General features: G+C 37.3%; 6 protein-coding genes and 1 long non-coding RNA gene across 10 annotated transcripts; 5 read left to right on the top strand and 2 right to left on the bottom strand.

Annotated features, from left to right (window-relative positions):
- Positions 1-30,090: 30,090 nt before the first annotated feature.
- On the top strand, positions 30,091-61,132 carry clint1b (clathrin interactor 1b). Its single transcript, XM_052537546.1, has 12 exons — positions 30,091-30,278; positions 49,114-49,218; positions 49,941-50,037; positions 50,422-50,530; positions 51,206-51,376; positions 53,257-53,437; positions 53,844-54,087; positions 54,252-54,333; positions 56,306-56,383; positions 58,019-58,293; positions 58,975-59,149; positions 59,329-61,132. Exons 1-12 carry the CDS (start codon positions 30,238-30,240, stop codon positions 59,670-59,672), a joined length of 1,902 nt encoding a protein of 633 aa, XP_052393506.1. The 5' UTR covers positions 30,091-30,237; the 3' UTR covers positions 59,673-61,132.
- Positions 61,133-63,010: 1,878 nt separating this feature from the next.
- LOC127942026 (transcription elongation regulator 1) lies at positions 63,011-82,805 on the top strand. Its single transcript, XM_052537547.1, has 20 exons — positions 63,011-63,301; positions 69,870-70,098; positions 70,219-70,392; positions 70,698-70,971; positions 71,151-71,396; positions 71,806-72,006; positions 72,131-72,231; positions 72,323-72,411; positions 72,504-72,664; positions 73,669-73,744; positions 74,828-74,963; positions 76,204-76,293; positions 76,378-76,496; positions 76,599-76,749; positions 76,901-77,065; positions 77,158-77,340; positions 77,438-77,617; positions 81,738-81,821; positions 81,906-82,006; positions 82,208-82,805. The coding sequence occupies exons 1-20, from the start codon at positions 63,252-63,254 to the stop codon at positions 82,407-82,409; spliced, it is 3,012 nt and encodes a 1,003-aa protein (XP_052393507.1). The 5' UTR covers positions 63,011-63,251; the 3' UTR covers positions 82,410-82,805.
- Positions 82,806-82,854: 49 nt separating this feature from the next.
- On the bottom strand, positions 82,855-154,685 carry LOC127942027 (serine/threonine-protein phosphatase 2A 55 kDa regulatory subunit B beta isoform). 3 transcript variants are annotated; one of them, XM_052537548.1, is made up of 9 exons: positions 154,455-154,685; positions 101,750-101,847; positions 100,156-100,321; positions 99,460-99,572; positions 87,737-87,914; positions 85,586-85,750; positions 84,877-85,046; positions 84,635-84,726; positions 82,855-84,162 (listed from the first exon to the last, which is right to left on the bottom strand). In XM_052537548.1, the coding sequence occupies exons 1-9, from the start codon at positions 154,531-154,533 to the stop codon at positions 83,883-83,885; spliced, it is 1,341 nt and encodes a 446-aa protein (XP_052393508.1). In that variant the 5' UTR covers positions 154,534-154,685; the 3' UTR covers positions 82,855-83,882. The 3 variants fall into 3 exon arrangements, with proteins under 3 accessions (XP_052393508.1, XP_052393511.1, XP_052393512.1); XM_052537551.1 differs by lacking the exon at positions 154,455-154,685 and adding an exon at positions 132,564-133,047; XM_052537552.1 differs by lacking the exon at positions 154,455-154,685 and adding an exon at positions 104,679-105,034.
- Positions 154,686-200,884: 46,199 nt separating this feature from the next.
- On the top strand, positions 200,885-224,010 carry LOC127942028 (CREB3 regulatory factor-like). The gene is made up of 9 exons (XM_052537553.1): positions 200,885-201,036; positions 209,819-210,024; positions 210,113-210,235; positions 211,109-212,300; positions 214,381-214,575; positions 214,734-214,923; positions 215,139-215,212; positions 215,403-215,525; positions 216,196-224,010. Exons 2-9 carry the CDS (start codon positions 209,908-209,910, stop codon positions 216,312-216,314), a joined length of 2,133 nt encoding a protein of 710 aa, XP_052393513.1. The 5' UTR covers positions 200,885-201,036; positions 209,819-209,907; the 3' UTR covers positions 216,315-224,010.
- A 654-nt stretch (positions 224,011-224,664) lies between these two features.
- On the top strand, positions 224,665-228,741 carry LOC127942029 (vesicle transport protein SEC20). Its single transcript, XM_052537554.1, has 6 exons — positions 224,665-224,824; positions 225,006-225,098; positions 225,981-226,072; positions 226,154-226,255; positions 226,444-226,562; positions 227,335-228,741. Exons 1-6 carry the CDS (start codon positions 224,741-224,743, stop codon positions 227,529-227,531), a joined length of 687 nt encoding a protein of 228 aa, XP_052393514.1. The 5' UTR covers positions 224,665-224,740; the 3' UTR covers positions 227,532-228,741.
- Positions 228,742-231,274: 2,533 nt separating this feature from the next.
- Positions 231,275-261,258, bottom strand: LOC127942322 (uncharacterized). The gene is made up of 7 exons (XM_052537992.1): positions 260,892-261,258; positions 260,423-260,547; positions 260,014-260,212; positions 247,407-247,581; positions 244,982-245,124; positions 238,850-239,061; positions 231,275-232,139 (listed from the first exon to the last, which is right to left on the bottom strand). The coding sequence occupies exons 1-7, from the start codon at positions 261,027-261,029 to the stop codon at positions 231,764-231,766; spliced, it is 1,368 nt and encodes a 455-aa protein (XP_052393952.1). The 5' UTR covers positions 261,030-261,258; the 3' UTR covers positions 231,275-231,763.
- LOC127942030 (uncharacterized) lies at positions 239,289-244,953 on the top strand. 2 transcript variants are annotated; one of them, XR_008149246.1, is made up of 4 exons: positions 239,289-239,546; positions 239,856-239,893; positions 241,528-241,649; positions 244,260-244,953. It is a non-coding gene; the product is annotated as an uncharacterized LOC127942030 (long non-coding RNA). The 2 variants fall into 2 exon arrangements; XR_008149245.1 differs by lacking the exon at positions 239,289-239,546 and having other exon boundaries at positions 239,637-239,893.
- Positions 261,259-288,358: the final 27,100 nt, after the last annotated feature.

The following is a 288,358-nucleotide window of genomic DNA, read 5'->3' on the forward strand; positions in this document are numbered from 1 at the left end:
CAACAGCACATTGGTCAGACATCTAGCTAATAGCTATTTGCTTGAGTTAAAGTTGACTCCATTTGACTCAAAATGGGCCTGTGAGAGTCCGTTTAATAGGCATGCTGTGCTGTCATGTTTACTTTTTGCAACGTGTTATATGTAAAATGTTTGTTCAAACAAAATCGGTAGAAAGACACTTAATAAAAGTCAGTCAATTAACTTCTTTCAGCTAAGGATGGCCCTGATACCAAAAATACACAAATGAGACGATTGTTGTCATACAGTTACAGAGCTATTTAAAGAGAAATGATAGCTCTAGTCATTTGTTTTGAATGAATTGAATAAGAAAAGCTTGAGTTCATTTTGAGATCTCTGATTTGTGTTTTCGGTCTTTGGTTATAATTAATAAGTATTTGCTTCAAAGTTGACTCCATATTTAATTTGACACAATATGGGCCTGAGTCTATTTAATATGTTGCATTCGTGGTGTCATGTAGATCACACTTTTCAAAGCCTGTGATATCTGAAGTGTTTTGTCCAGTGGGAATATATACAGTAGAAAGACTTCATGTCAATCAGTTTCTAAAAAGACTTAATAATATACCAACAACAACAACAACAAGGAAAAAAATAAATAAATAATAAAAATAGACACAAATGAGACAATTGCTGGCATTGAGACTTAAAAGAGATCTCATTTGCAAGTAAATATAGCTTCCATTGTGTGTAAATATGGCTTCTACTCTACCTCAGCTTTACGTTTACTGTTCTGTTTCACAGGTAATGTAACAATATCTTTTTAAAATGCCCGTTTTTAAATATTGCATGAGAAATTGCAGGATATATAGACCCTTGGTATATATGTCATTAGGTTTTTAATAAGCAGACTAATACATTACAGTACTCCGTTCAGCAGACTCACAAATTTAATAATAATGCAATGTAGATCATGAAACGTTATGTTTGACAATACACTTCCAAAGAAACAAAAGACAAATAACGCAACAGAATATTAATAGTCATATGATATTTCACTGCCTGTTGGTTAGTCAAATCTATTTGCAGTTTCCTCTATAAATTCTCAGTACAAAGTACAATAGATTTTATCCATCTGACAAGTAAAATATCTACTATTATATAATATATCTATTTCACAGTTCACAAATACACAACAGATCTGAAATAACAGAAAAGTTGTTTTGACTATTTTCTATAATCATATTTACAGTCGGCTCAGGAATATTCACATAAATGCTATACATAAATATATTATTTGATTTGATTAAACATGACTGCAGCTATAAACACAAATAGTTTTCTTTGTAATATCATTATCATCACAGGAAAACAAAAAAACACACAAAATAGACTTCTACATAAATAAATAAATAAATAAATAAATAAAGATAAAAAAAAACATCTGACAACCATTACCATGTGTGTATTACATATCTAAAATGTATTTTTTTCTTGTCTCCCTGTTTTCCCCAGTTTCCCTGACTATAGTGGATTTGTTTAAAATCGAATTCTGATTTATAATGAAATGTAAAAATTCCAATCATTATTACATTAATTTAATTTATTAAATTTGGCTCTATCTTCTGAATATGGTGACCAAGCTTCTATTTGTATCAAACAGAACTATGCTGCCCTCTTTTGGTCCTACTGGATCATACCTTTGGGTCAAAAGTTGCTTTGTAAGAAAACAAGGTAGTCTGAGCTACTTCAGCTTAAGAGTTCCTATAAAGAATCTATTAAGCATTTTAATAGTAACAATACCATCTGCTCCACAGAAAAGCAGAGCGATTCATTCACAGCATCCAAAGTGTGCGTCCAGACACACTAATCTGACAGACCATCACCTCCCGAAAGCTTTTGTTTGCATCATTTGCATTCACCACAGATGAAAAGGGCCTCCTGTGTTATTAAACTAATCCTCAATCCTTTGTTGCTAGTGGAGCTGATCTTTTGACCTCCGTAGTGCAGTGATAGGAAGCCGTCAGCCCTGCAGATTGGGGCGAGCATGTTCCTCACCTGTGTTCATATTTCTCTAACAGCTGCTTGGCATTATGTATCTTTCTGATGCCACCAGGACTGTTCTAGTCACCTAGGAGGATGGATACCATGGATGCTCACTAATTCTGCTCTATACTTGTTTGCTAGTGATAGCGTTTAGTGAAACCCAAATGTCTATCAATCTGGTTATTAGCTGACTATAGATACAAGACTTTGTATGCTTTATTTAAATGTCATGAAGCACTAGAAGAGCAGTGTTTCGTGTGAAGTATGTCAGATCTTATTATGCAAACATGAATTAAAAATGGTATTCATTCAAAAATTTACTTAAAATACTCCTCCATTTCTTCTTCTTTCTTTCTTTCTTTCTTTCTTTCTTTCTTTCTTTGCTTTTAGAGTAAATATGAACGCACAAAGTATATTTGCTGTAGTTTTCATTCCAAAAAAAGTTTCAGTTAAGACAACTTTTAACTTTTTTTCCCATAAGTATTTTGACACAATTTTGTATTACTGAATACTAACTAACTAAACAGATAAATAAATAAATTATATATTATTTTAGATTTTGTAAAGGTTTTCCTTCATTGAAATAAAGTCAGTGTGGTATAACCAGCATAACCACTTCTTTGGACCCTCATGACTGTGTTTCAAGGACAAGGCAATTTGATATTGTCTTTAATAATGTCACATTTTATGAAAATGCTTTGTTTAGGTCAAATGTAGTGACCCTAAGAAAGTGTAGTAGTTTAGTTTACATGTACTTACTAATATAATAACAATTAATTATTCATAATTACATGCAAGTAACCCTGAGCCAAACCAAAACCCAAATCCTAACCCTAACTGTATAATAGTATTTAATTAATATTACGCAGTATTTAATTGCATAGTTACACTGTAACAAGGACACCTTAAAATAAAGTCTAACCCAGTCCTCTACTGCAGGTACATACTATGTATTTGTTATAGTAATTACATTAATTGCCTTTATAATTAACCCAAACATATGTAGTTTCCTTATATTATTCACCACTTTCTTAGCTAACTACAATGTAAGAACAGGTGAGTGCACATACTGTAAAATAAAGTGCAAAAGAAAATGAGATGATATTAATGACTATATGTAATATAAAGGAACTAGTAATAAAAAACAAATAAATAAATAAATTAAAAATAGACCAACTACATTAAGCTGGGTAAAAAAGCCTTTGTTTATTCTGCTTCCTTTACATGGAATTTGCTGCAGAACAACTTAAAACTTAGTAAATTGATTCCTTTGAGTGTTTTTAAGTTAAGAATGAAATGTTTTGAGTTGGACTCCCTCACATGTCAGTGTTTTTAATTGAGATTTCATTGTAAGTGCATAATTGTCTTTCAAACTGTTTCTATTACTTTATTTGTTTTTATTTTCATGGTTTTTTTTTTTTTGTGTGTGTGTCTTTGTACGTATGTAATGATGTGATGTAATTCAGCTGCCTATCTTGGCCAGGTCCCCCTTGCAAAAGAGATTTTTTTATCTCAGTGGGCTTCTCCTGGTTAAATAAAGGATAAAAAAAAAAAATCATACATATGTTGGCTCCTGAATATCATATATACTGGGATCTTTTGATTTGGGCTAGTTAACATCAATCTACTGTAGCAACCACCTAAAATACACTACAAACCCAATAAGTTATTCTCTGGCAACCACCCATATATTGTTAGAATATTTTCAACATGGCAGCTACATTTACTACCATTTAAAAGTTCATTAAAAAAAAAAAAATCTAATATTACTATTACTTGAAATATATATGGAGGAAGTGTGGCCAGATGGAATAGAGGAAGTGAAACAGGTAAGGGGTATAAGTACACAGTAAAGTGTATAATTGTGCCCCACCTCACTTTCTTCTACTGCTTATAATCTCTTTTTGTGCCAACATCATCCTTTCATAGAGGTTTTGGGGGTACATACAATCTTTTACAAAGAAAGTTGCTTAACACCCACACCATCAAGAGGCCACTTCCGTTAGTCCGAAATGGTCACAGTTAATATGGTTACCATCTGCCAGATTTTAGAGGAATAGGTTTTAAATGCTGTTGCTAAATAGTAAACCACTTTACAAACCACAATCCAAAACCACTGAAACAGACGAAACCTTAATTTGTACTACTTGCATGTTAGTGTATAGCAAAACATTAATGTCTTAAGAGAAAACTAAATGGCCAACTGCTCATTATGGTCATGACAGGTTAGCAGAAAACTCACTTTGAAAGAAAACTTTTGTCTAAAGTATTTTTTTATCACTTTCTTGCAAAAGCATCATAACATTGGTTATCATGATTCACATGCTATATTCCAAGTCTTCTGAAGTAATATAATGAATTTGCAACTGGATAATTATTAGAGTTAATAATTTATTTATCATTACAGGATTATCACTGGAGTTGAACAACGGTTATTATCATGAGCTAAATCTAAAACCATGAAAATGAATGAATGTTCACTACAATATATAAAACTTCTCAAGGTTATGTATGTAACCATTGTTCCCAGAACGTAACGAGATGCTGTAACACCTCTTTGTGACCTTGTCCTGAAGCATGTGTGCAATCATTCCAACAGAGTGGCAAGACATAATGGGCAGGGTGATGTAGGGACCAGAAAGCTTAAAAGTGTACCCATTGTAAACAGAATTAGCTTCTGATAGGTCAAAGCAAGCGCACACAGGGATGCAGGAAATATGTAACCATGATTACATAAATAACCTGAAGACATCCCTCTTCAGGAACTTGTGTTGTATCAGAAATGCTATGGGAACGAGAATACCAACTCTACCATATTAACAAATGAAGGTCCTTCCTGATCGCATTCTCCCATGAACACTCATCGTGAAGGGACACAAGGTCCGAGAACCAAACCAAACAGTACCAAAGGAGCTGGATGTGTGAAAAAGAACCACAGAGCACAGTGAGTGGTCTCCAGAGAAGAAAACAGGTCGACTTGGCCCTTGCCAAAAACGCTCCAAATCTGGAGCCTGCCTTGACTGGATGTCTGCCCCATGACCTTGAGGACTTGCCACCAGCCTTGACAAGATGTTGCTCCCTGATTGAGATGACCTGGGATATAGACTGCCCTCAGGGACAGAAGCCTTCCCTGGGCCCACAGGAGGATCTGGAGTGCCAGTTTACAAAGTGCACATGACCGCAAACCTCCGTTGGTTTATATACAAGACCACCGAAGTGTTGTCTGTGCGGACCAGCACATGTTGAACTCTGAGGTCTGTGAGGAAGTGTTTCAGAGCCTGAAACTTATCTCCAGGCAATTTGTGTTCAAAGAAAGATGATGACCTTTCCTACAGACACTGGGCTGAGTGACCACTCATGATTGCTCCCCAACTGAGGGATGCGTCCGTTGTAAGTGTTACACAATGACATAGAGCATCCAACACAGGTCCCTGAGACAGGAACCAAGGCTTCTTTCACATGACTAAGACACAAAGGCAGTGCTGTGTGACCTTGATGGTTTCACTTGGTGAAAGTGTGAGGTGACAGCGCTAGACCGAATGGTATACTTGCCAAAAATTACTTTAACTTAATTAAATTTTAACAAATTTAAGGAAAACTGAATTTTTTTTTTCAAAATAGTATTAATAATTATTTTAGTTTTTACTACATATGATTTTCTGCACATGGTTACATTCCCATATGACATCTCATGGTCATTAAACTAGAAAGGAAAACTGTCCAAGCCTTCCATTGATTTCTGAAGAAATCAATGAGAAGAGATTAAGAAGATTCTCATCATTAAAGCTTAATTTTAGTGGTTAGTCAGTGGTTATGCAGAGATCCCAATCACCTGTTTTACACATGCTAAGTGTTAATAAACTCCCTACAGAGGGGCAGCTTGATTGAGTTTCTAAAGGTGAGATGACAAAAGCTGGATGGGGATGAAAATGGGAGGAATGAGGGGAAGGGGGGAGCTATTGCTCAATAGTGGGTAGGTCTTGGCTGGCCTGTTGGTGTTGCGGGGACCCGGAGCATTTCGTGGACAGGTGTCCTATGATGGAGGTGGGGACGATGATCCAGGTCCCGGACGTCCCACAGGTCACCCCCGGTCAGGCTGGCGAGTACCAAATACCAGTGAGTATCAAGGGGGGTACATATCCGGCCTTGGTGGATTCAGGAAGTAACCAAACCTCAATCCATCAAAGCCTGATTCAACCGGGGGCAGTGGATACAAGCCGCGTGGTTAAGGTGCGGTGCGTACACGGGGATGTGGTGGAGTATCCGGTTGTCCCAATTAGCATTCAATTCCGGGGACAAAAGCATAGTGTGGAGGTGGCGGTTAGTCCCCACCTCCGGCATCTGATAATTTTTGGGGGAAATAAGGCTCGGAAGGAGACCGTGAGGGTACAGGTGGGAGAAACTGAGCCAGGGCCGCTGGGGTCTGCTTCAGGGGAACCGAACGAAATCGGGAGACTAATTATTTCGGAGCGTGATGACTTTCCTCTGGAGCATTTCAACAGGTCCGCGCCATCGATGGCCAGTCTCTCCAACCTGCCGTCCCGCTCTCCTATCCGTATTTTGCCATTTTAAAAGACCGGTTGTATAGAGTGACCAAAGACACTCGGACAAAATTGAATACAACCCAATTGTTAATCCTATGGTGGGCCAATTGGGACAGGCCGCAACACTAAATCACCCCATGGCCCGTTTCTTTTGGCCGGGCATTCATGACAATGTGCGCAGGTGGTGCGCGTCTTGTCCGGAATGTCAGTTGGTAAACCCACCGGCCGCCCCAAAAGCGCCTTTGTGCCCTCTTCCCTTAATGCAGGTCACCTTCGAGAGAATTGGTATGGACCTCATCGGGCCATTAGAGCGATCGGCACGAGGACATCGCTTTGCATTAGTCATAGTTGATTATGCAACGCGATATCCTGAAGTGGTGGCCCTCCGCAACATTTCCGCTAAAAGTGTTGCAGATGCCCTGTTTCTTCTTATCTCCCGGGTGGGGGTTCCAAAAGAAATCCTCACCGATCAGGGCACGGCGTTTATGTCACGTACGTTACGCGAACTGTACGGATTGTTGGGCATTAAATCAATTCGAACTAGCATCTATCACCCACAAACAGTGATGCGCGGGTCAATGTATTAATAACCCGCACCCGACCGACATTTTCAACTAACCCGCCCGCAACTCGGACCGCAAAAAAAGGAAAATAAAATATTGTACCCGACCCGCTTCCTGACCCGCATTTTTAAAATGTAGTAAATGCTCATCATATCGTCATTGGGCCATAGACGTATGAACTAGGCAAACAAAAAAAAAAAAAAAAGGAAAAAAAAATAAAGAAATAAAAAAAAAAAATCGTTAATATATTCTAATTTTGTCAAGAATTATTAACAAAAATCGTCAATAAGCTCATCATTTGTTCTAAAATAGTCTAGTCTGGCTATGTCTATCTTTATGTTTCTGTTCAGCAGACATGAGGTTCCGGTTTGCGCATTTCTCCATATATTACGCTCCTTTCGCTCATTCCGTGGGGTCTTGCTCAACCCAGAATGGCCTGCTGGATCCAAAATATGCAAGGAGACATTTAATTGTTTAGTAATAAACTGGTGTTTTCTGTGTCGCTGCAAAGATTAAGTTGAGGATGCTGACTTGCCATGAACGCCAGAGAGAAATGCACATTATGGATCACATAAACAGAGAGTAGCCTATTTATTTTGGTTTTAATATTTTCGTTTAAAAGTAGACATTTCAAGCTTTCTGTAATAGATAGCCTTATATTTCTCAAATCTGTGAGGCACACGCTGAGTTTCGGCGCCCTCCAGGTCGCATGCAAGTGATCCTGCCGGCGCCTCATTACATTGTCTGTTATATATTTGCTTCTTATTTATAAAATACGGGCAATTGATTGATAAAACATTGATCAAAATTAAGATACAATTTATAGAAAACGAAAATCTTTATCTTAACAATCTGATTTTCTACAAAAAAAAAAAAAAAATCATTTATTGTTATTATTATCATCATTATCATTATTATTATTATTATTATTATTATTATTATTATTATTATTATTATTATCATAATTAATGTTGAAAAGAGCTGAGAATATTTTTTTCAGGTTTATTAGGGGGGATAAATTGAAAGAACATGGTCACAGTAAATATAATGAAGGGAGACGTGAAAAACTAGACATCGCGTTGTTTTCATATGGATTACTTTATCACAGAATATCTGTTAGCAGCACTTGTTTAGTTTAAAAGCAGACATGTCAAGCTTTCTATAGATATCTCTCTCATGTCTCTTCATTGAGTATTCACGGAGTTACACTTCATTTTAATGACGTTTTTGTACATTACGATCAGCGCAGACAGCACACCTTGTTTGTTCTCTTTATTTTATAAGTGCACAACGTTCTGTTGTTATTATGTCTGTATTCAAAAAAGTAGACCCTTTACAGATTCGATTGATGTATTGCTCTTATCTGTACGATCAAAACTGAAAGTGTAATTTAAGTTCTTTTCGTGGTTATCAGGAGAAAATGACTCATAACGCGTATATGCGTTAATCGACTAGAGTTTTCTATAAAACAAAACTTAATGAAGTCGTTAAAATCATGTTTTACCAAAAACAGGTCTTCACCTTTTCTCGTGCCGCTTTCATCTCTACGTGCAGACTGAGATCATGCGTCATCTTCGCGCCAGTTATTCAGCCAATAAAGTGTAGGCCTATGTATTTCAAAATTGTGTCTAGTACTATATTAATTACAAAGGTTTAATTGGCATCTATATTTCAAACGACCCGACCGACCGCGACCCGAATATCATTAAAAATATTTTTGGATAACTCGTAACCGCGGGCAACCGCGGGTGACCACAGGCACCCGCGCATTTTGGATCAACCCGCGCATCACTGCCCACAAACCCATGGCCTGGTCAAACGATTTAATCGCACACTTAAATCCATGATCCGTAAGTTCGTTCACGAAGACGGCAAAAATTGGGATAGGTGGCTAGAGCCCTTGTTATTAGCTGTGCAAGAGGTCCCGCAAGCCTCCACGGGGTTTTCCCCCTTCGAGCTTCTCTATGGACGCCAGCCCCGGGGGTTGCTCGACGTACTGAGAGAAACTTGGGAGGAGGGACCATCTCAAGGCAAAAACGAAATTCAGTATGTGCTGGACTTGAGAACAAAAGTCCATACATTGGGGTGGTGATTGGCGGAGAGGATGATCTCGGGCCAGAGGCGAATATCAAACCACAATCCCTCGCCCTGGCTCCAGGTGGAGGTCACCTCTCGCCGTCCCAACTCACTGATTGAACGAAATTGCAGGCGGAGTTTGCCGACGTCTTCTCGCCCCTACCGGGCCGTACTAACCTGATTCAGCACCATATCGAGACCGAGCCGGGCGTGGTAGTTCGCAGCCGGCCGTATCTTTACCTGAGCACAAGAAAAAAGTAGTTCAGGCTGAATTAGGAGCTATGCTTGACATGGGGGTAATAGAAGAATCTAATAGTAACTGGGCGAGCCCGATAGTTTTAGTTCTGAAAATGGATGGCTCAGTCCGATTCTGTGTGGAATACTGCAAGGTGAATGCAGGTGTCTAAATTTATTTGACATTGGACTTAACAAAGGGCTATTGGCAGATCCCCTTGTCTCCATTGTCCAGAGAAAAGACAGCTTTCACAACGCCATTTGGATTACACCAATTTGATGCCCTTCCGTTTGGCTTGTTTGGGGCCCCAGCTACCTTTCAGTGCCTCATGGATAGGATTCTGCGGCCCCATGCTGCATATGCGGCTGCCTACCTGGATGATATCATTATATTCAGTAATGATTGGCAGCGGCATATGCAGCATCTGAGGGCTGTCCTGAGGTCGCTGAGGGGAGCGGGACTCACGGCCAACCCAAAGATGTGTGCGTTTGGCCGTGTGGAAGTAAGGTATCTGGGCTTCCACATGGGGCATGGGCAGGTGCGTCCCCAAATTGATAAGACAGTCGCTATTGCGACCTGCCCACGTCCCAAGACCAAAAAGGAGGTAAGGCAGTTCTTGGGGCTGGCGGGATATTATAGACGGTTTATTCCTAATTATTCGGACCTCCACAGCCCTTTGACTGACCTTACTAAAAAGGAGGTGCCAGATACGGTCCAGTGGACAGAGCCGTGTCAGCAGGCTTTTACCCAGGTCAAGGCTGCTCTATGTGGCGGGCCGTTATTACACTCTCCTGACTTTTCTCTCCCTTTTCTGTTGCAGACAGACGCGTCGGACAGGGGGCTGGGGGCAGTCCTGTCCCAGGAGATAGAGGGGGAGGAACGGCCGGTGCTGTACATTAGCCGGAAGCTCTCGAAGAGAGAGGCTAAGTACAGCACCATCGAGAAAGAGTGCCTTGCCATCAGATGGGCCGTCCTCACCCTCCGCTATTATCTCCTGGGACGGGAGTTCACCCTCTGTTCGGACCATGCTCCGCTGCAGTGGCTCCACCGGATGAAGGATACCAATGCACGGATCACTCGTTGGTATCTAGCTCTTAAGCCTTTTAAGTTCAAGGTGATCCACAGGCCGGGTGTTCAGATGGCGGTGGCCGACTTCCTCTCCAGAAATGGGGGGGGGGGGGGAGTGAGAGGAAACGAAAGCAGTATTGAAGTGTCAGAATAAGAGTCAAGGTTTGGGTGTTTGCAACCTTTTAGTTCTTTTTGTTTAATAAACCTGTCAGCAGTCCAGCAGACCCCTTTGTCCTCTTCCTTCCATCCCACGAACTTTGCTACAAGGTCATTGGTCACAGTTCATCAAGTAGAGTTTGGTCTGATGATGCTCCAGTACTTTTACAAGAAACTCCCCTGCTTTAACTTCCCATAAAGTGCAAATATATTTCACCACAATCTGACAATCAAACATAATCTTAATAGTAAAAACCTTTTAGTCCACAGCCAGTTTCAGTGTTCACAATAAGTGTGGTATGCGCAGACACCCCCTGCTAATGAGGCATTGACCTCGGCCCAGAAGCACTACATTGTTTGAGCTGCTTATTTATTTATGACTGTTTGATGTATAGCGTGCTACTCATGATTAATTTCTTAACACAGACCTTGATCAATATGCAAGATTAATGGCAGATTTACTTTAATGTTATTTTTATTGGAAACATGGATGCAGTGCATTTTTCCCCTCTCCCCAACTCTAGCAACACTTGATTGATGTCTGTGCCGCATCAACTCCAGCTTTCCTTTAATTCCCTGCATAATAATTCTTTTTTTCTTCCTCTTGTGGGCTTAGTCAGTTGCTGAGAATCTGCCTTTGTGGCGCACTCAAAATTTTGCACACATTTTCCTGTGAGGGTTAGGGTAAGGTGTAGGGTTGGTGTAGGGCCATAGAATATGCAGTTTGTACAGTATAAAAACCATTACATCTATGGGATGTCCCCACTTTTCACAAAAACAAACGTGAGTGTGTGTACAGTACAGAATTCAGTATGAGTTTTATGGGTCTCTGAAGCTGTTTTCATTTGACACTTGAAATCTTCAGAGGTGAAGAGAATCTTCAGAGATTCTCTCAGAAGTGAAGCACAAGCAAAAGCTTCTTCTGCTCTCTTATTGTCATTAATAGTCCTTCTAGAACTGTCTAAGATTGTCAAGTACTGAAAATTTTTAAAGAACATATGAGAACCATGTCAAGTTTAGAGGCTGGAGGGGACAAGAACAAGAGGCATGTGTTTCATTTAAACCGTTTCATCATGTAATACGTTGACACTTGGGCCACATGTAGGATTAAAGGAATAGTTCATTTCTGGAATCATTTTAATCACCCTGTTTTTGTTCAAAACGCCTATGGCTTTCTTTCTTCTGCAAAACACAAATATCAGTGTCTTAATACTATCATGGCTGCACTTTATTATAAAATGAAAAAGATTGTGACTCCATACTGCAAAAAGCACAGAAAAAGCATCATATAAGTAGTCTATGGTATTTATGCACTATTTTTAAGTTTTCTGAAGTCACTCAATAACAGACCAAAATAAGGCGTCATTTACAGATATGATTTGTGAAAAAATAAATTGTTTCTAATGAGAGTATTTTGTGTCAGTGATTCAGATGATACAGATTTTTTTTCCAAACTGAACTTGCAGAAATTAAAGTATTTTATGAAGTTGCAATTTCATCTGATGTGATTAATAGGACAAAGTATGATTTTTAATAAAAAAATCATATAAAATAAGCTAAAGTGGATGCCACAAAATGGGATAAAATAAATGTTATATTAGGGTATATTTAGATGACAAAGATGTACAAAATATAAGAAAAATGTATTCCTTTGCATACATATAGACTGAACACATAATACGCATGCGCAATGTCACCTTCCTAAATTTAAGCGGTATCATTTGCAAAAATATGCACTTTAAAACCGGTTTTAAGTCCCCTGAACTCCATCGTCATGTGAATGAATATATAAAAAGTTTTCCAATTTTAGTTGTAAATGGTGTTGTGTAAATGCTGCTTAGCATTAAAGAAAAATAAAAATAAAAAAATAATAAAAATTATTTTACATATATATATATATATTATTATTATTATTATTATTATTATTATATTTGTAATATAAAATAGTTTATATATTTGTTGTCCAAAATATATATTTTTAAATAAAGACACATATCCTTCTCAAGCAACATGATATAAAATATTAAGAAAAAAAAATTAAATGTAAATAACATTGAAATAATTAAGTGAGTAATTTTTAGAGAAAAAAAAATTGCCAATAGGGTAAGAAATAATAAATACAATAAACTAAAATTACCTCAGTATTTATTTTAACTAACCCACTGAAATATATATATATATAAATTTTTTATTATTATTATTATTTTTTTTTTTTGCATAAACTCACCTAAATATGATTATATATATATATAAAGAGTTCAGATGCAAAAGCCTCTAAATGCCATCTTAAATTTTAATCTAAGATTAGTATTTTTAATCAAGCTGCTATGCTTATGTTGAGTCATTTTACACTAATGGCAATGTGCAGGTCCTTTTCCAGGCTATTAAAGTGAAATAACTGAACATAAATAGGAGCCTGATAAAAATCCTAATTTTAGATGACAATTTCAGATGGCACTTAGAGGATTTTGCATCTGAACTCTTCATATATATATATATATATATATATATATATTTTTTTTTTTTTTTTTTTTTTTTTTTTTGAAAACAAGACTTAACACATAAGTCAATTACATTTGCTCCTTTTTTTGTTTTGTTTTGTTTGTTTCTCACAGAAAGTTACATTATTACTTCCGATGACATTAATTAGTCATTTTAATATTTTTTTTATAAAAGTTCTAATATAGATCTAGATACATTTGATATTATCTAGTTATTTCTAGAGATAAAGTGAAGTTTTCGGAAGACGTAATGTATGTAATTCAAAAGTAACTTGACTATATTGACTATTGACACACTGATTGTATTTCAATTTAATTTGTATGTGGTCTCCACTACAGATTTGTTTTCAATAACTGAGCAACCCCTATGATTGTCCCACATGATTGACTCCATATGAAAGTACATTGACATTTGCAGAGTTCATGTTTAAAGAAATGGAAAGCATGGCAAGGTGCCAGGGATTTTCTCAAACTCCCAAATGTGCAGCGATAACACGTCCACAAAAAGAAGCTCCGAGCCTTGAAATGGGAGAAAAAAACATACTGGTCCCTGAGGACTGAGTGTGTGTGTGTGTGTGTGTGAGAGAGAGAGAGAGAGAGAGAGAGAGAGAGAGAGAGAGAGAGAGCGAGAGAGGGAGGGAGAGCTGGGGGTGGAACAGGTCATGTAACCTTACTCCATGCATATATGTGCTCTTTTTTTTTTTTTTTTTTTTTGGTTGAAGAACACCATCTAGTCAGTGGCAATATTTTTAATAGGAGTCATATTGGTAGGCAATCATCAAAGCAAAAATAAAAGGAATGTAAAAGTGCTTAGAGATAAGAGGCATTTCCACTACTACAGGTGAAAAGGTTCTTTTATTCTTTAATCAAAATAAAATGTTGTCATAATTAACATGCCCATAAAAACAAGAAGGTTTTGTATTGTTACTTTACCTATTTGAACATTTAAATCAAATTAAGCATCTTATTTTATAAATATTCAAAATTTTACATATTCTATCAAATCTGTCAAATCTGATATACAACTTTTTGCCCCTTTTCAAGATAAAATACATTATATAAGTTATATAAAATGGCAAGAAAACTAAATAAATAATTAAAATATATGTGGAAATATGTGGAAATATCACTTTTCACTTGGGAAAAGGCAAAAATATCAGGTGGCATATCATTAAATTAAAAAGAAGCTAAATAGTAATTGTCAAAGGTGATATAAAATCATAAAAGTACAGACTTTAAATGTTTATACATTTAATTGTTTTTCTTAAATTCTGGAGGCTGAAGTTGCAACATATTGTGTCAAAATAAAAACTTATACATCATCATTTATACACAAATGTTTTTAATAAATTAACATTTGTGGACAGCAGTCATATCACCATCAGCATGTGATCATATGGAACAGTTTGTCTACTGTCATCAACTCAACTTCAGTGTTGTATTTCATACAAATGTAAAGAGAACTCAACACTGCAATAAGCCAAAGCTCACCCGTTTCCTGTCTGAGCTGGGACTCTCTCATAACCATCTGCATGAAGGCAACATCTGTACAGGCATTTCCTGCCTGACCTTGAGACAGACACACACACACACAATCACACACACACAGGAGAAGCTAAATCACTGACAACCAAGGAGACTAACTAACACAAGAAACAAAGATCATTCTTACCTAAAACACACTATGGCTGCTAGAGTTAATGAATTAATCCAGTTTAATGTTAATCGTTAAATATGAAAATAAATTGACATTTCTCTAAATATTTAAAGTAATAAAGTAAATGTTTAAAATAAGCTTACAAGATTTAACATTTATACACATTAGTCACCCAAAAAAAAAAAAAAAAAAACCTTTTAATTTATAAAGTTAAAAAAAAAAAAAAAAAATTGCATTATAAATTTTTTTACTGAGTTTTATTCATTTTCTTTATATGGAAGAAAAGGTCTCAAAATATGTGCAGTGTCACATGGTTAATGCAGATTGTAATATGAGCTGAGCAGTTTACTTCCTGTTTGAACCATGATTTGACAATGGCTGCATCAAAGCTCCAAAAAGTTCAATAAAGTATGCTGACATAAAAAATATTGCAAAGATTATATTATCTTTACGGTGTCAAATGTTTACGATTATTCAGTTCTGTTGAGTGTGGTGATAGAATGAGAAAACTTTTTGATTAATAGTGAGTTTTTTTTTCTTAGTAGTGTTTTTATGCATAAAAGTCACCATAAAATGTGATAAAACAATTTAAAATGTGATAATAACTGGGCTGAGATATATACTCATTTTGATGATTGCAGGAATTATTTAATTTCAATATACACACTATCCCACCGTTCACAATTTGTGACCAACTGTGTAAAAAAGAAAGAAAAAAAATATTATTATTATTATTATTATTATTAACCATTTCAAGGTGTTACTAATGACACATTGTTCTGATATTTTCATGTCTGAGAACAATTTGTGATTAAATGGGTTTAACAGTCTATTTTTTTGTGTAGGATTTACTTTAAAACAATTTCTGACTGTAAATTGCTGGTAAATTTCACAATTAATTAAAAATTACATTTGGAAAATTTGACACAGAATCCCTAAAAAAAGGCATTTTCTATAAGTAAAATGATGCAATAACCTCTTCGAAAATAATTACCAAAATATATCAGAAATTATTTATTTATTTATTTATTTTGATAAACAATGTATACTGCAACACATGATTTGGTAAATAACATTAGATATCCAAAGTATCTAAAATGGAAATTTAAATAGGATATAGAGTGATGTGAGGACAATTCGGTAGCATATCCTGCTAAACAATACAGTATGTGTTTACATGCTAAAACTTTAGGGAACTATTACACAAACAGAGATCTCTTCAGCACACCCGCTCATGAGTGCTGGTATTCCCACAGGCCACACTCATGTTTTCCAGCCTGTAATAGTTGGCCTAATGGCATTGTGAGGTCATGATGCTGGAACAGGAAGTGAAGATCTTTTTCTCTGCACGCCCATGAGAGAATACAGGGACAGGATGTGTTATGCTAAATGCTTGATATGTAAAGATTTGTGGGTCTGGTCAATATACTCTCAGTCCTGTTGTGGTCACTGGACATGCAGCGCATTGAAAAAAAAATAAAAAAATTCTGATTAAACATTAAGTTGATAAAGTGGTATAACAGCCGCTCCAAATGAAACATTTACTAATTAATTAATTTTATCTTGAGTGAAAATTCTACGTATAGCTAATTCAGCTTTTGTTTATAATGAAAGATTAAGTAACATTTTGGCTTATGTCTAAAGAAAATATATTGATTAACTATGGTCTTTATAATAAATAATCTTTTAACTTTGTTTGATTGCTTTTTTCTTTGGAATATCAGAATATCTCTATTTGTGCTCAGAAGTAAGATGACCTATTGTGAATTGCATTTATCTTTTGAGGGTGGCCAATTCATGAACTGAAAAATAGTGACGCATTCTGAATTGCATGTACCATTATAGTCACAAACATATGAACACATTCCCATATTCATCCAGACATATGTCCTGGGTTAGTAAACATGAACTGCTATCTGGGATGAAGGAAGATCAGAACCTGCATGTGACAGACAGCTCTTACAGTAATGCACATTCACTGTATAGACAGGTGCACATCTTCACACTGTCCTGGCTCATCTGTCACAGAGGGAAGAAAGAGACCCAGAAAAAAGGCATGGAAAGTGGGAGGAGGGAACCACTGTTTCAGGGCTCCCTGGGGGTGGCAACTCACTGACGGACCGTATCCAGCCGGCCCTGATGGCCTTGGCGGTGGTCCCCAGATGCCCCGGAGGGTCCCTCTTGTGCTGAGGGTTGACAGCTGCTCTTTCCCCTGGGGTGAGACAGAGAGAAAGAAAGAGAGAGCAAGATATTCTAAAGAAAGAGTGCCACCTCTATTCATATCTCCGCTACATACAAGAGCTGTTGGGTTCTCACAGGGAAAGACTTTTGATCGCATACTAACAAACATAAATAGTCAGTTGAAAAATAAAGACCTTATTCAAATTTATGGTTTTATATACTCTTTTTATGGTTTATATATGTTCTATATTAGTACAATAGTACACTTTATGGTTTTAAACTATGTGAATAATGTTCATATTCTAACATGATGAAAATCTTCTGGAACACCTGTGTGAAATAAAGGAAACTGATTTCATACATCCACAAAAAATTACCACCAAATTAGGTGATTACAAATGGTTGAATAAGCAGAAAAGTCATTTCATAGATAAGCTCTAGCATAATTTGTTGCCATATGGTTATTTTAAAACTTGAACATTTTAAGTGTTTTCACATGTCCAAATACCTTTAATTAAAACCTTTATGGAAATAAAAGAAGATATTTTGAATAATGTGAGTTACTAAACATATGCTGGTCCCCACAGACTTCCATATTATGAAATCAATAAATAAATAAAACCTTTGGAAGTCAATGGGAACTCAATGTTTGGTTACCAACATTCTTCAAATTTTCTTAATTTGTCTCCAGCAAATTTGAAAGTGAAAGTAAATGATGATAGATTTTTTACTATTGGATGAACTGACCCCTAAAAATATCTACCAACACATTGATTATGATGCTTTCCTATCAGTCTTGAAGGAACAGGGGAGGAGCACAAGCTGTCTGGGTTTGTGGACTGACAGCATTAATCTACTGTAGAAAACTCTCTCAGGATTCATCACAGACAGGTTGAGAGAGTGCAAACACCCATCTGTGCAGATTTCTCTAAGCATCAGTGATAATAGTTTTCCCTCATCTGATTGCTGACAACTAATGTGGATGTGGCGGGACGCAGTTCCTCCTCGTGTGAGAAACCCACGCTCGTCACCACTGTGAGAGTGGGAGGCAGAGATAATGAAGGAGATGTCTGATTGGTCAAGAGAGCACATGCAAATATGACAAGAAAAATTCATGCTCTGCAGTTTGGACTGTTAAAAACTTTTACTGATTGACTCCAAACAAATATTTACCCTAATCCAGCGAAAGCGGTGTAAATATTCTTGACTGTTTATACAGCGAAAAAGTGTTTTGTTAAAAGGGTTACATGACGCTGCAAAAAAAATAACATTATTTTGTGTATTTGATGTAATGAAATGTGTTATGTGGTTTAAGGTTCAAAAAACAGATTAATTTCCACATACTGTACATTATTGTTTCTCCTCTATGCCCCACCTTTCTGAAACACATAGATTTTTACAAAGCTCACCATTCCGAAAAGTGAGGTGTGCTCTGATTTGCCAACTATCCGGTGCGTTGTGATCTGCCGAATACATCAAGCCTGTAATGGAAATGTTCCGCCCCATACTGTCATGACAAAAACAATAAAACCCATAATAAATGATGAATTTATTGCATCCACATAATTACAAATTATAATGACTTATACTGTCTTTTTATGCGTTGTGTTGCTTGCACCACGTAAACATAAATCCATGTCTGCATCTGTGATCAGAGAAGCGAAACAAAAAGCGCTACTCTACACTGCTTTTTGAATAGTCAGTAGGTAGATGGCTAACATCTACAAATAAATTACAAAATGCAGCCTTTATTTTGTTGCCTTTGTTACCTGTTAGACTATTTTAGGCATTTCATATTGCTCATATTTTTCTTTGTTGTAGTAAGTTCTTATCACTGTAGGCATAGTTGTAGGAGTAACCCATGTTTGCTCTCTTCAATAGGCTATTTTTTTCAGATTCACTCATAAAATACCTACAAGGTGCTTCAACATCTCCATTTATTTATCACAATTTATTTACTACTTATACTTATTTATGTTTATACTTATCAATAAGAAATCTAAATTCTCACCTAGTGCACTAACATAGCCTGGGCCGGCCCTGTGGCAGCTGCAACAGTGAACATCAAAGTTAGACTTTCTTTCTTTGCGTGAACATTTGGGCAGTTTTATACAAATCTTCCCACACAGTGATGTAGATGTGGGGATGTGTTTAAACGAGGCATTTTAGGAGGTTGTAGGCAAGTCTTAACTTTTAAATAGAATATTCCTTTGGGTTTGATACTTTAGTCTTTGCAACTTAGGGATCTTATCTATGTACAAACAGCTTTTAACACTCCAAAGAGAAAGGAAAATTTGAAATCGCATCATATGACCCCTTTAATGACGAGCAGGTGTTTAAGCTGAACATAAGTCCCTCGGTATTGCATTATATCTTCAATGTAATTGGGATGAAACAAATTCAAATTTTCTGTCATGGATGTGCAATTACTGACAAGATATTGTACAGCAATTAAGTTAATTTACTGTGTAAGAGGAACTAGAAAATCCAGACAGATGTGGCTTCTGCTCCTAATTAAGGAGTTCACGAAACAGCCTGAGATTTGAAGTTGTCACAGTTAATTGGTAAATAAATAGTTTAGGAAGGTGTGAGGTGTTCGTGTAGACATTTATATTGTATATGTTACATGGCAAACGAGATTAGAGATGTTTGGATCCATTTGCATAGCTTTATTTAAAGACGTTTTCAAAACAGGCGCGGGTCAGATAATGGCAAATAGGTATATTGAGGGCAAGACACAAAAGTAGTCCAGTAAATGGGCATGGTCGATATCCGCCGAACAATGTCCAAAAAGGGTAATCCAAAGGGTTAATCAGAAACACAGGTGATGATCCAGGCAAGGGGAAAACAGTATCCGAACAGGGCGAGATGAGAAGGGAAGTCCAAGACAGGCTATATACTTCAGCGCAGGTAGAGATCATACAGAAACGAGATACATGTACACAGGCTAGGGTCAAGACACAAATGACAAAGGCAATAAAAATGATTAAACTAGACTTTGACTAAGGAAACTCGTAATGGCTCTGTAATGTAGCTATCACCTGGGGAGCAATAAACACTACACAGTACAGTTTGAGAAGGATCTGAGTGAGTGTAATATAGTGTGTGTGGGATTGTTTACAGCTGTGTGCAATCAGTGCAATGGATGATGGGAAATGTAGTCCGTGGTGATGCATAACAGTCTGTGTAGTGAGAGAGTCAACATGATGGACAAGTGACCTCTGGTGTTGATCGGACGGAAGTCCATGGACAGGATTCGTAGCATTATATCTTTCAGAGTTATGAACCTTTTTGTGTATGTTTTTGATCCATGTGACCCAGTTTCTTCCTCATGATGATTGCTAATTTGATTCCAGGTGTGTCTTGTTCTTCCCCAATTATCCTGTGTTTAAAAGCCCCAGTCCTTTCAGTTTGTGTTTGTCGGTTCTTGGACGTCCTTCCATGTGTTCCTGTTTCTCCTACGTTCCCTTTGTGATTGGATTATTAAAGACTGTGATATTGAAGAATACCTTGCTCTCCGAGTGTATTGTGACAGAAGAACAGACTAAAACAGTTACCTCCGTTTGTACCCTCTGTTTTCTTTTTCTCCAAGTGTTTTTCTTTCCGTTGTGTCCCATGTATTCCTTCCTTCACCCAGAATACCTCCTCCTGCTGCTGGAGCAGCGGGAGAAATCACTCGAGGGCCACACCAGACTGTCGTCTGTTGTCACACCAGACACACCAGACCCCACCAACTACTCAGATGATGCGCTCTGTGCATTCTACGACGCCAGTTTGAACATGGCCCTTGAGTGAATTTTGCCGCGATCTGTGAGACAGAGCAAAGCCAAGTGATTGAGTGGCTCCACCTCAGCTCCTGGCTCCCTTGCCTCCATTGTCACCATTGATCTGTAATACTCGGATTTGCGGGTCTTGAGGAATTCGTGTTTCCCGAGTATTATGTGTGGGTTCTTGGCTATTTGCTGTATCTGACGTTGTCACTTGATAGAGGAGTCAGGACAAGTCTTCTGTGCTCAAAACAGTTTATTTTAACATTTCTCTTAACTAACTCAACATCGTTCCAACAGATTTTCTTGTGCCCTTTTTTCTTTTCCTATCCTCTCTCTCCTCCCCCCTCCCTATTTTCACGTTTTTTTTCCCCCGTACGCTCGCGATATCTTGTGTACCATATAACTTTATTTAAACCTTCCCATTTCAATTCTTACAGATCCATCAGCTCCACCGGGCTCCCTCATCCCTCCGGTTCCACCTTGGTTGGGCGTTGACCTGCTCGGTCATCAATGTTAGGCCCCCTGGATTTGGCAGCCATCCCTCCTCTACATCTCCTCCCACCATCGGCTCCTCCATGGGCCGCTGTTATGGCTGTGGTCTGGGACCTACTGTACTCCTCCTGCTCTGGGTCCCTCCTCTCTCCTCTCTGGCTACTCCCTCCTTCATCACCCACCTGGACTCTGTCTGCCACCCTCCTCCCGGATATCCGTCCTCCTCCAGAACCTCCTCCCAAGTTCCTATCCACACCTCCCTTAGATTTATCCCTAATTAAACACACTTGATCCAACTAAACAAGTTCTTCTGGCTTATTTGAGAACTACATGGCAGGTGTGTTGGAGCAGGATTGGAACAAAACTTTGCAGGGCTCCGGCCCTCGAGGAATTGAGTTTGACACCTATGTTTTACAACATGTATTTTACTAATATTTCTATTAAGACACACTCTTGCAGTGTTGTACATACATAAGTAATCATACAGACTGCACATTCTCAGATAACTTGACAGCTCAGAAGTATCTGCAGGCCAAGAACTGTTTGATTTATTTACTTTTTCCAACATGATGTCATGAAAATTTCAGTGTAGTATTTTTGCAGTGCAGTATTACTCTATTATAATTTCTACAAATATGTTATATGCTTTAAAGGAATTTGTGCAGGCTAAATTAAAAGATGAGAATTGTGCATCAATCAACATTTGGTTGTTTTTGTACAGAAATCAGTTTTATGTGTTACCAGTGTACACAAACACAAAAGCTGTATACCCTTTTGAGCTAATAATATTTATTTAAGTGTAAGTTGTATTTTTAGTTTTATGAAAATGCATAATATAGACTGTTTAATGTATAATTCCTATTTGAAAATCCCTACTACAGAAAACCTAAGAACTGGTGCTTTAAAGAACCCAGAGGAACCCATGTAAAATCAAGAACTTATTAATATCTAAAAATCACATTACCAGCACCCTAACCATTCTTGAACCATTCTCCATCTTTTTGATTCAAGTGCACATGAGGGACTTGAAAATATAATCTGTGATAAATGTACGCTTGTATGAATTAAAAGAGACTCAAAATGAAGTAAACTACGTCATATTATTATGCTACATAGTTAAATAGCACATCACAAAACACACACGTCTCGAGTCAGTCTAAGCACATATCCACATTTCAATCCAAAATCTGGAATGAGCTCCACAATTATGTCTTTTTCATCACCCTACAAACACAATATCCCAACATTATTCCCAACAACAGGTGGACAAGCCAAAGAGGTAGGCCTTGGAGCATTTATTAAACTTCTCACTGTTTCTTGTAGCCTTCAATCCCTTTACCACATTTCCCAGCTCTACAGCAGTCAGGTTCTATAAGCCTTCCAACTGAAAACCTTTCTGAAAAACTCTTCAATAGACCTCATGTAGCTCCTCCCCTTGTCTTGTGTTTGTATTTTCACACATGAAGGTAAGGTCGTCTGAATTTATGAATGAACTGCTCATTTTGAAATCTTCTCTGTCTACTGACAGTTCTTATGACATCCGCTTCAAATATTACAACAAACATGATTACTTTTGCTAACTTTACAATATGTAAATCCACTTATCCTGCTGTGCTATCGAGGTACTGGAAAAATGGAAGCTCAAAGAGGGAATTCAAAAGATGGCTGCACACTTGTTTTTCTGACGCATAAGGTCTGTATGATTTATACAAGCTGAAGCAATCTTATTCATGCTTCCACAGAAGTAAAAATTGTGTGTTAAACTTGTCCTGTGTTATCAGTTATGTCAAGCACCATTGGCTCTTATTTTTGTCACCTGCAAGTTTGAAGTTCGAATAAGTTTGTACAAGTTTGTAGAAATTCAGTTTTAAATTTGGATAAGTGTAAATAAGTTTGAATAAATTCTGTATTTCTGGACCTTGACTGCTTTGGCTACTTTAGATTTTCTTTGTGTCGAAAAGAGCATCTGGACAGTCTGCTTAATATCTTTCCAAATGTGTTCCACAGAAGAAAGAAAGTCAGACGGGTAAGAGCAAGTAAATGATGACAGAAGTGTCTTTTTTGGGTGACATATCCCTTTCATTTAAATTATTAGTCCTTTGTGCTTTGCTTGACATATTTTAATAAACTTTTTTATTGACTCTTACTGAAGCTGTAAAACAAATTGGTTTGTACATTCCTCCTGAAGAGTTCTTTCAGCACTGATTCTCACACAGTTAATCTATATCTGCTTTTCACGTGCACAGCACACTCAAGCTGGGCTGTTTCACCGAGCTCATGCTCACCGCACTGTGATGACTTTAATTGATCTCAACAGCTCTTAAAGATGACAGCCTGAAAACAATTAACACCTTTTCTCAGACGCAGCTGACTCTACTTCCAGCCAGCGAAGGCATAGTATTTGTTTATGCCAGCAGAGCAATGGGTCACGTCAACCCACTTAGAGTTTACAGTTAAAAAAAAAGATTTCAGCACGCTGTAAGAACAGTGAGAGAACAGCTTTGACAGTCTAGTGTTGTTTTAAGAACTTAAACTCTCCAACTGCACATTCTGTCACCTACACTCTATGTACTTTATCTATGTTTTGATGTTAATCTAGTTCGGAGCAAGAAAAAAAAACTTTGCAGACTTTCAAACTGATTAGCAGATGATATATTTATGACATTGAAGAATACTTTTGCAATGACCTCAAACTTGTGAGTTTTGTCAAATTTTCCACATATGCAGCAAATGAACTGTTTTACAACTTGACAGGAAAGGGATTGTGTTTTTAAGAGTAACTAGAAACATTTGATCCAGTGGGTGCAGATGGGTAGGTTTAGGGGTTAAGTAGGATCCAGGTGGTGGAGATGGGTAGGTTTTGGTAAGTACAGTGTAATGCCAGTGTACTTACATGGTAACTGCACAGGAACTGTTCACAATATAAAGTGTAACATTCTGGTCACCAACCACAATTTATATGTAAAGCCTAACTTGCTAGCCGCTGCTGTGTAACATCAGAGTAATACATGACAAATCTTATATAAAGTGTAACACTTTCTCTACCAAAAAGTGCTGTTAGTCCTGTTTGTACTTTCATTATCAAAAAGTGTTGTTACACATTTGTACTAACACAAACCATTCAGTGGGTTGGTACATATGTGTAGTTACACAAACATGAGAGCTGTAGATAATATGTACTAATGTGTACTTACACTGTGGTTACATACTATGTACACATCTAGTTACTATGTAAGTACACAAGTATTATACACCACGTGGGACCCAAATAAGTAATTAACTTGTAACTCCTAAATGTAACTAAATTAACTCAGTTAATTCATTTTGCTTTTTAAAAAATCAATAGATTCTTATGAGCACCTGTTTTTGTATCTTGTGACTTTATATCCAATAGAGTAAGGTGCTTTATGTGGAATATTTTTTCTGCTGTTCCCTGAGCAATATCTTGACAGATACTTCTAGAGAAATGACAACAGTCGAGCAGTTTTGCTAAACAAAAGGTTAAGGCAGGGTGTAAAATCAAAGAGTTCACAAGCTAACTCAAAAGATGAAGATTTCTCTCTATGTACAAACAAAGTTTCCATCTCCTTAAAAGGTTGATGAAAGAAGCAATCCAAGTCTGTAAATTCAAAAGAGTTTTCTTGTCCCATGGGCACAGGTCCCAGTTCATGCCAGATTAGCAGTGTGACTTAAAAAGTACTCATTTTTGCATTATTAGCCAGTTTATTTTGGTAACAACCCCGGAATGCATTCCCTCTTCTTGGTTGTGCTTGAAATAACTCTTTGAATCCAAATGCTGCCACACTTAATAAAGAAGGAGCCTCCCTCTTATGCTTAACTTAAAGGGATAGTTCACCCAAAAATGAAAATTCTGTCATCATTTACTCTTCCTCATGTCAACTTTCTTGTGTCTGTGAAACACAAAAGAAAATATTTTAGAAAAAAAGTCTTAGTGTTTGTATGTTCATACTATGTCAGTCACTGAGGTAATGCGTTACTTTGGACTGACTTCCACTGCATGGATTAAAACAGTATCTTTTTTTTTAATCTTCAGTATCTCTCTTTCCATAAAGCCATATAGGTCTGGAATGACATGAAGGTGATAAAAAATTGTTTGGGTGAACTGTCCCTTAAAGATAAAGTTTGTTTTTAAAGGCGGTGCTGTAAAGTTGATTGTCATCTTTTTATTGTATCGTTGTCGGTTTATCAGTCAAAATTGGAAATGAGTAGCAACACGAGAAACTGAGATGTAAAAGGGAACACTCCACCCTTAAAACACTGCCAGCTTTTATGTGGCAAGCTAAACTGCGGGCAGCTGTTCAGACAAGGGATCTGAGTGGGATAAGGAACATTACAGTGACTGTAATTCAGCATAAACAGTCCATAACAGTGACAATTGTTTCCTGCTTGGAGGTACTGTAACAAAACTCTGGCATGGTTCCACGCACGGGCCACTAGAGTACTCCAGTGGGCAGTTTGACCTGGAGGGCCAAAACATGTACAACCACAATAATGATCTACAATCATTGTGATTCCCTGATGCAGATTTTTTCCAGATGTTTTAAAAGGTGACTGATTTAGAAACTCCACACATTGCTCAATGAAACATCTCTATACATGTCCTCATGAATTAAATGCCTTTACTAAATTTAAAATGAATGTCCATTGTGGTTATATGTGTAAATTACATAGGCATTGCCCTAGTTATGCTTAAGCTAAATAATTAAAATCTGTTATAAAAATAATATCAAAGTTATTCAGAGAATAAATATAATAGTATGTATAATATATAATACATATAGATATAAACATAAAAAATAATGATTTGTGTGACAATGAAAAATGTGAAATGAAAAATGTGAAAATGATATTCAACCTTAAAACATTTTGATCGGAAAATTGTACACATACAGATATTACAGAAATTACACACTAAGATATACTGAAATGTGAAATTAATGTTATATTTTTGGACACTCAATGCATGCCTATTCCACTGAAATGAAAACTTATTATAGTTAAAATGTATATTAAATGTAATTTGCTAAACTTTAGTGACTATTGTCATGCAGTGCAAGCATTTATGGTGAACTAAAATATAAATTAGTAATTTCTAGTATGTTGTATTTTTAAATACAGTTCTAATGATTAAACTTTTTGGTGTTTTTCAAAGCAAGTATAATATATAGTATATAATATATATTCCTTTTTCTATTATTGGGCAGGCCCAAGCGAATTGAGGTTGTGTTGATTTGCACATGAAACATATATTTCTTTGTGTGTGTGTGTGTGTGTGTTTATTTATTTTTTATAGCTTGGGCTGTGGGTTTTGAAAGGGTTACAGACCTGAAGCTTGGACAAGATTGGCGATCCAGAACTATCTGTCAGGTTTTATGAACGATAATGGACAGAGCTTGTTTACTCAGCTGAGGTTCCCATGACAAATGCAGTCTAAATCACTGTGCGCGGTCACGGACATGGTGCAGTATTTTCTTTTGCTTTCTGCTAGAACAAAACAAAGCATACATAAAAACAGTGCATACTTTCCCATTGTTCTTTGTATGTGTGTGCCATATGGAAACAATTGTCTGAAATATTGTGAAACGGTTTGTGTGTTTCTGCGTTTTTGCTGGTCCATGTTTATTAAAAATGCAATGCATATGCAAAAATCTTTATCTTGTATAGTTCAAAACAATGCCACGTTAACACAGAGCACGTCATTGTAAGTTTTTCATAGAAAAACCATAGAAACTTGGTAATCTTTAAAAACAGGTGCTTTGGAGTAAAATGTAAATACCCTCATAAAATAATATTTAATTGTTACGCGTGTTACATGTACTTACTATTATAATAACAATTAATTATACACAATAACATGCAAGTAAACCTAAATCCGAACCCTAATCCTGACCCTAACCATATAGTAAGTAGGCCTACATGTATTTAACTGATATTACTCAGTATTTAAATGTATGATTACAGTACACTGTAAAAAGGACACCTTAAGTGTAACTAAATTAATGATGCACTAATGATTAACTATCTGGCATCAATAATGCATGACTGTATGCTTCTGAAAAAGTCATTTTTTGCAAGGAGAACGTGTTTTTTTTTAAGTGTAGACTTCACAACAAGAATGTGAAGTATAAGAGTCAAATACAGTGTATATGGAAGTGTAATAGTGCCCTCTGTTGGGGAATTTATCCCCTCATTAAGAACTATATTAGCTGATAATGAGTATGCATAATATAAAAAATCTGGGGAATTTGATTAAACAAATAATCAGCTATTAAAAAGCTAAACAAAATAAAAAAAGAACATACCTAATGGCATTTGGAAATGTATTATGATTTTTTATATATACATTTATTATTATTATTATTATTATTATTATTATTATTATTATGCTGGTATTAGTCTCTCAACAAGTTCTATATTCTGTTTTATTTAGAGATGAATAAGAGTATGAAATAGTCATTTAAATGGAAGATAATCATTCATACGGTTTCATGCACATGATGCATCTGATTCTCAGTTATTGTGTATTTTTAGATTTTAAAACTTTTAGAAATAAGACTGAAATAAACTATGACATTTACTTTTAACTGTGTTCAAATTACACTGACAGAAATGGCAACCTAAAACTATTAATATCTAAATGTAATAGTTATTATAATTCTTAATTATATGTAATAATAATTCAAATAATTTCATTATAAATTGAATATAACACTGTAACAATCAAGCTATTTTTTACTTTTTGTTTGAGAAATGTGTTGTTTGCATGGAGGTCAGCTTCATTTATAGGCATATTTAACTCACAATAAAAAAAAGAAAAAGAAAAGTCCTTGTTGTTCAAAACTGTATGACTTTCTTTCTTGAGAGTAAGTACATAATGACCGAATTTCCATTTTTTTGTGTGGAATATCCATTTTAAAATGCATACTATTTGTTTCTGAAAGCCAGGAATGCATGGGATGTACACACACAGTTTTATCAATTCCCTAGCTGCCATAAATTTGACGTTTCCAGCTAAGAGCAAAGTACTTTCAGCACTGTTTAAAGAATTCTCCCCTCAAAATCCAGAATGCAGTGCACAGATTCTGACCTGCTAAAACAGAAATTAACTGACTATTAGTGCAATGCAGTGCTAAAACCGAGGTTATGAAGCGAGTAAACTGACAATGGGCCGTCTATCTTGCTCCTCATCACTTTTCAACATGATACAGCACTTTCTCAGTCAGTAGGCCCCCGTCTTAAGTGCCTCCCGTGGACATTGTTTACCACTTTACACCCCCCCCCCCCAATGGCCACACCACTACTGAATAAAAACAGCCTTAGCTGTCAATCTCTGCCACTTCTCTTTTTGTTTAGCCGATCAAATGGTTCCCGAGTGTCCTGATGTCCCATCTAGACTTCAGATCTCCCTGCCCACAATGGTCTCTCAGCTCCTTCGAGAACATTAAGTGCCATCTCGCGTCTGTTGTCACTCTAGACCATCGATGTTTCTTACTTGTTTGATTGTCATCATGTTAATGATTTATTTATACCATGTGTTTATGTGAAAGGTTGCCCTTTTTATCTCCATCTGAATTCATCTTTAAAATCTCAGCATTTCACTGAAATAAACACATGGAGGCAGACATGGAGGCAGAATTGAGAAATGGACCCTGAATTGGAGATGACATCAGGAACCCGGTGGCCTAACCTCCGCTGATGTCTGCTGTCCATCACAAATATGAGCGTGATGGAATCAGGATGCCAAAGTGCTGACGGATTAACAGACTTTCAAGGATGGCTCCTTTCTGCCATTTTATATTTGGGCTATGAAGGATCAGTGTTTTCTGAATGCCTTGCGATGTTGTTTTTGACTGCAGTTGTTAGGCTTTGCGTCCTCTCGTTGATGGGTGTACTGGAAATGTCCATTAAGTTTTGACAGAGACATTTGGTGAGCTTTGTCCCAGTTTCCACAGCCAGAAGTTGAAAGACAAAGCGACTTTGTACTGTTACTAGCTGCAACTTAAAACCTGTTATCAAGCACGGCTCCTGATTTTTGCACAATGTTTGCAATTCACAAATTATGTGATATAAAATCTATCTATGAATCTATTAAAGCAAATGAGGGCCCTTGAAAAGTATGGAATATATATTTTCGGGTGGGGCATTAGGACTGGGATTAGGGCCCGGGATCTTGTACAGCGCCCCTGCTTCCATGGTGTCTAAAATGGTGTTTTGAACATGTCTCAATGTAGACATGATATTCCTTAAATTACCAAAATGTACAATGCAAATACCATGAACATTGTAATCCAAGGTTTAATTTGCCAGCAATATAATTGCAAACAGTAATGACATGCTATTGACTTAATTTAGTTATAATTTAGAGCAATACATATTTATTTGGCAATCATAAAAGTACAATTAATAACCATATATTTCCGTCTAAGGTTTCCGATGAGTGTAGAAAACTCGACATAGCCTATTTGTGTCTTCTAACTGTTGTAATACTGTATCTCTCTCTCTCTCTCTCTCTCTCTCTCTCTCTCTCTCTCTCTCTCTCTCTCTTTCTTTTTCTTTTTTTAATGTACAAATAAGGATAAGCACTATAAATTGTAGCCCACTAATCTGGTTAGTGTGTTATGGTTCAGAGTAACATATATTCATTAGAAGAAATAAATAATTCGTCTGTTCTGCTTAAAACATTTACGAATTGTGTGCTTTGGGCTACACTTGGCTGGTTACGTATGTCGAGAAACTACAGTTCCCATGATGCCTGCACACGACGTCATGCACGCGTCCGTTCCCCCTTGACGCACAATACGCGTCACCGTAGTAACTGGCGATCCACTGCTGTGTCGTTTAGCACTGGAGCGGCGGAAGGGGCCGAGGGATTCTGTTATTATCGGTAACAGATATCCGAGTCCACCTGTGTATTAGTGCGGACTGGACGACACGATATTGAGGCGGAGAGCCCCTGCTAAGGCGCCGAGATGTTGAATATGTGGAAAGTCAGGGAGCTGGTGGATAAAGCGTGAGTACGCCCGGGCTTTTGCTTTCTAAAGAGCTTGTATGTCGATGCAGAGGCCCGTTACTTATAAAGGTGCGGATCCCGTGACGTCACACACCATCAGCTGAACACGAGCGCCACACGATTAAATATAACATTATGAGCTTTTATTTTTTTTTATTTTAGTATTTTCAACATATTTATGACCCCTTCCCGTTCATGTGTGCTCTTCTATTAAATTTACACAATTCCACGCGTGTGTTTTTTTCTTGGTTGTGTATCAAACCCTGTGAGCTGTCTACCTAGGCAGCATCTTTGGGGACGGCAGGAGCGTGTAGCAATTTAAGGCATTATAGGCACTTTTCCCTTGCCTATATTGCTCTCAAAATGTTGACTAGGTAGACAGCTCACTAATTTTTCAGATATATTCTTCTTACGTATTCATTCATCTTTTCAATAGTGTTATCCCGCTAAAACATCTCACTATTAAGCAGCACATGAGCTTGAACGGTCTCTATTAGCATTTCTCCTTATCTTATGCACCGTCACATATGTTTTATTTGTGTGTATTATGTTAAAGATTGTGTTGTTTAAATGCAATACAGTTCACCGGTTACAGGCCCGTTATACATGCTAGCTAATTAGCCTATTAGCTAAAGTCAACATTATAAATTCGTATGGGGAATGGATAACGGTATCGCTCAACGTTAACATCACAACACATCGATTATGTCAGATTTGACGATTAGCTGTCAACCCTAAAATTACGACGTTCAGATGACCTTAGTAGTACCTGTGGGCCTTGTTTTTCTCCATCACACTTGGAGCTCTTCACCTGTAAAATGAATTAATTTCAGATCAGTCCTTCTGATTTATTTAGTAAGTGATGGCAGAACCTTGTGGAGCAAACTGATGAGAAACTTCAATATTAATCTTGATTTTAAAACGTTTATTTATTTTTTATTGTGAGAGTAAATGTGTTTTACCTCTTTGGGTAGCCCAGTGATACACTGCATGTATTTTCTCAAAAAGTTAGTGCATGGCTATGTGCTCCATAATTGTTAAGAAATGTTTTCATACAATTTTAGTAGCAGGTTATAGTGGGAAGAGAAAAATGGTTAATGACAATTGATTGATTTTTTTTTTTTCATTTGCTTTTTTTTGTACAGGCTACTTGTACATCTATTCAGTTTTGTTATGCTGATCAATCCTTTTTCACAATACCTACACAGAAATAGTACATTTTCCAGTTTTTGGTAGTTTTTCAGTTTGCACCATTCAGTGGAGCATTTCTGTTTTATATCAAACTTTCACCAATACTGGAGGGATATTAACCTTTACTAAGGATGTCCAAGCATAAAAGGAAATATTTTTTTATGAATTTGAAGACTAGAGGTTTATGGTATAGCTATAAAATGCAAAAATGTTAATATTCAATGTATAACTTAATGTATTTGCTCCTAAAGGGTGTCTTTTTTAAAATAAATAATATAAAAATGATATATACAAATAATTTAGAATAATATTTTATTTTTATCGTTTTTTTTTTTTATGGTTTCTCATTTGTAAGTCGCTTTGGATAAAACCGTCTGCTAAATGACTAAATGTAAATGTATGTTCATGCTTTCAGTAATAACTGCTCAAACAATTTTACTGGTCATAATTTTTCTGACTCCCTTTTTTTCTTGGTGTCTGGTGCACAAACAAGCCGTGCAGTCAAGTTACTGTAATGGAATGGCCACAGCAGAAGGCATCTTTTAAGCAAGCATATATTCAGCTGAAAGGAAATGGATATTGATATAGTTTGCCTTTTCATTGGCATTGATTTTGCATTGTTGGGTGAAGCTTTTTTGCTTGTCCTTGCAGTGATACCCACAATAATAAGTAATAAGTGTTATTACGCTTGTTAGCTTGGTGCAGGCAGCATTTGTTCCATTTTGTGAGATTGTTTGGGGTGTAACAGAATGTTGTGGTGCAGCATGGTGATGTCTTCTATTAATTTAGGGGCTGGATGAATGGAATGTACTGCTAGTTAACCTACTGGTTAACTTTTTAACTCTAATTTTTGTACTCCCCAGGACAGAAAATGTATTTTAAATGTGTGTTACAATTTACTCTACTTACTTTTGGTCATTGCACTGATGCACTCATATGCTGCCCTGCAAAGCCAATATGCAGTAATTATTTTGTCAGAAATTCTTTCTTTATGCATCTCTTAGACTGTAGCTGTGCTACAGAGGGAAAGGAAGTGTGAAAATTGACTCAATTTATTTTGTGCATGTGGTTTGGTTTGGTCCTCACACTGCATATAGCGTGACCCATTTAGTATAACTGAATTAATAATAGTTATAATATTATTTCACTATGCACTTTACTGATTTAGTTTATATTTTAATAAAATATTAGTAAATAAACTAAATAATAATGTGTGTTAATATTATAAAAAATAAAAGGCAGTCCTAGTTTTAAATAGAAATATATTTATTTTAAAGTAAACTCAAAATTAAGATGCTTATATTTACCGCTACTTTCTTTGTTTGTCTCTTTAAGAAGAATCGCTTTATATATTGCATAATTTTAAGTCGCTTTGGATAAAAACGTCTAAGAATAAATAAATAAAAGTGTTTTCCTCATATTCAAACTTGAAAGGAAGGCTTTTATTTTGGCAGGTTGCCAGCATGTAAGTATACACACTTCCGGATTTAGCGCGGCTGCTGATTAAAGAGCGTCAGTGGATGAATGTCACAGTTTTGCATTGTGCTTTGAAAATGGCATGGTATAAGCCTAGATTTATGCTTTCAGGTTGAAAATAAAACTTATATAATACAATTTGTGATCTAAAATGGTAATTGTGTATTAACAGCTATCAACCATGTCGGTACACAAATGCGCTGTCAGAACATATTTATATAACACATTTTTTATTTTGTCGCGCATGCAGACCTGCGGACCACTTATGTGCATATTATTGTATATATATATTATTGTATGTATGTATATATATATTATTGTATGTATGTATATATATATATATATATATATATATATATATATATATATATATATATATATATATATATTAGGGATGTCAAATTTCGATTATTTCCATGATCGATCGTCGTTTAAATTAACGATCAATTAATCGATTAATCGTTAACCATAATACTGCAAAATGCGTCTATTGCAGGCACGCAGTCAGCGGTATGACAGGATGTGCAAAAGCCACACACACACACAAAACGCTTTCTCACTTGAATTAAAGAGGTTTTAGTCTGAATAAAATGCTAGTAGCAGGATTATAAAATGAATAGATGCGATTATGATCATTTGAAAAAATGAAGAGAGCGCACCATACTTTTGAGGTCATTTTACTTTGTTGACAGTTTCCAATCCCGCACGGAGAACGCTGAATGCGCCTCTTTAAATGGTTTTGTGGTGCTCGTTGTTGTATTTTAAAGCACAATTGCAATGTTTTCAACTGACATTATTGTATAAAATTATCCGAAATGTGGAGCGTGTGTGACTGCGCTGCACATTAAGTGAACTACATCGGCGCTGCTGCACCAAAACACAGTTGCTCGCATTAATTTGATCCTGCTGGATTCTGTCCTAGAAAATGTCAGATTTTTAAAAATCCGGCATACAGCGCATTAGATCGTGACAGTGCATGCGTGCAGACGAGGATGAGCGAGCGCAGCTTTGGCTAGATTTATTTGGAGGTTATTGCTCATGTCTCATTCGGCACAAATCGAAATGTTTCCATATTCGCAATGTATTTGAATGTTAAACTATTATTTATAATGTAAACTAGGCTTGTACTTAACACGCATTCGCATATAGACGGAAAAGATGATCCTCTTCATATGAGCAAAAACGTCCTTGGCATAACAGCAGAGTGGACCGGTATACTACGGTCTATTTAAACTGACCAGTGTAACATTTTAATGTTTAGTTGACTATTTTATTTTGATAATGAACAGACTGCGATGTAAGTTTAAATCGCTAGAATAAACGTGTGCAGCAGGCTCCGGGGCGATCGAAACAGCTGAGACATATAAAAAAAATATATATTTTCCGCAAAAGTGTTTACTTTCATTTGTGCACACTCACAATAAAAACAGAAGATTTGTGCTCTTGTAAAATAAAGCAAACAAACAGAATGCGTTGTCATCCTTTTTTTTTTTTTTTTGTGAACTTATGGAGCGCCCACACTTCTGTTTTAAATCCGTTAATCTTAATTAGCCTATTTAAGTCGGATATATTTCGCATAGCCTATTTAAAAAAAAAAAAAAAAAAAAAACATGAAAACAAATTGTTATTTTTATGTTGGGCCTATTACTTAGTAGGCTATAAATTTTCCTTAAAGCATCCCATTTTGTCCCAGGGCTTAGAACCTGTGCCCGAGTCAGCTCCATGCAGAAACTGAACGATGCTCGGCGTCACCGTTTAGTGACAGCAGTGAATGCTCCAGGAATGTGTCGGTCACAGCGCCTATTAATCGCTGTTTTGAATCCAGCAATTATTTATTTAGAAATGATAAGATCTGATTATGACAAGTGTGGTATAAAAGCTTTGTTTATTAGAGGAATAATAGGTTAACTGGAAAATGTTAGATCGCGACCATGCTTTTGGACCCCATATTTACGCGGCTTTGTTCTGGTTTGCCGGTTGGTCACGAATTTCCACAAATTCAGTATATTTAGGCATTGTTTCTTTTCCTAAATCTTCATAGTCTAACCCTCTAATTTCCCAGGTTTATTTTATTATCTTTCGCTTTTAATAACTGTTTTCGCATCTCTTACTGTGGTAAACATGGGAAGGGAAATTAAAGATTTCATGAATTAAGAATGCGTTCGATTTATTAATTTGTTCCCTTATTTCACTTAAATCATGGGTTATTTAGGGAACAAAATTAATGAAACATGGACAATTGCCACATTAATAATTCGTAGGAATGAATTAACAAGTTGTAGGAATGAATAGACTACCTGTCCTGTCACTGTGTCCCCCAGCCCTGCAAAGCGCACGATATAAAACAGTTATCTGATGAAATGATTAGTAAGTACATTTCTATTGCATTTAATGTTGAAGAACTTTTATGTTGTTTCTATTTTAATTTACTTTAAAGTTTAAATCACATTAAAAGCTTAATTTGTACATTGTGAATGAATGATGATGCTTTTATATATCGTCACCGTCACTCACAGCCGCTGGCACGTGTTGAGTGCGCATGAGCCGCACGCAGCCCAACAATTGAATCGGTTAACCGACCATCGATAGCCTTAATCGATTGCATCTCTTATCGACAATTAATCGATCATCGATTAATCGTTGACATCCCTAATATATATATATATATATATATATATTGAAATAAAAGCTAGTTGCCATTAGGGATATGCCGGTATCAATTTTCCTGTTGTGGTTAATTGATAATGCTTTTACCATGGTATACGGTATTATCACGGTAGTGAAATTTTGTTCTAAAAAAGTGGTCATAATACCGTATAACTGGTTAAATAGCTTTTTTTCTTATAACAAAAATAACTAACCATTTAAAACAATAAAGCAATACCGAAAATATATAGAAGTTAAATGTTTTACACATTAAAGTGCAAAAGAACTTTAAAAACCAATAGGTATCACTTTACAATAAGACCTCATTAGTTAACCTTAGACTAGTTAATGCATTAACATTCAATTCTAGGCAAGGCAAGTTCATTTATATAGCACATTTCGTAAACAATGTTAATTCAAAAAGAAAGTTAAAAAAAAGTTTTTTTTAAATAGTCTATTAAGTCTAAATATTTCAATAATTGGCTCGGATATAAACACCATCGGGAAAAAACAAATCTGAATGGTTATTTAAAATTATTTAAATATGGTTTAGAAAGTAACTGCTGCTTTATTTACTGTGTTTACAGGGTAAGGGCTGCATTTAGCGCCACCTGCTGTCAGAGAGTGAATGTGCTTTCATTCAGTGTCTCTCACGTGTTCCTCCATGTGCTTCTCATGTGTGCTTGTTTACATCAGACCGCATGCACTCTTTCAAGCAGCATACAGTGATGCTTTGCATTTTAAGCAGCTGATGCAAATACTCTTCTTAAAATGCATTCCAAATTCTGAATAATTTGTAATGTATATTTATTCACGGTATTTAGAAGTGCCCACGATAACAATATCGTGCATTTTAATCACCGCAATATATCGCATTACCAAATACCGGCACAAGTCTAGTTGCCTCAGTTTTTTTTAGTTGATATCTGTTAAAATGTTGTATGAATCAACCCTGTTACCCTATTATTTTTTAGTTGCAATGACATTGATCATTAAGCTAGTTTCAAACAGTGAATATTACATGAAGAAACTAATATCTCCTGTTTTTATGTCAGAATTAAGCGGAAAAATACTGCACGCAAGTATGAAACATTATTTGGTGCTATTGACCCCATCTCATGTATATTTGTATAATAAAATCAGAATAAAAACTACAATTCCAAAAAAGCATCTACACCGCTCAACAGCTACGATCTGCACTGCGGCTGTTCTTCATGCCTTTAGTCAACAGAGCAAGTGTGAAACAGTCATGTGCTTACACTTTAGAAATATAGAACATTGATTTTATGAGATGAAATATTAAAGGATTCAAGTATTTTTATTATCATTTCAAAACATGGTACGTGGGCTGGAACAAAACTGAGTACTGAGGTGCAGTTAAAACCACCACACACCAACACACATGCAGATACCCAGTCATACACACACCAACACACATGCATAAAGGCACTAGAACCTAAAAATTAGTAGCATAGCGATATAAAGCAGTGTAGCCTAATTTAGTAAAAGTATTATATCTATGAAATGCATCATTATAAAGTGCGTGCAACATTGCACAGAAAAAAAGTTTCTAAAATAGAAATTCAATAGATAGGAGCAAAAAAAGTCCCCCGCATGTATGAATTATTATATTTATATTATAGGGCATCCAATGATGCACATTTTGTTTCGCTGATATCTTTGGCCATTTTTTTTTTTTTCATTTTTTTTTTCATTCATCTCATAATAGTGAGTTTATAATAGTAGTAGTGGTAATAGTTATAGTAGTAGTGGCCCTGTTTAGAGTAATTATACATGGCTCAAAACAATTCTAAAGCATGCTTTTTGTTTCTGTTTACTGACAGACACCAGTGTTTCCCACAGACTGCAAATTAATTTTCTGCCAGCAGGATATCGTTATATTCGATATTGGATATTGGATATTGCACGATAAGTTAACATGCACATTATAATCAGCCCAGAAGTGTTGTCTGAATTGAACGTGTTTCTGCTTTCACATGCAAATGACTTGTTACACTTATGAATATGATAACTTTACAGCATCAATTCTAGTTGGGTGAAACGTAATGAAAATGCTTTATTCAGAAATGTTTCAACTGTAAGGTAGAGTTGTCATATCTGTGATGCTTTTTCCACATTAATGTACGTTCGGTGCTATTTCTGCATTTTCTTTTACACAGTCCTTGCAAATTCTGTAATCACAACATTCATTAAAGAAAGAAGATTGGACATAACCCATTTAGTGGCTTTGGTGCTTTTTGGCAAGACTTACAACGGTTTTGGCATCTTTTGGCCCTAGCATTGATGACACAACCAGAAACAGAAGAAACAGACATACCCTTGTCTACAGACCTGCAAATACTCTGAGAAATCTTGCTCAGAGAGAAGCTTAACCCTAACATATCCGAAAAATCGAATCCATTATCCTTTGAACTGTAATCCAATTGAATCGTAAAGGAAAGGTTGTCAGCAGGTACTGGAAGTATTCTGTCTTTAAAGATGCCCTTTTTGCATTTGTAGCAATCTCAGAAAAAAAACAAGGAATTAAAAAAAAACAGTATTGAGAAATGCTAATAAAAAAAATTTAAACAAAAAAAGTTCAATCATATATTTAAAATGAAATATTTCATCCATATATATATATATATATATATATATATATATGTGTGTGTGTGTGTGTGTGTCTTTGTTGTTGAGCGAAAAACCCAGTGCTAGCCCCAACTCCGAATCACCCATCTTCAGAATTCACATCTCTTGGGACTTCTTTCCCTAGCAAACTTTCCCTTGTCCAGGTATCACTGCTTTCATCTCTTAGCTGGTGCTTTCGTTCTCTCTCCATCATACTTATTATAAACCACCACCATCCTCATCTCCATCGTAAAGTTTACTCCAGACCTTAGCTTTCCTCTGAAGCTGTAGGTAGTCTTTTTAGTCTGAGGTGGCGGAGCAGGAAAGCTGAAACCACTCAGAGAGCTTTCATGTGAGACGTCTTGAGTTTGTTGTGGGTTTTTCGCAGGCCATAGCTCCACAGTGAATGTGTAAGTACACCCATTCATTCTAGCGAAAAAACAGCGAAGGAGACAATAAAAGAAGTGGAGAGTAAATCTCGGCAGGCCCATAGAACAAAGAGGTTGTGGATGCAAAGGATGGCAAGCCGCCCCTACGTCTGTCTGTGCCCCCTTCTCTTTGTGCAAAAGAAAGCCTGCCTCTTTTGCTTTTGTCTTTCCTGCATATTAAATATTCCAGTGGAATATGTGCAGCACAGTACACAGCGCACCATATGTGTGTCTGGAATGTATTTATTATGTGTGTGTGACTGCTTTACAGGCCGCTTGCTTGCATAAACCAACATCATTCATTATTCATTTGCCTGAGATTTTCCTTGTAATCTTAGCCCAACTTTGCAGCGCTCTTTCTACATTGAATAACATCGATTGCCAATCCCTCTATCATGAACTCTTGCTTGGCCTTGAAACAGCCAAAGAATAGACACAACTCCGTGATACGTTGCATGTTTGTTTGTGGTCACGCCAGTAAATTTACAACTTTTGTTCCTGATTGATGTGGTGGGCCGCCACAAATAGAAATTGAAAAAAGGCTTTGACTTGTTGAATAAACATGAGCAATGCACGTTTAAAAATCAAAAACCGGTGCGGGTGTTTTCATATCACCATTTCAGAAGGAAATCGACTGTTTTCAGAAATGTTCAATGTCATTTTCATTTCATCTTCCATGTACTGCTTGATAAAGCAGCGTCTGTGAGCAGAGCGTTGCTTTGTTTTACAGCCGTTACTTGAGAAACCTCTATCTCTTCTGCTCTAAAAGTGCCTCCTGCTGGCTGAAAATTAATACAAATTAAATAAACAGTGATTTTAATTTTTTTTTTTTTTTTTTTTATAGGAAGGTCTAGTATTAGTTTTAGGAAAACAAATCGAATAAAGTAATCAAATGTAAAACAGCATTGTATATTTGACTGTATTAATTAAATATTGTTCTTTATTAAAGTTACAAAAGCTTTTCAATCAAGAGCAGTGAATGATTTCTTTGTTCCTGTTGTTCGATTAATATAAAGACTGACACTTTATGCACATAATGCACTAATACAACAGGCATACGTTCAGCCGGCTATGTCTGCTGTAGGATACTTACCAAGATGGGCATTTTGACATAAACTTTTTTTTTGTGAATTTGTCCATTTAAACACAATACTTCAGAGAGAGCTTAATATGTGTGCGCGTTCTGAGGTGTGGGTTTGAGCGCTTCAGATGAGCACATGCACAAATCTTCTCACTGAGCACACAAGCTCTTAAATGTTTAAACTGGCTAAGCTTAAATGAGTTTAGTTTAAACACAGATAGCAGATAGATGTTTGTTTTACGTGTTATTTATAGCAAACCATATCACAGATGCTTAATAAGGTTTAAGTTGAACCGCAACATATGAGACAGACAAGAGTATTTTTTATGGGGGGTGAAATGCTATTTCATGCATACTGAGTTTTTTACACTGTTAAAGAGTTGGATTCCCATGCTAAACATGGACAAAGTTTCAAAAATTAATTTGTACGTTTGAAGGAGTATTTTTGTTCCAAAAATACTCCTTCCGGTTTGTCACAAGTTTCGGAAAGTTTTTTTCGAGTATGGCTCTGTGTGACGTTAGATGGAGCGGAATTTCCTTATATGGGTCCTGAGGGCACGTCTGCCGGAAGAGCGCACGCTCCCGTATAGCAGAGCACTGAGAGGCTGAGCACAGACTCACTGATCAAAGCGAGAGCATCGCGAAATGTCACAGAAGTGTGTTTTTGGTTGCCAGGGCAAGACAACCCTGCACAGATTACCAAAAAGAAAACAGCATTAAGGGACCAGTGGATGGAGTTTATTTTTTACAGAGCATCAACGGAGTTGTGCAAGTGTTTTTGTTTGTTCCCTGCATTTCGAAGAAGCTTGTTTTACAAACAAGGCCCAGTTTGACACCGGGTTTGCACATCGTTTATTTCTTAAGGATAATGTAGTCCCAACGAAAAAGGGTCACGATCGTGTGTTGGAACCGCAGGCGGTGAGTAAAACTGCTTCAAATATCTCTGTGTTGTTAACTTAGCTATCGGCGTGTAAGCACATCAAGTAAACAACATGCGATGTTGTCATCAAACTGCACTTTCCACATGTAACTTACAGCTTAAAAAAAAAAAAATACGACATAAAGTGGAACTTAGTCATTTTCCAAAACCGCTAAGCAAATATATACAGTTTTAGTACATACCACATAGAGACGTCGTTTGCTGATGCTGCTCTTGTTAAATTTCAGCCTCTGGGTCTGTGTCACAGCTTCCAAACACTCTCAACGCAAAAGCCTACTCGCGCTCGTGATTCTTTAGCTCCGCCCACACGTCACGCCTCCAGCCTGTCGTGTTTTTCCGGGAAAAATCGGTACAGACTATCTTTCTCTTATGAATATAATAAAACTAAAGATTTTTTAGTTTTAGATTAACAGGATATTGAGTGAAAACGAGCATTTCACCCCCCCTTTAATGATTACCCACATCATGTATGCATGAAAAAGGGTTATAATATAAAATTTTTCCTGATGGTTAAACCACATAACATTTTAAAGTTATTAACTGTACTTTTAATTTTAATCTTTGGCACATGCATTTCAAACTAGATATGTAGAAGTTTTTCTGTGTCTTGCATACTTTTACTTGACTATTTCATTGACCTTTAAACTATCAAGCAATTTATTGTTTTTGCATAAGTGTTTCCATAACTTGTGCAGAACTGATTTTACCGTAATTACACATACTACTGTATTATTCCTTTTTTTGACTTTCACATCATGACTGTTACAGCTCTGATGTTTAAGGTTAAAGTGCAATGAATAATATCTTTAAATCACAAAAATGTATTACAGAATCTAGTTGACTGTTGATTCTCGTGCACAGCCAGCAGAAAATGTTTTGCGTCGCCTTGCATTGTAAAAACACCTTTAGAAGACCTTCATAATTTAATTTAATTTAATATATATATATTAACAGGTCTTATTCATAAAATATGAGCAAAGTACATTGTGCATAACATTTGTGTTAGGGCTGAAACGATTAGATTTTTTTCCTCATTACTGTACAATGAAAACCACAGAATTGTTGATATTGTTGCAGATTTATTAAAAAAGAAAAACTTAAATATCACATGGTCCTAAGTTTTCAGACCCTTTGCTGTGGGAAAACCTTTTCCAGAGTGCTCAGGACCTCAGACTGGGTCGAAGGTTCACCTTCCAACAAGAAAATGACCCTAAGCACACTGCTAAAATAACAAAGGAGTGGCTTCACAACAACTCCGTGACTGTTCTTGAATGGCCCAGCCATAGCCCTTACTTAAACCCAATTGAGCATCTCTGAAAAGACCAGAAAATGGCTGTCCACCAACGTTTAGTATCCAACCTGATTGGAGGAATGGCAGAGGATCCCCACATCCAGGTGTGAAAAACTTGTTGAATCTTTTCCAAAAAGACTCATGGCTGTATTAGATCAAAAGGGTGCTTCGACTAAATACTGAGCACTTAAGACCATGTGATATTTCAGTTTTTCATTTTTAATAAATGTGCAAAAATGTCAACAATTCTGTGTTTTTTATGTCAATATGGGGTGCTGTGTGTACATTGAGGATAAAAATTAACTTAAATGGTTTTCAGCAAATGGCTGCAATATAACTAAGAGTGAAAAATTTATGGGAGTCTGAATACTTTCCGTACCCACTGTATAATTCAATATTTTAACTAATTGCAAAAGCTGTATAATTAAAGTCTACTGATTTATCAGTGAAATAAACGACAGTCGATTAATCATACCAATAATCGTTAGATTAATCGATAATCAAAATAATTATGTTGCAGCCCTAATTTGTATTTAAATTAGGGATGTAATGATTTAGCCAACTTCAATTCTCTTACAATTTTTTCTAAGCAAAATAAGATTCAAGAAAATTATACATGAAAAGGTATCCTTTTATTTTTGCTTGGATAAAATGCTGCACATTTCTTTGTGAAACAGAAATATGGCAAATAACAAAACTTAATTGAAATCTTAAAACAAGCCCTAAATCTAATGAAATAAGACAAAGTAAAAAAAAAAAAAAAACTTCATATAAACAAAGCCTTCTTGTGATCTTTTCATTTAAAATAAGAGGGACCCACTGCATTTGAATCATGATACAGAGATGCTGAATAGTCTGTATATTAAGTAAAAAAAAAAAAAAAAAATTAAGAAGTGTTTTTGAATTTGAAGTTTTTTTCTAAATTAAATTGCATTATTTGAAATTTTAAAACAAAAACAAGATGTTTTGTGAAACCGTACAACATAAAACTTCTGCAGAAACAAAGAGCAGAAGCTCTGAATGAGATGCAGATTCATGCTCTGACAGCAGGTGGCACTTAAGGAACAGCATCAATACAGCATTCCTTGGTTACCATTGTAAACAAAGCAGAGTAGCACTTATGAACATTGCTGTAATATTATATCGAGATGAGATTAAAAGAAAATATCATCTAAACTTTTTTTTAGATAGTCAGTTCCCCTTAGAGATGCATTCATATATTTGTATCGATTTTCAACCGGCTCACGGTTAATCGTTATATGCCTAATCTAAATTGTATGATTTGAATGTGACCGTTTACATGTTAATGATTTTTCTAATCGATTGACACTTGGGATGCACAATAAATATCGCCCAATATTTAATACACATCTTGTCAGTAATCAGTGGTAAATCTCTACACATGCATGATTTCACATGGAGCAGCATTTACTACACCGAACCGTTGTTCACTGACAAGCTGCGCCAAACCACAATCCTTTTTTGCGCATGTTTTGCAGTGCTTGTCACGTGTAGAGATTTACAGCTGATTACAGAACTCGCTTTACTGACAAAATGCACATTAAATATCGTCCGATATTTATCGTGCATCCCAAATTTACACATTCATTCTGCTTGCGCTCTGTAAATAAGGACCAAAGGTTGATTTTTGTACAGCCCTGCTCAACATACATGGTCAACATGGTGTAATGAAGCTGTTAGATGAATGTCAGTGTGGCTTTTTATGGAATAGTGCTGGTTAAATACCTTGACATCCTTCCTTGCCAGATGCCAAACAATTAGATCCATCTTTCAGTCATCAAGACCATATGTGCAGCATTGGTCTCTATCTGAACTGCCTGATTTACTTCAGGAATTTTGAGGTTTTGTTTTTGAAAGTGTTTACAGATTGAATTTGCTCTTCCATTAAGTAAAACTGATCCATTGGAAAGACCACACCACCTGAATGAAGCCTGAAAGTGACGCAGATGAGCGGGATCAATTTCTTTGTTGCCAATTTTTGCTGAAGTCATTGATTTGGCTCAGACCTGATTTTGGCTCTCTGATTCTTCAAATGATTGCAAATCAGCTGCATTGTCTTTTCCGGACCACCTGTTTCCATGTCCCAGTGAGATGCATATTGCCCACCTGCCAGCATTCCTGTTTTTACTGCACATCATCCAGCACAACTAGACTGTCTGTAATAACTTTCAGAAGTTCACTTTCACCCTCCCACCCTGTTTGCCCTTTGGATTGTGAGAGTAAGGCGGAAAAAGACACATTTTCACATTAGTAATGATTATGGAAAGTGTTTGCAGCTGTTTTGAGAGTAAGCATGATAAACATCCGTCAAGGACCACCTCTGCAGTCTTGTGCGTGTGGTTCTGGATTTTAAGTATGCCATTTTTGATCTATTATTTACAGGCTTCATCCATGCTGGTTGTCTATTAGTAGGATGCACGGTTTAGTCTTTGCTTAAAGGGATAGTTCACCCAAAAATTAAAATTCTCTTTGCCAAAGCTCTTTGACTCTAACATACACAGCAAGAGTACTACCATATCAAGGTCCAGAAACATAGTAAGGACATCAGTAAAATAGTTCATGTGACATCAGTAGTTCAACTGTAATTTTACGAAGCTACAAGAATACTTTTTGTGCGCACAGAAATAAAAAATAACGACTTTGTTCAACAATTCTTCTCCTCCTCATCCAAATCTTATCCGATCCATACAAGGACGAGCGAGCGCGGGTTTGACTAGATGTATTTGGAGGTTATTGCTCAGGTCTCGTTCTGCGCAAATTCAAATATTTCCATACTCGCAATGTATCTGAATGTTAAACTATAATATATATATATATATATATATATATATATATATATATATATATATATATATATATATATATATATATGAAGAGTTCAGATGCAAAAGCCTCTAAATGCCATCTGAAATTTTCATCTAAAATTAGGATTTTTATCATGCTCCTATATTTATGTTCAGTTATTTCACTTTAATAGCCTGAAAAAGGACCTGCACATTGCCATTAAAGTAAAATGACTCAACCTAAGCATTGGAGCTTGATAAAAATCAAAATTTTAGGTGAAAATTTCAGATGGCATTTAGAGGCTTTTGCATCTGAACTCTTCATATATATATATATATATATATATATATATATATATATATATATATATATATATATATATATATATATAATGTAAACCATATGGAAAAGATCATCCTCTTCACATTAGCAAAAACTTGCATAACAGCAGAGATGACCGGTATACTACGGTCTATTTAAACTGACCAGTGTAACCTTTTATATGTTTGGTTGACTGTACTTTATCTTAATAATGAACAGACTGCGAAGTTTGAAATTAGAATGCACTTTAGATGTTCTGTGTCATTTATAGCAAACACAAATGTTGCTAGTGTGTTTGCAGCACTACTGTTATTTTTTTATATATATATTAAATTTTGTATATTTTTCAGTTTAATTGATTTTTATTTCTTAAATTGTATTTATTTAAATGCATATATAAGTTTACATTTATGTTCCAACAAACTTGAGAAATTCTACTTGATAAATGCTCTAAAACTTTTATGTAAATTATTGACTGAATTATTGATATATATATATATATATATATATATATATATATATATATATATATATATATATATATATATTACCTGTTTTATATATTTAATACTTGGTCAGTTTATTGATTTGTTTGGTTAACTTTGGATACATTTTTTATTTTAATACTTTTAATACACAAAATTAAGATTTGAGAGATGGTTCAAGTCAGTGCTCAATAAATGATGATAAGTTTAGAAATGTTGTGCATCCACTTATTATTAGTGTGACATTTTAGCATGCAAATGAAGGGGAAAACTTCAAGATATCGGCCCTAAAAATCGGCAGCACATATCGGACCCAGACCTCTAAACATCGGCATCGGCTATAGAAAAAACCCATATCGGTCGATCTCTAATATTTGCTTTAACTTTGCTAACTTTATAAAACTGAACGAAACTTTTTCAGAAACCATCAAAAATATGCCATTACAAAAAAAAAGAAGAAATATACAATGAAAATCAAAAGAATAACAGGCTCTTCAAATATGCTTCATTCTTTGTTAATGTTTTTCAAAGATTAGTTTTCGCTAATCGTGAATTCTGGATTCTGGATGCATTGCTACAGATTTCGCTTACGCTTCGCAGTTTTTCGTTTTGTGTTTTGACACAAACTTCTCTTGGGGGCGGGCTTAACAATTATCTACTCTGATTGGATAGTGAGCTTTTGATGGACAGGTGCTCTCTGACCTGGAAGTACAGACATCACTCAGTGGCACGCATCATGGAAAGCTCTCACGGTGATTTGTATGCAATACGTTGTGCTTTGTATTACTGAATATGTAAATAATATTTGACCTTCGATCATCTCAGTCTGTTAAGATGAGCTCTTAGGAGAGACACGAAGCGGCGTCATCTTCCTCCTCCGCTTGTCCTTCAAGGCAGCTTGAAGTAAGCTTGTGTTACTGATGTAACCAATAACATCGATACAAGTTTTATTCATGTTACAGTGTGCAACAGCTCATTGCGGGTTATTATTGTCATTCACAAGGAGGAAGATTATGCCGCTCCGTGTCTCTCCTGAGAGCTCATCTTTCCAATATGCGCTCCACTGAGTGACGTCTGTACTTCCAGGTCAGAGAGCAGCTGTCCATCAATCAGAGTAAATCACTGTTAAGCCCGCCCCCACGAGAGTACAAATAAAGTAAAGACAAAGTAATGGCTACGTTCTCACGTAGTCCTTCTCTTAAAGACTGATCACTTAACTTATAACACACACTATGTGGTGATGAAGTAGAAGGACTAAGTGAGAACCACTATGGATGATAAGTTAGCTCTGCCGCCTTGTTATTATTTTCATTCACACCGCACTATAATGTGATGCATGCAAAATACATAGTTTTGGCCGTTACAAAGTCTCTATCCACAAACAGACGTACATCGTCTGTAGATATAAGGTATTATGTTGCACTTTAACAAGTAATCTGAACGGCCCTCAATAACTGAGTTTAATGCCAGTTATGTTAGAATGCATCTCATTCTTGTTTCTGTGGCGGTGTGTCGAGCTTGTCATGAGGCGTGCAGTCCGGAGCGCTGTATGATGACTAATGCATCAGTTCAATTTAACTTTACTCCAAATATATCAACTTACCTGTTTTGAATACTTTATATTTAATGTCCAATATAAGTGTTAAAATGTTGGACTTTAAAATAAATCTACTATTGATTTTCACCGTTGACTGATTTTGCAGAACATTTAGACGGATAACTTCTGTGCGCAGATGCGGCATATTTGTCACAGGATGCGTGATATGACAGTTGCGTCCGACTAAATATATGAACTTGCTGCTTTAAATACAGTATTTTTATATTTTATAATATACGTTAGTTTATCAGTATGTTTGAAAGTATATTTTTCCGATTATTGGATTCCATCGGCTCTCTCTCGCACACCTGCGTGGTTTAAAACACCAAATATTTAAATTATGACAAGGACAAAGAGTCTCTCTCTTGCTCCACCCATGCACGATTATATCGTGTATCATCGATCTCACAGGCTGACGATATGACGATTTGAAAAATGATCATATCGCCCAACACTAGTCCACTTAAACTTTATCTCCACAGCTGTTCTCATAATCACTTCACAAGATTTTCACAAATCTACTGTCAAATACACACTAAAACTCAACAATCTTCATACATCCTCTAACACAAAATGCAATATTTTACTAATTGTTTATAATTTTTGTTAATAGTTTATAATATTTGTTTATTAATTGTTACATTTTCACTTGATTACATTTTAAAAGATTAAATTGTTAAAGTTTTATGAATTATTTTTATTACACACATTTTTTTATGATGAATTTGTATTTAATTATAAAACACACACACACACATAGTCAAAGAAAAACATTTAAAAACATACAATTTTATATAGATTTTTTTTTTGTTATTTGTTTTTTTTTGATGTAGCGATAAATATCGGTATTGTATGACCTGGAAAAATATTGTGATTTTTGGCCATTTTGCACAGTCTTTTGTTGAATGGAAAGGGCAGCCAGGCCATTCTGTTAAACATCTCCTATGGTTCATATGGTTCACAATGACAGTTTGGTTTAAGGGTCATTTAAGGTTGTGGAAACTTTGTTTGAAAGTTAAGAAATGTTTTTGCATTTATCCCTCTCCCAACCCTGTTAAACAGCAAGTTGTATGTTTTTGTTTAACTGTCATCCTTTGAAGTGAATTGTGAGTCTGGCCTTTGACCATTGATTGACTTGAGTTAAAAACTTAGCTATAAAAGGTTTATTTATTTATTTATTTCTCACTTTCTCCATTTAACTTAGACTGTCTGTTAATTAAAATTACGGAACAACAGGTCTTCAGATTTATTCCCAAATAAAAGCACATCATTTCATTGTCATGTCCTCCTACGCTCCCTAACATCTGAGGTTTTGTGGAAAACAAAGAAGTTTGACGAGCATTAACTCTTAAGGATGGTGCCTACTCCAAGTTACTCTTTTCTGTTGTCTACCTTTCTTAAAAACTGTAAAGATTGGTTTACAAGTTGGGCCATCACTTGAATCTATTTGGCTAAGAACAATGTCCATGGGGCCCTCTTTGTTAGGCCACACAAGTTTGGCTAGCTTATCTGTATTTAAAACTTTGCCATGCAGATTTTATAAAATATGTTAAATCTAACATTTCATTTGTAGAGAAACTTTTTTGTGCTTCATAACGCCACCATTCAGTATTGTAGCTCTTTCCTACAAAATATTTCCATAGACTGACAGGTTAATCTACGACCATGTTGACAAAGTGGTTAAGTCACATGAATGCTCGGTAGATTTAACACTAAACAGAGCTGTCTGTTCAGTTTTTCACACCAGGATTCATCTGAACACGTTTAAACCTTTGGCAGCCCGTTCTTTCCTATCAGTCCAAAATACACAACAGTCGACCAAAACTGACCAGCTTGAGAGTTTTATTTTTATTTCAACACCCCCATTTGCAACAGTATGGACTTGTGTGTCTGTGTGTGGTTGCTTGGTGTTTATTTGTGGTTCTTTGTTTTTCCCTGTTTCCCAGCACGAATGTTGTGATGAACTACTCAGAGATAGAGTCCAAGGTTCGAGAAGCCACCAATGATGACCCCTGGGGCCCATCGGGCCAGCTTATGGGAGAGATTGCCAAGTAAGTGCTCCGCCTGCTGGGTGGTGGAAGGGCTATGTGTTCCCTTCAGTCTTCAGGCATTCAATCACTCTATTCTCAATTACCGCAAGACATTTGTGTAGGGCAATTATTGAAGTATTATCTCATTGATAGCTGATGATTTCAGTTAAGTATTGCGTCATTCCGTAGACTTGAGAGAGTCTGAAAGTTGTTTAATTACCCCTTCATGTAGTGTCTTGTGTTAAATTGTGAAAAATCAGACTACATTAAAATCAGAAACTGGATGGATGGTTTGGCAGTATTTTAACTTGTCAAACCACTGTGTTAGTAATATCAACACATTTTAAATAGGAAACACAAAATAACAGATAATATCATAAAAAAATTAAAATAAATCTTTAAAGCTTTTTAGTTTGTCAGTGGTATAATTCCTGTATTTGTACAATAAAATGTACTATTATACAACTTTTAATAAACCAAGCAGAATTGCTACTGCATATGAACTTGGCCATTTCAGAATCACTATATATCATTCAGTTGTTCCACTGGTAGAGATAATTTTTATTGAATTATTTTTTTAATTGAATTAGAGGACTGTCTATTTCGGATAGTTGTAACCCAATTTATCCAATATCTTAAATTTAACCAATTTGGCATGGAATAATTTCCGTATTTTAATCTCCTACTGGAAGTAGTTAGTATAAAGTCTTTGTACATAATCTGACTAACCCACCTTATTGCAGATCCACATTTATGTACGAGCAGTTCCCGGAAGTTATGAACATGCTTTGGACTAGAATGCTTAAAGACAACAAGAAGAACTGGAGGAGAGTTTACAAGGTACAGGTGCACTGCTCATCTTGTATCATACTTTCAAATGAAATCCAATTACTGAAATTAAATTTAGACTTCGTTTAGAGCTATTTAGCCAAAGCCCAGATATTTGCCAACTCATTGACCCTGCCTATGTGTCAGCCTATTGCTAATTTTCATTCATTTCCTCACACAAAGTTTTTATAAAACACCCTTGCTTCATTGAAATTATTGACGTGATGTATGTGTGCTGCATCTGTAGCATGTTGTTGGGTCAAAACGATAATTTTGACTTGTTCCCTTCAGTGTGCAAAAAAGTAAATTCACTCATTTACCCCAAATCATGCATTTAACTCTTTTGGCCGCTTGATTTGGAAATATCCAGAATAATGCCTTCTTCCATGTGTCCAGGCCTTATTACTATTAGCGTACCTCATCAGAAACGGGTCAGAGCGGGTGGTCACCAGCACCAGAGAACATATCTACGACCTGCGCTCTTTGGAAAATTATCATTTTGTAGGTGAGTTTAAATAGATGAAAACGTTAAAGGAACTTCCTTGAGAAAATCTTTATTCGAGTAGTGTGCAAATGGGGAAATATAAGCAAACAAGTATTTTGATACTGTTGCAGAGTGGGATATGATGAAATCAAATTTGAGCTCTTTGGCCTAAAAACATTATTATAAGCTAAATATACAGTGTCAAGTACACTGAACGTAGCCTCATGCTCTTGGGTTGAATTATGCTCTTGGCTTATTTGTACACAAGAAATGTTTATATTTCATTTTGGAGAAAGAAGAAATTTTGTTTGTTTAAATTTGGAGATGTTACAAATTTTTTTAAATAAAAGTGTTAAATTCTTTATGAAGGCACTTTATCTTTAAGCTACATTTGTCTGATAAGTGAATGACGAAACAGGTCTTCATAGTGTTAGAGTCTGTTTCCTTTTTGTAGCTATTTAAAGCTCTATGCCTTGTTCTAAATATGTTTCAAAGATTCTGGCTTTTCAAAAGCGATTCTGTTTAATTTTTCATCATTTTACACTTAGTTTCAGTCATCTACCGAGACAATTCATGAACATTAGCACATCAGTAGCTTTGATTTAATTTTAGTATTCAACCCAAAAGGTTTGCCTTCACACCATTCACACACAAACAGTTCCATATGATTTGATGAGCTCATTTCTATTTTGCTAGATGAAAATGGGAAGGACCAGGGCATTAACGTACGGCAGAAGGTGAAAGAAATGGTAGAGTTTGTCCAAGATGATGACCGGTTGCGTGAAGAGAGGAAGAAAGCCAAGAAGAATAAAGACAAATACATTGGAGTATCTTCTGACAGCATGGGAGGCTTCAAACAAAGTAACTGTAAGTTTAGCAAATTTGAGAGTTTTTAAATTTGAAAGAACATGATTTCTACAACCACCAGTGCAGTGGTGCAACCATTTATTGAAAGTTTTCCAAACAGGTTTCATGGATGTTTTGCTATCTGCTGTTGGATGGACAAACAGATTGTTTTTCCCCAAATGCTTTCAAACCTAAACAATGTGCTAAATATTGTTTGAGGCATTCCATGAATATGGGCAAAAAGATATATCTGCCAAACTGGTCATGCCTACATCATTCATGACTTAACTGTCTGACAACTTCTTACACCAGTATACTTACATAATGCATGCCAAATTGAAATTTGAAAAAAAAAGAGAGAGATGAGGAGATGCTCTCAGGAGGTCTCTCCGGTGCTCTCCGGTGCTTTTTATTAGTAGTATTTCCTAAATGAATTGTGATTTTGTGATGATTGTTCCAGTGTTTTATTGGTAATCAGATAAACCAATAAATTCCCTTTGGTTACAGGTCATTTTGAGGCATTATTTTCTTCTCTTGAGTTTGACTACAAAAGTGAGCTCCTTTGTCTGTGCACTGTAGACATACCACAGGGACTTGTTTTAGGCCCTCTGAAGTTTTCTTACACTGTGAGGAAAATTCCCCCTGGATTTCTTTCTTCCCATGACTGATCTTTTGATTAGAGCTGTTCTGATTTCAAGGCTATCACTTTTTCAGCTTTGCTCACTGCATCATTTGGTGATGTTTATGATCAGGATAGAGGAAATAATCAGATCTCTGCTTTTTGTATTACATGTTTTTTTTTTTTCTTAGAGCTGTCTAATCAATTCAAGATGCCACGTCCCTTGTCGTGTCATTAGTGATGTTACTTGTGTGCAAAGTCAAAAGATTGTGCTTTGTTTCTGTTTTGGTTTGTTGCTTAGATTTCTCCCATTATTAGCTGTACTACAGTTTCAAATTGCCAATTAATGATGGCATGCCAGTGATGGATTTGTTTTGGTAGAGAAAGATAAAAATACTGCAGGGTCAGAGGGGGCAGACAGCTTGATATTATATTATACTTGAACTTTGTTGAGTTTAGTCAGGTGTATTTTCCATGCTTTTCAAAGTTTGAAGTGCATTTGTGGGCAAGTCCATCAAGGGGGCAAATTCAAAAAATTACATTATTTCTTTATGTGGTGTATCAATACAAAAACCTTTGTCTTATTAAAGCCGTTTTCTTTTCAGGCCAAAACGCACTACCTTTCTATGTAACTTTGCTGTATTATAGTTTTCACCTCAATCCAGGATACCTGCGGGTCCTTAAAAGTTTTTTTTTTTTTTTTTTTATTTTAAATAAGTAATTTTTAAAAATAATTTTCAAAGCTTTTAAATTGCTTGTTTTATTTTTGTGATTACTTTTCTTCATGATTATTTTACTTTCTTTTATGTAAAGCACTTTGAATTACCATTGTGTACGAAATGTGCTATATAAATAAATGTGCTTTGCTTTTCCTTGCCTTAAATTCTCTTAAATTTACTTTTATCAAATTTGAGGTAACACAAGTCTTAAATATACTTAAATATCATAGATATCTTATTATGTGCTGAAGTTAATGCTTTGTTTTTAGTGTATTTTAAAAACAGGGAATAAATAGGTTCCAATAGCCCATTTACTCCAAGAACGATAAGTGTAAAGATATATCGCCTACACCAAGGCACCTATTCTCACACATCAGCTGGAAAAAAAATGTTCTGAAAGTGCCATTGTCATTTTAGCTGGACCTCGCTCTTTTCATGGAATTAGATTAAAAGATAGTTCTCATCATAGTCATCTTCCCTGATGTGAACAGGCCCTTCAATCTGAAGCATTAAATATCTGAAACGAATTCAGCACCTAACTGATTTTTGATCCACTTTTTCAGCGGGAGAACAGGTGGACCCCGAATCTAAAAGCAAATGGGAGGAGGACTGGGAAAAAAACAAGAGCAGCTTCCCATTCAGTGAAAAACTTGGGGAGATAAGTGACAAAATTGGAAGCACCATTGATGACACCATCAACAAATTCCGCAAGAAGGAGAGGGATGACTCACCAGACCATATCAGGTACATAACAATGAGTTTTCAGTCCATATAATTACTAAAGCCATAGAATGAAACATCCATCAGTTGTTGATTGAAAGGTGGTAGATCGGCTAAATCTGAGCCAATTGTAAGAAAGGGGCTTGGATTAAGCAAACTAAATGATTAGGTAGGTCTGACATATTTCCCCAGAAGATCAAGTTACAACATTTGATTAAGAATTCCGAGTTGGACAGTAAGATCAATAGCTTACATTTAGAAAATAGATGGGGTGGATTTTAATTTCATGCCAACTTTAGTGCTTTGAAATCCACTTTGATGAATGAACCCCTGTAGGTATATGAACTAGCACAGTTCTGCACTATATTATAAACTTTTTTTAGTATCTAGCTACTATATTTGTTTTTTCTTATGTTGCCTGTTCCTGCAGTGACAATGAGGATGAGAGAGTTTCACAGAATGGTCGTCCTGCAAAGTCAGAGTTTAAGGATGATGACGAGACTGTAACAACCAAGAGCATCCAGATCACACAGACCACAGATACGATCACCTCCACCACCACTACCACCACCTCTACACGCAAACGCGGCGGAGTCCCATCCAAAACTGTTGACCTGGGCGCAGCTGCTCATTACACTGGTGACAAAAGCAGTCCAAATGCTGACCACAACAAGGTACAAAAGAGCCTGAAAAAGAAAAAGAACCTGCAAAGCCTAAACAGAAACAACTGAATGAACCTATACAGTCCTCTCTGTGAAGTTATTAGAGGTGCAAAAGGAATCCTGTGCTGCCTTCATGTGGTAGAAGTGAAATGTGACATTAATCATTCTCTTTTCAGACATCAGTGAGTCAGTTATCCAGCACGGGGCTTGCAGATCTGTTGATGGTGGAATCTGGTTCTGGTCAACCAGTGTCTTCAGGTAAGACCCCATCAGCTGCATTAATAACATATAACATTTACTTCTTGGTCATTGTTCATTTTTAAGCCCAGATTCCATCATGGAGGGACACAGACATAAACTTTTTCCTGAGTGTTGTTGTAGCTTTTAAGCCATACTTATGAAAGTTCTTCAGGGATGCAGTCAGAGACGTCTAAGTGCCCCAGCCCAGATGGGTGTGAGTTGTGTGTGAGAGAGAGAAAGAATGAATAGGAGATGGGTGCACAGATGCTGTTGTCCATCCGTATCCTGTCACCAGCCCAACAGCTGTGCTGTGTCCTCTAGCATCAGTCAGGAGATCAAGAGCTGTTGCAATCAGGTTATGACAACCTTATTGTGTGTTTGTGGATGGACACTGTGCATCTGAATTTAAGTCATACATCCAGATCATTTTGTCCTATTGTGCATTGCCACTATAGAAAAATAAATATATATATATATATATATATATATATATATATATATTATTTTGATTTAAATTAGATTTTTTTTTTCAGTAAGGGTGCGTTAATCAATCTAAAGTTACAGTAAAGATATTTATAATGTTAAAAATGTTATTCAAATAAATGCTGTTCTTTTGAACTTTATATTCATCAAAATATTAAAAAAATATTAGGCAGCGCAACTGTTTTCAACACGGCTAATGAGAAAAAAAAATTATATGCTAATATGCTGCTCAATTATGAACAGCAGTTATCATATTTATTAATGTTGAAAAGGTTTTTACTGCTTAATGTTTTGTAGAAACCATGATAAAAATGTTTTCCAGGATTCTTTGATGAATAGAAAGTTCAATGAACACCATTTATTTAAAAGTAGTAGTATTTCATTTAGGTGAGTATTAAATATATCACATGTATTAATAAAAACATGTCTGCTAAATTGTAATATTTCACCATATTGCTGTTTTTACTGAAATAGTTTTCAAATAAATGCTTGAAATCTTTAGTGAGCCTGAGAGACTTATTTTAGAAACATTTAAGGGAAGCCTCCCTTAAAAAACAAAAATATTTTGCATAATACGTTTATATATATGGGAAACAATATACTGCAATATATATATTGACCCTGTATGGCTATATATTTATACCTGTGAAAAAATGTAGAAATGAAGACAAATTTAGCATTACATGTAATATTCATAAGGTTTTATCCTTTAATGTACATATATATTGCACATACATGTTCACATATAAAAGTGAATATATATATATATATATATATATATATATATATATATATATATATATATATATATATATATATATATATATACACACACACACACACACATATATACAAACATTCACATGAGTTTTAGCAGATGTCTAGTTCCCAGCATTATTTGCTTTCTTGTTAATTTTAAAATTAAGAGTTATTTCATTTGTTTTTGCAAAATATTAATATAGGGGGAGATCTGTTAGTGTTTAATGTTCTATTATTTTGGAATTTAAAAGGGTTTGTGGTATGTTTTGGGGGTTAGCGTGTGCTGAAGAGTAGAGCCTGTGGTTAGGTTGACGTCTGGCCTAACACCATTAAGAATATATATTACTTTATTTAAAAAGTAAGGGCTGTGCACTCTTCATCACGCTGATGTTTCTGTTAACTAGCGATATATGAAAATATGAAACATGTAAATAATTATAAAATATAATACATTTACATCTATATATGCATGTAAATACAGTATGTGCAATATATTACTGAATATAAAATTACTTTTATATAATTAAATGTCACATATTTTCAATATATTAAAGTGGCAGTTCCTTATGTACTATTTGGTATTTGGTATGTATTATTTGGTAAATACCGTCCAATCATGTAATATATTGATAATGCACAGATCAGGAAATTGATTTTCTTTGTGTAAGGGTTTACCTACTGCAAATATTTGAACTTCTATTCTAAATTGTGTTGCTTTCTAAAGACATGTTATTTTAATGTTTTGCAGGTGGAAGCTCAGATCTCATTGGTGACTTTGCTGACTTTTCCTCACCCGCTGCCTCTGGCGGTCTCCCATCAGCTTCTGGTAAGTGTGACCCAACTTACATGCACAAGGGCCAAAACTGTGTTTTTACCTCATCGGACAATATCTTGCAATCTGTAAATGTGTCATTGTGCATTTTTTTATGTAAAAGCTTAACCTCAAGTAAGTGTTTAGGAGATTTGTATTTATATTTAAATAGAAAGTCTGTATGTTCTGTGTGTGAATTAATGGTGCAGTTTTGTCTACTACTACACACTTCGCAAGCACGTATGAATGTACCTCTCAGGTAGCACGGCTATAATGCTTCTCCAATGAGCCGCTTCTTCTTCGGCTTTTGCTGTGGTGCTGCAGGTTACACCAGCAACATGCCGTTGACGCTGCAGACTAGTGGTTTGCACGTGTACTGCATGTCGACACAGACAACGACGCAGAAGTATAAATGAAAACTGACGCATAGCCTACAGCCTACTGATTTCACAGGGCCCTACAATTTTCAGAAGTGCTGCAGTTATTGGGGTTTTCTTCAGCAGATGTTTACCTCCAACTGATCTGAATATTATTTATTCAACAAAGGTGTGGAGAATGATTACTTTCGATGTAGCATATGCAGATTTTGTCCTAATTGGTCATTTAGAAAGTTATTACAGCTTTTTGAAACGTGTTTAACTTTACAGAGAGAATGGGTGTGCTTGGCTTGACTTTTCCCAGCATCCTCTTCCCTCCCTGGGCCTCGGCTCAATGGAGAGCAAATGGCACTTTGCTGGTGGGCTGGAGGATGACAATTCTGTTGGCTTGTCTAAATATGATTGGAGTAGCAACACACGACACAGTGAAATATTGATGAGTGACTGAGGGGTCCAGATGGAGCTGCTACCTGCTGAGTGTTATGAGCACAGACACACGTCAGCTCCCATCACCCATGCCCCATCTACCCTGACAGAGACTCACTCCTTAAGAGCAGTGTGTGTGTGTGTGTGATGATCTGGCTAGAAGCCCTCAAGAACAGCCAGTGAACAGTGAACCAATAACCTTGTCAGTAGGAGAATTAACACAAATCGATAATAAACATTTAGTTATTTAGTTCAGGTTGTTAAATGTCAAATGGTCACTTGTAATGCTCACCAAGGCTGCATTTATTTGATCAAACATTCAGTATTTTTTTTCATATTATCATTTATAAGAACTGTTTTCTATATGAATATACAGAATGTCAGAAATGCCAGATAAAATCTCACAATTCAGATTTTTTCTCTCGCAATTGCAGATTTATATCTCGTAGTTCTGACTTTTTTTATTGCAATTCTGGTGACTTTTCTCAAATTGATTTCACTTAATTCTGACCTTATTACTCGGAATACGATTTTATATAATGCCATTCTGATATTTAAAAAAAGTGCATGAAAAAAAAAGTCAGGATTGTGTTTTTTTTATTGTTATTATTCGGTGACAGAAACATGCTTCCACAGAGAAAAGCATTTATTTAAAAAAAAAATAATAATAAATAATCTTTTTTTTTTTTTTAACATTGTTATAGTCTTGTCACTTTTAATCAATTTAATGCATCTTTGCTGAATAAAATTCTTAATTTATTTGCGGGAAAAAACTCCTACTGACCTCAAATGTTTGAACGGTAGTAAGTATATGTGTGATTAATTCAATAGTTCTTGATCTCCTCAGGTTCGCTGTCTACTGGTAATGGTGAGTTTGGTGACTGGAACACCTTCTCCTCCACCAGTCCTCCTGCTGTCACTGCTCCGTCTGCCATCCCAGACCTGTTCAGTGACGTACCCGCTCCAGCCGCTCCAGCCGCCCCAGTGCCCACATCCACCCAACCACCTTCCGCTGACCTCTTTGATTTGATGGCCCCCAACAACAGCAGCCTCAGCGCATCTCAAAGCCTGACCTTCAACATGTGCCCACAGAATGCAACCATACCTCTGTCCAGATCACAGGTAAACACCAGTTCAGTTCAGAAAAGCTTCTCAGATCCCCAGATTTGCCAACCTGTATGCATTTTGCATAGCAGGGTATACATTTTGATTTTCGATCTGTGCACCTGCAGTGTTGCCAACAAAAGATTTTTTTCTATTTTTTTTAACCATGTAATGTTCATTGATAATGAAATAGCTGGACCTTCCTGTGAAACGACAGATGTCTGGCTGATGATGTATGCAGGACTTCAGGAGTGACAAACAATTTTAAGTTAGGAACAATTGTGTTCTGTATTTTGCAAGGCTGCTCTTGAAGTGTTGCCATGTTCACTTATTATAAGTGATGCTTTTAAAGCATTTTTGGGCTTGTTGTTTGGACTTGACTCATAAAACGATACAGAGTTAATAAAGAAGGTAGGAGCAAGTCGCTGTATTTTGGCAAGTGGCAAATTTTCAAGATATAGCCTTTTATTGTCTTGTTCTTATTTGCTTTTTTATATCAAGATCTGTTAGTTAGTTTTTTTTGGGGGGTTTACAACATTTTTAAAACTATGGCTCCATTTCTTTTAACTCTTCTAAAAAAAGTATTGTCTACCTTTTTTTTAAATGCATGTAAATTAAGTTTAATAGGGTATATTCTGTTGCAATTCTAAGATATAATTTCAGATATAGTAATTCACATTTTTGCTCTTTCTTTGTCAGACAATAGGGGGTCCGTTGTTTCCCCAGCAGATGGGATTACAGAAGTCAGGCGGGAACGTATCAATGCCTGCCACCTGGTCAGACCCAAGCGTGAACATCAGCCTGGATTTCCTGTCGGCAGGCCTGAACCCTCCCAAACCCTCACAGCCCACACTCAACACCATGATGCAGCAAGGTTAGAAATCCTAAACAAACGGTCACCATTGTAGTTCTTCTTTATATCTCCATGATTCTTGCCTTGAGTTCAGGAAATGTTGTTCTTTGAGGTAATCAACAGTAATCCAGCTACTTAGAATACTGTTACAGTCATGTATTATTCATTCATATTTTAACTGTAATATATTTTTTATGTAGGTGTCCAGCCACCGTTGAACATGGTCATCCAGAATTTCGCCGGAATCACACTGAATGCCCAGCCCTCGGCGGCCGCTCCCAGACCAGGAGTACACCCCATGTTGGCAGGGGGCACCATGGGAATGCCTCCTACTATGGCGACGGGCACCATGGGATTGGGCTCTGTGGGTACCGGAGGATTGCCTGTCAATCAAGGACTCGTGGGCATGAACATGATGCCTGCTGGAATAGGCCTGCAAGGTGCCCTCGGCATGCCCAGCATGGGGATTGGCCAGGGCATGAACCCCGCCATGGTGCAACCTAAACAAGATGCCTTCGCAAACTTCGGCAACTTTGGGAAATGAAGGGTGATCCACTCCAAGAGAGTTAATGGTCCAAATACACCTTCTCAAAGAAGGAGCTGCATCCAGTAAAATGGACAAAACTGACAAACCTAGCTCTTCAATCATTTGTCCTTATTCATTAACAAATACATACACACAAGAATGTTTTTCTTTCATGTGGGGTTGATAATCGAAGCCTGGCTTTTTTCTTTTTTTTTTTTGTAAATGATGCGAAGCATTAACTTTTGAAGGAAAAAAAGATGACGTGTGCTGTTTGGTACATTTTTCCATTGTCTGTTTCATAACTGACCTTTTTCCACCACGGCCCTGTTCACTTTTCAAATACGACTGATTTCAAAAATTACCTCATAATTTGCATTTTTCATGCTGTGATTTAAAGGCCGCAGGGGGTTGATATGTAAATATCTTGGTGTGCAAAAATAAATTATTTTACTCGCTTCTCAGATGGTATAAGATGGAACGATGTACCACAGGTCCTTAATATTTGCTCATGTTTTGTTTTTTTGGTTTAACGTTACAGATACACAGTCACTCCCTATATTCCGTTTGCACTCCAGCACCTGTTTCTGTAGATAAATAGGGTCAACTTTTGTTTTAACAGGCTATATCTGTAGATATAGTTTGAGTACTTTTGTGTAGCGAGCTGCCTGACCGTAATTTGAAGTGTGCCTGCCTGTGAAAAGGCCACGTTTTTAATAACACACGTGTGTGTGAAGGTTATTAACCGTACTTGATGAATCCAAAACTGTTTAGAGGGGATGTTACATGAAAAGAGAAATCCATTACATTCGACAGATGTTCATCTAATGTAAAGATTTCTGGGGGCCTATTTCCCCAAATTTGTCATCTGAAGCTGCACAGATCAGTGCTTGGGCGGTAGCAGGAGTAGTGTTACACTTTTCTAGTTACTACTTGAATTGGGATTTATAATGCCTCATAACAGCAGTCATATCCGTTATATCCTTGCATGTGTGTCGGTTTTATAGTTTCAAGCATTGTTGCTGGTCAGTGTTAACTTTATGAAATGTCTGTCATAGGATTATATGATGGATATGAAATTGATGAAGGCATTGTGAACCCCAAATGAAGTTTACCGGTTGTTTTTTTTATTTTACATTTGGTTTTGTCCATTTTCTCATTTGCTGCTTAACACTGGGCCCTCCATCAGGCACTGAGGCATTATCTTCAAAATGACCAAATCTTTATTTTACTACTATTTAGATTTATTCCATAGTGGTTTAGTTTCTTATTTTAATACTTAACATTATACAGAGAGACCCTGTGCATATATACATTGTCCTAGACATGGGTGAATCAAGTAAACACTTCTTAGTTTTTATGCAAATGTAAAGCGAAACATGAAATCGAGCACCTCTTTCATTATGGTTTCTTTTCAGATTTCCGTTTTTGATTTTACTGTACTGAGAAACTTTGTTTAACATTAAACGATTTCATCAAAAGCTGTCTTTGTGACTTGTATCTATACTTTCAACATTTTAATTAGTGGCTAGTAAAATTAATAGGATATTCATAAAAGTGCTTGATGGTTCACTGTCTTTAAACTTAAAATCAAGATGTACTTGTGGGAAATACATTTTCGTTTTATAAATTTGTGATTTCACCTCTATTGATGCCATGTTTATCAAAAATCGAATCAAATTTAATAAAAATAATGTAGATGATGATGAGCTCTGATCTGAAAGTAGAGAAACTGTATAAGTAGACAACGTATCTTAAATATCTTGGCATCTTAAGTACCACTTGATCCACTTTTCAAGAGAAGATGTGCTAATGGAGTTGGATTCAGCGATGTCTTGTCCTGTGGCTCCCTCCAGTGTCTACACCACGGAGAGTCACTGAAACCTATAAACCTACTGTATCATGTTTGATATTTATGACCACTAAATTATACACATTAACAAAAGAGGAAGAAAAAAATACGTTAATAAAATCTTCTACATGTCATTTGATTGATAGTTTATGCTTAAAAGCCCTTTTAGTGTAATTCTTAAAATGTCCATCTTCTGGTTGTGGTTCCATGTGATTCTTCTGTGAAATCTTTACTGATTTTTATAAAGTAAGTGTAATAATAACATTTCAAGATTGGAGATTTCAAGAGTATCATTTCAAGATTCAACACTTAATTTCTTTAAGATTCTTTACTTAATGAAGCAACTTGTTAAAGTGTTGTAAAAAATGTTAAAACGTAAATATGATAAATATCAGACTTTTGAGGAACATTTATTTGTACATCTCTGTCGTCACTGTATTTCATTCCATTATGTTTTGTGTCACTCGATTAAATGTCATCTTATGACAGTTATTGAGAGATATAGAGTGACAACTGATATGTATATGTATTTTATGTAAATCATCTGTAAATGTAAATACAGTCTAATACAAAAAATCTAACTAATTTACATTAAAAGCTGTCAGAAGTCTCCCTCCTCACAGACTCAAGAAGACTCAACAACATAATAATAAATAAAATAAAAATATATAAATAAATAAATCTACACCTTGGCAAAAAGTAGTCTTTGACCATGTATAAATATGTATCCAAACGCAAAACCTAATAAAAACATATAATTATGCCTGACAACACTTTTATCAGCAACTATGCGTATGTTACAGTTTTTCTTGATTGCTAAAACACTATAACCAGGCTTTTGAACTAAAATGTCAAAACCATAATGCCATTTTTTTTTTAAATCACACCCATTTTCCTGTTCTATAAACACTATTCCCCTGTCAATGGACCGTTCGACCACTGAATCCAGCAGTGTCCCCATAATATCAAAGTAGTGCACACCATTGATCAATGTTCTCACTAAAATATTTTCGCAAAGCATGACATCTGCATTCTAGCTGAAAGATGAATCTATAGCACTCCTCGCTGTCAGGAAAAGTAATCAAGCGCATCCACTAAATATGTCTAAAGAATATCATTTTTGTTAATTTCTGCGTAATGACTTTATGTATTCTCAGTGCTTATCTCCTCTAATGATAGTGGAATATATAGTGTAAATGTGTATATTAAAATCGTTCCTTACTTCATTACTTTTCTCACGCAGGAAAAATAGTGCGTACGCATGGTCTAGAATGTCCGTAAAGTGCGTACATATTTACGCCAAGTTTATTAATTTTTTATAAATCCCAAAATGTGCGTACAAAATTGCGTACGCAATTTCTATTCCTACTTTGTGCGTACGCAACGTTTATAAATAAGACCCCAGGTGTGTGTGCACCGTTTCGTGTTTTACGAGTTTTCGAGCATGGTTAGGCCCTCAAAAATATGATTAATTTAATGAACGAATGAATGAATAAACAGAGCAATTCCAAAAGCACCGCATGGCCAACATTGCTCAAACACTAAAATGTCAAAGTCTAGCTGAGTAATTATTAATTTAAACGTGTTGCAGTAGAGTTTTGATTCAATAATGATATAAAAGCATGACTTGGTAATGAAAATTTTTAATGTTCAGTAAACCCAGTCAATGACGTTTAAAGAAGCACGAGGAAGCCCAACAGGAAGTTTAGCTGTACGTACGTACGTTAGTGTGTTTAGTTTCTAGAGCGATGATGGCGGAGAACACAGACGGAGAGAGTGCTGGACTCGGGGAGAACAGGTCAGATAACGCTGAAAGGACTCAGTATCACACCACTAGATGTATATTCATGCAGAAATCAGTGCTTGTCTTTATCTTCGCTATGTAGCGAGGCGGTTATAGTGTGAGTCGGAGGGGGGAGTCCGCTGGCGCTGTTTAGCGCAGTTAGCATGTTTGCTAGCTTCATAAACGTTCTTTCTATGTTTATTTATCTGCTTAAATAGTTCACACGTGACCAGAAACGCATGGGAAGCAAAACTATATGCTTCGCAATAACATGCTAATCAACAAAATGTTTCTTGTTAGCAACTAAGTTAATGGCTTGTTAGCTGACGTGTTAGCTGTGTCTGGGTTCGCTAGCTATCTTTAGCCCACCGTCTTGTTTGCAACAATTAATCTTTTTATGGATAAGGGATGATTTTGCAGGCCATTGTGTGTGTGTGTGTTTTATTGCTTAACGTTAGTTATCGTTTAAATCAGCACTGAATAGAAAAAAGAAAACCGTAGAGATTCAGTTTAATGTTCACATCACTCGAAAACGAATTATGGGATGTCTAATATAAGTACAATTTAAGCGATTATTGAAAACTGAGTATACATTGAATTTTATTAAATCTACAAGTCAAGCTCAGAAAGCGAATTGCTTTTTTTTTTTGGCACAAAAAAGGTTGTATTGATGACAACTATGGTCTACAACCTTTGCAACCCCCCCCCCCCCCCCCCATCCCCCCCAAACCTAGGATGTCCAGAAAGGGTTAAAATGGGTTTAATCTAAATTCAAGGCTTGGAATAACTGAAAACTCAACTTCTGTTTAAAAGTGCTCAAAATTATAAAGGAGTGTGTGTGTTTTGTGTACACAAGAAACAAATATGTGTTTAGGAAAAGGTATTACAAATGTTTAATTATATTTGCAGTACTCCTAACACACTATAGTTTCACATTTGGTGCAGCCAGTGTCTAAACAAACACACACACACATTTGTTTTTGTGAAAAGTGGGGACATCCCATAGGCGTAATGGTTTTTATACTGTACAAACTGTATATTATGTCACCCTAAACCAACCCTCACAGGAAACTTTGTGCTTTTTTTCACTTTCTCCAAAAAAAAAAAAAGTAAATCATACCCATGTCATTTATACAGTTGTGTCCTGATATGTACACACTAGGGATGTCAAATTTCGATTATTTCCATGATCGATCGTCGTTTAAATTAACGATCAATTAATCGATTAATCGTTAACCATAATACTGCAAAATGCGTCTATTGTAGGCACGCAGTCAGCGGTATGACAGGATGTGCAAAAGCCACACACACACACACAAAACGCTTTCTCACTTGAATTAAAGAGGTTTTAGTCTGAATAAAATGCTAGTAGCAGGATTATAAAATGAATAGATGCGATTATGATCATTTGATAAAATGAAGAGAGCGCGCCATACTTTTGAGGTCATTTTACTTTGTTGACAGTTTCCAATCCCGCACGGAGAACGCTGAACGCGCCTCTTTAAATGGTTTTGTGGTGCTCGTTGTTGTATTTTAAAGCACAATTGCAATGTTTTCAACTGACATTATTGTATAAAATTATCCGAAATGTGGAGCGCGTGTGACTGCGCTGCACATTAAGTGAACTACATCGGCGCTGCTGCACCAAAACACAGTTGCTCGCATTAATTTGATCCTGCTGGATTCTGTCCTAGAAAATGTCAGATTTTTAAAAATCCGGCATACAGCGCATTAGATCGTGACAGTGCATGCGTGCAGACGAGGATGAGCGAGCGCGGCTTTGGCTAGATTTATTTGGAGGTTATTGCTCATGTCTCATTCGGCACAAATCGAAATGTTTCCATATTCGCAATGTATTTGAATGTTAAACTATTATTTATAATGTAAACTAGGCTTGTACTTAACACGCATTCGCATATAGACGGAAAAGATGATCCTCTTCATATCAGTGTTAATTTTGACACGAAATTTTAATTTAGTTTTAGTCTTGGTCTTTTGACTATAATTCTTTTTAGTTTTAGTCAAGTTTTAGTCATCTGATTTGTTTTAATTTTAGTCTTATTTTAGTCGACTAAAATTGCTTGGTATTTTAGTCGACTAAAATTGCTTGGTATTTTAGTCGACTAAAATTGCTTGGTATTTTAGTCGACTAAAATAAGACTAAAATCAATAACAGATTTACTAGACAATTTTTTACAGCTGGTATAGGAAACAAACTTAACCAAAATATAAAACACAAATTCAACTTTATTTCAACACAACTGTGTCTTTATTTCGATTCAAAAGCTTTTATGCAGCAACAAACACTGTCATGATAATGTAAACAATAACTAGCTGCCAATTGACCATCAATAAAAGAAAAATAACCTTAGGTCCAGGACCTTAAAGCTTACAGCTGAGCTGAACAATAAGTGCATACATTTAAAGTAAATATTTAATAAGTTGGCAGCTAGGTGGATAAAAAAAGTAACAAGATTTTATAAGGTATTCATTTGTCTAGCAATATTGTATGTTTTAAATACTACAATATTGCTAGATTTGTATGTATAATGATAGGATGTGAACATTCATGTTTCACATGACTAATATAGAAATATTTGTGATATTGTCAACAAGTAGAACATTATAAAATATACTAAACATTAGTATTAATCAAATGTATTTATCATGATATTACGTATTAGCATTGTGCTCGCATCTAATTTGAAGAAGGGGCTATTTTACAGTACTTTTCAGTTCGTAATATTTAATGCTACAACATCTACGCACTGCACTATTCCAATTTTGCTTAGCTCAATAAACAAAAGAACATCGTTGTAAAATTACATTTGAGAAAATGTCCGGGTGGCTCGTCTGTTAATGTCTTTTCAAATTAGTTGTGTTCTTGCCACGAATGAGCGCTCTGCGTGCTTTACACTTTGTTTTGTTCGTCGTCAAACGTGAAGTGAGCTGTGGACATTTTGTCGCTCTTTTAGACAGTAGGGACTTTAAGCAACAGCTGCGAATGGAACGGCTACAGCGACCGGAAGTTTGCCGTCACACCGCTGTAGCCAAGAACGTAAAAGTCACTAAGCAACGGTAAAACAGAACAGCGCAACGCAGCATTAATTCATTTATTGAGATCCCAAAAAATATATAATTTAAAAAAGCAAGAGAAGGATTGCTTTTGGCGTTAAATGACAATCTTTTGTCAGAAGAGGAGTTTTTAATATTGTATGATGTAAATAAGTCTAAAAACATAACATTTATTTACCTAACCTCTCACGTTGTAGCGACTCCGGCAAATCAGCTGTTCTCCCGTAGTAGACCGTTAAATTAGAACGTCACAAAGTAGCAGTTAAATTCGCGCAGGCGCAATACAATGCCAGAATGGCGTTGCCGTTCCACCAGAGGCTGTTGCTTAAAGTCCCTATCACCTCTTCGAATGCCGACTTCCCGGGAGCTCATAAAAACTGAAAACCTTCGCTTCACGTCTCAATAAGTCAGGCTCTGATTGGTTCTCTTCTCTCATGCAGTCTGTTCTGTTTTGCCGGTTCTTTTGCTCATTCCTCGCATCTCTCCCGTCTGCTGATTTGATTTTCGTCACAGTCTATTTTCGTCTCGTCCTTTATTCGTTGACGATAATGTCAATCAATTTAGTCATAGTTTTAGTCTCCATCAGTGCCTTCTATTTTAGTTTTCGTTTCGTTTTCGTCGGCAAAAATATATTCGTGACGAAAATAATGACGAAAATATTTAGTCAACGAAATTAACACTGCTTCATATGAGCAAAAACGTCCTTGGCATAACAGCAGAGTGGACCGGTATACTACGGTCTATTTAAACTGACCAGTGTAACCTTTTAATGTTTAGTTGACATTTTATTTTGATAATGAACAGACTGCGATGTAAGTTTGAATCGCTAGAATATACGTGTGCAGCAGGCTCCGGGGCGATCGAAACAGCTGAGACATTAAAAAAAATATATATTTTCCGCAAAAGTGTTTACTTTCATTTGTGCACACTCACAATAAAAACAGAAGATTTGTGCTCTTGTAAAATAAAGCAAACAAACAGAATGCGTTGTCATCCTTTTTTTTTTTTTTTTTTTGTGAACTTATGGAGCGCCCACACTTCTGTTTTAAATCCGTTAATCTTAATTAGCCTATTTAAGTCGGATATATTTCGCATAGCCTATTTAAAAAAAAAAAAAAAAAAAAAACATGAAAACAAATTGTTATTTTTATGTTGGGCCTATTACTTAGTAGGCTATACATTTTCCTTAAAGCATCCCATTTTGTCCCAGGGCTTAGAACCTGTGCCCTAGTCAGGTCCATGCAGAAACTTGTGAACGATGCTCGGCGTCATCGTTTAGTGACAGCAGTGATAGCTCCAGGAATGTGTCGGCCACAGCGCCTATTAATCGCTGTTTTGAATCCAGCAATTATTTATTTAGAAATGATAAGATCTGATTATGACAATTGTGGTATAAAAGCTTTGTTTATTAGAGGAATAATAGGTTAACTGGAAAATGTTAGATCGCGACTATGCTTTTGGACCCCATAGTCTTCATTTACGCGGCTTTGTTCTGGTTTGCCGGTTGGTCATGAATTTCCACAAATTCAGTATATTTAGGCATTGTTTCTTTTCCTAAATCTTCATCGTCTAACCCTCTAATTTCCCAGGTTTATTTTATTATCTTTCGCTTTTAATAACTGTTTTCGCATCTCTTACTGTGGTAAACATGGGAAGGGAAATTAAAGATTTCATGAATTAAGAATTCGTTCGATTTATTAATTTGTTCCCTTATTTCACTTAAATCATGGGTTATTTAGGGAACAAAATTAATGAAACATGGACAATTGCCACATTAATAATTCGTAGGAATGAATTAACAAGTTATAGGAATGAATAGACTGTCCTGTCACTGTGTCCCGCAGCCCTGCAAAGCGCACGATATAAAACAGTTATCTGATGAAATGATTAGTAACTACATTTCTATTGCATTTAATGTTGAAGAACTTTTATGTTGTTTCTATTTTAATGTACTTTAAAGTTTAAATCACATTAAAAGCTTAATTTGTACATTGTGAATGAATGATGATGCTTTTATATATCGTCACCGTCGCTCACAGCCGCTCGCACGTGTTCATCGATACCATCGATAGCCTTAATCGATTGCATCTCTTATAGACAATTAATCGATCATCGATTAATCGTTGACATCCCTAGTACACACACAAACTTAAGAGTCATTCACCTCAATAATTTCTAAAAAGTTAATAATACTGTATTGTTATCAATAAAATGTACACATTTCCTTTGCTCAGTTAACAAAACCAGATGCCCGTGCTCAGATCATAGACTGTATAAGGCTCAGATACACGCTGCCTTACAACATGTCTCCTCTCGCTCAACCTGTGTCCTGTGCACTCACAACTCTCTTTGTGCTCATGCGCAAGATATTAAATCTTTTCACACCTTTCTATTTATAACCTTTTCTGTTCTCATCTTTTTACTGCGTGCAGTGTGAACGTTCTGATCCATTAACATGGGCTCGAAAAAAAAGGCTACGCATCACAGACAGAGTGTGTGAACCTGGAGTTAGGCATATGCCCAGTCTGCTCTGTTCTCGCGCTCCACTTAGGTGCGCTGCATCCTGACTGGTTCAGATAGCATACTGCGGGACGTTGGGGCTGCGGAAAATTGTGCTATAAAGCAATTTAGAAATCGTGCACACTCAAATCGTGATTTTATTTCGATTTCGATTAATCGCACAGCCCTAGTCTGAAAGAGGAACAGAGTGGTGTGACAGACAGTGATGAAGCTTGTATGTGTTTGCAGACAGTACACCAGCCACGGACGGTTGAGACAGCTGACTCCACTGTGTGACCATCTCTCTCTCTCTCTCTCTCTCTCTCTCATGCACGCATGTGACATGCAACTCCACATTTGAACATTCAATAGCAAACTAATAACAAAACATACTTACAGTAGCTGATTCAGAAGCGCTAGATTGTCGTAGCAAAGTCAGAATTACCTCCTCTCCTAGGTTCACAAAATGGTTGTCGTCCATAAAATGCATTGCTGTTCTGTTGTAGGTAATCTTAAAGATTCCTAAATGCATCTACTTTTGGAAGAACAAATAAAGTGCTTTTGCTTTTGCCTAGAGACACACGGCATCTCCCTGACATGGCTGCTTCAACACTAACTGCTGTTACTGAAACCATGCTGCCTTTTTTTTTTTTTTTTTTTTTTGTGAACATTTGCTCGGCATTAGGCAAATATTTCCTCATAGTGATGTAGAGATGTGGGGCCGTGTTTGATTGAGCCATTTTAGGGGGTGTGGCAGAGTCTTAACTTTTAGAAAGAATCTCTCTTTGGATTTGAGACTTTACAGATCTTCTTTATGCACCAAGAATTTGTAATAATCCAAAGAGAAAGGACAATTTTAAATTGCATCACATGACTCCTTTATGGTTTCTTCATATCTTGACTAATTCTGTAGTGTACTTTTGTCGTTTAACTTTTAGTGTACAGTGAATATCAAGTTGAGGTTTTGCACATTGGTAATTACTGATTTTTGTAATTTATTTTACCTTAGGATGGTGTTACAGCAGGCTTTACATTTTCATAGCCCTGCTCCACCACCTACCACAGTTTTGCGAGGACCTCCACCATTACTACGACCCCCGCCTCCACCCTTTGGCATGATGAGAGGACCCCCACCACCCCCTAGACCCCCTTTTGGCAGACCACCGTTTGACACCAATATGCCACCTATACCCCCACCTGGAGCTTTGCCCCCACCCATTGGACCCCCACACCTGCAGGTAGGTGCTATTACAGAAATATACAAAGGTAGGTGCATATGTGTTCCAAAACTACAAGAGATTGATTGAAAGTCATTTTGAGATATTTCAATCTCAAAAATCCTGTTGTGTTTTTCGCAGAGGCCACCGTTCATGCCCCCACCAATGGGTAACATGCCCCCTCCAATGGGTAACATGCCCCCTCCTCCTGGTATGATCTTTCCACCTGGAATGCCTCCATCGCCAGGAACTGGATCGGTTTCAAGCATGACTAGTGAGGAAATCTGGGTAGAGAACACCACACCAGAAGGAAAGGTAGCAAGCTGACTTTTAAATTAAAATAAATATAACTGAATAATACGCTTCTTATTAAAAAAAAAATTGTGATCTCGTTTCAAACACCCACTCAAACTTTTTCTTAAATGAGTTTTGCCTTATGTCTCTTAAACCTTTGATAAGTACAACCACAGCCGATATAAAAACTGATGTCTATGATAGCAATAAAACTTGAGTAAGTCCTGGGTACTTCTGGGTAGTGGGTGGACAACTGGTCAACCACCCTGACGCAATCCTAGTATTAGCATCCTAGGACTTTTGAAATATTCCCACAACTCTTTCAGGTATATTACTACAATGCTCGGACACGTGAGTCAGCCTGGACCAAACCAGAGGGAGTAAAGATCATCCAGCAGTCGGAGCTCAATCCTCTAAAGGCAGCTCAGTCCGGAGGAGCTGCAGCAGCACCTAACACCGCTGCCTCTACTCCAGCAAGCAGTGCAACTACAGTTGTGTCCGAGCCGGTCTCCATTCAGAGCCTGTCCCCCACCTACACCCTCAGCACCAGCCCTGACCCCAGCACCAGTCCAGCCCCCACTGCCTCTCAATCCTCCACCAGTGAGTGTTACACCCAGAGAGAAGGAATTATGGGTCATGTAGCGGCCTGTTGAGTAGAAATTGGATAATTTATAAAATTGAGAGTACGCATGGCCAATATGATACGTTTTTAATTTTTTGTTTTAATATTATCTTTAATCACACATTCATTCTTTCTCTTTGCTTTATTTGTCCTGTAGCTGTTTCTGAGATGCCTCCAGTGGCCTCCACACCTCCTGCAAGTGTAGGTGTGACCTCTGTTGCCGTGGTCAGTGTTCCTACAGTAACTGCTACAGTCACTGCAGTGCAGACAATGCCGCTTATGCATCAAAGTCTCCCTCCTGGCCTGCCCATGGCCCAGCCGGCTCCTGCAATCCCAGCATTTCCCCCGGTCATGGTACCTCCATTCAGAGTGCCTCTACCTGGCATGCACATCCCACTGCCTGGTATGTAGAAAAAAAAAAATGTAATTCTAAAAATAAGCTGAGTTGCCTAGTTAGTTTAGCTAAACACCAGCAAATGTAGAGGTCCTACATTAAATGTATAATTTATTAACTCAACCAGTAGATGGCGCCCTCCTCTTAAAAAGTGATGTGAACAAGGTGCCTACACTAACACTCAGTATTGCTTAGTATCAGATTTAAGTTTTCTGAGGGTAATGTAGAGATAATCATGAACAAAAAATTTATGTTACTACTAAAATTAGTCTGTCATATATATATATATATATATATATATATATATATATATATATATATATATATATATATATATATATATATATATATATATATATATATATATATTAAATAATATTGTTATTATTTTATTTGCTGAATGCAATTATTTTTAAAGGTATGCTCCCAGGGATGGCCCCTCCTCTTGTACCCATGATGCATCCCCAGCTAGCTATCACTGCATCTCCTGCATCTCTTATGGGGGCTCTACCACTTCCGGAATGGTCTGAGTACAAAACAGCTGATGGGAAGATGTATTATTATAACAATCGCACTCTTGAATCCACCTGGGAAAAACCTGCTGAGCTAAAAGAGAGAGGTAAGTGAGGCACAGGGACTCTGGTCTTTTTTGAATGATGTTTACTGCACCGACCATTGACATCGGCAGTTCAGGTTAGGCACAGTCCGTGTTATATTCAGAAACATTTTATTTTTCTGAGCAGATAAGGACCGTGACAAGGCTAAAGATGGCCATAACAACGATTCAGTTTTAAAGAATATAGACATGGAAGCCAAAGCGGACAACTTTGGCATTTCTAAAGAGGTAAGTGTAAAGTTTGCAGGTTATTTAAATTGTTTAAAGCAAACTTTTAAGTACATAAACAATATATATTGTTAATATTTTGTTTTTGTAGTTGCCCAGGGAAGAAGAGATGACAGAGGAAGAAAAAGCAGCACTAAAGGCAAAACCTGTCGCCACAAACCCAATTCCTGGTACTCCCTGGTGAGCCTTTTTCTTCTTCCGTCCCTCAGTGATTAAAGTCTGCAAGTTTGTTCAAAGGTTTAAAATTTTTTTTTACATGTATGTGTTTTTAGGTGTGTAGTCTGGACTGGAGATGACCGTGTGTTTTACTACAATCCCACCACACGACTGTCCATGTGGGACCGACCTGAGGAGCTAGTGGGTCGTGCTGATGTGGACAAATACATTCAAGAACCCTCCCACAAAAGGGGGGTAGATGACAACAAGAAAATAGGTTAAACCTTCTGTGACACTAATTTGCACTGCATAAAGTTTCATATAGTTTGTGAACGAATGCTGTGTCCGAAACCGCTCCCTATCCACTATATAATGCACTATATCGTGTGTCAGCCATTTTGTAATGCTGTCTGAATTCTGAGTGAATGACTTCATTCCCTACATTCGTCCACTACTTTTTACCCACAATGCATTCTGATTTCCATTTTCTGGAGCACTATTTCCCACAATCCAATGCGGAGTAGTGTCGAGCTGGAAACGAGAGCAGGAGCAGCGCGTGAGTTAGGAGAGATGACATTTACATCTTTATTATTTTTGCTTTAAAGTTTATTTCATACATTATATTAAAATGTTATGTAGGCAATAACTCAGTTTAATATTTTACTAATTTACTGAGGTGGCATCATTGTTCACTTAAAAAAAATTGATAATTTGGTTGAAAATTTAAAAATGTTCATTAATCACAGTAGTGTATACATTCTGATGTAAAATTTACGGTTGCCTGAGGTCTCTCTACAACCATCTGAACTGAAAACGCTGCTTGAGCGAGTGTCAAGATACTAAAAATAATAAATACTTACATTAACACGTTCATAATTTTGTTTATTTTTGTTCTCAGTATTTTAATAGTATTTAATGATTTTGAATATAAAAACATTACAAAAAAAAATTATTATATACCATCAACGAAACCACAAAGCTGACACGTTGGTATGTATAATTGCAATATAGAGTAATTTAGAGTATTATTGCTATTAATATTTTCTAAAATTAGGTACATGTTGTAATGTTTTTGCAACAGCTCCAAGTCTCACGTGCAATGTATACATCACCATCTGAATCTGTTCACTTATTTATTCACTCCTTCCTGATATAGTGAACTCAACTGCCATACATTATATAGGGATCAGTGAACGAGTGTGCGATTTCAGACACAGCACATGATTCTTTGTTGAAAGTAACATAGCAAAAACAAGCATAAATCTTTTTTTCTTATTGCAGGTTTCAACAAAGAGGATATCGACACAGCCATAGAAGACACCCTGGATGATGAGCCTTCTAAGGCTAAGAAGAGAAAGTAAGTACCAATGGGCCACAACAGGAACCATAGGGGGCCGAACACCCGGCCCTGCAGAACACCTAGTTTTAGTATTATATGGAAGAAACTACAAGACATGAAAACTTTATTCCTTGTCATATGAAGGAAATGGGGCTGCTTCCGTTCAAGCGCTGAGTTAAGACATGTTGACTGGCCCATTTTATGTCACAATTAAAGACATTTTCGGCGGCAGTTATTTTTTTCTTCTTTTTTTTTTTTTTGTGCACCCAATGCTGACTTTGTAATCTTTAGTTTGGGTCTGTGAAAAGTGGTGACTCCATAACATTTACCAAATCAAATCAGTCACTGTTTCCCATCAGTGCCCTTCACGCCTGCCTCCCCCTGACCCCAAACAGTGGTCCTGTTGCACTGGGGACTATTTTTCAGGGAACGCTTCTAAGCTCTGGCGATGCCAACGTGGGCCTCCAAGGTAACCCACCTCGTTTGACCTCTCTTTAGCCTCCATTAGGCAAACCCCAGTGAGCCAATCAAAACGTCAGTTCTTCAGTGATGTGTTTTGATGTAAAAAAACGTTTTGGGATTTATATAAAAAAAAAAAAAAACTGAAAGCAAAAATACGATTATATTTGTATTTGACATCTGTTCTAACTTACAAAACGCAAATAACCCATTGATGCGCAGATTGCAAGGATAATGCAGTGCTTACACTTTGAACACCCTTTCTCAAATTGAAATAAATTAGTGTAGTATGGCTTTCAAAATGTAAAATGTTGAAACATTCTATAAATGAAAAATGGTTTAATTATTATATGCCGATAATTAATTATTAAATTTGACAAGTCACAATATTTATGTTTGAACAGTTTCTAGAAGTCTAAGTCCTTAAAAGGAAATGGATTGATTGTAACCATTTTTTATATATATATAAATATATATTTAAATCATTTGATAATCTAATAAATAAGTTTCATCATAAATCATAAATTTTCAGAGATCTTCTCCGATTTTTTTTTTTTTTTTTTAACAAGCATAGACGGCAAAAAAAAAAGGGTTCTAAAACGAAGACGTTCTTCCTTATACTGGTCCTCTTCTCCCTGACAGGACGGACGGTATGAAGGAGGCTGACGCAGAGAAAGACGTGGCCATGGAGGCCGAACTGAAGGCTGCTCGTGATCGGGCCCTGGTGCCCCTGGAGGCCCGCATGAACCAGTTCAGGGACATGCTGCTGGAGAGAGGGGTAAAACACTTCAATCCAACGCAATACTCTAACCAGCTCTGTAATATTAGACACATAAATCTGAATGGAAGCCCACCAAGGTACAATCTTAAGTTCATTCTTGTTATTATCATTTTCAAATATTATGTAATATAGAGTCTTAAATTTCTATCTGGTCTTTCTGTCACTCCATTTATTTACCTGTCTTTTCTGAATTCTGAGTGAGGTCATGTTAGATGATTTGTGCTTGACTATAGGGATGGGCGGTATGACCAAAATCTTATATCAGCTTATATATCACAAGTTATTTATCACAAGATCTTTATGCTGGAAATTCGGGGAAGAATATTTGCAAATGTAATGAGCTTTGATATGTCTGAAATCACTTCATATATGCCTATTAATGGTTTCCCGCTTTAGTCCACTAATTTGGACCAGTGTAAGTAGTTAATGGAAACTGAATATGCTGGAAAGGCTGAAACTTTTGCGTAGTTTTTGCTTTGTCAGCTTTGTCTTTGTCTTCCCACATAGGTAAATAATTGGAAACTAAATATTCTTTTGAGTTATAGAGCAATGTTTTACTAAACCTTTATTAAACTCAAAGCTTCCACAAAGAAAATGAAAATTTAAGTGGTAATGTAGTCATACCACTTACTATACAGCTCCTCACCAAATAAATAACTTTGTTGGCATAGAATATTGATATCAGTTGAATTTATATTGTCCTGGCAACAAGATGAACACTTCAACAATTTTACAGTATTATAAATACAATAATGTGTAGTAAACAGTCACACCGCCCAGTCCTACTTGACAGTAGTGTTTGGTGCCCTCTCTTGTCAATGTTCATACGAGAATCTCTATCTGTCAACTTTGAATAAAACTCTTTGGTCCTAACTTATTGCATGAAATTACAAATAATTACCAAAGAAGAATGTACTATTGGATTGTGTAATAGTCAAGTATTTTGTATTGCTTAATTCTGTTTGATCACATTAAAACATTTAAGGAAGATATACATATTTTTTTTTACTTCTGTGTCTACGGGTATTACAAAGTAGTAGTAATTGTTGGTGATTGTAATTTGACTGATAGAGATTTCAATTGTGTATCATTAAATGTTGTAAGTTCAATACAAGTTAAGCTCTTTAAGTCACTCCTATATGATGTTTATTGATTTACTTGAATTAAGTGTTGTTTTATGGTTTTTTGGGTAGTCTGTTCAGTGGTAAGCCAATTTTTGTCCACTTCATACCTGCAGGTTTCAGCCTTTTCCACTTGGGACAAAGAGCTGCACAAGATTGTGTTTGATCCTCGATATTTGCTGCTCAACCCCAGAGAGAGGAAACAGGTAAGAAGAGCGTTGGACATTTAGTGGTTTGCTGAAAGAGCAGAAGTAGGCAGCTTTGTCATTTTTATCTCCATCACTGTGCAGGTGTTCGATCAGTACGTGAAGACTCGTGCTGAAGAGGAGAGGAAGGAGAAGAAGAATAAACTCATGCAGGCTAAAGATGACTTCAGGAAGATGATGGAAGATGCCAAACTTCACATGAGGTGTGTTGTTTGTTTCAGTTAGGCTTTCTCTATGTATTTGCACTCAATAAAGCTCTTGTCTGACCTTCTGAAGTTGCCACTTATTTTCCTTTCACCTGTTAGGACCACATTCAGTGAGTTTGCAGCAAAACACTCTAAGGATCCTCGCTTCAAGGCCATTGAGAAGATGAAGGACAGAGAGGCCATATTCACAGAGTTCATGACAGCCTTGAGAAAGAAGGACAAAGAAGACTCCAAAAACAAAGTAGAAAAGGTCTGTCACCGGCCTCCCTCAACCACCCAGAAATGTCCACTTGAATCAACAGGAAGTTACAAAGTTCTGTTGATAGAATTGAGGTTGAATTCCACTATATATTCGGTCAAGCCCTGACAAATTAAGTCAAGTTGTGTGTTTCTGGCTGCAGGTGAAGCAGGACTTCTTCGATTTACTGACAGACCACCATGTGGACGTCTCTCAGCGCTGGGGCAAAGTGAAGGACAAGGTGGAGACGGACCCACGCTACAAAGCCGTGGAGAGCTCAGCTGCTAGAGAAGAACTGTACAAACAGTATGTGGAGAAACAGGCGAAGGTTAGAACCGTGTTCCTGGTCTTATTGATTCATCTGGAGGAAACTCCCAAGACCAGAAAGATGGGTTTAATATAAGTGTCTGTGTTGTGTAGAATGTGGACGCAGAGAAGGAGAAAGAGCTGGAACGGCAGGCTCGTATCGAGGCCAGTCTGAGGGAGAGAGAGCGGGAGGTGCAGAGAGCTCGATCTGAACAAACCAAAGAGATTGACCGAGAGCGAGAGCAGCATAAACGAGAGGAAGCTGTCCAGCACTTTAGAGCACTCATGTCAGATATGGTCAGTGCTGGCACACTCTTAACAATGATTACATCTCATTGTACATTGCTTTAATTATATATACATTTTGTCATTTTTCATTATTATTCACACATAGGTTAGGTCAACGGATGCTTCCTGGTCAGAAACGAGGCGCAATCTGCGTAAAGACCACCGCTGGGAGTCTGCTGCTCTGCTTGAGCGACATGAGAAGGAGAAATTGTTTGAAGAACATGTGGAGGCTCTTACCAAGAAGAAGAAGGAACATTTCAGGCAACTGTTGGATGAGACCTCCATGGTGAGACATGGGTTCAAAATCACACAATCACATAACAACAACAATAAATATAGCTGCAAGCAGCAATTATGGGGCCAAGCACTCCAACGGCAAATGTAGGAGCTAAGCATGGCATGGAGCATCACACCAAATGCATTAATGAGCAATAAGAGCAATTTTAGGATTATTGTAATTGAAATGGCTAAAAAAAAATCATAAATACAACCTCTAGTAGTATGATTTATTGGCTCATCAAGATTGACCAGTAGGTGGTGCTATTATCAAAAGATTTGGTGTACTCTGTGTGACTTTTCAATGACACAAATAAATTTTGGTGTCAATATGCAAAAAGCATTGCAGAGATACAGCCTCATGTCATTTTGGCATTGTGCCTTAAATTCGTCGCTGTGGTATGCGAAAACGGTTTTGTCTATCGACACAAAATCCATAACTTTGGGTCAACATAGTCTGAAGATTATCTGATTCGATTTTGGTGAAAACCGGACCTACGGTTGATGAGGAGTTCGAAAAAGTAGGTTTTCAATATAAATCAAAATGGCGGACCGGAAGTTCAGCTTACTATGGCATATTTGGTATCTATGTTATCGGCATAAGCCAGGGAATATTTTGAGCCCAGATTCGTTGCAATAGGCTAATGCATTAAAAAGTTAATTGCAATTTTATAAGTGTAATTATTCATGGGTAATGAATGGTTTATTACTCTTGACCAATAGGTGGCGCTGTTACCAAATTTTGACAAGCTTTGACATATTTGCACCAAACTTTGTATGTGTCATCGTCACCTCACACTGACCATGCCACATACAAAGTTTGGTGCAAATATGTCAAAGCTTTGCAGAGATACAGCCTCAAATTAATGTTGGCACGCTTCCAGCAGATTCGTTGATGCGCTAAATGAGAACCGTTTCGTATATCGACATGAAATCCATAACATTTTGCCAGGAATGTCTGAAGATGATCCACGTCAAATTTGGTGAAAATCTGACTAACGGTCTAGGAGGAGTTCGAAAAAGTAGGTTTTCAACATTAATCAAAATGGCGGACAGGAAGTATGGCCAATTTTTTCATAATTGGTATCAATGCTCTCGGCACGACACAGACAATATAGAGAGACCGTTTTAATTTTAATAGTCTAATTTATTCAGAAGTTATTAGCATTTTTGTGATATTTCATTATAACTCTTGGCCACAAGGTGGCGCTGCCACCAAACTTTTTGAGTACCTTCTGGGCATGGGGCCGAAGATTTTTGTCATTTTTGTAACGATACAATAATGCGTTAAAAAAATACAGCATTTAGAAACATAATTCAAAATGGCCGACACGGGAAAATTTGATATCATTCGACTCAACATGACTCAATGAATCTAAAGAGACCAGTTGTGTGATTTTTGGCCAAACCAATCAGAAGTTATAAGCCAAAATATGCATTTTTCATATCTCCTGAACACTAGGTGGCGCTGTTTCGAAACACTGCAGGTAGTCTCAGGTCATGCTTATTATAACACACACCAAGTTTGGTCTCGATATGCCAAACCGTTGCCGAGATATAGCCTCACGTGTATTTTTGAGTGCTTTTCGTCATATTTTTTTACGCGTTATTAGAGAACGGTTGGACGAATCAACTTGAATTCCATAACTTTTTGCCAGCATGGTCTGAAGATGATCTGAGCCAATTTTCGTGAAAATTGGACTAACTGCCTAGGAAGAGTTCGAAAAAGTAGGTTTTTAGAAAAATTTAAAATAGCGAAAAAATTAAACCAAGCATTCAGAGGAAAAAAGAATTTCCATTTTCTGGCTTAGGGTTCAAAAGTTATTAGCATACAAACATTGAAAGTTTGGACAAGTGGTGGCGCTAGAGAGTAGGAGTTAGAGACTTCAAATTTGCTATAGTTAATGTTGGGACTGTCCTCTATCAGTGTGCCAAATTATACAACTTTCCCGCAATCGGTTCTATGGGCTGCCATAGACTCCTAGTCGGAAAAAGGAAGAATAATAATAAGAACTGGAACAAATACAATAGGGTCCTACGCACCTTCGGTGCTTGGCCCCTAATAATGATAATATATATTACATAGTTTCTTTTTTTTTATTCTAATGCATTTTATAACAATAATAATAATAGGAATTATGATTTTTCTTATATCATTATATAGAAATTAAGTATATAATCTATTAACAACAATTATTGTATAATGTTGTTGTTGTTGTTATATACTCTGTCCTCATTAGAATATATATTAAACATAATTATTATCAGGGATGCACCAATGCCATTTTTTTCAGAATAAGTCTAATACCGATACTTTAATTTTTGGTAATTATAGATACTGATACCTGTTTTTTCACAGCATTTTATTTATTTATTTATATAGTGGGTCCAGAAACAAAGAGGTGAAGATTAATGTAAACATGCGTTGTGGCGCACACGCGTATCCCTTGAACACAACAGCTATGAAATGATGAAATGTAGGCAATCTAGGTGTGAGACGGGCACCAATGGTCAGAAAAATTTTTAGACAAAAGAATAATGATTAGCAGTAGTTCATAGTCAAATATCATGTTTGCAATACAAAAGAAACATAATATTCTCATAATCAGTCCTTCATAGGAAGTGAATGTCTCACAGTCTGCAAACTTTAGCTTGATGTGGAAAAAAAATATTAGTCGGTTTGTTACTTTATTTCATTAGTGTTCATTTATTATATTAAACTGGATAAATTGTTACACCATTTTATGTGGTGTCATGATTTACTTTTGATAAAAACAAAGGTTTATTATTGTATGCTTTTTTTGGCATTTCATTTATTGTATACCCTTTAAATTAGCTTATTGAAAGAACAACAACAACAGCAGCAGCAGCAGTATGGTGCAACATTTATTTGAAACATTTATTTGGTACTTGCTACCTTTTACTCTTTGCTTTCATTCTTTTCATGGAAACATTACGATGTTTCTCTACGTCGCTTTTTGCACAACTCTGGGATGGCAACATCAAGCTTCGTTGCAACTTCTTTCTAGGAATTAATGCTTTCTCTGAGTTTTTAAAGTCTCTCCACGAGTGATCGTACAGGTGCAGATATATCAGCTTTTCGACACTCCAGTGTATTCATGTTGCTTTTGACTAGGCCAGAGATATTGTTCTCTTTTGCCTGACCTCCATTGAATGATGAACGAACTGGGGGGGGGGGGGTTTGCATATCAAAGAAGGTGGAGTTTCAGAACACACCCACCGATTGCATAATCGCCACAGACCAGTAGAAACTCGAAGGTGTTTACGAGCCGAAACGATGTTTGCTTTGGTCCGCTGTATCGAACTACCGAAGCAAACTCAAAACGAACTTCATTTCAGCCTGATTTTGTTGGAAATGACGTCATATCAGTTCGGTCTTCGATTTAGTTTGTAGTATATCATTTACGTTTACGTGGACCCTTACTTATTAGTAAAAAACAAAATATACTTTGGTCTTTACAGCAAGCTAAACATGCAAAGCACGCACAGGTTTGTATTGGTGCAGAACAAGGCCTTGCGCATCTCACACAGTCTGCCAGTTTCACCTTTGCTTTAAATAAAGTCATATATGCTTGACGTTTAAAATGTTGTTTATAGTGAAAGCCCTTATAATTTTTGTTTGTTCTGTAGTTATGATTTAGTTTTAATCCAAATGCGTGCGCTAATGGAGCGAACAGAAATCAAGATCATGCAACAGAAATGCGCACTCGGACTCACTCTCTCCTTACCATGAAGTAACTTTAGTAACTTGTGCATTTTACTTGCTTTTGCAATAAATGAATAAATGTAAATTAATGTACCTTACTATAAGTTCTGAAAATTTTCCAATGAGACAGTTCAGTCAGACCTTTTCTCTTTAGTAGATGTACAAAGAAAAATATTTTTTGTATTTTTACTAGACTTTTGAGCTTTTATAAAGTACCAGTAAAAAAAAAAAAAAAAAAAATCCGTGGTCAAATTTAAATTAAATGAGATTTTAACTTAACATTTTTTTTAACTTTACGTATTTTTTGATTATTTGATCATTTCATTATTTGATCCTTATGGTATGTATCTTTGGGTTATCCATGTGTTCATGCTGCTTATATTATGTAACTATTTCATCATAGATCACCCTAACAACCACGTGGAAGGAAGTGAAGAAGATCATCAAAGATGACCCACGCTGCATCAAGTTCTCCAGCAGTGATCGAGTGAGTTGAGTTGTTTAGATGACATGCTGCCTTTTTTGCCTTGTCATCAACATCAATGATTTCTGTCTCTCTCATCTCTTCTAGAAGAAACAACGGGAATTTGAAGATTACATAAAGGACAAATATATCACAGCCAAAGCTGACTTCAGAACTCTCCTGAAAGAAACCAAATTCATCACGTATAGGTATGCACCTTCCTTTAATTTTCAAAACTTCTTGTCTCTTGAACCCTGTATGACTGAAGAATGTACAAGGGAGAGCAAATTATTTTATTTTAAAGTTAAAATGTAATTAGCCCTATTAGGAACATGATTATCATCTAGTTTTTTAGCTTTCATTTTCTAAAGCTGTTGCTGTTGAACTCTTATGTCATTTTTTTTCTGCAGATCACGGAAGTTGATCCAAGATTCAGACCAGCACTTAAAAGATATTGAGAAAGTCCTTCAAAATGATAAACGTTTCCTGGTCCTAGACTGCGTCCCAGAAGAACGCCACAAACTCATCATGTTCTACATTGAGGACTTGGACCGCCGGGGACCCCCACCTCCCCCAACTGCCTCAGAACCCAGCCGCCGCTCCACAAAGTGAAGCCCTAGTGGACCTTAGAGGACTGAGCATGAGCCAGCCATGCACTCATCATAGCACAGTGTTAATGACTTTTACTTATGAAACGTCTGTGTTATATACTCAAACTGTGCAAGATGATGCCCACTAGTTGTAGGCTAGCACAAGGCAAATTGTTAATGTCAATCTATGAACTTCAGTCGCCAGGCAGGGAATGCATTTGTACATGTTACTTGCACTTGGTACTGCAGCCTCTTGTGAGAGTCTTGTGGATTATCAGTTGTGTCAGGCTGTTAATCCAACAGGCAGAACATGTGCAGTACATGTGAAATGTTTCTTAAAGTGGTTTAATTTGGACTTGTTGCTATATTTCTGTATGTGTTCAATGGAAATAAATGCAACCTTTTTGTTTTTTAGCAATTGTTGTGATCTTGTATTTTTCACAGGCCATGAAATCAAAGAATACAAAATGTGTACCTCTTGATTTTTATTAAATTTTCCCCACTGTTTTCTTTGTAAAATTAGAACAAAAAAGCAGAACATTAGTACATTTGCTACATTACTTCTGTTTAACACCATTACTGTTTGTTGCATCAATCAACCCATAAGCTGGATTTTGATGCATGCACCTTCATAAAGTAAAATGAAAAATACAATTTTGGAAGCCGAAAAGTTGGATACCTCACGGCCCAGCAGCCAAGAAATCAGATGTAGGCTGAATACCGACTCAGTTGAAACATTCTTCTAACCAGTTTAAGGCCCTTTCACATGACTTTTCAATGCATTGCAAAACGATAGCATGAAGTATCAAAAATGTTGTATGCAAATACTGTAGCAATGAATGTCAAATTTGAATTTACTTTTCAGTTGATCTTTCACTACACATCCAATGATTAACACGTTTGTATGACATTATGTGAGAAATGCCAGCACAAAAATCAAAGCAAGATGGAAGAGGCTGTGCCTCTATTCAACTTCAAAGGCATATTGTGACATTCAAAGAAACACATTTTATGTCTTTCAAAGCAATCAGCAGGACTCTTTCTGCTCTAAGTATATTTTTGTTCTCTTCATTTTCACTCGGTACATTTCCCATTTTCTTGTTACCTAGCAATGATGGTTCTCATGGAGGTCAAATGGTGCTGGAGAATTGCCCTGATGTGAATCGTGTGAAAGGGTCTTTAGTGATATTAAAGATTAAAGGTTCCACTTTGTATTGCTGTGCATTACCAATAAATCTATAGCTAGGGAAAGTTTAAGTCATTAAAAAAAAGCAGTCCAATAGCCAGTGTAGTTGTCCTTGGTTTGTAGTGCACCTTCAATGTTTTTTTTTTTTTTTTTAGATTCAGTACAGTAAAAAATCTGCTGTAGAAGGCCAAGCTCATCTAGATGTTCCTCAAGTTCACTGCTAGTGAGTCCAACCTTTTTTACTCCCAGTTCATCTAGAGAAATAATGCCCCTTGTAATTGTGATGAATGGAGACATCAGAGCTACATGCTAGTTGACCTTGTCCTGAAATATATAGAGGTTGTTGGTGGCGGCCACAGCAATGATGTTCTCGTTGGGGTGCCATGCAGTGTGTAAGATCTTCTTACTGAAGTCCAGACTGTCTACACTGATTTCATCTTTACGACGCTTGCCACCAATGCAAACTTTGCGTGGCTTGAGAATGGCTCTGGGTTTGCTGTTTTCCCGCGAGGCCTCCAGAGTCACGTCGCGCTTAGTGTTCCGATCGAACATACGGAAGAAATTGTTGTAGGAGCCTGTCATTAGGACACTAATGGGAAAGGAATAAGACAATTAGTTCTTATTAACTGATACCAGCACCATACAGTCGAAAATCAATGTGAAAAACTGTGTGTGTGTGTGTGATTGATTGCTTTTGACCAGTGGAGTCCAATCCTTATCTTGGAGGTCCATCTTCTTGTAGAGCAGGGATGGGCAACTTATGTCCTGGAGGGCCACTGTCCCGCAGAGGTCAACTTCCGCCCGTAATTAAACATAACTAGCCTGTAATTTTCAGGCAATCCTGGAGACTTAAGTTAGTTTCTTCAGGCATGTTTGACTGAGATGGAGCTAAACTCTGCAGAACAGTGGCTCTCTAGGACCAGAGTTGGCCATCTTTGGTGTAAAGTTTGGCTTCAAGCTAATCAAGGGTTTCAGAATTACTAAAAAATTTCCAGAACAGAGCTAAACGCTGGAAGGTGGACATCCAGGAAAAGGACCAGATACCCCAGCTTTTGACAGACCTGTCAGTTCCATTCCAGACACATTCAAACTTGTCAAAGATGCAGTCATTCTCGTACAGTGAACACAGCTTACTCCTAAGGTAGTCATGGACCTGTCAAAGGTAGAAACGAAAAAAAAAGATGATCAATACCTAGTGAAATATTTGACAGACAATTACAATAAAACACATTTTTGATTGTCATTATCAACCAATCATTATAAATGCAATCAAAGGTCAATGTCCAGTCTGCATAGCCAATACCTGGTAAGTTTCCAAAGGCTTGCTCTCCATGTTGATGTCCCACACCTTCACTGTGAGGTAGTCACGAGTCATCAAGTAGCGCCCACTGTGACTGAATTTCACATCTGAGATGGAAGAGATGATCTCTGAGAAGAAGGAGCGACTACTGGGGTCTTCTGGTTCCTCAAATACTAATAAAGAGAAACATGAATATATAAGTAATATTTCAGGAGCAGAATTGGGGTCATGATCTTGTGGCCTTGGTCTTGTCTTCTCCCCTTTCATGGCCTTGGTCTGGATCTTGGTGTTAGTTTATACTATTAAACGACTTTCAAATTCAAAACCAGTTTGGTTCTAACCACAAAAGTTTTTTTTTTTTATTAAATGCTACAACAATAGCTTCAGTAATTTTTTCTATATCAGTTAAATAAAATTGACCCCTAGTTGTTGGACCAAACAGGTCTTGGGAGTAACTCTGTGTTTTGGAATTGGGATTTATTTCTGGTCTTGGGTCTTAAGGGCTCTAGTCTTGGACCAGTTCTCATATTGATCATAGAAGGTCTGATTGTGAACCCAACCGAAATTTCAAAATGACTTTAACCTTTTTGGTTTAAACCAAGATCTGGAGGAAAAATCTCTAATGGCTACAATGACTTGGCAGGCAAAATTAATGGCACATTTCAATCAGAGATCCAACAAGGAAATCAAAAAAGGACTAAAGTGAACTCACATTTAGAGTGGTTGTCACAAAGTGCAGATGTTCTCATGTCACACAATCTTATGGAGCCCTTGCTGCTACTGTAGACGAACGTGTTGCACTGGTTAGGGTGAAACTCAGCCGCTGTGATCACCTCGGTCAATTCTTCCATGTTGGCTGGCTTTATGTCTACAATATCTGAGTAGGCAGAGTGAAGGATCCACAATCCTACATTTCATACAGTCGAAGCACATGGAATTCCCCATGAATCATTTAAACCTTTTCAATAAATGTCCTGCTTGATTAATGTGTCTGGCCCTACATTATATATAGATGGTGGAATACTTCAGATCTACATTTCCAAATGTTTGGATGAAATCAGCTTACAAAATAGTACATCCGCAACTGAGAAAATCTCTAATGCTAAATTTCTCCCAAGAGAATCTACACTTTCAATCTTTGAACTGATTTATATTCAAATTAGGGCCGGGACTTTAACGCGTTAATTGAGATTAATTAATTACACAAAAAATAACGCGTTAACTAAGATTAATTAATTACAGAAAAAAAAATCCCGCATTTTTAATAACTTATTTTTGCACCGCGGAACGTTTCTCACTGGATGAGTTTCGGCGGACCGATTATACTGAAGCACCAACTAGCGTTCGCATATCCCCGCAGCACACATCGAGCCTCAAGTATCACCTCAACGCAAAACATATAGCAGCTAGTGTGAACTTTACACTTTATGTTGAACTATGTATTATTTTGTTAGTGCAACAGTTTATGTTTAACTCTTTATTGTTTTGGCCAAGGTTATTGAGAGTTGGACTTAGTATGTTATGGCCTCTGAAGCAACAGAGAGATGTTTTCTAATAGTCAGTGTTTCCAATGTTCTGAATGTAATTGACAGTATTGTGTTTTACTTAAAAAACACTTTACAGAAGGTTCCAGCACCTATAAGCTTCCTGAATTTCTGAAATTTACTATTTCTAAATTGTTTCTAAATATGCTATTGCTACACTTCATGGCAAAAATTGCACTGGTCTGCTAGACTTGGTTGAACAAAAATAAACAATATTTTGTTGCTTAAGCTTATGTATTCAGTCATTATTCAATGGTATACTATAAATCCATGTGAAAAAAAAAACTTCTCACTGTTCTCAGGTCAAATATTTATATGCGATTAAAATGCGATTAATTTCTATTAATTAATTACAAAGCCTCTAATTAATTAGATTAATTTTTTTAATCGAGTCCCGGCCCTAATTAAAATATTGGATAAAAAAAGGCATAAATATAGCATCACATGCATCTGTTGGTGTTGGGTAGTGAGAGGTTATCCATCACAACATGTTGTGCAGAACATACATTTACAGTCTGACCTTATGCTAGTTACAGGCTTTATCTTCTTATCCCTTGAACCCATAGCCACCCATACAGACTGTCCACAGGCTTTTCGTCTCAGGTCTGCAGCAATCAATAGCGATCGATGGGGATGCGTGTCTGAGTAAGCTGGACACTATTTATCTTTGGGACAGCGAAGAAGAGGTCAGGATTAGTAGTGGACACTTGATAAAGGGTAATGGGTGTAATGTACATCACAGAGGTGTCATCTGTCAGAATTAAGTGACAGCAGAGACAGTCTGCATGTGGTTTATTGGGTTTGTTTGATTGCTGGTTTAGCTGATTCCTTTTGTCTTTAGTTTAGTAACAAAAGCCTTTCAGTATTTACTGTGTCTGGTTACAAAGTGTAAGTGACAACTGGGAAAATAAACCAATAAGCCACAGGAGGTAGGGCATTACTGTGATTTTACAATAGTTAAAGGATGCTGTGACGAATGATACAAAAAAAAGTTTTATCAAATATTAATGTTAAAATGTATAAGTACAACAATAAATTCTTCCATCATGTAACAGGACTTTAGCCAAACGGTAGGAGATATCATAGATATGTTGACTAAGGTATTCTTGAAACAGGCCCTGTGATGGGCTGGCCGTCTGTCCATGGTGTTTATTTTCCTTTGCCTGAGACACTGGGATATAGTCCATCATCCCTGTGATCTTAATTAGGATGAGCAGTTTATATATATAGTTCTTTTAATACAAAACACAGAGACCCAATATTTTTCTGGCATGCAACCATCTCAGATTGTCAGCAACCATCTGGTTGTAAAAGGATACTAAAGCTTCGGTTTGTGATCTCCAAGTTCCATAGGTTGATCCTCAGGTCATCCGTGGACATGTATGTCTCATAGTCACTGTTGACCGAGATGGAGTTAATGTGATAGGTGTGAGCATTAGAGAAAATGCGACGTGGTGTTGCCTCTACCATCAAGTCCATGGGCCTCAAGACGGGAACCTGAGAGGAGAAGGAAGACACATGGTTGAGGTCATAGGCGTAGGTTTAGGGGGGGACGCTAGGTACTAGTCCCTATCAATATTTTGAGATGACAAATTTGTCCCCACCAGTATTTAACAAATCTCATTTAAACTGCTATTTGGATCTTTGCACTGCTATTTGGATCGATTCTAACGGCCAGGATGACGACAGTACAAGAAACGCTGTAATTTCATTGACGGCGGGGTATCTGACAGGCTACACGCGCGGACCGGGACTACTTTTGTGCTTGCACTAGCAGAGAGTGGGTGATGCGCGTGCTGGTTGACGACGCCGACAGTAAGTTACCAGGGCTGTCTCTCTGCAAAATACAAAGGCCAGAGTAAAAACATTTTAATATTCCGTTTTTTTTGCCCCTTTTTTACTTTGTAGATGCCTTATGCAAAAGGGACATAAGAAGCTTTTTCATAAAGCAGTCAGAGTGTAAGTAAGCAAAATAACTAGCTAGCCACACAAATAAACTAGCAGTAGTGACTGACCAGGCTTTCAAATGCATATTCTACTGTGGAAAATAGTATTAACTGGTGATAGTATTACCCAGGATGATAGAATACTTCGTTAGCAGGTAACTGAATGTCAATTACCTTAACTTAGAATCTTGCAGTCAACATAAACGTGAGTCTACTCTAGGGTAAATAGTGTTTATAATAGAAAAAGCTATGGGGGTGTCCCCACCAAAGCTGAGACCAAACCTACACCCATGGCTGAGATAAGAGACAACAAAGGGAATGTCAATATTTGCAATTAGGACTGAGATATGGGATTCTTAAAAATTTAATATTTGCTTAAAAATATTGCCTGTAGGATGGTGGCTCAGGTCCTAGGTCCCAACTGAACTCTGGTTTCCACCACAACCCAACAAGATCAGGATCGGTGAATTTAAGATTAAATTGTGTGAGTTCATTTATGTGTTACACCTGTAAATCACTGGCCATCAGCTATGGGTGATAACCTGTGATAACAGGTTAATAACATGTCTGATAATCCTTCCCATTATTCAATGACTATATGAGCCAGTGTTACGACCTGTGATTAGCTAGTTTTCTATTGCTCTGTGTTCTTTCAGTCTCTCTCTCTCCTTTGTTTGTTCTCTCTAATTTCAAACAGGTTATTCAATCATGGGTGGTAAGCAGCCATTGGTTGCCCAGTTGGGGCGTGGTGGTTATAAGGACCCTGCTGGCATTCATCAAGGAGCTCATTCTTGGTTCGTTCGCACGTGGGTTGAGAGCTCCAGAATTCCTCCCCCGGCCGATGATCAAACTGTGTCTTCGAGACTTTAATTAGAGCAAGTGAACGTGCAGCTTGTGATAGCCATTGAAGTATCTACCTAAGTTTAAACCATCTTAACAGTGTGTAGCGTAGGGGTGTTTATTTTGAAATTGTTTGGTCTCTGTTTTCGGACAGGGAGCTAGGTAAGATAAATATATTTTCTTTTGTTACTTGATTAGGTTAGTAAGTTTCCTTTTCTTTTAGATTCATTTTGTTTGTTATTTTGGCCTTTTGGACACCCTGAAGAGTTGCTCTTTATTTCACTTGTTATTCTTTAATAAATGAATTACTTTTTGCTTAATATTGTGCATTTGTTTTTTTGATTATCAACTAGAGGGAGGCGTGCTGGGATTCCAATTCCACAACCAAGACAATTATTTATTATGCCTCTTTAGTGTTCTATATTCCCCATGTCTGCATTTGTGATCAGAGAAACAGCAAACAACAAGCACTACTCTACACTGCTTAAAACTTGCGTTTGAATCATCAGTGGCAAATTCTTTAAATATGAAAATGTACTTAGAGCCTGTGAGTCAGCATTATTTGTCAGAAAACCGGCAATGTAGGCTACTCTTCCAGGAAACAGTACAATGCATTGTACACATCTGAATATTTGGTTTGAACTTTTCTGGAACAGTGTTTTAAATACAACTTAACCACTGATTTCACTCTTTTGGAAGGACAAACAAAGTAGTTTCACATGAAACACACAGCGGCTTCATGACATTGTGGCGGCAGCAGCAACGCCTTCTTTCTTTATGTGAACACTTGGGCGGTGTTATGCAATTCTTCCAACTCTGTGACGTAGACGTGGAGGCATGTTTAAATGAGGCACTTTAGGAGGTTGTTTGTAAAGAATATCTTTTTGGGTTTGAGACTTTATTCTTTGCAACTTTACGGATCTTGTCAATTCACAAACAGCTTGTAACACTCCAAAGAGAAAGGAAAACTTGAAATCGCATCATATGACCCCTTTATGTAATGTGATGCAAGAGACATCTATAAATAATATTAATTATATATAACATTGTAAGAGATATTAGTCGGTCTTCATGGGTTCTCCAGGTTCAGCAGGAACAGATGCTTAACGTCAAATCTTTTATTACTTTTTGTATTCTAATTCTGCTGGAACACTGTATTGACTAATCACCATTCAGGACCGAAATTGGAATTATATGGATCTACACTGGTATTGTTTGGATCATCAGTCAACCTATCCTCCAAATATCAGCATCAGACCATGAAAAATAATTTTTTACATCCAATGTGTTGTAGTGTTTTCCTATGAAAACAAATAGAGATACCATACAGTACATGGAGTTGAAAAAAAAAAAATAGTTTTTTTGTTCACAAATTACTTGGTCACACCTAGTCCCAAACTCAAAAGCCATACTCTCAAGATCTGAAAATGTGTGGAGTCGAACTCCCACAATGCAACATACCAATAGTGAGCAAATGAGAATCATCTCTTTAATGATGACTAATCTAAGGGCCAATGTTCCAACATGTGCTTCACAAGTGAGGTATTGCATTGCAGTCAGTGTCTGACTCCCTTAGAGTTATTTTATTTTATTTTTATGTATGGGCACAGCCCTCCACTAATTACAGAAGTGGCATGGAAGAGATGTTCTACTGACTACAGAGATGAGGAACACTCATCACCGAGCAGTGGGAGGTGGAGGAGGGGCACACACTGCTGAGGCAGGTCATCATCACCTAACACATGGGAACTCCATCTTTTGATTTCTATTATAGGATGGGGTGGTGCGAGGGATGCCCTATTGTTGATGTATGTGTTTAAAGTACATTTTCTCCCGCCTTCACCACCCTGATAATTCATTTTATAAAAGTATGCAACAGCAGGCCTCAAATATTTCTTAGAAACCTAACATTCTGCTTAAAAATGTGATGTTAATCAAACAAGTGTAATGTTCAGGTCATTTTTCAACTGAAACAGAAAACATTAAATTATCCTTTCATTAAGAAAATAAAGAATGTTTTAGGAGAATTCAGATCTTGATCTTTCTGATTGCTGGTATGTCCTCCACTACCCTACATGTGCTTTCACTAATAAAATGAGCTCATTGAGCATAGCTTCATGAATTCAGTTGACAGGGGCAATCAAGACTGATTGAAGCTATTATCTTTCAATCAAGCATTAATTAAGTTAAGACTGCAGGGACATTCAGTCACTAATGATAAGAGGGGGTTACATAATTCATATCTTTATTAATGCAGATTTTATGTTTGTATGGAAATCATAAATCAGTATGGATTCTGAGAATGCAGAGGTTTAATCCCTATTTTATACATATAAGCAGGTAGTAAAAAGTGAAGAGTGAATCTTTTCTTAAAAACTTCAAAAATCACGTAGAATAGAATGAAACAGTATTAATGTCAAAACTGATCGATTGTTAACTGCAGCTTTATCATGACAGCTCTCTGAAAATTTAGCATGATAATATACATGGCAATGTTAATGTGTTAATGTGGGTCTTGGCAGAATAGATCTGCCATGGTGCTGTTACTACTGCAGCAGAGCAAATACAGAGATTGCTACTGCCACTGATTTGAAGCCTGCTGCAACTGCTACAGCAAGTACTAGCTGAGTATTTGTATGCTGGGCAGCAAGCTCATTGGCTGTTGATGTGAAAGAAACCAATCATGATGTGATTTTATCAGATTGTGTTAGAACCTATGACAGAACTTTGTATTAAATGTAATGAATGTCTTTAAATGTTTAATTAATTCAATTAAATTATTGAGTCTAAAAGGATACTACCAAATGCTATTATTTTGGTAGCCTGATCTCACTCATTAACACAGGCTGCATTCAAAATCACATACTCTCCCAGCAGTGATGTACTGGACACCCCTGCAGCCCCTGTAGTGCGTGGGGGCCCCCATCACAGAACATTTGAAAAGGCATTCATAAATCTTACAAACCCAAAACGGGCAATATAAAAAATAAATAAAACAAACTATGCAGAAGAGCCCAGATTATGAATGCAATGAGCAAAGTTTTACATTAAACATTCTAAAAGTGGTAACATGCAATTTTTATATTAAAGAGCTCTTTCTACCTGTTCCTATATATATATGTATGTATATATATATATGTATATATATATATATATATGTATATATATATATATATATATATATATATATATATATATATATATGTATATATATATGTATATATATGTATATATATATATATACAGTATTGTTCAAAATAATAGCAGTACAATGTGACTAACCAGAATAATCAAGGTTTTTATTATATTTTTTATTGCTACGTGGCAAACAAGTTACCAGTATGTTCAGTAGATTGTCAGAAAACAAACAAGACCCAGCATTCATGATATGCACGCTCTTAAGGCTGTGCAATTGGGCAATTAGTTGAAAGGGGTGTGTTCAAAAAAATAGCAGTGTCTACCTTTGACTGTACAAACTCAAAACTATTTTGTACAAACATTTTTTTTTTCTGGGATTTAGCAATCCTGTGAATCACTAAACTAATATTTAGTTGTATGACCACAGTTTTTTAAAACTGCTTGACATCTGTGTGGCATGGAGTCAACCAACTTGTGGCATCTCTCAGCTGTTATTCCACTCCATGATTCTTTAACAACATTCCACAATTCATTCACATTTCTTGGTTTTGCTTCAGAAACAGCATTTTTGATATCACCCCACAAGTTCTCAATTGGATTAAGGTCTGGAGATTGGGCTGGCCACTCCATGACATTAATTTTGTTGGTTTGGAACCAAGACTTTGCCCGTTTACTAGTGTGTTTTGGGTCATTGTCTTGTTGAAACAACCATTTCAAGGGCATGTCCTCTTCAGCATAGGGCAACATGACCTCTTCAAGTATTTTAACATATGTAAACTGATCCATGATACCTGGTATGCGATAAATAGGCCCAACACCATAGTAGGAGAAACATGCCCATATCATGATGCTTGCACCTCCATGCTTCACTGTCTTCACTGTGTACTGTGGCTTGAATTCAGAGTTTGGGGGTCGTCTCACAAACTGCCTGTGGCCCTTGGACCCAAAAAGAACAATTTTACTCTCATCAGTCCACAAAATGTTCCTCCATTTCTCTTTAGGCCAGTTGATGTGTTCTTTGGCAAATTGTAACCTCTTCTGCACATGCCTTTTTTTAACAGAGGGACTTTGCGGGGGATTCTTGAAAATAGATTAGCTTCACACAGAGGTCTTCTAACTGTCACAGTACTTACAGGTAACTCCAGACTGTCTTTGATCATCCTGGAGGTGATCATTGGCTGAGCCTTTGCCATTCTGGTTATTCTTCTATCCATTTTGATGGTTGTCTTCCGTTTTCTTCCACGTCTCTCTGGTTTTGCTCTCCATTTTAAGGCATTGGAGATCATTTTAGCTGAACAGCCTATCATTTTTTGCACCTCTTTATAGGTTTTCCCCTCTCTAATCAACTTTTTAATCAAAGTACGCTGTTCTTCTGAACAATGTCTTGAACGACCCATTTTCCTCAGCTTTCAAATGCATGTTCAACAAGTGTTGGCTTCATCCTTAAATAGGGGCCACCTGATTCACACCTGTTTCTTCACAAAATTGATGACCTCAGTGATTGAATGCCACACTGCTATTTTTTTGAACACACCCCTTTCAACTAATTCAACTAATTGCCCAATTGCACAGCCTTAAGAGCGTGCATATCATGAATGCTGGGTCTCATTTGTTTTCTGAGAATCTACTGAACCTACTGGTAACTTGTTTGCCACGTAGCAATAAAAAAATATACGAAAAACCTTGATTATTCTGGTTAGTCACATTGTACTGCTATTATTTTGAACAATACTGTATATATATATATATATATATATATATATATATATATATATATATATTAGGGCCGGGACTTTAACGCGTTAATTGAGATTAATTAATTACAGAAAAAAAAATTCCCGCATTTTTAATAACTTATTTTTGCACCGCGGAACATTTCTCACTGGATGAGTTTCGGCGGACCGATTATACTGGAGCACCAACTAGCGTTCGCATATCACCGCGGCACATTGAGCCTCAAGTATCACCTCAACGCAAAACATATAGCAGCTAGCGTGGACTTTACACTTTATGTTGAACTATGTATTATTTTGTTGGTGCAACAGTTTATGTTGAACACTTTATTGTTTTGGCCAAGGTTATTGAGAGTTGGACTTAGTATGTTATGGCCTCTGAAGCAACAGAGAGATGTTTTCTAATAGTCAGTGTTTCCAATGTTCTGAATGTAATTCACAGTATTGTGTTTTAATTTAAAAAAAAAACACTTTACAGAAGGTTCCAGCACCTATAAGCTTCCTGAATTTCTGAAATGTACTATTTCTAAATTGTTTCTAAATATGCTATTGCTACACTTCATGGCAAAAATTGCACTGGTCTGCTAGACTTGGTTGAACAAAAATAAACAATATTTTGTTGCTTAAGCTTATGTATTCAGTCATTATTCAATGGTATACTATAAATCCATGTGAAAAAAAATTACTTCTCACTGTTCTCAGGTCAAATATTTATATGCGATTAAAATGCGATTAATTTCAATTAATTAATTACAAAGCCTCTAATTAATTAGATTATTTTTTTTAATCGAGTCCCGGCCCTAATATATATATATATATATATATATATATATATATATATATATATATATATATATATATATATATTGTTAAATAACATTTTTACAATTTTTTAATTAATTAAGATGTTACCACATGAAGCACATTTTAGATTATCATTATGCTTAATGTCTCTGAAAATGACCTGTTTTAAGTGGAAAACGCCAGAACGAGATTGTAAAATGAACTCATAAATACAGTTACATATCGCCACCTACTGGTGCGACAATATAACCCGCAGAAAGAGACACTGAAAATCCCAACCACTAATGCACAGACCGACAATCTGAAATGACAAAATGAAAGTAAGTGGAGAGAAACAAACGGAAAAAGCTGAGGATTAGAATGAGATCAACAGACGGTTGAATCTTTCTCATACTGGCACTGGGCCACTGCACCACCCTTTTGGTCCCTGGAAAGTATCTTTTTTCCACTAGGCTGCAATTTAAAACCTAACAAAACCAAAAGCAAACATCCCTTTAGCTGACATGTTCTTTTGTCTTTGAGTCAAACACAAAGTATGTATGCCTTCCTAGATTTCTCCTATTCACTGCTTTATTGACAGCGACAATCCCCTCCCCCCAGCAAAACAATTTTTGTTGGGTGAATCCCCTTGTGTTTGGAGTAGGCGCAGATGAAGGCAGTAAACACTCAGTAGCCGAGTGTTAGTCTGGCAGTAGGGGCAGATGTACCCTGTGGACTCCCTGCGAGTGATCCACACTTACCTCCCCCTTTATCTCATTCCCCTCTCTGCTCAGTCTGTGCAAAGTGATAAATGCCCTGCTTTTGTGCTCACACACACACACACACACACACACACACACACACTTGGTATAGGATTTCATATCTTCTAGTTCTGGTCTCCAGTGGGCTGCAGTGTTAGTTAAGGAGGAGGTGATGGAACTGCTGCCCTGGACACATTACAGTCGTCTCAAGAACAATCTCCTAAATATATCCACGATCCAGCGTCACCAGTATACTGTATTCTCAATAGAAAGAGAGACATAATGTGATGTTAAAATAATAGGATGCAGATACCTGGATCTGTCCCAGACTTGTTAACCCATAATATTTACATGTACACTTAATCATGTACTTTACTTAGATTTCTACTTGAAATCAACATGAAATCAGAATTGACACTATTTACTTCTTAAACCCATCTGTGCAACCAATAAAATAAGAAAACAGTTTCTATAAGCTTTGGACATTTTATTGTGTTTCAGTGAGATCTAAGAATTGCATCTCCTTCTCCCGTAATGCAATTTTACACTAACCCATTTAGTCACCCATTATGTGAGGGTCATCCAAGCCCAGTAAAGAAAATAAGAGTGGATGACTGCTGGATAAATCAATAACATAATTACAGGACAAAATAGTACAGCTAAATAGTTGGATAAAAAAAAAAGTATATTATACAATATTTACCTGGGTCGGTTTGATTAACTGCAATTAATTCATGTTTATCAATCAAATAATTTTAAATCATTAATAATGACTGATTCAAACTTGGATTATTTAAATGAGTGCCACAGATCATTATTTAGGAGCACAACTGTGAGGTCATGGAACCAACAATCAAAGCAATGTGCAATTTACAGAGTTCAGTTACACTTTCCTCAAATGCCCCATGCCAGGAATAAACATCTTTGCATTTCCAACCTTTGAATCAGCTGCCAGAAAACAACAGGGCTAAGACACGCTTTTTGAGATTTTCACAAAAGTTAAGGAGGGGTCCTTTCAATTTTTTTTGCTGTCTTCTCTCAAACATTCAAAAATTGTAGAAAAATGCGAGGACGGGGAAAATGTAATTAATCAACGTATCTTGGGCAGCTGCCAAAAATTGCCCTGTATACTCTGAAAGAAGAAGAAATGACAAAAAAGATCCTGCCTGGGATCAATCTAATGATTCCCAGGAGAGAAGACCACAGTATCAACACAACGTTAACATATGACATTTATCAGCAGCCCCCCCTCTAGACACGTCACCTCTAGACACGTTCCACTTCCACATTAAGCCCTTTCACACATACAGACTTATTCGGAAAATTACCGGTAAATTGCCGTAAAGAGATTATGTGTGATGTGCTATATGTGTATACAATCGCAACTTCATTGTGCTGTTACTCCTTTCTAGAGGTCTTCACGGGTCCAAAAATTCGTGCCCGAACCCGACAGAGACCCGCAATGTACTACACCGAACCGACCCGGACCCGTCTAATATTTCAAAAGCTGGACCCGGACCCATGTAGATCCGAGAAATGTCTACCCGGACCCGACCCGGACCCGTATATTATTTGAAATCTGGACCCGAACCCGCCGGGAAGACACAGACCCGACTGGACCCGACGTTCACATATTCCACCTTAAATTGCTATTACAAGTAAATAAACCTGTTGCGAAGAATACAGCTTTTTGTCTTACCTAATTTAAAGAGCCGTAGTCTCTCTTCCTTGTACCCGACTGCTTGTGATGCATTACAATCCTCCGACAAGAAAGTTATTCATGTTATTCCTCTCGTTATTCCAAGTCCAAGCTGAATCCACTCATTATTTCAGCTTCAGAAGTCCACTTGATGTAACAGTGACGGATGACAAATGCTACTGTGCACATGTACATTCTGACTCGAGTTAATTCCCTTAATAATTTAGACTGTTTGCCCTTTTGAACTATAATAACGATCGCTCGTGCAATGCCATGGCCGCTGACATTATTTATTTACTATCATCTGATCTCTGTGCTCTCTGCTCTGCATCGAGTCTGAACCACTAAAACTTTAAGATTAAACGGTTCATTTATAATATTATAAGAATGGGAGAAAATGTAAAACGCGGTTTGGCAGTCCAAGTGTCCCTCACTGGTTGCCATAGAAACATGAAAAGCGCTTGAGACTGCACATGCGTGCTAGCTGTACCAACATAAAATGCTTTAACGCAATTTGAGCGTCATAGAAAACATTCATGTGACAGTTCACCTCAGATTGTGTTGCTGATTTGAAATATATTAAATATGAGTGTCAAGTCTGCAAGCATTAATACCGTGCGTGCACTTGTATATTAACTCTGAGTCTGCGAGCGAGAGAGAGAGAGAGAGAGAGAGATCACTTTTTTGGCTCACTCTTTTCTTTTCCTAATTTTACAAGTTGCAAGTTACAAAAACACAAGCAGTCTTTGATCACGGCCGGATGTTCTCCGAGTCCGATGACTCCGATCGCACGGGTATTACACACAATGTTAAACAGACCCGGGACCCGAGGTAACAGATTCGGACCCGACCCGGACCCGGCTGATGGGGTCGGGTCCGGGGTCGACGGGTCTCGGGTGCACTGTGAAGACCTCTACTCCTTTCAAGACGAATTTCACTAAATTGGTCAGCTCCCGACAGCATCAGATGTTTTATTAATGGTGAGTATAATTATTTAAACCAGTCGTCTATTACGATGTCTCCATAACAAAAGCAGTTGCATGAATACTAAAGTTTGAAACAAAAATGAAACCACAAACAGAAATACTGACCATGTATTACCCTCCATGTTTAAAAATACAAGCACAGCTGTTTAGAGGTTAATGACGTCACAGAATTTACCCGTATTTTGGAATGGATGTGTGAATGGTGCTTTTCCGGAAAAAAGACGGAATGTCATTGACTGTGTGAACAACGCATTTTTGAATTTACCGGTAAAGTCGTTCCGGTAATTTTACGGCAATTTACTGGTATTACTGTGTGAAATCAGGTATATTCCTGTGGGTCCAAACTGACAGATGCACAGGTTTCCTTCACTCTCACACCATCGACAACAGCACCATCAAACATTCGATTAGACCAAGCCTCTGAAAATCCTACCTAAACCCCCTACCTTGTCAACTGTAATTGGCAAGATATTAAACTCCAACACATATTTCCTCCTTTTGGGCCAGGAGTGCCCACTTTCATTGGGGAACCTATGGTTGCCAAATTACAACAGAGCTTGACATACCACAGCCAAAAGATTTTTCCTTCAAATACTAGAGTCAACAGATTAAGGGCTTGGGGAGACAGCATGGGGAGAAGGGGACACGAATAGGAGGAATCGCATCACTCAATGCCTTTCGGAGATTTTGGACATTCCTCATTCAAGTAAATATTCCTGCTCCTGGAGTGCAGCTGTCCAGCAGAGTTTAGCTCCAACCCTAATTAAGCACACCTGAAGCATTCAGTCAAGGTCTTGAGGTTCACTAGCAGCATCCTGTCTAAAATAGGGGTGTCCAGTTGAATGAAATCCGGACATACAGCATCTGTCATGCTGTCACTGTCCCACAGTTCCTGCAGTAGTAGGTCATCCAGGTCTTTTTATACTATTTTCCAGTCATACTGCTTTTTTGGCATGCTTTTTTTCGTCACATATTATATAGTATGGAAGTAGGCATATTTGGACGCAGTGACTACAAACCTCTAAGCACATGTGTTGGAGCTAAACTGTGTAGGAAAGTGGCCTTCCGGGAACAGGACTGGACACCCTTGACTTAAGTGTCCAAGCTGACCAAGGGGCATCGCAAAAAGGTCTTTCTTTGAACTGATTCTGCTTACCCTCAGAGTTGTGATGGTGGTTGGGTCCCGTATCCTGCCTTCTTCATCCTTCAGATTGTAGCCCTCTGGTCGTTTGTCTCGCTCGCTGATTTTCCATAGCTTCACAGTTTTATCTGGGAAAAGAGATATACGTGACAATGTGTAAGGTGGAAGCAGTGTTTGCAGTGTCTGGAGCAGAGAAAAACTCAGCAGATCAAACTTAGCTGGCACAACAAAACAGACAGGAGTTGAATCAGCTAGGATCAATTCCATCCATTTAACCTGACTGGACATTGCTGTTGCCTATATGCCAAACTGCTCCGGGGTGTGTGTTTCCCAAAAGCATTGTTAGCTAACCATGCTAGTTAGTTCCGCTGAAATCTATTGGTAACGATGAAACTTGTGACCGTAGTTGCTTTCGGGAAACGCACCCCTGAAGTGTCCTAAAACAGGACCACAGCTTCATGACAGCCATCCTTCTCTAGAAAACTGATGAATGGGAGTTTGCGTCTGAAGAACCGGCTACTTTTAACTGGCTGCAGTTACTCTAAAATGAAAAGACAAATTTTAAATAAATATATAGACACTCACTACTCATTGATAAATATTATAAATATGCTGAATGTGTGTTACTGAAATTTGAGGTATGAAGTAGGCCAAGCTGGTTTATGCTGATTATTGCTCTTGACATGAAGAGATCACATTGGGTTTGCTCACCATTGGTGGACAGGAGGAAATATGCAGCATTCTGTTGTGGCAGCCAGCGGATTTTGTTGATCTTCTCCTCAATCTCCAGGCTTTTCAAGTAGTCAAACTCGGGCTCGTGGCTCTGAAAGGTGCTGTAAACATTGTACTCCCCCCGACGGTGAGGCTGGTTCTTACTCTGCAATGATGTAAGACTTGTAATTATGTAAAATAATAATTTGGTTCTTCGTATTTATTTAGTGCATTGCTTTGTTTCATGTATATCATGAATGATAAATGCATCCCACATGAGCAGAGGATCGCATTAACAATTCAAACAGCACTCAAACCAAATTACACATATAGCACATAATTAGAAGCAGCAAACAAATGATAATTGGATATTTCAGCATAAACATTGGCTTATATTAAGTCCGTCTGTGTTAAAGTCACATATGGAATGTCTGTTAATTATTTTTATTTTTTTTTGCTGAAATCTGTGAAATATAAGTGAAATATAAGACAGACCGAGAGAGGACGAGGGTATTAATGGAAACAGATTTCCACTCGGCGGGAGGGAGGGGGTTAAAGGGGGTCTGAAGCAGAGTGGGGCATGAATCATGGCGCGGGGATTAACAGACACCATGAAATCTTTTTAAAGATTATGCGGGTGCGAGATGAGGAGGGGCGGACGGCGGGGTTTTCGCACAGTTGTGCAGCTAGACAAAACAGTTAAGCGTTATTAGATTTGAACAGGTTCATGAACTAACTCACAAAAACACAAATTTAGTCAATAGAGTATAAACTGACAATTTAAAATGTTTACTACCAAATTACAACTGTATTCACAGTCCTACTATGGCAATGATATATTGTTTTTTCTTCTTCATAATAAACAGACATAAATGGTCATTTTGTTACCTCTGATTTGAATGCTCCATTGGAAGGGGCGTGTCTGGTGAGACTTCAATGTAAACGCCCACTGCTATAATTGGCTAAAATCTTTGTATATGAAATGAGCAATACATGTGAACTTACTTGAAAATGTTTACTGTGTGTTTACTATAACAGCCACCAAGAATAACTAAAAGTAAAAAGTGTTGATCATAGCATTATTTTAAGATCTAACAGCGTTGCACTGTTGGCTGAACACCGTCCACTGACCACACAATGCAATGATTAAAAATACTTTCAACACAACTAACACACTGAAAATATGATGTAAATAAGGATTCATTGAGCAGTGTAAACTGTCACCGATCATATGAGCCCATTTTTTTTTTTTTGCACCCAAAAATGGCATTCTTTATGAAACAGCAGTAACGCTCAAACGTGAGTTGTTCAGAGACATACATCGATGGCGCATGTTAAAGGGTGTGAGGTTGTGATGTCACAATTCTCCCGATTTCAAATCTGTGACTTTCAGAATAATCATTTATATTTTAAACTGAGGAGTTTTGAGTTTTGAAAGAGGCAGTTTTTGTTTAAGATTTATGTTAATATCAAGAACATGTTGATTCTCCATTTCATGACCCCATTAACATTCATATTCTGAGAGTGTTGGTGAGTTTATGGGAAGCCTCATATTAGTAATACTCTTCAGATTTTGTTTAAAACAGAAGATTACCTCCTGTTCCCTCTGGAAGACCACTACTCGTCCACCTTTGTCCCCAGTGGCCAGGAGTTCTCCTGTCGGGTTGAACTCAACCGTGGATATGATGTCAGCTGCAAGAGAAGCAAAGACGACGATATATTAGAGCTTTCCATTTAATAATCTACATTGAGACGATATGTTATTTTATTTTATACATATTTTGATGTATTTATGATATCTCTGAATCTCTGAAGCATGTTTTAATCTTTAAACAGTAAACCTCTGTATAAAAATAAAATAACTGTTTCGATTCATTTGATTACCGCCATTTTTGATCATTTGTATTAAATCATAAAACAGAATGCGGAAAAATGAAAACCGACAACAAAATTCCCAAAATAATAAAATAAACAAATATATACATTTTATAAAGCATTATAATAGTTACATTTTGTTGTGAATTCCATTGATTAGACATCCTTTTTGACAATTAAATTAAACCATTCAATAGAATCCATACAAAAATAAAACAAAAATCACAGAATTTGGGAAAAGATGAAACCAGTTTCAACTAGTTCTGACAATCTCATGTCAAATGTGATGAAGCACTTACACACTCTTGATATGCTCTCCCTGTCTATCATGCTTCCACTGATATGTAAATCCCACCAAATATCATCTTCAAAAGCCAGAAAGATCTGGAGACCTTTGAAAGGAAGGACGTGTGAAGCATACACTGAGAAATGCTATCCTGACAAAGAGATCGTACTGGAGAAGAAGCAGATATCATCATGGTCAAACGTAACACTCTCCCTGGGAAGAATGCATGACATCAGATACCAGGAGATTTCAGGCCATGAACATCAACATTAATTCAAGATAAACTCGTATGGAAAGAAAAATCCCCTCTGCATGTTTATGAAGGACATCATCAAAGAGTAGGCACACAAAGGCATAAACTCTCACTCTAGTCTGCATACAAAAAAACACAGATAAGAAGACATGTAGTGAACTGACTGCTTTAAGACAGACTATACTGCATTTGGATCAGAATGAGTAAGAACCACCCGACACAGTAAAGACACATACATGTGCTTTCAGATTGTATTTATTTTCAGAAAGTGTTTATATAATATGAATACATTCACATCTTGAAAATGTTTATTTTCTATTAAGTAGACGTAAGTGTACTGCTATTAGAGAAATGAATATATATATATATATAACCTGGGTAAACTGGGTAATAAAACCATTGTGTAAAACATGTTTTATTAATATCTTATCACATTAAAGTGATAGTTAACCCACAAATGAAAATGTAAAAGTTATTCCAAACCTGTATGAGTTTTTTTCTTCTGCTGAACACAAAAGAAGATTTTATGAAGAAATTTCATTTTGTGGGTAAAATATCCCTTTAACTATGAGGATTCTACTATATATAATTTTTTGCACAATTGTACTTGCTTAAATCATTGTACTTTGACAAGTCTTCAGCAAGCAAGAGCTCAAATACTTGTGGAAGCAAGCTAAAATGGCATGGTTGCATCAGCAAATGATTTTATCTCAGCTTTTGCTTTTGGTTACTATTGTTTGGGTTTAAGGTAGAGTTAAGTGAAGGTGGCACATTATTTTCAGATTTGATAGAGCATTTACTTTTAAGCGCCACTCACTGGACACTTCATTTCTGAACTCCTGCAACACATACAACAACCAATGTAATAAACTGTAATCAAATGTGGATCAAACTGATCACACTTGACAAAACACAAGAAGGAACATAATATTTGGCACATTTTTACAATGTTGGTAATAGTACATCTCTCTTCAACCAGTCATAATTTGAGGTGCTATAGCACAAATTTTGCAGGATGATTTGACCACTGCAGTTTTTACTAAGTGGTTTGGGTTACACTTTATTTCGATAGTCCACTTTAGACATTCTGCTGACTATAAGTAACTTTGCAACTACATGTCAACTACATATCAACTAAATCTCAGAAATTTGCAACTACATGTCTACTAACTCTCAGAGTAGACTGTTAGGGTAAGTTTAGGGTTAGTGTTAGGGGTAGGTTTAGACTTAGTATAAGTTGACAGAGAAAGTGTTAGAAGATATTAAGCAGACAGACTACTAATACTCTACTAACTGCTAGTTGACATGTAGTTGCAAAGTTACTTACTGCTAGTAGAATGTCTAAAGTGGACTATCAAAATAAAGTGTTACCGTGGTTTGTCTTAAGCATCCATCTCAAACACCTTTAATGAGCAAATATCAAATGAAACCATCTACTTAATTATGTGTATATATTTAAAGCAGTTCATAGCAGCCTTACTAACCTTACTTTCTCTTCCTTACCCAACATGTTCTGACCTGAAAGTGACCCAGATCCAAACCTACAAAGATTCTTGACACTTCAAAAAGCTGCATAGCTTGATGGCTTCCATTGTGGGATGACACTGTGTCTAATCGCCAGCCCACCGCCAAAAGAAAGTGAGCCAGGGTGGGACGCTTAATTAAAGCAGTGCTACTAACAACAGACAACTCAAAGTAGCCGCAAATCCGGTTCCTTTCAGTTTATCTGCTTTATCTAGACATTTAGGCTCTTCATTTGACATGTCTGTGCTGTCTTATAAATGTTTTTTTTCTGTGCAAGCAGAGGACTTCTATGTTAAACATTATTAAAATCAAAGCTTCACAGAAAACAAAAACAGTTTGGCTTCGTCTACATGCTGTTTTTGCTGCAGTCGGTGTTTACTGTTTACCTCCAGCTATTTAGGTTTTCTGGACATTTCTAGGTACTCGCATCTTACCCAGAGCCAAGATTCCAAAATAACCTGCAAATTCCAGCTCTTTCTGACCTAGCTAGTGCACAACAACAGTTTTGAGATCGTTACAGTTCAAAGTTCATTAGCAAACGCTGTTCCGACTCCCTCTGTTGTGTACGTCCCGATCGATTCTTACCTTTGACACATCTTCCTTGGTCTTCCTCAAGGAGATGCATCTGTTCAATCCTTACTGCGAAAAGAAAGGGATGTTTCTGCTGCGATAAGCGCAGTTTTCCTTCTCTCTCTCCCTCTCTCTCTCTATCATGCAGGTAAATCTATTTCATGGAACGTATCATCTCACAATTCGCCAGCTCGCCCCACACAACCTCAAAACGAGTCCAGCACTCCCGAAATACTCATTTGCATAAATCCCAAACAAACATATGAAATGACTTCTAAATAATAGCTTTTATCCATTTCAAAGAGTAAATGACGGAGAGAGATGCTAGACACCGAGAGATGAAGAAAGAGAGAGAGAAACTAAGAAAAGAAACGGGGACTGAAAAGGCTTGTTGTTTTTTCACCCTGATACACCTCTCTGGGCTTTTATATTGTCTGCACGGTGAATTTAAGGGCAGCGTTTCCATGACAACTGTTCTTCGGACTAAAACAAGCACTGTGTGTGATTCTTGCAAAGACTTTGTTCATGTGGTGTGAACTGGTATCACTCTGACAGAATTTAGAGCAGTCGAGAGGGTGGGTCATATTTCATTAAAAAAATAATTAAAAAAACAACATTTCAAAATTAGATTTTAGAAAAGTAGTAGAAAATCTGGAAACTGTTTTTAATAAGAATTTGGTTGGAAAACATTTCATAAAAGTTTTTTTTTTTTTTTATGAAAAAATGTACTGGTGATGTATTGATTTTTCTATTAATTTTAAAATAAATAGAAGTTTGAAGCATTCTATTCTACCCTTCTGAAATGCCCAGCTTTGAAATTCGTCATCTTAACAAGCGTCATAGTCTTGTGTAATCAAGGAGATTTGAGTTTTATTGACAGAAAGTGATAATGAGAATGTAAATTATCATTATCTTACCTAGAGAAAAAGGAATATAAATATCTGAAACTGTAATGATACATTTTTAAAAGCTTGAATTGCCTATTGAAGTTGAAATTAATAGGATAATTAAGAAAAGCTCTGTCATGCATTAAAGAGCAGTCACACTTTTGTGAGTTGCATTTTAAACAGCACAACTTGCATAAAAAGGGGAGTTTATGCTGCTGCGCTAACAGTTAGTAGTACTCTCGAGTCTTGGCTGATCACAATCTAGGCCTTATGGCCAATATATTTTATGGAAGGCACATCTAAAGAAAGTGCAACACAACAGTTTTTCTGTAGAAGCACACCAAACAATACATCATTAGTGAACCTCTTGGACAGACGTGCCACAGAGCTCTCATTAGAACACACATCATTTCAAACACACACACACACACACCCACACACACACACACACACACACACACACACATAGAACAATCACACTTACCCACACTGATAAAACAACAGTCTATGTGAAACATATCAGGCAGAGCACACAAAGCATCATGGGGTAAAACGCTAAGGGGATGGTGGGGTTGGGGAATAGAATAATTACATCTAAATCATATTCCAATTCCTTGCAGAAGCAGAATTTTAAATGAGTTCTCAAAGTCGCAAAACATTCTGACCTAATTAGTCCTCTGGAGTACCCAATTTTTTGACTACTTATCTCTGAATACTTTTTGCTTATTATCAGCAGGAAATGTGGTATGGATGCAGAGCACAACTAAACATTTAGACTAAAAATGTAAATGCAATATGGAATCATATTGAGCAAATAGAAAGCAAATTTGGCATACTGTCCAAAGGGAGGGCTCAAAGCTCGGAATATATGTGTGTGTGTGTATATATGATCTCCATGATTTTGGCAAGACATGTTTCTGGATCAAAAATCTTCTGATGATCCTGGATCAACATCATTGTCCAAAATTTAGGCTTAACCCAAACCTTACCCATAAACCTACCCATAATTTATTCCTAAAATCAGTGACAAATTATAGCTGATTAACAAGGGTGTAGAAGCACCTAACCCTGATTGTAAGCCTAAACAGATATTTCCTGAAAGGTCTTAATTCTGATTGGTTGATCGAAATGTTGTACTTGGTGAAATCACACTCGCCATATATATATATACACACACACACACACACACACACGCACACACACACACAAACACACACACACACAAACACACACACTATTGGGCTAATTGGTAACTGTTAATTTAAGAATGTTAGTATGAGACTCTCTTTATCAAACATTACAGAGACTTCATGTAGTTATTAGCTTGTGATGCTCCAAAAGGATTCAGTCGTGCAATATTGTACCAGTATTAACTTGGGAACCATTTTACCATTTGTATTACTACCCTGGCAACAATTTTTTCATCAAATTATGGTGGCGGAGCAAATCCAGTTTAAACTTAGAAATACTATTGTATTGTATTGGAATGCATTTTTAAGAGTTTTTAGGCAAGAATGTAGTTGTTTAGACCTCAAATAAGTGGATTCTTTATATGTAGCACCTATTTGAAAATTTGCTTCAATGTTTTCAGAGATGTGAGCTACAGGGGCATCATTGGCCAATAAGTGTTCAAGGACCTGCTTAGAACTAGGGCTGCATGATAAGTCACATACTTAGAACAACCTCACCTCAGCAAAGACTTTTATACTGAAAGGGACTGAAACAAGGTTGTACACAAAGACATTATTTTTACTTTCAACATCTTGTAAGACGCAACCAAAAATTGCATTGACCAGCACTGTCATTGGAAATCCCATTAACCATTGAAATGATACTATGACAAAGATATCGCTTGGGCTCGAGCCATTGCTTGGGCTCAACTGTTAAAGTGTCAACTTGAGATTTGAATCTGTGACAGAAAGAAGTAGTTCAGCACAAATAAGTTTTTTAAGACTCTTCATTCTTGTTTCTTATTTATTTACACACTTGTGCTGTCAAACTGCTCTAAACAAGACAATATCACACACATAGCCATGCGGCTGTAGTTACCTTCACCATTCAGCCTATGGCCATGTGACTATAAGTCACAGCCATGCTGATATAGAGCCGTATTACACTCTTATGACTGTGATATTGCTCATTTAAATGGTGGCTGTCATAAAAGCTTATTCTCATGATAATTTTTTTAAACATACATTATGTGACATTAAACAATGAATACATCATTGACAGGTTAAGTAAATTTATATATGTTATACAGCACAGATATATTTAACAAATGCACCTCTAGAGTTACTTTCTAGCTAACATGTTTATGTTCAAATGTGTTTCCTTGGTTACCGCTGTAAACAAAGCAGTTACATCCCTATTGTCAACCCAACACTAGCTTCCACATTCCATGCTGATTTGTTGTAGCATCTCCACATTGTGTGCAGAAATATAATCATATAGTGAAGCGCTAATGTAACGTCACTGTTTCGGTCAAAAACTTTCTGTCAATAATTTTATGATATATTTAAATGTGTGTTTTTGGAGGAATGACGTGAGAGATAAAGTGATTGTTATAATAATGGAGGAAATTTGGGAAGGGCTGAACGGACAGAATCACAGAGCACTGCCGTGTATTTGAGTGTAGCGGCTTGGCAGCCAAAGTGTTATTAGAAGCTGGATCCAACCATTATTAACACATTAGGAATGTGAGGAACTGAATAGGAGCTAATTAATGGAGCTCAGATAAGTGCATTTTCTGAAGACTTTGTGCATGTGGCTATGCCAGTGCACTGTAAATGAGTGTTGTCAATTCATCAGGAAAGATGCTGTGCAGAGGAATTCTGATGACTTTTTACTTATTTTTTTGTAAATAAAACTGGAGGCTTACTACTGCAATACTTGTGGATTATAAAATTTCCCATTTTTGAAAGGATAGTTAACCCAAAAATATAAATTCCATCATCAATTACCCCTCATGCCATTCTAAACCCATAAAACTTACATTTATATTTATAAAACACAAATAAATGTTTAATGAAGCCAGAGAGATTTCTGTCCCTTCACTGAAATTCTAATCTTCACAAGGGCCATGAAGGCATCATACAATTAATCCAGTGTTTCAATCCCAATTTTTTTAAGTGATTTTAATGCTTTGTGTGTTAAAAAACAAAACAAAACAAAAATATTTATTCACAAAAAATATTATAAAATAAAATTAACTTCCACGTGCATTTAAAATAATGCATCATGTTTTGTTAATGCAAGCGTGGACTTTTTAATTTTTGCTGCCTTTTAAGCTATCTTCTGTTGGCTAAATCACATAGAGAAGACCATCCTACAAACCACTGAACCAATCTCAAAAACCATCTAGGATGGCTCCAACTGAAATCAGTTGTGTTTGTGAACTTCCAAAGCACTTCATGTGACTGACTAGCATTATTTGAGTTTCTTGTCATGGAAGTAATACAAATCGATCACATTTGTCAAGGTGAAGCCTTAGGAGGCGGCTTAGAAGGCAACAGATAGCAATAAAGTTGACTACGCTTTGGAACAAAGCCTCTGTATGTTACCACTCTCTCAAGGCTTGGTCTTCTTTGAGATCGGTTTACAAGCATTTGAGCATCTACCCCAACAATGTATTATTTATGCTAAATGTTACACTGAGATTAAATTTTGTTTTTGTTATTGAAGTATGTATCAATTGATTACACACCAACTCTATCTTGCCTGGTGGATCAGAGTGAGAAAATAAATCAAAAAGACAGCGAAGCCTTCAAATGCAGCTGGGTCAGAGGTCACCATGATGAGCAGAAGGAGACCGTCCTCAAATGAAACACTTTTTTCAAATAACTCCAGGGCTGCTACAAAACAAGTAAACCCATACAGCAGACACTGTCATCTCTCATATGATTAAACATGAACGCAGTTGACTGTCTTTCTGGCCATTTTTGACTCCCTGATCGAGGCGAGATTGGATCCCTTGATGTCTACTATGCTCTGAAAATGAAAGGCTAAAATTAGCATAGAGAGAATGCAGACCATGATTGTAAAAATCAAATACAGAGGGTGACCAGAAATGGGAGGTTTCATTACGAAAAAGTTGAAGAAGTGTATTTCTTTCAACCCGCTTTCAAGTGTTAGAAAATCATTTTCAAAAAAGACACATGGGTTAAGCTTGCATGCCCCCAATTCCCCAGCCTAAATTTGTCAGCATGCATATAGTTTTGTAGGGAAATTTATGAGGAAAAGCAATCCAGTAAAGAACAAACATTAGCAGAAATGCCTCAGATTTGATCATGCAATGAATGTAATAAATGTGTAATGAATGTGCTGTGACTTACATTTGAAAAGAGCTAAAGAGCTAAAACAGAAGAAGAAATTAGGGCTGCACAATATGAATACGGTTACCATGTTGATTATAGCATTCAATTTTTTACTAATTCAGTTGGTTTCCATTTACAAAATTGTTTTTTGGAGTGATTGAGCATTTTAAACAACCATCTAGTGCTGGGCGGTAAACCGGTTCATACCGAAAACCGGTGTATATTTTCGTTACGATATAAATTTGTAATATACCGCCATACCGATGTATTTAAATACTCAATGTTTGGAACGAACGTTATGCTGTGCCGCGGCTGCGTGACACTGTTTCAGATGAACCCTTTACAATGTTGCACTTCTAAGCAGCGACTGCGAGGCGTGATGAGGGGAAACACAGCAGTGCTCTGGTGTTACGTTATAACACCTGTTTCACACATACTCTGTCTGCAGTGCGTATGCATTGCATTTTTTTTTTTTTATGCACCCATGTTAACGGATTGCAGCATTCATACTGCACGAGGTTGCAGTCCGTCAGTGCGTTCAAGGAGTGTTGCATCTGCAGCAGTGCAGTGATCGTTTGCGTACCGAGTCTATTTTTTCTGTGCTGCAGGCGCTGAATTAAAGTGAAAGCACATTGTTCCTACAAGAAAAGTAGGCTAAATATTGTGTTTAAATGTTTTGCCGCTTGCTTGAGCAGCTTATTATATAAACCTAGAAGTAAAATGCATGAATAATGTGTTGTTTATATTTATTGAGTTTAAACTAATGTCTATAACTATGAAAGCTTGTTTCTGTTTTGTGAGTTTGTGGACTAAACAGACACGGATCAGTAGCCAACTGCAAACGTGTCCTGTGTGAAAGCACAATGAGTCTGTGCTGTGGAATGCATATGCACTGCAGACGGAGTATGTGTGAAACAGCTGTTACAGAGAAGATGGATGCTGCAGAACTAGTAGAACATGACACAGAAGAACTTGTGCCAAAAAGAGGAGCCTGGTCTGTTGTTTGGAGGGTTTTTGGTTTTCAAAAATCCGTCGTCGACCAAACCACCATTTTATGCAAGTGCTGTCGGGCTAAAAGCACGTCTTGGAATATCAACCAGTAGGAAATGCATCGTACACCTGATTATGCATTAAAAAAACTAAAAAAAACTCCATAAACCGGGAAACCGACATAATTTAGAAAAAAATGTGATTAATTTTTGTTCAAAATGCCCAGCACTACAACCATCCACTGAGTGGCCAATGACACAAAACTAACTCTCCAATTATATTCTACAAAGCACCTATACAATATATTCTTACAAAAAATATTCTTACATTTTGAAAATCTTTCTGCAGTATAGACAGTTTCATTGATTATTACAAATGTGGTTGCTAGAGACCAGAACTTGAGCTAAACAACAGGACTCCAACAGTTGCGTAAGCAAATACCATAACATATCACATGTAAATGGATTTTTTTCATGTGCTGGTACTATAGACCATGGTACTATAGACCATCTACCAAATGCATTCATGTAAATATACAGTAAGCTGATTACTTGGTTTCAAGGTACAACAGTAAAGGAGAGTGAGACATAGGGAAGACAGCTTGTAGAGTTTAATGCAATGCTAAACAACTGCACGGGAAAGAGATTAGTGCTGTGAGGTAACTAAATGATGTGCGTCAGAGGGATTGACTCTGGGATAATCGTACCAGGTGCGCCCTGACCCTGTTTCAAAGACAACAGTGAAAGGCTATGAACTCTATAAATATATGCTAACAACTCATTTAAACCCACCGACTTCACAGATAGTTTGCATGACTATATGGCCATCGCAGACGTTACCCTTGTTTCCTGTTGTATTTATCTCTTGCACTAAGTGGTTTAGACAGAAGTTTCTAATCTTACATTCCGTGAGCAACAAACAGCCATCCATTTATTCTGGAGTTATAAATAACTGACCCGTACTAGCCTGCGGCCATATCACAGACCACTGTAGGCATGTATCCATCTGGACAACGAGGTACTGCAGAAGCGTGGATAGACCGCCCAGCTCCTGTGGCAGATCCATCTCACTAGTCCACTTTGTCCAGCACAGGGACAGGTAACGTCCAGCCTCTGGGTCATATTTGAAAAGGAGAGCATTTGAGAATGCTAAATTGTGAGTAAAAGCTATTTAAAATAAAACATTAATAAATTAAAAAATGTAGTATACATTTAATTAAATTATACATCAAACTATTTTAAAATCCAGTGTGTCATCATTACTTCTTGAAACATGGAAAGCACACAGAATAAAAATCATTGCCCTTTGATTAACTTTGAACACAAGATATTTTTGTATTTCTGTTGTTGTATTACTATAGATATGGACACAATAGCAGACTTTTTGTCGTTGGAAGCCATGCATTGCACTACCCGACGTCAGGATGTGTTTGAAAACTTATTTCAGCCATGGACAAGCAGAGCTGCAATGAGAAAGATTGAATACAGCATTAAAGGGTCCCAGTTAGCTTCTCAACTTGCTGGTATCAAGCATTAAATCACTTGAGGCCAAATTGAAATTATGGCAACTGTAACTCCCTCTGAATGGCCGTTTACAGAAAATAGGTCCCCTACCCTGTGTGGCAAGTTTAATACGTTTGTCACGTAAGTGTCAATTATGCTATAGCAAAGTGTACAAAAAACATTTAAATGTTATGTCAATATGTAAGTATGTTGTATATGTATTATATCTGCAATTGTGGTTCGGATCTGGGTCTGGCTGTCTACAATTTGAAGCTTCTTTGTTTTTAAAAGGATGTCAATGAGGACTGCAAGTGTGAATTTCCATGTTAAATGCTATGGTAGCTGAGTATTTCAAAAAACACTTTTTATTGTAAAGGGCCTTTTTAATTTAAATTTAATTTAAAAACTCACACTCAAAAAAAAAAAAAAAGTAGGAATAGGAAATTTATTAACTACAGTTTGCCTTAAACATTTGTTGAAATGTTCAAAACCTAAAACCGCCCTTTTTGCTATTAATAATGAAATACAATTCTAAAGCAGGGAATACAAATGTAATATATAAATCAACCTGACTGCCTCCTGTCCCCCTACAATCTACCTCCTGCCTTTCCACTCTCTTTCTCATACTGTACCGTAAGCAGATTTACTTTAGGAAAAATGTATATGCCTCCATGGGCTAAAGCTTAAATATTTAGTTTCATGAATAAATTGAATGAAGTAACAAGGGGGTGTTTGGCTGTGTAGCTATGCTTACTGGGAACCAGTCAATAACAAACTGGAGCCGCTCTGCATCTAATGATCCAGAGAGATTACATGAGAACTGTGAAAGAGCAGCAGACTGCTGGAGTTTGCTTTCTCTTTACCCACAATGCACTTCTCTGTTAGAGAGGTCAAAGATCTAAGAGAACAATCATTTAGCATTCAGGGCAAAGAAATAGATATTCAAGATCTGGGTTGTGTCTTTCAAAGTAGGAATACAAGAGAAAACATTACTCACATTGCTTTGCCATTTTTTATTTATTTATCACATCATCTGTAAAAAATAATAATGTAAGATATTTATAATAGCAATTTAATAATATGGAAGCTCATTTCCACCAAAAATCATACTTTGGTAAATCATAATTGTTTTTTAACTTTTTTTATAATCATATCATTTTGACTTTTATTTGACTTTACTGATCTCTGAATTGTTTTGTAAATATTAGCTTTGATAACAGGTGTCATCAAACCTGTTTGGCAGTTACAGGATTAGTTGCTCATTTTGAAGGGCATGAATGATTTGGGATATGCACTTTTTTACACCCTACTTGAATCTTATTCGGAGTGTGTGTTTTCCACAGAAGTCATATAAAGAGGCTTTAAAGACACACACACACACACACACACACACACACACACACAGATAAACATACCCCTGGTCCCCCTAAAACTCAGTAAAGGTTTTTACCCATGAACTGTAATTCCCTGCAGTGTTGGTCCTCCATTGTTAGCTGTTAGGCGCCAGGAGTCTTTTGTCTGGCAGGTATTGGGTGGCTTGATGCTGACTGAGGGGGATTGCAATAAATATACAGTGGCATTTGGCTGAGTTCAGGTACTGAAGCTGAAGCAGCACTACTCTTCCACTGCAGTGGTGGAGAAAGGCCTACTCCATATGGATACATAAATAACCACACAGGAATCAACGGGCTTGGAGATAATAAATATTTTCTAAATCTTGATTTATGGCCATGCAGCAGCAGTAAACAAAGACGCAAATACAAGCACAGGATCTTAAAGGTAATGTCTGTGTTGTGTTTTGCAGACAGCTTTACAGCTGATTGTGTTGAAGATCAAGCTTGTCAAGTCCTTGTCTCTAAGTTTCCCCCCCAGTATTGTTTATATTAAGTTGTAACAGGGTCCCCTGGAATAGTCAATTCGGATTGGTCAGTCAGTCATGACATTAGGAAGTATATTATTCTCCGATAATAACCGTCGTCATTAGAAGTGCAGAATAATGCACGGTCATAAGGGTATTTGAGGTCGCCACTTCTTTCACATCTCTTTTATCACATTGCATTCAAACACAACTCTTATCATCTCGTGCCTCAGTTATTCACTGTATTCACTGTAAAATAAAAACAGAAAACTTCATTGTTAAAGTAGTCATATGATGCGATTTAAATTTTTCCTTTCTCTTTGGAGTGTTACAAGCTTGGTGCATAAAGAAGATCTGTAAAGTTGCAAAGAATAAAGTCTCAAATCCAAAGATATATTCTTTATAAAAGTCTTTTTAAAAGAGTCAACCATGGCTAAAGAGTCAACCTCTTTAAACAAGCCCCCCATGTCTACATCACTGTGTGGGAAGATTTGCATAACGCCGCCCAAATGTTCACACAAAGAAGGAAGGCATAACTTTTATTCTTACTGTTGCCGCCGCCATGTTGTGGAGACGCTGTGTGTTTCATTGTGAAAGCGAAACTACTTTGGCCTTCCAAAAGAGGACACAAATAGAAATCAGTGGTTAAGTTGTGTTTACAACACTGTTCCAGAACACACAGCATCACAGTATGGTAAGGGGCCTAACATTTCCATCACACGCTTGAGGTACTCAGCCAACCACAACACACTGGATAGCTGGCCAATCAGAGCACACCTCGCTTCTCAGAACGATGAATGACTTTGTAAAAATCGACACATTTCAGAAAGGCAAGGCATAGAGGAGCAGCAATAATGTACATTATGTGGAAAATAATGTACCGTATTTGTTGAACCTTAAACCACATAAACACATTGCATTACATCAAATACACATAATAATGTTTTTTTTGTTTTTTTTTAGCAATGTCATATGTCCCCTTTAATAGTAGGCTTGCATAGTATTGTTTAAAGCTTTTGTCTTGTTGCTAGAACAATTGATTTGTACACTGTTATGGATTTCAGATAATAAATAGGTAAGAATTTAAAACGCTTTCTACTTAAATAACATTGCATGTCCTGGTCTTTATTTATGTGGTCAAAAGCTGTGTAGTAGCTGTGTAATTACTTATAAGACTGTACATTATGCCTTAAATGTCTGTCTTGTCTGAACTTTGTGTAAGCTCACAAGCGTTTGTTAGGAACTTTGAGGTTTTGCTTTGAAGTTTAAATATTTAAACTTAATTTAATATTTTATGTCTAATTCATTATTTATGTGGCAAGTCTCCATGTAATAAGCAGGATAATGTACAATCCCAATTCAAGAAGAGTTGGATTTTTTGTGAAATGATATAATATAATGATATAGAATAAAGCACCCAACATATAGTATTCTAAGCAGTGATAAAGGCTATGTCAATTAGAATTACATTATTATATACTTTATTATAATGAAAATTATAATAAGACCAACAGAACCGTGCTTCACAGAAAGAAACGTATGACAATTGCAGCTTCTGCCTAATCATGATTGATTTGGATTAATCATGCAGCCCTATCGGCAACTTAATTTTATTCTGTAAATATAATTACATTTTGATTCTGATGGCTGCAACACACTCCAAAAAAGTTGGGACAGAGGAATGTTTAACACTGTTTCACATTAACTTTCCCTTTAATTACAGTATTTTATTTAATTTAAAGGATACTAATTGAATCAATGGAATGAATGAGGCATTTGTATACTGTAGTGCATCATTATGTATTGCTGTACACCCAAAGCACTTTACAATCACATGAGGGGGCCTCTCCTCAACCACCCCCACTGTGCAGCATCCACCTGGGTAATTGTAAAAAAAAATCTGTACAGTCCCATTTGATACAAGACTTCAGATGCTCAGCAGTCTATGGTCGACGTTTTCTGAATCTCCTTTTCATGACTGCTCCTACATTTTCAATAGAAGACAGATCTAGACTGATCTAGCACATTCTCTGTGTGTCTACAAAACTACACTTTTGTAGCACATGCAGAATGAGTCCTGGCATTGTCATGGACTTCCCATGAAAGATGTCATCTTAAATGGCAGTATATGTCTCTGTACAATTCCAATATATGCCTACATGTCAACCATTCCGTTAGCTCGGCTGTACCCCCATACCATTACAGACGAGTCTGGGTGGACCCTTTGGTTTTTGGGACTGAGAAATTGATGTCCATTTTTCCCAGATTTTTTTTTTTTATCTGACCACAGCAGACATTTCTGAGATGACTGCGCGGCATCACTGCATATAATTTATGTATAGTTTTCTCCAGGAGTAACAGATATTCAAGTTGCATTTATTGATTGAGCAGCAGACTGTGTTAAGTGACAGTGATTTTCTGAAATACTCCTGTGCCCATGTGGCTATATTTAACACTGCAGCATTATGGATTCTTATGCAATTCCATCTGAGGGCTCAAAGGTCATGCACATTCAACTGAGGTTTCTTGCCTCGCCCTACACAGACTAAGAATTCTCTGGATTCTTTGATGAAAGAACTCAATTCTTTGCAATTTTGCATTGGTAACTGTGATTTTTGATTTACTTGACACTTTTCTCAGGAAAGGTTGCACAAAGTTATGAACCTTGATCCAGCTTTGCCCAAACATGATTACCTCACCTATTACCAATTCACTTGCTTACTGTGAACTGTTTCAAAACAGTTTAACTTGGATATTCTATAACCTTTTCACTTGTATTATGCCCCTCCACAACTTTTCTTTGGAGTGTGTTGCAGCCATCAAAATCAAAATTTGTTTATATATACAAAGTACAATTAAGTTGGTCAGTGAAAACTTTGAAAATCTTTTATTTGTACTTTTGTCAATTAAATAAAAGTGAAATAATTGACAAATCACAGATTATTGATTGTATTGTATTTTAAAAAAACATTCCAACATTTCTGGAATTGGGGTTGTAAATCTGAGATTTTATTGATTCAAGAACCATAACAGTTTGTGTCCCAAAAAATTTAATTGTAATACAATTTTAAATAATCAGATTGTTAAATATTTAAAAAGATATTGCCCTCTGAAGAAGATTAAATGTTTCTTCTGGTGTACGTAACTACTTACCCCCCAGAAAACCGCTTGAGTGTGGTATAACACTTGAATTAATAAGTAGATTGCAGTTTGGCAAGCTACAGGTTTAAAGTAGCTTCTCAAACACTGGCTAACTGGCATGACGGCATTGTACATGACTGGGGCTTAGATTTACAGTGAATAATCCATGTCAATTGTAAATATCTGCAGTTCTCAGTGTGATTAAGCAGCTGCAAGAGCGAAAGAATGTGACACCTGGTCCACATTAATGGGTCTGATTGTTAATCGCTCCTGCAGTAGCTTAAGACATTCAAGCACTTCAACATCAGCAGTCAGTGGCACCCTGCACACGGGCACTATTTGCAACATCTGCGACCATCTGCATCTCTAAAACAGACTTACTGTGCCCATACGCTCTAAACAGAGGCAAAATGGAGCGTTTTTGCTTTGGGAGTACCACATGTGTCTCACATACATCAGTGTGACATATTTTCTCCGTTTACAATGCCAAATTCGAAGCAGCTGCACTGCCGACCTGACATCTCAAAATGTCCAAACTACTCCAGGGCTCCAGACTCCTCTTTCCCACTGGTCGCTATATAGCAACTAACTTGTTGTCTAAACAGGTTGAAATTTTAGAAATTAGGTAATATTAAATTAATTTTTTTGAGAAAACTGATATGTTTTTTACCATGCATGCATGTAAACCTGTTTTAGAAGACTCAAAAAATAAAATCATCGACCAAATCATGTACTTGTGCGATGATTATTTTTTTTTGAGTCTTCTAAAACAGGTTTACATGCATGCATGGTAAAAAACATATCAGTTTTCTCAAAAAAATTAATTTAATATTACCTAATTTCTAAATTTTTAACCTGCCCTCTCACCCAAGCAACAGTGCCAACTTGTTTTAAATCCACATCCATTGTGCCAATACCGAAACACTCCTCCCCGATGTGCTCAAATGACTACCACCCCATAGCACTCACACCCATCATTATGAAGTGCTTCGAGTGACTGGTCCTAGCACACTTCAAAGACTGCCTCTCACCCTCAGTGGAGCCACACCAATTTGTCTACCGTAAAAATAGGAGCACAGAGGATGCAGTGTGCACAAGACATTAACACCTCCCTCTGCAACTGGATTATAGACATCAGCATGTTAGGTCAGGCCCCACCTGCTCCACCACCATCACACTCAACACCAGCGTACCACAGGGCTGTGTACTGAGCCCATTCTTTTACTCCCTTTACACCCACGACTGCAAGCGTGTGCATGGATCCAACTCCATCATTAAGTGTGCAGATGACACCACGGTGATTGGCCTCATTATCGGTGACAACGATGAGACTAAAGGAAGGAGGTACAGCATCTAGCCGCATGGTGCGCTGACAATAACCTGTTCCTTAACACCAGCAAGACAAAGGAGCTCCTTGTGGACTTCAGGAAAAAGAAACGAAGCAAGCATGACCCCATCCACATTAACTGGATGGTTGTTGAACGTGTCTCCATCTTCAAGTTCCTGGGGACCACCATCTCGGAGGACCTGTCCTGGACCACAAACACCATGAAGGCTCACCAGTGCCTCTTCTTCTTCAGGACACTGAAGAAGTCCCAGCTGTCTTCAGCCATCCTGGTGAACTTTTACCGGTGTGCGGTCAAGAGCATCCTGACCAGTTCGCATCATTCTGAAGGACTCCTCTCACCCTGACCATAGACTGTTTTACCTCCTGCCCTCCAGGAGGTGCTTCAGGAGCCTCCGGACAAGGATCAGCAGACTCAGGAACAGCTTTTTTCCCACAGCTGTCTCCTTACTGAACTCTGCTCACTGACATCCCCCAACACCCCCCAGACTCCTCACTCCTCCTTATCACAACATTTGATTTATTTATTTGTTATTACTTGGACTACTGTCTGTTCATCCAGAACAAGGAGTAATCTGTCTATTGCACTAGTGAAAAGGATGTTCATATGTAGAAGTTCATATGACAAGAAACTGATTCGCAAGCACAACTGGAGCAGGACGTTTCTCATTGGTAAGTGTAAAGTGTTAATAAGTTTGTTGTAATCATAAGATGTGATAAAACAAATTTACTATCACAGTGTAGGATACAGCGTCTTCTTGACACTGTTAACAACACAGGAATTTTACTGATTGTGGGCGTGCAAGTTGGCAACATAGAATGTGGACAGACATTATACAAATGAGTTACTTCAAAAGAATAAGATTCAAATTCCTAGCAACTCTTTTAGCCGATTGCGAGCTGACTCTTTTAGACAATAACTTTATTTATCATACACTGTCGGCTTTACAACTTATATAGTAGATAGTTTATCCTCACATACAGCTACATGACACACTGCATGAAAGGTAATATTTGAAAAGGCATAATGGGGCACTTTCACATTCAACCCATTTTTTTTTAATCAGTATTATTGGTGATGGCAATATTATTTTGTGAATGGGAGTTCCTGTTTTGTTAGGTGCTTGGGGATTCGAATTTGCGATCTAGTCACATTTTACAAAAAAAAGATAATTGGCTGTTTTTCTTGCATGCAACTACACACCTGTCACTTTTTAAGACTAAAACAAAAAATGGATTCATTGTTATTTTTAATTCTACTTTACCTTCTACCTTCTACTTTAGCTCTCAACAGAGGCGGTCGCATTTCTTTCCTCTCCACCCCTGCCTTGCCTGCTTCGCCTGTCTCTTGTCTCGTCTACTTTGAGAGACTCTCTCTGCACTGCTTTCCTAAACTGAAACATGGATTTGATAAATTGGTCTCTCAATTAAATAGCACAGGTTTCCAGATTAGCAACAGTTTAAACTGGCTATGTTCTGAACAGCATACTAGTTTTATTAGTTCTGTAGTATGTGGCACTACAATTGCCAAAAAGCACAACACACAATAAAGAACATTGGCAACACAGCCATGATTTTCAAAATATCTTTCTTCCCCCTTTATGTTTTTTTTTTTGGACTGGCAAATATATATATATACAGTATTGTTCAAAATAATAGCAGTACAATGTGACTAACCAGAATAATCAAGGTTTTTAGTATATTTTTTATTGCTACGTGGCAAACAAGTTACCAGTAGGTTCAGTAGATTGTCAGAAAACAAACAAGACCCAGCATTCATGATATGCACGCTCTTAAGGCTGTGCAATTGGGCAATTAGTTGAAAGGGGTGTGTTCAAAAAAATAGCAGTGTCTACCTTTGACTGTACAAACTCAAAACTATTTTGTACAAACATTTTTTTTTCTGGGATTTAGCAATCCTGTGAATCACTAAACTAATATTTAGTTGTATGACCACAGTTTTTTAAAACTGCTTGACATCTGTGTGGCATGGAGTCAACCAACTTGTGGCACCTCTCAGCTGTTATTCCACTCCATGATTCTTTAACAACATTCCACAATTCATTCACATTTCTTGGTTTTGCTTCAGAAACAGCATTTTTGATATCACCCCACAAGTTCTCAATTGGATTAAGGTCTGGAAATTGGGCTGGCCACTCCATAACATTAATTTTGTTGGTTTGGAACCAAGACTTTGCCCGTTTACTAGTGTGTTTTGGGTCATTGTCTTGTTGAAACAACCATTTCAAGGGCATGTCCTCTTCAGCATAGGGCAACATGACCTCTTCAAGTATTTTAACATATGCAAACTGATCCATGATCCCTGGTATGCGATAAATAGGCCCAACACCATAGTAGGAGAAACATGCCCATATCATGATGCTTGCACCTCCATGCTTCACTGTCTTCACTGTGTACTGTGGCTTGAATTCAGAGTTTGGGGGTCGTCTCACAAACTGCCTGTGGCCCTTGGACCCAAAAAGAACAATTTTACTCTCATCAGTCCACAAAATGTTCCTCCATTTCTCTTTAGGCCAGTTGATGTGTTCTTTGGCAAATTGTAACCTCTTCTGCACATGCCTTTTTTTTAACAGAGGGACTTTGCGGGGGATTCTTGAAAATAGATTAGCTTCACACAGACGTCTTCTAACTGTCACAGTACTTACAGGTAACTCCAGACTGTCTTTGATCATCCTGGAGGTGATCATTGGCTGAGCCTTTGCCATTCTGGTTACTCTTCTATCCATTTTGATGGTTGTCTTCCGTTTTCTTCCACGTCTCTCTGGTTTTGCTCTCCATTTTAAGGCATTGAAGATCATTTTAGCTGAACAGCCTATCATTTTTTGCACCTCTTTATAGGTTTTCCCCTCTCTAATCAACTTTTTAATCAAAGTACGCTGTTCTTCTGAACAATGTCTTGAACGACCCATTTTCCTCAGCTTTCAAATGCATGTTCAACAAGTGTTGGCTTCATCCTTAAATAGGGGCCACCTGATTCACACCTGTTTCTTCACAAAATTGATGACCTCAGTGATTGAATGCCACACTGCTATTTTTTTGAACACACCCCTTTCAACTAATTCAACTAATTGCCCAATTGCACAGCCTTAAGAGCGTGCATATCATGAATGCTGGGTCTCATTTGTTTTCTGAGAATCTACTGAACCTACTGGTAACTTGTTTGCCAAGTAGCAATAAAAAAATATACGAAAAACCTTGATTATTCTGGTTAGTCACATTGTACTGCTATTATTTTGAACAATACTGTATATATATATATAGGCCATAAAGCTACTTTTGATCTCTAGTAGACATCCACATTTATATTTAGCCTAAATGTAGGCTACTGTAAGACTGGAAGTGTATTTCCCTGCCCCTAAAATACAGTACATTTAGAAATATGTTTCAATATATGAAGGTTAAATATATTTTCTGTTTCAAAAATACCTTTTACTGCGCTTCACTGTCTACAACATAGATTTAGCATATATGTTTCATTTACTTCACATATATTTTGGCCACAAACTGCATGTGCATGTTCTATAGAGACAGCCCTTCACTTTATTTTCCATCTTTCCTGGCTCAAACAACTCTAAACTGAATCTTGAGAGGGCAAAATTCAATCCTATCTTTCTCTTATAGGCATAACCATCGCATCACCTTTCTAGAAAATATGGCTGTGGACATTAAATGAAGAACCTGCTGTAGTAATTTGACATGTTTCATACAGGTTTCCAAGCTATTTTCTTTGAGAACGCTGTGGTCTGTAATAGGGTGGATGTTCCACACAGATGACTACCAATCTAGTTCAGCTCTGGAAAAATCGCTTATCTGGCTACTTTTGTTAAATGGGTGTCAATATGCAATGTTGCACCTCTATTTGTCTGTCACCCACCATGAAAGGAGAGAACCATGATGCTGGCAGTGCAGTAATTAGGAGAGGAAAAGGAGGTACAGGGTTTTTTTCGTACAAATTGGGTAAACATAATGAGAAGACACAGGAGGTGACAGAAAGAGGCAACTGAGGTGCAAACAACATTAAAAAAAATTGGTAGCTTGTGCTACAGTGCTGCAGGGCATTTGATAAAGAGTGAAAGAGAGGCGCAAAATGGGAAGCATTCGCAATCTGATTTTAATGAGCCAAAACAAGAGGGTCACAATGGAGCCAAAAGGACTCTGGGTAGACCCCATCCCCCTTCCCACACTCGCCAGCAGACTGACACAGCCGTTACACTAACACAGGGTCGAGAGGTCCGAAGGCACATCACTACCCTGGGCCTGTAAAGTAATGAATACTCGGTGTACAGAGAAACTACCCCCAGCAAACTGCTAATGTGTTCCTGGTCCACTCCATCACCAACGATGTAATAACAAAAGGGACTGCTGGGAGCAGAACAGGGACTTGGTTAAACTACCAATTAATGGACTACTGTATCATTCCTGTTTGAACAAATAACTGTGCAAGCTATATTCAAAACAATGCCTTAAGATCTTAAATGGTGACCATGATTTTGTTAAGTAGGATGTGTACCTGTATTAATGTTCTTCTTATTGGGAATATATTCTTTTACATAATATTTTAGGCTTGAACAATTGTTTTTTAAATTAATGATTTACTTCAGATTTTAGGTGATTTTAATGGGTAGGGTTGGGAACAGGGTTAGATCTGAGCATGATAAACACATGATAACTGAGCGTATACATTTTGGGCCCTATTTTAACGATCTAGATGCAAAGTGTAAAGTGCACGGCACAGATGCATTCGTTGCATGTCCAAGTCCAATTTTGCTATTTTAACAACGGAAAAATGGTTCGTGCACCGGGGCGTATTTCTGGAATGGGTTGTCACTATTCTTTTAATAAGTAATGGGCGTAACATTCAATAAACCAATCAGAGTGTCATCTCTCATTCCCTTTAAGAGCTAGATGCGCTCGTGCCATGGTGGATCGCTATTTACATGGCTGATTTTTTTTGGCGGAAAGCTGAACGCATCTCTCAAGCGAAGAAACTGATCTGCTCGTGCACGAAGTTAAAGCGTGCGAGAAGATCATCTACGGGACAAGAAGGAATCCACCAAAGCTTCCCTAAGGGGAAGAAGGCGTGTGATGAAGTAGAATTTAATTCATCATTATTAGTAATAGGCTGAATTGCAAATAGGTAGCCTAATTCTAATACACACTATGACTATCCATTATTAAATTTTTATATTTATGTAGCCTATACAATTATATTCTTTTACACTGTAATCCTTTTGTTTTTAATATTTGGCATGTTTGTGGATTTGATGCATTTTCTATCAACGCACTCTCTAAATAACAAAAAAATAACTTTGCATTAACTAAATAACTAAACATTGACTTCTGACTTTAGACCAGGTTTGAGCGCATTCTATCTTCAGCTCCTTAAAATAGCAATGCGCCAGCAATGCGCCTGAACACACCTCTTTTTTTTTAGACCAGCACGCTATGGGCGCAAAAATGAGTGCAAATGCATTTCCTAATTAAACAATGTGGCGCTGGACGGGAAAATGCGAATGGCACCGGACTGAAACTAGCAAACACACTTGTGCTGCGCCTTGCGTCGCATTGCGCCGGGTGTATGATAGGGCCCTTAAGGTTTAAAATTGTTGTTTGCAACAAAAGACATATAATTTTTGTTACATTAAAATGGTAAACTCATGATGATTTAAACCGATCATATTTAATACATCTATAGATAACTGACATAAAAATAATTGAATTATATTAGACATATTTACTATTTTTTAAAGCATTTCAAATATTAGCACAAAATACATACATACATACATAAAAACAACTAACATTACCAGTGCTGAAGGTGATGTGTGTACTTTTCATTTTTAAAATACTCCAATCCTAGTTTAATATGGAGTGACAATATAAAGAAATGTGTAGGTTTATTTTGTTGTCTGTTAAAAAGGAGTGCCACTATTAAAATACATTAAAAGTTAAAGAGACTTCACAACATTTCAGCAACCATTAATCTAATTATTCTTTTTTTAGTTTTTTTTTCTTCCAAAGATTCTTAGATGATCAGAAATTACAAAATAACAGCACTTAATAAAAACAGAAATCTTTTGTAATACTATGTCTTTATTGTCAATTAAATGTGTAAATGCTGAATAAAAAGTATTAATTTCATGGAATATTAACTGCTGTATTTAAGCCGGACTGAAGGTTTGCTTCAGGAATTACAAATGATTTCCTGGGGTGCGTAATGCCCTCTGTCCAATGGCAAGGAATTTACCAAGATGCCAGAATAAACAGATGTAGAAGCCAATGGGATTGTGGGATGAAATCAGATGTAAAGTAAAGCTGCGGTCACACTAGACTTTGAGCATGTGAAATTCATTCAGACAGTGCTGAATATGACATCTCGCACCAAGGACCAAAGATATCCTCACAAGTCAATTTTTTAAAAATATATATTAAAGTGATTACAATCATTCACATGTATAGTTAATCAAGTATAAACATGCACACATACCAATCACATGCAATAAAAACAAAAAAAATAATAAATAAATATCACATGAAATTAAACGTTTAATTCGCAGGTCAGAGTTCACCAAACATGAACTTTGCTGCACAGCAAAATATATTCGCACTGGCTTGTGTTTCCGGTCTGACACATTCACATGCGTATGAATGGAAGACATTGGAATGAAAAGTCTAGTGTGACCGCGGCTTAAATCTAAAGTCAGTGGTTCCAATTGTAAAGAGATGGAACTTGCAAATGAACTGTTACTTGAATGAGGATGGTGAATTGTGAGATGGGAATACAGACCTTTACACACACGATCGCAATACTTCTGCTCGTATGCACACACATGCCAATGGCTTCTTGTAAACAAAGACACTAAGACTGTAAACACAGACAGGGCCAAAATTTGCCAGGTGGACAAAATAAGGGTCTAAAACTTACATTTAAAGGAGAAACCTGAGGCATACCTAGAGACCACAATATAATAAAAACTTCAGGGTGGTCTCTTTTTACTTTTTGCAGTAAGCCATCACCTACCAACTACCCGGAGTACTTCAGCAACCACACAGCAACATGCGGAAAGCCACTCAGAATGCCCAAATAGCAATATTTTGGCAATGATGTTGGTAGCTTTCCAGAAATTTTCTAGTTTACAGTTATTCCTTCATGAGACAGGTTAGTGCAAAGCATTGTTTCTAGGCCAGCCATGTGTTAATAACACATCTCACTCTACTTTGTTTTTCAGTATTTCTCTTTTCCCTTTGAACTCACAAGCTATCCCAATGGAAGCAGCCTTATTTTAGGCCTCTGCTAAAGCAGAAGGGGGGATGGTTCATGCTAGAGTCTTTATTTAATGTTTGATTGTCTGTATCATATTCTACAATACAATACAATAAGTACAATGTGCCCTCTAGAAAGAAAAATAATTATATATAGGTGATTATAGACAATTATAGACAGGTGGTGCTGGGGAGGAGAGGGGCTAAAGAAAATTCCCTGAATGTGCTTAGGAGAACCAAGCAGCTGTCGGTAAAGTCAGGGAATTTTCTTTATCCCTTCTCCTCCCCAGCACCGGCATACATGTAATATATATACAGTTCTTTCTGGTCCTCGGTTCTAAGCCTGTTCCAGCCGTACAATATTCTAGTGATAATAGTACTCCAACCTCCACTCCAATCATCGTTTGCATCACTCTTCTTTCAGTATATCTCACAGCGATTGTCATAGCATTGCTTTGAAGTTTTCAGGAATGTGAACAGCCATTTAGTCCTCAATGTTCCATTTTTACTAGTTCTAAAATTTTCAAATTAGTAGAAGCGGCTTGGCCACAACTGTTAAACTGAGATTTGAATCCATGGTGGAAAGAAGTAGTTCCACACTAAACAGGGTTTATAAAGACCCTCTGTTGTCTCTCTTTTTATTTACACAGTTTTGCCATCAAACTGTTGTATAACTGAAATATCACTCTCATATACGTACTGTACATATCAGAGGTTATCAACTCTGGCCCTCAAGGTTCAGTTTCCTGCAGAGGTTAGCTCCAACCCTAACCAAACACACCTGAACAAGCTAATCAAGTTCTTCAGGATTACTAGACAGTTACTGGCAAGTAAGTTTGATCAAAGTTGGAGGCAAACTATAAGCCATTGGCTAATAAATTGTTAGATTCAGTCGCCACTGAGACAAAGGCTAACTATAAGTTTAACACAGATGTTACACTTGCCTTTACTCATTCTGAACATTGTGCACTTGAGAGCTTCACTCTCTGTGTTTGAAGTACACTATTTTATTTCATCTCCATGTATGTGCAGCGTATTTGTCGCACCGTAAACTCTAGTGTGAAGATGCCCGACTTCCCCTCACTAAGCTGAGAGTGCACAGGGTTTCTCTCACACATGCAAAGACAGGGAGAGCAAGACAGTCTACTTACCATGTAGAATTGATGTGATACATGTAAATTATATTATTTGGTAGAAGGCAGAACTAATGTGCAATCTGTAATCTGGTTGACTGGTGCTCGCGTATTATCTTAGTGCATTTTACATTGCTATTAGTAATAGTACTATTATACTTTCAGTATTATTGATAGGTGTTTTTTTTTTTTTACAGAAAAAAACTTAATGACCACTAGTTACAAAGGGGTGGAAAATTTCGAGAAACTTTACAAAAATCTTATTTTTCTTTTTCTTATATAGCAAATTCCAGAAAAAACCTGGAAAAAACCTGGACGAGCCAGATAAGACTCTATGATCAGATTAGAGAAGGCTCACTCAGCAAGTGACCCTGCTTTCCCAATCAACCCTTTGAGTCCACCTGACCAGGACTAAATCTGCAGATCACCGCTGATCTTCCTGAGTTACACTCAGACCTGAATTCACTGCTGATCACCTAATGGTACTACACAGACAACTTCTTTAGACTTTAGTCAACTTCTTAACAAAATGTCTCACCTGATTCAATGTCTTTGATGGGTGTAGGATTATTTTATTGCAGACTAAACATTCACTAGGTTTTCACTGATTTACTATAGATTTACCATAGTTGTTGGAAGTCATGGCCTAATGGTTAGAGAGTTGGACTTGCAATCGAAGGGTTGTGAGTTCAAGTCTTGGGCAGGCAGGAATTGTAGGTGGGGAGAGTGCATGTATAGTTCTCTCTCCACCTTCATTACCACGACTTAGGTGCCCTTGAGCAAGGCATCGAACCCCCAACTGCTCCCCGGGTGCCGCAGCATAAATGTGTGTGTGTGCACTTTGGATGGGTTAAATGCAGAGCACAAATTCAGAGTATGGATCACCATACTTGGCTGTATGTCACGTCACTCAGATAACATTACCCTTGATCTCTCTATGCAGCTGAGTTCAAAAGGTCTTGAATGACCTGTTTTGTCAACCTATCAGCCCATGTATAAGTTTTACCTTTGCTTTTATTGTGAAGGCTTTCATTCTGTGGTATATATATGGTCTGTTGTTGTCTTGCTTTGACAGTATGCTGACCTTGTGGACCAGCGCGTAGCAGAGATAAACATGGTTGCATTAAAACTGCTTTGAAAATGCATAGGTCATCATTCATTTATTTGAATGTCAGAACCACAGAGGCATCAGTACGATGGTGGTTAACTGCTCAAGCTCTAAGTACAGCTGTGTCTGGTAATGACTGTTGGTCAGTTTTCTGCAGATGATGTTGCTCTATACTCAAAAGAGGAAACAGCCTTCTGAAAGTTTTCCCTACCATCTTATATCAGTTTTAAATGCTGTTATACTTATAGATGAAACTGCTTCACAATCTCAGCTTGCTGAAGCGCTAACAATGCTCAAGACAATTAACAACTAGACTTACATTTCCTGAGAAGCAAAATAAAGCCCTTGCGCCTGTTTCCTAAATCATCCGGAAGAACGCCACTCTCTCATAAATGTGTGAATGACCATTCAAGGAACCAAGAGATGATGGTTTAGAAAGTTTTAAAAGGGTTATGAACTTAGATTTCAAAATTCACATAATATTTTGACATTTAATAGGTCACTGTACTATAAAAACATCCTATAAGTTTCAGAACTCAAAACTTTCTTGTTAGTCTAAAACAGCTTATGCTGAAGCCAGTCTACCAAAACATCAGGTTGTGAAATGTGCCACTTTATGACATAACGGTGTGGCTCAATCCCTCCTCCGCAGAAGATCAACACCTACTTCTACATCACTGCCTGTTTAGCTCCGCCCACCAATTCATCCATGGAGTGTAAATAATGAGAGAGGCAAATGCGGACTACACAGAAACCAAACGATAAAGATGCTCCAAGACAACAAGATGCTGTTCAGGGACAAGTTGTGGAAAAACATAGTCTTTGCATAGCCTTCCTTATGATCCCAACATAAGGAAAGAGTGGATGAACTTTATTTTCAATAAAGATCCAGACCGCGTAAGAACTTGGTCCTTTGTTCACTTCATTTCTTTCACCAGGGATTTATGTACAAACAAGGTACTTCGATGTAGGATTTTCAGGGAGATTAAAATTAATAGACGATGCTGTGCCGAATATATTGAATCGGACTGTAATATTGCACCACACACTGTCACGTGGAGGTTAAGGAGGAACTCAAGCGCAGACAGGATGCACAACACACAGGGTTTATTGATCACAAAAGGGAAAAACAAAACCCACGAGGGGGAAAACAACGACTAGGGCAAGGACAGATAATTTAACAAGACTAGGTAGACACGATAAACAAAAGACTCTTAACACAGGAACTCTGACTACAGGTAAACACTCACTGGTAATACAACGACTCTTCAAAGTGAGACAATGTCAGCGTCCAAATTCAGTGTCTACATCCTTCGGAGGACTCATTTGAAGGATGTTACGTCACAGCGCCGCGACGAAGGCTGTCCAAATTCGTAGGATCCTTCAAAATGCGGCCCACAAATGCGTCCTCCTTTTCCCCGAATTGGAAGGATGGGTGTGGTGGATCCTTTCGCGTCCTACCTATCCCATAATTCTTTTCGGCAGGACGAAGCGAGCGGTAGCGGAGTGGGGGAGGAGTATTATTTTCGATGTTTTTTAAAAACTGGCTTTTCAAAAATATATATTTTCAGTGGTTTTCTAGTTAGGCATTTTGTTTTAGCGTTAAGCATTTTTTTTTTACATTTGTACGTGTATATGTAAAAAAAAAAAAAAAGTTTACTTTCGTAAACTAGCTTCTTCCTTACTGCCTGTGTGAATACACCCTTACACACAGCTTATTTGTTAGTGATTGAAGCTGTTTTTAACGCTTCTAAGGACGAAAGAGCAGACAGAAGTGTTTATAAAGCTCCGGGGAGAGAACGATGAGCTCTTCACCCGCGTCTTGCTTAACGCTGTCACAGTGGCTAGGCGACAGGATATGAGCAACGGGTAAGGGAGGTAACTGAAAGAAGGGTAGGCTGTCCAAATTCACAAACACCGACTTCCGGTTTTTGCAGTCGTCGGAGGACCCATCCTCCTTCAACCAGGAAGGAAGGATCCTAAGGAGGATGCAGACCCTGAATTTGGACACAGCTAGCGTGTAGCAATGAACCGCACAGGACAGTGAACACAAGGGGATAGAAATAGGGAGACTAATCATAACAAAACAGGTGACACAGGTAAAGCAATAATGACAAAACTAGGATAACAAGGGGGGCGGGGCAAGGAAAGGAGACAACGCAAGCACATGGCCCAAAGACAAGGCCATGTGCTTGTACACAAAACACGGGCCTGTCATGATCCTGCCTCAAGACTAGAGGACAATCAGGACACGAGGGCAGAATCATGACACACACATGTGAATTACTGCTTTTATTATGTCGTCACTTTTGCTTTGTCTTTTTTTTAAAGATTTCCAGAACAGTTTCCAGACTTCTGAATCCACAACTTTGTGTGAAATAAACAACATCTTTCTGTTCTTATAGTTCTGTATGATTACTACAATCATAGTCATAATTGTTCATTATTATCCTCCATATTGTAATCAAGATTTTTCATTTTATATTAAAATATGTATTTCATGATAACAGCAGAAATGTCTAATTTGTAAATGAATCACATTCCTTCAATGAATCGGTTAATTGAGTTCAGCAAAAAAGTCTGAATGATTGGTTTGCAAATTAAAGTTATATATGTAAGCACTATGCTATAAATAGTCAATGATTTAACAAATTGTCTCTCTCTTGTAATGGTAAGTTTGGCCATCAGACACACCAACAGTATATTCTACAGGGGCCGTAAGTGATGGATGAGAGGAGAGGGCTTGCACAATTCACAGAGAATTAACAAGGGAAGTGGCATGAAGTAGATTCTGTTCTCCAGATGACAGGAGCTCATCTCAGAAGTACACACAAATACAACCAATGCTTGCAATGTACTAACATTTTAAGAAAATTGTCAAACCAGGTAGCTTTGTTGTCAACACAAGTAGCAGAATACCCCAAAAGTATATGCATGTCTTGTAATTACCAATTCAGTATCATTAGTCAGGATATTAAATAAGACTCTTAAAACAAGCTTGATTCCCCCAAAACACAAAAATTATCTCCCACAACATGCCGGTCTCAGCTGTAAACTAATTAAAAAGGCCATTAAATTACACAAAGTAAGATCATTCAATGATGCATCGCACCAGTCCTGTTGAAGGCTTGAGAGGAGGGTCTCAGTGAAACTCCTCAGCTGTCTATTGTCAGGGAAGAAGAACGCCTTTTTACTTTCAGTATAATCTAGACAAGCGAAAAAACTCTAACAGTTCACAATAGAAGACATGTTCAGAACTGTGAAAAAGCCTGATTTATACAGTAGTTTTCCTCCTGTAAGCATGATTGTAGAGAAATTATTTGTCAATGTGTAGTCCTCCAAAAGAAATATGTATAGGATCCTTTAGGATTTGACCAGATCCTAAAGGATTCTGAAGGGATACTGATGACCTTACTGTATGAATTGTAACTCATAAAAATTATCTTTTAATTAACAGTAGAGATCTATTTTTCTAAAATGTTGTAATATTCATTTGAAAATCCCCTTAAAATTGCTTCCAAGTTAGTTGGTTGATGTCTACCTCGTTCTGTTAGAGATACATCTTAATGCATCTTACATTATACAATTACATTATCTAAACTGTCAGCTCTTTTACTGATGTACTGTAGCTTGGCGGACTAAACCAACAACAGAAAATCTTCTTAAAGTGTTAGACTGCTCAGCTATTTTTAGCTCAAATTAAAGTCTGCAATCCGTATTTCACATCACTATATCTGTGTTACACATGGACGATGCCAGCATGACTGACACACTAATGAGAAATAATTATCCGCCTTATCAAAAAAAAAAAAAAAAAAGAAATAATAATATTTAAAAAATTAATTCTACAGAACATGCATGGGATTGCTATAAGGGATATCCATCATAATTTGGCACCGATCCTATTGGGATCAAATTAAATCCTACTCAATAAACTTTAACTCCTAAAGAATTTTATAATTTTATTTTTTTAAAAAAATTATCCTAAAAGCCATTTGTTTTCCAGAAGATTAAGTTTTTCTGTAGGAATATGTTGGATTTTTAAAATAAAATTCCACATTAAAATAAAAATCCCAACAGAACTTCTGTATTTCTTCTGTATTTTTTATGAATCCTAAAGGAAGCATACAGGAGTGTTCAGTTGGAATGGATCTGATGCAAGCATCTGATAAACTGAAATTCCAATGTATTCAGTTTTCCTAAAAATACACAAATAACCAGAATAAAATGAAATCAGTTTATCTAGGCTGACTTATTAAACCCCAGCCCTTTAGAAGACCGTTTCGAAATAATTCCTTCAGGATGTCTGATTCTAGGTGCACCTGAGAGAAAGATGTACCTTCAGTTGCATAGTTGTGGTCTCGGAGAAAGCTGTTGTTGATCTTGCGGGTGTCTATTTCCTCATCCATTGAGAAAGGCGCTGATTACACTGAGAAACACAGAGAGAGAAACGCGCTATCTATCCATGTTCCGCGCTCGTGCATGCGTTCAGCCCAGAGCCCGGAGCGCAAGACACGGACGCACCATCATATAACACAGCGAGCGGACGCACTGAAATCCGGCAATAAATGAACAACAGTGTGATGATGGAGAGAGCCGGTGTGGACTCGCAATGTGTCACAAGGCGGGGCTGTCTGCAGCAAACCGAGATTTAATATAAAGTTGAACGAGCGTCATCCAAAATGACAACAATCCGCGTCTAAATCCATGTTTTGAAATCAGTTGTCATGTTTCAGATGTGACCGGCGGTGCTGCCTCAGACTACCGGCTTGGAGAGCTCGGTTTCCTCTCTGTCGCTCAGTATGAGCGCGCTGAAGTGCTGACGAGCGGCTGCCGTGGACGCGCAGCATCGGTTGAACTGAGACTGGTGCTGCAACAGTGACTCCGCCCCCGGCCCTCTGTCCACCTGCGTCAGCATCACTCCAGCCTGTGTGTGCGCACACGATGATGTTATGTGTGATGGTGTTTCAGCACTTGTTGAATTATTCCCATCTGCATCACTTGTATAATTATGATGATGATGCTAATGAAACTCCTGCTCATAAATAGCAGTCTGGCGGTTCAGCGATTAGATAGAAATGTTAGGCTACTTGGGTGGCTGACGGGTCATTTTTCAAACCCCTTCTTGTGATTATTATTATTATTTTGCGATTTCTTTCCTGCAAACAAAATTCCAATATATTATAGACAATACGCACGTTGCTTCAGTGGGACTTTACAGAAAATCATGTTAATGTTTATTATCTTAATATATTAATGTATTTAAGTGGCATTGAGCAGATTAAAGCTGCACGGCCAATAATACAGTTTCCATTTTGCAGCAATATATGCAACCGTTGAGATTTGCTATATAGTAGGCTATATATAGCTTTATAGATATTGTATATATCTTATATATCATATTTTTTATATATATCTTTTTTGTGTATGTAGGTAAAGTATATATATATATATATATATATATATATATATATATATATATATATATATATATATATATATATAGGTAAATTTGAATGTACTACAATATAAACAAGATTTGCTGTATAGTATAAATCTCTGTATACTGTATGAATCTGGGTAAAGTTGGATCTACTCATATATCCAAATTAACATATACAGAGCTGTGCTGTAATGTATTTTACATTTTATAAATGATAACATGATATCAAGGTTCACACAGACAAGATTTGTCTGTACTGAATATATTGTAGGCAAAATTGGATGGATGTACTCTATAACTTAAAACAATTATTTGGGCAATAAAGTTCACATTTTGTAACAACATAAACAATCATGCAGATTTGAAATATAGTATCTGTCACTTTTATGTGAGTGTACTGGGTGCACGTAGATAAAGAAGGATATACTATATATTCAACTTTAAATATATTGCTGGACTATAATATAGTTTACATTTTGCAATAATCAAGCAGTTGAAAATTGTGATATAGTTTATATTTTATCATATGAGTGTACTTTATGTATATTGATAAAGCCAAATGCACTTACAGTAGTTGTAGATATAATTTTTCATGTGGTGATACTGAGAATTAGTCAGTAGATCAGTCATTTAAATTTGGGGGAAGTTGTCACAAATTTCTGCACACTTCTATGTTACAATTGTGTTTCATGAATTGTGTTTAACAATTGTTTTATTTTTAAAACTTTGATGGTATTGGGGCATATTATGCCATCCCAATTTGGGGGAATATGTATTTATTTATTTAGGTCTAATAGGTCTAAAATGTCCTATTGCTACATATGTTCAGTATTTGGTAATTATATCTTAGCATTTACAATTATTTTAATGTATACCATGGTTCTACTATATGTTTTGAAAAGCATGGTATTACATTGTACATTTTTATTAATATATAGTCTTTCAAAGGCAAGAGAGTATCATTCATTATATATTTGTGTCTCTTTTCATGTGCAAGCAGTTTTCCTGCCAATTCGGTTTTGACAGTGCTTAAACATTTACGGCCTGCACAGGTTATTTGACACATCACTGCCCTTGAGTTGCACACAAAATAAGTCAAATGCATTATCTCTATTCCTCCATAATACAAAAAGCAGTGAAGCATGCACCCTTAGGTCTTCTCTTACTGTTGACCACTTCTAAATCATCATATCCCAATCCCATTGTTTGTTACTATGTGGCGAATGAAATCCTCTCTTCCTCAAATCCCTTTAATTAGAAGATAAAGGGGCACGCCGAACCCCTGGAGTAATCTTGATACTAGTTCTGGTGGAATTACAGAAGATTATTTCTGTTCAGTCAACAGACGTTTTAACTCAGTCATAGTCATATGCTTAGAAAGCTGATGATAATAAATGTATTTTAAGTTGTACAGCAGAAAATAAATTTTGACTTTTGAATTTTGACAAATATATGTGCATTTACAGTAACTATAACCAGTGTCCAAAATATTTATTTTGCCTGACAATGGTGGGTGAATTGGGCAAATTAACTGCCCATAAATATTTCCTATTACTTCTGAAACTGTATTTTGCATTAATTTCCTTAAAGAATATAGAAACATTTTTACATGCATTTAGAGTGCTCATTCTGAATTTGTAGGGGTGTGGAAAACAAATTGATAATTTTAAAGTGCTGGAATATTTTACCTTACAACACTTTGTCGATATACTTACAGCAATCATTTTTAAAATGAATATTTTTGTGGAAAATGAGATTCAGAGTAAGTATGTGTGAACAAAAATTCAAACTCAAAAAGTCCAATGCCAAAAATTTTAAAAAGTGAGTAAAAGATTGCAATATATATAAATATCAACTAACAGCATTGTTGTACTTTGAATGAGGGTATTATAATGTATCTTAGTATCATCCATGTCAAATTATCGCAATTTGGTGCGCTATGTAGGGTGGGCAGGGACTTGGTTTAATCTTTCAGAGGCAGTTCTGAATGTGAGCTTCTAGTTGATTGTAAGAAAGTGGCAGGGTTTAAACAGACTAAAAAATGGTAGTGGTAATGGTATGGTAGTATAGAGTTCTTCAGGGGCAACAACAGATTATTTAGGACATCGACTTCCATTATGCAACCTGCAACATTGTTTGATTAATGCACCTGGGTATATTCTGGTAAAACTGAACGAATACTGGTTTTATGAAAAAGGTTTGATGATTCTGAACACCTGTCTGGCAGAGGCTGTTTGGTTTTAAGGCATGAAATGCAGTATCAACCAGGCTCAGTCCCATCAGATATCACTGGTGTTCTGCTAATGGGTGCTATGGAGGTCAGCTCAATAGTGTCAGCAGCAGTCCTCCTTACAACATATGGTGAGATAGAAGTGGCAGACAGCAGATAGACACCAGTGTGCGGACACACACACACACACACACACACACACACACACAAACACTTACTTCCATCATGGCCTATATGTTCTAAGGGCATGATCCTCTTTCTAAGTGCATGTTAATCATAGTGACAAATTCACCCCAATTTAGCTCAAACTGAAAATACTATTAAATACTATATAATCTGTGCAGGCTGTAAATGTTTAAGCAATGTCAAAAACGAATTTGCAGGAAAACTGCTTGCACATGAAAAGAGACACAAATATATATAGAATGATAATCTCTTGCCTTTGAAAGACTATATATTAATAAAATGCACGGTGTCATTCACACAAGCACTAAACACCATCATGGTGAGACTCATTAAACTGAAATATGCAATAAACATTAATTTAACAACATTTTATGTAACATACAAACCTAATACACATAACAGATGAGAAAAAATTAAGAAGAAACATAGTTATTTCAAAGAAAAAACATCAAATTCAAACAAAATTTGAAATGCAACGGAGAGAATTCTGGGAATGTAGGTTTATGGTTTTTCCCTGTAAAGTTTACAGGAAATTGCCGTTGACCAGTAAACAGTTTTGTACTGTAGCATTTTCACAGTTTTTTACCGTTAAAATCACAGTCCTTTTTTACAGTGTACCATGTAATACCATGTTTTTTGTTGTTTTTGTTATGCTGTGAAGTTGTGCCTGGGGGAAACAGGCGTTTTCCTGTTTTCACCTAGTTTTCCCTCATGTCTGATTAATTCATTCTGTTTACCTGTAAATATTTTGGGGTGAATAATATCCCTGTAAATGCAAAAAAAAAAGAAAAGAAAAAAATGCATGTACTGAACTGATAAGTGAGGTACTGATGCCAGACATTCTCCCCCCACCACTGCAGACACAGATTCATGATAAAGCTGGCAGACTGCTGCTGGTTTAGTGTGTGTCCTGAATGGAGGAGTGGTAATTAAAGCAGGAACACTATTGATCTGACCCTCCTCCAAACTCCTCCCACCTGCCTCCTGCGCCATCATAATGTGAGTGCGTGTGTGTAAGGTAGAAAATGAGAAATGACTGGCAAACAAAATTTGACATTGTTAAGTAGGGGTGGGAATCAGCTGGGGCCTGGTGGTAAAATTTTATCTAGATATCTGGGTCACCATATGATAATTATATGATGCTTTATGCAGTGCACAGTAATTAATACTCAGCTTGTTTTTTTAATTTAAGACAGTGGACAATGTGGAAGTACACTGATAAATAAGGTGGCATATTTGCATCTTATAATAAACTGAATTGTGTCAGAAGCTATTCACTAAAATAGGGAGACTAAAATAGAGTCTGAACTGCGGGCAAGACGTTCAACGCAAGAAAGGGATTAGAAATACAGTATATTTACAAAAGATCAGGTGTATATGAATAAAAGTGCAAAGCCTTAATACACCTAAAAAAGATGAACGTGGCTTTTAAAGATGCTCTCATTTATGCCAATTAAACAAAGTTATACTCAAAGAAATATTAAAATGTTGACTCACATTAAGTCTCACCGAAAAGACCAACTGTGTCATGTAATTCACTTTGTTACTACCAATACTAATAGCAACCATTATATGCTTACATTATATAGCATTTTCACCCAGTGCTAAATAATGTAATCATATATTCACCCAAAAGTAAAACTTTTGTCATTACATCTGTGTCATGAGGTCCAATGTTGTTTGGAGGAGTAAATTATGTTTTAGAGGAGTAAATGATGACAGAATTCTCAGTTTTGGGTCATTGTTCCCTTTAAGATGCATTCTAAGCATGAGCAATAATACATCAACAACACAAACTCCACATCATCACAAAAACCACAATTACTGTATAAATACTATAGCCATTGACTAACATACTATAGAAAACAATACTATGGAAGTCAATGACTACCGTCAATTGTTCAGTCACCACATTCTTTAAACTATGTTTTTTTTTTTTTTTAGCCCCTGCTCTTAATTTGATATTTCTTTTAAAACTGCAGTTCCCTCAACAAATGTCTTTCTCGTGCCAAACTAATGCAAATAGTAAGCATCATAGAAACTGTAATTGTGCACAGCGAAATCAACTGCAGTTGAGTCAGCAGCATCAGAAAAAAAGTTTCATTAAGGTCACATTGGTACATTTTCAGAATGAAGGACAAACACAAAGGATGACCAGCCCCTATCGAGCCTACATAGATAACCCCTCAACCATATGTTCCAGATGCACCCGCTGTCAATATGTTCTGTTCCACCACAGACGTCACTGACACACACATTGATCGGGCAAATTTTTTGTTATACATGTTATACAAACTCATGTAGACTGTTACAAATCAATAGTCACACTTGCTGAGTTTTCAAGCAACTACCCATCAATAACATGTACCTGCTTATTCCAATTTAAAAAAAAACAAACAGCATAAATAAGACAAAAGTCTTATTTTTGAGCAGACACTTTTCCATGTTTGTACACAAGAAACAGATAGCTTGTTCTGGTTTGCTAGAAGGTTGCTAATTCAGAACCATGGATAGCGCAATGTGGGGTCACAACCATAGACAGTAAAAGAAATGGACACAGCGACCCCATTGGAACTCAATTGAGACAAGTGAAGCCCATTTTTTGCGTTTTTTAGCACTTCCGTTTCTGACGCGCAGACTCAAACGAAGCTTGACGACGTCAGCAACCTGTCTGACAGATGTAAATCTTCTAGTAGCTGTGCGTGCAAACTGCCATCGTTAATCTTGCAGAGGCGACGAGCTTGAGCGGGGAGTTCTTTGTCGTGAGTGAGCAGGAGTAAGTATTCTGATTAATTATTTTGTATAGTATTTTAAAATGTAACGCCAGTACGCCATATTAAGTTAATTGCCTGCGAGCTTCTCCTTCTGTCTATACGGTAATGCGACAGAGAGACAAGTGGTCATGATGCAATCGTTAGCCTATTTTTTACAAAAACTGTTTATACAGGGCCATAATGTAACATAAAAGGTAATGGAGCCCTTTATACATTGTCGTGTATCTTTAGAAATAAAGTCTTTAAACGCATCAGATGTAAAGTTATTCGCTGTCAAAGTGACGCCAAAATGAATGGGAGTCAATGGGAATGCTAACGCAAGTGAAGTTCTGCTAAAAGATGGCAGCCCCCACCCGACTTCAACTTCCGGTCGAGTTCCTTGCCCCCTGGTCACAACTCTGTTCACTCCAGACATGCAGCACGAGTCCTGAACGGTGAAGCCAAAGCGTCTCCATCGCCCCTAGGTGACTGGATGGAGAGTATATGTCACAAACCCTACCCTCTCCATGTAATATAATGGGACCTGAGACAAACTAAATAATCAAATTACATTTCAATTTTTTTTTTTTCAAATACATTTTTCTGTCATTTAAGGTATAGTTCTTAGCATGCTGATGTATGTTTAAGTGTTCGCTTTTTTCTAATATGTTTGCTTTGAAATCGTTTTTTGATGCTATAAAAAAATGGGGTGTGGTGTCATGATTGTGATCTTGCGATTGGGTCTGCAGGAGTTTGAGAGGGACTTTGATACCGCAACTCCACCTCACAATCACTACTGCACAGTCTGCCTCCAAATTATGTCATCTTCGCAAGATAACAGTGGCCATAGTGAGAATGTTTTGGCTTCACTGGTGGAAGGAAGTGGAGATGCGTCATCCTTCTTTTTTACAGTCTATGTTTTACTCCAACACAAATGTTCAGCACAAAAATTCAGTCTGATTTGTGTATGCGATTTGTCTATTTAAACCAGTGCATAAAAATTCTCTGACAGTTCTGGTGCTTACAGAACAGCAGCAATGCCCCAGTAACCCTAATTAAGGCCTGATCACAAAAAGGTGGATAACAATAATGATAACTAAATCTATGTGAACTGGACATTGGAAATTTCCCACACCACAACTATAACAATAACAACACAGAGGAACAATATTGGGTAATATATTAGTTTATAGACCAATTTTCACTGTTGCTACTACCATGGCTTATTAGCATGCATATTATCAGAATATTGGCTATTTTATTAGTACTTATAAAGCACATGCTATACTAATACCTTACTGCGCATGATTTTATTTTACTTTACAGTTAATAAGCAGCAAATTATGAGTTTATTGAGGCAAAAGTCATAGTTAATAGTTAGTTAATAGTGAGAAATGGTCCCCAAAATTTAAATGAGACACAATATTGTTGGTAACACTTATTAACTCTGTAACTTATTACACGAAGGGCAACGCTGTTTAGCTGTGCAAAATAACGAATGCGATTTTCATGCGCATCTCATCAGTAAAAACGCTCCTGTGATTATAAGTACATCTCCAGCACATGCTCCTGCACACTTGCTTCTCAAAACTAGCCCAATCACGTTACCAGGAGGGCAGCGTGCGCTCAGCTGGTGTCAAATCACAACACAGGAACCACTGGCCCAATCAGAACTCGTTCGTTTTTTTACACGTGAAACATGAACACGTTATATTGTACACTGTAAACACAATCAAAGCTTCAAAAAAGCGCGATTAATGGGACCTTTAACAGAATTTTCATTTTTGGTCAAACTATCCCTTCAAGGTTGAGAACATCAGGTATACCATTTAAGTTAGGGGTAAGGGCTAAGTGCCTGGTCTTAAAATTGCATTCATAATCACTTTTATCCAAAGCGGCTCACAGTACAATATCTGGGCACTGAACCTTTGACACATGGCTAGTGCCGTTCTCTACCAGTTGAGCTACAGGAACAGGTTTTTTGAATGAAATTGAATCAGACGGCCTTTCTGCCAACCAGCAAAGCCATATGGCCTCCTCTCCACTGAGCCATTGCTCCTAAATGCTGACCTGTTGTCCATAACATCAGTCACGCTTTGTGTTGGGAAGGCTGTTATGTGAATCAGGCAGACGGCTCGTAGCGGGAAACTCTGCACCCCTGCTGGTCCCACTGTGTCTGTGCCAGTGTAACCATGACAATGAGGATACATATGGAAATGCAAACTTGACAAAATTCAAAATAAATAAATACATAAATAAATATACAAAGATATGTAAAAAAAAAAAAAAAAAAGATATATATATATATATATATATATATATATATATATATATATATATATATATATATATATATATATATGTATGTACAAAGAAGAGTAAAATAAAAAATAAACCTGTAAAGCCTGACAAATGAACAAAATCAAATCCAAATCATCCTTTTATGGTAACTTACTGAGATTAATGTTAATACTTTTATTCAGCAAGGACACATTAAGTTCATCAAGTGTGACAGCAAAGACATTTACAGCTACTCTATTTTCAGAAAAAAAGATCAAATTCTAAATGCTGTTCATTTTAACATTCTTTTCATCAAATATTAAGCAGCACAACTGCTTTCAACATTGATAACAATAAGAATGTTTTGTTGAACCAAACCAGCATATGAGAATGATTTCTGAAGGATCATGTGACTCTGAAGACAAAGAATGATGCTGAAATTCAGATTTGCGTCACACAAATAAATGTCATCTTACATTTTGAAACTTTGTCAAAATTTATCAAACAAAACAGTTCTTTTAAATTGTAATAATATTTCACAACATTGCTGTTTTTGCAGAATTTTTATATTTTGATTGAATAAATGCTGCATTTGATATAATCAAATATAATAAAATCTTACTGACCACAAACGTTTTAATCGTAGTGTTTATATACATACATACATACAGATAGATAGATAGATATCTATCTGTATGTATGTATGTATGTATGTATATAAACACTACGATTAGAAACACTAGATTGTATTATATTCGATTATATCAAATGCAGCATTTATTCAATCAAAATATAAAAATACTGCAAAAACAGCAATGTTGTGAAATATTATTACATTTTAAAAGAACTGTTTTGTTTGACAAATCACACACACACACACACACACACACACACACACATACATATAAACCAAATTATTCAATGTAATTATGATAAAGCATGTGTAAACGAAAAAATAAATAAATGTAAATTTACAAATCAGTTACCACTCCAAGCAGTAAAATTATATTAAATTTTTTAACAACATTTATAGGGTTAACAGGGTTAAGACTAATAATATACACCACATTTGTAAGTATTGCATACAGAAATGCTAAATTTTATATAGCTCACATGAGTCAGAATAATTCATTGAAAACACATTGCAAGCATCATAATGCACTAAAGGAGCAGAAAAAGTAAAAAAATAAATAAAGTTTGCACCAAAAATGTAAACATTGTCAACATTTACTCACCCTCATGTTGTTCTGAATCCATATGACTTTATTTCTTGACTGGACAACATAAAATCCCATTCAACCTGTTTGTATCTACTTGTATTGTATGGGAAAGAGTCATTTAGACATCTCTCTAAACAACTTCCTTTCCGTTCCACCAAGAAAGAAAAATGTTTTGAGTGAATAATTGTTATAATAAAAAAAGAAAAAAAGCTGACCTTTACAGTCGTCAGGTTTAGATGTTTGAGGTCAGTCCTCCTCTGGGTTATGCCTATACACCATGAATGTGTCTCTGGATGATGGAATATTTTAGCTGATAGCAGCGTCTTTGGCTGAGATGATAGCACTGCTTCACCAGGCTCTGTTCTGGTTTTGTCATTTAGTAGGAATAACAATGACCATATGTGCTGTGAGATACAGAGGAAAGGATGCCACATATACACAATGCACATGAGCACACACGCATACGCGCACCGTCTCATTCACATCTTCTAGAGTGTCACAGATCTGGCAGTCCAAATGTTTATTCAGGCCTAAAATGACAGGAGTACAGGACAGGGGAAGTGAAGCAGAAACAAGACCATCTGGCTCCACACATTGCTGTCCATCAAGCTGGCAGCCTGCTCAACAATTACAACACTTTTCATCTAGCGCCCTCCTCTGGCCAACTGTAAACAGTACATTTGTTCATGAATGTGATGTACAGGCTGATTATATTGTGGGCATACTAATGCTTGTGATATTTACTGATATCCATCTATCTAGCAGAGATTTGTTCAGTTGCCATAAGTGGTTCATTTCCAGACAATGATTTCATGGCAGAGCTGAGCTGTAAATGAGCATCTGAAATGAGCCAGTGAGGCGGCCTACTGCTGCGAGGTTCAGTTACTGATGGACCTCGCTTGATCTCAGAATATAACAACTGTTGTTGATATACACACAAATTAGGAGCACACAAAAAAGTTGTATCTGTAGCATCAGATTTCAAATATATTCTGTTGTTCAGAAATACAAGACATGAAAAGATGGATTGTAAGTTGGAGTTGGTAAGTTTATTTAATTTCCATGAATCAGTTCAGACAGAGAAAACATTCAAAGTGTGGTATATTCAATAAAAATATATATGTACTGTACTGAAGACTGGAGTATTGATGCTGAAAATTCAGCATCACAGAATTAATTAAATTTGACAATATATTACAATTGTAAAAATACAAGATGCAAATTGTAATAATATTTCACAATACTTTTTACCATAGTTTTGACCAAATAAATGCAGCCTCGGTGAGCATAAGAGACTTCTTTCAAATTTTCATTTTAAAAGAATCACAGACTACAAACTTTTTTGTTTATATACAGTGGGTACGGAAAGGATTCAGACCCCTTAATTTTTTCACTTTGTTGTATTGCAGCCATTTGCTAAAATAATTTAAGTAAATTTTTTTTCGTCATTAGTGTACACACAGCACCTCATATTGACAGAAAAACACAGAATTGTTGACATTTTTTGCACATTTATATAAAAATATGAAATATCACATGGTCTTAAGTATTCAGACCCTTTGTTCAGTATTTAGCCGAAGCACACTTTTGATCGAATACAGCCATGAGTCTTTTTGGGAAAGATGCAACATGTTTTTCACACCTGGATTTGGGGATCCTCTGCCATTCCTCCTTTCAGATCCTCTCCAGTTCTGTCAGGTTGGATGGTAAACGTTGGTGGACAGCCATTTTCAGGTCTCTCCAGAAATGTTCAATTGGGTTTAAGTCAGGGCTCTGGCTGGGCCATTCAAGAACAGTCACAGAGTTGTTGTGAAGCCACTCCATTGTTATTTTAGCTGTGTGCTTAGGGTCATTGTCTTGTTTTAAAGGTGAACCTTCGGCCCAGTCTGAGGTCCTGAGCACTCTTGAGAAGGTTTTCGTCCAGGATATCCCTGTACTTGGCCGCATTCATCTTTCCCTCGATTGCAACCAGTCGTCCTGTTCCTGCAGCTGAAAAACACCCCCACAGCATGATGCTGCCACCACCATGCTTCACTGTTGGGACTGTATTGGACAGGTGATGAGCAGTGCCTGGATTTCTCCACACACACCGCTTAGAATTAAGGCCAAAAAGTTCTATCTTGGTCTCATCAGACCAGAGAATCCTTCAAGTGTTTTTTAGCAAACTCCATGGGGTCTTTCATGTGTCTTGCACTGAGGAGAGGCTTCCGTCGGGCCACTCTGCCATAAAGCCTCGACTGGTGGAGGGCTGCAGTGATGGTTGACTTTCTACATCTTTCTCCCACCTCCCGACTGGATCTCTGGAGCTCAGCCACAGTGATGTTTGGGTTCTTCTTTACCTCTCTCACTAAGGCTCTTCTCCCCCGATAGCTCAGTTTGGCCGGACAGCCAGCTCTAGGAAGGGTTCTGGTCATCCCAAACGTCTTCCATTTAAGGATTATGGAGGCCACTGTGTTCATAGGAACCTTAAGTGCAGCACAAATTTTTTGTTACCTTGGCCAGATCTGTGCATTTCCACAATTCTGTTTCTAAGCTCTTCAGGTGGTTTCTTTGACCTCATGATTCTCATTAGCTTTGACATGCACTGTGAGCAAAGGGTGTGAATACTTAGGACAATGTGATATTTCAATTTTTCTTTTATAATAAATCTGCAAAAATGTCAACAATTCTGTGTTTTTCTGTCAATATGGGGTGCTGTGTGTACACTAATGCGGAAAAAAAATAACTTGGTTAAATATGATTCAAATTAAATATGAATTCTTTCAAAAACAATTGAAATAGCACAAAAAAACATGCCTTGATTATGAATAACTAGGTTTTTTCCCCCCCAGAGGTTATGCATGCCGTGAACTCATAAAATGTATACCTTAGATGCATCTAAACTCTTTTGGATAAAAGCCTAAATGTGTAAAATGTAAATGTGAACGCTCTGATTCCACAGAGCTGAAGCACTCTCACAAGACACAGAGACATGGATCAATCACAAGAAACTGCAGCTATGAGGGTAACTAGTATGGCACATCTACACTAACACACACTAAATGCCACATCCTGACAAGAGAAACAATTATGGTCAAAAGCAAGAAACAATGACAGACTAAAAGCCCATATACAGCGATTACATGCATACTTTCAGATATAGACAGAAGCCAAGTGCTGTCCTCTTTACACTGCTCTTACATTCACTGAAGCACTTAGGTTGGCTTTGTGGCATAGCTGAATAAAACGGCACTATAATGTAGTCCTAACTTAGGGAACACAACAGCAGCCTTTAAGTGTCTACTGCTCAAGAAATTCTGTAATGCTGCTTTCAAGTGCTGTATTTACAAGAACACAACCACACAGTCCTAACTGAACCTCAATAAACTATCTGTGTTGGGGGCTATTAAAAAGACGTGGATGTTTGATGTAACATTTTTCATTGTTTTTGTTAATAAACTTCCACTGCTGCTGTAACAAAGAAAGAAACTGTCAAGCAACAATGTTCAGCAGTGAAAATCATACATGCATCATGGGATAATTCTGTAATTTTGCAATATTCCCTGAATTTGCAACACAGTGTCATTTTAAGCTTTATTTAAATACAGTGGTATCATAGATGTATCCGGAACGTGAAGAAATAATATTTTCACAACTGTATAATTTTACAAAAAAAATAAAAAAATAAATAAATTATATATATATATATATATATATATATATATATATATATATATATATATATATATATATATATATATATATATATATATATATATATAAGCCAACATAACTAGCTTGCAAAAGGCACCAAAATTATTCTAGACCTGCACTCTAAAAGGTAAAGGTACTTTATTATTTGGAGAAATGAAAAACTTTAAAGGAATAGTTCACCCGAAGATTTTAATCAGCCCATGATTTACTTACAAAATATAAAACCATTTTGCTTTTATTAAATGTTAAATTATTATTTTTTTCTCTCACCTCTGCCTCTTTCATTCTCAAAGCCAGCATTGACACAAATGGGTTTATAAAGTAATAAATGATATACGTTACTTGTGTAACATCCAATGTTTCCCATAAACCACCTGAGGGAAATGTGTTTCTGTATTTAATAACTCAGCCGTTCTATTACAGCTCAGCTGAATCAAGAGCTCACGTAATGACTTTTTACTAACCTGATTACTGTGACATGTATTGCACTCACTGGGTCAAATCAACTACTGAGTACCATAAATATTAATACTTTTACAAAATATATATATATATATATATATATATATATATATATATATATATATATATATATATATATATATATATATATATATATATATATATATATGATAATGTAATTTTTAGTGCTGTCAAAATTAGCGCGTTAACGCATTCGATTAATTTGAAATATTTAACGCGTAAAAAAAAAAATAACGCAATTAACGCGGTTGCAGTTTTTTTTTATTTCCAGTTGTGGCCTATGTGTGTTCAACGTGCAAAGAAATATGGATAAGACCAAGGAAGGACTTTTAGACGGAAAGTTTCAGTATAAAACTCTGCCGGATTTCTCTTCAGTCTGCCACAAGAAACATTACTCTTCATTCAGTCTGCCACAAGAAACAGCAACATTAAAATCATGAACTCAAATGTCATTGTTAAAAAAAAAAAAAAAAAACAATGACTGTAACAGTGCGTAAATCAGACCTTTCTGTAACGCTAACATTAATAAGCTTAAACAAAAATAACGAAATAATTGTGTAGCGGAGTATTTTTTGAACACATTGCCGCGAACTGTCAATCACTCCTGTGCGCGTGCATCACTGTCCTCCTCAGCAGCAACTTGCGCTCTCTCTCTTCATCAAGCTTTAAAACAAAAAAGGGGACAAAAATATCATATTGTCTTTGTGCATAGGCTATAGATTAATTAGATAAATGAATATCTAAATTTGTGCCTTGCCGTCTACGGTATTTTTTTAGAACTTAGAAAAAAGATGCTGCAGCCAATGAGCAGCCGGCGGGGGCTGCAGGACGACTCAACCTCCGCAGACAGTTTTTAATGTTTATCAGACAATAAATAGCCTACTCAAGATTTTGCTTTAGTATAACTCACAACGAGTTTCACACACCTTCTCCGGCCACGTTGAGTTGTTGACACTTAACAGTGGGAAAAGCGACACATGCGCTATTCACTTGTATAACTTAAGGGTGAATGGGTAATGTAGTTTCTGCTCTGGGTGGGATGAATTAGGAAGCTTGCATTGTGAAGGGCGCTCTGAAAATCGGCAGTGCAGGTAAAAGATTAAAACCTCTATTAAAACAGATGTCCAGATGAGCGTACCGTTACGCTACAAGCACGTTCTGGGCGCACGGAGAGGTGGCGGTACGCTCAAGAGCTATATTTGGAAGTGGCGGTACTGCGGTACCGATGACTATACTTTGGAATTTTTTTGCAGTCCACTTAGAATTCAACATGGAAATCATTTTTGTTTTTTATTGGCATTGATTGTTTTGAAATTCAAATGGTACTTAGATTCCTGTGTTTTTATTTCTGTAATAAATATGGCTTTCAAGCCAACAGTTAATTTGGAGGATATTGATGGTTTATTGCAGGTATGTTGTTTACATGAGAAAATCTGTGTTACAAGTTAAACAAAAATTCCAATAAACAATCATATTTTGAATTTAAATAGTTTCTTTGTCTTGAGTTTACATAAATTATTTACATTTTACATTTAAATATCCAAAAAGTTTCAGTCTTTTAATTGCGATTAATCGCGATTAATCGCGATTAATTTTAAAAAATTGTGCGATTAATTAGTTAATTTTTTTTAATCGATTGACAGCACTAGTAATTTTACAAAACCTTTTTCAAAAGCTTAAGTGATTACCTTGATTTATTTATTAGTAAGAATATGTATAACCAAAGCCTACTGATTAATCATGAAATAAAAAATTATTATTTGATTACTCTTTTTGATAATCATTAGATTATGCTTTTCTGTCTTTCTTTTTCTTTGGCATATACATACTTAATAATGTCAGTTCAAGCATCACTAAAACAACACTTACAGTATTATCATAGACAATGAGTACCACACACTCCTATTGTGTACCACTGGCTTACAGTGACATTTGAAAATGTTTCTCTCTTTCCTTTTCTTTCCTGTGCTTACTCTTCGGGTTGCTGACATCGCTAAAGTGTGTCCTAGTACCAGAGCTGGATCAGTTTATCCTATCTGATTTCTTTAACCCATTCTCCCTTGCATCCCTGAACTCCAGTTGCATTTAACACTTTTAAGGCCTAACAGGAAAGGGTTAATATGCTGTAATTGAACGGCGATATGTGTGACACGCTCAGTAAATACAAGTGTTATTCCAGGCATCTGTGATCAGCAACTGCTTGTAAAAATCTTTATATTACATATTTACCCTATAGGCTGAATCAATGCACTAACATCTCCTTTGCTTCTACACATGAAATGTAGGATGCCTTGTGATAACTGTGTGTGGGTATCTTTAGCAGTAAATGGCCATTTAGCAGATGCTTTTATACAAAGCAACTGAAAGTGCATTAGCAAAACACTTTCCCAAACTCTAACCATTAACTCTGAAATCAGATGTAAATGATAAGTTGATAATGATGTTCAAACCTCAGCACCATCCCACAGCCTAAGACTAACTGATTCATATCTACAATCCGATTGGTAAGAATAATGTTTCAGGACCAAATAGATCCAGAATCAAAGTCCTACTTGACTCACCATCTTACACTGTTATGCAAAATATTACACGGCTGTGTGAAAATATCAGCTGAAACAGCAGTGAAGTAATGGTCGGCCAAACTTCACATTTGCCCAAGTAGATGGTTATAAAAAAAATAAAAATAACGATACTTAGAGGGAAACTGAAGAATAAACTGGTATGACATCATAACAGCTAAATCAGGCCTAAGTTTGTTTAGACTTTAGAGTTTGTTTCAGCTTGCCTAAGTTGGAGTTTGAAACTATGGAGAACCGCACATGACATGCAGGAAAAAACAGTAGACTAAATCGTGTGCACGATTTACTAATTTGTTCCCTCAATGTACTAAAACGTGCACACGATTACTATAGCGTTCACTCGATTTACTATTTCGTTCACTCGATTTATAAATTGTGCACACAATTTACTAATTTGTTCCCTTGATTTTCTAAAACGTGAACATGATTTAGCAAATCGAGGGTACACAATAGTAATCGTGTGCACATTTTAGTACATTGAGGAAACGAATTAGCAAATCGTGCGCAAATTTTTTTTATTTTTTTCTTGCATGTCATGTGCGGAACTCCGTATGAAACGGCTTGCAAAAGTGAACTTTATTGAAAGGTTTACAAATTGCAGAGCTTGTGCAAACATACAATTGCTGTTTTCAAACCACTGTAATTTTTGTTATGCGTATTTATTTTGTTGTTGAGAGGAAAGCATGCCACTACTTTGTACGCGCAGGTTGAGTTTTGCACTAATCAGCTGTTCCTCAAGGTGGCAACACTGGCCCAGACTGTTGTTTCACAGAAGAAAACGAAACTAATAAGACAACAACAAAATAGTGAAGACTGCAACAACAACAACAGATACCCACATTGACAAGCGCTTGTGTGAGAGGATTATGAGATAGCAACTTTAGTTTTAAGGAATACAAAGATTTTACTTATTTTTTTTTATTTATGTTTTCTTCGGCAATGATGGGTAGATTACTTGCAAATTGTAGTCTATTACTGGTTCCAAATTATCAAAAGACAAAAATTCATTAGTCAAATACATTACATTATACATTTTAAGGAAAAACAATCAGACTACTTTTTGACTACGTTAGATTACTTTTGACCTAACTTGTTTATTTAAATAGGTTAATCTTGTAGAACATCGATATAAAAATACAAAGAGAGTGCAAAATAAATTCCATCCATTGTTATTAACAACATGTACATTACATTACTTCAAGGTTTTCCAAACTGAAAACTAAAATCTAAATAAATAATACACTAAAAAAAGTAAAATAATTTTTTTGCATGTTCTGTGACCATTAACCAACATTAGAGAACCATAAACATGCAAATGTGCTACTTAATTATTAACTTACTACCTCTCAGGGGTTTCTGCAAGTAAATAGAAAGGTATAGAAAGTTAAATTCAAATGATTTAGGGATAATCAATAAATTATGAATAATGTATTGCTATTGTGTACATAAATATGTATTTGTGTAATCAATAAAAAAGTAACTGTAGACTGATTTTGAGCATTTTAAAATTTGATATAATACAATAACAATAATTAAATTTTTGGAATCTGATTACATGTAATCAGTTAGGCCCTACTGCCCATCAGGAGAGAAAAAAATGCAGACACTGGACAAAAAAGAAACTTTTTAATACACATATCGACCGCCTGCATTCATGCACGCTGTCAAATGGAGTAGGTCATGACTGTATGCTGGCACATGCATACAACAACAAAGTCTGTTTGGCCTTAAGCAAAGAATGAAAATTGAAATGTCAAAAATGGATATTTCAATATTCAGTTTCCGCTGTATTGATACACTGACGCCAGCTGCATTCCAGCTTATTTCCGACAGAGAGCTGAGACACACCAAAGTGTGTGCATTGTAATTTAGCAATTTAGTCTGTTGTGCTGCTTTGTTTCAGAACAAACAGCAGGACTGTGTGCTTACACAAGAGCAGCTCCTGATGTCAGAGCGTTTTTGGGTCCCAGAGCATGCAGAAATGTCCATGTGCAAAATCAAATTGGAAGTGAGCATCCCTATATCACTCAGAAGGGTAAAGCACTTGAAGTGGGGAATTTGTAGAGAGAAGGACACTTGTGTGTCATAATGAAGCCGTTTGAAATGCATTGGTGAAGGGAGCAATGAAAGACAACTTAATTCCGCATTATGTTCAACTGGAATGTTACCATTATAATGCTAGACAGTGACAACAGGAATATCTTATTATTGCTGTTAATATGTTGCAAGTAATTACACTTCTGTCATGACAACTCTCGTAGGGATTGTCATGGTAGTGTACATGACGATGTTAATGTATTTGGTCTTGGCGGATGCAAGAATTACATACATGAAATTACCCCATTGCGTAAATGAATCACCTCGTAGCAGATCTATAGAGGTGGTGCTGGGGAAGGTGGAGGATTTCTGAAGCAAGCTGTACTGCTACGGCAAGCTCTAGTCATATATTTGAATGTTGAGCAGCGAGCTGAGCTCATTGGCTACCAATACAGGAAGAGAACCAATCAGCTGTGCCATGTGATCATGATGTCATTACGTCAGATTGAGTTAGACCTATCGGACTGCGCCGTCAGAGTTTCATACCAGACCTCTGTATATATTCTAATGAAGTTTTTAAAATATGATTTGTGTGTATGTGTGTGTGTGTGTGTGTGTGCTCTTGTTTTTGTGACATATCAGGACACAACTCTGTATACTGACATGGGTATGACACAGGTATTACAAGGAGAGGGTGACTTATGAGGACATAACCCATGTCCCCATTTTTCAAAACGCTTAAAAATCATACAGAATGAGTTTTTTGTTTTTTTTGAGAAAGTAAAAATGCAAAAAGTTTCCTGTGAGGGTTAGGGTTAGGTAAAGGGTTGGTGTAGGGCCATAGAATATACAGTTTGTACAGTATTAAAACCATTACACCTATGGGATGTCCCCACTTTTCACAAAAACGATCAAATTACCTCATTGAAGTGACCATCTAATGTACCTTTCGCTAACAGAATTGTGGAACAGCACATTCCTGAAAGGATTCAGTTGTTTATTTTCGTTTGGAAGGCCCCTACAAATGGTGTCCCCTTCCTGAGTGTTTTGTTTGGGCAATATTTCAATGCTTCAAAAGCTATGGGAAAATTCTTCCATGAATCTCTAACAACAGAACAACTGATGAGTAACAGGCTGTTTAACATTGAAGACAGGGTATGTAAGGATACATCAAGAATAAACCAGGCTTTAGTTATCCAATTAAAGAAATTACATATTTTACTTCCATTTCCACCAGGACACATACTGGTCAATCAATATCTCCTGATCTCTCTTCACCACATTCATTCTATTAAAGAGATGGGCAATTATCTCATTATACCACACTTGTAGAACTGTAGTCAAGCTTTCATTTTGCCATGATGGATTTATTTTATTTCAATTATACAAAGAACAATGTAACCTTACTTTAAAAATTCCCAATAGAGCTCAGAAGCTTCTTGTCTCATACAAGGAAACTCCCTGGCACCAGAATAGACTTCAAAAACAAACTGGTAATAGAATAGCATAACACAGTATTGTGATACATCATTGCAAGCAAGGGGACCGTAACCTTTCAAGATCCAATAGATCTGGCTTGAACAGCAGACTCAGAAGGAGACAGCAAGAGATGAAACCACAGAATCATGCATGAGGACAGACAGTCAATGGAAATTCTTCACAAGACTCTGAGAACCACAGAAGAGCAAGCGATGATAAAACAGTGTTTGCATCCTCTGGCTAAAAGAAGAATCAAAGGAAAATGAAAGACAGCGAGTGGAAAGATGAATATGGGAGAGGAAGATGTGTAGCTGCAGGTGTTGTATGGTATTACATGTCCAATATGTTGGTTACAGGACGAGGGTATTGGAGATGGGTTTGTAATTAAATATCTCTTTACTGGCAGAAACTCTAGACTTACTGTTACAGGGCCTTATAGAGGTATCTTTATCTTTTAGTAGCTCTAGTGCTGCACTAGAAAGGTATTTCCCCTTCAGGTTCATTCAGGCCTATATATAGATAACACACAATATATGAAGGTAATAAGCCATCTTTGCACATGCAATTTTGTGGTTCTATAAGGGAAAATGTTAAACCATGTCTAAACCGGACGCGACATGACAACTGTTGCGTCCGTTGCAGACACAGTGTTAGGTTACTGTTTAAATAGCAGCTTATTTCAAATTTAAATAAATCTAATCATGCCTTGGATCATGTTAGATCATAAATAAATAGATTACATTTAATTAGATTTAATGAAATAGATTAAATATTTAACATATTTTAAATAAAAACCCATTCTAATAAAATAATATTAGGATAAATACATTATAATAACTAAATTTAAAGCTACTTTTGAAGTAATTTTTTTTATATAAAATGTATGTATTCATTGACCTATTATACAATATAATGTCACTCTGGATAGTATCTGTTAAGTTTTTTTAAATGTAGATGTACTTGAGAACTAGTTTAAAGCTTTGAATGGCAACAAAAATAGGTATGTTTCAGTTTTAGAGTTCTCATCATTTCTGTACATGACTCTGTATCTTATATTTATATAAATATAATTATATATATATATATATATATATATATATATATATATATATATATATATATATATATATATATATATTAGTAAGTAAAAGGCATTTAAAATCTAAAAATATCCATCTTTAGGTTGAGGTACATATGTCTGCTTTGGTGTGAAATCTGCAGACTTTTATATTAAGTAAATGTAAGCTATGTTCAAGATTAGCATTCAGTGGACTAAAAAACTTACTTGATTATACATCTTTCTATTTTTAAATATCATGTTAAAATGTATCAAATATGATATAAACGATTTTTAAGGAAAGTTTTTTTTTTCCTCAAATATCATTGTATTGTATTGCGTTATATATTCCCCCCTTTACAATCAAAGTTACAGAGCTTTGATAATAAAACTGCACTTAAATATCATTTTAATAAGACATTTCACTCTGAAATACAGAATGAAACACACACACACACACACACACACAACAAGTTTATGTTACCAATTAATTTGTTACCACAAATTTTACAATGTAGGCTATATGTGTTCTTCTATAGTTAATCAGCACCTGTAATGTGTTTCAAAATCTACAAGACTGCCTAACTAGACAACATCTTCTGGGGCATCAGACGTGCCTATAATGCCTTAAAATGTTGTGTAGGTAGATTAAATGTCAGGCTAGACGACGTTTCAAACGCAACACGATCCAACAACATCTGGCTATGTATAGTGTATTGTATAGACTTCAGGCAGTGTAGCATCATCTCCACTCACACACTGTCAGTGTGAAGCGACAGCAGTCACTTACCCTCACTGTGACAGCTGGACGAGAGGAGGCTGCTCGGCGGTCTGAAGATGTAAGGCAGGTACCGGGAGAAGCATTTCATGGTTATACTGGATTTAGTATGCGCATTAGGTTACTTTATATTGTCCTCGTGAAGCTCACGGACATTTGAAGAAGGGGACCACGCGATGGCACAAGTCTCACGCTCATTATTTCGGCTTTACGTCTCTGTCAGGGGGAAAACATCTGTGTTGCTCCCGCGGACCATGATTCTTGCTCCCGTTGCTTGCTGGAGGATGGTTTGATTTTGTCCCGGTCTGATGGGAGGGGTGTTTGTGTTGAGAGAAGCTGCTGTCTGTCCGCCTACTGGTCGACTTCGAATTTACCGCTTTATCCTGGTGAAAAAATCCGAATCGAGGGCTGTTTGACCACTTAGGTCAATCCTACGGCTATATATGGTATATTCTCTTGTTTTAGGTTCTTGTATATTGGTAAACGACATATTTAAAAAACCCTTAAATTGTGTTAAAGGAGTTTTAAATAATTTCAATACTTTGTAAAGAGTGAAATTGTCACAGGCACTCTTGTTAAAGGGGTAGTTCACCCAAAAATGAAAATGTGATTTTTATCTGCTTACCCACAGGGCAACCAAGATGAAGGTGACTTTGTTTCTTCAGTAGAACACAAATTGTGTATTTTTTTTATTTATTTTTTTATTTTATTTTTTTTTTACTTCAGATGACAGATCGCAGACTTATATTTGTATTACCACCACCTATCTCTCAAGTGGACCATTGACACTGTTATCTACAATCTCAATTAGAAGTGTTAATGGTCCATTTGAGAGATAGGTGGCGGTAATGCACTTATAAGAAGAAGAAGAAGATGCCTCACTCACCTGCTGTGAAGCGTTCACAAGAGTTCTAACAGTTTGGACATTGCATGAATCAGAGGTAAAAAGAAATAAGAAAAGTTATATATATATATATATATATATATATATATATATATATATATATATATATATATATATATATATATATATATATATATATATATATATATATACACACACACACACACACACACACACACACACACACACACTCCCCTAGAGCAGTGGTTCTCAAACTGGGGGTCGCGGTTGGTTTGAAAAAATTCTGTTTTTTCTGATTACAAAAAATATTTTTAAATACTAAAAAAAAAATAAGATTACAAATAAGTATTTTTTTTATTTTATTTCTAAAGACAGAACTGATTAGAAGGTTTAAAAAAAATGTAAATATAATTTTGTGACTCTAAGATATGACGTCACCGTGTGGCGACTGATAGCTAGTTATCAATACTGCACGCAACTGCACGTGGAAACGGCAAGAATGGATAAATTTGTAATTCGCAAGGTTAAAAATGTTGAGAAAATTGTGGACAGTCTGCCTGAATCGTCTGAACCGTGTACTTCTACAAAACACAAGAGCAAGACCCCTTCTGACCAATGTAGAAAACATCGGAAATATCAGGAGGAATTCATAAAGTATGGATTCACTTGCTCTACTCTCAACGATGTGGACCATCCTCAGTGTGTAATCTGTTCAGATGTGCTTGCCCATGAAAGTATGAAGCCTGGAAAAATGCAGAGACATTTGGAGACAAGACACCCTGCTTGTGTTGAAAAACCTATAGACTTTTTTCGTAGAAAAGAGAAGGAATCACGGATTCAAAAACGCACACTCGCACAACAAACCCAAATTACTGCTAATGCTCTGAAGGCATCTTATGAGGTCGCATACCTGATAGCACAGTCCAAAAAGCCACACACGATCGGGGAAACCTTAATTAAGCCCGCAGCTGTGGCTATGTGTCGGGCCATGCATGGTGAGAAAATTGCAAATGAGCTTATGACTGTCCCATTGTCGAATGACACGATAGCTCGCCGTATTCATGATATTTCAAAAGACATTAAGAGTCAATTGATTAATAGGTTAAATGGAAATAAATATGCGTTACAGGTCGACGAATCTACCGATGTGTCTAATTCTTCTCAGTTGCTGACATTCATCAGATACACATTTGATGGAAAAATGCACGAGGAAATGCTCTTCTGCTCAGTGCTGGAGGAGACGTGTACCGGAAGTGACATTTTCAACAAGCTAGACACCAGACTAAAAGAGATGCGACTTTCATGGGATAACTGTGTTGGCATATGTACTGATGGTGCAGGTGCAATGGTAGATAAAAATAAGGGACTCAAGGCAAAGGTTTTAAAAGTGGCTCCTCATGTTAAGTTTACGCACTGCATCATTCACCGTGAGTCTCTTGCTAGCAAAGCACTTGACAGTGAGCTTAACAGTGTTCTCAAAGGTGCAATCAAAATTGCAAATTACATAAAATCACGTCCAGTAACCAGTAGACTGCTAGCCACCCTTTGCAACGAGATGGGCTCACATCACGAAGCGCTGCTGTTTCATACCGAAGTCCGGTGGTTATCTCGGGGGAAGGCACTAGGCCGGCTTTACGAACTGCATGAGGAAGTGCACTCGATGTTGAAAGAATCTAAATTTGAATTCGCACACCACCTGACAGACCCAGATTGGTTGTCAAAACTTGCTTATTTGGCCTGTATATTCGAAAGGCTTAACATGCTTAATCTTTCCTTACAAGGTCCAAACACAAACATCTTGACAATGAATGAGAAAATTGATGCATTTGTGAAAAAGCTTGAAAGATGGGCTGAGCGAGTTGAACAAGGTAATGTGGAGATGCTTCCTGAGCTGGATGAACATCTGGAGGAGAATGGACTGAGTCTAGGCAGCCTAAAAACACACATCACTGGTCATCTCCACGGCCTTTTGGAACAATTCCATAAGTATTTTCCAAAAGAGACGCAACCAGAACTGTATGACTGGATACGGCAACCATTCACCGAAACTAAGACTAATCTTCCCACAAAACTGGAAGATGCTTTGCTGGAGCTGTCCAGTGATCGGACATTAAAAACTTTATTTTCCAGTTCCACACTGCCTGAATTTTGGATCGCAGTAGCAGAAGAATACAGAGAGTAATCCGGTGTGGCATTGGATGTACTGCTTCCGTTTGACTCTACTTATTTGTGAGAGCAGACTTTTTCTGCCGTTACGTACATGAAAAATAAATACAGATCACGTCTTGATGTTGAGGATGATCTGCTAGTAGCCGTATCCAACATCAGGCCACAGATTACGCTTTTGTGCACCGCAAAACAAGTGTACCCATCTCACTGAAAGGTAAGCCTAAATACAGTAAATATTATGGAAGTTTGTTTCTGCCACGTAAGAAAATATTTGAAAGATAATTGCAATTTTTTTTATCTAAAAATTGCGAGTTTAAATCTAGCTATTCTGACTTGGTTTCTCATAATTGTGAAATGTAAACTTGCAGTGCGAGTTATTAAGTTATAAATTATATAAAATCGCAATTACCTCTTTTATTTTTTAATCTGTGGTGCAAACAAGCTTCCATAGGAAGTGGATGTGGATTTAAAACAACTTTTTTATTTATTTATTGTTTGTGTATTCTGTGGTAGTGGGTCGCAACTTCTCATTGATGTTAGTTTAGGGGTCGCTGGCTAAAAAGTTTGAGAACCACTGCCCTAGAGGAACATTAGGAATACTGTGTTTGACCCCCTTTCGCCTTCAGAACTGCCTTATTTCTACGTGGCATTGATTCAACAAGGTGCTGAAAGCATTCTTTAGAAATGTTGGCCCATATTGCTAGGATACCATCTTGCAGTTGATGGAGATTTGTTGGATGCACATCCAGTGCACGAAGCTCCCGTTCCACCACATCCCAAAGATGCTCTATTGGGATGAGATATGGTGACTGTGGGGGCTATTTTATTACAGTGAACTCATTGTCATGTTCAAGAAGCAAATTTGAAATGATTTGAGCTTTGTGACATGGTGCATTACCCTGCTGGAAGTAGCCATCAGAGGATGGGTACATGGTGGTCATAAAGGGATGGACATGGTCAGAAACAATGCTCAGGTTGGCCGTGGCATTTAAACAATGCCCAATTGGCACTAAGGGGCCTAAAGTGTGCCAAGAAAACATCCCCCACACCATTACACCATCACCACCAGCCTGCACAGTGGTAACAAGGCATGATGGATCCATGTTCTCATTCTGTTTACGCCAAATTCTGACTCTACCATCTGAATGTCTCAACAGAAATCGAGACTCATCAGACCAGGCAACATTTTTCCAGTCTTCAACTGTCCAATTTGGTGAGCTCGTGCAAATTGTAGCCTCTTTTTCCTATTTGTAGTGGAGATGAGTGGTGCCCGGTGGGGTCTTCTGCTGTTGTAGCCCATCCGCCTCAAGGTTGTGTGTGTTGTGGCTTCACAAATGCTGTGCTGCATACATCGGTTGTGCACACACAGTGTATATGTGTATATATATATATATATATATATATATATATATATATATATATTTATATACTGTTCAGTGTCACAGACTGATCGTTTTGTGTCTTTCATAATTTGTGTTCTATTGAAGAAACAAAGTCACCTACGATAAACAGCAAATTTTCATTTTTGGGTGAACTACCCCTTTAAGAAAGGAAAAGGTTCCAAATGACAGTCGGATTGTAACCTGAAGGTTGTGGGTTTGAGTCTCTTGGGTCTGGCAGGAATTGGGGTGAGTGAATAACCAGTGCTCCCTTCCACCCTCAGCACCACAACTGAAGTGAGACCCTTGAGCAAGGTACCGAACCCCCAACTGCTCTCCCCACAGTCCCTGGGCACCACAATATGGCTGACCACTACTCAGTGGTAGTCACAGTGTGTGTGTGGTGTTTACTACTGTGTGTGTGCACTTGGCCACACATCACTTCACTTTTTTTCTGTTCTTATTTAGCTTACGAGTTGTAATGTTGGTGCATCAGAGTCATTTGGTAGAAGAAAGATGATGTAGTATCGTTGGGGAAAGAAATCAGCAAGGTTCTTTAGCTCTGCTTCTACAAAATGATGAATAAATAATGTGCATTAGTGTGTTTTTGCTCTTTTATGTTTTTATTCAATTTATGGCTTCATGCCAATTTTCTGTTGTAATTGGACAATGCTAGTGTTCATTATACATGTAAATTAGTTTTATTGTAAATGAAATAAAAATAATAATAATAATAACAATTGTATTTATTTCAGTTGATTTATGTTGAACAAGTATGTACTTTAATATGGTAAATACAATCTTTCCGACATGACTTGAACTCGCCATTATTCCGAATAGCAGCACAGATTCGGCTTCTATATCACAGTCATAATGATATTCCAAGAATTTTGAGTGTGATATTGTTTTAAAGGTCCCGTTATTCATGATCCCACTTTAGTTAGTGTGTAATGTTGTTGTTAGAGTATAAATAATATCTATAAAATTCTAAAGCTCAAAATTCAATGCCAAGCGAGATATTTTATTTAACAGAATTTGCCTACAAAAAATGACCCGTTTGGACTACATCCCTCTAGTTCCTGCAGGAATGACATCACAAAAATGTTTTTTTGACTAACCCCCGCCCACATGAATACACAAAAAGGGGGCGTGGTCTTGTTGCGCTCCGACGGAGGAGGAGGAAGAGATGCGTTTGCGTTTGTGGAGCACAAAATTACACCTATAACAATGTTCTTGTTAATTAATATAAAAATAATAAAATTTCACATTAAGTTAAAGCTGTTTTACACCATTATCTTGGGTTAAAGGAAGTAAAATGCTGTTTATCAGAATGTATTCTGAAAAAACCACCCTGTGTGTGTATCTCACAACTGTTCTGTTGCACAAGAGTAAAATGTAAACTTGACCTTTGATGAGGTCATTGCCAGAAAGCAGCGATTCACGCTTGTCTTATTTCCTCTTTGTGACAGAATGTAATGTGGGTACCATGTAAGCTTAGAAATGCAAGACAAAAATGCACATCTCAGACATTTACAGGATAGTATAGCTGAGCCTACATATCTGATTTCCTCCAGCATCTCATATGTAATTATGTCTTCTTTCATAGCAGAAGCTTAATCGATAGCAGGTGCCTGGGTACGAAGAAAAGCGGCCATCTACATTATGAATTTGTATTTCTATTTTAGTTTTAGTTATTTTAGTATTGTCATGATAGTGGGTCTCATCTTTGTTTTCCTGTAGTCCATTTCCCATAACCCCTGCCAAGGAACTCATTATCACACCACATCTTTTCCCCATCAGTAACACTACAAAGGTTGCACTCATCCACACTCACATTGCTGATTATTGTATGGCCTGTATTTTCATTGTGTTCTCCATGTTTCTTGCCTTGCCTTAGTGTTTTGACCTTGGACTGTTTACCTTGTTTTTGTGATCATTTACTGCCTGCCCTGACCTTTGCCTGATTATCGGATTACTCTTTTGTCTGCCCCGGATTATATACCTGTTTGCTCATGTTTTTGACCCTGCCTGTTTTGAACACTCTTGAACACTGTAACTGCCATGTTACAAGTATGTATAGGATGTAGTTTATTTTGTTTTGGCAATTATGCTGAAAAAAAAATGGTGTAGAATAAATTTTCATGCAGACATTGTTAAATTCAACAAACAATTGCAAAGAAATTAATTACACATGAAATTTTATAGAATTTTGAAGCAAAATTCTGAGTGAAAATTGTTTCAATGCCATTTCTTTTTTATTCAATGTAGCTAAAATAATATGAAATTAGATTTTATTCAGTTAATGTTTATTGTTTTTCAAGTAACATTTTTTTTTTTTTTTGATGGTTTTAGTTAACTAACCCTGGTGTGAGTCTGCTAGATTTCATGAGGATGGTTGTACAGAATTTGCCACCAATGCTAATGTGCTGTAGGTGGCTGCCGGTACATTTCTATCCTGTTTCTGTTTGTAGCATGCTTCTATGTGGTTGTTAAAGTGTCCAAGGTGTTTTTATCATGTTGCTAAGCAGTTGCTAGAGTGTACTGGCCATTTTGGGTTGTTGATATGTGGTTGTTAAAATGTTCTAAGTGTTTTTATCATGTTGCTAATGTGATATGAGTGGTTGATTATATTCCTGAACCAAAAGTGCCTAATAACTTAGTATACAAAACAAGTATAGAACAAACTACATGAGATTAAAGTTGAAATGTAACAGGAATACAGAGAGACTATCTATCTTTTGTTTAAGGGGTAGTTTACCCAAAATAAAAAATGATGTTATATACTTACCCTCAAGTTGTTTCTTATAAATGAATATTCTTAAGATTCCATAATATAATTTTATTAATAATAATAAATAAAATAAACAAATACCATGAAAGTCAATGGCTACCATCAACTTTATGGTTATCAGCATTGTTTAAAATATCTTCTTTTGTGTTCAACAGCAGAAAAAAAAACACATACAGGTTTGGAACAACTTGAGGGTAAATGATGACAGAATTTTTATTTTGGGTTGAACTATGCTTTTGTTCTACTGAACTACTGAGTGGACGCAAATCTGAATACAAGCTTATACGTGATTATAAGAAAGGGACAGATTTAAGGTGAGGGTGAATTTACATGTTAATTCCAAGCTCACTACGAATATTAACATAGTTCACAAGAACAGTGTGAAGAACATTTTGATCTTGATTTTGACTATTTAAAATTATACTATTTTATTTTTTTGTGAAGTAGCACTGGTTCACTGTTTAATTATAAATACATTATTTGTAGTTCTTTATGTCATGTCAGGCCATCCTTGAAGATACAGGACAATGAGAGGTTTTATTTTAAGGATGCCAAGAACTGAGTGTGATTTAACAACTGACCATCAGATAAGAGTATTTTAAAAAAAGTCTTTTTTTTTTTTTTTGGTTGTCATGGTTATCAACTCTAAAAACAACTTACACTGTACTAATAAAATGTAGGAAAACATGATGAAATGAGATCCCAACTTTGCCGCTGACTGCAAAAAATAAAAAAAATACAACTTCAAACTGTTTTAGTGCACCAGTTTTAACAAAGCACTGAAAGTGAATAACTTTGTTTGAAAGAGCAATTACCTTATTGGAATTTTCACTTGCATAAACACAATATTTTTATTTTTTTCAAGTTAACATAAAAAATGTATGCCATATATCATTTTATACTGATACATTGTTTGTTTGTTTTTTTATATATATTTCACAACAAAAGTTAGCAATATTACAGTAGAAAAATCATATTTAATATAACTGTAATATGTACTCCAAAAGTTCAACGTTGAAACAGTTCCATAGTATTGACATCGTATTATTTATTTTTTATTGATACTCATTTTATTGATATTGCTTCATGTCAAAATGTAACAGTACATATATATTTGACATAATATATACATTATACAGTGTATAATTTAGATACATAGTTATACAACATATACAGTAATTTAGATTAGTAAATGTTACAATTCAATAAGTTACTTTTATCACAAGAAAAACACAATTTAATACTTTTGTTCTGATGTCAACGAAGTATAAAAATATACAGTGGTGTATTTTCACCAAACAAGTTCTTCACTTACAAGTGCGGCAACTTAACTGCCATAAATAAATCACCATACAAAACTATAACAATAGTTTTCTATCATATTCTCTGCAATAGAGACATGATGATGCACCTGATAGAATCCACTTGAGCAACATTCATACATGCTTAATACAAAGGTGGTTGATGGATAATTCAGACTATGTAACAAGTACATTATGACTTAAAACAGGAGTTATCTCTAATGTGAAAGAAGAGTATTGGGTAATAAAATATACATCAGTACCTTCCAGTCCAGTAGCAGGCGTTTTGGTTCAGGTCGTAGGTCAGAACAGATGTCGTGAGCATCCAAACTTAAGAACTGAACTCCGTGGGCTGAATATAAAACAGACACCCTTGGAATTCAGTTCTCAAAGCCAAGAGCTCTGTTTAATATCCGTAAGTACAGTAAATCCATCGAGCAGGTGGTTTTAAACAACCTAAGTAAAAAAAAACTACATTTCACTTAATTGTAAAATGTCAGAAAAAGTAAACTCTATCACCAAACAAAATATAATTTCTCATATGCGATAATATAAGTATTGTTTAGATAGATAATAAAATGTGTCACACAACTTCTTTGCATCTCATGATAGCAGGATTTTTGTGTCGTGTTTCCTCCTTCCTCGTCATGATTCCAATCCATTATTTAAGAACATTTTCTTGAAAGTACTGCATGCTCAAATCAAATGCCTCCTACTAATATTTGTCAGGTTCAGTTAACTTCCTTGCAAGAATCAAATAAAACAAATTAAATTAAGATCGTTGTGATAAAGTATCACTGAAATAATGTTTTCAGTTAATTGAATTTTAATTATGTTTCTTTCTAGATAATTGGTGTTGACTTTTATTATTTGTGTGTGTATGTTATATTTATCAGCAAAATAATGTCTAATACAGGCAAAAATGGTAAATGGTAATATAATTCCCATTATTGTCATTGTTTCAATTTAAATCTCATTTTAAAAGAAAATGGTAAAAGTGTGTGTGTTTTTTTTTGAGGATGAAGAACAATTTATTTTGAATAGTAATCTCTTGTAACATGATAATAGTCTATACTGTAACTTTTCTGAATAATTAATGCATCCTTGCAACATAAAAACATTAATTTAATTCTTTCCAAAAAAAAAAAAAAAACCTTCCTGGACATAAACTTTTGTATTGTAGTATATATAAAACTATAAAAACATTTCGGCACCATTGCAAAAATACCTCACAAATTACTTCCGGTATACTACATGTAACTAAATTATGTGTTTTACTTCAAAGAACTGGTATCATAAATTATACATGTGTAAAATATATATATATATTTTCTTAAGTGCTTTTAAACATAGCTATGATAATAGCCTTTTCCATGAAATGGAACTCATGACACTTTTTTTTTTACATCTTCAATTCCATTAACTTCTTCAACCCACATGTGCATCTCTCATTTATCTGCTTTTTATCACTCACCTCTTTAAACCAACCTTTAGTTTTCCCTCTTTTCTTGACAGGTCCACATCATCTGTTGTTGGTGAGTCATTTCGGTACCAGTACCAGATTGAGGATGCTGAATCATGTCTTTCATGCACCTGCAGCGAATGATAAGACACATGCAGAAAAGCTCTTCTGCCGCCTACTCGCTCGGCGCATCCCTATATAAACCGATCGATTAGCTCTCTCATTTGCATGGGCGTTCGTTCCACACTACACACATAGTCATGGGAAAGTCCCACTGCTATCCATTTTGCTCAAAGTGCAAAGATAGTCATAATTGCACAACACGTAGCCCTTAGTAATAGACCCACGTCACACCACCAGAAGCACATGCTGGTGCAATCGAGTTTAATGGATAAAGGTTGATCAAATAACATTGTTTTTCCATCAATAGCCTGTTACTGCAGTCTAGGCTATGTGTAAGCGGCGCTGGTGTTGAGAAAACCCCAACCGCCAGAGGAGGAGGAAATGTTGGTTAAGTATTTAATGCACCATTTCCGCTCTGTAAAGTCCGTGGGTTGAGACGGGGAAATCCTAACCCTGTTCGGTTTGCCAATCAAGAGTGTGAGATCTCGTCTTCGCTAACCGTCATATGGCTGTTATTAACTTTTTCACTTTCCTTATACATATGAGAGTCTTTTTTGGCCTGATTTCCAAGAGTACCAAAACAATGCCAAATATTTCAGACCTCCTGCTTCGGAGATCATTCTGGTTTTTGTGTTTTAAAGGCATTTCCTTGATCGTATATATTCGAGAATTTGTTTATTTTCAAAAATAGCCTATGCATTCTAAAAACATTTCCATTGAAAGTAGACCAACCATTTAATGTGTTTCTTTGCCAGTACGACATAAGAATAGGACTATAAAGGTCATAAGTAGTTTTGCAAATCTTGGAATGTCCTGCAGTGACTTTTCTTTAGCTGTTTTTAGTATGTTATGACATCAGCCATCATCATTTTTCGGTGTGCCTGCATATCATGTCGGTGGCCCCATCTTACGCCACCGAGTTTTCTCTCTCCTCACATGACAGAGGAAGTGAGTCAGATTTTCACAGGCTCCAGATGACCTGAAGTCATAGGCCAATCATGACGAGAAAACAAAGTTAAAATTTAAACGCTGCCCTTTAAAAGTGCCAACGTATCAAATTGAACAGAAACATTAATGTGGATTAATAGCACAGTTTAGGATGCAGGCATAATAAATTGACTTGATAATGTTTGCAATACAAAAAAATGGTATGAATTATGGCTGTGTATATATATATATAATCAAAGAATTGTGGTTTGTTCCCTGTATTTTAAGGTAATCTTTGAAATGCAGCAAATAAATTGGTTTCAATTACCCACTTTTTTTTTTTTAACTATTCTCCCTCTACACTTAAAATACAGTGTTCCTGTAACTCAAGTGATAGAGCATTGAGGGTTTGATTCCCCCGGGAACACACGATAGGTAAAAATTGATAGCCTGAATGCACTGTAAGTCACTTTGGATAAAAGCGTCTGCTAAATGCATAAATTATTATTATTATATTTTTTTTTTTTATATAAAACAGAACAAAAACTGTATTGTAATCTATTGAAACTCTACAGGGTATGGCCAAATCAATACTTCCTGGACATTTGTCATGTCTGTTCCTGGCACTGGTCATTGTGATTTTCTATGAAAATCCCTTTTAATCTTGAGCATAATCTTCGTTTGGGAAATCAGCAGGATCAAACAACAACAACAAACTAGGTGGCTAAAAGGGAATTTCTATCTGACCCAGAATGAACCAACAGCTAACACTCCCATTGTTGACCATCTAACTGGAACACATAATTTTACCTTTAAAGGGGGGGTGAAATGCTATTCCATGCATACTGAGTTTTTTACACTGTTAAAGAGTTGGATTCCCATGCTAAACATGGACAAAGTTTCAAAAATGAAGTTGTACGTTTGAATGAGTATTTCTGTTCCAAAAATACTCCTTCCGGTTTGTCACAAGTTTCGGAAAGTTTTTTTCGAGTATGGCTCTGTGTGACGTTAGATGGAGCGGTCTGCCGGAAGAGCGCGCGCTCCCGTATAGCAGAGCAGAGAGAGGCTGTGCACAGACAATCACTGATCAGAGCGAGAGCGTCGCGAAATGTCACAAAAGGAGTGTTTTTGGTTGCCAGGGCAAGACAACCCTGCACAGATTACCAAAGAAAAAACAGCATTAAGGGACCAGTGGATGGAGTTTATTTTTACAGAGCATCAACGGAGTTGTGCAAGTGTTTGTGTTTGTTCCCTGCATTTCGAAGATGCTTGTTTTACAAACAAGGCCCAGTTTGACGACGGATTTGCGTATCGTTTATTTCTTAAGGATGATGCAATCCCAACGAAAAAGTGTGTTGGAACTGCAGGCGGTGAGTAAAACTGCTTAAAATATCTCTGCCTCATTGTTAGTGCGTCCGCCTCCCATCGGAGACCCGGGTTCGAGTCCCGCTCGGAGCGAGTCATTGCTGCTGCTGCTCTCGTTCAGTTTCAGCCTCGGGATCTGATTCTGGATCATAAATAAACGGCTGAATCTGACTGTTAGCCATGGTTTATTTTGGATGATGGTTTTTTCCTCAAGGTAATGTCAGAGCCATTAAATATGTTTTTCAACGGCTCTGGGTAATGTCACAGCTTCCAAACGCTCTCAACGCAAAAGCCTACTGGTGCTCGTGATTCTTTAGCTCCGCCCACACGTCACGCCTCTAGGCGCTCGTGTTTTTCCGGGAAAAATCGGTACAGACTATCTTCCTCTTATGAATATAATAAAACTAAAGACTTTTTGGAGTTATGAAGGATGCAGTACTACTCTATAGTTACTCAAGATTAACAGGATATTGAGTGAAAACGAGCATTTCACACCTCCTTAAAAAAAAAAAAAAGATTATATATATGTATATTTTAAAGGTTAAATGAAGTGTTCCATATATATATATATATATATATATATATATGTGTGTGTGTGTGTGTGTGTGTGTGTGTGTGTGTGTGTGTGTGTGTGTGTGTGTCTATATATACAATAGAGTTTGTTGGTAATACTAATACATATATACAGTACTGTGCAAAAGTACTGGGCCATTAGTTTTTTCACCACTCCAAAAGAAAAAAAAATAAAGTTTTAAGAAAGTTATTTCTATCTTTTTCTGTAGTGTGTTAGTAGAAAATATCAGTTTACATTTCCAAACATTCCTTTTGCCATTAATTGTAATAATCCAGTGAGATTTTTGTATGTTTAGGAGTCTGACAGCAGCCAGTGCTCCACACCGAGATCTGATCTGATCATCATCAGTCTGTCTAGAATAACATGCAGAATCAGAACAAACTGAGACAGAATCAATCCAGAAGAACTTTGTCAAGGTCTCCGAGACACTTCAAGAAATCTTCCTGCAAAGGTACCTGAAAAACTATGCGCATGTATACACAGGAAAAAAAAAGCTATTTTAAACACAAAGGTTGGTTGCACCAAGTGTTGATTTGATTAAGTTAATTGACATATAAAATCTATTCATGACATTATTTTTGAAAGCCTACTCACTTTACAGCATTTTTACACAAGTGCCTAACACTTTTCACAGTACTGTAGCTTTGTATGATGGTTTCTTGAAGCATCTTATAGACATTGCCGCACAGTTCTTATGGATTTAGCATGTCTGAGATTTTTCAGTTTCTTCATGTAATCCCAGACAGACTGATGATGGTGAGATCAGATCTCTGTGTGGAGCACTGGCTGCTGTCAGACTCTTTGCACTCAAAAATCTCACTGAATCATTCCAATTAATGGCAAAAGGAATGTTTAGAAATATCAGAAAAAGATATAAAAGTAATCTTTCCGTAGGTTTGTTTTTATTTATTTTTTTGCTGATGAAAATACAAATATATAATAGACTTTTGCACGGTACTGTATATATATATATATATATATATATATATATATATATATGTATGCATGTATATATATATATATATATATATATATATATATATATATGTAAACACACACATATTTACATATATTATATACACATATTTAGTAATTAATTTATATTAATTGAACCTCATTTAATTGAATTGTTTAATAAAAGTAATTGTTTTCATTTTCAATTAATCACATGCATCTCATTTCAAGGTATTTTACATACAAATTGCCAGTAAAATATATATTTTAAAATATAGCATTTTTTTAACTATGCTATTTTTTTAAGAGCATCATTTAATTTAAGTTAGGCAATTTTTTGTTATTATTATTCTACACACAAATGTCCTACTGTCCATATTACCAGACAGTTCCCTTTCAGTCGGTCACGTTCGACGTTACGAATGGGATCTCGCCCGAGAGCACAATCACCTTCGAGTGGTACAAAAGGAGCCAATGGTACATAAAGTACCTTGGTCTGCGGGATTTGCATCGCGAGCTCCGCCCCACAGAGCGGGTATATAAGGGGCAATGCGAGCAACTCGCATTCAAGCTTTCGCTTCGGAGACGAGCACATCGCTTGTTGCAATCACCGGAGTGTTACAAGCAGGAGCTGGTGTTGGTGTGATGGCGCGATTCAGCGGTTCGTCTGGGTTTCCTGCGACAGCCCCCGCGTTCCCCTGAGTGCTTCAACACCTCTGAAAGAGCACATTTCTTTCACGAAAGAAATATGGGCCGATTTGTGTCTTTTTAAAGATGTCATTTCACCTGTTTGTTTCTGGGTGCAGTCAATACATCGCTCCTCGTCATGGTCACGATCGCTGTGTCACGTGTCTGGGCTTCCAGCACGCTGAGACTGCGTTTGTGGATGGCTCATGTTCTCATTGCGGGGACATGACCATCTCAGCGTTGAGATCAAGACTCGATTACCTTAAAAGGTATAGAGTCCCCTCTGCCACACCCCATTCTAGCTCTTTTTCTCATAAGAGGGCTACTTTGGTTGGTGGCCAGGGTGATCTGAGGGTTATTGTGTGGGCAGTCCGACGAGCCAACCTCCTTAGGGCAACACCCCTCTCACATACGCCGCACCGGTTGAGTTTCCGGATGAGTTTGCTGGACCCTCTCAGGCTCCAGACATCTCATTCGGGGCTTGCGAAGAGGACCGTATGTCGATCGCCACATCACAAGGCGGGCTTGAGTACTCTTGAGATGAGGGTTCAGCTGCGTTGCCTCCCTCGGGAGTGCCAGCGTTGTCCGAGTCCGATCCCGGGCTGACAGCCGTGCTTTCCCAGGCAGCGGAGAGCATCGGGCTTGAGTGGAATCCTCCGCCCTGTCCCGAGCATTTGAGGCTGGATGATTGGTTCCTGGTGGCTGCTCATGCGGATCGCCAGCACCCCCCTCTGGTTCCTTTCTTCCCGGAAGTGCACCAGGAAGTAACCAGTTCATGGAAGGCACTTGGCCTTTAACTGCCCAAAACCGTTTTGGTACTTCCTCCGCCTTCACTGCCCTCGATGGCGGGGCAGCCAAGGGGTATGCTGGGACTCCCCCGGTGGAGCGTTCTGTTGAGATGTAACTGTGTCCACAGAGCACCTCCGCTTGGTGTGGTGGTCCCAAGCTGCCCTCCAAGGCCTGTAAGTTCTCATCCACGCTTGTGGCCAAGGCTTACAGAGCTGCCGACCTCGCTCTCCAGGCGACGAAGGTCACTGCGCGCTCCTTGGGTCAGGTGATTTCCACTTTGTTGGTCCAGGAGTGCCACCTATGGCTGAACCTTGCAGACATGAGGGAGTCTGATTGGGCTCAGCTCCTCAACTCCCCGGTTAGAGCTGTAGAGAGCTTTGCCCAGCAGTTCTCTGCCACCCAGAAGCAGTCTGAGGCCATCAGACACATCCTGCCCCGGCAGCCCACTGCAGCGAGGAGATGGCCGCAGAAGGGTGGCACAACCCGTCTCTGCCCCTAAGGCTGCCAAACGCCAGGCCAAGTGGCGTTCCTGAGCTGGGGGACCTGGAGTTGGAGACGTAGCAGGACCACTCCTTCCCTCGGAAGAAGGCCGGGGGAGAATCCTTTGTTCTCGTTTTCTTTTTGTTCCGCCACTGGCCCTGCGGCCGGTGGTACCCAAACCTTCACTAAAAGAGCTGTTTCCTCTACCTCCGGGTCCCAAGAGGCCACGAACAACAGTTGGCGACAAGCTTCCTCACCGCTCTCGTTCTCCTCTCCCCTTGCCAGTTTCCATGCAAAGCCGGCTCAAGAACGCTTCGCCTTCTCACGCCCTCTTTGCTACTTGGAGTCAGACGAGTGGCCACACTCCGCCCCCACTAAGGGACGCTATGCCTCCCATGCCGGGGCTGTCTGCTCCACCACGCTGCTCCACTGTAGGTACGCCTGTAGTCCCCTTGACCCCGCTGGTTCGGTTCTTGGGAGCCTGGCTAGAGCTCCCCAGGACTTCCCGCTGGCTCATCCGGACGCTCAGGCTCGGATACGCAATTCAGTTCGGATGCGCACGGATGTCGCGACCCTGCTGGCAAAGGGCATGATAGAGCCGGTCCCTCCAGCCGATAAGAAGACAGGTGGGTTACGGCCAATCCTGGACTTGCGTGCCTTGAACCGAGCTCTGCACAGACTCCCGTTCAAGATGCTAACGCCCAAGCGCATTTTCGAATGCATTCATCCGATGGATTGGTTTGCAGCGATACTTTCATGTCTCCATTCTTCCTTGACACAGACCGTTTCTTCAGTTTGCTTTTGAGGGGCAGGCATATCAGTACAAGGTTCTCCCATTTGGGTTGGCCCTGTCTCCCCGCGTCTTTATGAAGGTCTCGGAGGGAGCCCTGGCTCCTCTCAGGGAACAAGGTGTCCGTATCCTCAACTACCTCGACGACTGGCTGATCCTTGCTCACTCTCGAGAGCGGTTGTGCGAGCACAGGGATCTTGTGCCCAGACACCTCACCCGACTGGGTGTTCAGGTCAACTGGGAAAAGAGCAAGCTCTCCCCTGTGCAGAGGATCTCTTTTCTCTGTATGGAAATAGACTCATTTGCCATGTTCGCACAGCTTACAAACTAGCGCGCGCAGTCACTGCTGAACTGCCTGAGACAATTCGAGGGCAAGAGAGCGGTTCCACTGAAACTGTTTCAGAGGCTCCTGGGGCATATGGCATCCGAGGCGGTAGTCATACCGCTCGGGCTACTCCATATGAGACCAATTCAGCAATGGCTTCACGACCGAGTCCCAAGATGGGCATGGCAACAGGGCACGCTCTGAGTGACCATTACTCCGGCCTGCCGCCGTTACTTCACCTCGTGGTTGGACCCCTCATTTCTACGGGCCGGTGTACCCCTAGAACTGGTGTCCAGACATGTTGTTGTGTCAACAGATGCCTCTGCCACAGGCTGGGGTGCCATGTGCCACGGGCATGCTGCGTCGGACTTCAGTGGCATGTCAATTGCCTCGAGTTGCTAGCAGTACGTCTTGCTCTGCACCGCTTCAGGGCCCTGCTGAAGGACAAGCACGTCCTGGTCCGTACGGACAACGCTGCGACCATAGCTTACATCAACCATCAGGGTGGTCTACGCTCCCGCCGCATGTCGCAACTCGCTCGCCATCTCCTCTTGTGGAGTCACAAGCATCTGAGGTCGCTTCATGCCATTCACATTCTGGGCAGGCTCAATCATGCAGCCGACGAGCTCTCACGGCAGCAGTCTCGCCACGAGGAATGGAGACTCCACCCCCAGTCAGTTCAGCTGAGCACTTCGGAGACGCTCAGGTAGACCTGTTTGCCTCTTCAGAAAATTCCCACTGCCAGTTGTTTTACTCCCTGACCGAGGGCACCCTCGGCACAGACGCCCTGGCACACAGTTGGCTGCTGGGCCTGCGCAAGCATGTGTTTCCCCCAGTGAGCCTTCTTGCACAGACGTTGTGCAAGATCAGGGAGGACGAGGAGCAGGTCCTCATGGTTGCACCTTTTTGGCCTGGCCAGACCTGGTTCCCCAAACTTGTACTCCTCGCGACAGCCCCTCCCTGGCCAATCCTCTGAGGAAGGACCTGAGAAGCTTAGCACAGCCTGATCAGAGCGAGAGCGTCGCGAAAAGTCACAAAAGGAGTGTGTTTTTGGTTGCCAGGGCAAGACAACCCGGCACAGATTACCAAAAGAGAAACAGCATTAAGGGACCAATGGATGGAGTTTATTTTTACAGAGCATCAACAGAGTTGTGCAAGTGTTTTTGTTTGTCCCATCGTTTATTTCTTAAGGATAATGCAGTCCCAACGAAAAAGGGTCAAGATCGTGTTTTGGAACCGCATGCGGTGAGTAAAACTGCTTCAAATATCTCAGTGTTGTTATATCAACATGCGATGTTGTCATCAAACTGCACTTTCCACATGTACAGCTTAAAACAAAAAAAAAAAGGCGACATAAAGTGGAACTTAGTCATTTTCCAAAACCGCTAAGCAAATATATAAGGTTTCAGTACATACCACATAGAGACGCCTTTGCTGATGCTGCTCTTGTTAAATTTCAGACTCTGGATCTGTGTAACAGCTTCCAAACGCTATCAAAGCAAAAGCCTACTGGCGCTCGTGATTCTTTAGCTCCACCCACATGTCACGCCTCTAGGCGCTCGTGTTTTTCCGGGAAAAATCGGTACAGACTATTTTTCTCTTATAAATATAATAAAAATAAAGACTTTTTGGAGTTATGAAGGATGCAGTACTACTCTATAGGTACTCAAGATTAACAGGATATTGAGTGAAAACTAGCATTTCACCCCCCCTTTAAGTATACACACACACACACACGTTTGTTTTTGTGAAAAGTGGGGACATCCCATAGGCGTAATGGTTTTTATACTGTACAAACTGTATATTCAATGGCCCTACACCAATCCTACTGTCAAGCACTAGAAAGAAAGACCCAATCGCAGAATGACAAAGTACAAGGGTTTATTGACAAAAACAGGGAACAGAAGGGCACGTGCAATGAAAGTCAATAGGAGGGGATACTGGGGCAATGGCTGGATAGCTGAGGGTGACCACTGGAACCAGCATAGGGAGGCAACAGCTAGGACCACTGCTGAGGAGTTGGCAAGACCAGACAGAATGTAGATGACCAGGCGAGACACAAAGGAGCAGAGAATTGCTGCTTGAAGATCACTTGCCCAGAACCGATACAGCTGCAAGGGTGAGGGAACCACAGATGGCCAGGCATGGCTGGAGGGGGAGAACACAACAGACAAAGACACCACTAGACCGGACACAAACACTAGCACACTAGACAACAAAACAATACAGGGAACAAGAAACTCCTTCCCAAAAACAGGGAAAAAAGTAAATAAAGAACCAAGAAAAAACTAGGGGAAAACACAAATAAATAAAAGGTTAGCCCCTTACAGGTAAATGCTGAGGGGCAAAAAAAAAACTAAACTAGAGACGTGAATCTAGCAAAAGACTAGAAGGATCACTCTTGGATAATAGGTGAAAATAAGCTTAAAATAAAAAGGAACTAAAAGAGAAGACCTAGGGAAAAAAATAGCTCTTGGAGAAACGAGTAGCTGGGCTCAATAGGAAAGTCCAAAAAGCAAAAACTAGATTTGACTAGAAAAACTCGAAACTGCAAAACACACGCTAGGCAAACATACAGCCAAAATGAACCGGCAGCTACGAGAGGAAAGAGCAAAATAAGAAGCATACAGCGACATGAGGAACAGGTGACAACACTCAGACTAATGAGGACTAAACAAGGGGGCGTGACCAGGGAAAACATGGAGGTGGGACTGGGACAAGAGGAGCACGTGGCAGACACAAGAGACACAGCCATGTGCTCAGGCACAAAAAAACAAAGACACACTGAACAAAGTATAAACAAGACTGTCAGGGCAGGATCCTGACACCTACACCTAACCCTAACCCTCAAAGGAAACTTTGTGCATTTTTACTTTCTCAAAAAAACTCATTCTGTATGATTTATAAGCATTTTGAAAAACGGTGACATGGGTTATGTCCTCATAAGTCACCCTCTCCTTGTAATACCTCTGTCATACCCATGTCATTATACAGAGTTGTGTCCTGATATGTCACAAAAACAAGAGCACACACACACACATACTTTTTTTAATAGAAAGGCTAATATTGCAAGATTTGATGTTACATACTTGGTAATTAGTTCTAATGTCCCATAAAATTCACAGGTTTTGTGGTTTTAAATGAACTAAAAATAATATTGTTGACAAATTTAACATACATTTATAGTCAAATAAAACTTTCCTGTATGGCAGTATCATGACAAGGTCATGGGTTTGATGCACAAGGAAATAATTAATTGCTAAATTGTAAATGTGTACAGTACCTTGAATGCAATATAAGTTGCTTTGGATAAAACCTTATTGCAAGTTGCATAAATCTAGTAGAACACACTCTCGATTGGGAATATCCCCTCCCGCTGTATTACAAATAACACCTGCCACTAGCAATAACAAGTGGTTTTGGTGGACTACAACGTCAGGCTGTTGCAGTTTTTTATGGTTTATGTCCTGCTGCAGCATCTAGTTAAAAAAAACATTTCAGAAAAATAACTAATTGGCGCATTCTCAGTTATTTGAGAAACATAAAGAGATAAGATGTTTTGTATTATCATTGGGGAACCTTGAATTCTGCAGTTGTTCAGCTTCAGTCTGAGAAAAAAGCTTTTTGTATTTTTTAAGTCCTGGGTGCCTTGTCTCCAAAAATTTGATTGATGAGGGTCGTAAAAAGCCATCTGTTTGGACACCTGTTTGGACCCCCCCTCCCCTCCCTCTACAGCCCGTGTGTGACCTTACGTCTGTGACCTCATGAACTTCAGAGGAATTTTGGCGGGAGGGAAAAGTGTTTTATGTGTGTGGGAACTATGTGCTTTTTAAATTTTAAAATGTGAAAACGTGAAAATGGTATAAGGGAAGATTTTATTGAGATTTTACATACACAGTGCATTTCAAGAAAAAGGTTATAAACATGTAATGTAATGTAATGTAATGATCTTTTCTTCTTTTTTTGTACTTGCAAAAGTGTAAAAACGGTGTTAAAGTTGTTACAAATTAAATAAAAAGAAAAGTAGATTACTGGTTATTAATCTAAAACAACTAAACAAGTCAAAAACTATCAGATACGTTCGTAAAGCAATACGTGAGAGCTTGTAGCATTGCAATTTAAAAAGGCATTTTGTTTCCAGCTAAAAAAGAAAACTAGGTTACAGAGTTTATAGCACTTGTACCTTACCTCAAACTAAAAAAAGAAGCTAATGTAAAGCAATGATACAAACCAAAAGTTGGCATTTGTCACGATGTTAGAAAAAGTTAAAACAAAAGAAAAAAGATGGTATGCATTTATGCGGATCTAATAATGCATCAGACAAGCTACTTGTCAAATCTATGCTGTACTCTACCACTTACTACAATTTTACTGACAGAGAGTTATACAACAGAAAAAAAGATCTCCCAGCAAAGGTGTTACTACATCTCCGGTGGTTCGACCTCACAGCACCACTGACACACTCAGAATGCTTACATCGGGTCCCACTCAAACCACTTCTTCTTCTTCTTTGACGCAAAGCTTTAGGTGCATTTACCGCCACCTACAGGGCTGGAGTGTGGAGCATTGACCTTAATGAAAACTAACTCAAACATAAGAGATAAAAGAAATACAAAAATAAAATAAATAATAATAATAAACTTAGTAGTGATTCTTTAAATCCTGTTTTTCAACTCTTTGAGATACTTAATCTGTGAAACTCTTTTTTGTATTTTTTTTTACAATTTCTAAAATGAGATCTGATTTATTTCTATATGAAGTGCTTCTGTAAGTTCGTGTAATCTTTCGTTGTCATATCTTTTACATTTTATTAAAATACAGTGTTGCGCAGTAGCGTCGCTACAAGCAAGCTTCGCTGCTTTCTGAATCAAATAGCTTTTCAGTAGCAAAGCTCCTTTTTTTTTACCAAGTAGTGCGGTAGCTTCCACACAAGATACATTTTCGCAAGCATTTCTGAAGCTCAAACTCAAATTGGGAAATACAACTGCTAAGATCGCTGATCCTGGATCAGTAGTGACGCGACGACGCTACTTCATCTTGTTCGTGTTTAGGGTGGATAGCAACCAACCATCTTTATGATGCATTACCGCCAACTTCTGCTCCGGATGGTACCACTCCTTGGCCAGTCACGCAAAAAATTATTTGATGAAATGATGGCATAGGATGAGGTCAGAGAATAGTTAATCCCGAGGAGTGAGTCGCCGTGGCCGTACCTCGACAAGTACATGACACTGACCGAGATAACAGAGAAAATATGTTTTCAGATGCTGCTTGTAAAAATTATATGGGTCCAGCCTGGCCATTTTTTTGTACTGTTTGTAGGTCTTGCATTTTGTTCTGCAAAGTCCCACAGTATATTAAGCATGCCCATGCAACAGGTGCATACACTTACTTGTGCGCACATTGTTAATTACATGTATTTTGATTGTTTTTGTTGCCAAATTGATAAGGTACACAAAAAAACTATTAAACTAAACAATTACACCTGCCTATCCGCACTGAGATAGCATTGACTTGTAATAAAACGTGTTCAACATAAAAATTTAATTTTAAAAGTAGCTTAGATGTAGCAAGCTACTGTTGATGTAGCTTAGCTTGCTACATTTCCCAGGGGGGTAGCTTCAGTGTAGTGAAGCTTCATTTACTATAGAGTAACTGGTAGCTTAGCTCACTACATTTTCCAAGTAGCTTGCCCAACACTGTAGGTTCAACTGTTTCAGGAAGATCACATTTAACACAAAGTCCAGACACGTTTTCCTCTTATGAATAATGATTGATTAAGTGCAATGTGTCCAATTCTATGGCGAGATATTATGCTGTCTTCCTTTCTATTCCCCAAATTCTCCTTTCATTTCCAACTGTTCTTTGAATATTATATAAATGGCATCCTTTATTCTCACTACCTCATTTAATTTGCCGTATCTTTTTATGTTTTTTTTTTTTTATTAGCCGTTTTATTTCTAATTTACTCATTGGCGTATTAAATTTGATGTCTGACATTTTAATGTTTTTTATCTGATCCACTACTTCATTAACTTCTATTCCTATATGTGCAGGTATCTATACAAAATAAATATTAGTTTTTGCTTGTATTCTGAACAAATTCTGTAAAATGACTGACAAAATGTCTTGTCTAGTTGAAGATTTGCCACTCCTCATACTTGATAGTGCTGAAAAGGAGTCTGAACATGTGACTGCTTTACGTATATTAATGTGTTCAACCCACTGAAGAGCCAAAAATATGACAATCATTTCTGTAGTTTATACTGACAGATTAGATTAGATGTTCTGATTAGATGTTCTTTTTGTGATTTCTATACCTAACCCTTGGAACATATGTGTCCTGTTTCAGGATGGTTAGATCCATCTGTGTATATGAGTTACTTTAAAACTAGGTTAGCCTATGATTTTTATTTTTCATCTAAACAAAAGTCCTTGTTGTTTTATTTTATTTTAATAAGCCACTCACACTTACTTTAGTAGCCTAAATCCTTGAATATGTCTTTTATTTTGTCAATATTAACTTCTGGCATGAAATTCTACATTCATAAATGTATGTTTTTCAATACTCCCCCACGTTTAGTGGCATTTAAAGAGGAATTTGTGAATTATTTGGAGACGTTAAAAGGAATGAAAAGTCCCAAAGCAAGATTTTTGAATTCTTCATAAGATGACTTTGGTTTCTAAATGTGAAAATCTGTTACCCCCTACTTTTTCTTTATCTTTATCTTTATCCTTTATCTTTATATATATATATATATATATATATATATATATATATTATTATATATTATTATTATTATTATTCTTAAGTGTTGTTTTATTTTATTTGAATAAGTCACTCACACATACTTTATTAGCCTAAATCCTTTAATATGTATTTTATGTTGTCAATATTAGTGGTTCTGGTGTTGTAAATGATGGTGCTGCAGGTCAGCTAAAGTTAAAAAATGTTGTGTTCAGTGATCAGAGGGTGACAATTTCAACTTTATGACATAGGCCTGTGAGTGTGAGGTTAGCTCAAAGTTCATTTACTGGTCAAAAGGAGATGAGATTTTTTAACAAGTCAGACCATGGTATATAGAAAAATGTTGTTTAATTTGAGCTAATTTAGTTTATTTTAGTTACATTTATAAGTTACATGTATAATTTTTATTAAACCCCTAGATCTTTCAACCTCACACACACAAACACACACACACACAAACATAAACATACAGAAAACATGAACATGCAAGCAAAATAAATACAAATGTACATTCAGACAAGTACATAAATACACAAACAAACAAAATAAATGCTTTAGATTGTTTAAAACAATTGAGTTTGTGCATTTCTCTTGAATATGTATACAGTAACCGATGAGTACATGAAGCAAATACATAACCTCATAAACGCATTGTGGTTGATGTTAAACAATAAAAAAAGACTTATTTATATATCATAACTTACTTTTCTTTTCAAAACACAATAAACATTCTTAACTGCGAACAATGGGTTTGGTTGGAATTTACAAAATAAATAAATCATTATGTTTCTTAGTAAGAATCCTTATAGTTTGTAGTAAAATCACATATACAGTAAGTAGACAGCCTAAAAGCCCTTTTTACTGCCGCTGCGGCGTCTGTAAAGTGCATTTGCAGCTTTTGACCGCTGAGTGGCGCTTTAACCACAAGTTATCAAACAACTGCATCACAGCACATTTTCGCAAATAGACATCAGTTTTGCCTCGCTGATGTGTTACATTTGACGGCTTCAGTCACAGAAAATGAAAGAAAAATACCATTGTTAAAATATTTAATATATTTAAAATGTAATATTCATGTAATATGAAAGTTTGGTTCTTGTGAAGTTGTATTTTTATTAGAACGAATTCAAGCAGGATAAATGTCAAGCCTGTGCCTGAACCTGTGATAATATTTTCTCTAAGCTACATGGTATTAAACCATTTTTTAGATTTGATACATTTAAAAAGGTGTGCAGTATTATTTATATTATATGAATTATGTTTTCTATTATTCAAAAGAAATTGTGGTTTACTTTGCATCTGAGCATTAAAAGTGGTAGCCTATTTTAGAGGGGTAGGCTACATGGATTAATATGCAATGTCAATATTTTCATATATTATGCCTATATTGTAATTTATATTTTAAAGTTCCTTTAATAAAACGATATGCACTTTTTAATTTGTTACCTGTCCTTTATTTTGACAGATAACTTCTTGGGGAAAAAGACATTTGTCTGTCATATGGAGGGTAGGAATGAACTCAGTTGCAGACAGGATATACAAAACACAGGATTTATTAAACAAAAAGGGGAAAACAAAACCCACGAGGGGGAAAACAACGACTAGGGCAGAGACTAAATAACTTAAGACTGGGTAGACACGATAAACAAAGACTCTAGAACACTAACTACAAACAAACACTCACCGGTAATACAAAGACTTCTTCAAGGGGTTACAAGGATACAATATCTCACTAGGCTAACATGTAGAAACAACGAACCGACAAAAGACAGAGCACACTAGGGGATATAAATAGGAAAACTAATTAAGACACAACAGGTGGCACAGATAAGGCAATTACGATAAAACTAGGATAACAAGGGGGCGGGGCAAGGGGACGAGACAACACAAGCACATGGCCCAAAGACAAGGCCATGTGCTTGTACACAAAACACGAGTCTGGCATGATCCTGGCAGGTCTGGGTGGTGTAGGGTAGGGAGTGGTCTCTGGACAACATCAGAGGACCTGACAGGAGAAAAAAAAAAAAAAGACACTGGACAACATCTACTGGACACTGGACAACATCAGTGGAGACAGAAACTGGCTCAGGAACCGTGCTCACTGCGGCTGGCTCAGGATCACTGGGGACAAGACAGGACTGGCAGGGACTTCTAAAATCTGAACAAGACGAGACAAATAATCAGACAGAGTCTTGGCAGCAAGGATAACAGGCATCTCTTTACAAGCCGAGACAGACTGCAACAGTGCTTCTGCTGCAGAGTCGGCCGCGGCTCTCTCCTTAGCCCTCACGACTGCGGACTTGGATGCAGTTCTCTCAGTGTCCGGTTCGGGGTCAAGGTTCACTGCTGCTGGCTCGTGGACGCCAGTGCTCACTGCTGCTGGCTCGAGAGGCATGGCCGACTCAGGAGGAGACAGACGCAGGACTGGAAGACCCCTTCTTCCTCCTCTTCCTCCTTGGCCGCGGTGCAGAGATCACAACTGGGTCTGAGACTGGTTGAGGAAGTTCGGTCTCTGGCAGGGTTGACTCCGTCTCTGAGGACTCCGAAGCAGACTCCCACGAGAACTGTCTCCCTCGCTTCTTGGGGAGATTGATGGGTGTGGGAGGCGCATCAGGATTCGGGGAGGGATTTGCCTGATCCCCCAGTGTTGTAACGGCCAGGAGACAACCCTCTGGGATCACTGGCAGCTGGGCAGATGGTGTGGACCTTGAGGGGGAAACCTGCGGCTCCTCCTGGGAGAAACTCTGCCATAGCCGGGCATAGTTCTTCAGAATCCATTCGCTCTCAGATGAGTAGGGGAGGGCGACCCTCTTCTTGTCGGTGGGGGACAACATCCAGCATTGCTGGCGTAACTCCAATTGACGTTGTAGATTGGAGGACATCCTGTCTGCTGACTTCTTGGGTGGTCGGTTCATTCTGTCATATGGAGGGTAGGGATGAACTCAATTGCAGACAGGATATACAAAACACAGGATTTATTAAACAAAAAGGTGAAAACTAGGGCAGAGACTAAATAACTTAAGACTGGGTAGACACGATAAACATAGACTCTAAACACTAGAACACTAACTACAAACAAACACTCACGGGTAATACAAAGACTTCTTCAAGGGGTTACAAGGATACAATATCTCACTAGGCTAACATGTAGAAACACATATGTAAAAACAATGAACCGACAAAAGACAGAGCACACTAGGGGATATAAATAGGAAAACTAATTAAGACACAACAGGTGGCACCGGTAAGGCAATCACGACAAAACTAGGATAACAAGGGGACGGGGCAACGGGACGAGACAACACAAGCACATGGCCCAAAGACAAGGCCATGTGCTTGTACACAAAACACGGGTCTATCATGATCCTGCCTCAAGACTAGAGAAAAGTAAGGACATGAAGGCAGAATCATGACATTGTCTGTAAACTGATTAGGAAATTGTTGCATGTTTCAACGTGAAGCGCTGTATAATTTCATTCACATTAATTATGCCTAATTAGCATAAAACAAGAAATGAATAAATTAAACCTGCACGATTTAGCTAAATCTTTGAAACTCTAAAGAATGGAAGTATTAATAAACCGTCCTCATGATTAAACTCAAGTTCTCTCATTATAATCAATAATGATAAAAAAAAACTGTAATGACAAGATGATAAAAAAAAAATGTAATGTTATTAACTTGATGCTGGAAAGAACTTTATTTTATTTTATTTTATTATTATTTTTTATTATATATTATTTTTTATTATTATTTATTTTTTGTTAATACTAGCCCATCAGCTGTGAAAATTTTGCTTGTGAGAAAAATAACAGTACATTTTTGTCAGTTATTTTATCTAAACAGATCGATTAATTTCTTCAAGATTTCAAAATGAAATAGCCTACTGATAATGTATTAGCACTGTAAGATCACATTTGTTTGAATGCATTATTGCTAAAGTGACTGCGTGTGAATGTGCTTTATCTGTTTACATCATGCTTTAACCCGAAAATAATCAGTAAAAGAAACAGACAAACTCATATAGCCTTTAACATCCCGCTTGACTATTGCAGTCATTATAAACTGATCAAGCCATAGCTAAATATGTTTGACAGAAACCTGGCTAAAACCTGATGATTACATTCTTTTAAATGAGTCCACCCCCCAAGATTACTGTTATAAACAGGAGCCACGTCTAAAAGGCAAAGGGGGAGGAGTTGCTTCAATTTATAACAACGTTTTCAGGATTTCTCAGAGGGCAGGCTTCAAGTATAACTCTTTGAAGTAATGGTGCTACATATAACATTATCCAGAGAAACCAATGTTAATGATAAATCCCCTGTTATGTTACCAGGCCACCATACAGACTTTATTAAAGAGTTTGGTGATTTTACATCCGAGTTAGTTCTGGGTGCAGATAAAGTTTTAATAGTTGGTGATTATAATATCCATGTCGATAATGAAAAAGATGCATTGGGATCAGCATTTATAGACATTCTGAACTCTATTGGTGTTAGACAACATGTTTCAGGACCTACTCATTGTCGAAATCATACTCTAGATGTAATACTGTCACATGGAATTGATGTTGATAGTATTGAAATTATGCAGTGATGATATCTCAGATCATTATTTAGTTCTGTGCAAACTTCATATAGCCAAAATTGTAAATACTACTTCTTGTTACAAGTATCGAAGAACCATCACTTCTACCACAAAAGACTGCTTTTTAAGTTATCTTCCTGATGTATCCAAATTCCTTAGCATGTCCAAAGCCTCAGAACAACTTGATGATGTAACAGAAACTATGGACTCTCTCTTTTCTAGCACTTTAAATACAGTTGCTCCTTTACGCTTAAGGAAGGTTAAGGAAAACAGTTTGACACCATGGTATAATGAGCATACTCGCACCCTAAAGAGAGCAGCCCGAAAAATGGAGAGCAGCTGGAGGAAAACAAAACTAGAGGTATTTCGTATTGCTTGGCGGGAAAGTAACATATCCTACAGAAAAGCATTAAAAACTGCTAGATCTGATTACTTTTCTTCTCTTTTAGAAGAAAACAAACATAACCCTAAGTATTTATTCAATACAGTGGCTAAATTAACAAAAAATAAAGCCTCAACAAGTGTTGACATTTCCCAGCACCACAGCAGTAATGACTTTATGATCTACTTTACTTCTAAAATCGATACTATTAGAGATAAAATTGCAACCATTCAGCCGTAAGCTACAGTATCACATCAGACAGTGCACTATAGACCCCCTGTGTCAAGGGGCGAGACTGGGACTCAGTTGCAGGTGCTCAAAAGGTCAGTTTATTAGATGGCTTAATTCCAAAAGGACAGAAAAAAAATAAAAATGAGAATTAACAAAAAACTATCCAGGAACAGGGCAGTCTGGAGCAGATCCAAAAGAGCCTCCTGGACGAATTCCACTTGGAAATCCTCTGATGCAATGCCCGGATAAACTGACAGGGAGGCGGGGAACTGGTGGTGCGCTGTGGCGCGGCGAAGAAGAGGAGTGTAAGCGATCGGTGAGCTCTAACACGGAAGGCTGGAGAGTAGCGCTGCCTGAAAGCAGGAGGAAGTGGGAAAAAAACAAAACTAGAGGATGAAAACAAAACGGGCACGATCTCTGTGTAGGCTAAACAAGAGATGTGGATAAAGTTGGGACATGGACGAGAACAACTCGACGATCTGACAACAGACAGCACACATGAGGAGACTAAATAGAGAAGGAGTGATTATCATAATGCAGAGCAGGTGATGGTGACCAATAACAAGATAATAATGAAACAAGAGGGCGGAGTCGGGCACCACGGTGACACAGAAGCACATGGTAAGTGTAAACAACACACACTATGGGGAAAAACAGACAGATCAGCCCGGGGGCGTGACATTACCCCCCTCCCCAGGAGCGCCCCCTGGCGCTCCAGGGAAGGTACCACCACGCTGCCGGTTGAAGTCCTCGATCAGCGACCGATCCAGAATATCCCGAGCCGGGACCCAACTCCTCTCATCCGGACCATATCCCTCCCAGTCCAGCAGAAACTGAAATCCCGACCACGACGTCTGAAATCCAGCAACCTCCTGACAGTGAAGGCTGGGGAACCATCCACTAGATGGGGAGGGGGAGGGTTAGTAGCAGATGGGTTAAGGCGAGAATGAAACACAGGCTTGACCTGAGAAACATGAAAGACTGGGTGTACCCGACCAAGTATGGGAGGTAACTTGAGCTTTACCGCCACCGGACTCAATACCTTGGTGATCTGATATGGCCCCATGAACCTGGGGGCTAACTTGCGAGAAGCCACCCGGAGAGGAAGGTCCTTGGTAGACAGCCATACTCTCTGACCACATACATAGCGGGGAGCAGGAATACGGTGACGGTCAGCCGCTGCTTTGGTTCGTCTGGAAACCCGAGCCAAGGTTTCCTCAGCCCTCCTCCAGGTGCGGCGACACCTGCGGACGAAGGCTAAGGCAGACGGAACAGCAGCATCGGGTTCCTGTGAGGGGAACATAGGAGGTTGAAAACCAATGGAGCACTGGAATGGAGACATACCTGTGGCCGCCACTGGCAAAGCGTTATGGGCATATTCAATCAAGGATAACTGTTGGCTCCAAGAACTCGGATTATGGGACGTCAGGCAGCGGAGAGCTTGTTCCAGAACCTGGTTTGCCCGCTCGGACTGCCCATTGGTCTGAGGGTGAAAACCTGACGACAGACTCGTAGAGGCCCCGATCTGTCGACAGAACTCCTTCCAGAACCGGGAGACAAACTGTGGCCCCCTATCAGAAACCACGTCCACCGGAAGGCCATGAATCCGGAAGATGTGGTCAACCACCACTTGAGCGGTCTCCTTAGCTGAAGGCAGTTTGGGAAGGGGGATGAAATGGGCCGCTTTAGAGAAGCGATCAACCACTGCAATACTACGGTGTTACCCCTCGGTGGTGGAAGACGAGTGACAAAGTCAAGGGCTATGTGTGACCAGGGGCGGGAGGGGATGGGTAAGGGCTGTAGCAGACCAACAAGAGGCTGATTAGAACTCTTGTTCTGGGCGCAAATTGGGCAGGCAAACACAAACTGCCTGACGTCCTGGGCCATGGATGGCCACCAAAATCGCTGGCGGATGGCAGCCAGAGATCTCCGAACCCCAGGATGACAGACCAACTTGGATGAATGCCCCCACTGGAGGCCGGCACGAAAAATGTCTACCCTCTGGGCACTCCCTCGGCACCTCTCTCTCTCGTATGGCTTCCAGCACTCTCCTCTCCACGTCCCAGGAGAGGGACCCTACCACAATTTCTTTAGGAATAATTGTTTCAGTAGATACACTGGTTCTTTTTGTATCCCTGTAGAGACGGGAGAGGGCATCAGGTTTTATATTTTTGGAGCCTGGGCGATACGAGAGAGAGAAGTTGAACTGGCCAAAGAAGAGTGCCCATCGGGCCTGGCGTGAACTCACCCTCTTGGCCGAACGGACGTATTCCAAGTTCTTATGGTCCGTCCAAACCAAGAAGGGCTGTGCTGACCCCTCCAACCAGTGACGCCACTCACCCAAGGCCAGCCTGACCGCCAACAGTTCCCGGTTCCCTACGTCATAATTCCGTTCTGCTGGGCTCAGGCGGTGAGAGTAGTAGGCACAGGGATGTACCTTCCCATCTCTGGGGGATCTCTGAGAAAGGACCGCACCTACTCCAATCTCAGAAGCATCCACCTCCACAATAAACTGACGTTCAGGGTCTGGAAATGAAAGAACAGGAGCAGAAATGAATCGGGACTTTAGGTCATTAAAGGCCTCCTGAGCCTTCAAATTCCACCTAAACGGTACCTTAGTGGAAGTAAGAGCTGTCAAGGGTGCAGCAACCTGACTAAAGTTTCTGATGAAGCGCCTGTAGAAGTTGGCAAATCCCAGAAACCGCTGCAGTGCCTTTCGTGAGTCTGGAGGTGGCCACTCGGCTACGGCCCTTACCTTAGCGGGATCAGCTTTGATTCCCTCCGCCGAAATGATATAGCCCAGGAAGGGAACTGACTTGGAGTGGAAAACGCACTTCTCCGCTTTAACATATAGCTGGTTCTCCAGCAGCCGTTGTAGCACCTGGCACACGTGTTGGGTGTGTACCTGAAGTGAAGGAGAGAAAATAAGAATGTCATCTAGGTACACAAAGACAAACTTGTTAACCATGTCTCGCAACACGTCATTAACCAGGGCCTGGAAGACAGCTGGGGCATTTGTCAGGCCAAAGGGTAGCACCCGGTACTCATAATGTCCCGAAGGAGTGATGAATGCTGTCTTCCACTCATCCCCCTCTCGAATCCGAACCAGGTGATAAGCATTACGGAGGTCCAACTTACTGAAGACCTTGGCTCCCTGCAAAAGTTCAAAGGCAGATGACATTAAGGGCAGGGGGTACCTATTCTTAATGGTAATGTCATTCAAACCTCTGTAATCAATACAAGGGCGCAAGGAGCCGTCCTTCTTCTTAACAAAGAAAAACCCTGCGCCAGCAGGAGACGAGGAGGGACGGATGAGACCGGCATCAAGGGACTCACGAATATATTTGTCCATAGCCTCTCTTTCTGGACCAGACAGGGAATATAACCAACCCCTGGGCGGAGAAGTGCCTGGGAGGAGGTTGATGGCACAATCATAAGGCCGGTGAGGAGGCAGGGACACAGCCCGGGACTTGCTGAAGACCTGCCGCAGATCGCAGTACTCCTCCGGCACCCCGGACAGATCAGCATCATCCACCTGCACAACAGGAAACACAACACCAGGAAAAGAGGCAGAACCCAAACAAGACTCAAGACAAGACTGTTTCCAAGACAAGACTGAGTTTCTGGCCCAATCCACATGAGGGCCGTGCTGCACCAACCACGGGTGTCCCAGAACCACGGGGGCACTCGGGGAATCAAGAAGGTACAGCTCGGTTATCTCATGGTGATTGCCAGAAACGATAAGACTTACAGGAGGGGTGAGGTGAGTGATGGTAGTGATAGGGGAATCATCCAGAGACCGAACAGAGATAGGAGTAGAGAGGGGAATGGCGGGAATTCCCCACTGCTTGGCCAGTGCCGTGTCCAGGAAACTACCACCAGCCCCAGAATCCACCAGGGCCGAACAGGAGTGACGAGAACCTCCGAACTGGACACCCACGGGAAGTAGTGTGCGGGAGGAGTGGGGGAAATTAAGCGGAGATGTGCCCACCAGAATCCCCCTGGCTACTGATGGGCCTTGGCTTTTAGCGGGCATTTTCCCGACGAAGTGTCCGGCCCTCCCACAGTAGAGACATAAGCCCCGGGTGAGTCTCTCTTGCTTCTGCTGGGAAGTAAGACGCAGTCGTCCCACCTGCATGGGTTCAGGGTCAGCAGGAGATGGCAGAGGCAGAACCGGGGTAGATTCGCTGGCCATTTCACCCACCCTCCAAGAAGTGCGAGCAGTCAATTGTTGGTGACGAAGGCGAAGGCGGTTCTCAACACGGAGGGCCAGGTCGACCAGATCATCGAAACTGCGTGGAAGCTCTTGGGTGGCGATCTTGTCTTGGATCTCCTCGTCTAGTCCAGCACGAAACACAGCTCTGCAAGCCCCCTCATTCCAGTCACAGGCCGCTGCTAAGGTCTTGAATTCAATGGCATACTCTGTCACTGAACGGCCTCCTTGCCGTAGCCGTGCCAGCTGGGCCGCTGCTTCATCACCCCGAGCAGAACGGTCGAATAATTTGACCATCTCCTGTCGAAAAGCCTCAAACGAGGCACAAAAGGGAGCCCGGGCCTCCCACACTGAAGTTCCCCAGTCACGGGCTCTGCCTGTGAGGAGGGTTAGAACATAAGCCACCTTAGTCTCTTCCTGGGCATACCGTCGGGGCTGGAGGGCGAAGACTTAGGTTAGGGTTCCCATCATAGGGAGGTAGGTTGTTGGCATGAGGCTCCGGATCATGACGGGTAGAGGAAAGGCTAGTGGGGTCCTCCGATCTTGCAGATGTCTGTCTCCGAAGTTCCTGGAGCTGGGCAGTCAGCTCCGACAACTTGGCATTAAGGAACTCAACCTCCCGCGACGTGGATGTTAGCTGGGAGGCATGTTGGCCCAAGAGAATGCCCTGCTGGGTGACGGCTGATCTGAGGGGATCTGCACCTGCTGAGTCCATGGTGGTCAGATCGTTCTGTCAAGGGGCGAGACTGGGACTCAGTTGCAGGTGCTCAAAAGGTCAGTTTATTAGATGGCTTAATTCCAAAAGGACAGAAAAAAAATAAAAATGAGAATTAACAAAAAACTATCCAGGAACAGGGCAGTCTGGAGCAGATCCAAAAGAGCCTCCTGGACGAATTCCACTTGGAAATCCTCTGATGCAATGCCCGGATAAACTGACAGGGAGGCGGGGGCGCTGTTGAGGCGAGGAACTGGTGGCGCGCTGTGGCGCGGCGAAGAAGAGGAGTGACAGTGATCGGTGAGCTCTAACACGGAAGGCTGGAGAGTAGCGCTGCCTGAAAGCAGGAGGAAGTGGGAAAAAAAACAAAACTAGAGGATGAAAACAAAACGGGCACGATCTCTGTGTAGGCCAAACAAGAGATGTGGAAAAGTTGGGACATGGACGAAAACAACTCGACGATCTGACAACAGACAGCACACATGAGGAGACTAAATAGAGAAGGAGTGATTATCCTAATGCAGAGCAGGTGATGGTGACCAATAACAAGATAATAATGAAACAAGAGGGCGGAGACGGGCGCCACGGTGACACAGAAGCACATGGTAAGTGTAAACAACACACACTATGGGGAAAAACAGACAGATCAGCCCGGGGGCGTGACACCCTGAGGAACAGTTGCTCTCATTCTCTACTATAGGAGAAGAAGAATTGTGTAAACTTGTTAAATCATCTAAACCAACAACATGTATGTTAGACCCTATACAATCTAAGCTCCTAAAAGAGGTGCTTCCAGAAGTCATAGATCCTCTTCTGACTATTATTAATTCCTCATTGTTATTAGGATATGTCCCCAAAACCTTCAAACTGGCTGTTATTAAGCCTCTCATAAAAAAAAACACAACTTGACCCCAAAGAACTAGTTAATTATAGACCAATCTCGAATCTCCCTTTTCTGTCCAAGATACTAGAAAAGGTGGTATCCTCACAATTATATTCCTTCTTAGAGAAAAAAAGGTATATGTGAGGATTTCCAGTCAGGATTTAGACCGTATCATAGTACTGAGACTGCTCTCCTTAGAGTTACAAATGATCTGCTCTTATCATCTCATCGTGGGTGTATCTCTCTATTAGTTTTATTGGATCTTAGTGCTGCGTTTGACACAATTGACCACAGCATTCTTTTGCATAGACTTGAACACTTTGTTGGCATCAGTGGAAGTGCATTAGCATGGTTTAAATCGTACTTATATGACCGCCGTCAATTCGTAGCAGTGAATTATGATGTATCATATCGATCACAAGTGCAGTATGGAGTACCTCAAGGCTCAGTACTAGGGCCCCTACTCTTCACGCTTTATATGTTACCCTTGGGAGATATCATCAGGAAACATGGTGTTAGCTTTCACTATTATGCTGATGATACTCAGCTCTATATTTCTTCAAGGCCCGGTGAAACACACCAATTTGAAAAACTAATGGAATGCATAGTCAATATAAAAAACTGGATGACAAGTATTTCTTACTGCTAAATTCAGAAAAAACAGAGGTGTTAATTATAGGACCTAAAAACTCTTCTTGTAATAACCTAGAACACTGTCTAAGACAGTGATCCTCAAATCTAGCTCACGAGATCCAGTTTCCTGCAGAGTTTAGCTCTGACTCTAATTAAACACACCTGCCTGTGATTTTCTAATGATCCTGAAGACACTGATTAGCAAACTCATGCGTGTTTGATTAGGGTTAGAGCTAAACTTTGCAGGAAAGTGGATCTCGCGAGCCAAATTTGAGGATCACTGGTCTAAGACTTGATGGTTGCACTGTCAATTCTTCATCATCAGTTAGGAACCTAGGTGTGGTATTTGATCGCAATTTTTCCTTAGAAAGCCACGTTTCTAGCATTTGTAAAACTGCATTTTTCCATCTCAAAAATATATCTAAATTACGGCCTATGCTCTCAATGTCAAATGCAGAAATGTTAATCCATGCATTTATGACTTCAAGGTTAGATTATTGTAATGCTTTATTGGGTGGTTGTTCTGCACGCTTAGTAAACAGACTACAGCTAGTCCAAAATGCAGCAGCAAGAGTTCTTACTAGAACCAGGAAGTATGACCATATTTGCCCGGTCCTGTCATTGCTGCACTGGCTCCCTATCAAACATCGTATAGATTTTTAAATATTGCTTATTACTTATAAAGCCCTGAATGGTTTAGCACCTCAGTATTTGAATGAGCTCCTTTTACATTATACTCCTCTATGTCCGCTACGTTCTCAAAACTCAGGCAATTTGATACTACCTAGAATATCAAAATCAACTGCAGGCGGCAGATCCTTTTCCTATTTGGCACCAACACTCTGGAATAGCTTACTTAACATTGTTCGGGAGGCAGACACACTCTTGCAGTTTAAATCTAGATTAAAGACCCATCTCTTTAACCTGGCATACACATAACATACTAATATGCTTTTAATATCCAAATCCGTTAAAGGATTTTTAGGCTGCATTAATTAGGTAAACCAGAACCGGAAACACTTCACATAACACCCTTTGTACTTGCTACATCATTAGAAAAAATGGCATCTATGCTAATATTTGTCTGTTTCTCTCTTGTTCCGAGGTCACCGTGGCCACCAGATCCAGTATTTATCCAGATCAGAGGGTCACTGCAGTCACCCGGATCCGGTACGTATCCAGACCAGATGGTGGATCAGCACCTAGATAGGATTTCTACTGCCCTGAAAGACAGCGGAGACCAGGACAACTAGAGCCCCAGATACAGATCCCCTGTAAAGACCTTGTCTCAGAGGACCTCCAGGACAAGACGACAGGAAAAAGATGATTCTTCTGCACAATGTGACTTTGTTGCAGCCTGGAATTGAACTACTGGTTTCGTCTGGTCAGAGGAGGACCTGAAGTGGGACATTCACATTGACTCCATTGTGAAAAAGGCCCTTCAGAGGTTGTACTTCCTTTGTCAGCTGTGGAAGTTTAACCTGCCACAGGAGCTGCTGAAACAGTTCTACTCCACCATCAAATCCATCCTTTGCACTTCAGTAACTGTCTGGTTCAGCTCAGCTTCTAAATCTGACCTCAGAAGATTACAGAGGGCAATCCGGACTGCTGAGAGAATCATCGGTACAAGCCTCCCTTCTATTCAAGAACTGTACTTATCCAGAGTGAGCAAAATCACTCTGGACCCCTCACATCCAGCACACTCCCTCTTTGAACTGTTGCCATCTGGTCGACGCTACAGAGCACTGAGCACCAGAACAACCAGGCACAGGAACAGTTTCTTCCCTTAGGCAATCCATCTAATCAGGGTTTTTCCTATATAGAAATTTTTTTGGCGGCCGCCAAAACAATTTTTTGTTCCGCCAAAGTCTTATTTGATCTGTAATTGGGTTTTGTGAGTAGCAGACTACTGACGGAGTGACGGAGAGAACGAGCACAGCGCCCCAACTCCACGCGGGCACCCTTCGTCTTCAGTTCTGTCTTTGCTCTCTCCCTCACATCAAAATCAGCTGATCCCAGGGTCGTCAATAGTGGGGTGAAAGGTGGTGACAATTATAGGGGCACATGGCTGAGGGGGTGCCCCTGGCGATCTCAACCGTCTGGCTGAGGCCAGCCTACAAAAAACGCTCAGGACGGATGACAGGCCACTGTTGCTTGTGGATACAAAAGCTTAGGCCAGCGACACACTGGATGCATGGCGCAAGCGTCTTAGCCGCGTGGTGTGTCAGTTTTTAATTCGGCTCCCATGTTAACAGGTTAGAGCATACAGACCGTCTGCGTGAGACGCGCGTCTCGCGGAAAACGCGTGCATGCTAGAAATATAACCGACGCCTATTTTTACAGCGACATGCGCGCGTGTTGGAAGCGTTTCCAGGCAAAATATAATAGGAAAATGTATTTATATGTCATGTTGTACACAGATACATATGAATTCATGATATTTTGATAATTGAAAGTCTATAGGTTGACATAAATTCAGATATAAATGTAATTTAAAAAATAAATAAATAATTATCGATTTTCAAATATTGCACCTGTCAAACATAATCTATTTCGCCATCAATACTTTTGACAGTGCCCTTTATCAGTAGGCGTAGGTGTGTAAAAAAAAGTATATTTTGTTGTAAAGAAGACATGAGCCTGGTCTGTCAACGGTCTGCTTGTACAGCAGCAGCGCGCCAGCGCCACGCCAGGCACGGATCTGGTGTGTAACCCCTCATTTACACTGAACACGTGTGCAGTGCATTGCGGCTAAACACTGAATTTGCCTTATTTTACTCTTGTACCGTCAAATACAAATACCTTCAAATTCATACAGTCTTGGAAAGTATGTTCGAAAAAAAACAAACTGTCGGTTGTGTCTCTTAAAGTGACCGCGCCTAATTTACTTAGTAGTTTTACCAAGAATTAATGCACAGTCAAACCAGCAATTATTCAGACACCAGATATATTTTGTTTACTAGTAGGTGCAGGACACTATAATACATTTATGCAGGTGAGTATAGCAAAATAAATTGACCTGCGACATATTATACTCAAAAATTCTTCATACAGTGGACTACTAGTGAAATTGATTCATAATAATAATAATAATATTGATAATGATAATAATAATAAAATTGTGACCAAAAATTATTCAGCACCATAAAAAAAAAAAAATCTATACAGTTATGAGGTGTTTTGTGTGTGTGTGTTAAAACAAATCTTTCGCGATGTCCTAAAAGTCAGGATTCCCACACAACACGTCCGCTAAATCTCATTTGTGACCTAATGACTCATTTGAGCTGATTCATTATAATGAATGGTTAAAGCAATTGGTCTGCCGTCAGTGTCTGAATCAGTGTATAACAAATCATTACTTCTTAGAAGAACATACACATCTGGAATGAGAAAGTAAGTGTGCTTACCCCATTTAGTAAGCAAGTAAAATTTAGCCTTAATAATCCACAGTATGTATAGGCCTATGACAATGTGTAGTAAATTACCTATAAAATAATTTAGTTTAAAGTTAGACTGGAGTGAGATGAAACTAGATCTGTTGCTATAGCTAGCTGCTAATTTTATAAAATTTTATAAATACACTATTACACCTTTTAACGTAAAATTTTTAATCGATATGATTATACTAAAATAATTATCAGGTCTATCAAAAAAGGATTTTATCTTTCTTAACTATGAAAGCCAGTCATGGAAAAATCACAGCTTTTTTTGCCAAGAGGGCAAGAAAAGATGACAGTGATCGTTTTTTCATGAATAGGATAAAAAAAAACAGTTTCTTTGTATTTGTTTTAAATTTAACATTTATTTTCAATATTGGACTTGCAGATCTTGTGGGTACTAGGGTACTCTTTGCTGTGTGTGGATGAACATGTCAGTCAGCCACCACCAAAGACCAATTTTGACCCAGGAAAAGCCCTGCTAGAGAACAATTGATAATAGCTGTGGAACACACTACACTTTATATACATGTACTGTACACTTATTTATCTAACACACATACTTAGTATATACTTAAATTTTGCACATAATATACCTTTACATACATAACTGCATTTTGTAATATACTTGCCTACAATTGTCAATTTGTATATTGTCATTCCTTACCTACTTATTTGTATTTCTTGTATTTTTATTCTTTTATTATGTGTTTTATGTCCTGTCTCTGTCATTCTGTTGTACTGTGGAGCTTCTATCATGAAAACAAATTCCTCGTATTTGTAAACATGCCTGTCAATGAAGCTCATTCTGATTCTGATTCTGGTCAATTGAATGCATCATTGCTGAATAAAAGTACAAATGTAATTTAATTGTTTTTGTGAAAAGTGGGGACACCCCATAGGCATAACGTTTTTTAAACTGTAGAAACTGTATATTCTATCGCCCTTCACCAAACCTACCCCTAACCCTAACCCTCACAGGAAACTTTGTGCATTTTTACTTTCTCAAAAAAAGTCATTCTGTATGATTTATAAGCGTTTTGAAAAATGGGGACATGGGTTATGTCCTCATAAGTCACCCTCTCCTTGTAATACCTGTGTCATACCCATGTCATTATACAGAGTTGTGTCCTGATATGTCACGAAAAAAAAAAAAAAAAATAAATAAATAAATATATATATATATATATATATATATATATATATATATATATATATATATATATATATAATATAGCTACTATTACTTTTTTTATTGTTTTATTTTCCAAGTAAATTAGCTTTTATATAAAGTATAGTATTGTATGTATTGTATTGTATTTTTAAGAGAATCATAATTTCATGAGTATCATTATTAAAATGTAGAATTATAAAAATTATAGTGGGAAAAAAATCTAAATGCATTATGATCAGGACAAATTTGGGAGGGAAATGAGTTTACTTGTAGAAAAAAAAGTAAAAAAAAAAAAACTTCACTGTTGCTTACATTTTCTCTTAATTGTGAGATATGTGTCACCGGTCAAATATCAAGTGTGACATATCGTTTGGAGGGCCCTTTTAAACTTGTCTACTTATAGAATACTTTTTCCAAACTCCTCTGACCCTAAAAAGAATCGGTGGTTTGGAGAATAAATGGATGGATTTTCCGGACTTTCTCCTGCAAGCATAACCATCACTTTTTTTTTAAGGTAGTCTTTCATGGCCTTAGTTTACCAAAGACTTGACACTACACTGCTTTCAGACTATGGCTTACAGCTATTCTCAGGTCTGTAGACACAATAGCACAGTGACAAGCAGATATGCTTCTGAAATGGGCTCAATATTTATGAGTGAGTTACTATGTAAATAGATTCAGCAAACAATTGAAGAGGGAAAAAGGGTTTTCTGTTTGTCTATGCTGTTTCCTGGATCTGCTTGCGCTAGATGGACTGTTCTCTAATCAGTTCAGCTGCCAGAGTTGGCAAGATTTCTGCTTGCACTAGAAGTTTGATGCATGGGTATCTACATCAGTGCACTCACTGTCAGTCCAGTACTGAATACAACAGAATAGTGAATTAGAGTCTTAAAGATCATATTAGTAGTATTAAAGATAGAAAACTGCCATCCTGATGGTGTGCGTGGGTGGTTGGTATGTGAAGTTATGTATTAAAACTCATTCAGCCACAAATAAAGTTTACATCCATTTCGCAACATACATTTAGGTTATTGACATCATGAACCCCTTTATTTGATTAATCTAGCAACATTTGTGAGCTCCCATGTTTATATTACATTTTTTATTAGTGTTATTCTTATTATTATTACTGGTTTCCATAAAATAACAGTAGCACCGTGGCATCCAAATTCAGTTAGGCATTGCTCAAAATCCCATTTCTGCAGACAACACTTAAATTGTTAATGTTCCAGAGAATCACTGTAGTTTCTCACAGACCTTTGTTCTCCACAAGCTCAAAGCAGAGAAACCAGAAAAGGGGGAAATCTTAATTTCTCCTAACAGCGCCCTCCTCCGTTATGTCTGACATAAAGCAGTATGCTTCATGTTTTTTTTTTGTTTTTTTTTAGGATGTTGGTTATAATTACTATTAATCTGTAGAGGATAAATACAGTATGGAAAAGTTTTGAGACACACATTCTAAAGAACATTACGTACAATTAAACAAAATGTGTAACTCCCCATAAACGATATGTTTGTGTTTATATATATATGTGTGTGTTTATATACCCTTACGAAAGGAAAATATATTTACCAATATATTTCTTAAAATATACTGTGATATATTGTAATATATTATTTTCCCTTTTTATTTTCTAATATTTTATATATTTGAATACATTTAATAATATATTGATGATACATATATTATATAATATATTGCAGAATATACAAATGATTGCCGCTTTCAATTTATTGCAATATATTGGAAAAATGTAATATATTAATATATTACATGATATTTTCCAATATACTGCAAAATATTTTTGTTTCATAAGGGTATATGTGTGTGTGTGTGTGTGTGTGTAGGTTTGTATGTAAATTAAATATACATACAATTATATATGTAACATTTTAGAGCATTTAAAATAGCAGTAGTCTAATTATACTGCTGATTATAATAAAAATACTTAAATATTGTATTTAAGTATTTTTTAGTGAGTGACAATAATATATGCTCTCTCTCTCTCTGTGTGAATGACTAAAATACCCTGAAGGACAGCTCTTTGTTTGTGCATTGAAACTCAATACTAATCACATTGTACATCTTGTCCTTTCATTTTTTGTTTGTGTACAATGTGTTACCATGACGAAGTGGACCATTCACTCTCTCAGAATTCCAAAGAATGCAATTTGGCGAAGTAAAAAAAAGCATTTGGATTATTCTGATATCACTGTTCTTGTTCTTTCACAGCTGGCCCAGTTGATCCCCTTATTTGGACCGGCACTGAGCAGCAACACCATTTCATACCTGCAGTTCATTACACTAGAAGTAAAAAAACACTTAGCAGAGACATGGAATAATATCAATATGCATCAACAGCTTAGATGTATCGCTTAACTACAGAGACTTCCGCTTTTCACAACATTTAAAAGATTTGTGACATTAAATTTGTCTTCTAAGTGTTATATAACATCATGCTTCTTTCACCCAATTGATTGCACTAGCAGCAAGCACTCAAACAACACAAAACCTCTTTCATAATCTTGTAAGTTTCAGTTTTGTTTCCTTCTCGGGAGTAATAGATGCTATTATTTAGTAGAATTCTTGGCTTGCAGCCCGGGGTCTTGGGAAGATCCCTGACAGACCCAAGGACATGCCCACAGCCCTGCATAGCAAACACAGGCCCTTCCCTTTGATGGAATCTTGTGCTCATTCCACTTGGAATCACTGAAACATATCAACTACATTATATATACTAAAGCTAATGAAATGTATTCTGAATTTTAACTTGCCTTTGAATAAATGTATTATGGATTTTAGCCTGGTTTATTTTCAAAATCTCAAAGAAATTTGTCATGCAAAGTGTGAATGTTAACAAATATATGTTTCATTATTTGGAAACTTCATACAATATCTTTAGTTTTAGCCTGTGTTCACTTAAGGCATAAGATCATATTTTAATTTTGTCTCTGTTGCAAAGTTCAACAATACACGCTGTATACTTTTATGTAAAGAAAGCAAGAAGTATCTTATGCTCACCAAGGCTGCATTATTTAATCCAAAGTAAAAGCTGTGAAATTGTAAAACATTTCTTTTTTTTTCTGAACCATTTTCTTTCTCAATATATTTTAAAATGTCATTTATTCCTGTGATGCAAAGCTGAATTTTAAGGTCCAGGTCTTGGGACGGCACGTACAGCTTCCACCTTTTTCTCCGGGGGCTTGATAAGGCCCCATCCTACTCGAAACCCCAGGTACTTCGCCTCAGAGAGATTAAGATGACATTTGCGAGGGTTGGAGGTGAGCCCAGCCCGCCGAAGCTCCATCAGCACCCTCCGCAGCCACTCCAGGTGGTCTTCCCAATACTCCGTATGAATGATCACGTCGACGTAGGCCGCGGTGTACTGCTGGTGTGGCTGTAACAGCATGTCCATCAAGCGTTGAAATGTGGCCGGGGCCCCGTGTAGCTCAAAGAGAAAGGTTTAATATTGCAGAGGCCGCTCGGGGTCAAGAATGCGGTCTTGGATTTACCGTCCTCAGACAGGGGTACTTGCCAATATCCCTTTGTGTGGTCCAGCATGGAGATGTACCGTGCTCTCCCCAGCCAATCTAATAACTCATCCACTAGGGGCATCGGGTACCTATCGAACTCCGAAACCTTGAGGGTGCCATCTGGTTTGGGCACCCCTGACTTCCGCATTTGCTGGACTTCTGCTTCAATAGCCTGCCGTCGAGCCTCTGGGATCCGGTAAGGCCGCTGCTTAACGACGACCCCTGGGGGCATCTTGATCTCATGCTGTAGAAGCTGGGTTTTCCCAAGGATTGTGGAGAACACATCTGAGAACTGACCGATCAGGTGTTGGAGCAGCTCAACTTTCTGTCCTTGGGATAGTTTGGCGCTCATATCGACCAGCACGGGCTCAAGGGCGGCTAGTGCGGTGGCCTGGTCTCTGGTCCTCACCCATCTCTTCAGTAAGTTTATGTGGTATAGTTGCTCTTGGTTCTATTGCCCAGGCTGGCGTACTCGATAAGTTACTAGCCTGATCTTCTCCACCACTGTGTAGGGCCCTTGCCAGGTAGCCAGAAACTTACATGCCACAGTAGGGACCAGTACCATCACTCAATCCCCCTTCTGGAATTCCTGCGGCTGGGCTCCTCGGTTATACTGTTATATCGCTAGGTCTGCTGAGCTTTCGCCAGGTGGTCCTGGACTTAAGGCATGACGCGGTTGATTATCTATCTCTTTTCGGCCACATGCTCGATGACTGACCACTGGGGCGTGGACTGTTGTTGCTCCCATGCTTTTTTTGGCCACGTCCAGCAGCCCTTGGGGTTGGCGGCTGAAAAGGAGCTCAAACGGGTTCTTGGTGGTGACTTTCCGGAGGGGCACTGCTTCCGGGTACCGAGTAGCATGGTCAACCCTAGGAGCAGGGTACCAGCAGTAACTTCTTGTCCTCCCCCCTCCACGAGGCGACACAGTAGAACAGGCCGTTATCTACTATAAAGCAGGGTACTGGATGGGGTTTTGGCTGTGTATCCTTGCCGTCCATAGTGCACACCTGTGCCCAGCATTGCTTTAGTCGGTCATCCTCCCGCTGGCCTCGGCCAAATGAGCCATGAACTGTTGGTAGACATCATAAAAGACGTTAGGACTTTGGGAAGGGGACTCACTATCTTTCCCACTGTCCGAAGTCAAGAGAACGGGGCGGCGGCATTTCCTTGTGCCCCAACGGAGGTGAATTTATTCAAGAAGTTGTGCCAAAGGTGAGTTAGAGTGTGCTGAGGTGAGTGGGTGCTCTTCGTCGTCGTGTCCAGTGTTTTTGTGGGTCCGAGTCCGAGTCCGATCAGCATGTTCAGGTTTTCCTGGTCCGTTTCCAGAACAATGCTGATAGTCGGTCAGGACACTAGTCACAAAATATATATTCTTTACTGTCACTTTTTTTCAATATATATTTCCTTTTCTTTTAAAACTTAATTAACCCAAACCTCTAAATGATGTATCACAGTTTCAACAGAAATATAAAGCAGTACAACTGTTTTTAACATTGATAATAATAAGAAATATTTGTTGAGATCAAATCAGCATATAAGAATGATTTCTGAAGATCGTGTGACACTGATGCTGAAAATTCAGCTTTGCATTACGGAAATAAATTACATTTTTTTAAAAAAAGAAATAAAAAAAGGAAAACTCTTCATTTGAGCCTTAAAATGATGTCAATTAGTAATTCATTTGGCTTGTTTATTATATTTGTTGTATCTAAATGTCTAACTTAATTTTTAAGCCCTGTATTGGACTGGTCATCTGATTGTTTCACAGTACAAGAAGTTTGGAAAATGCATGGATACTGAGAGTTTGGGCAACTGTCCTCATTCAAATGAATTTAAGGTGGGGGGGGGGGGATATTAACCAAAATCAAAACTATATTTGAGCTTTGACAAATACACTTTGTCTTGGATTTCCATCAATAAAAGAGTGGTTTAACCATTTCAGGGATTATTGTCCAGAGAGACGTTATTAGTTGTGATTCATAAAGACTGTGCCAATCTAGAAGCTTGGTATAAAACTTCTGGTGCACTTTTGAAATCTATTTTTGCATGAATTTATCAAATCACCTAGCAAACAGGTTTTCACACTCATGCATTTCAGATTATTCAAATAATCTTAGTTTATTGGTTTTTACTGATGCTTTTCAACAAGAATAAATCAGACAATAAAAAAGTATTTCTTACTCTCTGAATCAATCAAAAAATACCATTATGTATAATTTCAAAAAGATAAATTATGAGAATAATAATTATATATATATATATATATATATATATATATATATATATATATATATATATATATATATATATATATATATATATATATATATAGGAGGAAACGTTTACACATACAAACAAACATCACAGACTTGCAGGAAAACAAAAATAAATTAGGGGTGAGCAGCAAATACCAAAAGCTAAGAATTGGGTACAAATAACAGGAATTAATTTTTATTTATTTGTAATTAATTTTGATGTTGTTATTGTTTTTTTTTTTCATTTGTTTTTTTAAGGACTGCAAGCATATTACAAAATTGATGTGTGAATTTAAATAAAAAGTTGAAGACAAAAAAGTAACTCTTCGCATAGATTCCAGCTCTAAACACCCTGGCCATTCACTCAAACAACTTGAGCTACATTTTGAGATGCTTCTCGAACATTCCTGTAGTGAATAATTTTTGGCTGCTTTTCCGTAACCAGGTCAAAAAGGTCAGTTTTGCAAAAGCATTCATTCAATGGCACGACAAAGCTAGCACTCATTTTAAGCATTTAAATTAAACGACTTAAGGCATTATATTAATTAAATCATATTTATGACATACATTTATAATATAACCGAACATAGTTGTAGATTGTTTTTGTTCGGGGACGAGCGCTCGCCTTGATTGGCCAGCAGGAGCTCACGTGACAAGGCAGTCACGCGCTTTCCAGGAACCCGTCAGGAAGAAGATAAACAAAACAAAACAAACCAGAGAGGAAGACGGCGTGGATTGAGAAGAATGACATTAAGTTTTCCTAAAGGCGAAAAATATTGGAATTACAACCATTTTTCTACCAGTATATGGGTAGCTTAAAGGTGAGTGACCATTTTGCCTATGACAACGCTGTGAAACGTGTGAGGGTAGTTGTTTTAAGGATGATAAAAACATTGTCTCTTGGAGTTAGCTCTCTGGCTAAGTTTCGCTAGCAGAGGGGAGGGACACGGAGGCCATAGTGTGAATGCAGCGCTGTAGTTCCTCTTGAAACCCTCACTGAAAGAGTACTGTGCCGTGTGTTTTTGCAGCTTGAGGTGCCCGTTTGTCCGTTCAGATCAATATTTTTTTTTTTCCTGTGGTTGCCTAGCTGGCTAGTCATTGCTGCTGAGTAACGTTAAGGGTAGAAGATGTTTGCTGTTCGCTTTCAAATACACGAGAACTTCTAGAACATTGCTTGGACCCCAGCACTGCACCTTTTGGAGATCTCTTCAAGTTGAGACACACAGATCATTTATTCATAAACTAATCACATAAATAAGATGTAGTAAATAACGTTAAAGGTCCTCAGAATTGAGAACTAATGTTATTGGTCTGAGAGAATCGGTATTTGCTGCTGAAACTGTTCTTTATTTAAAATACTGGACGTAAATTATTAGGCTAGGGTTCGTTGGTTTTATGAAAACCCCTAGTTGAACTCGGAAAGCCTAACATTTACAGCATTTGTTGATCAAAATATGTTACAGTAAGGTGATCTGATACATATATGCAGCAGTCGAGGTGATAAGTGCTTTGTAAACTTTTTTTCCTATGTATTCACAGATTATTTTACGATGTCTTATTAGAATTGACCTCACTAAGTCTGTAAGGGTACACGCCCCCATCAGCAAGATGCGAAGTGAAATTTAAACACAATAGTCTCTGGTATGTAGACTGCCTTTGACTCATTGATAACTGTCCGAAACGATTTTAAAGTGTTTAGATCGTACATTAAAAAGAAACTGGAATGATTTAAACGCAATTTGGGATCCGTCCGAACGAGTCGTTTTATCGCTAAATGATGTTCATTTGCCAGCTGCGTTGCTAAAACCTCATAATCGAGTTTTTGTGTGTAAACTAAAAGTTTAGAAGGAGATGATTCTTCGCATTCCATCTGTTTACGTAACATGAGGGAGGCCTGCAAAATTGTTTGTTGCTCGTCGTCTCAACCAAGCGCTACGAAGAGGGACGTTTATGCGTATTTGTGTTTGATTGACATCGAGTAGGTGCAATCGCTTGCTTGCAGAGGCGGGTTCTGAATTTGCATGCAGCCAATCAGAAAACGCCAATACGTGGGCGTTGGCGCAGAATCGCTGCGGGTTAGGTTGACGCTGTTTGTTTTTGAAGGGGGCCATGTTGAGTTCAGGGTGTTGTGAAGTGTTAGTAGGTCAGAATAACACATGTTCTTGGCCATAACGCACAAATTACGCTAAGCGTTTCAGTCCCATTCATTTTATTTGTTTAATACAGATTTGCCTAATCGGTGTGAAGTGTATAAATGTGAGCAGTCGAGAGCTGTTTAGTAGGTCATACTGAATATTACAGGGGTGAATAAATCCACATCCTAATTTGAATAAGGTAGCAGATAAGTTTTTTAGCCACCCTTGAACTCGGATGCGTATCGTGAAATTAAAAGATTAGAAATAGGGTTGATTGTCATTAGAAAATTAGACATATATAGCAATGACTTAACCATGAGATAATTGTTATATTAATTAAATAATAAAATACATAACAGATTAATCTCCAATGACTACTTGATTGTTATTATGAAATGTATAAGTAATGTACAAGAAAGGAAGAGAGAATAAGGGATTGAAGGAAAATCAACTCAATTTCTTATGTATTTTTCAAATTGCACTGCATAAATAATATATCCTCCACATTATATATTTTACTTTACTTTTACGTTTCTTTTGTGCATAACTATTTCACAGCATTTATTTTGTTAGAACAGAAATGTTTGGAAAAATATACAACAAAAAAGCTGTCTATTCCTGTGCACTCGTTGCACTTTTTATGCAGTATGTGCACACAGTATGTATACTGAAGCAAGTGATGGTTGGTATTAACATGGTATTAAGAGCATGTTGCAGCAAACTCCATGTGGAGTCTGTTACCCATCACATTTACTTTGGGAAAGCCATTCAGTGCACAAAGCTTGTTCGTTAATCATCAACAATATAATACTAGAGATGTGCTTTTTTTTGCTCTCTTTCTCTCTCTCTCTCTCTCTCTCTCTCTCTCTCTGTATGTGTATATATATATATATATATATATATATATATATATATATATATGTTGTTTTTCAAAGTGCTTCAGTTGTCCTCGAGTTCAAGACTGAGAGACGGGCTTGCTTTTGTGTAAGACGCGCTGTTGCTGTCTCAGCAAGCAGAGACCTCTGACATTTGCAGAGTAAGTCTTTGCATTTAAAGGCTGGACTGCAAAATGTAAACTTGTTTGTAATTAGGTCAGACTGTCATTTTAAGGCACAGACAGACCTTGGAGCTAATAGGACATGTCTAAGTTAAATATGAATCGTATATAAGCACTTGACTGTCTCTTGTCATACTTCCTGTGTATTAGCCGCAGTGTGTCTGTGAACCGTGTCTGTAGCTTAAGCACAAAGGCCACCAATTTGATCACAGCACGCCTACGCTTAAGATTCTTCAGCTTGTGCACAACAAAGCACCGCACTGTAAATGCACACTGCATAAAACTAGTCAGTTTTCTACACTTAGTTCATGAACATGCAAAACTTTTATAAGGACGAGATTTAAATATTGCAGAAAGTTGGCATAATAAAATAGTCTTTATTGACTACTGTCATTTAAAACCTCTTTGGTGGTAGCTCCTTTATTCTGTTTGTTATAACTACTGCATTTCTGGTAACAGCATTCAGTGCACCTCCTTACATAAGTTTTTCTATTTGTTATGGCTTTTAGTAAGTGGCTTATATAAAATTTTTATTTAGCTTAAATTTGCCTAATAATAAAAGTAAATAAAAACATGTAAACTGCAAGCAGCATTGAAAGGGCCCTCGCACCTGGAGCCACCTCAACCCGTTGGCCTTAGGAAAACAGTAAACAGTGGGCAATATGGATTTGAAGTGATAAATATAGGAAAAATATGTCATTTATATTTGCCAAACTTGCTGGCGCTATGACTATAACTGAATATTTGCATGTAGATGTCTTCAGCCCAGGACATTTAACAAACATGTGAAGTTTGGTGCAGATTGAAAAGGGTACGTTTGAGTTAGTGCAAAGCATGACATATTCTGTTGCCAACAGGTGGCGCTATGATTATAACTGAATATTGACCTTTAGATGACTTCAGGTCAGGACTCCTATCAAACAAAAAACTGGGGCAGCTTGGGCATTGCATATTTTAGTAAGTGTTAAACATGATGTTTCCTGTTGCCAATAGGTGGCGCTATAAATTATAACTAAATATCGGCATGTAGATGTTTTCAGGCCAGGACTCTTACCAAACATGTGAACTTTTTAACGGACACACCCTTTAATGAAAACTAAACATCTTCTCAATTTAGCATTGCTCCAGTTAGTAAAAGTACGAGGCCTGAAAATGGCAAAAACTGCACAACAAAACGGCTGACTTCCTGTTGCATTTAGCAATTTTCTTTTGTAGGCCTAGGTGTTGGGATATTACATACATGTACCGAATATTGTACCTAGGGCTGCACGATTATTCGAATGCGATTGTCATGCACATTTTGTTAGTAAAGCCAGTACTGTACTCACCAGTAAATCATCATCACCAGCTTTCAGATGGAGCTGCATTTAGTACACAGATCCGTAGTTCACTGACAAGTAAACAAAAGCTGTTTGTGTAGCTTCTCAGTGAACTACGGCTCGGTGTAGTAGGTGCTGCTTCATCTGAAAGCATGTGAATATACCACATTTTTGTTTTTACTTCAAATTCACTTCACAACGTCAGTTAAGTGTTTAAATTTTCTTACACAGAATAAGGCACGCAACATATTTCATAGTATTCTAAGCGTTGATAATAAGCCTGCATTATAAATATATTTTATTTTAAGTCCTGTGTTTATTATTATAACAATGGTGATGGAAAATATATATTATTCAGTCTGTTAGATCAGTGGTTCCCAGAGTTTGAAAAGCAAATGAATCAGATTTTAAAAGTGAGGAGAAAGTGTTGCTTTTGTCTTCCAATAAAAGTCAATCAGATGATTCATCTCTTGCTTGGTAGAAACTAGGCAAATACTGACAAATGTAAAAGTTACATGGCCTTGTCTTCATTAAAGACATGAACAAGGCAAACGAAAGGACAAACCAGATTACATTAAATGCAGGTTCACTTTCAGTGAGGATCAATCAGTTTTTTGCTGATCACGCAGTGTTTTGTGCAGTGAATGATTGGCTGCAGAGAGCACCAAACCAACTGAATTCAAGAAGCATTTAGAAAACAAAGAGTCAAATTCCAGCTTTACATTTTATTAATTATTATTATTATTATTATTGATAAATAAAAAATTCCTCTAGTACATTTCAGAATATTTGAATATTTTCTGTATTTGAAGTGTACTTGTTTCCCTTAAGGAGCACTTGACAGGAAGTGACCCATATTATTTTAAATTGGAAGTATGTCTTGAAGCGATTTTATATCATGATCGATCTCAAAGACGTCTCCGATCAACTTTTCAAGTGAACCGCAGAGATTGTGATCTTTTATATGATCCTCATAATAATAATGTTAAAACTACAGCAATGACTGCCTATTAGATGACTGTGGCTGGTCAAATTATTTCATGTGTCTCTATCATTTGTCTTACATGTATGGTGACATGCTTAAAAAAACTACTTAACATGAGCTTGCAGTAGTACTGTGATGAATCAAATTTTAGTTTCACTTTCGAGTTGTGTTGCAGGCCGTTTTCATCATTTTAAGCAGTGTGCTTACGCCTCTCCTGAACTTAACATCCAAATCAGTCCAGTCATGCCATGCAATGTGACTGTCGTAAAATGCAATCTACTACGGTGGGACATGGTTTATTTTAAAAAGAGAGCTAAACATGAACAAGCAAAGTATATGTGGAGTTTCAGGCACACACATAAATGGTCAAATATAAACACAAATATAATAAGTCAAAATGTCTGTCTCAGTGAGTATTTACACAAAGACAGGCAATTATGTCTTAAGTCAATATAAACAATTGGGAAAGAAATCGAATGTGTGCCATTATATATTAGATACTGTCTTAAAGAGACAGCAGCCTAATAAACCTACTGCTGTCTGTGTCTTTAATGTCAATCGAACAACAAAACACAGAGACATTCATTCACTGCTTTTGAATAAATCACTTTATAACTTCAATAAGAAGCAAAATATTTTTGATTCATATAGTGATGCAGTGTTTTCAAGTTTAACTCAGTCTTTAATGTCCATTTTGGTTGTTTAATGAAAAACTGTGTTTTAAATTGTTCAAATAGGTAAGTCATAGGCTTGGTCCACACTGGATATTCTCAAATTTGGAAATATCGCGATTCAGATCGTGGATTTTTTGGGAAGTTCGCCCACCTCTACTACAAGTACATCCATAGGCTCATATGTGATCCATTATTCTTTTCCATTTTGGTGCCATTTTGAAATGACATTTTCGAGCATGGGTTTCAGTGCAAAAGAAAAATTTGAAAAGCACTAGCATCATGTTTCCTCTGATCTATAGTCTGTTACTCCCATATAATATTGGGAGGATTTCAGCCACTCAGGGACTTGTATTCATGAGAACAATGCTTTAGGGGTGCTCCGATCACGATCGGCCGATCGTTATGCGCATCTCGTCAGTAAAGCCGGTCCTCTAATCAGCGGTTAATTCCATCAGGTGCGTGATTTCACATAGAGCAGCTGTTACTACACAGAGCCGTTGTTAATAGAGAAGATGCGCAAATCCACTTAATATTCAGCGTTTTTTGGCGCATCTTCTCAGTTAACAACTGCTCTGTGTGGTAACAGCTGCTTTCTGTTTCTCTTTCTCTTGGTTCCATCTGTCCTTCTGTATTTTCACATCATTAAACGTGTTGCTGTTAGTCCTTGGTAGGCTAGCATATCAAAATTAATCTTGGTAAATAACATGCAAATCCTGATCTCTTCGGTGATACTGTACTGTGAATGTAAATCTGCTGGGTAGAGGTTCCTCCACATTGCTCTCCTTCTAGCAATCGTGCTGAGATGAGTTATTACAACAGGTGGATGTATATTTCGGCAGTATTGCTCATACAGAGAGCCTGTGTCTCTTCCTCGTTTCACTTTCCTAATGCAGAGTCTGATCTCTCTTCCAGATTGAACTGCCCCATAATGACCATTAACAGCCCAACCTCATTTTTGGTCAATGTACATGTTGGTTGTTGTAGGAGGACTCATATTTGCTCATATTTATGCCCATTCAAACTGACAGCAGTTTAGTTGCTGGAGCACACCAGGTCACTGTACGTTTTGCTAGGTTTACGTTCCTACGTTCCTCTTCCTGGAATACACAAATCCATTGCTGGTGTTGAGAAAGATTCTGTTCCTCCACAGAATTGTATCCTTATTCCACCCCGAAGCTATAAATTGCTGCTGGGATAACATGTTTTTGTTGGCCAAAACCCAGAAACAAGTTAGCAGTTTATTTTCTTGGGTGGTGTTGGCGCAGTGGATAAGACACAGCCATTGGTGTGAGAGACCCGGGTTCGAATCCACTGTGAGACACCTATGTGTCCCTGAGCAAGACACTTAACCCCTAGTTGCTCCAGAGGCGTGCGACCTCTGACATATATAGCAATTGTAAGTCGCTTTGGATAAAAGCGTCAGCTAATGAATAAATGTTAAAGTAATGTTATGTAAGCTTCTGTAGTCCTAACTCAATGGGTTTTTGGGTAAATGCCTGAAATAAGGTCTCTGGTTAACACAAACCTGGGATATTTCTTTGTGTTTTATTCTACAACATAAAATGCATCAATAATAATCGTTTTATGTCTTGTCTTGTCTTTAAAAAAAAGCTAAATGTGACTACAGAGGTCTGGGACATTAAGTCAAACAGGTAAACTCATCAAGGCTACCTGTTAAACGCAGACTGTAAATCAAGAGTATGGTTTTAGTGTATTCCAGTGTAGTGTAGTCTATGAATAAAAAAATCATAGAATTTGCTCACACAGATTTTTTTCTGCAATGATCTTAAAAGCCATTTTAAAATGGTAAGAAAATATGGTAATTCATGTTTTTAAGTGTCATGTATTACAAGAGCAAAAAGACACAATTTTTCTGTTTGTGCTTTCATATCGAAAGTGAAAGTGATGTGACAAAGCCAAGTATGGTTACCCATACTCTGAATTCATGCTCTGCATTTAACCCATCCAAAGTGCACACACACACACAGCAGTGATCACACACACACCGTGAAAACCCACTTACTACTTAATACACATACTATTTATCAGGGAAGTAGGCATTTTCAGATGCAGGGACAGTTTTTTTTTTTTTTGCTAATAATTTGCAATACGAAGAGAAAGCTTTTGTATTTAAATTACAGCGGCGTGTAATCTCACATCATGAACAAGATTTATCAATGCTCGGTTCAAACTCTCATTATCTCGCATTGATGTCAGCACATGAGCTCTATTGACTTTACTCCATTTGGTACTGTCTGTTCCAATGAGTCTCTGATCATTTGCATGAAGTTAAATTTAAAAGTTAAAGTCCCACATCCTGTTGTCAGTTTTTACTGTCGCTCATGTTGCCGGAAACTGGCAGCTCTAATTGAAAATGACTACAGGTCACTTTGGCGCTGTACATTGCTTTCATTGTGAACTCCCCTTTTGTGTTAGCGAAAATAATAATACTTCAAATTGTGTGGCTTGTTGAGGAGGCTTGGCGAGTAAGTAACTACCCTAGCAACTCCTGAGAAACCACCCAGAACACCCTAGATACCTCTTAGCAATGTATGGAAAACCAACCAGAACGCCCAAACAACCAGTCAAAGTTTTGCACCACTCACATTCTATTTGGAAAGTTTCAAATTCTAGTTCTGATTTGTAGGCTGTCAGTGAGTAATAAACCGTAGAATAGTAGAGCGCTGAAGGGAAATGTTTTTTACTGTGTTTTTTTTCTCACTCTGGTTCTGTGGGCTGTGTGCAAACCCTGCCTCGCACAAAGCCAAAGGGTGATAAGACGCTTATTTGACTTGCTTGGTGCACCAGGAGGAAATGATGTCATCAAGCACAAGAGAGACACACAGGATTGTTTTGCTCCGCTCAAGCCTCACATGCTCTGACATATTTCTGTTGATTTGTTATGCAAAGAGTGTCCAGCGTTTTGGGTCTCGCTACCTATAGCTGTCTGTCTGTCGAGGCGAAAGGGTTCCGTCTGTTTTTTTTTTTTTTTAAATAGCCGTATTGTTCGGTGCTCTTGCACTAATGCCGCACAATAATCTGACACAATTTAGGGCTCCCTTCTCTTCCTCCATGGATCTAAGGCAACCTCCCTAACTTTTTCGACCATAGCTGGACCTGGACCTTTTTAGGAAAACCCCAGTATTTCTCCAGATGTATGTGGATGTGAAAAAGCATTGATATTTACGATTTGATATATATATCTGTAGCTGTTCAAATGTCAGCACACAGTTGTTTTTTACAGCTGTTTCCTCTTTGTTTCATAGTCTTTGCCAGTTAGCAGCTTGTAAGTGACATTTTGTTTATAGACTTGCTTTACCAGACTGCTCAGGCCGAGTGTCCTGTTTTGTACACCGATGTTTGTGCAGATAGTGTGTGCTATTATAACACCTGTGCTAGCTAACCGCTCTCCTGTTCTGTTTTCTTTCCACAGACAGCAGTCAAGTGAGGAGGACAACTCGGCCATACTTAAATGTGCTGCTAAATCCTCCATATTTAAAACAAGGATTTTCTCTTTTTTTTATGCTTAAAATCAAATTTCCTCCAGAGATTGACGAAAAGATAGGGCGACTGAGACGGGGGAGGTGGCAGAAAAGTTTCCGTCAAGGAACTGAAGATCTGTGCTCTGCAATGCCTCTGGTATGGGCCCTGTCATTCAAATTTGGGCGCCCGTTGAGGTATTTTGAAATGGATGTCATGGTATACTTCTCTTGCTTTCATCTTACAGCCCAGCATTAGTGGAATGGACCCTCCCTTTGGGGATGCCTTTCAAAACCGCTCTTTTACTGACCAGGCGCTGACCAGCACAGACCTGTTGAACAGTTCTGACCCAGATTTCATGTATGAACTGGTAAGTTCATACACACAGTATTACTGTTCCCTTTTTATTCATACCTAGAAGATTTTCACACTACATAGAACTTGCACACATGGAAAAACAAGATATAGTGGCATTTTATATATATATATATATATATATATATATATATATAGTGGCATTATATATATAGTGGTACTAATTTGTTCCTATAGTTAATTTTCACTAAATTAAAATGAGGGAATGAAATGGTAACCACACTCCAATGGTAACCAAATGTGGGAATGACTATAAAATGTGGCATTGAATTGATAAATAAAATAAGAATGTAATCATGTTCATTGATTTACTACAAGGATAAGGATTTTATAAAATATTTTTTACTTACAGTTTCTGCCCAGTAAATATTTTAGAGCTTAGAGTAACTAGAAAAATGTGTATTCTTTATCAAAGTGCCCATAGGGTTTTAAAATGTTATTTCATGAGTTTTGGATTAAATTTTTCAGTACATAATGGTAACACATTCTGTCAAGTATAGAGTGACAAATTGACAGTATTATTATTTTTTTTTGTAGTGTTTCAGAAGATAGCTGGAAGTAGTTGTGCCAACATTTCCACTATGGACAGTAGTCTTTAAACTAGGCTGCATACTGGACTTGTCCAATAAAGGTTATGAACCTCGTAAATATGTGCAAATAAAATGCTTAAATGAGCAATGTGAAATCCTGAAACCTAACAGCCCTGAATTAATTACAACCCAAGATAAAATCTAGACTGTGTAAAACACGGAGGAAGATTACCCAGGGTTATGTTTATTACACTGGGTTATTCACTTCAAGTGTGAAAACCCCACCAGTTCCTTTAGTCTGCTGCTTAAAGTTGAGTTACATTTTTTAATGTTTGCAGGATCGGGACATGACTTGTCGCCAGAGCCCTAGAGGAGATATTTTCACAGTTGGAGACTGCAAAGACTTGGACGGCATGGATCATCTACCTGAACTTGTAGATAACGACCCTGCTTACAGCTCCAACTTTGAGCAGTGGGACACGTACTGGGAGGACTTGACCAAGTACACTCGGCTCACCAGTTGTGATATCTGGGGCACCAAGGAAGTGGATTTCTTGGGCCTTGATGACTTTTCCAGCCCTTACCAGGATGAGGAGGTGATAGGACAGACTCCGACCCTGGCCCAGCTCAACAGTGAGGACTCGCAGCCAGTTTGTGACACTCTTTACCATCCGGACTTGCTGGTGGGTCAAAAGCAGCTTTTGTTTCCACCTCCCACTGTGGCCAAGAAGACTAACAAACTCAGCCACTCGGCAACCAGCGCCTCATCAAGTCGCAACCCTCTGCCGGACTTTGCCGAGGGATCCCAGAAAGCTACTTGGCCTGTTCCCTCCAGCACTGACACAATGGCCAAGGGGCAGTTTCAGGGCCCTAGCAAAGCCTCGACTGCACCTATGGACAACATGGATTACGTTCGCAAAGCCAAGGTACGCATCAGCGTACCACGCAAGCCTTTAGTAGAGAGCGCCGCCCAGATTAGTGTTTCTGCCTCTCCTCTTATCCAGGAGCACGAGTCTTCTGCTTCGCAGGTCAGCGAGGACCCACCAGTCATCGCTGATAACACAGCATCCTCCATTAGCTGCGAAAAGAAAGTGGAGACTCCTAAACGAGAGGTACCGACTGTTCCTGGTCCAGAAATAGGGAACCTGAGGACGGTGCAACACAAAGTCCACTTCACTGCAGCTACCGGCAGTGAAACCTTGCTCACCGTGAGTGCCCTTGGATCCGACGCTTCTGCCGCTAAAAAAAAGGAGGAGGAAGAGCACAACTACTCGTTATTCTTAACCAGGGCCAGGCTGGCAGGGAAGGCAACTGCTGACATGGAAGAAGAGGAAGAAGAAGAGGACGACGAAGGTGAAGAAGAGGAAGAGGAGGAGGAGGCAGAGGGATTGGATCTAGATGATGAAGACCACGATGAAGGCTTTGGCAGTGAACATGAGCTCTCAGAGAATGAAGAGGAAGAGGAGGAGGAAGATGAGGACTATGAGGGCGACAAAGACGACTACGTTAGTGACGCATTCTCAGAGCCAGGTGCAAAATGACATCTTTTTCTTGATGCTGTTGTAGACAAATGCATAAAAACTAGGGATGCTATGATAATGAGGCTGGTTTCAATACATGCTGTTCTGTACATTCGAAACAACACACAGTTTCAGACTTTTGGAGGTACAAAATTCAATGCCACCAAACGAGTGCATAGTACAAATAGGCTTTTTAACTGAGTGAACAGAAAGAGAGAGTACAGAGAGTAAGAGAGAGAACCCTAGAATGGCATTGCTATTGAGTAGCATTTGGAAATCCAGTTCATTCTAGGAGTTAGCTGTTTGGAAAGTGCATTGTAGGTTGTGTGCAGATAACCAAAGGGATGTGAAACTAACAGATGATCTTAATGACATAAATGACATAAATTACTCTAAATTGTTGTGATGCCACCCAAAAGCAAATGCGTGAATCTTTTTGGTTATTTATTTAATAAAATTTTCTTGTATTTTATTTATTTATTTTTTTGTTTGAGTGGCGTTATGGAGCAAAAAATTTAAGCATTTTGTAATTGTGTGTGTACTTGAAGGTGTAGTCAACCCAAGGATGAAAATTTTTCATTTACTCACTCAGTGGTCCAAATTTGAATGAGTTTCTTTCTTCTGTTCAACATAAAAAAAAATATATATATATATATATATATATATATATATATATATATATATATATATATATATATATATATATATATATATATATATATATATATTGAATAATGTGTGTAATCAAACAGTTCCTGGTCACAAGTAACATCCATTGGATCGGGAAAAAAATACTATGAAAAGTCAGTAGGCACCAGAAACTCTTTGGTTACCTGCATTCGTCCCTTTAAAGGAATAGTTCATCCAGAAATTTAAATTATCATCAATTGTTCACTCTCATGTTGTTCCAAAACCTCAAGACTTCAGTGTTTCATTAAGATATTTTAACATTTCTGTGCCTCCATTAAAAGTCCAGTCCATTACATTTATTTATTTCCATTTTAAAAAGACATCGCAAAAGTAATCCATACGAATTGTGTAGTTTAATCCAAATCTATTAAAGATACAAGATCACTTTATATGATGAACAGATTCAATTTAGCTTTTATTCACATATAAACATTGATCAACTCGCATACAAAGAGCACATCAAATATGGTAAAGAGAATTTTAGTCGTGCTTCCTTGATGATCAAGAACAAAGCTCATTGGTTCTTGTGCTCATACAAGCATGTTTGAGTTTCCATTACAACATTTGATGGAATGTCCCCATTTAGACAGCTAATTAAACATGTAATTATTTATTAATTTATTAAATTGCAAAATGCACATTTTAATCTTGTAAAACATTTCTGACCGCTGCATATGATTAATTGCAGCAATTTGAAATTTCAGTTTGTATTTGTCAAATAGTGCAGACATAGAGACACCAGAAAGATGACAGTTAGATAGGGATCTTTGAAGGATGCAAATTTTTTGTCAAAGTCTTAAGTGTGTCCTCCTCCACCCATCCTGTTGGAAATGTAAGAGACCCAAATTTTGTACCTGTCAAAAACAAGAATGGGAAACGCCACTCATTGGACTATTTTTTTTGTTTTTTGTTTTCTCGTCTTGCAGTGTTTTGTTAGCTAGTCAGCTAAAATGAAGCCTGGATTGAAAAAAAGCTTTTTTTTCAGATTGGTCTAAAGAACACGGAAGTGTTGCGGAAGATTTGGTTTGTAAACATTGTAATTTTATCTATTGCGGTATGCTTGTATAGTCTACTGTATTTGCTGTTAAAGTTAATATTTGATGAAAATAATAATCATCAGTCTCACTGGACTGGACTGGTAAATACTGGTATACGTGACAGCAAATACCAAAACTGAAGTATCAGTACTTGTATTTGCCATTGTGTGCATCCCTAGTAAAAACTTGTGTCACTGCTATGAAGCTACTAATATCTTGAACGGGCCGTTGTGATTTGTTATGGTTGAATTGAGAATTATGATTGTACATTTACAAGATTATAAAGGCTTAGTGCATGCAGGGTAGGAAAAGATCATTGTTCAGTTCTTTCTTTGCTTCATAAACATTCTGTCTTTCAAACAGGGTGTGACACTGATATGGCTGATGATGGCAAAGGCCTGACGGCTGGAGTTTCTAGGAAGAGGGGAAAGCGTCGATACTTCTGGGAGTACAGTGAGCAGCTCATCCCATCCAAACAGGAGCGCATGCTGAAACCCTCCGAATGGGACAGAGACACACTTCCCAGCAACATGTATCAAAAGAATGGCCTGCACCACGGTGAGACATTCACTGTACATCATATGAAATCAATGAGCAAAGAAGGACATGTGCTCCAGATTATAATTACAGCAGATCACAGTATTTAAAGCTATTATAAAAATTCCCTTAAAGCCTGACATATTTAACGTGTAACAATGTTTGTCGGAATTGTTTAGGAAAATACACACTGAAGAAGTCGAGGCGGACGGATGTGGAAGATCTTACTCCAAACCCTCGGAAGCTGCTTCAGATTGGCAATGAACTCCGGAAACTCAATAAAGTTATTAGTGACCTGACTCCGGTTAGTGAGTTACCCCTAACCGCTCGGCCTCGGTCTCGAAAGGAGAAGAACAAGCTTGCATCCAGGTAAAGCTGTATCCACGTACTCATTGAAATACTATTTTTTTTTTTTAAAGCTCACATCCCAACGGTTTTCCTTAAGCTTAAAATCCAGAATAGAATGACTGGTTGAACTACATTGTGTGCTGTTAGTGATTAAAATGCTGAAATACAACACACCAAAATGACTTTTTTAGTGAAACTCTCTTCTTGATTCTTCTCTCCTGGGGTTTTTTTTTTAGGGCCTGCAGGCTGAAAAAGAAAGCTCAGTATGAAGCCAACAAAGTCAAGTTATGGGGGCTTGGAACTGAATATGGTACATTGTTTAGACATGGAAATTAAATATTAAAGGAACTATATTTCATTTTAGAGTGTAGATTGAGTGTAACCTCTTTGCTTACCATTGAAATGAGACCAGTTTTTAGATCCGTTAAGTTTTTGTGCATACTTATAACCGAGCAAATTTACCAAGAATGAGACAAAGATATGATCGTCTTCTTTTTCAGATCGTTTGCTGTTTGTGATCAATGCAATCAAAGAAGAGATTGTCAGCAGAGTTCAGGATATCTCACATGACAAAGGAACAAGCATGACCGAGAAGCTGGATAAACTCATTGAGGATACATTAGGTATGAAAATGTGCTACATTGCATTATTATTAACACTTGTAAAACATTGCAAATGCGAATTATGTGTGATCTTGTACAAGCCGTCTTCAAGTTTCTCCTTGAGTACACCACTAACAACTCGATACATCTTACAAGCTGAGTTGCAAGAAATCTGCATGCTTTACAAGCGTGATCAAGCTGCGTCTTCTCCAGCAGCTGCTATCCTTGTGTCTTCAAGAATTTTAAGTGCCTTCACATTGTTTTGCTCCATGCTGCGACCTTTGTTGTATCGAAACGGTTTTCTGAAGAAATTTTTGTTAGCACATCACAATCAGAACATCGTCTCATCCTACTGTTGTATAAGTTCCAAAAACGGCTTTAAAAGAACACAAGATTCATATTTTTAAAATATTATGTTGGAAGCTCATGATCTCAGCATAGACTGGGAAGTAAACATTCTGTAACTAACAACAAAGCTCTGTTAAAACTTTCCCTTTAAGATCAAGGTAGGATACTTTGCTACTCTATTTAGTCTTAGTTCCTGGTCTGAAAACATATACACATGACCATTGTTGCAACATTTTTGCACTAATGGAATGGAACTAATTGAAACTAATGGAAATTCCCATCTAACAGCTGTATTATATGAACTTACATGGTTTCATTAATAACTTCTCTTTTGTTCATACAGTGCAGCCACCAGTGGCCAGCCAGACTTCAGATTTTGTGAATCAGATCCTGGAGAACACTGGGAAAGGAGATCCCACTGGAGGGCTGGTGGGATTGCGTGTGCCCACATCGAAGGTGTAAAGTCACGCCGAAAGACACCATGGAGCACACACGGAGCCATCCGCGCCATTCTTGTCCCACACTGTAACGGCCCAACACTCTGCATGCCCATTTTCACTTGGAGCCGCATCCTCACATTTAAAGTGAATACATGCATACGATACCACTTGTCCGTGCATACGTATGTATATATTCACCTCATGCGCACCAATGGAAATCAAACTAGTTGTTAACCTTTGCACTCAATAGTCTGTTTCCTACCATGTGTGCATGTGGCTGGTATCGATCAACAGGCCGCCATGTTGCAAATATTAAAAGCCAATATACGAGATACCTCCAACAAATGAGGAAAAGAGAGAGAAAGAAGCTAAACAATGAGCACCAGTAGCCATTTTCCTCTTGCGTCCAGCTAAATCTGTCAAATGCCCCTTAAGAGTTTTGGAAAGCAGAGGTGCACTCTGCTGAGAAACTAAGAGGGCATTCGATCCTTTGATTTAATGGTCAAAAAGGTGTAAATGCAGACTTTCTGAGTTTTTGAACACGGCATGTACGATAGGCCTACTTTAAACACTTATTCATCTCTCAACTGAGGGGGTAAGTGTCTGGGGCGGGGGGGGATTCCTGTTTGAAGCATTTTTTGAGGATCAATTGAGATACACATAAATTACAAGAAGGCAACCACGAAAGAACACAAACACCGATGTTAAACCAAGAATAGCGCTAAGTTACTGATGTTCGGTGTATATATATAGAACAGGGATGTTTCAAGAGAGTAGCAGGTGAGGAGACGGGCCTCAGATGCCCTTTTCCACAGATTTGCGATCGTCTCAGGTTGGAAAGAGAGAGAGAGAGTGTGTGTGTGTGTGTGTGTTTTGTTTTTCTTTCCTTGACCTGAGCAGATGGTCAGTTGAATCCCTTATTGTAAATAGGCAGATTGGTTTATTATTATCCACTGGTGAAATCCTTTCCTTTCTACACTTTGATTGAAGTGCCCTCACGTCAAATCACCTTTGATGTTGTTTTGCAAATTCTCAGCGAAAGGGGCTTAAAAAAACGGATTCCCAAATTGGGTTTTGTTTATATTTGTACTTTATACAAGTGAGATTAATTGTGCCTTGTAATTGCGGAGTTGAGGTAAAATAAACTCAATAGAGAGCGCAAATGGACCATTTTGCAGAAAGCAAGCAGTTGAAGGGGAGTCAGTGGGGGGTGGGGAGGTTTGTAATGTATTTCAGCTCTTTAAAGATACTCTGAATGTACATAGGAATATGGAATATATAGATATATGCCACAGAGTCTGTGCTTTGTATCATAAGATGGCTCTGGCAAATATACTTTTTTCGGTACTTCGTTTAAGAGGGGGTGGGGGGTGGGCAGTGTCGTAATATATGAGAAATATTCACATATAAAAAACAAAAAAATGATATTTGCACACTATATTTTGATTGTTTTGTTTTTTGTACCAAAGACACATGCAACTGAAAATGGCAACTAGCCAGTCTAAGTAAGGTTTTGCACAGCTTACCTGATACCGTATTGAATGTAGGACAAAAACATAAAAGGTAGGGTCAAGGATTCTACTGAACTGTGAAATTTGCTTGGGTCCAATTCTCTGCAGAAAGAAGCATTCATTTGCATCCTCATCCAATTTTGTACTGTTCTTTTTGTTCTCATATACATTTCTTTGACACATTTGTACCACCATTCGTTTTCCCTCCACCGAAGTTTTGTTGCGTATTTAAATGATGAGCTAGAAAGTTAATGGAGATGCTTCTGTTTTGCCCATAGATGATCATAAAAAACCAAAAGGTTTACTATTCTTCCTATATAGAAGATGCCACCTTCTGAAATGATACATTACTTGGCATTACACACTTTTATTTTTGTCTTCTTACTCTGAGTATTGTTGAAAGCAAAATTTTATTGCCTATATTTTTGTAACGATTGCCTTTAACTTTCCTTTCTGCACTACCCATAGAGCCCTCTTGGAAAATTCGGAAATGTTTTCGAAAGCACTTATCTTGCTATGGGATTGTAAGTTTAAAATCCTCTTTTAAAATTGTATTTAACACAATCGTATGTATAAAGTATATATACTTAATCGGCTGAATCTCACAATAGAAAGTCCAGGATTTTTTTAACCCCAGTATCGAAAAGAACAAATTTGTATATATAAATTATATTTTGCATGATCACAGCGAAGCCTTAAAATAAAGATTAAGCACTCCTCACACACTTAAATTCTCATTACTGTTATCCTAACGATTTAAAAACAGCATAAAAAAATCTAAATTTGAATTAGTATAATTACATTTACTAGAACACATTACCTTGTTGTATACTTTCAATTGTACTTTACAATTACGTGCAGTAAACGAGAATGGCTTTAATGAGAACTGAAGTGAAAATGTGCTTAATATGGCTTTATTTTCATTCTGGAAAAAAATTTAAATTCTTCCTGAATTGTGACCTTGACCGTTCTTGTGAGATTTCCCTGCCGCCACGATCTCAAGCTGCTGCAAATTTGTTCATTCTGAAAAATCTCTTCCGGGTGAAATTATTCATAGTTTGCGAAAAGGCCTTTTAAAAGTGACTTTATTATTGATGCTGAAGCTTGTGGAGAAGGTTGTTTCTCAAATTCCATTTTGATCAAAGAAGGGAGAATATTTTTTTTTCCTTTAAAATCTAAACTAAGACTTTTGTAAAGCTATTTTTCTTTATTTGCATTTGGTAGCATAGTAAAGATTCTATATACCGTCCATTATGTGTTGTAACTTCTTTTTTTTTTTTTTGTACATAGACATGAATTTAGATTTATTCTAAATGTGGAAAATATATACAGTATATTATATATCAATAAATGTATAGTAAGTTCTATATTACATGTAAGAAAGCAAAAGCACTTTGTCTAGACAAAAAGAAAAAAAAAAAGAAAAAAAGCTTTCCCCCTCCCGTTTGCTGCTAAACCGACCTCGTTTGAATGCTGCGGTGTGTACTTGACTTTTGCCATCTTGACCAGGGCAGTGTGACAGAGAGGTCTTGAGTGGAGACAGACATTTGTACGTGTCTCATTGAGCAGTGAGGACTCTGACGTCACAATCTTCATTTGCCTTCAGTAGACATTTCCTATGGAAAAATACAAATTCTGCTTTGGATTTTTCTTCAGGTCGATGTACAGTGTTGACACATTCTCTCTAGCCAGAGATAGGTATTGTTGTCATTGATTTTTTTAAAGTAATTTTTTGTACTTACTGGGGGAAATATGAGTTATTTGAGAAAGTAGCTCAGAGAGAAAAAAAGAAAAGAAATAATATATAAATATATATCGCTGTACTGTAAGGCAGTTCCATTTGCCATGGGGAATCAATTGGACTATGTTTTTTGTTTAGTCTTTAAGAACCCATCCATTCTCAAAAGACAGCAAAGCAATTTGTTATGGCGACAAAGACCAGCCTTTCTTGTGCCATCTACAGCTCAAAGCTACTCTGAGTGGCATTAGCTCAAAATGATTATGATTGTCCTATAAATAATAAGCTTGATGGCAAGTGACAATGAGCATACGGAGATGGAAATGTGTGTTGTCCTTCTGTCGACAGCCTGCTGTTTTGAAAGCGTTCGGTAATTATCGTAGTGTGCAAGCTCTCGCTTTCAACATGATGTTGTGAGCTGTGCAGTTTTAACCAGGGGACTCTGTGGCATTCAAACAGTTAAGGAAATGGTTGCTATTTAAAGCCAGTATTTTATCTTTTTTTTTTTTTTTTTTTTTTTGCTGATCATGTTTTTATGTAAAGGAAGACATTTAATGCACGTATATACACATGCACACATTTGTATATGTGTGATTGTTTTGCTTCGTAGTGTGATTCAATAGTAACATCCATAAGAGGCTGTCACATAGGAAATTAATTGTGGTTATTTCATAATCTTAGGGAAATTATTTCTGCCTTCAAAAACAGATATATGCATCAAAAACATAAAAAAAATATAATTCATTATTTATATAGCATAGTTATGTTTCTTGCATAGTCTTGTCATTTAGCATCATATTACTTTTTGAAAGGGAAATAATGTAGCTATGTGTTTTCAATTATTTTGTGTGTTCTTTTAGTTTGCTTTGTCTTTAAAAACCACCCATAACGTGACATGCTCATCTATCCTGAAAAAAAAGAGTAAGCTAGATATTATATCCATTCTTTGATCGATTGTTTTTATTGTCTGCATATTGTTGATGATTCAATAATTTTGGTCGCAAAGCTGCTAAATCATGTTGTAAAATTGTATAGAGAATCAAAGATCATTCCCTGTTACATTCAAGCTACAAGCAATGACTTTTGTATTGTAAACGATTATTTATCAAGAGATGGATCTTGTGCCACTATCTTTATACCACGGATTCATCAAACACCGTTCGATCTCGATGGATAACTCACGTTGAATTCTTCTAAAATGGCTGCAGTATATACTCAAGAGCATTCAAACAAGCATTTACACCTTTCCTTTTCAATGGTTTGTTTAGATATGTGTTTGCTATATACAAGAAAAGATTACTCCTATTGGTGCACTATGCAGGTTTTACTCTGTAGAAAGACAGGATGTTGCTTTAGTTTACAGCACTTGCTTTTTTGAACTATTGTATCTGATTAATGGGTATTGTAAAAGTGGTTATCGATGGTAAACAACATGGTAACTAAAAGCTGAGAAAAATTTTAAGCATTTCACAGAAGGCGGCCTGTTTTATTGTTGCTAAATAAACATGCTCTTTCCAATGTATTTAACCTATTGAATGTTGTAGTTTTGTTTTTGCTTTGTTTTTCTTTCTTTTTTTAATGGACCTTGATGAATAATTTTACCATTCTGTGCATTTTGTTACTCTGTATCTTGTGTAATCGTGTTCTTCAGTAGTAGAATGGCCTTCACGCTTTTAGATGATGCCGCTTTACGTTTAGCAGTAGATCTCAAACGTGCATTCCTACATATCAGCTGCTTGTAAATGTTCCATTAACAAATCTGTATGCTACACTCGATCCCTTTAGATATGGTATTTGAAACCATGGATCTGTTTGCATAATACACGGCATGACTATTGTGCATGCTAACCTTGCTAAATTGATATTCATGGAGCTTTTGCAACACACGAACTGTCTCGCTGTCTTTATTCGAACCAATGAGCACAAGTGGGGAAAAGAAAAGTTGATACTTTTTGATGTAAATGATCTCTATTGCACTCCAGCTTTCATCTGAAAAGACCCACATTATTGCACTTGGTTTAACAGAATTTCCGATGTTGTTTTTGAAATGATGCCTGCAAAATCAGGTGCCTTATTCAGACATGAAAACCCAAACTTGATCTATCGACATTTTCTACAGAAATGAGATTTTTGCCCATTATGCCAAGAATAAAATCACAACTTTCCTCTGAAATTCTATATGTGTATATATATTTTTAATTTTGGGGGTTTTGTTTGTTTTTCTGCTGTGTCGAGCAGTAAGCTTGCTTCAGATGAGAACTGTTGCTGCTTTGCCCTCATACAGTTTTCATTGAAAGATGAATGTAGTCTTCCTTCAGTGGAGTTCAATATAAAAAGACTGTGTCCCATACATTTTTGGTTGAGAGACTATCCAAAGAGTGCTGCAATCGTAAACTAATTTTTGAAATGTTTATATCATCAGTAGAAATATATATGTAAACCATGTGAGATTTCTTCTGTTTAGGTTCTTGGTTGAAATTGTCTCTGTTTTTGTTTTGACCTTGGTAGAAGCAGGTTAATCCATTTGTACGTGATGCATTGTAACTTTTATACGATCGACGTATGCAGTGATGGATTCCTCCGAAGCCCTCCGAGTGGTAGAAGTTTGCAAAGACAATGTCAAACCTTGTCAACATTGTGTCCCTTCACCAATGCTCAAGATTATTGTGCCTCCCGATTCTTCTGGTTCTACTGTTCCTCAGATCGCCGGCTATGACCTGGAGCAGAGTCACTTACCAACAAACTGTAATGGCCTTCAGCAGTTGTTCTCCAATCAAGGTTTTCCACGTACACAAAAACGACACAGAGGTGCGCATTGCTTGGCCTAGATCGTCCTGTGATGGAATTCAGTCGTAGAGGGCGGGAAGTCTCGGTGGACTGGCGAACTGCTGGCAGATGTCCCCGTTCACACGGTCGGGACGCTTTCCTTGCACTCAACCACTCCCTCAGAGAAAAGTTGAGTCTTCTTTTGGTGGTTGCCGCTGCATGGCTCCCTTCATGGCGATGGGGGGAGGGGGAAAGAAGCTCTTTGTTTTATTGGGTTCAAAAAAACTTGGACATTGGGTAGGAGTCCTGTCTCGCCACCCATGGTGCTGAATTTCGAAATATGTTACTTGAACACCCTCAGTGACATGAGAGCTGTGACTTGGCCCAAGCTGTCAGGTCCGTGAACTCTTCTCGTTCCGAAATAAAGATGCTCTTACGACATTTGCTTAAGCCACTGCAACACCCGTGCCAAGACCTGACCCCGAACCGGGCGCTCATTTTGGACTTGGATCGAACCAGTGGTCGGGCGGGGAAAGGGCCGTGCTAATGTAGCTGTGATAGCCTATGTTGATTGTCTGTTTGCTTGTATCTGTATTTCTTTTTCTGTTGAGGAAGACATGGAGCGCTAGTAGGGTCACTTGGACTGTTGGACCCAGACCCCTTGCACCGAAGTGCACTGGACACACTCGAATCACTACTCTACAACCAACGTTACCAAAAAAGATTGTCAAGGAATGCTCGCATACTTTTCTACACTGCAATGATTTACATTCCCTTCCGACCTTTGCCAAATTTGCATCCAGCAACTAAATTGACCTTCAACATTGGTAGCGGGTTTGCGAAAACATAACCAGGGCCACCAAAACTCTTTTGTTTCGATTTCAGTTTGTTTCTTTAGTTTTGAAAATCCATACAACTTTCAATTTACAAGGATTGACGCAAAATGTCAATCTAAATAATAATAATAATAATAATAATAATAATAATAAAAAGATATATATATATATATATACATACACAATACGTGAACTTGTGCTTCTAATGTTGTATGGTATTCTACTTGATAATTTAGCATGGGATACTTAAGTAGCTAGTACTGTGTGTGGACTCCCAAAGTGTAAAATCTTTCACCTTTTTTATTTAGTATCTTTTATTTCGTTTGTTCTAGTCACAGTAGGAAGGCTGTGTTTCATTGCTAAGTGCTCTGTCATAGATCTCTTGGTGATATTCTTAAGCAAAACTCTGCAGAAGTGTATCCTACTGAAACTAACAGTTACTTGATCCTATTAGCAATGTCTATATTTGTAGTTCACATATATGCCTGTTCAAATACAATATCTTGACAGTTGTTCTAGTTATGTTTCAGTGTTGTGCTGGGTTTTGACATGCATTGGACATTTTTCTTTCACTTTTATTTTCTTTCTGTATTTTATTCGGCACAACTAGTTGGAGAACAGCTTGGTTTATAGTGTACAGATGTGAAGTAGGCTTAAAAGCAGTTGTGTTTGATCTTTAAAATGTGTCTGTTTGTGTTATTGTGCCTCTTATTATTTGATTTCATTTTTTTTGTTTTTTTGTATTATCCTTAATTATGTCACTGCATTGTATCAGCCCGGAGTTGGTACCACAATTTTGCTTGTAACCATGATAGTCTAATTCTGTTATTGATTTTACTATCAAAATAAACATTAGAAACTCCAGCACCTCATCTGTCATGCGTTTTTACTTTACCTTAATAAATGCAAGAAGGATTTTCACTAACTATTGAACCCCAATATTTTTCATAACTCAGAGACACACAAATATGAATTGTGTGGGCAGTAGATTTGCTCGCATGCTTCATAAGTGACCCAGCTACCTCATTATATTCTTTCTTCTCTTCCTGCAATTCTTTCTCTATTGGATGCCTAGCACTTCTGGCAACTGTCTTGCATTTCGAAGTCAAAATGAAACCACAAACTTTCCACTGTTATTCCGTCAGCAGTTGTGTGGGAATCTTCTCCCTCACAGTACTCTTTGAATGTTGAGAAGTTATTTAATTTTAAAAGTCTAAATCCATCCTATATATATATATTAACATGTAGATGTATGTGTGTATATATATATATATATATATATATATATATATATATATATATATATATATATATATGTATATATATATATATATATATATATATATATATGTATATACTTACACAACCACCTTTTAAAACCCTAAGCCAATTGTGCTGCTTAATGTTTTAAATTGAATATTTTGTGTAGTATTCTGTTACTTTCGATCAATTTAATCAATCATATCACATATGAATGATAAGGAAAAGTTGTAAAGTATTATTATGCACTCTATGTTTTGTTTACAGAACAGTTCAAAAAGGCGTTCTGAAAACGTGCTTACGTTTGGACCTTCTGACGTATCGTATCATAACAAACATGGCGTCCTCCTCCGATGTACACGTCCGAATATGTGGCCAAGAGATTATCAAATATGATCTGGAAATCAAAGCTCTTATTCAGGTAGACTTCATTCTTTATATTCACGTATCTGCTACGTTATTACTGTCGGGTTTTTCCGGCAATCTTAACAGTAGTAATACAAAGACGTGGACATAACTGCAGTGTAGCTATGTTGTGTGAAGACGGCATGAAATGGAAACGATACATTCTTGTTTCAAGAAATCTTTTCTTTTCGTGTCAGGACATACGAGAGTGCTGTGGGCCACAGGCAGTGCTTCTGGATCTGAACTCTACAGTGAAGGAAAAGTTCAATCAGTTAAGACAGAGGATTCAGGTACGTTCGTCATTTCATATAACCACATAGATGAAAAAAATTAATAAAAAAGGTCAAAGTCAGGATTTCCATAAGAAGAAGAAGAAGAAGAAGAAAAAAAAAAAAAAAAAACTAGTGCCACTACTGTTGAAATATAAAATTCTACATCTAGGAATCTTCTAGAATCCATTTCATTTCGCTCTGTCTGTCAGTTTCAATAAACACTTAATACTTATTATGTTAAGTGCTTTTATAATGCAGTTTAGATTTGACTGTAGTTACTATTATGGCTAAAACTATTGTTAAACTGTCAAACTCAACTGTTTAACTAACTGTTATCCAACTGTCCATCCCAAATAAGATAGCTAGGATAATTTCAATCGTAGATGTATAAGTATTCTAATCGGATTATTTACGTTTTGTAGTTTTGTAACTATTAAAATCGCTAATGTTACATTAAATGTAAGAATAACTTTGACATTGTTATCAATATTTGGTAAACTGGACTGAAGCAGCTTAGGTTTACTTGATTATGCATACTTTTTTTTGTGCAAGTTTTAAATATGACACACTAATCTTCTGAGGAACTTTTATTTAAACATCAATTATTGTATTTCATTGCATAATATGTTTTGCCAAATCTCACAGATTTTATATTACAAGCTGTTAGGATTTTTATTTTTACTATTTGGCCATATATTATATATAACAACATCAGCACCAAGTGGCATAGATTTGCTCTGACTTCAACAACAGGTGTTTTTTAATTTTTAAAAAGTGTTGATTACGATATAAAACACATGTACCGTTTTTGTTTCAGATCTATTTCATATTTTGTTTTAAGGTTCAAAAACTAGTGAAAAAAAGGCTTTACAGGGTTAACATGGCAGATCATTTTGATAGGACATGGAACAGATGGCAAAAGAACAAGACCGGGAGACTGATAAACAAGCTATCTTGAGTGAAACGGAAGGCCATCGGAAGCAGATGTTAAGGTTAGATTTTTTTATTTCTTTTCTAATCGTTTTTCTGATTATGTGCTGAATTACAATATTATGACTGCTCCTGGGTTTCAGTAACCAGACGGCGTGGAGGAAGGCAAATCTGGCCTGCAAGATGGCCATTGACAACCTGGAGAAGGACGAACTGCTTCAAGGTGGTGATTCAGTCAGACAAAGGTAAGCCATTCCGCTGGTTTCAGCCGGTCAGAATCAAATCACTGTGACTGACATTTGACCGTTTCTGTGATGTTTGAAAATAATAAAACATTTGCACACTTAATTTGTATATAAAATTGATGCTGTTTTACTTCTCTACACTGTCCCTAGCCATATTTTCTGATTTCATCTTGTTGTTGTGGTTTTAGGAAAGCCACTAAAGAGAGTTTGGTGCAGACATCCAGTGACATCACCGAGAGTCTGATGAGCGTCAGTCGTATGATGTCACAGCAGGTGCAGCAGAGCGAGGAGACCATCGGAACTCTGGGTAAAAAAAAAAAAAAAAAACGCCTGTGTGCTCTGGGTCCTGGGGGATGGAAATCGATTAAATGAATAGTTTAGATAGAAATGTAACATAATTTATACTTACTACTATAGGCTTTATACCTAAAGAAACCTCATTGGTCTAAGAAAAAGTTGCTTTGTTTTGCATGTTGACATCACATGACCAGTTACTAATAGCAAGAAAAATAACACTAATTATTACTTTAGAAAGCATATATGAATAAATACATCTTAAACGAACCAAATACACAATGCTATATACACTACATAAGAAGAATCTCTTCCACTCGTCATTAAGAATAGTTATAATCGTGTAATATTATTCTAATTTAAAATAAAGGTCAAATGGAATATATTTGACTATATTTTAAAATGGTGATGGCAGAGATGACTTTTCAGTCTTGAGTGTCACATGATCTTTCAGAATTGATTCTAAAATACTGAAATGGTGCCTAAGAAAATTATACATGATCCTCCCATCCATCTATAAAATATGAGTATATATCATTTTTTCACAAACTGATTTGGGGGAAAATTGCTAGTGAAAGGATTTGAATGTTTGTTTTAAACCCGCAGAAGGTACACAAATCTGAGATACATGATGTGTTTTGAGATTTGAGATGCAAATTTGAATATAAATACTTTGTAGGAAGCTTGTAAAGGTGGACGTGGAACGCTGCTTCTGAACAGCCGTCTAACCTCATCTCGTGATGAATGTTGCGGGTTCTAATGTTCATTGTATGCTCTGTTTCCAGCTTCATCCTCCAGGACTGTGCTAGAGACAAACGAAGAGTTTAAGGCCATGACGGGAACCATTCACTCGGGGCGAAAACTTATCCTGAAATATAATCGGCGTGAACTGACCGACAAACTGCTGATCTTTTTAGCTCTTGCTCTGTTTCTGGCTACAGTGCTCTACATCCTGAAAAAGAGACTCTTCCCCTTCATTTAGTGGAAAAGAGAACTGTGTCAACTTCACACTGGTGTTCCATAAATCATTCTGTGGTGAGCACCACAGTCCTTAAACCAGTGGTTCTTTCAAAATGAGAGTTTTGTCACCATTTACTCGCCATAAAGTGGGTGAAAAGCTTCAAAATTCTCTGGGGACACAATAAGGGAGGATATTGAAGTGCTGTTCTAAAATCATATATCATATAAAATCAGGATCACTAAACAGAAAATCAGGAAGGAATGAAATCCACTTTGCTGTCTTGTAAATTTTCCTACTTTAGTCTTACTGATTGATAGCATTGGCATATTCAGTTTTGCTCTCAGGTTAGTTGTGTAATATCCCAGTATTGCACAAAGTTCAAAACAACCTTTAAGATGTTTATGCCTTATGAACTATTGCAATGATTAATAATATACATGACTGAAGGTCATGCTTTATATGCATTTCAAATCAAAAGGTTAGAATAATTATTAGAAGTCTCTAATGCTTTCCAAGGCTGTAATAAAATATTATAACAGTTTTAAAGGACTGTTTTCTATGATTAAAACCATAATACACTACTGTTAAAAAGTTTGATACATTTATTTTTTCAAGAAGCTCCTACTTTTATTCAGCAAGAAGGATGCATTAAATTGGTCAAGTGACAGTGAGTTTTAAATAAATAAATACACCTTTGAATGGTAGTGTATTTTCAACACTGATGATAGCAGATCAGCATATTTTCATGATTTCTGAAGATCGTGTGACACTGAAGACTGGAGGAATGATGCTGAAAATACAGCTGTGCATCACAGGAATAAATGACAGTTTAAAACAGTTCTCTTCTATGACTTCACATATATTACAATTGACTATATCTGTGATCAAATAAATGCATCCTTACTAAGAGACTTAGAATATAAAAAAAAGAAAAATAATTATTCCAAACTTTTGACTGCAGTTTAGTATCTGGGATATTTCATATTGTTTACAGCCTCTCAGCAGTAACTCTCTACTTGATCGCTATTCTAGACATTCTGAGTTATTCCACATTAAAGATCTCCGAGCATGATTATAGTGTGTTCACAACATGGAAGATGTTTGGGACTGTTAGGGTCCTTCGTGTTCTAATTTGGGGTTAACCACTAGGGGGTGCTGTGTCTCTGTTTCAATGGGAAATGTGTCTGGATGTCTTTAAACAATTTACAAATATTCAGAACTGGTCATTTTTTGTTGTTGTCCCTTATTCATTTACTGTTAAAAATGTTTTTGAAAGAAGTCTGCATTTGTCTGATCAAAAATTGTAAAAACAGTAAAATAATGAACAACATATTAGAATGATTTCTGAAGGATAATGTGACTCTCAAGACTGGAGAGTTGATGCTGCAAATTCAGAATAAATTACATTTATTAAATATATTCAAAACCACAACTTGATAGAAAACAGTCATGTTAAATATTTCACAGTGCTACTTTAAAAAGAATAGGAAGAATAAGAGACTTCTTTCAGAGACATTACAAATGTTTAGTGTAGTGTATTACCCTATTTACTCATCTCAGACAGGCTCCATTTATTTAAATCACCACAGCTGCAAAAATGATGTAAATGCAAATGAGATTTAGAAATGCAGTCACTGGTATCTGTTTAGGTCTGTATCTTGTGGTATAATAATTCCAGCAAGATCTTCTTCTGTTGCGGTAGAGCTCTGCTTGCTCTATGTTGAAATGATCCTCTCCCTCTCTGTCTGTGTGTGTGTTGCACAAAACAAACATTGTAGTCTTGCAATGGTAAAATGTTACTCAAGTAGCAGGTGTTGGCATTTTTGATTTATTACTTTATAGTTTCTTTATAACCTTTCAGAAACTGAATCCACAAAAGGCCAAAAATTGAATACAGGGTTAATTTATTGTGGGAAAACTTTTTTTTTTTTTTTTTTCAATTAATACATTTGATTACTTTGATGCAGATCCAAAATAATAATAAAAAATGTAAGTAGTTGATAAAATAACTAAAATAAATAGTACAAGCATGTATATAAAATGACTTTCCAGCACTATATAGTGGCTGAAATGAACCTGACTTTAAAAGAAAAATCCACAAGATACACTTCATGCATACATTTTAAGAAATTATTATTATTACTATTATTATTGAATAATAATAATGTAACATATCTACAAGACACACTGAAACTGAGGGGAGTGAGTCTAGACATCGACCAGTTTGCCTTGTGAAAATATGGGACACGTTCTCACATGTTTTATGCAATATGTTACACAGTATAATCAGGTGCATGTTACAGAGATGAGGTAGATCCAAAATCAATGATCTGCATATTCTATCATGTTTAAAAATGTTTGTGTGTGTAACTGCAATCCATCAAGAATGGCATAGGTTTTTAGCACGCATGAAATGTCTATTCTAAATTCTATGCAAGAATAATATGAAATCTGATATTATGTATTAGATATGTCACATTGCCTTGGCAACAGGGACAGTGCAGGGGACACATTGAGTGTACTGCACGAAGCACGTGGCATATAAGAGCTTATATCTTCTGCTGAGGCTTCACCTGTGCTCAGAAACCGTCCAAATGCATGTCCAGTTCCATATCTCACCCCAAATACAGATTAGAAGAGAGTAGAAAACACTGTATTATTAAAGGTATTTAAAGCATGGAATTTGATGAACAACCTTAATGTTCGATTTACAGTAATTACTTACTGAAATGCAGCAAAAAGAATTATAACCAAAAACAAAACAAACCAAAAAAAAAAAAAACCTTGAAATAATGCAGCAATTTAAAATGTTAAAAAATACAGTAAAAATAATACTACGGTGAAATATCATTCCAATTTAAAAGAACTGTTTACTATACTTTCAAAAGAAATTCCTGTGATGTAAAGATGAATTTTCGCATGATCCTTCAGAAGTCATTCTAATACAGTATGCTGATTTACTGCTCAAGAAACATTTCTTATCATTATCAATGTTGAAAACAACTTTTGCTGCTTAATATTTTTGTGGAAGCCATAATACACTACCACTGAAACATATGCCGTATTTTTCGGACTATAAGTCGCACCTGAGTATAAGTCGCATTAGTCCAAAAATACGTCATGATGAGAAAAAAAAATCTAAGTCGCACTGGAATTGGTTCACATTTATTTAGAACCAAGAGAAAGCATTACCGTCTACATCCGCGAGAGGGCGCTCTATGTCTTCTGTGTAGGCTACAGGAGCACAGAGCAGCATAGAGCGCCCTCTCGCGGCTGGAGACGGTAATGTTTTCTCTTGGTTCATGTCTCTCGGTTCATGTCAAATTAATTTTGATAAAACAGTCGCACCTGGCTATAAGTCACAGGAAAAGCCAAACTACGAAAAAAAGTGTGACTTGTAGTCCGGAAAATACTGTAAAATTCAAAAGAAATGAATACTTTTATTCAGCGGGGACAGTAAAGACATTTCAAAATTCGACATTTGAAACTAAATGCTGTTATTTGAAACTTTCCATTCCTTAAAGAATAACTTAATACTGATGATCAGAAAGTTCAAAAGAGCAGGATTCCTTTGAAAGAAACTTTTTGTAACATTATAAATATCTTGGCTGTCACAGGCTTGTTAAATAAAAGTATTCATTATATTAATTATATTGTTTTAAGTATACTGACCCAAACTTTAGAACAGAAGTGTAATGCAATGTTTAAATACTGTTTTTTAAAGAACATTCCATTTATTAATATATATTTCTTTTTTTTTTTCTTTTGGGGTGAGATGTGACCCAGACGTGTTTTCGTAATGTTCACCTAAATGGCCTCGCTTCAAAGCAGACAAATACTGAGCAGATGGAATGATGTCATCACAAAACACAAGGCCCAGTTTTTGTAATAATGCTGTTCACAGAATTGCAGCCTGACAGACTCCCTCTAAGCGTTCTGAAGAGTCTGCAGTCTGAGGAATGCACTTAGTCCACAATCTACAAATGCATGAAACGCCACTGAAATATTGTGCAATTTTTGAGACTATCGAATATTGTACCAGTCCACGTTCTCACAGAATGACCTACAAATCAAACACAGTGACGATGGCAGCTCTAAATGTAACATCACATTGAAATACCCTGTCATCGCTCGTGCTCTCATAGAAGCACTGGAGACTGCAGCTGATTTGTCCTTGAGCGAGGCAGGGAAGGAGAGTGCTGAACGAGCCTTTTTGGATGTGTGGGCTGAAGGCACTGAGAATCTTTTACCCTTCACCTCCTTTTGGTGGCATTCAGAGACCTCTTCAGCTCTTTTTCGGCATCAGAGGCATTTTGGTGAGGACCTGAGGACTGATTTTCATCTTCATCTCTTGCTGTGAGTGTCCAGACCGTTTCCCCATCAGCCTCAGGGAGAAGCGGGCTCGCGGGAGGAAGGGAGTTGCCGCTGGCTCCTGAGGGGGTGGTGATGTCTGGTACAGGGGTGAGGGTGGAAATGGCCTGGTTCTCCACCTTTCCGAGGGCACAGAGACTCAGACTCCTGCACAGAGCTCCCCAGTTCTGCTCACACTGAGTTCGTATTCGGCGGGCGATGGCAACGCGCACCTCCTCGCCACATGCCAACAGGATGTTTACTAACTCCACATGGGGCCTTTTTTAGTGAAGGAGAGGAGACGGTTAGGAAAGTAAAACCACAGCTAAATCCTATTTACACCAAGAACGATAACTATAATAATAAAGATATGGTAAAGAGTGCTAAAAAAAAAATCTAGATTTAAAAGAAGAGTAAAGTCACACCACAAAAATAATGATAACTTCAACAATATCATTGGAATCACTTTAAAAAATATTTTCACCTCATATATTCACCCTCATATCGTTCCAAACCTGTAAGACCTCCGTTCATCTTTGGAACACAGTTTAAAATATTTTAGATTTAGTTTGAGAGCTTTCTGTCCCTCGATTGAAAATCTATGCACGGTATACTGTCCATGTCCAGAAAGGTAATAAACACATCATCAAAGTAGTTCATGTGACATCAGAGGGTCAGTTAGAATTTGTTGAAGCATCAAAAATACATTTTGGTCCAAAAATAACAAAAATTATGCTTTTTTCAGCATTGTCTTCTCTTCCGGGTCTGTTGTGCATGCGTTCAAGACAATGCTGAATAAAGTCATTATTTTTGGACCAAAATATATTTTTGAGTCATTAAAGGGGGGGTGAAATGCTATTTCATGCATACTGAGTTTTTTACACTGTTAAAGAGTTGGATTCCCATGCTAAACATGGACAAAGTTTCAAAAATTAAGTTGTATGTCACACAGAGCCATACTCGAAAAAAAATTTCCGAAACTTGTGACAAACCGGAAGGAGTATTTTTGGAACAGAAATACTCCTTCCGGTTTGTCTCAAGTTTCAGAAAGTTTTTTTCGAGTATGGCTCTGTGTGACGTTAGATGGAGCGGAATTTCCTTATATGGGTCCTGAGGCACTTCTGCCGGAAGAGCGCGCGCTCCCGTATAGCGGAGCACTGAGAGCACAGACATTCACTGATCAGAGCGAGAGCGTCGCGAAATGTCACAAAAGGAATGTGTTTTTGTTTGCCAGGGCAAGACAACCCTGCACAGATTACCTAAAGAGAAACAGCATTAAGGGACCAGTGGATGGAGTTTATTTCTACAGAGCATCAACGGAGTTGTGCAAGTGTTTTTGTTTGTTCCCTGCATTTCGAAGATGCTTGTTTTACAAACAAGGCCCAGTTTGACACCGGATTTGCGTATCGTTTATTTCTTAAGGATAATGCAGTCCCAACGAAAAAGGGTCACGATCGTGTGTTGGAACCGCAGGTGGTGAGTAAAACGGCTTAAAATATCTCTGTGTTGTTAACTTAGCTATCGGCGCGTAAGCACATCAAGTAAACAACATGCGATGCACTTTCCACATGTACAGCTTAAAAAAAAAAAAAGACGACAAAGTGGAACTTAGTCATTTTCCAAAACTGCTAAGCAAATATATATACAGTTTCAGTACATACCACATAGAGACGCTGTTGTTGCTGCTGCTCTTGTTAAATTTCAGCCTCTGGATCTGATTCTGGATCATAAATATACGCTGAATCTGACTGTAAGCCAAGGTTTGTTTTGGTTGGTTTTGTCCTCACGGTAATGTCACAGCTTCCTCAACGCAAAAGCTTACTCGCGCTCGTGATTCTTTAGCTCCGCCCACACGTCACACCTCCAGACGCTCTTGTTTTTCCGGGAAAAATCGGTACAGACTATCTTTCTCTTATGAATATAATAAAACTAAAGACTTTTTGGAGTTATGAAGGATGCAGTACTACTCTATAGGTACTCAAGATTAACAGGATATTGAGTGAAAACGAGCATTTCACCCCCCCTTTAATGATATAATATTTATTTTGGGGTGAACTAACCCTTTAAAGGTGCATTATGTGATATTGACAACTAGTGGTTGAAATGGGTATTGCGGTCCAAATTCAAAATACTACAGAGCATTTTTCTCTTTCCCTCTCCTCCTCAGACTAGATGGTCACGTGGGTGGCCAGATTGAGAACTTGCAACGGGAACCAGAGCAATTGACAATGGAAGTTGATGAGCTGATTTTTTGTCTAGGCTTGCCCGTGGGAAACGCAATACATGTGAATTTGTTGACTAAGCTGACTGAACCGACCCAAACACAAAACTTACAGAGTGTGGTTCTAGCAGCTAGGAGGCTGCTCAGGTAGCAGTGGAGGTAGAATTCATCCAGTCAATAGGTGTTCTACCACTGAAATAATTTTAGAGACATTATTTAAAGGTAAAAAAAACTACATAGTGTTGCTTTAATATTCCTCTAGTCATAGGGCTTTTTCGATGGATGGCGATTATCTTTAGGTCAGGTAGAATCTCCAATCTCTTTGTTTTTTGGGCAGTGGGCTGAGTCACACAGACCAAAACAAAAACAGGCATTCTGACACAGAACACACGTTTCAAAATAGAATAACTGGCTGTAGCACTGTTTTCAAAGAAACAAGTACGTGAACTCAGCATGTTTCCCTTAAAATCTGCAAGCATATTTTGGTCTATTTATGCTTTAGTAAAGTAAAAAAATATATATATATACAGTATTGTTCAAAATAATAGCAGTACAATGTGACTAACCAGAATAATCAAGGTTTTTAGTATATTTTTTATTGCTACGTGGCAAACAAGTTACCAGTAGGTTCAGTAGATTGTCAGAAAACAAACAAGACCCAGCATTCATGATATGCACGCTCTTAAGGCTGTGCAATTGGGCAATTAGTTGAAAGGGGTGTGTTCAAAAAAATAGCAGTGTCTACCTTTGACTGTACAAACTCAAAACTATTTTGTACAAACATTTTTTTTTTCTGGGATTTAGCAATCCTGTGAATCACTAAACTAATATTTAGTTGTATGACCACAGTTTTTAAAAACTGCTTGACATCTGTGTGGCATGGAGTCAACCAACTTGTGGCACCTCTCAGCTGTTATTCCACTCCATGATTCTTTAACAACATTCCACAATTCATTCACATTTCTTGGTTTTGCTTCAGAAACAGCATTTTTGATATCACCCCACAAGTTCTCAATTGGATTAAGGTCTGGAGATTGGGCTGGCCACTCCATAACATTAATTTTGTTGGTTTGGAACCAAGACTTTGCCCGTTTACTAGTGTGTTTTGGGTCATTGTCTTGTTGAAACAACCATTTCAAGGGCATGTCCTCTTCAGCATAGGGCAACATGACCTCTTCAAGTATTTTAACATATGCAAACTGATCCATGATCCCTGGTATGCGATAAATATGCCCAACACCATAGTAGGAGAAACATGCCCATATCACAAACTGCCTGTGGCCCTTGGACCCAAAAAGAACAATTTTACTCTCATCAGTCCACAAAATGTTCCTCCATTTCTCTTTAGGCCAGTTGATGTGTTCTTTGGCAAATTGTAACCTCTTCTGCACATGCCTTTTTTTTAACAGAGGGACTTTGCGGGGGATTCTTGAAAATAGATTAGCTTCACACAGACGTCTTCTAACTGTCACAGTACTTACAGGTAACTCCAGACTGTCTTTGATCATCCTGGAGGTGATCATTGGCTGAGCCTTTGCCATTCTGGTTATTCTTCTATCCATTTTGATGGTTGTCTTCCGTTTTCTTCCACGTCTCTCTGGTTTTGCTCTCCATTTTAAGGCATTGGAGATCATTTTAGCTGAACAGCCTATCATTTTTTGCACCTCTTTATAGGTTTTCCCCTCTCTAATCAACTTTTTAATCAAAGTACGCTGTTCTTCTGAACAATGTCTTGAACGACCCATTTTCCTCAGCTTTCAAATGCATGTTCAACAAGTGTTGGCTTCATCCTTAAATAGGGGCCACCTGATTCACACCTGTTTCTTCACAAAATTGATGACCTCAGTGATTGAATGCCACACTGCTATTTTTTTGAACACACCCCTTTCAACTAATTCAACTAATTGCCCAATTGCACAGCCTTAAGAGCGTGCATATCATGAATGCTGGGTCTCATTTGTTTTCTGAGAATCTACTGAACCTACTGGTAACTTGTTTGCCACGTAGCAATAAAAAAATATACGAAAAACCTTGATTATTCTGGTTAGTCACATTGTACTGCTATTATTTTGAACAATACTGTATACAGCACCTTTAAAGCTGTACACAACAAAGCTGCAATCCATGCTTATAATAAACAAACATAATATTATCATGCTGTGTGTACACTGATATACAAACCCGATTCCAAAAAAGTTGGGACACTGTACAAATTGTGAGTAAAAAAGGAATGGAATAATTTACAAATCTCATAAACTTATAGTTTATTCATAATAGAATATAGATAACATTGCAAATGTTGAAAGTGAGACATTTTGATATGTCATGCCAAATATTGGCTCATTTTGGATTTCATGAGAACTACACATTCCAAAAAAGTTGGGACAGGTAGTAATAAGAGGCCGGAAAAGTTAAATGTACATATAAGGAACAGCTGGAGGACCAAGTTGTAACTTATTAGGTCAATTGGCAACATGATTGAGTATAAAAAGAGTCTCTCAGAGTGTCAGTGTCTTTCAGAAGTCAATATGGGCAGAGGATCACCAATTCCCCCAATGCTGCGGCGAAAAATAGTGGAGCAATATCAGAAAGGAGTCTCTCAGAAATTAACACAAAGAGTTTAAAGTTAACATCATCTACAGTGCATAATATCATCCAAAGATTCAGAGAATCTGGAACAATCTCTGCGTAAGGGTCAAGGTCGGAAAACCATACTGGATGCCTGTGATCTTCAGGCCCTTAGATGGCACTGCATCACATACAGGAATGATACTGTAATGGAAAGCACAGCATTGGCTCAGGAATACTTCCACAAAACATTGTTGGTGAACACAATCCACCGTGCCATTCACCATTGCTGGCTAAAACTCCATAGGTCAAAAAAGAAGCCATATCTAAACATTATCCAGAACCACAGGTGTTTTCTCTGGGCCAAGGCTCATTTAAAATTAACTGTGGCAAAGTGGAAAACTGTTCTGTGGTCAGCCAAATCAAAATTTGAAATTCTTTTTGGAAAACTGGGTCGCCATGTCATCCGGATTAAAGAGGACAAGGGCAACCCAAGCTGTTATCAGCACTCAGTTCAGAAGCCTGCTTCTCTGATGGTATGGGGTCGCATGAGTGCATGTGGCATGGGTAGCTTACACATCTGGAAAGGCACCATCAATGCTGAAAGGTATATCCAAGTTCTAGTACAACATATGCTCCATCCAGATCTAGTCTCTTTCAGGGGAAGACCTTGCATCCAGAAAACATTTGGCGCATCATAAAGAGGAAGATGCGACAAAGAAGACGTAAGAGAGTTGAGGAACTAGAAGCCTGTATTAGACAGGAATGGGACAACATTCCTATTCCTAAATTTGAGAAACTTTTCTCCTCAGTCCCCAGACGTTTGCAGACTGTTATAAAAAGAAGAGGAGATGCCACAAAGTGGTAAACATGGCCTTGTCCCAACTTTTTTGAGATGTGTTGATGCCATGAAATTTAAAATCAACTTATTTTTCCTTTAAAATTATACATTTTCTCAGTTTAAACATTTGATATGTCATCTAGGTTATATTCTGAATAAAATACTGAAATTTGAAACTTCCACATTATTGCATTCTGTTTTTATTCACAATTTGTACAGTGTCCAAACTTTTTTTTAGAAATCAGGTTTGTAGTTATCGCATAGAGTATAGTTTATAGTCATAGTAATTTATAATAATTGTCCTTGGTGTGGAAGGGCTTTTACTTGGTTATTCTTCCAAAGATTTGGTGCATGTGATATTGAAGTGGGAGTGGATATGTATCATCAACTATAATATCTAAATTGTTGTTTGAACAATGTGGAAGCTGACATTTTTATGCAAATGTGTTTTGGTAAATTAAGTGTAAGCATGTTGTTTTTTCTCTAATAATATCCCAATTTTAAATGTGACATTGATTTTATATTGAATTTTATTGCAGCCCTATCTGAACAGAACCAACACTGAACTGACTTGAAGCTGCTTTTACACAGTCTATATTGTATAAAGCACTATAAAATAAAGGTGATTTTTTGTTGTTGTTGTTGCACTATATCGCTAATAGAAATGGTTCCAAACCTAGCTACAGCAGTACTGTTGTGAATCTCTGAGGTGTTTCATTCCTGAATGAATCAGCATTTTTGAACAAATCAATGATTCACATGCTGTGTTCCTGAATGAATCATCTGCTTGAACAAATCAGTTGAGTGAATGACTCAATACCTCACTCATTAAGGGCAGTTTTAGTTTCATATTTAAAGTATCATATTTTTTTTTTTCATATTCTTACAAAATTATTTTTAAAGCATTAATCTCATAGTATTTTTATGCAATGGTAACTTCAGTGTAAATGCATCTTAATGCTGCTTTAGATGCAGCTTCTGTGCACGTCAGTGCAAAAAAGATTTTGTTTAATGGTAACACACTAAAGTATTTTATTCTAATTGAATTTATTGATTAAATGTAAAAGATGAGTCACACGTCTCAAAATATGCTCCTATATAGGTGGAAATACCCCTGCAAATCAGTTTAAAGTAGAAAATACATATCACTCCTTAATGAATATTTTTTTTATTCTGTCAGTTTCTGCTGTAAATTTAACATTGCACAGAATATGAGAATGTGAAAAGCCTAAAGCAGCCCATGAACAAGCATAAAAACACACTCAGTAAAATCGAATTATTGCTTTTGACAAAATCCCAGAAAATATCAGGATATAATTTTTTTGTTAATATCGCACACCCCTATATTGAAGGACTCACCCTTTAGGAAATAGGTCCTTGAAGTGGATCATCTCCACCATGACGTTTATGTTCTCCCTCACAGCAGAGCAGAGGTTGTGTTTGACGTAACATTCGCGCTGCAGCTGGAACACCATCTCTTTCACGGCCAGACACTTGCGGCTGACGCAACTGAGCTTGTGGCGAAGTCCGTGGGCCATGCATTTCAGCGCATCTTTGATGAAAGATTTTCCCTGAGGTGATGCACAAGTCGTTCATCAAGCCAGAGTTGTTAGCACATGCAGTTAATGGCAAAATGCTGACTAAGTTAATTTCAGCTCAAGCATGTCTAATGATATGGACATAGCGAGCAAACTCCATGACGAGGTGCTGTAGATTGCAGTGCAAAGCATTCAAGATGCCAACCCAACCCCAGACTAAATGTTAAATGCATTCATGTTGTGCACACTGTGATTTAAGTACACTGTAAAATTTTTCCAGGATTTCACAAGATATAACTGTAATATTTCACAGTTAATTACATTATTACCACTTCACAGGCTTTAACTGTGATAATTCACAATATAATACCGTATTTAGACTTTTACTGTGAAAATAATGCAGGCGCGGGGCTTTTACAAGAAACTACTGTGAATGCCGTCTTTTTTGAGTGGCAACTGCGGCAGCGTCATCAGAGCTCTCTGATCTACGTGGTCTCATTCGGTGGATTCAGACAGCGGTAAGTGTTTAAATGTCAAACTTTATCAATTTGATGTTTTTTATATGATAGTGCATGTAATTTAAAAGTATGAACCAAATTAGCGTTAGTTGTAGGTTCTGTTGTCATGTTTTTGTAACTTAGTTGGAGCAGACTTGCATCGAAGTTTAAGCGCGCAAATTTGAATGAAAAGAAGTTGGTTGTAGTGTTAATTATACCGTATTAAGTTAACTGTGAGATGTCTGATTAGATACACCGTCGAACATTTAACTTTAGCTTTACTTAAAGCTTATCTTAGTTACTCTAACAGCGTTCTCTCTTTTACCACAGCATTTTCTACATTGACCGACGATAAATAAAGTTATAAGGTAAGATGTGGCCTTAATGTGGGTATTATGACAGTTATTATCAACTAGATAAATTATGGTGTTTGTGGAGTTGGGCAAATTAGTAACTTTATAATTTTCTTCCCTGCTGTGTGTGTGAAACGGAGCAACCGTTGTCTTTCTCGTCAACAGAAAAATGAATGGGAGGCTTCATCCAGCTGAGTTCACGCAGCATTTTCAACCGCCATTTTTATTCGGATAATTTTCAAAATATTACTGTTATTGTGCCATGAAATGTATTTTTAAAAGTATTTCAGGCGAGAATGTAGTTGTTTTAAACTCAAATATGCGGTTTATTTATAATGACAGCGTCTATTTAAAAAATGTGTTTCGCCGATCTCGGAGATGAGCTCCATGCGATCAGCGGGATCTCCGTCATCATGTATCCGCCGAGAGTAGCCTTACCTCGGCTAGATCTTCTGACATTTGCCGCTGGCTCTGATATGTCTTTAGTGGTTCAAGATAAAATATAATTCGTTTGGGGTAAAATGAAACGTTTCTTATCTTTGGCCTATATTCAATTTATCTATTAATATGTTATATATTAACATATATAACATATATATATAGGTCATTTTTATTCCTGTCTCTATAGAAATATGAACTTTTGTCATATAGCTCCGGTTGACTGCTCACTGACAACATCTGTCGTTCCTCCTTGTTGAATGAGTGGAGAAGGGTATTCCTGCACAACCGGAGGCTGCAGGAACATACTGTTGAATGAGTGACTCCTATCAGGCTCCTGATTGGTTAACGCGGCGCGAATTGACGCCAAAGTTCAAATTTTTCAAACTCGGGCGGCAGACGCGAATTCGTGTCAAACGCTAAATGCACAAAAAGCACCATTCGCGCGTCAATTCGCGTCTTCCGCGCCGCGCTTAACGCCCCATTCGCGCCGCGAGACCTCCAGACGCGCGTAAACGCGCCTTTGCATTGACTTAACATTGAAATCATTCGCGCCAGACGCTCTATTCGCGTTTGGTGTGAACACAGCATTATACGCAGCTAAAACGCTGGTGTGGACGGAGATATTCGTTTTAATTCTCCGTTTCTAAACGAAAACGCAGTAGTGTGGACGGGGCCTTAATTTGTGTGTCTGTGCTGGAGACCAGACCAGATTAGACCAGAGACAAAGCTTAAAAAAGTCAGAAACAACTAGAAAACTGGGTGCTTTATTGTGAAAAAGATATAAGAAATGAAATGTTTATCACATCATCTGTGAACGGGTAATAATTCTAGGAGGAAGAGTACAAGTAGAAACAGCCATAGGGAGATGGACAGGCAACAGGCTCTTACCCCATCCTCTGCAAACGGAACATGTAAATTATTTAAATTGTTGTGTGTGAATGCTTTGCCTAGGTAAATCACACACCTCTACTTTGGTGAAGGTCTATTCTTGACTGTGTTTGTGATGGAAATGTTTTTCAGTTCAGTTCCATGCATTTTTTTTTCTGAATTACAGTACTTACACCTGAATTACACCTTTGTTTAAACTGAGCTAACTTTAGTTTGACTCTGTACTGCAAAAGCAGTCACCCACTGAAGGTGGTGACTGGGAACTGACACCTTTTTCATCACACGAATTAAACTAACAGGTTTCTTCTTTTTGTTTGTAGGTGCTTCTTGGGCATCAACCCAGAGACGGGCACAAAATCTAAGAGGCAGAGAGGTCACATGAACCAGCAAGTCTGCACTCTTATCAGGAAGCTCATTGACTTCGAATGGATGTCAATCTAATGTAAGCTGTGTTCCAATTTAAGAACGGACTAATGAAACACAGTATCTGTGTTAAAGGAACATGCTGACTTTTTGTGACTTTATCTTATTCCCCGTATCCCCCAGAGTTAGATAAGTCTATGCATACCCTTCTCATCTCCGTGCTTGCCGTAAGTCTGTCTGAGGCACCCACCGCTAGCCTAGCTTAGCACAAAGACTGGAGGTAAACGGCTCCAGCTAGCATACTGCTCCCAATAAGTGACAAAATAACGCCAACATTTTCCTATTTACATGTTGTGATTTGTATAGTCACAGTGACTCTAACCATCTTCTAACCGTATACATACTGGGAACTATATTCTCAGAAGGCGAAGCACTGCTACTTGGGGAGTGATTTTCTCACAGCACCTGAGAAGCCCTGTGGTGAGGAGCAGAGAGTTTGCTCAGAATTGGAGTAAATCACTCCAAAGAAGTAGCAGTGCTTCGCCTTCTGAGAATATAGTTCCCAGTATGTATACAGTTAGAAGATGGTTGTGTCTCATATGACCTTGTTATTTGTACACACTGTGACTATACAAATCACAACATGTAAATAGGAAAATGTTGGCGTTATTTTGTCACTTATTGAGAGCAGTATGCTAGCTGGAGCTGTTTACCTCCAGTCTTTGTGCTAAGCTAGGCTAGCTTTGGGTGCGTCAAACAGAGGCACTCAAGGAGATGAGAAGGGTATGTATGGACTTATCTAACTCTGGGGGATACGGTGAATAAGCTAAAGTCCCAAAAAGTCGGCGTGTTCCTTTAAGCTAGATGTAGTTATGCAGTAAGAAGTTTACTGAAGCTATTAAAGGGTTAGTTCACCCAAAATTGAAAAATCTGTCATTAATTACATCCCCTCACGATGTTCCAAACACAAGAATTTTGTTCTACACAAATTAAGAAAACTTTAAGCAATATGAGAGCTTTCTGATCCCACCTATAGACTACTATGTTATAACCATTTTCAAGTCCGAGAAAGGTAGTAAAACCATCGTTAAAATAGTCCATGTGACTACAGTGGTTCAACCTCAATGTTATGATGCGACGAGAATACTTTTTGTGCCCAATGCAATCACATGCATGATCGAGAACACATCACGTGAACAGCATCGGATACTGGCACAGAAAGGAAAAATGTTGAATAAAGTCGGTATTCTATTTTGTTTTGTTTTGTTTCTGCGCAGTAAAAGTATTCTCGTCGCTTCATAACATTAAGGTTTAACCACTGTATACATATGGACTATTTTAACAATCTTTCCGGGCCTTGAAAGTAAAATAATTGCTGTCCATGGAGGATACAGAAAGCTCTCGGATTTCTTAAAATATCTTAATTTGTGTTCCAAAGATTTTTGGGGTGAACTATCCCTTTAATGTATTCTATAGTGTCTCCTGATTCAACGTAGAGTTTAGACAGACTGCAAAATAAATGTGTAAAATTAATTGTTTTTACGTTTATTTGATTTTAACATGCCTTGACGTCTAAAAAACGTCAAATTTACAGTACTTTACAATAGTTTTAAGTGTAAATTTACATTACTTGCTACTGTGTTGAATTACTATGCAATTTAGCATGCAATTTTTGCTTAAAGGGTTAGTTCACCCAAAAATGAAAATTCTGTCAGTAATTACTCACCCTCATGTTGTTCCAACCCCGTAAGACCTTCTCTCATCTTCGGAACACAAATTAAAATATTTTTGATTAAATCTGAGAGCTGTCTCACTCCTCCATAGGCTTCTAAGGGATTGAAACTTGCTGGCCCAGAAAATGTATTAAAAACATCATTAATATAGTCCAAGTGACTACAGTGGCTCAATCTTACGTTTACCAAGCAACGAGAATACTTTTTGTGCGCAAAACCCCCCCAAAAATAATGACTTTATTCCACTATTCATTTCCTTCTCTCTGGGCCTCGGGTGAATTCATGTAGTATAACAGCGTAGCGCTTCTGTGTTACACGTCACATGCATCACACACATGACCAGCGTCGGCCAATAGTGAGCCTACGTGTGACGTATAACACAGAAGCGCTACGCTGTTATACTACATGAAAAAACTCAAGGCCCACAGAGAAGGAAATGAATTGTGGAATAAAGTTTTTTTTTTTTTTTTTTTTACGCACAAAGTATTCTCGTCGCTTTATAAACTTAAGATTGAGCTACTGGAGTCACTTGGACTATATTAAAGATGTCTTTAATACATTTTTCTGGGCCAGCAAGTTTCAAACCCTTAGAAGCCGATGGAGGAGTGATCCAGCTCTCAGATTTCATCAAAAATATCTTAATTTGTGCTCTGTAATTACTGACAGAATTTTCATTTTTGGGTGAACTAACCTTTTAACCTCAATCATGTTACTTTCAGTCCTGTTACTCACGTGAAAAATAATAGGACTGGGTAAAAGTAACAGGAGTGATTAGAGTCCTGGTTTGTTGATTTAATATTAATTGAGAGTACTATTCACATTTTTTTTAAAAGTTGAAATTACTTAAATTGTAGACATTTTAGGATTAGTGTTACAATGCGAGCACCATACTTACAGGGAGTCAGTCCACCACAGAATAACTTAAACTTTTTGTCTTTCTTATCTTTTGTATATAGTGGATAGAACCCACACTATGCAGGTGCCAGCTGCGAGGGAAGGAGCGAGACACCTGCGACCCTCTCTATTCCCACCTTTTTGTATTTTTTTACATCTCTCTCCCTCACTCTCTCTTCTCTGTCTCCTTCTTTCTCTTTTGACACACATTCCTGTTACCCAGTGTCAATCCCTGTTGCCCAGTGTTTTATTCATGTAATTAAATTGTATTTTACTTCTAAAAAATAAAAGTTATGTCACTGTTTTTATCAGTTTTGTTTGGTCCATCATTTATGCTAAATCACAGTAATAGACATTCACAGTTATGTACAGTAATTCTACAGCTGCTTACTGCTAAATTACAGTAATAGATAGACTAATTTCACAGTTAAATACATTAATTCTACATCTGCTTGCTGCTAAATTACAATAATAGACACTAATTTCACAGTTAAATACATGAATTCTACAGCTGCTTACTGTTAAATTACAGTAATACATAGACACCAACTGTAATTTCACAGTTAAATACATTAATTCTACAGCAGCTTACCGCTAAATCACAGTAATGCAATGTCAGAATTACTGTGAAGTCACAGTATACAGCTGTCATTTCACAATAATTTACTGTAAAAATGTTACAGTAACTTACTGTGAAAGTCATGCAATTATTAACCTGCAATTTATTGTAAATTTACAGTCAAATAATTAACAGTGTACATAGGTGAAGCAGTCAGGATCCTACCTGGGAGTCAAATTTGCCAGCGTTGTGGAGGAACGTCATGCAGATGTCATGTAGTCCGCGGATCTCGCAGGAGTTGTTGTTAAAGCACTCAAACATCCCGCAGCCCACATCACCTGCGTTCACCAGACACTGCTGAATCTCGGCTGGAGAATGGTCAACGGAGAGAGAACATTGAGTGAGTGACGTGACATACAGCCAAGTATGGTGACCCACACTCAGAATTCATGCTCTGCATTTAACCCATCCAAAGTGCACACACACAGAGCAGTGAACACACACCCGGAGCAGTGGGCAGCCATTTATGCTGCAGCACCCAGGGAGCAGTTGGGGGTTTGGTGCCTTGCTCAAGGGCACCTAAGTCGTGGTATTGCCGGCCCGAGATTCAAACCCACGACCTTAGTGTTAGGAGTCAAACTCTCTAACCACTAGGCCACGACTTCCCTACATCACATTACAGTTTTTACATTCACAATTACACATTGTCCTTGCTATAGTAACACTGTGAATATAGCAATTTACTGTAAAAGTACTCTGTGACACTGTTTCTGGCTTTTAAATTAAAATTAAAGTTAAATTTATGCATTTAGCAGACGCTTATATCCAAAGCGACTTACAGTGCATTCAGGCTATCAGTTTTTACCTATCATATACAGGCTTTTAGGGATGCCTGTACATTTTACAATATCATACCTAATTTAACTATCAAAATTAGTTTTTCTTACCTAACTCATAAACACTATAAGAATACATGTGGCACAATAGTAAGCCACATGATGAGTTAATTGTAAGTGGCCTATCTATAAAACATGGCTAATACTAGTGCTCGGGTCATGCAAAACACCATCAGGGCAAAATAATGCCATATACAAACCTTAAACAACAGATAATGTAACACAAAACAAGCTAATGTACATTACTTATTACAAAAATAAAAAGAAACTAAATTATTTCTACACTGTATAGTTTTTAGTTGTAAAATACTTGACATTATTTTACAGTAAAATGACATGCGATGTTTATCCATTTACAGTTTTTCTACCATATATGGTAAGGTAACTGATTATCAGGTTTTTACTGTAGCATTTTTACATTGTCTGTCCAATGCATCTGAGTGGTAAACAATTTGTATGAATTATATTCATATTAATATTGTTTAAAATGATTTGTATTTAAATTCTAAACAAACAGTTGTATAAAATATGATTATAAAATAATTCAACAACTATAAGGGACAATGGATAACATGGACATTGTTTAAAAGACTGCAATTGAGAACATTCAAAATAATCTAAATGTTCCATGTCTGATATGTTTGCAGGATAGAGCTTTGTGAAAACTGTATCTCTATGTGGACTTTGGTATGGTTTGAAATGCAGTGTTCTAAATGTAGGTGCACCATGTGTAATTTTCAGCTTTATGGCAGTAAATATTAAAAAGCTTTTGACAACTGCAGCTAGGTCACTTAGTAGAGCATTTAGATAAGTTCATTTGTTATTTTTTTAATATATATTTTTGTTGTTTTGTATTTTGAGAGAATTTCATGTTACTAATTAAAACGTTATGCAATTTTTAAAATATTTTTTACATTCGGTACTTTTCAATTCAAGTTGGTTTTAGACATATTTACTTATTTTTCTTAAGTTGTGGATTTGGATATATATTTAGACATTCTCAAAGACAACTTTTTGTAAAGATTTAAATTTTATTTATTTTACATTTTGCTTTGATATTACAGTTTTTCCATTATTATTACTAGCTACAGTCAAACCTGAAAACATAGAAAAACATTTTGTTGCACACAACTTTAAAATTTAACAGAAAGAATCAGGAATGATTTATCAGAGGTTAATCAATCTGATTTCAACCTTGAAACTTCTGGCTCAATCTTGCCATATTCCCATATTGTTACAGCCAGTTCATTTGTGTGTGTATAAATTATCGTTGAGCCGTTTTGGTGGAAGTGACAAACTGTAAGCTTTGAATGCTTTTATTTTCTAAATGCGAATTTTGTAACTGTTTTGTAGGACAACCTTAATACTTACATATTGATGCTAACACCCAAAAAACTTTCATTTCATGGGATCTTTAAATACAGTTAAGGGTTATTCTGATTAGGCTATACACAGCTTTTAAGTCAGAATAGCTCATTATTATTATATGTAGCTACCAGTTTTGACGTGGTAATGAGGGCCAAAACGTCGCAACGGTCCAAATGTATAGCAATGAAAAATAAATTAACATTTTAGAACATGCATTTTAATGTTGTGAAATCCGGGATGACATAATCTAGATAAGTTGTTTGATAGAACATCTAAAAGTTTGATGCAGCTTTAATGCAAGCAGTTTAAACAGCTCCAGGCATTTACGAGCTGTTCTTGAATTTCTGTGCATGCACTGCGCAAAAGCCCTATTCCAACCAACCTACCTGTGTTCTGCGGAGAGAGTCTCCTCTTCTGGATGTTCAGGGATCTCTCTTGTGAGGTGTCATGAGCGCTGCTGGAATCAGTCGCGTGTGTTTGCTTCACCGCCAAAAACAATATAAACACTACTATAGTCAGTAGCACACGCATGTCTCGTGATGATGATAACGCTGTGTAAAACTGTCAATGTCTTCGGATCACTGTAGCATTACCATAGAGAATGAAACACACGAGGCAGAGGGAGTAGCGCAGACGCGTAGTGAGGATCGGGGGGATGGATGCTGCCTATATTTCCTCCAACTCATGTCAGTTTGGATGAAGGAGGTGAGCAGGTGCTGTCCAATCACAGCCACCGGCGAGACGACAGCGCCGTGCGTCTATTCGAAGTTCACACAGCACGTACTATAGTGTAGACCGGGGCTAGTTGACACGAGGGCTGTGGTTGTATCTCGCCAACTATAAGGTTTAAGTCAAAAGTCGATATGCATTTTCTATTTCTGCAAAATAATGGTTTGCTATTTTTGTATGCATCCTTTTGATGAAACTTGAATTTAATTTCTGTTCCCTTATTGATGATTTTTGCTGCTGTAATTTTTGTTTTCCTTTTTTTTTATTTTTTTTTTACTGTTTACATTTTCCTGAAAGCTACACACTGTATTTAGTCTAACACATTTTTTTTATGCATGACATAAAAAGTGTGATATCTAGCCCCGACCTCCACAATTGTTAAAGTTATAGCTTTAAATATTAAATTATCAAATTAATAGTTCCGGTTTTGTCTTCTGATGAGATGTAAAAATCCATGATAGTAAGTCCCGTTGATCTTACTGCCCAGCTCGTCCTCTCATAAGATTTAACAACAGCAAATTACATACATACATACATTTAGGTTATGATACATTTCAACTAAAGTTTTGTTATATAAATACATTTCATTTTGTGCTGTATGTTATGTCCATTCACCTTATGAATAAATGTACTTCGAAAGGCAATATGACCCACTTTTAATCATGAAATTATATATTACTGATATGTTTCATTTAGACAGAGCTAACCAATGTAGAATTAAAAATGTTTATGTACTCCCAACCCCAACCTTTAGTCTTGACTTACTCTGGAGGGCGTCATAATCCCCCACCCTCCCATCGTGTAATTTGCACCATAGTCATATGATCGTACAGTAATGTAGCCTCCAGCTATCAGGTGGCGAGTACACATGTTAAATCTATTAGATGGACCTAATGGGATTTTCAAACTCAGACTCAATTAGTTGGATATATAACCCAACAGTGCTCCAAGATAACCTCATGAGACCCAGGACAAGGAATCACCATTTACTTCTTTATTAAAAGGTTTAAAAGAAACATATGAATAGTTTTTAAATATTTACTTATTTTTCTTAATATATGTATATAACACTATAACTTTATTTTACAAAAGCACAATGTTTTGTTGGCATTGTGAGAGTATACAAATAAAAGTAGACCGTTTAAGTTATTTTGCTGTTATCAGGAAAAAAGCAAGATATCATTGAAGGTGTTGTTTCATATGTAATTTTTCAGTCAATATTAAATTACTGAAAGAACTGTGAGTTTCACTTTGTAGTGTATTTTTTTTTATTATTTTTAGGGCTGATAACTTGAAAAGTAAAATGAACTTGAAAGTAGGCTAACTTGAAAGTAAAGTAATTAGTAATCTGATTACCTTTTAAATGCAGGAAACGGTAATATAATCAATCTGTAATTTTTAAATAGTAATTAGTCATTTGTAGTGGGTTACTTTTTTTGAGTAACTAACCCAACACTGCTTATCACATTAAATCAAATAAACATTCTTAATATCATCACAGGCTACACAGAAACTTCTGTTAAGTAACTTTCTGCAGAAACCATATCAAGCAACCAGAAATTGATTTGTGCTATATCAAGTTTCAAGTTTGTTTGTACTTTGCCTTTCACTATGTAAATAGTTTCAAAGAAACTTCACAATAAAATATTGTTTCAGTGTTAGAGTTGGGAAGGATTCTGTTATTGGTCAGAGATGAGTGTATGAAAAGTAATGTCCATAAGGATATAATATACAGCTGTAAGCCAATCTAAATTATGTGGTTGCAGTTAAGCAGTTAGGCCATGATTACAGCTTAATCATAATTATTACAATATAAGTATAATATGTGACAGTTTTGTATGTCAATCCAAATTTGGTGTCAAAATATGTAATTGTAATTTCTCCCTGGAATTATTGCTTATTGAAATAGTGCATAACTTACAAATTAACCAAAATATAGTCTCCTTGAAACACTTTGACAATAAATTATCACGTTAAAATACTTATGGAGTCCAAGAAAACTTGCTAACTGGATTCAGTTATATACAGTGAATCAAAGTTATTTTCCCCATCAAAGGCATTGAAAAGGGAGTCACCGCACTGTTTTGCTTGAGGTATATAACAGATGATCTGTTTACCATGATCTATTTTTTTCATTTTGCTGGAGCAGTGGAGGAACACGAGGTGAGAGGCAGTTGAATGCTTTCGCCGGGGCCTCCTGCCAAACCTAACATATCCCTTTGGCATCCTTACATTAGTGTCAATGGTCTGCATCCATTATATGTTACAGCAAGCAGCTCTGGAAATGAGACCCCGGCTGAGAAGGAATGGCAAGCTTATTATGGGCTAAATTTGGCAAGTAAATGTACTCCTTGCAAGCAGAAATTATTCTAATTGTAACCACATATGATTTACTAAATGTCAGTTATTTTAGAGACATTATTTAGCACTGTGGTTGACTATTGCATCATCGCCGGGGGTCATGGACACATTGAATAGCATATAATTATCAGATAATAAATATAAATTTACAAGAACTGTAAAACAAGATTGCATGTTTCCGTAAAAATACATGGGAATGGCATAGGGAAAAATATGAAACCCATTTTACTTCTGCAGTCATGCACAAGGATAGTAGAAAAATGAGGGAGGACTCCATTGAGAATCAATTGGATTGTAAAAAGTGGGCATTAAATACTATAAAGCAGACAAGTGGTTGAGAAATAAGAGTGATTTGTGGCATCAGTCGATAAGAAACGTGATGCCAGATCATGATTAAAGACTGTTGAACCGTGAGCAGTAACACCTGTTGACCTAAAGGTCTTGTTTGACAATTGGTGGTGAACATTGTCTTGACATTCAGTTCATTGTTGATTCCATGCTTTAAAATTCAGCTCTGGTTTGTTCTAGACAGGTGTACCTTGTATAGTGACTTCATTGTGGGGATTTCACAAGTACATGAGTGTAACAGAGGACCCAGGTTTGAAATATTGGAAATATTGTCTTTTCGTTCACTGCGGTTACTTTTTTTTTTTTAAATGCAGTCGCAAATATATTTCACATATATTGCAGAATAAGGGTTAGTTATAACACTTCAAAACTTGCTGTAATCAGTAGAGCTGTATGATACATTTTCCTAAACTTTTAACTTTCAAAAACTGTTATGCACAGAGAACAATACGTTATTTGTAGGCTGATTTCTCCCACGAGTGTTTACACTGTTACTATTACAACGGCATTCTGACCAGCCTGACACAGCAACATTTGCTCAAACAGTGGTGCAAGTTTGCAGTGGGAGTTGAGGGACTAGGAGAATATGATCCAACTTGAATTACCTTTTTATTTATTTATTATTATTTATTTTTTTGGAAATGAAATCCACAAAAAAGGACCATTAACATCTATCTGTATTGTTTACCCAATTGCGTAGTGGTATGCAACTATGCCCTTTTTTGTATTTTTATCAAAGTAAAGTATTAAACACCATTCATTCATTAGGGAAGTCGTGGCCTAATGGTTAGAGAGTTGGACTGGCAGTCAAAAGGTTGTGAGTTTGAGTCTTGGGCCGGCAGAATTTTAGGTGGGGGGAGTGCATGTACAGCTCTCTCTCCACCTTCAATACCATGACTTAGGTGCCCTTGAGCAAGGCACTGAACCCCCAACTGCTCCCCGGGCGCCGCAGCATAAATGGCTGCCCACTGCTCCGGGTGTGTGTTCACAGTGTGTGTCTAGTTGTGTGTGTTCATTGCTCTGTGTGTGTGCACTTCGGATGGGTTAAATGCAGAGCAAAAATTCTGAGTATGGGTCACCATACTTGGCTGAATGTCACATCACTTCACTTCACTTTACTGGCTGTACAAGTGGCAGGGCAATGAAAAACAGGCTCTGCTCAGTCCCGGTGTGTTTAGTTAAGATACTGTGTCTACAAATTTGAGGCTGTTCCTCCAATCAGTTTGTGTGATGGATTTCTCTCCATATTGTAAAAACAAAAACAGAGCAGACTTGATAATGTGGTACATTTTTATGAGGTAATTTAGCACAGACGATAAATACAGTGCTTTTCACTGTCTGATCCGTTCTTTGAGCTCGCTGACGCATGTTTAAGTTATTAGAAAGTTTACTACATTTGCTGTGCGGTGTTCCTTTTGTGTTTATCGTTTGGGTACATACTATCCTTCTGGCCCAGAGAAAGCATCATGTATCTGAACAAGTACACGATCAGGACAGGGGTACTTGTGTTCCGAACACTCAATGACAGCTTAAAAAAGAGCTGCAATGCTTTAAATGGAGAGGTTTCCTTGGATTCTTTTCCTCTGGATAACCACGGATATGTTTAAACTGGCAGACACACATTTATTGCATATTCTTAAAGCACTTGGGGAACTGAATAGTGACCTATTTCCAGCATCACAGAGAATGCATGTCATTTCATTACAGTCATTCCATGTCAGAGTCTGTTCCGGCACATTACAGTTACTGTACGTCATCACAACAAACCTGCTTACCTCTCAGGGATAATGAGCACGATGTGTGTGAGGAGTGTTTGTGTTGAAGAGATTCTTCACTTAAAAGTCATCATTTACTCACCCTCATGTTGTTCCTAAGCCATATGACTTTCTCTTTTCTCTGGAACACAAACTTAAATTGCTATTCATATACTGATAATATTTCTCTCCAGTGAGCTGTTACCTTCTGCAACTGAAACACTGAATCAGAATTGAACTTGAGAACTGAATCAAGTCAAATTGAACATGAATGAAATATTCGGATCAGTTTTGTGAACCAGATTAAATGATTCATTGAAAAGAACACTTCGTTCATGAATTGGACATTGTAACATCCCTCACGAACATGTCAAGGAGATCTAGGCTGGATGTCAAGATTTAAAGGGGGGGTTAAATGCTATTTCATGCAAACTGAGTTTTTTAAACTGTTAAAGAGTTGGATTCCCATGCTAAACATGGACAAAGTTGAAAAAATTAAGTTGTACGTTTGAAGGAGTATTTTTGTTCTAAAAATATTCCTTCCGGTTTGTCACAAGTTTCAGAAAGTTTTTTTCGAGTATGGCTCTGTGTGACGTTAGATGGAGCAGAATTTCCTTATATGGGTCCTGAGGCACTTCTGCCGGAAGAGCGCGCTCCCGTATAGCAGAGCACTGAGAGCACAACAGACTTCACTGATCAGAGCGAGAGCGTCGCGAAATGTCACAAAAGATGTGTTTTTGGTTGCGAGGGCAAGACAACCCTGCACAGATTACCAAAAAAAACAGCATTAAGGGACCAGTGGATGGAGTTTATTTTTACAGAGCATCAACGGAGTTGTGCAAATGTTTTTGTTTGTTCCCTGCATTTTGAAGATGCTTGTTTTGCAAACAAGGCCCAGTTTGACGATGGATTTGCGTATCGTTTATTTCTTAAGGATAATGCAGTCCCAACGAAAAAGGGTCACGATCGTGTGTTGGAACCGCAGGTGGTGAGTAAAACTGCTTCAAATATCTCTGTGTTGTTAACTTAGCTATCGGCGCGTAAGCACATCAAGTAAACCTCTTGTACACCTTTAAAGAAAAAAAAAAGACGACGTAAAGTGGAACTTAGTCATTTTCCAAAACCGCTAAGCAAATATATACAGTTTCAGTACATACCAAATAGAGACGTCCTGCTGTAGTCATTGCTGCTGCTGATCTCGTTCAGTTTCAGCCTCGGGATCTGATTCTGGATCATAAATAAACGGCTGAATCTGACTGTAAGCCATGGTTTGTTTTGGATGATGGTTTTTCCCTCACGGTAATGTCACAACTTCCAAATGCTCTCAACGCAAAAGCCTTCTCGCGCTCGTGATTCTTTAGCTCCGCCCACACGTCACGCCTCCAGTGGTTCGTGTTTTTCCGAAAATAAATCGGCACAGACTATCTTTCTCTTATAAATATAATAAAACTAAACACTTTTTGGAGTTATGAAGGATGCAGTACTACTCTATAGGTACTCAAGATTAACACGATATTGAGTGAAAATGAGCATTTCATAAGGAGGATGATAACTAAAGTTAATAATCATTCTAATTCTAAAGTGACTTTAAAAGTATTTACTTTGATGCAAAAAAGTGAAAGTTAAATTTTTTCCCCAATTTTCAGGAGCTGTTGAAGTGTGTGGGGTACGTTCGAAATTTAAAGGGATAGTTCACCCAAAAATGTAATGAATTACAAAATTCTCTAAAATATCTTTAGAATTTTCATTTGTGGGTGAACTATGGGTTAAAAGAGTGTACATTGATTCAATATATAAATAAATAAAATCTTTATTTTCCATGGAGCAAAAAAGTCATGGATTTGGAAGTAAATAATTATAAAACTTGCTCATGCTGCTAGGCTCATGAACGAAACATAGGCCAAGGTCAGTAGGAGTAGTGCACCATGGGACTGAAGCGGCTGAGTGTCTGATCTGTTGCCTACACACCGTTTTGAGTAGATTTACACAACTTGTTGGCATTAACCTCAGTTAACCTCACTGTTGATTGCAAGTTGACCCCTGTCCCACAAACACATTCTTACAAATACATGTACCCATGAACTCTTGTACTCTACTATGTTATGACCAGAGCAGCTGTGGCCAACATGCAGCACGTACATCATGTGCAGGGGCTTGAGGACCATTGCACACAAGTAAACTACTGTATGTCAGCATGATTATGTTGAAAGGGAGGAATTTTGGTTTGATAAGACCTTTAAGAGCTTTCACTGAATGAGGTATGGTTCAACTGGATATAATTATTACCATATTTTAAATTTTTCTGTATGGAAAAGACTTTCTTACTTCCAGGTGTTAGGTAGGAATGCAAAACACCATGTGCATGTACACACATACACTTAGAGATGACACTAAGTATTCTGTTGGTCACGCAATTCAAATGTCACTTCGCTGCCATGAGCTTGTATATTGTAAAAAAATTACAGTATAAGGTATGATGATCGTTATGCTCAAAACATAAACATAATGGAGTATGTTCCAGGAAGAAGTGGGTCAAGGCTGTGAGTAGGCATTTGTGTGTTTAGCATACTTGTGTGTGTGTGTGTGTGTGTGTACATACTGTACACACATATCTGGGTGTGCACAGAATGTTCAGTAGCACAAGACTTTCCCAACATTCCAAAAGTCAAAATAATAATAATAATAATAATAATAAATAATAATTAAAAAAGGGGTTAAACATAGTTATATATGGTTTGTAAATGTTTTTATGGTGTAGTAATTAAAATATCTGAAGTATTGGAAATGTATATGGCATTTAAAAATTTTATTTATAATAAAATTAATTAGATACTTATTTTCTTCTCAACTGAAAAGGCATTTAAAATGATAAAAAGTCATGATTGATAATGGGTGTCTGAAAAGCCTGTTAATATGTTTGTATGGATAGTCTTGGTAAATAATGAGAACTTTGGCCAGTATCTGGCATACATGGGGTTTAATATATATATATATATATATATATATATATATATATATATATATATATATATATATATATATATATATATATATATATATATATATATATATATATATATAAAAGATATATTAAACCCTACAATAGGTCAATCCTCAACTGGATAATTTTTTTTTTGCAGTCTGTGTATGATTTGAAGGGATTTTGCCATGTCTCATTCTGTAGGCTACATTGTTGCACGACAGCAGACAAGTGAGTTATCATTCACTCAACTGTTTATTTAAAAAAAAAAAAAAAAAGATTAATTCAGTGAAGTCACCTTTATTTTAACAATGCTTCACAATAGAGATTGTTCCAAAGCAGCTTTAACAGTATTAAACTGAAAAGTAACAGAATAAATAATGCAAACTTCAAAAATGAGACAAATTCTGCTGTAAAGCAGCTGTAGCGAGACAATAGAGTCATTATCAAGCTCATTGCTTCAGTTCAATAACTGTAAAGTACATTCATAATGAAAAAGTTCAATTCCGCTATAAGCAGCTCTACTAAAGACAAAAGTGTTCAATGATGATTCATTTCAGTTTAATAACACTATCAAAGCTGCAAAATGCATAAATGATGAATCAATTGGATTCAGTTATAAAGAAGATCTACGGAAGACAATAATATCAATATTCAGCTCGATTTTGTTTTTTTTTTCTCACTCAACAGTGTCAATGTCTTAAAATCGAGGATATTACTGAACATTAAGTGTATTTTGGACCCCAGCTAAGCAAGCCAAGGGGAACAATGACAGGGAACACAAACTCCATTCACTGACAATTCAAGAAATATTCAAACAGCTATCTTCATAAGTGAGTCACTGAATCATTCACTCAACCAAACATTGATTCCTTCAGGAACAAAGTCTTGCCTCTGTGTGTTGCAAGAAGACTTAATGGTTGACTTTTCCTTTTAGAACTATTTTCATTGGTTGAAGAAAAATATACAAAAAATATTGTGTCTGTAAAGTTTGAGTTGCTTCTTTCCTGAGCTGTTGCATTTTGCCATTGCCAGTGCCATGTTCTACATTTTCAAGCCTCAAGAGTGCAGATATCTGCAATCACGCTGCTGGTCTGAATATTGAAACCGCATTCTTGCTCCCTTATGTCATGGTTGACTGATCAGAATCGGGATTTCCAGACATCTGTGTAATCAGAGTACAGTTACTCTAACATGTTATACAATGAAGCATCCTGGGAAACCATTTAGGCCACGGTGACAACCTTCAGCTACATTTGACTCCTGCGTTGCTCTGTTCCTACAAATAGCTGCTTTGGAAATGACCTTTTCTGTTCAGTGGGACAATTCACTCGGGCTTTCTCAACATCTGGGCAGAAAAAGCTAGAATGGGGCTGATCCAGTTTGCCACTGTAATGAATCTCCTCCACCATGGGGTGAGAAAATTTGAAGAGCAATTAAACTCAACAGATGCAGCAGGGTTTTTTGAGGAATGGGGATTTCATTGTTGTGGCTTGAACTTTGGAAGGCTAACTCGAGAGCGACCAGCAGCTGTGTTTCGGGAGAGGTTGGGGGTGGATGGGCGGTTGGATTTTCTCCCTCCCGTCCCCACTCGGTAATTACTCTGGTGATTTATAATGTCCAGAAGACAAATGCAATGTCAGCTGAGACGTCCCCCTAACCGATGCCCTAAACATACAATTTCACACCACATTACCGACCCTCTCCAAGGGCAGCGGGATTTAATTGCTGCATATCGGAGGCCAAAAGTGCTGTGTCACTTATTTCCAACATTGGACAACTTCTTTCGACACTTTGAGAGCTGATGGGGGATGAAATCGGACACCGCAATTCATCTGCACATTAATCTACACATAATTCTTGGAATAACACAAGAGCTGCTAACATAGCTGGATCTTCAAAATTCGTCCTTATGACCCCTCGTACAATTAGGTGTACAATAGAAAGGGTAAAATGATAAACTAATAGAATTACGCATTTTTAAGTGGGGTTTATTAATAAAGTAATATCTGACGTTACTCTAAAACCAGTGATATTACTCTAAAACAAGGGTGTCCAGACTCTGTCCTGCAGAATTTTGCTCCAACCAGAAGTTTCTAGTATGCCTAGTTAGACCTTGGTTACCTGGTTCACGTGTGTTTAATTAGGGTTGGAGCTAAACTCTGCAGGACAGTGGCTCTCCAGGACCGAGTCTGAACACCCCTGCTCTAAAGCCTCTAAAACAAATAAAAAATTAAGGAAATACTTAACGCAAAAAGAGAATTTTGTCACCATTTACTCACCGTCCTGTTTTTTCAGACCCATTTGACCTTTTTTCCTAATAGAATATTCTGGAATCTCTTTTTTGTTTGTCTCAAAACGCTACACAGTAGAGTTGTGAGACAATCAAATTTAGGTAGCTTATGTCACAGATTTCAAACCAAATATCAAAATTTTTGGCTATGAAGCAAGCGAGAACAAATGGTGTTTTGCATCCGAGATGTTGTCAGTGTTCCATTGTTGCAATCCACAGCTTCGGAGGGGATGATTTTCAGTGAATAAATGCAATCACATTAAAATACTGCATGACTTCGTAAGATGTGAGTACATGAGCTACTTTAATGGTATTTTCTTCCATTTTGGAACTTGACAGCCCCAGACTCCACTCACTTTCATTGAATGAGCCAGAATGAGCTTCAGAAATTCACCTTTCATGCTCCACAGAAACAAAAAGGCAAATAAATAATGATTTTTAATTTTTCTGTAAACTAGCTCATTGATTAACATCATCAAACACAGTAAAACCACACCTCCTACCGGCCTTAATCTTACACTTCTCAAAAACGTAAAAGTGAACACATAGGTTTGGAAGGATGGCATGCTCCACTAGGAGCTTGCTGACAGCTCCAAAGAGTCCCTCAATTCCCAATGTGGCTTTCAAATGAGAGCAGGATCAGTTTTCATCAGATGGGGAGGAACTACAAGCAAAGCATCTTAATAGGCATGAGTGGACGCTGGGTTCAGGACAGAATCGGCAGTGACACTGCCAAGACCGGCGCTGGAAATATGAGCTTGCACCTGGGCTATCATGGAGAACACAGCAAATGAGAATCCAGAGTCTGTGGATGTGACATTACCAACAATGTATTACTGTGCATCCCATTATGACCATATTTACAACAGAATCATATCTAGATTTGAATTTCTGCAGCTGCAGAATATGAATATGGATCCACCAGCTTGACTGCAACAAGCAGCGAATGTCAAAAACACGTGACCAAAGTTCTTCAGCAATCCGACCGAGCATCTGACTGTTCAGAACATTCTCAGAGCAGAGGTGCTGAAAGACAGAAACAAGCTGGAGCAGTCGCCCTTTGTCCCAAGCCGGGACATGACACCTCTCCAGAGGCTCTTCTGTTAATAAAATGTTCTTTTCTGGAAATCCATGCCACGAGGATGCTGGAGATTTAAATGCAGCCTTGTGTTCGATAAGCTTTTAGCCCCAAATGGTTTCAATCACATAACACTGTGTCTGCGTGGTAGGGAACATGGTGAACTTTTGAGGGTACTCGCACTCTCTACTTAATGTCCAGGTGGAATCATAAAAACTCTGGTGATGACCTCCTGTCAGAAATGCCATTGCTAAAAGGAGTCCAGGCGTATGTCATTATGTAGCACGTTTCCCCACAACAAACCGTTATCTCTTGCAATAACCTTTACAATAGCAGAAATGATACAACCAACTTGGCTTTTGTTAAAAAGTTACATTTATTGTACAAACATTGCTATAAGTCTCATTAGAATACCACCAGAAAAAAAACAAGAAGCATTTCATAAAACCAGTTGCATAAAAAGGTTAATTTCAGTCTGCATTCAGTCCAAATAAGAATTATGTACTTTTTATCAATGTCATTTTGAGATGCATTTATTTTAATTTGGATAAATCAGCTTCGTTTGGTTTTTAGTGCTGAAAGAATTAAACCAGACTATAGAGGCTTGGGACTGGACAACCTGCTGTTTTGTAACATGCTAAACACACACATACTGTAAAAAAAATTCTAAAAAATTCTATCCAACCACTTTAAATTAGTGCAAACTTCCAATATTCCAGTGCTCAGCTATTCTTCATCCAGTCTAGCCAAGCACAGAAGCACAACTTTTGGTGATCTTCATGTGTCAGCAAAAAAAAAAAAGTGTCTCTGTACAGTAACTGGAAAATGACAAAGTGTTACATGTGCAGGAAAAACAAATTACTTTTATAATAATATATACAATACGTTTTTACATGTTGCACTCGCATCACTTTCAATATAAAGGCCCATTCACATCAAGCACGATAACTATAAAGATAACGATAAAGATGTAGTTCTAAAAATCGTTCTCAATATTAAAGAATAGCAGAGTCCACACCACAACTATAACGATAAAGGCACAGAGAAACGATATCGTTGGAATCACTTTCAGAACGATTTTTTTTTCTGATGAACAATAAAAACATTGCCAACCAATCAGAATCAATCCTGCTGTAATGAGCTCGAGAATTTAAAGCAGCAGACGCGCATCCGCTTAGAATACACAGACAATATCGTTCGCTGGTGTGGATGCTAATATCGTTATCTTTATAGTTATCGTTCCTGGTGTGACAGGCCTTTAGGGTTCGATATTGACACTTAACGATAAGTGTATGCTGAGAAATGTTGGAATAAGATACTTCTAAGTGAAATCAAACAAAAAATAGCTCCACCCCTAATATTAAAAGTTATGGTTGAGTGCAACATGTAAAAAAAAAAAAAAGTGTTTTTCCTGCACATTTGTCATTTCCCAGGTACTGGAAACACCTCATTGTGTTTTGGCTGCGGTGTTGCTTGATGTTTCCTGTTGTTCAGCATCAGGGGCTGAATTCGGTACGCCCTCTTCTTTCTTCTCTGTGGCTAGGAAATCATGAATGGCGTCCTCGATGTGTGGCCTGAAGATATGGTTCAGTTTAGGATCCACCACCTGAGTAATGATACGGTCCACTCCTGATTCCAACATCCCTGACCTGTGAAGAAAAGCAAGTGTTTTCAACAAAAGTGGAAACTAAATTATTTTATTTAATACACTCGAGTGATGCATCAGCCACCTTTCCTTTAACATGAGCTCTCTAAAACATCACATATTTCTCACAACACATTTAAAACAAAACTGAGAGTACAGCACTGCACAACACAAGGATACAAACACAATAAGAGTCCACGGAGTTGATACATACTGAACCACGCTTTGTCTCAAGACATTCCTCACTTGGTTCTTGTTGATGGACGGATTCCATTCTTGAGTACTGAGATGATTGGACACAAAGTTGTCCACCTTCTGTCGTAGATTTTGATAAGCAGGCTAGAGACAAAATATGAATTCACGTCAGTTTAAACAAGATGGATGGATGACAGACGGACAAAATAACATATAAGAGACATAAAAAGATAGACAGATAGTAGATAGATAGATAGATAGATAGATAGATAGATAGATAGATAGATAGATAGATAGATAGACACAGACAGAAAGACAGATAGATAGAAAAAGACAGTGTTTCAAAAGCGAGTGAGTTGCCTAAATGTCCAGACAGGTAAATCTGGGCGTGTTCCACTGTTGTGATGGACACAAATGCTGTCTATGTGGGCAGCTCACCAGGTTTTGATACACAACCCTGACTGTTCATATGCACATCTAGATCTCACCTTCGTGTCCACGTCTGCCAGACAGTCTCGTCTGAACTCATCAAACAGGCCTCTGTTCTTCAGGTGCTGCACTATGAGCTCGATGAGCTGCGGGTCTCCTGGAGGAGCACTGCTCAGATTGCTGCTTCCCTCGGCCATCAATTATTATCTGCTTATCAACTATTATCGGCTGCTCTCAGTAACAGATGAACACAACCCGCTCTCTCAGCCTTACAACAGCTCCTGTCGCGATTAAAGTGTAATAAATGATTCTTGAAATAATAATAAAAAAAAAACGAAGTTCTTAGATGACAACAAAAGTAAACAAAAGCGCTTCGTCGTCTTCTTCTGTGCTGCTGATTGTAGATGTGTAAGAGCAGACTTACCGCCACCCACCGGACGCGAGGATAACAGCACCTCAGTGTCGCGCCCTCTAGAATACAATATAAAAGACAACCATTTTTCATAGAATTGTAGAATTGAATTGTATAGAATTTTTGAGTTGTATAAATAAAATTGGAAACATGGGCTTTCAAATTTAAAAACATCAGACAGTGGCTTGGTTTAGGTTAAATCAGGATTAGGCCATAGCTCAATTAGGACATTTAAGTATCTTTTATAAATGTGATTTAGAAAATAACATTACTCGTGTGCATCTTGACACAAAACAATGTGTTAAACTATCAAGATTGTGATAATTATAGGCCTGCACAATTTTCTCAATGTTCGTACGTTCAGAGGTACATTAGAAGGTTTTAGAAGCTTCTCTGTCTGCTCAATGATTATATTTAATTTGTTTTATTTATTTATTTATTTATTTCAAGATGAAAAGCTTGTGCTATATTCTCAGTGCTGGGCAGATTACTTACAAATTATAATCTGTTACTGAAAGAAAATGAAATGTTAAAAGTCTAAAATTGTAGTCAATAATATAATAAAGATTAGGCCTACTCATTATAGTTAATGTATTCAGACTAAATTTTTGATTACCTTTTGATTACTTCTGACACAACTTGTCAAAAGAGAGTAAAAGAGAATCAAATGTATGACCATTAACTGAAATCAGACAACACAATTATTGAAACTATTTACTTTAAACCTCAGGGGTCTTCAAGTAAATAAATAAATACATAAATTAAATATATAAGTGTTCCATCCATGGCATCTATATGGTGACCCTGGGACACTTTTGAAAGGGCAAATCATCCTGGCTATTGGAAGGATCATCTGAATATGATTATGATTGATTAGTTGCGATAATGAACTGGAATAAAGAAAGGCTATCACATGATATTTACTCTCAAATTATCCCATTGTGCAATTGGATGATTTTAAATCATGGAGTCTTTGATGTTTGCTTCAAATACAGGATGAAACGGTTGCCAAGCAACAACAGAGAGGAACCAAGGTGACACTGATGAGTGAAATGTAACAAATATGTCCCCTGTGGCCCGTCATTAGTGGATGACCTTGTGTCTATACCACTACAATATTAATAGTTTTAATAATAATAATAATAATAGTAACAGGTAACACATGAAGCGCATCCACATATTCATGTTTCCTTTCAGAATATATTAAGTGTTGCATTCTGTGTTCATGGGGAGCGACCATCGGGTTTAGTGCTACTTCTCTCAAATTCTGTAGTTTAAATCTAGTTGCTTTTGTCGCATTATTTGTATCTCTATTAAGCTCGTCACCTTTCCTGATAGGGTCCAAATTATGTTACGCCACAAGATGGCGACAAATTATAAATCAGAGCCATCACAAGATCAGCTTCTTTTAATATATATTTTTATTGAAGTAATTTTATTATTTTGCAACTGTGTGACAAGGTTAAATATACTTTATAATAATTAAAAAACAAAAACAAACATATAATACAACATTTTGTTGCTGTCTACACTCCACACTTTCCCAGCTTCGTCTGTCTCTTTAAGAAATAACCCCCCAGACAAAAATAAACAAAATTACAGCTGAGGGACAAATGCATGCAAACACAATTGATCATTCGACACGTAAAAAAAGTTATTCTTTTAGAAAAGTACAAACTATAAAATAATAATAGTTGTGCTACCATTAATATGAAAAATGGTTATAATAGCTATAATTAAAAACCTAAAAACTAAGGAGTAGTTAATAAATTAAATTTCTCATTATTTATTTTAACTTGTTCCAAAATAAAGAATGTGTGTGTGTGTGTGTGTGTTTGATAAAAATAATAATGACAAATAATAGAAAAAGAGCAGTGTGAACATTCTGCATTACAACTCCTAAAATACATAAAAAAATATATAAAAATAAAATCTGAATTATAAGCAGAAATATTGTTTAATTCTCCTGTAGGATCAGAGAGTATGTATAGCTGAAAAGATACCAAACAAAAGAAAGGCATTGAAGCGTCTGTAAAAAGCATAATTGCATGGCAAATGCAGTATAGAGGACATTTCCAAATGAAATGTGTCAGATTAAATTTCAGAAACAAGTCTCCATCCTTATATAGAGTGTCAATCAAATTCTGAAGGTGATTAATCAGATTATGACCTTTGAAAACATTAAATGGATTCAAGTTTCCATGCCTGACACAAGAACACATGATGTCACTTAGCACAAATCAAGCATAATTGAGCAATTTATCATGAGTTCAATGCAAACAGACAAAATATATAATCTAAAACATAGCAGGCTTCATTTTTATACCAATGAACTGACAGGATTCCAAGATCATGTGGATTATTGCACGCTCCTTTGTGTGGACACCATTATGGCTTCTGCTCTTATTGTTCAATCCATCAGGCTCTGTGAACAGACAAAAGCAGATACAAGATTATCAAGCTTTACAATTACAGAACATCCCCTGTCTTTCTCTATTGAGTCCACACAAAGTCACAGGGCTTCTGTATTGGATTTCCTTTTGACATCTCAAAAGATATTGAACAAGCAGTAATAGAAGCTCATCAGCTGGTGAAGTCTGTGCAAACGAACCCAGTTGGCCACAAAAATCTAATTTGCCGCTTTGAATAAGCATACAAGTCTTTTCGGTTGCCAAGGCAACTTGCTCCTTGTTCACTCTCTCCCCAAGCAGTGAGACGGCAACAGATCTTTATATCACGTTCATAATTGTTCTCACAGACTGAGATAATTACAGTTCAAAATGTTTGCAGTACTGTATTTGAGGAGTATTAAAAATCCACCTGGCATGAAGACAAACTACACGAAAGAGCAACTGCCTCAAATGAAATAAGTTGATGCAGGGGACATAGCTAGCTTTCATGGCTTACACCTACTATTATAAACCCTCATGGCACTTGTAATGAATCCTAATTGGACAGTGTGTGTTTTTGTCACATCTTGTTGTGTGTGTGTGTGTATTGGCACAAGCTGATTGGCTTCTGGTGATTCTGCAGCCAATTAGATTGCTTGGTTTTAAACAGTCTGGTTCAGTGTTTGCTGCAAGCTGGTTCAGAGCTCTTTTGAAACCCTCCACCTCCCCCAGCTCCACCTGTCTCAATCTGCTACGGGCTTCATGGACGCCTATTCATACAGCAGAAGCAGCATATCTTACACGATCACAGCAGCGAGTCCATACTTGCTCTGCAGCAGTAGTGTGAATAGCAGCTCTAGTACTCCAACATACATTAACTTTGTCATATCTATTTATATATTTAAATTTGTATAGCCACGTGACCTGAATATATAGCATTTTCTCAAGACTAATCAACATAGACAAAGAGGAACCACAACAGGAGGATGCATTCAGTCCAAAATTCATGATGTGGTCAGCCAGTATGGGTTTTTCAAAGGCTGGTGCTTAAATATCACCTCTAATTTGAATTATGTGGTTAAAGTCTGCACATTACCAGTGCTTAAACCAATAGATTGAGACCATAACCCTTAATCATTTTATTTTAAATTGAATGCTGTCATGTCAAATTGCAGTTAAACCGATAATAAAGTTGTGATTTGACTGAAGTAGTGATATATCTTTCCTTTCCTATTGTGAAGTATCTAAAGAAGAGACAGGATATTAAAAATAATTGGATGCAATTGATTTTAAGAAAGAAGAAGAAAGAAAGAAAAAAATCCCAGGTAAAACAAAAATGCAAACATGCATGTCTCATTCACAATCAGCTCAGTTATGTGTGTTTAGGAAATAGGGAGACCTTCCACTTCATGCTGAATTTAAAATAAAATGTTAGAATTTATTTTGCATTAAAATTCATTAAATAATATGACTATAAATACATTCCAGGTTAAAATAACACTGATTATTACAATCCTAGATGATTGATCAGAAATCCATTTATATATCCATCCATTCATCCAATATTCAGACGAAGCTATGTTATAGACAGAAAAAAACATCCAAAAATAAAATGTAGATTAAATATGAAGCCAGCGGCAACAATGAAATTCTCATTATCACAGCAGATAATGGTGTGACATCAACTGGCACATGGTTTTCCTATTCAGACATACATAAAACGATCACACACACTAACAAGGATGAGAGAGGTTGTTTGCAAGATCTAGGGGTCTTTTCAGGCAGGACCTCCAGATGCTGTGAGGTCATGTTTTCACTGTGGAGAGTCGCCCAGCCGTCCAGTGAGAGTCTCACAGATGTGAGCTTCATCAAGCAGGATGATCATGAGAGCTCAGCTGATGATGGCTTTGCTGAGAGATTGATGTGGCTCTGGGGTTGTCGGCTATTAATAATTCCTCGCAAGAGTGGCAAAGGCCACTGCTCTGATTGGAATAGATTGGTTTGGCCATCTGTGTGGTCGGCATGGTTACCAGAGTGGCACAGCAGCAGGAAATGCATCCTTTAGGTGTGATGATGCATCTGTGTTCGAAGAGTTTGTGTCTAGATAATTTAGCCACGTTTATAGGATAGTTTGCACAAACAAGAAGATTCATAGTTTACTTGTCGTTTTAAACCTTTATGGCTTCATTTCTTCTGTGGAACATAGATAAAGAGATTATGATAAATGTGACCAGTGGAAGTCAATAGGTTTCCAACATTCTTCAGAATACCTTTTTTCGTCATAGTCCATTTGTGTATGGGATGCCTTTTAGTGGTGCACCTCTGTCGGGTTAGGTGGATTTATCATTATTATTATAATTTTTTTTTTTTAAGAACAAGAGAGACACAATTTTTCAATGTTTGCAGTGACATTGTTTTTTCTTAAGACCAAAAACTAATTCTGATTTGAAACACCTCGTTTTGCTTTAGACCATATACTGAACAAATTAGTGATTAATGAGCCAATTTAGAGCGTCTTTCTCTTGTGTTTTCAGTTATCGGCAAATAATTTATTCAAACTAATCAAGATCAATTTTCTACCCAATATGCCTTCTGGTGAAAATGAAAGCAGCAAAGAATCAAAACGATTAGTAATTATGGAGGAAACAAAGAAACAACGTGGTCTTGCTGTCCTTCTTGGGGAAGACACTACAGACTTCTCCAAAACATGCTTTGTAAGTATTCTTCTAATTTAATAAAAAACTGCTGCAAGAAATATGTCCCAATTTTTGTGTCAGCATTACATCTATTTAAGAGAACTTATATAAAGTACATAGAAGATAAATAAAATGCAAGTAAAATATATACTTTGTTTTCCATAACATTTGATCAAATAAATCTTAAAATGTATAAAAATCTCATATAGAATAGTGTCTTGAATTTTTCCAATCCAGTTTCAATCCAACTACTCAGGGCAAAGAGGTCTCTATATATAGCCATTCCTTACCTATGTCCCGTGCCAGTTTTAGCAGCATCCGTTCTGCACCCTATCACCTCACTCTCTGCTGGTATAGACGGTTTCAGCAGTAACATGACCAATAATTAGCGTTAAATAATAAGTTAAACATTAAAAGGATAGGGAAATGATCTAGTTTTGTTACAAACCTGTATACATTTATTTGTTCTGATGAACACGAAGGAAGATATTTTGAGTAATGTTTGAAACCAAACCGATCATGGGATGGATGTAACTGTTTTACTAAAAAGACTATTGCTATTAAATGTTTCAAAGACGCTTTTGCTGAAAAGGTCCAAATGATCACTGACAATTCCCACTGAAGCCCTGTTACAAATTTAAATGTTACTTCAAGAACTAGTAACAGCACCTTAAGCAGTTTACATTTTTAAAACGAACTTGCACTTGTTTGCGTTTGCAATATAAGAACATATTTTAATATTGCTTTTCTTTCTTTCTTAGGACTGTGATATTGTTGCACCTCACGTATCGATAGTTTTTCTCACTGTGATGCCAGAGGACGATCCGATGTCTCCACAAGGTTTGCCATTGGAGGTCACTGATACAGAAATCATTTTGGAGGGTGTTATAGCAATGGATGGGCTTGAGAATATTCCACATGCCATGTGTTTTGTTTTTGGGCTGATCTATGCTTTAAATATGGAGTTCCCTTCACAGCTTAAAAACACTCAAGTTCATTCAAAGGGTTTTTCTTTCCTTGGGGCACAAATATCTCCAGGCAAACCTGCAATCACTAAAACACCTACTGATGTTTTAATGTGTTTTTGTGTTTCTTATGGCAGAAACAAGACCATGTTACTGTAGGTCTGTTGTTACATTTTGAAGTTTTAATCAGTCACCTGCCAACCTGCAAACAAAACCAAAACTGTAGTCACTAAAAGCTTTGTAGTCAAGAATTTGTTCAGTATGCTTTTAATAGCAGAAACAAGACTGTCTTAGGTCTATTGTTGCATTTTGGGCGTTGTATCCAGGTTAAGGGTTGACTGATTAAAACAAATCCCTGTACCCACAACTAAAGAAAAACATCTATTTTAAAACCTGTTAACTGTCACCCGTCACCTCTGTGGGACGCCTACCTTTACTTCACTATATTACAATTCAATCTAATCTAATCTTGACAAACTATATATCGTTGGAAAGGTCTAAGACTCCCAAATATATATTTTACCAATGTTTTTTTGTTAAAAATTACGTAGGAAAAGTAATCGATTTATTTATGACAGGAGTGCATCCTCAAAAATCTACATCGTAACAGGAGTCTTGTTGCCTTTTTCTCTATCACATTTTAGAAATCATCAGAAGTTATATATCAACTGAAAACCTAAAATCTCAAAATTCATCCTTTAAACCCCATTTTAAAATCAGACATTGCATTATCATTTAAATGGTACATCAATATCATGTTACAAAATGTTTTCATTCATGAATTATACAAATTTAAGTTTGGATCGTGCACTACAAAGTCAATGTTCAAAAATGTGAGTGACAGTTAAGGGTTAATCAGATTTGAGCTGATGGCAGAAACAAGGCTGTTGTTGTAGGTCTGTTGTTACACTTTGGGTGTATAATTCTGTCATCCTGGATACAAATCCTAGAAAAAGCAAAACCATAATTGCTGCAATTCTGCCGTAATTTGTGAGTTTTTAGTCAACTGTCAGCCTGGATACAAAAACCAAAACTGGAGTAACTAAACTTGTATTTTTACTGCTTTTCATATGTTTGTACTAGCAGAAACAAGACTGTCTTAGGTCTATATTTGCATTTTGGGTGTTGTATCCAGGTTGATGGGTGACAAATCCCTATACCCAAAACAAAAATGTCTGTTTTAATCAGTTATCTGTGTGTTTGCAGTAACATGTTTTATTGTAGGGTTGACTTTTTTGTTGTTTTAAACACTCCTCAACCCTTTTTGTTTTAAAAAATGCTTTAAAGAAAAAAATTTTGTACACAGTTACAATTAAATGGGTGTTTTGACAACAAAGTTCATTTTTTGCTTTGCTCGTTTTTGTTAGTTTAGCTTACTTAAAAATGTGAGGCAATACACAATATTTTCCTAATATTTATTAGTAAAGTGGAGACATATTAAGTTACCTCAACTAATGCTTTTGAGTCACCAGTACTTAATTGTACTTGATAATTAAGTTTAGTCTACAAATACTATTTAGTTTTGCCAACTTAAAATAAATACTTAATTAATAAGTTTAGTTTACAAATACTATTTAGTTTTACTAACTCAAAAGTAATATATTACTTATAAATTTAAAGTAATCGGTTTCCTCACATTAAGTTAACTCAACTTATTACATTTTACAGTGCAGAGATGAAGTTTGCATGTTACATCTCACTCATACATACATTAATAATGTGGATCTGGAAGAATACCAACTCTATACTTACACTCTCAGGTCAAGAACAGGCAGAGGCATGTCTGCATGAATAAGAAAAGAGCACTGCATGCAGCAGGATAAATACATGTAGGTTAAGAAGCCTGGTTAAAGCCACACTCAGATGTTAATGCAATTATGTTACAGCATTTAATTTTACAACTCTCAGATTGATCTCCACATATGGTCAAAGCTAGACATGGTTTATGAAGAATACTTGCTTATGCACTGTAAAAAATTGTCCTGTAAATTAACGGTAGTATACTGGCAGCAGGGTTTCCAGCAGTGTACCGTAATTTTACAGTTTTATTACCGTTTTCTGAATTACGGCTTTTTTGTAAATTAACGGCAATATACTGGCAGCAGGGTTTCCAGCAGTATACTGTAATTTTACAGTTTCCAGAATTACAGCTTTTCTGTAAATTAACGGTAATATACTGGCAGCAGGGTTTCCAGCTGTGTACCGTTATTTTACAGTTTTCTGAATTACAGCTTTTTTTGTAAATTAACAGTAATATACTGGCAGCAGAGTTTCCAGCGGTGTACCGTAATTTTACAGGAATCATTACTGTATTCTAGTTTTTTTGTTTTTTTTCTAAACCGTAGAACTGGCAATTTTGCCAATCATTAACTTTATTAAAAATATCTGTATTTTAACAAATTCATGATAAATGGGTCAATGAAATATAAATGTCCACGATAATGATAAGGAAACAATTTTTGGGTCCCTTTTGCACATTCTGTTGACCAAGTGATGTTACACCTACATGTCATCTAACTCTCATTATAGTATTAGTAGACTGGTAGAGATAGGGTTAGAATAAGTTGACGTACTTGCAAAGTTACTTATAGTCAGTAAAATGCCTATTGGGAGACCATGACAATAAAGAGTTAGCATATATTAAGCACACAGTTTATTAATACTCTGATGAGAATTAGTAGACATGTAGGTGCAACATTACTTATTGTTAAAAGAACGGGGATTATAGATAGGGAATTCTTATCAAGAGTTGGGACCATCAAAATAAAGGAAGATCAATTAAATTAAAGGGTCCAAATTCTTGATTGGGAAGATTGGGAATGCTTCTTTGGTGTGAAAGGGCTTTTACATTTGCTATAAATAGACCTTCTTATATTAAAAACAATGAAGCCCTGCTCATAATTATAAAGTAACGTGAAAGTTACTTAAAAGTAACATCATGCATTACTTTCCATAAAAAGTAACTAAGTAATGTAATTAGTTACTTTTTAAGGGAGTTACGCAATGTTGTAATGCATTACTCTTAAAAGTAACTTTCCCCAACACTGGAAATTTCACTTTGAAAATGTTGTGAAATGTGGAATAAGCAACATAATATCATTTTGCAGAGATTTGCAATAATTTTCTCCTATTCAGATAATATATATATATATATATATATATAAACAAGTACACAGGATCTTGTAGACTACAGTTTGCAACTAGACGGATGTACTGTTACTTCCTACAGTCAGAAATCTGGGTGTTAAATTAGACTGCAGCTTGTCTTTTGAAAACCATATTTCCCAAGTTACTAAAAACGTATTCTTCCATCTTAGAAACATTGCCAAGCTACGAAACATGTAATCTGTTTCTGATGCAGAAAAGCTAGTTCATGCATTCATGACCTCTAGACTGGACTATTGTAATGCACTTCTAGGTGGTTGTCCTGCTTCGTCAATAAACAAGCTACAGGTAGTCCAAAATGCAGCAGCTAGAGTCCTTACCAGGTCAAGAAAATATGATCATATTACCCCAGTTTTACAGTCTCTGCACTGGCTACCTATTAAGTTCCGTATCAGTTACAAATTATTATTACTTACCTATAAGGCCCTAAATGGTTTAGCTCCAGCGTACCTAACTAGCCTTCTACCTCGCTACAACCCATCACGCTCCCTAAGGTCACAAAATGCTGGACTTTTGGTAGTTCCTAGGATAGCAAAGTCCACTAAAGGAGGTAGAGCTTTCTCACATTTGGCTCCCAAACTCTGGAATAGCCTTCCTGATAATGTTCGGGGTTCAGACACACTCTCTCTGTTTAAATCTAGATTAAAAACACATCTCTTTCACCAAGCATTCGAATAATGCGTCTCATAATTTGTAACTGCAGTTGTATCTGATGAAAAGCGCATTATTATTCTTTAGCTTGGGTTAAACTAATTAATTTTACTTTGTTGGAACAGCAGCTATACTAATTAAGTCTCTATTTGTTTCTCTATTTTGCGATTTACACAAGCTCCAGTCTGGATCCAGAACACCTGAGAAGAGATGATGCTGACCCTCAGAGGACCTCAGATGATGCTAACCCTGAAACAACATTACAGAACTAACAAATATTCCTACAAGTGTGATTGCATCGTATAATAATGTATACATTTTTCTGAAAATTTCTGTCATATGCACATAAACTGACAGTCACCACTTGTAAGCTACTACTAAATAATGTAGAAACTGAATTTTCTGTAAAGTTGCTTTGCAATGATTTGTATCGTTAAAAAGCGCTATGAGAATAAACTTGAATAGATGTCATAACAGAAACATTATTACAGTGAATCTGGACTGAAAATGTGGCATTGTGGTAACACAATGTAACAAAAAGACTTATTTTTTATGGTTCTTCTGTAATTCTGTAATGCTAATTATTATCATACTATTTATTTTCACATAGCATAAATATTTTGGTAAATATTTAGGTCAGGTAAATTTTGGAACTTGAAATATTTTTGTAAAACAATGTTTGTATTAATTTTTGGATATTTTTCAATTGCAAGGATGCAAGGCTTATGGAAGTTTATATAACATTCTGTAATTGCTATTGCTTTTGGAGCAAATGGGAATGCAAAAATCTGTTCGCTACTACAGAAGTTTACCCATCTATGATAATTAGCAGGAGAAACATTTTCATGTTAGAAGGCCATTTATCAGACAGCTATTCTTAAATGCCCTTGGACACAATGAGTTATTCATTTTTAATTTAAATTTGTGCTAAATGTTAATGTTGAGTACACTAGACTCCACAAAGCCCCAGTTATGATGGGATATTAAATAGGATGTTGCCATGGTCACAGAATCCCGCCATCTCATCATTCACTACTGTGGCACACCAACCAATCTGCCCAGGAGCAATACACTGTGGACGATGTTCAAACCAACCAGACCTTGAATCAATTTGTGTGCGATTTACATTCTCTGCATGACTTTGACGCGCTAGATTGAATTCCGTCAGGGCTCTCTCCGTGCCTCTTGGCGATGTTTTCCATTTTGTTTTCTTATAAAGACACCACACCACTCTGCGTGAGATGTAGACGTGAAAGATAATCGCTCTCCAGCATCTCAAAGTGTCAAGAGGCATGGCGTTCCTTTCAGATAGAAATCACTCATAGGAATAAAGTCAGATATGGAAAGAAGTTGTTTCTGGAATTCTAATTTGGGAAATGTAAGACAAGCAAAAGATAAAATCATCCTGTAGAGAAATGAAAAACATTTGGCTTTATGTCATGCTTTATTGTCAAACAAGCATGATTTAAACCTCTGATAATTAAAAAGTGCTGTAAAAAGCCCCAGAGCTGCAGCCTAACCAGGGGGTCAAGGGTTGCAGTGATCATACTTTTGTAGGACTTTCCGGAAGTTGGCATCACCCAGCTTTGACAGCCTAGTGGACTGATTCTTCCTGTTCGGCTTGATGATTTTTAATCAACAATCTCTTTAGCCACTTTAAACTATCAAACTGCCTTTTTCAAGACAAGAAAAATCTTTAAAAAAATCGCAAGGGAGTATTGATTGATGTTTTTATGTTGTAGAATAAAACATCAAAATATTCTGAGCTTCTTTTAGTACCCATTTACCCAAAACCCATTTAAAAATCACACTAACTTCAGAACGATTTGCATTTTGGCCTACAAAAAAACATCACCCCTACAGTCACCCAAGCAGTATGTGAAAACTGATTAGGTTCACACTGCACACAATTCCAGCTTGCTTTAGGACTGACTATCCACACTGTCATATTATAAGTGATGAGATCCGAGCCATTTGTTCAGACAGCATCATCAATATCTGATGTAAGCTATCAGTTGCCATAGCAATAACATGACACCAAGGAGCTTCCTTCTGATATAATTTTGAATGCTAGAATACTCCTGAAATCAATGACTGAGGGATCAATCAATGAAAGAGATCATGGGAAAAAAGTTTTTTTTTGTTTGTTTACTGATGTCATTAAGGCCTTGTGATTCACTGATGTTACAATTTTATGATAATATTAATAATATTTCTTCTTCTAGTTTACTAGTTTATTATTCTAACGACTGTAGGGTGTTTAATTGTGTGTTTATCACTATAGGCAGAATTGCAGGCAATGGCTGCACCAAAACACCTTTGGCCGGAGTCATGAGCCCAACCACTAGAGGGCGTCTTTTCCTCTCATGTCAATGAGCCTTTTGGTCATCTGAGGGAACATCCGTCTCTCAGGCCAGAAAGCAGCTTTCTTTACATATTCAAAGACGCGATTAGGCCTTAGGTGAAGCTATAAAGTTTGTGTTGACTGTATTCAGCAATTATTATTATTTTTTTTTAAATCCTGTCAAATGTGCACAAACTACTAGCTACTACTAAATATTGTAGAAACATAATTTTCTGTAAAGTTGCTTTGTAACGATTTGTTTTGTAAAAAGCGCTATACAAATAAACTTGAATTGAATTGAATTACAATCTTACAAGAATACCACGCTTTTGACATAATCTGTTGTATATATATATATATATATATACAGTACAAACCAAAAGTTTGGACACACCTTCTCATTCAAAGATATTTTTATTTTCATGACTATGAAAATTGTAGAATCACACTGAAAGCATCAAGGGCTATTTGACCAAGAAGGAGAGTGATGGGGTGCTGCGCCAGATGACCTGGCCTCCACAGTCACCGGACCTGAACCCAATCCAGATGGTTTAGGGGTGAGCTGGACCTCAGACAGAAGGCAAAAGGGCCAACAAGTGCTAAGCATCTCTCGGGGAACTCCTTCAAGACTGTTGGAAGACCATTTCAGGTGACTACCTCTTGAAGCTCATCAAGAGAATGCCAAGAGTGTGCAAAGCAGTAATCAAAGCAAAAGAAGAACCTACAATGACATATTTTCAGTTGTTTCACACTTTTTTGTTATGTATATAATTCCACATGTGTTAATTCATAGTTTCGATGCCTTCAGTGTGACTCTACAATTTTCATAGTCATGAAAATAAAGAAAACTCTTTGAATGAGAAGGTGTGTCCAAACCTTTGGTCTGTACTGTATATATATATAAAAAAATGTTTGTAAACCTTTGCAAATTATGCAGTATGCACTCATATAAAATGCAAAGAAAATATAATAGCTAAAATGAACCAGATCATTAAAAATATCAGTAATGATCTCTTTCTCCCTTCATCTATTAAGGTTTTATTTTGTACCTTATTCATGGTAAGAGCAAAACGTGCAGTGTTTCAGATGGATGATTTTGGAAATATTCCTCATGCTGTTCATCTCTCTTCTATTCTACTCTCTCCCTCCTCCATTTCCCGTCTCACCTCCTTTATATTCTCCTTTCACCTCTTTTCATGTGGTGTTGTGCCCATCAATCATATCCACATATTTCTCACCTTCTCTGTTTAACCTAGTTGTCAAGTTCTTACTCAGTGAGTTTCACCAATCTACCATTTTCAACCCCTCCCACTGCAGCTACTTTCTTCCTTCAGCACGCGGTGTGTGTGTGTGTGTGTGTGTGCTCTTTCAGATGGGAGTCTTTCTCTGCTCTTGGGAAGCTCTATAAATAGCGGGATGCAGGGATAAGCAAGAACAGTGCTGCATTATGAAGCATTACATCGGCCATTACAAACATGAAATTAAAAAACTCGCTCTGCTGCAATGCAGGGGATAAACTTGGATGTATGAATGAAACATTTAGTGCGCCCTTTTATCCTATTTTGCATGATTATTTTTGCACACATTTATGTGTAACACAGCCCTCATTCTGACTGCTCAGGCGCAGCATTCTGTGGTTAAACATTTCTTTATAATGACCGCTAAAGTATATCGAAAGATTACTGAACTGTAGTTTTGTCTTGTTTTCTAGTACAACTATCTAAACATACTTATATCAACAGCAAAATGAAATAAGATATTCAGTCTTGTTTCTTAAAAAAAAATAATGTTGCTTTACCTTTTGAAATCATTTTTATTTTTCTTGTTTTAAGTATGAATTTTTGATCAAAAGGCATTTTTGATTCTCAAGTAAATGTATCTTGATTTACAAATGCTTAAATCATGATTTTGAGATTATTTATAGTATGTTTTACAATAAATATTTGAGTCTTTACTTTAAAATGTAATGTTTATTGCAATGTGTTATTTGTAATTTCTTTGTAATTATTTGAGAAATGTACTTGCAATTTCTGAGTCCATTTTTTCCATCATCCACAGCTAATCTGCATTCATTTACTCACGTCTTGATGGTGTATGTGAGCATGAATAGTGTTTCTCTGGCACAGAAGCATATGGAGTGTGTGTGTGTGTGTAAGTGGAGCTCTCTGCTGAGACGCAGAACTCTGCATCATGAATCTTTAAACACGGGCTGGAGGCTCAGCTTTCTCACGCCACACACCACTGAAAGAGAAACGAGAGAGAGATTTGACAGCATTTCTTCATCCTACACCCACACACCCTCTCTGTCTCTCTTCATGAGGGTATTCCCTGACTCCTCACGCCTCCCGCACTACGTCACGCTCCCTCCCTCCCTCCCTCCCTCTCTCCGCCAACATCATCAGAGCAATTTTTCACTCTCGGGAACGGGAAGTGTGAGCGTCTGCCTCTCTCTTCTTCCTTCTCCTGCTCTTTTGCAATAACAGCCCTTCCCTCTTCTCTCTGATATATCTATTACAGAAAAGAAAGCTGCTAAATCAAAGGAGGTGAGCGAGAGAGCAAGAGACCAACAGAATGAGATAAAGAAGAAGGTGGCAGAGATATTATCCTCTGGATCCTTGAGGAAAATCCGAATGTGTGTGAGAGATGATGAAAATAGATTGAAAGAGATATATATCCCTAGAAGAAAAAAGATGATGTGCACGATACAGAACTAGCAAACTACTCTACTATTTCTGCAGTACACTAGATGTCTAATATATTACAAATTGATTTATGTATTGAGAAATATTTGCTCCAAATAGTTTTTCAAAACAATGAGGCAGTATAGGCATTATTTTTTTTTTTTTTTTATTCAGGAGAAAAGGCATCTCATCTTTTGGCTGTCCATTAAAAACAAAACTGTTTAAAATGACATATAATGTGATATTAAAATTTTCTTTGCACACAAATATTCTTCCATACCAAGTGGCCAAGCTAAGTGCATTGCACTGTGAGAAACAATATTTTAGAGAATACTCTGTTGTATAATGTGCACTTTATTATTTATAACAGATTCAATGCATACAGTATATCATACAGTAACATGTAGTATGAGCAGCTGATTTGTATTTAGTGCTAATATCATTTTCAGTATTTGACCCTACTGTGAAAAGTAATTTTTACAGAAACTTGGGATGGGAATGTAAAAGAGTCATATATATTTCCTGGACTTAAATAAATAATTAACATGGTGAGGTCATGTGACCTCAGTGTAGCATAATATTATCTGAATCGTTTATCATTTCATAATGTATGGAGCTTCACACACATGCCATGCATCAAAGATTTGTGGCCTGGTGTAACTTAATTAAAATGATGGATTAGTACAACATGACCGTGATTTAGGTACAACGAGGGAATGAATTAAGTCACCAAATTAATGTAGTAATTTAAGAATCAATTCTAAATGTCATATTGCACTAATTCATTCTTACATAGTGTTAAATAGTAGCCATGATTAACTTAATAAAAACAAGGAAACAAATAAATACACCATGGCCACAATTTAACTAAAAGAAGGAAGGGAATTAATAAAACATGGAGATGCACACATCTTAATTTGTGACCACAAAATAAATAAATAAATAAAATATCATAGTTGATAAATGCAATAGCCCTTTAAGGGTGATGTTACATGGGAAGGTGGGTGTGGTCGGGGTGTACCAGAGTGCAGGGTTGCAGGAGTGTAAGCAAGAGGTAGAAGGAAATATAACGAGGAACACGATCGGTTAAATCCAGTCTGCATTGTGTCAGTTATTGACAAATCTACAGTACCCAGCGCAGTGTGTTCTGTTGTATACTGTCCATTTTAGCATATGTAGAAGATAATCTCTTATGCAAACAGAAAATTTACTTGCTCCACACATATTATTATGCATGTTACATAAATAACAGTTCTATGGTCAACACAGGGAGAAAAAAGTGTCATTGTTGCGATATTTCTGTAAAATGATATTAAATTGCTTCTTGCAAGTTTTGTGACACTATCAGTAAAGTAAAATTTCCAGTGAGTGGCATGAAAACAGAGTTCAGTTTTATTTGAAATGGGTGAATGTGAATCTGGCAATGCTTTATTACACTGAATGTTGTTAAATCAACCATAGATTTTTAGCTTGCAATTTTAGCTTGCTAGTCTTTGAGCTCCTTTATTGTGACTCCAACCTGAGCGCTCTGCAGAGCTGTACCAGGTGAGCTACTGAGCAAGTTTACCAAATCAGAAAAGTCATGCATATGGAACTAGTTATTGTTATACGAACATCGATGTATTAGTTTACAAATCACGCACAATGTTAAACTGTTTTGAGGTCATAACATAGTATTGTGCAAGGATCTGTGCAAAATAAGTATAGTATGTTTTTGGAGTTTTGCAAAAATGTCAGTAAAGACATTTTCCATTGAGTATGGTCGTATGCTATTCCAAACATAATAGGTAGGATACTGTCTACTATGTGACAAAGCCTGTTCATTTAAATGCGCATTCTACATTCGGTGGAAAAGTGCTGCCTGGAAAAAATAAATAAATAAATACTTGCTCTCCATAAATTCTGCTCTCCATCACTCACCTTCATTGAATCATATTTTCAGATTTGCTCCATTCCTGCCTATTTCTATATTTCTGCCTGCTGCCCTCTTGTTATTTCATTTTTCTTTCTCTCTTGACTTTTCCATATTTCTGTGTCACTGTCAGCCAATAGCAGAGCAGGAATGTATGCCGGCATCTCTCAGCATGAGAAAATCAATGACAAGTCTTTATTTGTTTGTGAGTAATGTGTTTTTATTTGTGCGTGTGCTTGAAGGCTAGTATACAATCTGTGAATAGTCTGTGACTTATTATAAGCGTGTGCATGGAAAGAGTCACAGCTGGAGATCGAATCGAAAGTGGCTGTAAGTGATTGTCATAATGTGGATGGGACAGAGACGGGTAGAAACAGAGGTTGCACTTATTTTGATAATCCACTTTAAGTATTCTACTACCGAAGTAACTCTGCAACTACATGTCAACTAGCAGTCAGAATATTGGTAGACTCTGCTTAATATAACATTTTATTTTGTCATTCAACAGATATTCTACTGAGTATAGTATGACATCTTTCTACTAACCTAACAGTCTACAGATGTTTTAATGAGAGTTAACTGACATGTATTTGTACATTTTCTTAGTTAGTAGAATGTCTCAAGTGGACCATCTAAATAAAGTATTTATTTCAGAGTGGAGTGTTAAATTAGACATGCAATATTAGATTATTGTGTGTAGACAATCATGTGGCAAGCATCCTTGTGTGAATAGTGTCAACATGAATGTAGATTAAATTGTGTGTGTGTGTGTGTGTGTGTGTGTGTGTGCAAAAAAAAAAAAAAAAAAAAAAAAAACTCTTAAAAATAATTTGGACAAAAAAAACCCTTCAGATCTATAGATGATGCATGAATTGATAACAAAATAAATTAATTAATAATAACATGCATCATCTAAAAATAGCTTGCATGGATCTAATGTAGTAGACTGAAGAGAAATAAAAATAATGGGGCTTTTATAATATATATCCAGAATAGTGCTACATTCTGTGCTATGTTCATTTGTCTGAAAGTCAGATTACATCCGCTTAGCAACCACCACTACACCAATACCCTAGTAACCACACACAATATGCAAAAAAACAAAACAAAAAAAAACAAAAAAACAATACCTTTGCCATCAGTGCAATGCCGTGCAAATACTTTTCAATCCAGAAATTGTGAACATTGAGCCATCTTTTATTATTTTCAAAATAAGTTAATTATAATTCTGATTCTTTTTCCTGATTTAAATATAATTTTATTAAACGGGTCACATGATGTGATTTCAAGTTTTCCTTTCCCTTTTGAGTGTTACAAGCTGTTTTGTGTTTGCAAGAAGTTGCATAGACTAAAGTCTCAAACCGAAAGAGATATTCTTTATAAAAGTTAAGACTCTGACACACCCTCCTAAAATGGCTCACTTAAACACACCCCCACATGTCTACATCACTGTGTGGGAAGATTTGCATAACACCGCCTAAATTTTCACACAAAGAAAGAAGCTGTAACCTTTGATTCTCGCTGTTGCAGCTGGCGCCATGTTGTGGAGACTAAACTACTTTGTTTGGTCTTCCAAAATAGGGCAAAAATAGAAATCAGTAGTTAAATTGTATTTACAACAATGTTCCAGAACCCAAATATTTAGATGTGTGCAATGCATTTTATGGAGGACTGTTTCCTGATCCTTGGAGAGAAGACCGGCGCTTCTGAATCACAGCCTGTAAGTATGTTTTCATATGTAAAGGATTTGCTGCTGATGATTCAAAAGTGAGTTTTCAGCAGTGTAGAGTAGATGCGCCAATAAACGCTGAAAATGAAGTGGATTTGCGCATCTTCTCTATTAGAGAACCGGCTTTACTGACGAGATGCGCATAACGATCGGCCGATCGTGATCGGAGCACCCCTACATAAAAACACAGTAGAAGTCATTATAATCAGTAATTATGTCTCCACTGGATGCAACAAATGGCTCGCTTATAATGGGTTTTATTGTTTTTGTCTTGTCGCGCTGGACTGGGACACGCATCACAGTATGAAAAGGGGCGTAACATTTCCATCACACGCTTGAGGCATTTGGCCAATCACAAAGCACTGGATAGCTGGCCAATCAGAGCACACCTCGCTTTTCAGACTGATGAGCTTTGTATTAATGATGCGTTTCAGAAATGCGGGTCATTGAGGAGAAACAATAATGTACAGCATTTGTGAAATAATGTGTTGTTTAACCTTAATAAACACATTTCATTACACCAAATACACAAAATAATGTTCTTTTTAGCAACATCTTATAACCCCTTTAAATCATTATTTGGCCTGTTTTACAAATTGCCCTATATAAGGTTTTCTTTTATTTTTGAGAACATATTTATAAATGTGTCCCTTACAGGTATGGCAGAACAAGCACACACACAGGAGTTCATTCTCTCAGTTCTCTGGGTCTTTACACTCTCCCACACTTAATAAATGAATCCAGGACTAATTAAGATCTAAACTACTGCTCACAGTAGTTCAGGGACTGTGTCCCTGAAGGGAGGTCTCTAATAGGGGTGTGTGTGTCTGTGTGGATCTTGGCATGGGCATGTTTTCGGGGTGTTTCTGTAATATTTAATATGCTGTAAGGCTGCTAGTGTGTCTATGTGTATACTTCTATAGACAGCCTGTTTGAAGTGTTCTGTTTGTGAACTCCAAGCTGTGCTAGCAGACACAGATGATGTACAGAAGAAGTACTGTGCCGGTGGCATGGCACACTTATGATTTCAAATGGTAATATATTCCAATGACACATTCCCTCAAAATAAATGATTATCAAATTATTGTACCATACCCTTGTTGTTATATATTCTCTATTCTATTCTATTCTATTCTATTCTATTCTATTCTATTCTATTCTATTCTATTCTATTCTATTCTATTCTGTTCTTTAAAATGTTTGATCAGTCAAATGCATGAATGCTTTTTTTGTTAGTGAGTTTTAATTCTGTTAATTTTTTGTCAAGAATTTGACACTAAACACAACATTTTTGTTATTGCTGTTATTATAATGTATTATGTTTTTTGTTTGTCCTAAACATTTTACCACCCACATATTTAAATGTGTATGTGTACACTGTAGTATTTCTATTCTATTAAATTGTTTCAGCTTTTTTGTGATTTATGGAAAAATGTATATACGTACAAATAAGAGCACACAAAATGGCATATTTAAGTATTTGTTGTTTTATTACATGATTTTAGTGCATGTTCTATCTTATTCTATTCTAGTCTTTTCTATTCTAAGTAGTTTAAATTCATTTTTGGTTATGCAGTTATAATGTTTTTTTAATTATATTCTACTGTATTTGTTTTTTGTTTGTTTAAAATATTTTTACCATCCAAATTAATATACAATTATTCTATTCTAACTTGTACATTTTTTTTATCTCATTGAAATTATTTTCAGTAAGATGTTTGAGTTCAAAAAATAAAATTGAAATTCTTGTTTTTCCATTCTATTTTTAAAATAGGTCTTTTACCACAATTATTCAAAGACAACTGTTTTTTAAAAAGTTCAAATTTCCATAAGCTCTCACCACACTTATTCTCCCACTGGCTCATTTATGACGCTCCTATTATTGTCATGGGCTGTATGTGAGAGCAGGCACTTTATCTTTGCAGAAACATGCTTCTCTTCACCCTCTATCTCTCACTCTCACACACCCTCGCACTGTCTTAAAACACGGGGATGGTGATTAGAGCAATATCTGTAACTTTCCTCTAGCTATACATCACAATCTCATTCACACACACACACACACACACAAACACTTTTCATTTCACACCACTCATTCAGTTGCTTCACTGTGAACATTGCTTTTTCTGTTGAAAGCATGTGGGCTAGTTTAATAGCATTGGCTATGGGCAAACTCCACAGTTATACAGTCATAGATGCACAACTGAATGAGGAAGCTCCTAAAGCTGGTATTTTAGTTTCCAACTTCCAACTATATCGTTCTAAGGTTAAAGTGATTACTGTGTGCATTTGTTTGTTTGTGCATGTGTGTGTGTATGTGGGAGAGTGAAGATTTAAAGCAGTATCATTATTCCTTAAAATGACAACACTCCAGAAACTAACCTTTTAAACACACAAACACCCACACATAACGTTCACAGTAAGTTCCTTATGATCCAGCCTGTCTTTGTATAAGTTAAAAGACTCTTGCAGGTGCCATCTCTGCTGTTGTTACAGGAATGCTGCTGTTTATGGCAGCCACATGTACCCATCAGGCCATGAACTGGCTGGCTGAATTCACTACAGTAACAGCCAAGCTGTAGTATTTGTTACAGCTTCAGAAAAAGCACAGACTTCTCCACACACTTCTCTGCAGTCTGCAGCCTGATTAAAACATTTTTTAAACCTCATATAAACAAAATCAGAGATTCATGTCATGTTGACTTCAAGTTCATGTTGGAAGGATTGTATTTATGAGATGACCATGCATGAAAGCCACTGCAATGTTACATTAGCATCTGCAACATTTTCTTTGAGCTCAAATTTTAGTTATTGTATTTTCTATCAAAATATCATGGTGGAATCAAGTTACAAAAAACTACTCATAGCCAGTTTATGAGGCTACAACACTGAATAATAAAAATACTATAAAAACTAAATATCTTGGAGGATTTGAGGGCATTAGCTTAGAGGCTAACTGATTTGCTAGTGTACTTTAGTGTAATTAAAAGTTTGACGAAATATACCACATTAACGCATTTAAAAATAAATGTTTTTTATTTTTCTGGAAACTGAGTAAAACTATTGATGACTATTGTGGTAGGCAAGGGCAAAAACTTGGAAAAACTGATAATAATAATAAAATGCTGCCTTGAACGAGCATGTCCTAGACATTAGCTAATTAAAAAAAAAAAGTACAAGCCTTTCAATATGTCCCATCCCAACTTCCTGTTTCAATAGGAAAAATCTCAACAAAGCAGGGGCCTTTACACATGGGGTCTTTAGCTCTGTGCTGAGAGCTTATTCAAAGACCTTTGTATAATAGATCTAAGTGTGCTTTGTTCTAAGAGCATTAGAAGCTGTGGCTGAAGGGAAGCACTTAAAAGGCTAATTCGACTTCAGTGGGAGAATCACATGTATAAAAAACATATCAGTATCATTCAGAGTGTTCACATTGTTACATGTCTGTATGGATTTTAAACTGAAAGGTGGGGGTGGATTCCAGAAGCATGCTTTCACTGAACCAATCAGGCAGCCAGATCTGTGCTGGAAAATGTCAAGAAAGAAGAATCAGCATTTTAAGGGTAGAAAGAGAGAGAGCCAGGTGGGAGCAAGTAGTAAAAAAAAAATGGCCAAATGGTGGGTCTACTTCGGGCTGTCTGTAATTGATCACTTTGTACACTGCTCCAGTAATTATGAACCAATCAGAGCACTGTCACTGTCTATGAATAACCAATCAGGGCACTGTTTACATCTACAGTATGATGCATCAATTGGAGCACTCTACTACTCTACTCTATCGAAGCTCTTTACCTGACCAATCAGAATATTGCAGAGAAGATACTGAGTACATTTAACATCACTAATATTAATAACTAAGAAACTATGACTGCAATGGTTTGAGGACACACACAGTTATAGCTCTTAATATAAAGCAACGTGTGTTTTATGTAGTCTTTGACCCATCCTTGACATAACCGAAGACACTACTATTTTTTGAACACAAAGGCAACGTAACAAAAACCTCCAAATTCCAACATTACACAATAGAGGACACTTCTTCATACTTTTATTTTTTATTTTTATTGTTTTACTTAAATGCTACATTTTAACACTTACTCTCTTCATACATTCCGTATAAACGCAGGAAATATCAGATTTCCCTCTTTTTAGATTCTGTAAAACTTGCTAATTTTCTTATATTTTGGTTAAAGCGGAAGAGGATTTATATGGAATGAGTAATAGATGTAGTTCAATCAGGACACTCTCCATATCTGTAGCTGACCAGTCAATACACTGCACCTGTCTGTTATGAACCAATCAGAGCACTGTTACTGTCTATATCCAACCAATCAGAGCACTGTTATTATTTAGAATGGATCAACAGGAGGACTCTCCATGACCAATCAGATCATTGGTATGGTTTAGAACTGATCAATCACGAACATTGTTACCATCTATATCTAACAAATTAGAGCACTGTTAAACTCTTAAACTGAGCAATCAGGGCAATGTTGCTATCTATAATGGACCAATCAGAGAATTGTTTCTGCCTACAACTATTCAGTCAAAGCTCTGCCTCACCCCAGCACACTATTTACTTGTTGCCAGCTCTGGGAAAGGTGGTTTTAATCATTTGAATGACTGCAAGTGATCTGTCTCAATCAATCTGAGCTTACAAAGAGGCTTGTGTTAACCACTAGCCTGTCCACTTTCCCAAAACACACACACGCATTCACACACGCACACACACCACTCCCCCTGGAGCACACACAGGTTTCAGCCAATCACAGATGCCAAACAGGAGGAGTGGATATTCACAGTCCTCTGAACTATTGGGCCTTGTTAGAGTAAACAGATTTCTTATTCACTGTTTTCTCTGTGTGTATGTGTGTGTGTGTGTGAGTCTGAGAGAGAAAGTTTGTCCTCACACACCTAATAACACAGTACATACCAGCTCAATGCTAATAACACCTACTTTTGTGGAAGTATCGCATACTTGGTTAGACTTTGCTTCACTGATATTCAACGAATGCTGTTTGCTCATGTGTACTCATAATAGTAGAGTTAAAGTTATACCGGTATATTCAATCCCCAACTACTGCTTATAGCACTCATAAAATCCAATGTACTGCTGTAAACATAGAGTTATGCTGCCATACGTGGAATATAATATTGAGAATAATGACACAAATAACAAAATTACATTTTGAAGGGATAGTTCACCCAAGAATTACAATTGCTATCATTATTTACTTTTTGGAAGTTTCTCATCTCATTTTATCTATTAAGTATTGGTCAAGAAATGCCGGAAGAATTGGCAGAAATAATCACCAGGAGTGAGGTATTTGTATATCCTAGAGTTCTGATTGGCTGGATAACACAAACATGCCCTTTTTGAACCTTCAAAATTCCATTCAAAGTAAAGATGTAACATTTTCCCAGAGTGTTGGTTTATTATTGTAATGTAGGAGTACAGCTAAGTGGGACAGGGCTTTACATTCACACAAACATCCAGCTGAAGGGTGTGATCCTAAATCATAGTTCCACGGCCATGTGAGAGGATGAAAGTATCACACATACTGATCATGTGATGAAGACTGGTATGATTATGCTCAGTGTGAGTTTACACACAGAGACACACACACACACATCTGACCCACTTCTCTCATATAAACAGACATAAGACACACACTTTTATTTAGATCACTAAACCTAATATTAATAAGGATTTGAAACAAGAAAACAAGTTTTAGTTTTAGATTTAGATTTTAAATCTTACTGCTGATAGCTGAGCGATGATCCCATAAATGTGTTAGAAAATGATGGGTTTATAAGCAAGCTCAAAAATGTACCTTTGCATTCGGAATTAAACACTGACTTGCTGTGATCCTATCCAATCACTGTCCAGAAACCTCTGAAACCTGATCCTGATCCATATGTAGTCCCACTAGCCACCCCCATGTGTTTGTATAAAGGGAAATACAACTTTAAACAGGTTCTGGTTAGTGACTTCATGGGTGTGGGATTCCATGATGGTGTGTGAACAGGTCTGACAGACGTGCTGAAGTCCATTGTCATAGTTTAACACCCAGGTGTGACTGATTGTGAGACATTCCAACTGCAAACTGAATCAAATCAGAAAAGGTTTTAAGTTGTGTTGTAGAAAAGCAGGCAGCATGTGAAGCCGAGGGCTGGTAATATTATGATGTGATGCAATAGAGTGAAATCATGAGTGTTGGATAAATTTCATTTTAAAATTCAGCTCACTTAGCTTTAAATTCTTTTGGTAATTCACAAAATTGTTTGTATGTGTTGTGTTCTTTCAAATATTGGTGCTAGTTGTGTTGTATTGCTCATTAGCAAGATATATGTCAGGTCTTATTCAAATGTTGTTTCTAAACCTCGTGAGCGCCTATGTAGGGTACCTTTTAAAGCATCTTATGTGCACAAAATGGTAGGCAGCATAATTAAGATTGTCTGAATGCCATATTCTAAGGCAGCATTGCATACACTGGACTTGCCCCCATGTATTGTGAGATCTGTTCAGGGTGGTGGATGAATTTAATTCAGTAAAAAAAAAAAAAAAGTATTCAGTCTTAAGTTATACAATTTTTGATTATTCAGTAAATAAAATATTTTACTTTTTACCTAACATTTGTGTAGGGTAATTTTATTTAATGCTTAGACCTAGAGCAACAGAGATAACATATCATCTGAAATTAGCATCACCCTAGTTCCCTCGACGAGAACACAACAGGATTTTTCTTTTGGCTTTTGGATCATTGCAGAAAACAAGTTCTGTGACCAACAAAATGTATGATTTTCTACACGTTTTGTTTGATATGATAATCTTCATAAATGAACACAGCTTTTATGAAGCTGATTACAATATGCAAAAGCAAAAAGCTAAGGCTATGAACAAACGTTTCCATGGTTGCATCATTTTCACCAACTCCAGAGTAACGCTAAAAGTTTTTGACAGAACAAAACCATAATAATACCATAATATGTTTGCAGATGAAACATGTTTAGGTTACATATTTGTTTCTCTGAAAAACAATCCTACAGCCAGGTTTAATTTGAAATATGCATTTCATGTTGGAATGTCTTTTTTTTCCATTATTTTGGTCTGTGTGATTATGGCCAATGCCAATTTACCCAACAGTAATCAACACCCTAGGTTGCCAGCTGAAAACAGCGTATTCATGGAAGCCAGCAAACAAACATTCTACCTGACATAAAAAGCCTTGACATCTATCTAGAAATTCTATAAAAAGTAGCATATTAAATGCTGATAAATCAACTCATCAACTAACAGTGTAAGTCTCATCTCCTTCCAAAGACAATTTTGCTCATTCCTGTTACGTGTCTTCAAAACTGGCAACCTGTGTGAGCATCGAGTCTGAGGAGGAGGAAGCAGGAGAAAGAATGAACAAACTATTCCATGGTTGCATCATCTTCACCAACTCCAGAGTAATGCTAAAACTAGCCTAACGTTAGTGTCATCTATTAAATACACACATCACAAACCCATCTTTAGGCAAGTACTAGACATTGGTTATGCCGTGATACAACTGAATTTGTATTTACCATGATCAAAATTTAAGAAAACATTGTAAGTTACTAATTATAATGCTTTCATTTCCACGGTTATTCAAACAACGATTCAGAAATTCAAACTAATTATATACAGAAAGCCAGCAAAGCACATTTATATTACCAAAGAACATTATCACTGACTTCAGTCTAGTGCTAGTTTAAGGACTCCCGTTATAAGCACTGAAGCTTTGTGGACTGTCAAATGAATTTCCTAGGTAAAGTCAGCGATCGTATGCACAGAACAAAGCTCTGCCACTGACTGGCCGTTGCATTCATAAGAACAACAGTGGGCGATTGGTTATAATGCTCAGCTATGTAAAAGCGTGTAAAAATAAACATGATGCAATATGAGCAGATCTAAGTTTAATGCCACAATTCACTTTATTCATGACAGCCATAATAGATTTAGTTTAATAAATGTGTCCAATTTGGTAAGATTTTTATTTTGCACTCAAAATTGGTTGGTTCATGCTTGTTGACACAGGGGTACCCTGTCAACTGGAATACAGTCTTTGACTTGAATGACTTGAAAGATCAGATTATCATTCTTACACTTCATTTTAAGCATGTAATAATTTGCAGTTCCCAATAAAGTTACCAACCAATTGGTTAGAAACTCATCAAAGACAAACCCAACACATTTGTATTAGATCTGGCACTTGCTGAGCATTTGCAAAATGCCTCATCACTTTCCAAAGTACTCACAATAACTCAGTATTTTTTAAGTTTTTGAAGGTGCCTTACATAACTCCACCATTAGTATTTCCACACCACCCAATTTTTTTCTATTTAATAAAACAGGCAGCCGGGAACACTGTGTTCCCTTATTGAGGTCAGCTGCTGTGATAGAACAGGCTACTGCTGCCCTCATATAATCCTTTCCTCTGCCTGGCATGGATGAACAAGCGAATTAGCAACTAACTGCGGCTCGTGTTGTGCAATCCTGGCACAGGAAAGAAACAGAGTGATGTGAAGTGTGGTTACTGGGTAGATAGTGAAA

Source organism: Carassius gibelio, chromosome A21 (assembly GCF_023724105.1).
Source record: "Carassius gibelio isolate Cgi1373 ecotype wild population from Czech Republic chromosome A21, carGib1.2-hapl.c, whole genome shotgun sequence".
Taxonomy (NCBI): Eukaryota; Metazoa; Chordata; class Actinopteri; order Cypriniformes; family Cyprinidae; genus Carassius; species Carassius gibelio.

Bases quoted from the DNA above. Each gene is read 5' to 3' on its own strand.
- clint1b (XM_052537546.1), top strand. From the start codon at position 30,238: ATGTTGAATATGTGGAAAGTCAGGGAGCTGGTGGATAAAGC. The intron at 53,438-53,843 runs GTACATAACAAT...CTGTTCCTGCAG, and splicing joins GACTCACCAGACCATATCAG to TGACAATGAGGATGAGAGAG. The intron at 56,384-58,018 runs GTAAGTGTGACC...TGATCTCCTCAG, and splicing joins CGGTCTCCCATCAGCTTCTG to GTTCGCTGTCTACTGGTAAT.
- LOC127942026 (XM_052537547.1), top strand. From the start codon at position 63,252: ATGATGGCGGAGAACACAGACGGAGAGAGTGCTGGACTCGGGGAGAAC. The intron at 70,393-70,697 runs GTAGCAAGCTGA...CAACTCTTTCAG, and splicing joins ACACCACACCAGAAGGAAAG to GTATATTACTACAATGCTCG. The intron at 70,972-71,150 runs GTGAGTGTTACA...TTTGTCCTGTAG, and splicing joins TGCCTCTCAATCCTCCACCA to CTGTTTCTGAGATGCCTCCA.
- LOC127942027 (XM_052537548.1), bottom strand. From the start codon at position 154,533: ATGAAATGCTTCTCCCGGTACCTGCCTTACATCTTCAGACCGCCGAGC. The intron at 101,848-154,454 runs GTAAGTGACTGC...CTTCTCTTGCAG, and splicing joins GTCCAGCTGTCACAGTGAGG to CTGACATCATATCCACGGTT. The intron at 84,727-84,876 runs GTATTGGCTATG...TACCTTTGACAG, and splicing joins AGCCTTTGGAAACTTACCAG to GTCCATGACTACCTTAGGAG.
- LOC127942028 (XM_052537553.1), top strand. From the start codon at position 209,908: ATGCTTAAAATCAAATTTCCTCCAGAGATTGACGAAAAGATAGGGCGA. The intron at 210,025-210,112 runs GTATGGGCCCTG...TTCATCTTACAG, and splicing joins TGTGCTCTGCAATGCCTCTG to CCCAGCATTAGTGGAATGGA. The intron at 215,526-216,195 runs GTATGAAAATGT...TTGTTCATACAG, and splicing joins ACTCATTGAGGATACATTAG to TGCAGCCACCAGTGGCCAGC.
- LOC127942029 (XM_052537554.1), top strand. From the start codon at position 224,741: ATGGCGTCCTCCTCCGATGTACACGTCCGAATATGTGGCCAAGAGATT. The intron at 225,099-225,980 runs GTACGTTCGTCA...TCATTTTGATAG, and splicing joins AGTTAAGACAGAGGATTCAG to GACATGGAACAGATGGCAAA. The intron at 226,073-226,153 runs GTTAGATTTTTT...CCTGGGTTTCAG, and splicing joins CATCGGAAGCAGATGTTAAG to TAACCAGACGGCGTGGAGGA.
- LOC127942322 (XM_052537992.1), bottom strand. From the start codon at position 261,029: ATGGCCGAGGGAAGCAGCAATCTGAGCAGTGCTCCTCCAGGAGACCCG. The intron at 247,582-260,013 runs TGAGGTGTTTCC...AGACATTGACAG, and splicing joins ACACCGCAGCCAAAACACAA to TTTTACACAGCGTTATCATC. The intron at 245,125-247,406 runs GTAGGTTGGTTG...ACCATTCTCCAG, and splicing joins ACTCTCTCCGCAGAACACAG to CCGAGATTCAGCAGTGTCTG.